Source organism: Rhinolophus hipposideros (genome assembly GCF_964194185.1).
Source record: "Rhinolophus hipposideros genome assembly, chromosome: 22".
NCBI lineage: Eukaryota > Metazoa > Chordata > Mammalia > Chiroptera > Rhinolophidae > Rhinolophus > Rhinolophus hipposideros.
In genome coordinates this window covers 24,812,694-25,097,564 of record NC_138068.1, presented here as the reverse complement: position 1 = coordinate 25,097,564, position 284,871 = coordinate 24,812,694, and the positions used below count along the sequence as shown (strand labels likewise).

The following is a 284,871-nucleotide window of genomic DNA, read 5'->3' as shown; positions in this document are numbered from 1 at the left end:
GTGTCTGAAGTTGTCAAACTCTTACAAACAGAAAGTAGAATGGTGGTTGCCAGGGGCTGGGGGAGGGAGGAAAGGGGAGTTGTTCTATGGGTATAGTTTCTATTTTGTATGATGAAAAAGTTCTAGAGCTCCGTTGCACAATAGTGTAAATACAGTTAACACTACTGTACTATACATTTAAAAATGGGGAAGGTGGTAATTTTTATGTTTTTTACAGCACGCACATAAGAAATCTAACTAGGCAGGGCAACACCATACACATCTGTGGTCAGCCCCTGGTGGAGCCCCTAGGGTGGGGCTTTGTAGGCTACAGTGGGACTCTGGGTTTTTTCCTGAGCAAAAGGGACAAAGCAGAGCAGTGATATGCCAGAGGGTACACTCCTGCCACAAGAGGGAAATGGAATGGATGGGCAGGGGGCGGGGGTGGGTCGGGAAGGTGGACCTGTGAGAAGCAGCTGAACCTAAGGTAGGCCTGGGGTACTGAAGGGCAGCTGGGGAACAAATCAGTTGGGGGAAGAAGATTCTGTATGAGCATGAAAAGTTGGAAAGGCTGGAAAATATTCAAGGGAAGCTGCACCCTCAACAGTACATAAGGAGATTCAAGCTTGGAGAAGCCTGGGCTGTAGACGTAGCTTTGGGAGGTGTCTGCTTCTCAGGAGGACGTAGTGCTGACCGCTGGGTGCACCAGGTCTCAACAGCTGTGAGCCATCAAGCGATTTCCCCGAAACACTAGTCTCAGGGGTCAGATTTCGGGATTGACAGCGCCTGTGTGCCCGAGGGCGGGTCTGGGCAAAGTCCTGGGAACTAATTCTGGCCCCAGGGGCCTTCTCTACCACTTCCCACAAGACCCTGGGCCGCCGGCTCGAGTAGCAGCGCCCTCTGGCGGCATGCGGGGGGAACCAGAGTGGGTACGCACCGAGGTCCGGCCCCTAAACAGGCGCACGGGCTCACTTGGGTCCCCAGTGCTGAGTGCGAATGTGCAGAGTGCATAGGCTGACTTGTCCTCGAACCCGGCCAGAAGTTGGTGGAGACCTGCGGATGGGATGCAGTGAGGGCTCAGCGCAGTCAGTGCTGACCAGCCGTACTCCCCATCCCGAGGCCCAATTCTGGATTGGGCGCGAACATGCCAAATTGGGAGGCTTATACACATCATCAGATAGGGACTTTAATCCTTGAAGTTGGGTGATGGGGACAGGGGGTTCATTATTCTTTTCTAGTATTGTTTGACGTGCTCGTTAATTTTGTTTTTGTTTTTAAACTTTTATTTATTTCAAGTGTTTTTCCAGGACCCATCAGCTCCAAGTCAAGTAGCTGTTTCAATCTAGCTGTGGAGGGCGCAGCTCGCAGTGGTCCACGCCGGGATGGAACCCGCAACTGTGTTGTTAAGAGCACCGCACTCTAACCAACTGAGCTAACCAGCCGCCCAATGTGAAGTGCTTTTAGAAGCACATAAAGAGGGAACTTTTTGCTTGCAATTGTGGGTGACAGGGTATGCATTGCTGGAGCCCAGGAGAGAAAGCCCTCCACCCCCCAGGCCAGGCCTGGCTGAGCAAGGACGGGAAAGCAGTCAGTAAGGCCAGTCGTCTCAGCCACAAGCAACTACAGTCCCTTTGTCCCTCAAACTCACAGCTCCTACCACCCCTTTCCCATCCACTCCTCCCATATCTCAGCACTCCCTGGACCCAGGTGTGCAGGGAAAGTGTAAGCTGCAGGTCATAGGTGGGGAAATTGAGGTGAACGGAGAGGCTCCATGGTAGGGGCTGGAACCTGAGATTCCTGATTACTAGTTGGGGCTTCTCCCCTAGACCACCTCTGGATCCTCAATTCCCAAAAAAATCTAAAGGAAGAAATAAAGGGGATAATACCTTCAGGCTTTAACTTCTCCAGAAACCATTTTCTGCAAGACAAATAAAGGCGAGTCAGACACCAGGAGCAGATGGATCTTCCAACCACCTTCTTCTCTGGGTTTCGCCCCGCCCCCCAACCGTCCCAGGGATTAGAGCCCTGGGACAGCCAATGGGATATGATAAAGAATGTCTCAACTCAAAATGAAGAGAAATCATCCAATAGGAAAAAGGAAATGGAGGCAAACAGGCAATGCACAGAAGAATCAATAATTAAATTGTAAACGAAGGCCTCAACCTAACTGGTAATTAGGGAAATGCAAATTAAAACCACATGTGATAACATCTCACACTCGCAATATTGCAAATATTAAAAAGTCGTAATACTCAGTTCTGGTGAGGATATGGAGCAATGCATACTGTAAGTGCTATGGCCTTGGCAAGCACATCGGCAACCCAAAAGTTAAAGATAGATATCCAAGACCCAGCAACGGGTATTCAAATAGGGGTATTTGTACCCTAGAGATACACATGAATCTTCTAAGGGGTTCCAGGGCACTGGATAGTTTTAAGGAAATCCATTTTCGGATCTCAACTTCCTTATTTCCTCTTTCCTAAAATTGATCTGCCCATGAATGTACCTCTCCAACACGTGGGTTCCCCTTGTCCATCTCCACTTACACAATCACATTCTCACACTTTACAAAAGAAAGGCATGCCTCTCTCCCATCCCTAATCCTCCTTCAGGACAATCTGAAAAAAATTGGTGTTCATGCCAAGACAGTGAATGACCGGCAACGTCAAGTAACCAATCATTTCCAAGTTCAGGTGATTCTGTGGACAGGGCCCTGCAAGGGGGTGGGGGAGCACTCACATGTAGGGGCCAGGGAGGCCCCCGAGGGCGTTGAAACACAGACACGTGTCCTCCACCAGTACAGGCCCCTGCACCTGCAGCGCAAGGAAATGCAGCCCTGAGACCTGCCACGAGCAACAGGCCCTGCCGCAGCCCTGAATTCCCGGGCCACCCAGGCTGGGACCAGGCCCACAGTTAGCAGGTAGAGGTCCACCTGCTATGGGGACAGCCCTTGTCTAATCTCTTATCTTCATTTTAGAGATAGGGACACCAAAGCCTTGGCAGGTTGTAAAGCCCACTCCAGGCACAGCAACAGGAGAGCTGGGATTCATACCTAAGCAGCCCGATCCTTCAGAAAGTGCTCTTTCTCAGTCCCAGAGACATGACTGCAGGAGTGGATATGTGTGGGGAGAATGCAGGGGCTGGAATGTATGTATCGGGGAATTGGGGAAAGAGGATTATGTACGCGGTGGTCTGGGGAGATGCTATGCAGTCACGACTGAGAAAGAAAGGCAGTATTCCAAGGCCAATGTGAACCGACCCCCGACTAGCTAGGCCTGGGCAGGTCCTAAACTGTGCCCACCCTATTGTTCTCCACTCATTCCCAGCAGGTACAGGCCCCAGAGTCACAAGGACAAGAGACGTGAGTACAGGACACGTGCAGAGCAAGCACCTGGCGAGCTGCTTCCTTACACTTCTGTATGGAAATCTCGTCAGGCTCTCCCTGGTACTCCGGCACTTATTGGGGAAACAGACACACAGAGAGTCAGGTCACGAGCAGACAGTGGAATTGAACCATCTTTTAAAAATAAAACAAAACAAGAGACATACGGTCAATTTTCTGTGCCACCAAAATACACGGAAACTTATCTCCCAGAATCTGAATGACCTGTTCCAAAATGAAAGAACATTTATCACCATGTGTTAACGATTCCCCATTACTACACAAACTGTCATCCACCATTTTCATCAGGTAACTCTCCTGCCAGTCCCATAAAACTTACCATGGTAGGACATGAGCCTCACCCCATCCTTCAGGTCAGCTGCCTCATCTCACTCTCCTACTTCAGGTCTCTGTTCATGCTAACCGCCCATTCAGAACACGCTCTTCCCTTCTCAATGCTCCCAGAAACCCTACCTATCTTCCTAGGCCAGGAATCCTCTATTAGGTGTTACCCAGAATCCAGGAGGTCTGTGAACTTGGGGAAAAAATAACTTGTGAACTTGGGATGGGGAAAATAATTCCTCTTTATTTTCAGTAACCACTAGCTGAAATTTAGCATCTCTTTCAATGGTGGATATAGAAAACAAGCCAAAGTAGCATTAGCAGTTCCTGGGACATTTACACCTATTAAAATCACAGATGTTGTCATATCCCTTTACAGTTATAGCAAATATCTCAAAATAGCATTTACAATCCTCACTATTTTAAAATTATGGTAATTACACAGACTGCTAGATTGAATCCTTTCATATATTAATAAAATAGATGTAACTGATCACAAATAATTGTAATATTTTGAAACTTCTACTTCAACAATTTCCTTTGTAACTGTGATTTTCTTTTGTACATTTAAAACTATTTTTCTGAGAAAGGGTCCATAGGCTTCATCAATCTGCCAATGGGGTATCATGAGATGATGGAGTTAAGATTCCCTGTTCTAGGCCAGCTTTTATCAGCATAGGGCTCTGGCACCGCAGGCCACCCTGTCCTGACACAGAAGTGCCATCAGTCCCTTTGCTGTAGACAAATGAAGGGTCCCCTAATGACTGCACCCCACTGGTCTGCCTCAGACATACCTAGTGGGTGTCATACTGATTCCCGACACAGGACCCCACCTGCTTGGCCATGGCTGACCCAGCAGGGACAAACCCTTGACCCAAGCAAGGCCAATCAGAGCTAGTGTCTGGCAGAAGTCTCAATGCCTCCTCCACGACGAGTAAAGGAAGCAGAAAAAGCCAAGTAGGAAAAGGGATGATCATCCAGAGAGAACTACACGGACAGGACAGCCCCTAGAGAGACTCAAGTCCTGTGGGACACCGTCACATTGTACTTGCACAAGAGTCAGTTGCTGGTTTATATGAACTCCTGGTGTCTCTATTATTTGCAGCCAACGACGTTCCCTCAACCTCCAGAATCCTCACAGCTAACCACAAAGTTCATGTAGGCAGGAACTTCGGATGCACTGTCTCCTTCACTCCTCCTCTCATCATCTCATCATTTCAAAGATGCGGAAAGAGGCTGGGAGAGGCTGAGGACCACATTTCAGGACGGTGATGGGCCGTAGACAGCTCAGGTTGGATGCCTGTCTCACGCCCTGCACCGACCCTGCCACCCCCGGGCCAGCAGCGCGTTCTGGATTAGCTCTAATAGAGGGTCGGGGGTCTGGGTTTGGAGTCTAGCTCAATAAGTGCCCTTTGAGACAGATGCTAAGACACCCGCCACTCCTTCGGCTCCCCCAGCCCCATGAGCTCACAAGCCCTGTGCCCCCAGCCGCCCCACTCGGCACACGCAACCGTCCCACTCCGCGCAGTCCAACTCCTTTCACACACCCGGGTCTGACCCAACCCGGCGGGCCCGGCTCTCCGTTCCCACTCGGCGCCTCCTCCCGCGAGCTCCCCTCCGCCTGGATGGCCCTTCTCTCCACCCTATCCCCAGCTGGCCCGGCCACAGGCTACCCCCACCCCCAGCCCGCCCCCCACCTCCTGGCCGGCCTCCCACATCGTCCCGGCACCTCCTCCAGCTTCTTGGCGTTCCCCGTGACAAACACGATCTTCTTCCCCGCCAAGGAGGCCGCCATGGTGAGCCCAGGTCCCCTCGCGGCCCGCGGAAGGCCCTTCTCCTCGAGTTGCAGGCACTTCCGGGGGGCGGCGGAAGGGGACGGCTCGGCCTGTGAGCCCGGGAAAGGCAGCGCTGGGGCACCGGCGCGCGCCGCGTCCGGCGATGACAGCTTCAGCGCCTTCGGGGCGGGTAGGGCGCTCCGGGCGCCGGGAGTCTTGGCTCAGACGCCCGGGGAGCAGACTGCCCTTGTTCCGGATGAGCATCCTGGGGCGCGGGGCGCTGGAAGAGAGGAAAATGGTGCGGACCTCTGCGCCCGAATGCAGCGGTCTTTCTGAGAGTGGAGGTTGAATGCTCCGACACCAAGGGACGCTGTCTTCAAGGACCAGAAGAGACCATCCCAACCACACGCCGCACCCGCGCTTTCGCCCCTCTCTGGGACAGGGGCAGCGAGGGAAGCAAAGAACCTCCGAGGCTGGTAATGAGCAGGCACCTCCAAGGCCGTCTTTAAGAACTGTTTCCTGCTGGGCGAGGGCTCCCAAACCCGGGTCTTTACCCTGACCTCACCTTCAGCCCCGCTCCTTTAGCTCTTCCTTGCCCGCCAGCTCTGAACTCCTTGACTGTGAATTTACACGGGATACAGCCTAAAGCAAGCCCGGTCTTTTCACCCATCTCCCAGTCCTTGGGACTTAAGTATTTTGATTCCCTCATCCCTCCAGCCTCCCAAATTCATCGTCCCTTCTCTGTACCGTCGCAGCCAGAGCTTTGCATCCTAAACACCGCAAAGAGTAGAATGTGCTCCCAGCCGAACCACCTGAGCGACGGGCCTGCTGACTTCTCCTTTGGGCAAGTCCCCTGTCTCCCTCCTCCAGGGACTAGGTAACCAAGGGTTAACAGCAAGGGCAGATTCAGGGCCAGCTCTACTAGCGAGGCGATGTCACAGGAGTATCAGTATACTAGATGTGCCTCGATGATTTATTTTTCTTTATGTTAATGACTTCTGATAATCTTGAATTTTTTTTAGACCCTAGAATTTGTCCTTAGGGAATTTAAAAAATTCCATGCTCTCTAAAAACTTTGCTCAATGCCCATAGCGGGAGTACTGCACAGGCCAAAAGGCTTTACCGTGTCCTGGGGCAGGTCCTGAAGTTTCTGGGTCAGGACCCTTTACACACTGCGATTTCTGAGGCTCCTTGGAGTTGATTTGTAAGTAATGGGTTAGATTCAGGGAGTGGGAAGCCCTCCCTCTGTCATCTGTCTTCCTTCTTCATGAAGTCATAGAGAATCCCCAGGGAAGTGAAGGAGCAGAAGAGGTTTCTCTCATCAAAGCTGACCTGGCTGTTGAAAGCTTCAGCTACAGCCTTAGGCTAGGAGGAGCTTGCCAGGAACTGAGTACAGGCGCGTCATATACCACAGACAAGTACCGTGTGCTATGGTTAGTGCAGTGACCTTGGGAGCACTCGGGTGCTGGGAGAACTATCTAGGTTGGGGAGGCTGATCAGTCACACACAGCAAGCTGTGAGAGCTCACAGAGGGTTATTAAGCAGGGAGTACTGTCAATGGATATTCACTTTAGATAGACCTCACTCGAAATCTGAAGGCCTTGGAGCCCAAGAACTTGGGGGAAGGGAGGAGATATGTGAATACCCAAATTGTATGCAAATGTTTGTGTATGTGTGATGTTTAGTTAGAACTCTTGGTTGCAAGTGACAGAAATCCTGTTAGGCAACAATAAAATAAAAAATAAATGTACTGATTGGTTCTCTTAATTGATAACCGAACCTATAAAGAGAGTCACGTTCTTAGTTGCTCTGAACAGAAAGGAAGGGAATTGCATCAGTCATTCACTCATTGATTAAATAGAGTATTCTAGAACTGAAATATGTGAATTTTTAGCTCGGTTAGCAAGGACTATGACTAGAAATCTCTTTGGAATTACACTCCCTTCAATTGTGAGGGAAACCCAGTTAAGCAAAGGTTGATTCTTGTTCTCAAAGGAGCTTATCAGGTCCTGTCAATTCTACCTCTTAAATAGTTGTTAAATCAGTCCCCTCCTTTCCATTCTCACTGCTACTGTCTGGAATGCAGCCCTATTCTGTTCTTACCTGGACCCGGACAGCAGCTGTCTTACGTGTTCTCCCTGCCATCTTTCATCCCCTTCAGTCTGCCCACAAACCTTAAGGGACATGCTTGGGGTTCTGGACCCTAAGAACCTGAGAACTGTGAATGAAAGCTATAAAAATGGTACCTGTCTGAGGCAACAAGGAAGAGTTATCTCTTGTCAGTTTGTTTTGCCCTTCCAGACAACTTTCTGTATACCTGCAAATTACACACAAAAATGTATAAAGTCTTAATTTTTACTTTTTAATAAAACCTTATTATGGAAAATTTCAAACCTATACAAAAATGTCAAACTTACAAAAGAAAAGAGCAGTATAATGAGCCCCTATATACCCATCACCCAACTTCAACAATTATCAACATTCACTATTTTTACTTCATGTATCCTGCCATTTTTGCTTATTTCAAAATGTAAATTATGAAATAGTCCAAACTTACAGAAAATAATAAAATAGACGCTCAAGTTCCCACCATTCCAATTTAACAATATGGAATTGTTTAGTGCTTTGAAACCATAAATATTGTCACATGCACATAACCATTTGCAGTAATTTCCACTAACAGACATTAAGATGTTCACATGTCATATTTTTTCAAATCTTCCCCACACCTACACCATTGGTGCTGGTATCTTTATGTTATCAAATACTGTAATAGTAAGTTCTCAGTAGTTATTTGGTTTTTTTTTAAGCAGTTATTTGTTTTTTAAAAATCTCAAGTTTACATCCTGTCCCAGTTTTTCAAAAAAACAACTTTATCAAGATATAGTTTGTCTCCAGTTTTTTAAATAGATGCTTAAGAATTAAAGGGGAATTTAAATTCCCTGTGGGTATTTAATTTCCGAGCGCTATGAAAAACTGGATCACTAATTTTTGTACAACCTAATAAAGCTAATTTTATTTTAAGATAGGTATAAAATTGCAGGTCTGAGTACAAAAGTATATCACAATTTATTCAAATAGAAGATTTGGTCTCTCCCCCTCACCCTTTCAACGAAATCAAATGTCACAAATACAGGCAAAACTCTGCCCTTTATCTCATCCATCCTGTTCCCTTCAAAGGTAACCGCCATCCTAAAGTTGGTGTTTATTATTCCCAAGCATCCTTTTGTACTTTTTCCACATGGTATGTATGTTTTTATATGGTATTGTTTAGTGCTTTTTAAAGAATATATATAAATGTTGTCACACTGCACATAACCGTTTGCAATAATTTCCACTTGTTTTTTTTACGCCCCCAAAATTCACTTTAAAATAAAAAATTAAGGTCTCTGTGCGAAATGAGGCCAGGGCGGGGCCCCGAGTGGTGGGCGGAGTCTGGAATGGGAAACGGGAGGGGCCACATGGGCGTTGGGCGGGGCCTATGAGATTCCCGGGCCTCCGGGTGGACGTGCTGGTCCCGCCTGGAAGCCGCCGTCATGGTGGCCCCCTTGGTGTACCTGGTGGCTGCGGCTGTGCTTGTCGGCCTTATCCTCTTCTTGACTCGCAGACGAGGCCGGGCGGCAGCAGGTAGGAGACACCGCCGCGCCAGCGCCTGTGTGCCGGCGTCCTCTGGCCTCCTGAGCTCCGGAGCCTTGGTAGGCCGTCGCGCCGTGGCTCCTGCGCATGCGCCGGCCTGCCTGGCGGGGCCGAGGAGAGGATCTAGTCGCCGGCAGTGTTTGCTGCCCGCACGCACATACGTGCGCGACAGGGGACCGGCGCGGAGCCGCAGTTCGAGAACCTGCGGACGAGATGGCTGTGCCCCCTACACCTTTATTCCGACTCCGGAAGACAGCCTCGCCCCCATCCCTGTCCTCGTCCCCTAGTACTCTAGATCTTGAAACCCAGAGAGCCTAGGTCCTGGCGGACAACGCACGGCCACCTCTCATTGGGCAATCCCCCTCTGTGCCCTTTGGAGAGGCCGCAGGGATTTCCCGTCCCTCCCAGGCTGGCTGCAGTGTTTTCTGCCATCCACGAGCTGGAGAAAGCATGAGGCAACTCCAGGGAGCTCTCTCCTTTCCACTCAAGGAGAGCACTCATGCACCCTCCTCCCTGTTCCGCACCTCGACCAGAAGGCCGTGTCATCGGCCAGGGCACAGAACAGATACGCTCCCCCCATTTCTTGTCAGCAGTTGGGTTTGTATATAATGTCGCTCCCCCTCTTTGGGCCCACAAACTCCTTCCGATCGCCTGCATTCTCCAGGTGCAGGAGAGAGAAGCTGAGGTAAGGCAGATGGCCAACAAATCTTCCTGGGAGGCGAAACTCAGCCCCCCAAGGTGTGCTTTCTGTTTGGGGTGCCAGATAAAACCATGGCAGGTGGCGTTAAGCAAATAAGTGCAGTCCTGAGTAGGCATTCAGGTGAGGTCTGGATAGGTCAGGGTGTGCTTCCTGGAGGAGGTAGAGCTTCAGCTCCATCTTGCAGGGCGGTAATCTTTTGACAGGCCATCTGGAAAGGTGAGGCCCTGAAAGGAGAGAAAGGTATCAACATAATCAGGAGGGAAATGGTGATCTTAATGGGTCCAAGGTGTGGGTCTGGGTTGTCAAGTCCTCGGTGATCTGGAAATTGGGGCTTTGTGCTGTGGGCAGCAGGAACGTGGAGGAAATTGAGTGGAAGAGGATGAAGCTTCCAGGATGCTGTTCCCTTGCCATCAGGTCGGTTGGGCTGCTGGACAGCAGCATGGTTCCTCTCTTCCCTACAGCCGGCCAAGAGCCACTACACAATGAAGGACAGCCAGTAGTAGCAGGCCGAGTGGCCCAGCCTCGGCCCCTGGAGCCCGAGGAGCAGAGAGCTGGGGGTAGGCCTCGGCGTCGCAGGGACCTGGGCAGCCGCCTGCAGGCCCAGCGTCGAGCCCAGCAGGTGGCCTGGGCGGAGGTGGATGAGAATGAGGAGGAGGCTGTCATTCCAGGTGAGAGGAGCCCCAGCCTGCAGGGAAAGGGAACTGGATTAAGGGGTGAGAGGATCCCCAAAACTGGGTGGAAAAGTGGGGTATGAAGCCACATTGTGGGAGGGATGTCTGGGAGACAGGATGGAGTGTGGGGACACTTGGGACGTGGCCTTTGGTCCTAGGGACCAGACGTTCTGCATCCTGACCCAGACAGTTCCTTAGTCCACTCCTTATATACCAGCACCCTTCCTGGTGTGGGCACACTCATTCCCTGAGGACCTCGGCCTAGGGCCAGAGTGCCTAACCAAGAGCTTTTGCAGTTCCTGGAGTAGGGTTGCCTGTATCCCGAGAAGAAGAGTTTGAGGATAGAGACATTCTTTTAACAGAGGCCTCCATTATCCCTGGTGCTGGGAAACCAACAGAGCTCTTAGATTGTTGGAAAGATTATCTCCTCTCCAGTGCTCCACAGCTGCTTTGAGCCTGAGAAGGAGGCATTTGGGGCTTTTGCCCTTGTACCCTTAGATATTAGCCCTTTGGGCTCAAAAGCAAGGCCCTCTGTGGTGCCGCCCCTCCTGTCTTAGACTTGGGGTCAGAAATCCTTGCTGCTTAGGAATCAGCCGGTCTTTAACCTTCAGGGTCTTTGGCCCTGGGGTAATCCTGCTGTTTGGGCTGTCTTTTGGCCCTGGGTCTGGTGGGTCAAAGGGACAACCCTGGCCAGGGGCTAAGCCCAAAACCCTCAGCAGTTCCTGACCACAGTGAGGATGATTTGAAATTTGAGGTGGGGATACATTTCCCCATGGGGCCATCCCTCCCTGGAGTTTTGGCTCAGAGACAGAAAGCAGAGAACTCTGCAAGCCCAGTCCTGCCTCTGACTTGCAGACACTCAGATAATAGAACCTGGCCCCTCCCTCTATGGCTGTGCAGCACCTAATGTTATCGTCTGGTCCCTCACCCCACGGCTCCTTCACCCCATTCCTACCCCTAACACACACACACCTGGAGTATGAATTTATGCATTCATGGCAGACGCCTCTGGAGGGCAGAGCTGGGCTAGTGACGTTTACAGGTGGATGCAAGGTGCTCCCCCCATGATGACAGGGACGGGGGCGGGGGGTGGATCCGTCACCATCTGTCCTCTCTGGCCAGGACCTAAACTGTCTTTCTTTGACCATATGCAGCTCAGGAGGAAGAAGACATCGAGAAGCCAGTGGAAACTCACCTGTCAGGGAAAATTGGAGCCAAGAAACTACGGAAGCTGGAGGAGAAACAAGCACGAAAAGCCCAGCGTGAGGCAAGCAGGAGGGGTGGGGTGCAGCTCTGAAAAGTGGGAAAGGACCCTGCCTTCCTGTCCCCTATGGCGGATCCTCCCCTCAAGGCTCTTTGCATGCTGGGCTGGTGTTTGCTGCATGCCTGGCTTTGTCTCCTGCAGCCTGGGTCTGTGGCCTACCCTGGCCTATTTGGGAGGTGGGCAAGCTCTAGCTGGGAGTGGGGACATGCCCTTTTGAAGGCCTCTCTCCAGGCAGAGGAGGCTGAGCGTGAGGAGCGGAAACGCCTGGAGTCCCAGCGTGAGGCAGAGTGGAAGAAGGAGGAGGAGCGGCTTCGTCTAGAGGAGGAACAGAAGGTGAGGCGCACCCCCATCCTGATTATGACACCTGACCAGACAGCCTTGCTGCCATGGAGCTCCCCAACTCCTCCCACCCAGGAGACTGGCCATGGACCAGGTGCAGAGGCAGTTCCCGGTTTACTTGGTCCCTGGTGTCTGTAGACAGAGTCTGTGTAAAGCTGCTGCGGAAAAGCAGAGCCTGAGGTGGAACTTTCTGTGCATGTGACGTATCAAAATACCTGGAACACTTGGAGATCATTAACATGGTCATAGTGGCTAGAGCAGGAGAAGCTAGGAAAAGGGAGCAGTCTGGATCCCGAGGGCCTTAGGCTATGAAAGGTCATTGTAAGAGATGGTGGAACCTACCTGAGCCAGGTCCTGCTCAGGGCCTGGCATAGAAGAGATGCCCAGGGAAGGGGGGGGGGGCCACTGCAATAAAGGTGGTTAATGAACATTTGTTTGCCAGATGCTTCCTTCCGAGAACCAGCTACCCAAGAAAGGGAATATCCCAAAGACGTGATGTGATACTGGGCAAGAGCCAGGGCTGCCTGGCTGGGAAGACCCCATAGCTCGGTGCCTTTGGGCTCTGCCTGGCCCCGTTGCCCCAGGGTGTTGGATGGCAGAAATCCTGGCTGTGCAGCAAACCGGCCAGAACACAGCAGAGGGGAGGCATTAGCAGAGAGGGTCTTTCACCTTTATGAACATTGATGCTGTCTAATGCACCTTCAATATCCTGCAGCTCTTCTCCCCTGCACGCTTTCCCGTTACTAACATCTTACCTTACTGTGGCCAATTTCTCACAATGAATATTGGTCATTATTGTTATTTCTCACAATGAATATTGGTCATTATTATTATTTCTCACAATGAATATTGGTCATTATTATTTAGTTAATTTATTATTAACTAAAACCCAATCTGAAATTATTCAGATTTCATTCGTTTCCCCCCAATCTCCTTCTTTTCCAGCATCCCATCCAGGATGCCATGTTACACTTAGTTCTTATGTCTCCTTAGGCTCCTCTGGGTTGTGACAGTTTCTCAGACTTTTCTTGCTTTTGATGATCTTGATAGTTTTGGGGAGTACTCGGTTATTATTTTGTAGAATGTTCCTCAATTTGAGTTTGGCTGATGTTTTTCTCATATGGGTTTCTGGGAGGAAGACCACAGGTGAAGTGCCATCTTCAACACAGCACATCAGTGGTACATGTTGTCAGCTTGACTTGTCATTAGCGGTGTTAACCTTGATCCCTGGCTAAGGTGTTTGTCAAATTGCTCGACTGTAATGTTGCTTTCACTTTCCCGTACTTCTTCAGAAACAAGGCACTGTGCACTGCTCACTCTGAAGGAGGGGGGAATTATACTCCACCTCCTTGAGAGGAGAACTGCTACATAAAATATTTTGTGCAGGAGACTTATCTTCTCTATTTATATAGTCAATTGTTTATTATTGTCCACATGGACTTAGGGCTATTTATCTTGTACTTTGTGTTATAATCCAGTACTATCTTATTTATTTTGTCGCTCAGATTGTTCCAACTTTGGCCATTGGGAGCTCTTTCAGTTGGCTCCTGTGTACCTTTGACAAACCATTTGTTTTGTTTTTTGAGTACTTTATTTTTGGTACTGCAAGAGGCTCCAGGTTCATCCTCTATACGCCCTGCCCCAGCTTGAGCTTCATGTTTTAAAAGAGATCTTTTGGGGAGCTCTGAGAAATGGGTTGGGCTGGGGAGAGGCTGTTGCACTAGATGGTGGTAGTGATGGAATCGTATGGACGGACCGAGAAGCTTTCTGGAAGTTAAAGAAAGAAGTGGTAGATGTGACCTCATTTCTGACCAAGGCAACTGGCCCAATGGCTGTGTGACTCACCCTGCCAGGGGCCCCGTAGGAGGACCAGATGTGTGGGGATTGGATCAGGGTCTTTCTGGGACATACTCAATTTGAGGTGCCTGTGAGATTGCTCAGTGGGTATGTCACATGGGCAGTCATGTGTTCGGGAGGAGGGATTTGGGCAGGGATACAACTGCAGTCACTGGCAAGGAGGTGGCTATTGATGCTGTGGGCATGGTGAGGTGGCCTGAGAGAGCGGAGGCGGGAGCGGGGACCCAGCTGAGTGATGGGGGAGGTAGGAAGAATGGCCCAGGGAGCAAGAAGGAGGTATGAGAGGGTGGTTGCCAAGGGGGAGTGATAGTCTCTGCCTAGTGCCACTGAGAAGACAGGGATGTGAGGCTGATGGTTGTCACTTGGATTTGGTGGGATGGAGGGTATGGGTGAGACCATAGCAGGAGTTGGTTTGGAGGAGCTGGGTATGCAGAAGAGCAGGGAATGGGTGGTGAGGAAATTGAGTCTGGGTGTTTATTCACACAGTTGGGACATGGCAGGAGAGGGAGAGGTGACTGGAGGATATTGCGGGGTGGGTTCATGACAAGGTTTCACGGGGACGGGGCTGAGCAGCATTTGTCTGGGAGGCGACGGAACTGATGAGAAGAGGGGCCTCTGCCTGCTGTTCAGCATGAGGGCCAGAGGGATCCAGGTCTTGAAGGAGCTCTCTGTTCCTGAGAAAGGGCTGGGCTGTATGCCCTGGTGCCCTGCGAGGGAAGCAGAGACTAAAAACATGGATGGGGTGGGCACCCCGTCCCCAAATACCTGACTCTTGCCCATTCGGTGTCCACAGGAGGAGGAGGAGAGGAAGGCCCGGGAGGAGCAGGCCCAGCGGGAGCATGAGGAGTACCTGAAACTGAAGGAGGCCTTCGTGGTAGAGGAGGAGGGCATGAGCGAGACCATGACTGAGGAACAGGTGGGCCTGCCACACGTGGGAGACCCTCCCTGCACCTACCAGGGCCGCCCCCGACTCCCAGACCCCCTGCTGCTCCTCGCCTGTCTCCCCAGTCAGGCAGTGAGAGGTGGCTGGGCACGAGACGCAGCAAGTTCTGTCAGCCAGAGGCTTTGTCCTCAGGACAGGTCCTGCCTCCTAAACCCTCCCATGGGAGGCTGTGCTGCTCACACACACAGGTGGTTGGGCGGGCACACGGAGGGAACATAGGCAGGTGGCACTCACCTGGGCAGATGGATAAGCACAGGCCCCTGCAGCTTCTGCAGGGGAGACACTCACCCTGGTTTTTCTGCTCTTCTAGTCCCACAGCTTCCTGATAGAGTTCATCAACTACATTAAGGTAAGCCACAGAGCAGAGCCTGCTGTCACCTCCCTGCCTCGCATGTGCGTGTCATGTGCGTTCTCCTCAGACCTGAGCGGGGCTGTAGGTGTTTCACTCAGGCTCATGCGGGGGGACCGAGAGCAGGTGAGCGGCCGAGGTCCTGGCCAGGAGACTCCCTTCTCCTTTGACCCTGAAGGTGGAAAAGGACCGGAATCTGTGTGGGAGGTGTGAGCCTTTGATCACTTCTTCACGCTCAGGGTTTGACAGTTTCTCTGTTCTTCAGACCCCACGCTCAATGAGTCACTGTGTTTTCAAGTGTCTTTGCATGTGTTTTCTGTCAGTTCTGTCACACTGAGCCTCCACTGACTTGAAACAAGTGTCCCTTGCCATGTGTTTCTGACCTGGAACTTGGGTCTTCCGGGAGGAACAGGATGCTATTTCCTTTGGAACCTGGGGTGGGGTGGCAGGTGTGTCCCCTTCTGTCTGCAGGCCGCCCGGGTGCTGCTCCGGGTTGCATAAGCGCAAGCACGTCCTGCTCTGCTTTGCTGCTAAGCAACTTCTCTCCCACGAAGGATGCGAGAGGTTTTCAAGTGCAGCTCAGAGGTGCAGAGGCGGCTGAGGGAAGGAGTGCAGAGGGAGCGGGGGCGGGGTGGGGGTGGTACTGGGGGTGCCAAGGAGCCAGGGCTTGCATAATCCTCCCCCTACCTCCCTGAAAGAGTGCAGAGTTTAGATGCCTCCGTGCAGCGAGGGGCTGGGCTCACAGCCTGGGGCTCAGGGGTTCCAGAGAGGAAGAAAGCTTCCTCAGGTTGTGCCCGTTCCCCTCCAACGGAGCCCGTTTTCCACCCTGGCATACGTGAGTCAGGGCTACAGCCCGGGCAGGAAATCTCTTACACTTCGCTGCTGCTGTTTGGAACTTGCTGTTCCCCCCTACCCAGTGGGCACCTTCATGGTCCTGTGTCCCTCCTCCAGGAAGCCCTCCTCCATCAGCTTCAACTCCCCCTCTCCTCCGCAGAAACCTGTGAAAAGGCCCCCAGGGCAGTTCTAATCCTCAGCTTTCAGTGGCTCTGGAGGGGCCATTGTTGGGGCTGGGGTTGTCCAAAGTCTTCTGGACCTTAGAGGTCTTTGCAGCCTGTGCTGATTCTCCTAAAGCTGCTGTCAGCAGGGAAAGGAAGACTTCAAAATTCCGTCCACCTGCCTTCCAGGTTCCAAGGGGGAGGCCCTTCCATTTTAGGGTTTCAGAACCAGTGGCACATGTCTGTGTAGCATGGTTTATGTGAGGTATAGGTCTGGCTTGCTCTTGTCAGTCCACTCTCTCCGGCCCGGGCTAGGTTGGTTGGTTGGTTTTTCCAAGCACACTTTCAGTCCCAGCACCCATCAGATCAGGTCTTCAGGGACCACCTGGGGTGACTCTGTGTTCCCACTCTGAACTGTCACCCAGCCTTTGTCCTCGCTTTGTAGGTACAGGCCAGCTGTCCGGGTCACTCTGTGCTTGCCGATCCCCTGGCCCAACTGCTGCTCACTTGCCTCCCTGATTGCACATTCAGTTTGGCATTTCCAATAGTCACATGCCAGCTGCAGCTGGGGTGGTGTCACCGTGTCACTCCACCCCCAGCGCATTTGCTGTGAAACAATCACAGAGACATAAAAGACCGCCTTCTCTTGAGTCATATGCTGTCTGTTCGTGGGGGAGGCAGATGTATGTGCGAGCAGTGGCCCCTCAGCTGTAGCCACCTGAACTAAAGTTTCTCCTGAGGGTGTGAGGGAAGCACGTGGAACAGAGCTGTGCGTGGAAAGCACTGAGACTGTTAGCAACAGTTATTTTAAAGGTGGGCCCAGTGCCGCAGATGGTGTGAAGAGGGTGGTGAAAAGAAATGTGGGGTGTCAGGGTTGTGGGGAGCGGTGAGCACAGGCAAGGTGGGAATGAAACACACTGTCTCTACGGAGGCCCCACTCATTCGGACCTTTTATCTCCTCTTTGTCCACATTCCCGCCTGTCTCCCTGGCTGGGCTGTGAGCTCAAGGGCAGGAGTTACATCTTGTTCACCACTGCGTCCCCCACACCTTCTCAAAAACAACTCCTGGTGACAGTTTTTTAAAATAGCTTTTGGTGACTATTATCATCTCCCTTCATCTCGATGGTGCTTCTCTTACCAATCTGTCTGTAATGTGAAAAAGACGGCTGGATGCAGAGGAGAAGGTGGCCACTGTTCTAGGTTTGCCACATGTGTGTCTGTCTCAGGATGGTCCCCAGTCTAGGATGGGGCCTGTGAGCCAGGTGGTGGTTTGAGGCAGATACCTCCCCACAGCAGGGGAATGAGAGAGTTCATGAGTGTGTGTGTCTCTGTCTGTGCAGGGTTGGGCCAATGTGTGAGTGAGTGTGTGAGATGATCATGGCTCTCCCATATGAATCAGCACAGTGTTCATTCAGCCGCCCAGAGCAGTCAGATCAAAATGCAAACTCAGAGGGCTCCAGTGCTAAGAGGCATTTGCCCCTCAGTCTCTCTTCCTCTCCTCCCTCTCTTTGTAGCAATCCAAGGTTGTGCTCTTGGAAGACCTGGCTTCCCAGGTGGGCTTACGGACTCAGGTAAGCCCTGGAAGATGGCCTGTGTGTAATGTGGCTGTCAGAGGTGGCGTGCCCTAAAGATGGAGACTCTAGATACCCCCTCTGCCCGTCCCCATCCAGGAGGGAGTAGAGGGTCGGAATGTCTTGGCACCCAGGAATCCTGCCTTTCTACTAGATGGAAGAACAGGCACGGAGGAAAAGAAGAAAGTCCAAACCCCACCACTCGAGTAGCCCCTGTAACCAAAGCAGCACAAATCCAGTTACCTTGACAACTCTTGCAAACAGGCAGCACCAGCCTTCATGGCCATACGTCACCACTGCTCTTCTCCTGGTTGGAAAAGTGCCTCTCTTGGAGGTCTGCAGGGCCCCAGGACCAGAGCCCTTTTTCCGCTGGGCCCCTCCTAGGGAGAAGAAGGGAGTCACATGGCAGGGTGGGGGGACAGCCATGAGAGGGGGAAGAGGAGATTTCAGTGTGGTAGGAGGGAGGTTGCAGATACATTTTTCTGGGGACTGCAGCGCCTATCTCTGCTCTGAGAATTGTTCTCCTCTTAGGACACCATCAATCGCATCCAGGATCTGCTGGCTGAGGGGACTCTGACAGGTGAGAGGATGAGAATCAATCACTGTAGGCCTTGGCCTTGGGGAGTGTCCAGCCTCGGGGCTGCAGGGACTTGTGCAGAGGCAGGACGATAACCGGGGGTGGCGGGAGTGGTGTGCAATGAGGTGGATTGAACAGGGGGATGCAATTACAGGGGGGATGTGCTGAGGCCTGGGGATGGCTTGGGGTGACCAGGATAGGCAAGGAAGACTGATTTGACTCACCTCACCAGGATTGGATGCAGCCACCAAAGGCCAGACAGGCAGGCAGGCCTGCAGGGCTGGGAGCCGGTTGTGAAGGGGTGGGTAGGAAGGCATTCCCAGGCCAGATGGGGAGGCTCCAGAAGGCTCAGCCCCACAACCTGTGTGTCCCCACAGGTGTGATTGACGACCGGGGCAAGTTCATCTACATAACCCCAGAGGAGCTGGCTGCTGTGGCTAACTTCATTCGACAGCGGGGCCGAGTGTCCATCGCCGAACTTGCCCAGGCCAGCAACTCCCTCATCACTTGGGGCCGGGAGCCCCCTGCCCAGGCTCCAGCCTGACCTAGCCCTTCCATCTTGGACTCAGCTGGTGCAGCCTTCCTGACCATACATCTTTATCCCTCCCCACCAGCCTTGGGCAGTGATGGAGTGTGGCCAGGCAGGTAGAGATTAAAGGCCTGTGAGCACTGCTGAGTTTGGTGTGGCTTGGTGTGGCAGAAGGCCTGGCCTGGGAGCCCAGATGAGCAGGTGACATCTAAGCCTTAGGGTATGTCCAGGGGCGGGGGGGGGGAGCAGTGTCCTATGGAGGCAGGTGGAAGTTCCATTCTTATCAAGCCTTCATTCATTCAAAAAGAAATATTGAACATTTACTGTGTTCCTTTGTGCCCTGCAAGCCCCGCCCCCTGGGATGAGGTCTTTCTCTCCCTCCCACACAGAGCGAAAGTGGGAAACCTCTTAGGCTACATCTCCCCTAACTGGAGAGGGAGGTCTCACTGTCCTTTATATGGATTCAGGAGCCCTAAGGAGGGCTGAGAGCCCTTAAAGAGAGAGTTAATGAGCCAATGAGGCATGCCAAGGAGAGTCCTAGGGAACATCAGCCTTTGAGAGGGAGGGAAGGGAGGTCAAGGAGGGCTAGAGGCTGGGCCAGCTGCTCGTGGGGCAGGTGGAAGGAAGGGGAGGACCTGCCTGAGCTCTGGAGGGACGTTGCTCCATACAGCACATCACGTGAATTCCGCTCTGCATCCTTGGCAAAGAGTCTAAACGGTGTGGGTGATTCCACCCACTGGTGGATGTGAGGACCATATGCTCCAGAGTGGGTGTGAGATGGGAGATGTGTGTCTCCTGTAGGGTCAGTCACTCTGGTTCCTGTGGGCTGTCCATGGCATGAGCACCCTGCTGTGCCGAGGGTGAGGCATGTGTTTAAATGTGTATTTCTTATGTAAGGTGGCCCTTAAACATAAACCACCTACTTCCTCCGGTGCCTGGTGGTGGAGGAGGCTGCTTTCTGTTCCAGCCCAGGAGACGGGTGTGGATGACGATAGTGAGACAGGACATCAGGCTCCAGGGCGGAGCCTTCCTGAGCGGTTGTCAAGGGTGGTGTTGACTCATCTGGTGTCATAGGCATCAGCTAGAGAACCTAAATTCCAGGGAAGGTCTGACTGCTACTTCTGTCAACAACGGGCACTTGGACTCACCTGGAGCTAAGAAGGGCCTCATGCATTGTTTGGATGGCCATCTGGGAACCCACTCCATCTAGTAGAAGAGGGAAGGAACAGAAGTAGGTATCCACTGTCTGAGGTAGAAACATAAACTTCCAAAGGGAAAAGAGGAGGTGGCTTACAGTTAGAAAGTGGTTCCCAGCCCTGGTTGCTCATTAGCATCACCTGGGGGAGTTTTCAACAGTCTCATTCACGGTTGGACCTCGGACCAGTCTCTGAGGTGGGACCCAGGGAGCATCAGTAGGAGATCTAATGGGCAGCCACGGTTGAGAGCCAGTGAAGGAGGTTGGGGGTGGAGTATAGAGGCCATAAGATTGCAAATAATTAAAATCCCCTCTGGAAGGGGCTTCTCACAGGGCAAGACATCAGCTCCAGGTCCCTTCCATCCTTTCCCTCAACTGCCCTCAGCCACTGTCCTCCAGGTAGCAAGATGGTTGTGGCAGGCCCAGCCCCCAACATTCTACCTTCCAGACACTGGCCACAGGCCAGGAGTGGGGAAAAGGCACATCTCTTCCTCACAGGCCATAAGATTCTTTATGTCCCAAGGGCTTAGCTTGGAGGGAAAATCTATGACCCTTTGTACATTATTTAGTGATCAGTCTGCTCATCTAATTTATCAAATGAACTATTCTTCAAATAGTAAGCAATTAACATTTTTCTAAATATACACAAGCTGCTTTCACAACTAATAAATGAATACTTTCAGGTTTAACCACTTAAAATTTTTCAAGTATTTAAACATCATTGCTTAAATACTTCTAAGCATTTAAAGTCCCCAAATTTAAAACATGAAATTATTTTAAATGCTTTTGTACCTTAAAAAGTAGAGCTCAGTGGTTGGAGTGCAGTGCTCGTAACACCAAGGTCACCGGTTCGAGTCCCACATGGGCCAGTGAGCTGCGCCCTCCACAACCAGATTAGAAACGACTTGACTTGGAGCTGACGGGTCCTGGAAAAACACACTGTTCCCCAATATTCCCCAATAAAATTTAAAAAAAAAAGTAGACCAGACCCACATAGTTTTAAAATATTTACATTACTGATCTGTCCATACTAAAACTGATTGTAAACATTTCAGTACCATGGATTTATATTTACTAACTCTATATATTTTTTTTTTATTTCTTCCTGAGGGCACAGTTTTCAATCGTCTTGGAGCACCTGGGTGATTATCTCAGGTGGCGGAGGGTATAGATAGGACGGAAGGATGGTGATTCAGAACCAGGGGCCCAGGACTTGACTGTGACCCTATCTGAATCCTTTACCCATTGTGTGGCCTCTCTTACATAGTTAGATTTTCCTCCTACATCAGGAACTCTGGACTGTTGGCTCTAACCAATCAGATGAATTTTGTTTTTTGTAACTGCCAGGTTACAAAATGCTTGTTATGCTTGTTCTCGGTACCTTACCTCCAACCGCCCAGCCCAACTGGTCTGTGGATACCACTTGCTCCCAGTGAAGTCCAGTCCGGTCGAGTTCAGTTTGGTTCTATCACAATTTCTTTTTTTTATGCACCTTCAAGGCCTGTTACTGACAAGCCCCTGGTTAGAGAGCCTATATAACGCAACTCATCTTTCAAAAATGATTATTTACAAGATTGGCCATGAGTTGTAAAATTATTAAAGTTGAGTAATGGGTATATGGGGGTTTTTTGCATCTATTTTTGTACATATTTAAAATTTCCCATAACGAAAAGCTTAAAATGAAAAACAATGAGCCCTAGATGGCCTTGTGTATCTTGACTTAAACTGAGCCCCAGAAAACGGGCCCAAAAAGCTGGGCCACAGAAGGCCACCAGTAGTCACTCCATTCACCCAATAATTGAGTGACTCTTCGCTGTCACGGGTACCAGTGCAGGATGCATGTTGGACTTCTGTAACACGAAAATTATTTAAACACATCCAAAATGTGTTTAACAAAACACTAACATAATCTGTGGAGAGCTTACTGGGTACATGGCAGCTACCTAAGCACCCCAGGTGGCTGCAGTGGGCAAAACATGGCCCCATCCACAAATAGGGGCGGGGGCAGTGGTATTTGTCTAACAGGGACACCACCAGTCACCCAGGCAGCAGGTGCACAGCCAAATGTCAATATTCTGGGCTGAGCAGAGGACAGGTGCGGAGAATGGAAAGGCTTGTGGTTCACTGAGGGCCATGGAATGTTGGGAGGAAAGGAGTGATGGTGCAGAAAGGTTGGGACCCAGAGCCCAGAGATCTGGGCTATATTTGAAGGGAATGTTTAATTATTATTTTGAATCAGTAACTCATTTCTTTTTTTTTTTAACTTTTATTTATTTGTATTTTTCCAGGACCCATCAGTTCCAAGTCAAGTAGTTATTTCCATCTAGTTGTGGAGGGCGCAGCTCACAGTGGCCCATGTGGGGATCGAACCGGCAACCTTGTTGTTAAAGCTCTAACCAACTGAGCTAACCGGCCGCCCCAGTAACTCATTTTTTAAACCTTCTTTGCAGTCACTGTATCCCACAAATTGTCATTACTCCATCACTTCTTTCCTCCACACCCCTGTCTGTGTACTGTTTGAGGGTACCACCACCACCCTTCACAAGTGCATACCCCAGACACCTCAAGTCCCAAGTCCCAGCCCCAAGACTGGGGATGACTATTCCAATAGGGCTGTGTTTTTCAAACTTTTTTTTTTTTTTTAAGTAGGGCCCATGCAGGGATCAAACCAGCAACTCTGGTGTTATCAACACAATGCTCTAACCAACTGAGCTAACTGGCCACCCCTCAAACTTTTTTGACAGTTCTCTCTCAATAAGAAACCCATTTTACATTAAGGACATATGTGTATGCATATATATACCGTGTTTCCCCAAAAATAAGACCTAGCCGGACAGTCAGCTCTAATGCGTCTTCTGGAGCAAAAATTAATATAAGACCCGGTCTTAATATGTGTGTGTGTATTTACATCGTGTTTCACAGTAGTCTGTTTACCGTGGTTTAATGCGTGTTGATCTTTGTTTCTCTGTTCTGTCTCATTGCTGATGGTGGCTAAATTGATTTTTATGTCCACTAACAGATCTCAGCCTACAGTTTGAAAAACAGGGTTCTAAGGAGCCTCTTCCTTTTTTATCGAGAATAGCGATGAGTATCAGCATTTGGGTAAAGAGCTGTGTATCATACATAACTTGTCAAAGAGTTGTATCAAAAGCAATTTCAATTATAGTAGTGACATTGCAAAATAGTTTTATTTGGTTTATTCTGACACCATACATATATATAATTTTTGGCTGGTTAATACATTATTTGATTACTCATTACAGCAAAATGTAAAAGGAAAACTTATAAGAGAACCTGTCAAATACCAATACTATAATGTTGAATTTATTTAAATATAACCTTTTGCATGGAGCCTGCTAGATTTACTCTGATTGGTTTTAGTCGTTTTAACTTTCTTAGCATGATTTTATAATTTGACTTATATTTCTAACATGGTACAAAAGACACCTTCATAATAATAATAATAATACCAAAACTAAAGCTAGTAGTGTGCCAATTGTATCATAATTGAATAACTGAGATTTAGTACCTCTGTTGTTTTATTTTCCTTTAACTCTCTCATCAACAAGGTGAGTCAAGTCACTTTGTTGTTGACCGAAACCCCACAATTCGTATAACTCACATAACAGTGTAGTTGTGTAGATGCATGCTTAATGTATAGTTTGGCAGTTGTCTTGGTGCCTTTTTAGTTTGTGTATATTGTCTCATATCAAATAGGCTATAGTAACAAACATGAATAGATGAGAAATTATTGAACATATAATCCATCCATCATCAGGAAATTCTTATTTTTCCACATCTCAGCTACTGTCCTTGCTGGGTGATAGCAACTCAGGAGAGGAAAAATGGGCAAATAGTAAATGAAGGGCATAGGAAGTTCAGGCCCCAAAGGCAGGTAATAAGTTTCATTTAGCAACTGCCATGTCTGTCCGCAATGATAATGTAAAAAGTTTACAAAGAAGGCCTTCTGCTGGGCAAATTTATCCCAGCTTTTATAAAAATTTAAATCTGATAACATTTTCAGAGCTTGCACGTTTCCATAAAATTGATTAAAGATTCGAGCATGACCATAATTTCCATGACGCAATAATCATTTTATTCTGCTTGAGACTTTAAGGACCAGCATGCTTCACAGATAGATGTGAGTACATAAAACTCACTTGGAGTGGTGGGTGGGGTAGTGGCTTGTATTCCTTTTTACTTTATTTCTTAATATCTTGCAATGAGGTTTACATTATATGGGTACAGTGTTAGTATTACATAAACAAAGCGTCCATTATGTAAAAACAAGAAAAACGTTACACAGGGGCCCTGGGGAACATAAAAGCATAAACCATCTTCTATTTTAGATAAAATGTGCAATTAGTAAAGAATAGTGGTAAAAAGGAGACTAGAATCTAATAATATTTTGTATTTTTCCTTTAACTTTTATTTTTCACAGGCCCGTGTGTGTGTGTGTGTGTGTGTGTGTGTGTGTGTGTGTGAATACCAGCTAATCAGCTTATAAAACAGCTTGTAAAAGACCCCAGCATACTTGGATCATAAACGTTTCAGTTACAGTTTAACATTGGTTTAGATAATCTCCAAGACCTTTACTGGTTATTCCCAGGAATTTTTGGCCCAATTCCCAAGGTTTTTATTTCCTCATAAAGCAAGTGCAGCTGTAAAAAGCTTTAGTACAAACATCCAAACTCTAGCATGGATTAAAGTGCCTTGTCTGCCCCCCGGTTTGGTGTTTGGTGGTTATTGGAATTGCTGAGTCATCCCAGAGAAGAAGCCCCAAGTCCACTTCTGGATAACTTGGTGGGTAGGATCCCAAAGGATCACAATAGTCTGCTGATTTTATTTTGATTTGCATCCCTTCAATATCAGAGGGACTGGCAATGTTTTCAACTGCTTATTGGCCATTTGTATTCTGTGAATGAATTTTTTCTATCTTTTACCCATTTATCTATAGGCCCAGGGTTTTTGCAATTTCATCATTCAACAAAATGAATGTTGAGCTCGTCTATTTTGGGCTTGCATTAGTTTCTGGTGATGCTGTAACAAATTTCCACAAATTTAGTGACATAAAACAATGCAAATTCATTATCTTAAGGTTCTGTAGGTTAGAAGTTCAACATGGATCTTACTGGGCTAAAATCAAGGTCGGGCTGTGTTCCTATTGGAAGCCATTCTCCATCTTCTAGAGGTCACCACATTCCTTGGCTCAGAGCCCCTTCCTCCACCTGTAAAGCTTGCTATGTTGCGTCTAACCATTCTTCCATAATCTCATCTCCCCCTCCTCTCTCCTGCCTTCCTCTTCCACTTTTAATGACCCTGTGTTTACATTGGGCCCACCTAGGTAATCCAGGATAACCTCCCTATTTTAAGGTTATATGATTAGAAATCTGATTCTATCTACAATCTTAATTCTTCTTTGCCACGTAACCTAATGTAGTCACAGGTTCTGGGAAGTAGGACTTGGACGTCTCTGGGGGCCATCATTCTGCTTAGCAGAATATTAAGATGGGGATATGGAATCCTAGAAAAGGATTCTGTCTACATAGATGCTACAAACTAGTGGAGAAGACAGATAATAAAGCAATCACAATTTTGTTTATTTTTTAAAATTGGGGAATATTGGGGAACTGTGTTTCTCCAGGGCCCATCAGCTCCAAGTCAAGTCGTACTTCGGTCTAGTTGTGGGGGGGACACAGCTCAGCTCCAAGTCCAGTCGCTGTTTCCAATCTTTAGTTGCAGGGGGCGCCCACCATCCCATGCAGAAATTGAACTGGCAACCTTGTTAAGAGCTCGCGCTCTACCATGTTTCCCCGAAAATAAGACCTAGCCAGACAATCAGCTCTAATGTGTCTTTTGGAGCAAAAATTAATATAAGACCCGGTCTTATTTTACTATAAGATCGGGTCTTTATAATATAATAATATATAATACCAGGTCTTATATTAATTTTTGCTCCAAAAGACACATTAGAGCTGATTGTCCTGCTGGGTCTTATTTTCAGGGAAACATGGTAACCCACTGAGGTATCTGATTGCTCCTCCATGAGCTCAGCGGCAGCTCCTTGTCTTCAATCTAGTTGTGGAGGGCGTAGCTCACTGGCTCATGTGGGAATCGAACCGGCAACCCTGTTAAGAGCTCGCGCTCTAACCAACTGAGCCATCTGGCCGCCCCATGATTTTCTTCTTTTATATCATTTGTCAGATTTTGGCATTAAGTTGGTTATACCTTTATAAAGTTAATTTTGGAGCTTTTCATCTTCTATGATTTGGAATGATCTCTTTATAGATTGGGTAGAATTCAGCCATAAAACAACCTAGGGCTAGTGCTATTTAAAAAGGTAGATTTTCAATTCCTTTTATAGTTATTGATTTTATTAAAATTATAATTAAAATAATGTTTATGTAGCTTTTTCTATTTGGAAGCTTTAGTGCAACAAAACAAAAAAATCTTGAAAAAAAAGAGCTCATTTCATTATAGTTAAAATGATGGCATCCTAGAAATGTCCAGATTTACACTTGGCTTACTCCCTCCCGTCCAAGTCTGTAACTTGAACGTCACTTCCTCAGTGAGGCCGTCCACCTTATCCAGAATTGGGACCCCAAAAATCTCAACTTCTTAGTACTTATCACTTTCTAATCCATTATATATTTTACTTATTGTCTCCTCCACTAGAATGCAAACTCCATTGGGGCAGGGATTTTTGAACAAATATTTAATATCTTAATAGTCTGCTATTTATGTTCAGAGCTTACTCACCTGTTTATTGTTGTTGTTTTTTTTTGTTTTTGTTTTGTAAATCAGAGTAAGGGTTTATTTTGAATCATGGAATCCCAATGATGAGATAGGAAGGAAAAGAAGGTTTTTATACATCTTGAGAGTAGCAGAATGAATGAATGAATAAAAATTTAAAAATGGTAGGAGAATGGGGAGGTAGGGGAATCACAGAATTTTAGAATTGAAATGAACCGTAGGAAGGTTGGGTGAAATGCTTTAGTGACAGAAACACATGGTTGCTAGATCTCTCATACCCTAATTGAGAGTGGTTCTCTTTTTTAATATATATTTGTTTGATTTATATATGTGTGTGTGTGTGTGTGTGTGTGTTAGTTTCAGGTGTACAAAACTTTATTGTTTTAAGCAAACTTTTTTATCTGTTTTTGCAAAAGTAATACATGCTTATTGTAAAAAAATGCAAACATTATAGAAGTGCCTAGGGTCCCCTCTTGCCTTACACCTTGCAATCCCACCATCTCAAGGTAGCCACTTAGTAGTGTGATGTGTCTTTCCAGACTTTTCTATGCATGGATATATGCTTTTAAAAATAATAGAAAAGTTGAGTATAGTATGCATACATATAATTCTGCCACTTGCTTTCTTCACTTAATGTAGTTATCTTTATGTCAATATATAGACATCAGTGTCATTCTTTTACATAGCTTTCTATTGCTGCATTGCATTGGATGCATCGTGATTTACTTAATCTTCTAGTAATAGATGTATTTAGTTTTTTGTTTTTGTTTTTTTTGCTATTACAATCAGTACAACAGTGACTATCTTCATGTATCTGTCATATTACTTGTGATGACATTTCTTCCCAGAAATGGAATTGCTGAATCAAAGGAAATACACATTTCATATTTTTATATATTCCCAGTTGTCATCCCAAAAGGTTGTACCAATTTATACTATCAAAAACACTGTTACTGTTTTCCTACAGCCTCACCCATATGGTATATCATCAGTCTTTTTATTTTTGTCAGTCTGATAGGCTTTTGCTGCATTTTTATTTTCTCAGCTTTATCGAGATGATAGATTCTTGTTTTAATCACCTTCCTTTTACTCCATTAGTGAGGGATTTTCACCTTAGGGTTCTGGCGGTGGCCAGACACAATACCTGACACTGAACAGGTGAATTTGACAGTAGTTTATTATTTACATATCCTCACAACTCGGGGGCGGAGGACACCACAAACCACACAGGTGTTGCATTCGTTATTACAGAACCATCAGAGACTGTGGAGGGCAGGCTTTGTAACAGTAAGAGGGTGAGGTTTCCCCTGGTTCCTGCAGGGGATGCAATTGGCTTGTTTGAATGATTTCACCAGCTGGCAGAGAACTGAAACCCCCTACTCAGAGATAAGCAGGCGTTGCACCTGGTCCTTCTGGTAAGGATTACTTGGCTAAGGCAACTTTCAGTTAAGCCATCGAGGCCCTCCTGCTTTCACCAGATGTCAAGGTAGCACAAACTATTGAATCTTAATTTCAGCTATTCTTGGTTAATTATGAGGGTTTTTTTGGGGGGTGGGTATTGATTTCTGAATGACTTTTTGGCATCTACGATGTTTTTCTTATTTAACAAACCCATGGATTATTAATTTCATATACAATGGTCTAGGAATTTTTTCCCTTTGAACTATGCTGTCTTTATTGGGAATTGGTGTAAGGGGAATTGTGGCTTCAAAAAATGAAATAGCATTCTAACTTTTCTGGGCTCTTACAGATTTACCGGGTGAGGATTATCTATTTATGGAAAGTTTGAGAGAATTCTTCCATTAAACCATCTGAGCCCAGAGCCTTTTTTTGGACATATTTCTTGAGTAATCTTTTCAACCTCTTTCTTATTTTTGTAATTTTATTTTCCAGAAAATGATCCATTTTGTCAAGATTTTCATACATTAGAACAGAGTCAGATACAATATTCTCTTATTTTCCTGGTGTTAATATGCAAAGCCGCATTCTCTATAAATTATTAGGTTGGTGCGAAGTAATTTTCGTTTTTATTATTTTTAACCTTTTAGACCGCAATTACTTTTGCACCAACCTAATAGAAACAGTACTATAGAGATTGAGATCAAGACAGATGAGGTAGAAATTGGCTAAAATGAAAGGAAAACAAGCAGAATCAAATATCTTAGTGGAAAAAAACAAAGAGTAACTCCTTGACTCTGAAAAAAATGAAATCTGCGATGATGAAGGAAAACTTGAGATACTTTCTCAGGATGCAGAGAAAAAGGACAGAGATTTAATTGACAATATAATAATTTTAGGAGAGGAAAAAACCCAAAACATTATGTTTACAGAATGGACAGGAACACAGATGAAAACTTTTCTAAGCTGAAAAGACCTTTTATTTCTGCAAAATTAATAGAAAAAGGCCCACACTGAGATTTTACTGGCAAAATGTTTGACTTTTTCCCCCCTTCTTCTGCCAACTCCCCCCCAACTGGTTCAAGCCGTTGTTTCTCAGTCTAGTTGTGTAGGATGCAGCTCCCAGGCCCATGCTGGTATTATGAGCCTTAAAGTCCCTCCTGCTGAGGCAGTCGCCAGTCATCGGTGGGCAGCTCAGGGCAGCTCTCGCCCATGGCAGCACATGGCAGCTCAGCTCCAGGGAGAGCTATTGTTCACAATTTTAGCTGTAGAGGGCGCAGCTCACTGGCCCATGTGGAAATCGAACTGGTGATCTCAGGTGTTAGGAACATGGCGCTTCAACCACTTGAACCACCAGCCCAGTGTTTGACTTTTGAGGGTAAAGAAAAATCCCAACAAGCACAAGGCAAATTGCTCATCTGAAACAGACCAGCCCAGATTTGCTACCTTTTATTTATTTATTTATTTATTTTTGAGATACGGTTGACACTACAGTTGACCCTTGAACAACGGGGAGGTTAGAGGTGCCAATCCCTCGCACAGTTGAAAATCTGTATATAACTTTTGACTCCCCAAAAACTTGACTATAGATTACTGTACACTAGAAGCCTTACAATAAACAGTTGATTAGCACATATTTTGTATGTTATACATATATGCCATGTCTTTATGTTTGTTTACATTTCTCTGGACTTCGAATGGCACTATGCATGGTCTAAATATTTGGGTGTACGTTTTGATAAGTTGAACTTTTTATAATTTGTATATACTTTATTGTATTAAACGATAAAATAGATTGGTATCTACAAATATTTTATGCATTCATGACATGCCTGGCTTTTGCTTATTTTTTTTTCACTATTTCTAGGCTATATGGTTCATCTGTGAGTTTTTTCAAATTGTCACAAATCTCAAAAAATTTTTCCAATATATTTATTTATTTCAATATTTATTGAAAAAAATCCACTTAGAAGTGGACCTGTGCAGTTCAAACCGTTATTGTTCAAGGGTCAACTGTGTATTAGTTTCAGGTGTACTTGCTATGCTATTTTAATAGCCAAAAGCTAATGGGATAAGGACAAGAGAATCTTGAAGGGAAAAGTTTGGGACTCAAAAATTCTACAGTCAAGCCACCATTTGTGTGTACAGTAGAATGCATTCTCACCTAGGACAAAGGCTTATTAAAACATAACATTTAGGAGTCCTCCCTGAAATCACCAATTAAATGGGAGACAGGTCTGAATGAGGAATATAAAAATTAGAGCTTAAAAAAATTGGCAGTGTCATTGGTACCAATTAAACAAAGGGCAAAAGCCAAAACACAGTGATTGAAACAAGGATTTAGTGGCTTAAAAAGAAGTGTAAACAAAAACAGTCTATCATCCTGGATTAAATGGACAAATGTACGTAGGTGTGAGGGCAGCAGACCAGGAAATGGAAAGGCACGTTAAATTTCTCGTTACATAAAGAGAAATATAAAATTGGTTTGTCGTTGACTTTAATAATTTGTGGAATATAAACTATTTTTACTTGATACTTATATGCAACTACCAGGAGAATTAAAAACAGACTTTCAGCCTTGCAAAACACTATAGAAGATAAAAGCAAATATGAAAAAAAATTCAGAAAACAGGAAATAGCAAGAAATAAAAACTATAAAATAGGATGACAGATAACCAAATAAATCAGCTATTAACAACAGAAATACAATGAGTTAAGTCCCAGCCTGAGTGAGGCGCTGCGGTTTTTAGGGCAGACCCTTTGTACCTACAGGCTTTGGCTAATGCTGAACCTTAGGCCTGGCTTGCTTCCCCGCCCTATTCAAGGCTAAGGCCCCAGTTCCAGGCCGACCACTTCCTCCGGGCAGTCCTCCCGGGCCACCCGGGGCAGAATGAAGACTCCTCACAGAACGCGGCATGCGCGTCCAAAGCTGATGCTCCAGATCGGGGAGGAAGTCCTCACCTCACTCTCTCGCCCCCGGATGCAGCGTGCGGGACGGGGGCGAGCCTCGTGTCAGGTGCAGGGCACAAGGTGAAAACACTCAACCCCCCCTGCTGGACTGTAATGTATATCTTTTTCCTCGTCGCCTGCCTTTTCCCCAGGACTGTGAGCCTTTGCGAGCAGCAACTTTCAAATCGGCTCGGTTTGCTGAGGGACGCAGTCACTGCCACTGGAAGCCTCCCACACGCCCGCCTGCGGTCTCCGTGCGGGAGCGAGTCTTCCCTCTGAGGTGTCGGGTCCACCCCTGACGGTCCGCCCCGCCCCGCCTTGCAGACTTGCGGGGTATCAATGTGTCTGGTGGGAGGCCGCGTCGGAAGAGCAGGAGCGGGAGAGAAATGGGGCTCGAGGCTCGACGTCTGGAGCCACTTCCCCAAGCGAGAGGGGCTCCTCCCTTTTTCCAAAGATGTGGGATTCAGGGAGAGTGTGGTCCCACTGTATTTGTTGGAGGGTTTGGGGGTGGGTAACACGGAAGGAGCAGAGGAAGGAGCTCAGGGCAGACTCGCGCGCGGCTCCCTAGAGTAGGTGAAACGGTGGGGTCCCAAGCACGGACCAGGACGCAGCGACCACGGGGTTAAGGCTCTGCGCCCCGCCCCAGCCCAGGGATTGGCGGCCCCGGGGAGGCGTGGCTGGAGGGCGGACCCGCGTTTGCCGCAGCCGCGGGTGGGCGGGGCCCGGGCGGGGAGCGGGAGGGGCGCGGAGCGGAGCCGGGCCCGCGCCGCGCGCCCCGGCGGGCGGGCTTCGGGCTGCGCCAGCGAGACGGGCCGGTGGCATCGGCGCCGAAGACCCCGCGCCGGACCCTGAGGCAGCGAGTAAGTGAAGCAGGCCCACCGCGGCGCCCCTCTCGGCTTAGACCTGTCGCTGTGCCCGCTGCACGGCGAGGCTCGTCGGGCCAGACCCGGAGCTGAGGAAGGGGCGCGTCCCGCTGCTGGGGTCCCGGGGTGGAGGGGAGTGGAGATGAGGCCGATGATGTCATGGATGCTTCGCAGGGCCTGGGAGGAGGTAGCGGCCGGAGGGGGTGCGGCCCGGATTATGTCACCTCTTCCCTCTGCGCCCCGCCCCCCAGGGCCACACGCGTTGGTGGGGAGCATCGGGAGGTGCGGGCGGGATTCCCCCCACTGCAGAGACCGCTGGGCATCTTCTCGGGACGGCCTGTAGCAGGGTCTCTATCTGCGGCGCTGCGGGGCCCGTGGGCTGCTGGTGAATGGAAAACACCCCTACCCCCACCCCCACCCCCCGCGCGGAGGCTCGTGTGTGCGCGCGTGTGTGTGTGTGCTGGGGGGGGGGCGCTGTCAGCCCCCTCAGTCCTGAAACACCAGCTTCATCAGAACCAGGATCTAGTGGATGGGCCCCTTCCCCGTTATCGCCAAGGAAAAATGGATCTCCCCTCATACATCCCAACCAAGAAGTTCTGGAGACCTCTGTACCCCAAAAAAACCTACAGTGCCCCCGATCTCTTTTCTCTCTTACTTCTCCCAAGAAGCCCTTCCTGATTTCCCTGTGGATTCATTGCCTCTTTGCATTGCTTATAACTAGCATTCCCACACCCATTTTCTCTGCATCACCTCAGTGCCAGGGTCCAGGACTTTGCCATCTGTGCCCCCTGGGGCACCCACAGGCCAGCCCCAGGGAAGCCTCAGAGTGAAATCTCCTTGGAGTAGCCTAAGCCAAGTGTTCCAAGACCCGTCCCCACTATGAGAAATCAGGGATGCTCTCCAGGGAGACAGCATTTGAATTGGGCCTTGAAGGATGCAGGATGGACACACAGATCTGGGAAAAGGTTGTGTGTGGAGTGGAGAGGGGCTAAGCTCAGGGAAAATGTGATGGACAGAGAGGCCTTGGTGGCTCTGCTACAAACTCTGTTCTGGTTCTGTGGGCTGAGAGGAATGCCAGGCATTTTACCCATAATATATTTAATTCTTAAGATTCCTGTAAGGTAGGTGTGAGAACCCAAGGTGAAATAAACTGCATGCAATTCCATCCCTAATCAGTGATCTGGAATTTACACTTGGAGCTGATGTCTCCAGAACACTGTCTAGTCTACTGCGCTTGGCGCTGCTCATGGAAGAACTTGGCTGCCCAAGAGCAGGGACAAGATCGGCTTTGCCCTTTAGAAAAAGTCTCCTGGCAGCTGTATAGGGGAGGGAGTGCAGGGGAAGAAAGGCCAGTGAGGAGCCCCCAGCAAGGGTGCTGGCCGGATGTGCTGCTAAGATCTTTAGGGGGTGAATGGGCTGTGCTTGGGACCTCTGCTACCTGAGGAGAAAGGTAGGGGACTGGGTAGTCACTGTGGGTTGGAGGGACCTGCCCATGTAACTGCAGGTAGAGTCCATTTGGCTCCTTTGTGACAGCCAATAATGTGTGTAATGTCCCAGGCACTGAGGGTGGATGGGCAGAGATAGAGGCAGAGACAGGCAACAGGCTGTCATCCCAGATTGTTGAGTTGATGCCATGAGGCCGCCTTTGCAGACCACACTCAGCTACCCAGGCCCTTTCTGGATCCTGACCCACAGACGAAGTTCAACCCCTTCCCTGGGCTGTTTCTGCTTATCAAGAAAACATATGACCCTCCTTGTCCTGCCAGCTCCCTGCTGGAGTTTTAGGGAAACAAGCTGGGAAGAAGCAAGAGGCAGGGAACATGGGTTGACCATGACAAATTAGAATTATGGCAAGAAACTCTTTGGGGAGCAAGGCCTAAGGGAGAGCTGCTGTGGGTTGGCAGACAAGCAGCAGTCCTGGGACCTCATTTCCATCCAGAGCTCTGGGTGTCTGAACCTGGCTGGGAATCACACGCGGTGCGTTCCAGGGAAACAGTGGGGGCAGAATGGCGTATGACCAGCCCCAACCTATAGTCAGATTCTTCTTTCCTGGATCTCAGAGAAGGTAGTACTGCATGTTTATACTGTACCTTACAGTTTACAAAGCACCTTCCCAAACATTATTAATCCCTGTTACTCTCATGATCAACATGATCACTTCTGAGGTTTGCCCTTGCCCACACCCAGACCTCTGGCTTAGCCCCCTTGCCTAGATATCTGATCTCACTATTGGCATCTTCCTTTGGCATATCAACACACTAAGGTTTCTACCATGTTTAATTTTAAAATTAGAAAAGAGCCCTTGATTCCCAAACCACTTAGATGACTGCCTTCTCTGATCTGTTAGCAGGGAAACTCCCATCTTTCCCTCCAGACCCATGTACTCCTGTCGTCTGGCTTTGTCTTATATCATCTTTCTGAAACCATTCTCTCAGAGACACCAGTGACATCTCCACCTGCCAAGTACAGGGCACACTCTCCAATGCCACTTTTACCTAGCCCCTTTTTAACACCAGAGCTGTCCCCACATTCTTGAAGCCCCCTCATCTGGGTCTGCAGGGCCTGCCTTCCCCTAGCCTTCTTCCTGCTCCCACACTGCCTCCCAGGTTTTTGGGGCTCTGCCACCCTAGCTCCATGCTGGGCCCCACCCACACTACCCATGAATGCGGGTGATCCCAGTCTCTCTATCCAGTACAGGAGCGATACCTTTCTCCCCGGTCATGTGAAGTGTGTCACACCCACACTGTTGCCCCAGCCCAGATCCTCCCTTGCCTCCACCCCCTGAAACCCATCTGTATGAAGTTTTATCAGTTCTTCCTCACAAACCCTGCCCAAGCCTTCCCATGGGTTCCAGGCCTCAGGTCACGCAGCTGCCATCCTTCCAGTCCTTAGCTGCTCCCTACACTGCACCAGGGATGGTGGGAGAAGGGGGTCGTGATTAGGGTAGGAGGGGGATTGCTGAGCTGAGGGGTAGCGGGGTTGGAGTATACTGTGAGTGGAGGCAGAACAGGGGTAGTGAAGCATGAGAGGAACCTAGGGCACCAAAGTAAGGAGGTCCTCTCTTAGAGTCTGCACTTAAATTACTCCCTGGGGGACAGGTTGGCTGAAGGGAGGAAGGTGGTAAAGCGCTGTTCTCCACATCTAGGGGCAGACGCTGAGAGTGGAATTTCACAAAGGCGGTGAGGACTGCCTTGGTGATGAACTTTCCAACCACCTAAGGCTGTAATTCCAGGTGTGGTGGCCAGAAGACTCCTGAAGGGCAAGAGTTTTGTCAGGCTCCTCTGGTCTGGGGCCTAATAGCACAGACAACATTAGAAGTGGGCACAGTCTGAGGAGTGCTTAAGGGGCTGGGGTATGCCACCTGGATCCCTTTACCTTGGTAAAGGAGGCCCCCCTGCCTGGTTTCTGTTGGGAGTAGGGGGAAAGGGGCTGAAGGGCGTCCCTGCCATCTCTAGCACACATATTTGAGTGTCTATACCCGTGGCAGGCACTGCCTGCTACCCCTGCCCTGCTGCCTCTGCCCGGCTGGATTATGCGGATCTCTGGGGCAGGTGTTCCCAGGTGCAGACGTGAGACAAAGGAACCAGGAAGTGGGGCCTCCCTGAGCACAGGTAACCCGAGGCCCTGCTTGCCCTGCTGGCCCCGCTCCTGTGGGCTGGCCTTGGGGGGGGGGGCGCATGCCAACCGAGGGGCGCAGAGGACTTCACGGTGCACTGAGCAGGGTCAAGGTCCATAGGGAGCGGGGAAGGGGAGTAATCCAAGAACTCTTCCCGGAGACAGTGAATCTTTAGCGAGGTTCCAAGGCGCGGAATCCTCCTGGGCACCTCTGGGTGCGAAGGCCCCTCCCCTCTCCGTCCACCTGTGGGAAACGCAGGCCGGGAGGGAAGCTCCGCGGGCTACGGCAACTGGCGGCATTACGGCCTCAGCCGGCTCGGGGCCTCTACCAAGGTACTGGAACGGGGAGGAGGCCCTCCGTGCCAGGCCCCCGTGCGGCCAACTTGGAAAGATCTCCGGCAGGGCTCCCTGGACACGTGCTGCAGTCGCGGTACCGGCTGGCCCCGGAGGCCGGGGCGTGCCTGTGGTGGCCCAGAGCCGCAAGGCAATGGCAGTTCCTTCCCCAGCCCCCCAAGACCACTTTCCCCTCCCGTGCCCGCTGCTTGCGGGCGCCTGGCACGTGGTAACTCCGCGAGGTAAGTCCTTTATTCCTTCCATTTCTCAGAGGAGAAAACTGCAGTCCGTGATGGCTCCGTCGGCCAGTCCAACGTCGCGCAGCTGGTTGGAGCCCAGTCCTGACTGCGAGAGTGAGGCCCATGGCCTCTGCAGACCGGACCTCGGAGGGTCCCAGGCTTGAGGACGCGGCGGCCTCCCCACCCCCTGGAAAAATCAAGGAGAGGAGCCTGCGCTGGTAGTGAGCCTCCACTTCTGCCCTTGACTGCAACACCCTAAGTTAGGGTGCCGGAAGACCCCCACCCACAATTTTTGGATAGGGGTGGGTTTCTCTCCTTTAATTTCTGAGGTTCCCTCTTGGATTTAGGTACTGTGTCCCCTGCCAACCCCATCTCCCTACCCATGAGGTTGGGATATAGGCACCCAGACACAGGGTAAAGAACGCTCAATTCCAGTGAGTAATTGAGGGGGCCACTGAGTCTGGGAGGCTCATGTAGGAGGAGGTGGGGTTGAGGAGTGGAACACAGAGCTGAGCGAAGCTGGGAGGGTACGTGCACGGTGTCCTGGGCTTGGGCTTTGTCAGTGGGCAATAGGCAGCCCCCATTACCAAGCTATCTCTCTTACCCCAACCCCATTCCTTGGGTGTCTGGGAACTCTTGTACCCATTGTAGGGAAGGGGACACTAAAGGACAGAGTGTGGGTGGTGGTGTAGGGGTGGGGCTGATCTATCTTGTCTTCCCACCTATGCCCACAGTGCCCCCCTGGCTTAATCATGGCGAAGCTGGAGACACTGCCTGTGCGTGCTGACCCGGGGCGGGATCCCCTCCTGGCCTTTGCCCCGCGGCCCTCTGAGCTCGGACCCCCAGACCCTCGCCTGGCCATGGGCAGTGTGGGCAGTGGGGTGGCACATGCCCAGGAGTTCACCATGAAGAGTGTGGGCACCCGCACAGGGGGTGGGGGAGGCCAGGGCAGTTTCCCCGGCCCCCGCAGCAGTGGCAGTGGGACCAGCAGGGAGAGGCCCAGCCGCTACCCCTCAGAGGACAAGGCTCTCACCAATTCCCTCTACCTCAATGGTGAGCTGCGGGGCAGTGACCACACCGACGTCTGCGGCAATGTAGTGGGCAGCAGTGGTGGCAGCAGCAGCAGCAGCGGCGGTGGCAGTGACAAGGCCCCACCACAGTATCGTGAGCCCAGCCACCCACCTAAGCTCCTGGCCACCTCCGGCAAGCTAGACCAGGTCAGTCCTCAGGGCCTTTTTCTGGGAGTGGGAGGCAGCCTTTTTAGAGGGAGTGGGCCTTTTTAGAGTTTTTAGAGTTTGGGTTGTGGGCACCAGGATGGAGGCTAGGCTGTGGAGCTGTGGGGTGGGACCAGGTCACAGATGTGGCTTGTGGGGGCCATGAGGTAGAGCCCCAGCCCTGAGCAACTCCCAGGATGCAGATCAGTGGAAGTGGGAGGTGGGGCTGAGCGAGTCTTGGCCACAGGGAAGAGGCTGGGCCAAGGCTGAGCCCCTTCCTGACGCCCACTCCCCCTTCCTTGCTTTTATGCAGTGCTCAGAGCCGCTAGTTCGGCCTTCAGCCTTCAAGCCTGTTGTACCCAAGAACTTCCATTCCATGCAGAACTTGTGTCCCCCACAAACCAACGGGACCCCTGAGGGACGACAGGGCCCTGGTGGCCTCAAGGGTGGAATGGACAAGTCTCGGACCATGACCCCAGCGGGCGGGGGTGGGGGCGGCCTCTCAGACTCAGGCCGAAACTCACTCACAAGCCTGCCTACCTACAGCTCCAGCTATAGCCAGCACCTGGCACCTCTCAGTGCCTCCACCAGCCACATCAACCGCATTGGCACTGCCAGCTATGGTAGTGGGAGTGGTAGCGGCGGCAGCAGCGGTGGTGGGTCGGCCTACCCAGACCTGGGGACTTCCGACAGTGGGCGGGCTTCCAGCAAGAGCGGGCTGTCCTCATCCATGGGGCGCCCTGGCCACCTGGGATCGGGAGAGGGAGGAGGTGGAGGCCTGCCGTTCGCGGCCTGCTCACCACCCTCGCCCAGTACTCTGATCCAGGAGCTAGAGGAGCGGCTATGGGAGAAGGAGCAGGAGGTGGCAGCTCTGCGCCGCAGCCTGGAGCAGAGTGAGGCGGCGGTGGCCCAGGTGCTGGAGGAGCGGCAGAAGGCGTGGGAGCGGGAGCTGGCTGAGCTTCGGCAGGGCTGCAGCGGGAAGCTGCAGCAGGTGGCCCGCCGCGCCCAGCGCGCTCAGCAGGGCCTGCAGCTGCAGGTGCTGCGGCTGCAGCAGGACAAGAAGCAGCTGCAGGAGGAGGCATCCCGGCTGATGCGGCAGCGGGAAGAGCTTGAGGACAAGGTGGCCGCCTGCCAGAAGGAGCAGGCGGACTTCCTGCCCCGGATGGAGGAAACGAAGTGGGAGGTGCGGGTTGGGGCCTTCTCCCCCTGCACCCCCTCCCTGCTCTCCCTCTGGAGAAAGCCTGAGCAGTATCACAAGGGGAGTGAAAGGAATGGGGGAGGGGCGGCAAATTCATTAGGAGTCTGTGAGGACCAGAGGTGTCTCTGGGTTGGGTGTGATTGGAGTATCTGTCCTGAGTCTGAGGAGGGGGGCCCATGTGTCACTTCTGCCCAGTCTGACCTTTGGGGAGCCCTGGGGCTGGATATGAGGGCTGGGGTGAGGTGAGAAGAGCTCTGCCTTCACCCTGGCTTCTCCCACCCAACCCTACCCAGGTGTGCCAGAAGGCCGGGGAGATTTCCCTCCTGAAGCAGCAGCTGAAGGACTCGCAGGCCGATGTGTCCCAGAAGCTGAGTGAGATTGTGGGGCTGCGCTCCCAGCTGCGGGAGGGCCGGGCCTCTCTGCGGGAGAAGGAGGAGCAGCTGCTCAGCCTGAGGGACTCCTTCAGCAGCAAACAGGCCAGCCTGGAGCTGGCCGAGGGCGAGCTGCCCACCGCCTGCCTCAAGCCGGCGCTGACCCCGGTGGACCCGGCGGAACCGCAGGACGCGCTAGCCACCTGCGAGAGTGATGAGGCCAAGATGCGCCGGCAGGCCGGGGTGGCCGCTGCCGCCTCCTTGGTCTCCTTGGACGGGGAGGTGGATGCTGCTGGGGAGAGCGGCACGCGGGCCCTGCGGCGGGAGGTGGGACGGCTGCAGGCCGAGCTAGCAGCTGAGCGGCGAGCCCGCGAGCGCCAGGGGGCCAGCTTTGCTGAGGAGCGCCGCGTGTGGCTGGAGGAGAAGGAGAAGGTCATCGAGTACCAGAAGCAGCTGCAGCTGAGCTACGTGGAGATGTACCAGCGCAACCAGCAGCTGGAGCGGAGGCTGCGGGAGCGGGGGGCTGCGGGGGGGGCCAGCACACCCACCCCCCAACATAGCGAGGAGAAGAAAGCCTGGACCCCATCCCGCCTTGAGCGCATTGAGTCCACAGAAATCTGATCCCTGACCTGGGCATGCGGCCTTTTGACGAGTGTCCTGTCAAAGGCCAGAATCCCCAGTATCCCCTCCCGCCATCTCTCTTCACCACATTTCCTGTTATCCCCAGACCAAAGAGGTTCTCAGAGCAGCCTTGACCCGATCCCTCCCCGCCCCCCACTGAGTGCCCTCCCAGCTCTAACACTGCCCCTCTGGGCAGCCCACTGGGACCCTCCTCCCAAGGAGGGAATAGAGCAGAGCGAGTGGGAAGGAGGGACCCAGCCTGCCTTTGTTGGCACACCCTTGTTGGAGATGGAGGCAGCAGGCCTACAGCACCGTGTGGTGCCCCAGCCCCTCGATGGGTCTGGGCTGCTACTATTAGCCCCGGTGGGTCCAGTGGCGCTCTCTGCGCTCACCTCCTAGGCCATGTGCCCTGAGGGGGCCTGCATGGGGTCTGCTGAAACGGACAGAGGCTCCTGGCCTCTCTCCTTCCTGCACTATTCTCCCTCCCTGGGCAGATTGGCAGGACAAGTGGGAGCAGATGGTCTGCCTGTGGTTGAGAGGGCTACCTGCCCAGCCCCTCCCCCCAAGGTTTCTTGGGCTCAGGCCTCAGAGCCTGACTTGGTCCTGAATGTGTGTCTATATGTGTGTGTTGGGGGAGGGCGGGGCTGGGGCTGGAGGCTAAGTGCCCAGGAAGGATGCGCTCCTGTTCCTGGGAAGGTTCACCTAGAGGCTTTTTAGTTCTACCCATCCCCCTTCTGGCCAGGCTCCAAGGGCAACAGTCCCACATGCTTGGCGGACCCCACACCCAGGGCCACTTTCCGGCTCTAACTACAGCTATTAAGTGCTACCTGCCTCTCAGGCACTCCCCTCACCCAGTTCCTGAGGTCATGAGTGTCTGATGTCTTCCCCATTCCATTCCCCCAGCCTCCTGCTTTCATGCTCAGAACATCACCGTTCCAGGCCACCTCTTCCCCCAAACCTCACTTTTTCTTCCAGTAGAAAATTCTGCTTGATCTTTGGTGCACTGCTCACTTCCAAGCTCCACTAGGCCCAAGCCTGAGCCTGAGGTCTTTGTTTTTCGGGGGGTGGGGGTGGTGGTGGTTGTGATTGTTCTTGAAGAACAAGGCAACCTGAGAGGAACACTGACCCTTGGGTTCCCAGGCCCTGAGGTAGCCCAGCTTTTGCCCACGGTAGGCCTGGCATGGCCATCGGTGGGGGGTTGGGACAGCCAATGTGACTTCCTTCCTCCTCTCTGGGCCCTCTCAGAGTCCATCTCCTCAAGATAGGAAGGGAAAGGCAAATTTCTAATTCACCAGCAATAAAAATTGGAGGAGGCTTGGCCCTCAGCCCTGGTATTTCTCTTTTCACTCTCTTCCTCCCACCCCCAAGACTGGGTTTGGGGTGGAGAGAGCTGGCAACTACTGTGAGCAAGTCCCCCAAGTCCTGACCAGCCTCCTCCTATAACTGGTGACTGTTTAACAAGCTGTGCGTCACCCATAAAAACAGGAATACCCCTCTGTGTGGCCTCTATCCCTTTGCACAGCCCCTTCCGGTGGCCGTCACCAGATCTCTGAACTGGGTTGGGGGCGCCATGCTGGCAATCACTGCCCATTCCACTCACCCCTCACTGCACCCACCCCAGAACTTGGGCCTGGGACAGAGGGGCAGGGGGAAGAGAAGGCGTTAGTAGGGAAAAAAAAAAAAGAAAAAAATATGAACAGACTCAGCTTTGGGACTTCCAACCACAAAATAAATTATATATAAATATATATAAATATATATCTCTACCATATGTGATGGAAAGACTTCGTTTTCTTTTCCCAAAGAAATAAAATGGAGAAAGCTTCTTGAGTAGCATTCTTTGGTCTGTTTGTGTCTTTGCAGATGTGGGAGGTGAAGCCTAGGTGAGGGGGCGGTATGGAGGGCAAAGCTAGAGTAAACAGATTTCCCAGAGGAAGCATGAGACGAGAGACAGGCGCTCACTGGGTCCGGCCGGGAGGTTGGCTCAAAGCCCAAGCTCCTCCATGTTGCCCAGAAGGAGTCGTGGTTCCACGTTTCTGCCTAACGGGGCTTTCTCTTTAGTTCAGACTGTCACCAAAAGGGTTTCAAGCTGGTTCCAGCTCGGAATCTGGACACTAGGCTGCTGGCCAAAAGGCAGGTGATGCAGACAGCTAGATACAGCCTGCAGTGGCCGGAGCCACCTTACAACGATGGGCTAATGTTTCCGGGCAGAATACATAGACATGAAGGCAAAACCAGTTTGTAATTAGTGGTGAGGCCCCAAAACCCGTAGGCACCCAAGCATGCTGGAAATGGAGCTGTCCCCTGTGGGTAAGTGCTGTCCTTTATGATAATTTCTTCTGTCATCCTCACAAAGCTGCCAATCAATAATGCATTCTGCTACAAGTAACACAATCTGATTTACGGGACCTTAAAGAGTGGTTTATTTTTCTTCACCTGACAAGTCTGCTCGTAGGCATCCTAAGTGTCATAGGTATTGGTTCATCAAGGACCTAGACTCCTCCTACGCTCCCATTCTTAGCTTGTTCCCACCATGCCACCAGGTGGCTGCCACAGCTCCAGGAACTCACGGAGGCAGCCCACTTTATCACGAAAGTTAAAACTTCCACAGACTCCTGCCAGCATGTTTCCCTTTAAATTTTGTTGGCCAGAACTGAGTCGCATGTTCTTCCCACTTCAAGGGAGGCTGGGACGTTGAGTATTTGGCAAAGAAGAACAGGATTATCACGGTTGCCTAGAAGCAATGTGGTTCATCCCCTGGGGAGGGGCCCTCTGCTCTCGCTGGGTTTTGCTGGCAAAGACAAAGTCATAATCAGCACCTAACAGTGTTTGCCCTGGTCTGGCCCAAGTGAGAGAAGCCTGCCTGAACAGTGGTGTCAGGGGTCTGGGGCCCCAAATATTCACACCCAGGCAAACAGTGCCCTCCACAGAGCTCAGGAGTTGGGATGCCCGGCTTGCCCCTCCTTGCGGTGAAGTGTCCTCCCTACATTGGTTTTGTCTCCCCAACGAGATGGTGCCTCGAATGAGTACCAATTCTTAGATCTCCTTCACAGCCCTTAGGATGGGTAGACCAGCAGCCAAGGCACTGCCAAGCTACGACCACGCCGACCAGCTCTCCAGTGCCCCCCAGCAATGACAGCCCGGGGCCAGGCCCTGGAAGATCTCAGTGGAGCCTTTTCCTTGCTCAGTAGCCCATACTGACTCAGGTGTGAGGCCGTCTACCTCGGGAGGTGGAGAATCACCCTGGCTCCCTCTCCACAGCACTGACCTCGAGCCCCAGCTCCTCACATCCATTTCTCCTAACAGGCTCGGCTGTCCCTCACTAACTCTCCTGGAAAGCCCTTTATAGATACATCTCTATTTTAAATGCATGATTACCCTCATTGTACAGAGGAGAGACTAGGCTCCCAAGACCATCGAATGCTGAGTGGTGGTCTGCGATTCGAACCTGTGTCTACGCTATTCATTTTCTTCCAGAGCAGTGTACCCTCGGCGGTGTTTCCTCCCCGCAGGTCCTAATTCCCCGCGACTCTTCGTCGTCCCCCAGTGGAAAACGTCCTTGAAAAACGCTGACAGAGTCTTTTGAGCCTCGGCCGCACCCGTCACTCGCGCAGCAGCCGGAAATAGCGGGCAGTTGGCCGGAAGTGGGGCTGTGAGGCCCGAGTGTAGCTGGCGTAGTCGCGGTGGTGCGGCAGTCTGCGGGATCGGGGGTGGGTCTGGTGTTCCGGCGCCCGCGCTGGCGAGACTCAGGTGAGTGGAGGCGGCTGGGGAGGAGGTCGCGCCGGCCGCTCCCTGCGCCCCTGAGCCGTGGCCCGCGCCTCGTGCCCCCCTGGCCGGCCGAGGGCCGGCGCGTGGGGGGCCCTGTTCTGCGCGTCCCGGCGGCGTTGGCGGGCGCCTCTTGCGAGACCAGGCTGTAGGGAGAACCTCGGCGACCCCCTCCACTCCGGAATTCTGTAACCTTGGCCAAACGGTGTATCTGAACCTTGATTTTTTTTCCCCCGGCTGTGAGACGGGGGAGAGTAACAGTACTTGCCTCCCAGGGCCGTTGTGAGATCTGCTGCCGCACCTCGTATCGCACTTTAACGTGCATGCGAATCATTTGGGGATCTGGCGACTCCGAGCCTGGCGATTCCGTGAGGCCTGAGAGCGCGTCGCGAACCCGCTTCCAGCCGAGGCTGCCGCTCCGGTCCGCAGGCCACGCTTGGCGCGGGAAGGCCCTCCGGGGTTTTGCTTAGTACCCGGGGTGGGGCAAGTTTTCAGTAAATAATCAATACGTGGGTGCCTTTCCCCCATTTTTAACAGTTTCTGGTTGCACAAGCCTAACTTAGGGTAGTCCTGATGCCCCCCCCCTGCCTTTTTTCTCTCCAGGAATAAGAAAAATAATTGCCTTCTCTCTGCCCCGACTCAGGAAGCTAGGGACCCTCTTTATCCCAGTTAGGTGACTGGACCTCCTCCTGCGGTGGTGCTTCACCGCTCACTCACTGTGGACCCTGGGACAGTGCTTCCTCCCGAGGAGCTGCCAGCCGGGTGCTTTAGCACCAGCGTGGCTGATGTTTTAATGCTTCAGTGAGGTGTCGCCGCTGTGTCCTGAATTCATGTTTTCTGCACTTTGGACACACTTGGAGGAGTTAGAGCAGCTGCCTTTCCAGGACTAGATTCCGCAACTCACTGCTCTGAATGGCTTTGGGCAAGCTCTGGGGTGAATGCTCTTCTGCCTGGTAGACCGAAACAAAAGCTGAAGACTCAGTGCTTGTATAATACGACTGAGAAAGTGAGGCCTTCCTTTGGCAATTGTGCAGGTCTAATTTATGTGTCAGTATGGCTTTCTTCCCCATTCGTTAGTTTACTTTCTTCTGGTCCTCAGTAAGGCCTTGTCATTCATCACGCAACTAAGTCAACTGTGATATCAAAGAATTTGGAAGATCCCCCTTCACTTGTCTGAAGTACGGTATCGCGTGGCCTTGCAAGTCTAGGAAAACAGATCAAACCAAGTGTTTCTGGAGTTGACAGGAGTTAACAGTGGTAGATACTTGGACCATTTATTTGGTAATTTTTTTCACATGGCTGAGGGTGCAGATACTTCTGTTTACCTACTTGGATTTTGTCAATCCTTTAATCTCAGTTAGATGGGCCGAGAGGACAGGAGTTTCTGCTCTTGGTTGTTAAACTCAGAGATTGTTTAAAGATAGACTCTTATCAGACCCTTTAAGAGCAGTGGCTCTAACAGAATTATCTGTGGGGCTTTCTCAGCTATGTCTTTTGGCCCTTGTTACCATTGTAATAGAGCAATAGGAGAGTCTTAGAAGGGGAGGAGAGGGTCACATAAGCTAAAACATTTCACTGATGATTGTGATGTGCTGTTTTCTCTCCCATACGCATGGAAACTAGAATGAGATGGAAGAGATGGGCTGTTAGACTTGATCTGGGTTTGGCTTAGCCCTGTGGGCAATACTTATCTTGACCTAAACACCTTTGCATTAGTGCTTTACCTTTATAACAGTGGAGTCTCCCCTATTGTAGGCTGTGCTCCTGTTTGGAAATAAGCACAGAAGAGTCTAGCCCAGTTAGCATCTGCATTAACAGCTAAGGGTCCATACTGTCAGTCTCTAAGCCTTCCCCATTGGCTTTAAAGCTTTGTGTCATCATTTCTGCCCATTCTGTGGGTATCCATAACGTTCTATAGACAGCAGGAAGTGCTTGCACTACAAAAAGCTTTTCGACATTTTCCTTGAATGTTAATGTTGCTTTATCCACTGATTATCTTGAAGACCTTAATTCCCTGTTAACATACGCATTTTGTAAATTTAATTTTTATCAAAGTTGTATATGGTTTACACAAATAGTTTGGGAGCTTATAACACCAAATATTAATTTACTCTCTTTTCTCCCTTCATTTTTGTACCCTTCATCTCTTTTTCTGATTCTTTTGGCGTTTATCAATATATTCTTAAATAACATATTTGTGTTGCTACTTCTTGATTTCTAAGAGATATCTATATTAATGTCTATAAAATCTTTTGACCTCTTTATTGTGGACTTTGAGGTTCTAGGTTTCTTGTATTATTATGCAATCTTCCCCTACCCATCTTCACCTCCTTTCATCCTCCCATATAGTTTGCTCATAATTTTTGGTTCATATTAATAAGATTATATAAATATTCACAGCTGAGCAGGGAGTATAACATTTTTTGTCTTGTACAACATTTTTGTTTTCATGGAGTTAATTTTTGTTACGATCTGTTTTTTTTTAATCTACCTATTACTTGTTTGTCCCCAGATTATCCACTAGAAGTGTAAATCTCCTCTCCCACGTAATACCCATCTCCTCCAGCATGAACTGGTTGCTCTTTATGTCTGCTCTCAGCTCTAGTCCTAGGATCTTCCTTCATCATCCTCCTGGGGTTTCCCTTTGCTTCTCTCCCATGTTGAATCCTAAGATCTGGATCACGCATCTCTCCTGCCAATTTTCAGGTCTTCGGTTGTGGTAGATCTCTCTACCTTGTTACTGGAACATCTTGTAAACCCATTCCTTCATACAGATTTCTCTTTGAGGTAGTCTTTGTTTTTTGTAAGTAGTATAAACTAACCGTAGTGGTAGCTAGGACCCTGGACGATTAGAGGTGGGCAGGGCTTTGGAGCTCATCTGGTTCTAACTCTTTAGCTCCCTGGTACCTGGAAAACCCTATAAATTGTTCAGTGTCTTCTCCAGCCCGTCTGGAACCTGACTCCCCTTCTGGTCTCTCTAATACACCAGCAATGTTAGTTTTGGACTCAGACAATACTTGATGTCAAACCCCACTGTGTACCTTGGCTATGTAACGTTTGGCAGGTTTCTTAATCTTGTGAAATCTCCTTTTCCTCATCAACAACATGGAGATAATAAAACCTACCTTATACAAAGGGTGTGAGGATCAGAACCTCTGCAGATACGAGGCTTGGCACAGAGGAGGCTCTAAGACAGTTGTGGCTCTTGGTATCTCCACTTTGGGACTTAGCATGTATTTTTACAAATCAAAAAGAGCTACATTAATTCAAAACACGGGATCTACATCAGCCAAACGTTGATATTCCAGGAAATGATTCTTTTTTTCTTCCCCCCCCCCATAAATTTTATTGGGGAATATTGGGGGACAGTGTGTTTCTCCAGGGCCCATCAGCTCCAAGTTGTTGTCCTTCAGTCTAGTGGTGGAGGGCGCAGCTCAGCTCCAAGTTCAGTCCATGTTTGCAATCTTAGTTGCCAGGGGAACCGGCCACCTTGTTGTTGAGAGCTCCCACTCTAGCCTACTGAGCCATCCAGCAGCCCCTCCGGAAGCTCAGCAGCAGCTGGTTGCCTTCAGTCTAGTTGTGGAGGGCGCAGCTCACTGGCCCATGTGGGAATCGAACCAGCCACCCTGTTGTTCAGAGATCACACTCTAACCAACTGAGCCACCCGGCTGCCCCGGAAATGATTCTTTTGTTCATTTTAAGACCATGCATAGTAATTTTATTAAGTACTGATAGGTAGTCTTGATTGAAGTAATTTACATTATTTAATGTGCTTTCTAAATTATATAATTCATAAAGGTATTTGTTAAATCAATCCATGTACTCTTCTGTACTAACAGTTCTAACCCCAATAAAAAGGGGAAAAAGGTTAATTTATCAAAGATATAACAGAAAGTCTCCCCCACAAAGAAGCAATATAGTTATTTTTATGTAAGTGTGTTTTAGGTGATGACACTTATTTGTGTTCTGTTTGTTCCACTGATGTTTGTATGTACTTTTCCATGTATTGATGCCTCTCATTCTGGATGGACATTGGGGTTTTGTTTCTATTTTATTTTTTCAGTTCTTTGCTTTAGATAGCCAGCTATTTTGTAAAAAACAAAGTTTTGTCTTTTTAAAAAGTTATTTCTTGAGATAGTTCCCAAGATGAGGTGAAAGACACAGATTTGAATTGTTTCTGTCTTTAGTTGCTCATGGTGTTGGACAAAATTTACATTCCAAGTTCCAAAGCTGGTCTTCCTAAAAGCCCTGTTCTGTTACTGGAGTTCCGTTATTTGCTTTCTCTTTTCTTTCCGCTATGCCTGTGCTGCAGTGTTAATTGAGCTTTCTAGTGACTGAGGCATAAATATTAAATTATCATCTAAATATTAAAGAAAAAATAAAATTGTTTCAGTATTTTCTAAATTTTAAAAAGTTTGCTATCTACAATCATAGGAATAAACTAATGGTCTATAGCAAATTTTGTGTAAAGGGTGAGATGGTAAGTGTTTTATGCTTTGCAGGCCATGCATTTTCTGCCACAATAACTCAACTTTGCTCTTGTAGTGAGAAAGCAGCCATAAACAATATGTAATGAATAGCCTGGCTATGTTCAGATAATACTTTAAAATCAGGTGGAGGGCTAGAATTGGGCCATAATTTGCTGATAGCCTGGTCTGTAATATCTGGACCCATAGATTGGAAGTTGGTGGGCAAAATGGTCCACAGGCCACAGTAAACAACCAAGTGTATAATGATTTTATGTGAAAGAATTCTGCTCTGGTTCACAAAGAAACTGGAGCATACATTCCTGTCATCCAGAGAATCCTTTGTAGGTGGGTTACCCAAACAGGCACTGACTGGCCTGCCCTGTGGTCCCCTGGTTCTTATGCCATAGGCTCTAGAAGGAAGAGGCTAACAGAGGAGTTAGGTATTTCAGAAAGTCATTTTGGTACCCTCAAGACCGTCAAGGGATTTTCTGCAGCACCAGCCCTGTCTGGTTCACATCTTGGCAGCTCAGGGTTCCCTGGGTTCTGCTTGTCAGGCTTTGGCATTTCTCAAGTGGAGGGAAAGACAATAGGCATTTAGAGAGCAAGAGTATAGCAGAGTCCATTTAATAATCTCTCCTGGTTTCTACCATGGGAGAAACATGGGACTTGTGCTGCTCACAGGCAGCATAGTCAGCACGTGACTCACTGGAAGCATCCTCTGCCTCCAGAGGAAAGCTGCGCTGCTCCCTTCGCACGTCAACAGGGCGGTGGTGTGCATTGGTGTTCCCTGAACCCTGAGTCCAGCTTTGAGTTCCTTTTTGCTTCCCACCCGTGAATTGACAGTGAGGAGGGCTTTGGCCTTCTGCCCTCCCCAGCCAAAATGAACACGTTTTTGCACACACTTCCTAGTTTCATGACTACTCTGCAATAGTGATTCAAACTCTGTTATCAGCCTCCTGAAGAGAATAGGCGTCTTATAAAAGGCATAGGAACAGCTTTAGAACAACAGAATTCTGTAATCAAGTTTTGTACTTTGGGAACAGGGAAGGTTATTGTGGCTATAATTAATTAAACTTCACACCAAATTCCACGTTTTACTTTTGGTAGCTTTTACCAACTTTCTTATTCTCCAAGTGGGCCCTTTATGTGTTGATATCAAAGAGATGGAATAGGTTGCTCACTTTTGTTCCCAGCTTCCTTTTTGGAAATCGGTCTTCTTCCTTCCTCTTGGAAGTTAACAGAGCAACTATCTCGTCTCTAACCATCACTGCTTTCCTTCTACCGTAAAAGAGGTCTGTCCAGAGGACAGAGGAAGTCCAGAAGGAAGTCTGGACTGAGCAGCAGTCTGGAGAACTGCCCGGTAGTACCCTGGTTTTGATGTTTCCTGGTGTCTTTATGCAAGGCACAGAGTTTATCCTTGATACATGCTACCTGGGCATTCACTAACATTGAACTTAAGTGGACAGCAAAGTTTTCATGCAGTTCTTATGATGTGTACATTTTGGTATTGTGATGGGTGGAATCCACTTATTCTTCGTCTACCCTTTTTTCAGTATCTGGCACCAATTCTGGCCCAGTCATTTGTGATCCATGGCTCTTGTGATATGCTGAAGATTTCCAGGCGATTTCTGTGGAACGCCTCCCCATCCAGCTCTAATCAAGCACCATATAAACAAGAAATTGCCTGGTCAGACCTGTGAGGACTGTGTTCTGGCCGCCAAAACGATCAGTACTGTCGCCAGAATGGCAGCCACTCTGAAGCTGTTCAAACCTTTAGGATATCGAGCGTTTTGCGGTCCTTTTGCCTACAGTGCAACCCAAAGTGTGGCATATTGGAATGTGGGAAACTGCACACGGCACAGGGGACAGGACCCTCCAGAGCACAGTAGCCTCCACCATCCTGCCAAAAAAACTGAGAAAACTCGTAACACCTCCTCTCCTCGTAGGATCCTGACAACCAGCAGTGCCCTGCTGGGGTTGGAATTCAACAGGGCCTCTGCCCTGAAGGCCAGTACACTGAAGCCAGGCTCACGCAGGGCCATGAAAATTGCTGAAGAGGATGTAGAAGTTTTTGATTCCTTTGAAGACCCCCGAGTTTTCCTACAGCTAAGACCAGAGTACCAGCTTCACAGCTATAACAGATCTGAGCCGTGTCAGCCCCTGTCTGTTTCAGAAGGTGAACTCATTTTGCACAAAGTCACAGTTTATCGAGACAATCTGCAACCCCAGACCATTGCCGATTATTTGTGTAAGCTGAGCTCTGTGCCTGCAGAGCAGCGTCCCGTTTTGCTGTCCAATGCCCGCTTTGCTGTGCTCTGCCAGCTGAGTGTGAAAAACATACAGCTCTTTGATATCCCAGATCTGATCAGTATTTTGAAAGCCTTTGTCAGTTTAGGAATTCCTCATTCCCACTCAATGCTAGATGTGTATGAAACCAGATTTTGCCATAAGGTGTGGGAGATGAGTCTGGATCAACTTCTCTTGGTGGCTGATCTCTGGCGGTACTTGGGCCGCAGAGTACCTCGGTTTTTTGAAATATTTTTTAGTTATCTGAATTTGCGCTGGAAAGATCTATCCTTGTCCCAGCTGATTCACTTGATTTATATTATAGGTGAAAGTCGTCAGGTACCCCAGGAACTAATGCAAAAACTGGAATCGTTGGTCCTCAAGTATATAGATTTGATCAATTTAGAGGAGGCTGGTACCATCTGTTTGGGGTTCTTTAAATCAAGTAGTAGTCTCTCGGAATTTGTCATGCGGAGAATTGGAGACCTGGCATGTGCTGACATGCAGCACCTGAGTAGTTACTCCTTAGTGAATATTCTTAAAATGTTCCGTTTCACTCATGTGGATCACGTAAACTTCATGAAGCAATTTGGGCAGATTGCTCCTCAGCGGATTCCTTCCCTGGGAGTCCAGGGAGTCATGCACCTGACGCTCGCCTGCTCGGCCTTACGCATTCTAGATGAAGGGGTAATGAATGCTGTGGCTGCTTCTTTGCCTCCTAGGGTAGCATACTGCCGAAGTAAAGACGTGGCCAAGATTCTGTGGTCATTTGGAACTCTGAACTATAAGCCACCCAATTCAGAAGAGTTTTATTCTACTCTTATCAGTGAGGTTCACAGAAAGATGCCTGAGTTCAACCGATACCCAGAACACCTGCTCACTTGCCTGCTGGGCCTGGCGTTTTCCGAGTACTTTCCAGTGGAGCTCATCAATTTCGCTTTGAGTCCCGAGTTCATCAGGATAGCTCAGGAGAGAAGTAAGTTTGAACTCACTAAGGAGCTGTATACACTTGATGGTACAGTTGGCATTGAGTGTCCAGATTACAGAGGCAATCGTCTTAGTTCTCACCTTCAGCAAGAGGGGTCAGAGCTACTGTGGAATTTAGCTAGGAAGGATATGAGCTCAAAGCCTGAATTTCTAGAAGCTCTCCTTTTACTTGAGACCATGTTGGGTGGGCCCCAGTACATCAAACACCATATGATTTTGCCTCATACCCGATCTTCTGACCTCGAGGTCCAGCTTGATGTTAACATGAAGCCATTACCATTTAACAGAGAAGCCGTAGCCACTAAAGATGTAGCCAAATTAAGGCTTAAGCATGTGGGAGTCAGCCTTACAGATGCTTTGATAAGTCAGCTACTAAAGGGGAAATCAGGAGGGCATTTCCAGGGGGAAACTGAGTCGGAGACTGGGCAGCAGCCCATGGAATCAGAGAAGAAGGCAGCCATGCCCTTGGAGTGCTCCCTTCACACTGTGGCAGACAGATTGGGGGCCACGGAGATGGCTGGCCTGTGCGCCCCAGCCTGCATGCAGGCCCCACAAGTGAAGCTGGCTATTCAGTTAACAAATAAGAACCAGTATTGCTACGGTTCCAGGAATCTGCTTGGACTGCACAATATGAAGAGACGGCAACTGAATCGCCTTGGCTACCGTGTGGTCGAGTTATCCCACTGGGAATGGCTCCCGCTCCTGAAACGAACTCGCTTAGAAAAGCTGGCGTTCCTCCATGAGAAAGTGTTCACCTCTGATCTCTGACGGGCCTTCAGGGCATTTTTACTCAGAAGTGCTGTCGATGTGCACTGTACCAGGTGTGGCGAAGCAGTTACAAAAGCCAGAATGTAGGTTTGTAATAAAAGCATCTGTTGAGGAGCCTCAGTTGTACTCTTGTCTGTTGCAGATTGAAGCTAGTACGTGTTGTTGTGAGTTAATTGTAACCTCTCCAGTTGTGCAAGTTGCTGCTCATTTGTGCAGTTACATAAACATCTAAAAATGCCCAATTTTCAGGTAATTCCTATTGCATTGTTCTTTGTTCGCCATCCTTGTCTCGTGGTTATTTTGAATTTTTAGGATAAAAGTGTTGTCAGACACTGTCTCAAACCAATTTTTAAAAACTGGGTTACCTATACTTTGTCATCAAATAAGAGCCTTTTACAACTTCCCTTACATTTCGGGATTCTCCCTGCCCCGTGCATGTTTCCTTCACACCCTCTAAAATTAAAGCCCTTATTCTTGTGTAGATTCCTTTGGTTCTCCTTAGTTGCCGATTCTGCCTGCTTTAAAAGGCCATTTGAGAATCAGTGAGCTTAATATCTTCCTCTTAGCCCCCTCTTCTCCATTTCTATTTCATTTGCATAAACGACCGCAGCCTACCCCACCTCACGCCCAGGATAGTTTCTCTCTAAAACTGGATCTAGAATAGAATTATATGAGTGCCTGTTGGGCCAGTGGTTCTCAAATATGATGACCGGGAGAAATGGTTTTCATGGCAAGTAACTCAGACGAGTAGGAAACTTATTATAGCCCACAACAGGAGGTCCAATGGGCTGAGGATTGGTTGTTTTTGAGCCATAGGCATAAGGAAATTGTATATATGTCAGTAACTTAATACAGGTAACATTTGTAAACACTTGGAATCTATGAGAATTTCTTTTAAAAGGATCCCTCCCACCATTAACAAGGTCTCAAAGATGACTTCTTCAGAGAGGACTTGCCCACCCATGTTGACTAAAACAGTGCCCCGTTGGTCTCTGACCATGCTGTCACCTTCTCCAGCTTTGTTTTCCTCACTGTGCTCAGCAGTATCAGAAATGAGTCTTTATTTGTTTACTTACTGGTTTCCCTGTTGGTGGAAGGTAGCCTTTGAGTTAACTTTGTCTAGTTCATTTATCTCCAGTGCCGAGAATGGGTCCGAGCACATAGACGGTTTAATGAGTGTGACTGGGCTTTGTTGGAGAGTTGGGGGTGGAAGGAAGGCAGAGAGTGTCTGGGTCACAGGCCCATGACCTTGCTGAATGGCCGAAGTCTGCAGGGGCTGGGTACCTCTAAAGGTATCTCAGTCAGGGACTAACCGGGCAGATTCACGTTTTAGAAATGTCAGGTAAGAAGCAGGATAGGGCTAGATTGGGGGTGGGGGGTGCATGAGATGAGGGCCAGAACTATGGGAATGGGAAGTTTGAATTCTAGAGATGTTTGGAAGGGAAAAAAGACAAGACTTGGTAACTGAGTAGGTTGGGGAATGAAGATTTTGGTTCCTAGATTGATACGAAGTCAGAAACGAAAATTGGGGTCAAAGCAGAAAGGAACTTGGGTAGAGGATTAATGATGAGTCTGCCTGCTCATGCTGAGATGGCCCATCAGGCAGAAAGCTTCAGGCTGGCGTCCCAGCTGAGGATGACAGGTAGCAGTCAGAAACACAAGTGCATTAAACTGCCTTGGCCAGGTGGGAAGGAGCTTATTGCAGGTAGCAAGGGGAGAAGATGACCAAGAATGGAATTCAGCATTTATGAGAGGGCAAAGCAAAGGAGATCCAGTGCTATAGACAGAAAACAGACAATCAAACTTAGGGAGCAAATGGTGGCATAGAAGTGCGCCGGGCTCCTGAGAGACCACCCTCCCTAGGACACTCCAAAAAGCTGTTACGTTCACAGTTATGGTTTATGACAGTGAAAGGATACAGCTAAAATCAGCAAAGGAAAAAGACATTCGTGTGGAGACCAGGCACAGCCTTTAGTTGTCCTTCAGTGGAGTCATGAGACAGCTCTTAATTTACTCCAGCAGGGATGTTTGACAACATGTACAGACATTGCCAATCAGGGAAGCTCACCTGAGTCTTGGTGTGCAGGGTTTTTTATTGGGGGTCAGCCATGTAGGTGCGGAGTGCCCACGTGGCTGAACCTTAGTTACTCAGGCCCCAGCCCCTGGGTCCAGCTGATTACAGCATGGCTTCTGGCTCCCACCATAAATCACACTGTTGGTGTAAACTATCTGGCATGGCCTGAAGCCCCAGGGGTACGTGTGTGTGTATACACACACACACACACACAATTTTTCAGGTCGGATGTTCTGAGCGCTTAGAGATTATCACCCAGTAGGTGGTGAAGGGCCAGTTTCTTTGGAATGTGCGGGATTTGCATACCCCAGACCTGCTGAGTTAACCTTTCTGCGTAGAAACCAAAAGGAAAGGAGGGCATTTTTAGAAAGGGTCTGTATGTCAGTTGCTGGGGAGTGAGCAGTTAAGGCAAGAACTGCCAATTCAGTAAATTGGGCAACATACATCACTGATGACGTTAACAATAGCAGTTTGAATTGAACTGTCAGGGCAAAAGCCAGATTGCACACCCATTGAATGAGTGAGAGTTAAGGAATGGGTTGTGAGTGTCGAGGTAATTCCTTGAGAACTTTTGAAGAGAAGGGGAACCTTGAGCGCAGTTTAGAGTAGGACTAGGATTGCCAGATAAAATACACACTGCCCGGTTAAATTTGAATTTCAGATAAGCAGTGAATAATGTTTTGTAAATTACATGCAGAATTAGCCATTTGAAACCAAGTGTGCAGTTCAGTAGTATTTAGTACATTGATACTGTGGTACAGCTAACTGTCTAGTTCCGGAACTTTCTTCACCCCAAAAGGAAACTTCATACCCATTAAGCAGTCGCCCCACATTTCCCTGGCTCCGCAGACCCCGGCAACTACTGATCTGCTTTCTGTCTCTGTGGATTTGCCTATTCTGGATATTTTTTAACAGTGGAATTATACATGAGGTAGCCTTTTTTGGTCTGGCTTCTTTTACTTAGCGTAATGTTTTCAGGGTTCCTCCATGTTACAGCGTGGACCAGTACTTCATTTCTTTATATGGCTGAATAACATTCCGTTGTGTGGATGTACCATATCTTGTTTATCCATTCATTAGTTGATGGACCTTGGGTTGTTTTGGCTATTGTGAATAGAGCTGCTGTGAACATTCATATATACATTTTTGTTTGAACACCTGTTTTTTCAGTACATTTGGGTATATACCTAGAAGTGAAATTGCTGGGTCATGTTTTTTTTTTTGTTGTTTTTTGTTTTTTTGGTTGTTGTTGAGAGCCCGCTGGCCCATGTGGGAATCGAACTGGCAGCCTTCGGAGTTAGGAGCATGGAGCTCCAACTGCCTGAGCCACCGGGCTGGCCCAACTGGGTCATGTTTTAACTCTGTATTTAACTTATTGAGGAACTGCCAAACTTTCCATGGTAGCTGCACCATTTTAAATTCCTAATAGCAATGTACTAGGGTTCCATTTTTTGCCAAAATGTGTTATTTTCTGTGTTATTTTGATAGCTATCCTAGTGGGTGTGAAGTTGTTTTGATTTGCATTTCCCTAGTGACTAATGGTGTTTAGCATCTTTCAGTCTTAACAATATTAAATCTCCAATGCATGAACGCAGGATGTCTTTCCATATATTCAGGTCCTTAATTGCTTTCATCAACATTTTGTAGTTTGCAGTGTACAAGTCTAAAACCACCTCAGTTAAGTTTATTCTAAAGTATTCTTTTTGATGCTATTATAAATGGAATTGTCTTAATTTCCTTTATGAATTACTCTTTGCTAATGCATAGAAATACAACTGATTTACCCAGTACTTTTGCATAATTCTTTTATTAGCTCTAATTGTGCGTGTGTGTGTGTGTGTGTGTGTGTGTGTGTGTGTGTAGATTCTTTAGGGTTTTCTGTATATAGGATTGTCATTTGTGGATAGAGATTTTCACTTTTTTCTTTCCACTTTGGATACCCTTTTATTTCTTCTTCTTGCCTGATTGCTCTGGCTAGAACTTCTGGTATGAAGTTGAATAAAAGTCGTGAAGGTATCCATCCTCTTATTCCTGATCTTAGAGGGAATGCTTTCAGACTTTCACCATTAAGTGTATTAACTGTGGGCTTTTCATTAAACGCCCTTTATTGTGATGAGGACTTTCCTTTCAATCCCTAGTTTTCTGACTGCAATAAATAATTTTTTAGTGTATATCTCAAATAGTACATGGGACATTCTTTCTTTTTATTTTTTTAAGATTTTTTTTTTTACTGGGGAAAGGGAACAGGACTTTATTGGGGAACAGTGTGTACCTCCAGGACTTTATTCCAAGTCAACTTGTTGTCCTTTCAATCTTAGTTGTGGAGGGCGCAGCTCAGCTCTAGTTGCTGTTGCTAGTTGCAGGGGGTTTAGCCCACCATCTCTTGCAGGAGTCGAACCGGCAACCTTGTGGTTGAGAGGATGCGCTCCAACCAACTGAGCCATCCGGGAGCTCAGCGGCAGCTCAGCTCAAGGTGCCGTGTTCAATCTTAGTTGCAGGGGGCACAGCCCACCATCCCTTGCGGGACTCGAGGAGTTGAACTGGCAACCTTGTGGTTGAGAGCCCACTGGCCCATGTGGGAATCGAACCGGCAGCCCTCGGAGTTAGGAGCATGGAGCTCTAACCGGTTGCCTGAGCCACCGGGCCAGCCCGGGACATTCTTTTCTTTTTTTTTTTTTTCCCCCCGCTGCCCCCCACCCTGGGACATTCTTATACTAAATGAAAAAAATCTATTGTTTGTCCAATTTTCAGATATAAGTGGGCATTTGAAACTTTTGTTTGCTAAATTGGCAACACTAAAAAAGACAGCACCAAAGCAGGGTTTTTTGAGGGAGCTGCTGAGGCCAGAAGAGACTTGAATGTTGTTTAAGTGTTGAGGAAAGGGTCCAGTAGTCAGAGAAAAGTTGCGGATTCAGGAGAGAGGCAAGAACGGATGAAATCAGGTCTGAGGAGAGGGATGGCGTTAGGGTCAGCTTCCCTCACCTGAGTCCCCGCAGAATTTACTGACACTGCTGTTAAGGCCCTGAGCGACTGATGTCAGAACTCGGTCCATGTCCTTGTTTGGAGACTGTGGCTCTTCATCTCTGCCTTGTCTTGAGCCCATGAGTTTTTGAAAAGTGTCTACTTGTACCTAGCAGCGTGCCTGGCATGTATTAAGCCCTTGAAGGGTGAATTGGCTCCAGCTGCATAAGGTTGCAAGCTCCTGTTGGGCCCACACCTGTGTCCTGGTTCCCTGCGCACTCTTACTGGTGGGTGACTGCCGGTAGCCTGGGACAGCTGTCTCTCCTTTTAACCAGCTTGAAGCAAAATGCACACAAGTCCATTTTTTTTCATGATGGGCAAGTAAGGCACTTTAGAAATTGTAAGAAGTATTGTACTTCTTTAAAAGCTGAAGTGCCCAATTTATAAAAGTGCCCAGTGCATTGGTATTCCACCCACTCTGAGGTTAAATGCTTTTCTCTTATTTGACAGGTAATCTTTTCTTCTTCTTTTCCCTTCTGTAACCTGTTTGAGCCTAGTCTTTAAAATACGTTACTGTCAGAATTACTTTCCATTACATTTCTGTGAGATTCGAAAGTCAGATCGTGTAACAGCTACGGCAGCTTCTCCGAGAGCCACAAGAAGATGGATGCTGAGGTGTTCAGGAAGTGTCATGGTCACCCTGTCCTCTTTTAAGTTACCCCGCTGTGCTGCCCACCCCCAGGTTCTGAGTCCTCAGTAACACAAAGATTTGCTTTGCTGCTTCAAGCTCCAAGGAAGCACAGGCAGAAACCTTCCAGATAGGGTCACCAACTTGTCCCACTTTGCCTGGGACTCTCCTGGTTTTAGCACGGAGAGTTCCACATTCTGGAAAATACTTCAGTGCTGGGTAGACCACCTGGTTGGTCCCCTCATCTTTGGATCTCTTCTCAGCCCTGCCCTTCCTTGTACTTTGCCTTACTCAGCCTGAGTACAGGGAGGCAGAAGAGAAAGGTCTGTCTCCATCTGGACATCCAGTCCTGCAGGGAGTCCTGTGGGCCTGTGTCTACAGCCTCGCTCCTGTCTGGTACCATCCTGCGACCTCAGCAACCCATCCAGTTGTTTAACTACTTACATCAACTTTAAATATATGAAAAGAAAAAAAAACTTTTCCCACTACTCTAATACATTGCGTATGTTAAATTTCTGCATGTCCACTGTTACCTTCCAAGCTCTTCATGTATATATATTCCTAGATACAGATTTTTAACAAATGTGGGATCATGATACTTCTATTTTGTGTTCTTTTTTTATATATATATACTTATTTATTTATTATTGGAGAATATTGGGGAACAGTGTGTTTCTCCAGGACCCATCAGCTCCAAGTCAAGTCGTTGTTTTCAATCTAGTTGTGGAGGGCGCAGCTCATTGGCCCATGTGGGGATCAAACCGGCGACCTTGGGGTTATGAGCACTGCGCCCTAAACAACTGAGCCAACCAGCCACCCCTCTTTATATATACTTTTGTCGTTTTCTACATAGTCATATTATTTAAGTGACAGGTACACCAATAATAAATGTGTCACTCAAGTTTGTTTCTTTATCGTATGGGTAGTGGAATTAATTGGATTCTTCAGTTGAGGGGCTTAGAACTTCAAGACTTCTGTGGTAATAGAGTATTTGGACTTAGAAAAGACTTCTTAAAGGGCAGTATAGGCACCATTGTGATGGAATTGTTCTATCTTGACTATGGTAGTGATTATGCAAATCTACGCATAGAATAAAATTTCAGAGAACTGAATACACAGGCACACACAAATAAGTGTATCTAAAATACAAAATCTGAATAAGATCTATAGATTGTATTGTGCTCACTTTCCTGGTTATGGTGTTATACTATAGCTATGCAAGATGTTACCATTGAGGGGAACTTATTAAGGGTACATGCAATCTCTCTGTATTATTTCTTATGACTGCACCTGAATCTACAATGATCTTAAAATAAAAAGTTAATTAAAATGTTTAAAAGTGAAAGATTTCTTATAAGGTAGCTTTGAAATCCTTGTGATATACTCAGTAATATATTATACATAGTTCATTTTTCTCCCCGTTCTCTTAAAGAATACTCCTCCCTCAAAAAAAATTAAAGGGGGCCGGCCCGGTGGCTCAGGCGGTTAGAGCTCCATGCTCCTAACTCCAAAGGCTGCCGGTTCGATTCCCACATGGGCCAGTGGGCTCTCAACCACAAGATTGCCGGTTCAACTCCTCGAGTCCCACAAGGGATGGTGGACTCTGCCCCCTGCAACTAAGATTGAACACGGCACCTTGAGCTGAGCTGTCAGTTGGTTGGAACGTGTCCTCTCAACCACAAGGTTGCCGGTTCGACTCCTGCGAGGGATGGTGGGCTGCGCCCCCTGCAACTAGAAACGGCAACTGGACCTGGAGCTGAGCTGCGCCCTCCACAACTAAGACTGAAAGGACAACAACTTGAAGCTGAACGGCACCCTCCACAACTAAGATTGAAAGGACAACAACTTGACTTGGGGGGAAAAAAAGGGCCTGGAAGTACACACACAGAAAAAAAAAATTAAAGGAAGAAAATGTCTAGGGAAAAACTGGGACTGCTAGTTTATTTCTAAGTAGTTTGTACTTTGATACTCATTTTTGATGTCTTCAGGAAGCCATTTGCAAATATACCCCTTCATGTAGTATAAAAAAAAAGATGGTAGGAACACATCAGCTAGAGGAAAAAGAAACCCCTTGAAGGGTGAATTGCCTTTAAGTGGTTTAGAATTGCTGCTGTTATCTAGGAGGTTGATGGAAGACTTCATTAGTGTCATTTCTTTTCCTGGTTATAATAAGCCTCCTATGACTTCCCTTTGACCAGTAGCTTTCAAGCTTTTTTTTTTTTCTACAACCCTTAGTAAGGAATATCTTTTGCGTCAAAAACCAGGATAGATAGATAGATAAACAGACAGACAGACAGACAGACAGACAGATCTATAGATCCGAAACAAAAATTTCACAAAACACTGCTCACCCTCGTGTGCTGCACTCTGGCATTTTCTTTCTATTCTTCATCATTTTAAAAAATGCTGATTATGGCTCAGTAATTTGAGTTCTTGATCCTTGATCTGTGGTTTGGATAAACGTGCCCTCAGCCCACTATGTAAAGCAGTCTGAATCCCCGTGGCGTGACATTCAAGGCCCTCCCCATCTGGCTCCGGCTGCCATTGCAGCCCTGCTCCCCCCTCCCCCCAGCTAAGTGCCACATTCAGTGTTTCCTGAACCTGCCTCACACTGTCCCATCTCGATGCCTTGATTCTCACTGGTCCCTCTCGCTTTTGTTCCTGTTCTTACCTCTTGGCTCCTATAATCAAGCATTATTGTCCATTGTGCCTTTAGTATGTAGTATCTGTCACTCTTCAGAACTGCCCATGAGCTCAGGCATGTGTCCTAGTTGTCTCCAGTTCAGATGTCCTTCCTGACTTCTGGGTAGACTTCTGGCCAGTGCTTTTCAAATTTTTTCATCAAGAGCCATGATAAGTACCTTTTATATTGGATCTAGTTTATACATTTGTTGTATGTATTTATATGAAACATAAATAAGTTTCATGACAATGGCCATGCTATGTACACTTTAATATTTTGTATTGTCTTTTAATTATTTCTTTTCTTCAACCCATAACTTGGTTTCAAAACCAAATTGCAAAACACTGCTTTAGGCCATCCTTTCCCACTCTGAATGTCATGTACAGAAAGCTCTGTTACAGACCTGTAAGGAAGACTTGAGGGCAGGTCTGGGAAGAAGTTAAAGTGAATAAACTGGATAAACACATGTTAACATAGAAAAAAACCTTAAAATAATAACTTAATAGAAAAGCAAGTTATAAGATGATACTCATCATTATGGTACATTAGAAATACGTAAAACTACTGTATGTTGTTTATGGATACATACATACCTATATACATTTCAATGAGAGACACCAACTTCAGACACTTGCTTCTTTGGTAAAAAGGGAGAAGAAAGAGGATCTGTGGTCATTCTTTGTATCTTTTCGATTTTGCTCTTAACAATGAAATGAGAAGCAAACATGACAAAAATGTTAACATTTGCTAAATCTAGGTGGTGAGTATAAGAGTGTCTACTATATTATAATATTTTACATTTTTATTTAAAATATTTTATAATAAAATATCTGAAAAGAAAATTGACATGATATCTACTTACTAATCTCTATTATCTTGCTATCTTATAATGCCATTATTATCTGGCTCCAAGCTACTTCTGTGAACTTCAGGACACTGTAGCCATGATCTGTGGTCCCCAATTTAAACTCAGACCTAGTCTCTCTTGTACTTAGATGCCAAATTTGGAGAAGGAGGCCATAATTTGTAAGTATTTACTGGACAGTGTTTGCAATGAATTCAGGTAACACTTGACCATTTCCTAGGCAGGTCTGAGGAGGCAGTCTTCCTGGGTGAGGCTGTTTGCATTTTCATATGGTGAGCTATTTATTTTTCTGGATTAAGCATTAGATAGGAGGACACTTGACCTTAAAAGATCCAGGGGTATTAGAAACAGAGAGATGATTAGATCACACAAAGTCTTCAGTGGCAGCTGGAGTCCTATAGACTCCTACAGTGTTTGGGCACCACTATTTTCAAAAAAACTGGATACCATCATTTGTAAAATATTCTTTTTTGTTTTGTTTTTTAAGATTTTATTGGGGAAGGGGAACAGGACTTTATCCAGGACTTTTTCCAAGTCAAGTTGTTGTCCTTTCAGTCTTAGTTGTGGAGGGCGCAGCTCAGCTCCAGGTCCAGTTGCCGTTATTAGTTGCTGGGGGCGCAGCCCACCCACCATCCCTTGCGGGAGTCAAACCGGCAACCTTCTGGTTGAGAGGCGCGCTCCAACCAACTAAGCCGTCCTGGAGGCAGCTCAGTTCAAGGTACCCTGTTCAATCTTAGTTGCAGGTGGCAGAGCCCACCATCCCTTGTGGGAGTTGAGGAATTGAACGGGCAGCCTTGTGGTTGAGAGAGCCCACTGGCCCATGTGGGAATCGAACTGGCAGCCTTCGGAGTTAGGAGCATGGAGCTCTAACAGCCTGAGCCACCGGGCCGGCCCCCTGTAAGATATTTTTAAAAGGGTCTGCCACTCTTGTCCTATAATGGCACAGTCACTTGTTTTAATTTGCTCTCCAGTGCTAATTTGTTTTCAGTCACTTTTCCCCATTCTTTGTTGCTATTATTACTATTATTATACTTTATTTTTTTAGAGTGGTTTTAAGTTCACAGAAAAATTGAGCTGATAATACAGTGTTCACCTCCTTTCCCTTGCCCACAGTTTCTGCTATTCTTAAAGTCTTGCATTAGTGTGGTACATTTGTTATAATTGATGAGCCAATATTGACAATATTATTAACTGAAATCCATCGTTTATGTTAAGGTTCATTCTTTTAGTTGTACAGTTCTGTGGGTTTTGGCAAATGGCGTTATGTCATGTATCTGCCATTACAATGTCATATAGAATAGTTTCACCACTTGACCTTTCATTTTTATCTCTGTACTCCAGTGCTTAGCACAGGGCTTGTAAATGTTACATGAATGTGCAATAATATCTAAAACTAAATACAAGCAATAAAATTCAATACAATTTGAAAATATATTTCAAGAAAAGTCTGTCACAACCAAATAGAGCCTATCCTAGGAATAAAAGGATGGTTTAAAAGCAGAAAAATGTGGTATATATAATATATATGTAGTACACATTATATATAATATATCACATATGTGTGTATATATATATATCTTAGTCTGTCAGATAAGAAAAATAAAGCTCAATATATAGAGAGAATCAGAATTCGGAACATATCCCTGATTTTTTAAAAACTGAAAATTAGAATGCTTTACTAACATAAAAGAGTATTTCAAAGACTAACAACAACGTGTTCAAAGATGATGTACTAGAGGCATCTTCTAATGGGAACAAAACAAGCATAGCAACTCTATTATTTTTTCATATAATTCTGGAAGTTCTAACTAATGTATAACATGAGAGACAGAAATAAGAGTTACCATTTTTAGAAAGACTCATCAGACAGTAGAAACCTCCCTAAAAAACAACTAAAAATCTGTTAGAATCAATGAGTTCAATAAGATAACTGAATAATAATAAAGATAGCAAAGTGAAAAGCTTCCCTATATATTGGAATAACTGGTTAGAAAAATTAATGGGATAAAAGTATCCTCCTGTTCATAAATAGTAAGCTTAACAAGAAACATGTAGGGCCCATTAAGAAAAAAAGTCAAAATTGTACGAAGACAAAAATCTACTTAAGATTTTTATCTTAATATTTTAATAGTAAAAAGTTGCAAACAACCTAAATGTCCGTCCACCAAAAGGAAAATGGTTGATTATTTAAACTCCATCCTGATCCAAAGTGAATTTAAGGTAGCTTTCACAATATATTATACTATGATATAAAAATAATTGAAGAACTCAGGCAACGAGAAATTTGAGGGACACCACAGATATTATTCTGAGCTTTCTAGCAGCCAAAGTAAAGAAATGATCATGATCAATTGTATGATTCATATTCATACCGTAAAATATTGAGCTGATTGGAAGAAACAGCCGTTCTTAGTACTGAGACCAAGGAGAAATTTTCTCATGGGTCCCAAGAGAACTGTGCCAAGCAGAGAATGATCATCTTGACAATAAAACGGCACCCAACGTTATAGGTAGCGCTGTCTCTTATGAAATTCCTTGCTAACGGGCCACACAGAACCAGTGCACAGTTTGGTAAGAGTATTTGCAGTGAGGCGAGGATTGTGTGCTGGTTATGGCTGGGAAAACGTGAGATGCCCCAGTGCGCTGCTCTGAGGGGCAGCCCAAGGGAATAGTACATTTTAGAGACTAAAATTGTGGTTTTCAGTTGATGTTGTATCACCCTGGTTTCCTGTGAAGCTTCACAGAATGACCACTGAGTTTTTATTGGTGTGTTACATTTATTTTTGCTACAGCTGAGGGTCCCCACTGCTAAGAAGTCTGCCAAACAGTGGTGGGGGTTGTGAATGCAGCAGCCACCACCATTCCAGGCAGGGAGGCAAGAGGTGCCACTTAGGCTGGCACTGCGTTTAATGTGGAAGGACTGAACAGTGGAAATATCCTCTCAAGTTAGATGTCGTAAGTGCTGTGGAGAGCAGGTTGTCGGCTGCCTGTCAGGCACAGGTTCATGTGCTTCAGTGGTTGACTGGTGAAATTAACAACCTTTGATGAAGGTTGAGAAGCCGTGTGAGTGAGATGCTTGACTAAACTAGCTTGCCTCAAGATGTCCCGCCAAAAGCAGTTTGAGGTTTGATCCAACACATGCTGGAGAGGACATTCAGGGTTCCACGTGTCTACATAGTAGAGCTTAGCCACATTCATTTTAAGTTTGGAAGAATTGATCTTTTTTTTTTTAAATGAACAAAAAAACATTGTATGGTATCCATATAACTTCCTGGTAAATCCTTCAAGGCAAATGGTGACCAAGCAGATTAACCAAGGGTGGTTAGGGAAAGTTTGGAACCTGCGTCCCAGCTTAACCTCTTTTTGAGCCTCAGGTTCTTATCCGCAGCGTCAGGATATTAGTACCTACTTGAGGGCTAGCCAGTTAGTCAGATTGAAATCATAAAATTCCCGGCGCCTCTCCAAGCCCTTTGGTGTATGCGCCTCCCTGGCCAGTGGTATGTTTTTCTTACTAGAGGGTCCTTACTTACCTGACACTCACCGGAAGAGTGAGCCCTGTGTTAGTTGAGACCCAGTATAGATAAGGCCTTTACACTACTGCATCGATTGGTGGAGCAATTCGATTCTTTCCTTTCAGGTATCTGAGATGCAATTTAACAAAAGTTTGGAATTCTCCTGTTCAGCCTTGCCCTTCTCATCCTGCTCATCTCTTAAGTCCAACCACAGGAGCGGGTGTCAGGTGACAGCCGATCCAGGGGTTAAAGGCAAAGGGCAGTTGTCCTGACGGTGGTCACATCTAGGCAAGGCCACCTTATGCTACCATTTACTATTGAGTTGGGTGCTCAGAAGTTCTGAAGACTTCCATTTGACTTTATACTCGTAGGAACGCTATTCATTATGGCGCCAAGGAGACCCTGCCTAACTTGCTCTGGTCCTAGCATTTAGGCTCTCAGAGAAATTAATTTCATAATATGTAGAATAAAGATAAAAGACCACAGTGTGAAATGTCCAAGAAAATAACAAGATAGGAAAAATGAATATGTTGGTGAGATCAGTGCCTCCCACTATGAAATAAAGTCAACACTTACAAAAAAGTTGGCAGTTACCTCTGCCAGAGTTGTTGTTGTTGTTTTTCTCCCCTGAAAGAGATAAAAAAGGCCTAAGATATAGATTGTGGGGATAGGCATGATTACAGACTAGAGATGGTTGCAGACTAGTGGTACCTTTATCTTACCAATATTAACCACCTCTGGGTATTTTGGTAACAAAGTTTCTATCTCTTTTTTCTTATCAAAGCCCTTTCCAGCAAGGCAGAGGGAAAGAGAACTCCCTGTGTCAGTGTATACACACACACATATATTCATATATACATAAACACACATGCATATTATATGCATATATCTATACACACAAATGCCATAACAGTAATATAAAGGAGAAGTTTTAAGATATGATAGTAAAATTTATTCTCATGTGTAAATGTTTGGGTATCACCATACTGGAAGGCATAAAGAAGTAATCAGAAGCTTTTACGAACCTGTAGAATCACCTAGAATGTAGACTGCTACAAATGTAGACTGTCAGGTGTATTAGCATTATTCTTGGTGATACGGTTTCAGAAATGGTAAACACCTCTTGGTAAAGATCTGAACAAAACAAAGTAGGATCTTTCTATGATTTACATGGAAGTTCCCTTTGTAGAAAATTGAGCAGATATTAAGACCATGTTAAAAAATACTGTGTGGGGCAGCCGCTTAGCTCAGTTGGTTAGAGCGCGGTGCTCTTAACAACACGGTTGCGGGTTCCATCCCGGCGTGGACCACTGCGAGCTGCGCCCTCCACAGCTAGATTGAAACAGCTACTTGACTTGGAGCTGATGGGTCCTGGAAAAACACACTTGAAAAAAAAACAAGTACTTTGTGTTTATAGGGAGTAGGCTGAGATAAATATTTAAAGATCCCATGGCAGATCTTCACTGTGCAGAAACTGCCCACAAACTGTTTTAGGACACCCAACATGCCTGGCCTCTGCAGGTGGCACCTACTGATCATGACAGACTCCAGAGGGTGGTCCTGTCCCTGTTGGGCTAGCAGTTTTTCACGGCCTCGTCAGCCAAGCAGAAAAGCATAGAATGGCTGGATGGCCTCACCCAAGGAGGTCCGATCCCTCAGACAGGCTTGCCACTGGGAGGGATGTTTCTGGTGGTTTCCCTACTTCTCTACAGAGTCCCAAAGGTTGCTGGGTATCGGTCATTTTTTACCTCCAGTTTTATTGCACTATAATTGACACATGACATTGTAAAACCTTAAGGTGTACAACATAATGATATATGTATATATTGCAAAACGATTACTGTAATAAATCAGTAGCATCCATCACTTCACATAGAGTTCCTTTTTCTGGTGATGAGAACTTTTAAGATCTACTCACAGCAGTTTTCAAACATACAATACAGTAGTGTTAACTATAGTCACCATATTGTTCATCCCTAAACTTATTTCTCTTATGACTGGAAGTTGGTACCTTTTGAACACCTTCACCTGCTTTCCCCACTCTGGACATTGGTCATGAAAATGACTATTAGGATTAGATGTCCTTTTAAAGGTGCTTTCCAGCCCTAAGATCTTCTATTTCTCAAGAATAATGCTTTTGACTCTTACTAGTTTTGTTTTAATAAGAAAATATAATTGCATTAAGAAGTGTTAAATCTCAAAGATCTTAGCACCATTATGACTATTCCCTGCGACCCTTTCCATCATAAACCCTCTAGCTAAGTAGGCCAGTTTTTTTGTCTGAGCTCAGCCACCTTTGACCCTCCCTTTCCTATGGGGAGCCCCCGACTGAGCTGACAGACCCTTACCTCCACTGACTTGTAGAACAGCTGCCAGTCAGAGAACCGGAAGTCTTTGCCCACCTGCCCCATCTCAACAGAAGTCTCCTCTGTAATTTTTCAGAGGACTAATTTTTTTTCTCCCAGCGTCACACAAAGAAAGTGTGCATGAAAGTTTTTGTTGTCACCCTATTTGATTCTCTTCTCTTAGGAATCAACTCCTAAAAGTTTAGAATTGAATTTTAACTTGTCTAATGCCAAGTTTTATTTTTTTATTTAAGGCTATTTCTGATGCTTGGAAGCTATCCTTTCAACCACAAAGATGGTAATAAATCTTTGCCTTCCACAGTTCAGACCAAGAATTCACTGCAACAAGGTAAACAAAACAAGCATAATACAGATGATGTGATACAGAATTGTACACCTGAAATCTATGTAATTTCACTAACAATTGTCACCCCAATAAATTAAAAAAGAAAACACAAGCATAATACGTGATACCTATTTTCCATGTTTCCCCCATTTCCTTGTTTAGTGAACTTAATTCAGGCTTAATGTGCTTTGACCCTCATTGTTTTAGATCCCACCGTATGATGTTTAGGTAAGCGGGGGTCAGGCCGCAGCTCTGGAGTCAGACGGCTCCGTTACAAGGTGAGCTGTGACTCATTTTGTGGAAGGTGGCATTCGCTGGGCTGCTCCTGTGATGATCAATTTTAATTCCGCTCCAACTCATAGGTAGAAATACTCTCTCCCCCACAGCTCTTGTCACTTCAAATGCTAGAAATAATGGCTTGTGTTTGTTATTTGGATTCCTTGTTCTTTATAGGAATTAAGCTGCCTCCCCTTTTATGTAAGGAGAGTGTCTTTCCACAGCTCAGAGCCCAGAATAAGGAAGCTCTAAGGGGAGAATGGAACCCCTCCCCTAATTTGGAGTTTCTGCACTTAGTGTAGTATTTCTGGTTCCCAGATTGTTAAGCTGACTCCTTCAGACAAAGATATCTTAAAATGTCCATTGGTTATAACAAGTATTAGAAGTATTAAAAGGGGAAAAAGTTATTCACAATCCCACCTTATCGCAGCACATCCACTGTTTTAGATTTCCCAACGTTTTTTATGGTCCTTGTACCTGTGCACACGTTTTTTTCTTTTTTTTTTTTTTTTTTAAACCAAGCTTCATTATTCATAGATTTATAAGAAGCTTGTTTGTTATACCTTTCTAGGGAACCTTATTATAATGGGTAGTCCAAATACAATATTGAGAACTTTAATGACCATCGTTGTTTTTCCTTAAATCTGCATTTTTTCATCTTCTGAAATAAAAAACCACTAGTATTAATATATATGCACTCTCTTCACAGAGATGTTATTTGGAAGGGGTTTTGTTTGTGTTGGGCAGTTTCGTTGCTCATATTTTTTAAGCATGGGCAGTACTTGCAGACACAGTTGCCCTCAGCCTTTGACCTGATCTTGGGAGCCTGCAGAAAAACCCAGGAGAAATCGATGTAATAGAGGAAATTTCAAATGAGGAACTTCAGACTTTCTGTAAAGAGTTTTCTTATAAGTGGCAAGTTCTTGAAAACTAGTTGTCTTCATTTGGATCTCGTCAAATCAGTGTGTCTGATGTTTGTCATTTCATTTAGATATCAGCTGATGGCTATGAAGTAGAAAACCTCATCTCTGAAGATCTCACAAAGAGAAGTCATGGTTTTAGGACAGAGTATTTCATTAAGCCACCAGTCTATGTGACAGTTTCCTTTCCCTTCAATGTGGAAATCTGTAGGATTAATGTAGACCTTGCAGCTGGAGGAGGCCAGAATGTCACTGGCCTGGAAATGTACACGTCTGCCTCATCCAGCAGAGGGTCTTGGACTACCCCCGAGTGTCGGACTCCGGGCCCGGCCGAGCCCTCCATCCCGGACAGGGAGGCATTCACCTTGGTCGGCAAAGTCTTTTTGAAAAACCAGAGCCAAGTGGTGTTTAACCACAGGGGGTTCAAGGCCAGGCCACCTTTTGGCCCAATGGAAGCCACGCTCCCTTCCCCTGCTATTGTGGCCCAGGAGCTCTGGAATAAAGGGGCTCTTTCCCTCAACCATGTGGCCCATCTCAAGGTCTGTATCACCCACGTGACAGGCAGCGGTATCCCTTGCATCAAGCGGTTAGAAGTGTGGGGTCAGCCGGCCAGAACCTGCTCGCAGGAGGTGATAGACAGCGTCCTGCTGGTCGCTGCAGAGAGCCTCCCTCAGGACTTGGCTGTGCAGGCCCCGGCCTTGCCCATGGAGAGTGACTGTGACCCTGGGAGCCAGCAGGCACCCTCCAGCCTGCAGGAGCTGGCAGAAGTGATCCGGGACGTGCCTGAGGAGTTCCTGGATCCCATCACCCTGGAGATCATGCCTTGCCCCATGCTGCTGCCCTCAGGCAAGGTCATTGACCAGAGCACACTGGAGAAGTGTAACCACAGTGAAGCCACGTGGGGCCGTGTGCCCAGCGACCCTTTCACGGGGGTAGCCTTTACTCCACACTCCCAGCCCCTGCCGCACCCCTCCCTGAAGGCCCGGATCGACCATTTCCTGCTCCAGCACTCCATCCCTGGCTGCCACCTGCTTGGGAGAGCACAGACTGCATTGGCAGTGACCCCTTCTTCCATTGCTCTGCCATCTCGGAAAAGGAAGATGGAGCAGGCTGAACATGTCCCAGACAGTAGCCTGGGTGTAAATGCTTCCTGTTTTTCTACCACAAGCCTTCTGGTCACACCCACTACCTCAGAGCACACTGCTAAGAAGATGAAAGCGGCCAGTGAGCTCGGCCTGGCACACATGGACTGCTCCACAGGTAACCTCCGTCCGTGTCCTGCCGGGTCATCTCTCCTCCTCCTGGTGACACATGCATGGCACTATTGCCCTTTGTCTTGTGCTTTGCTGGCTGAAATTGTCCCAAAACTTCACTGGCTTAAAGCACCACACATTCATTATCTCATAGCTCTCCAGTCAGGAATCGAGGTGCCGCGTGCCGGCTCATGTGCTTCAGGGGCTTCCAAGGCTGCTCTCAGTGCTGGGGGGCTCCCATCGTCTTGAAGCTCGACTGGGGAGGGATTCATTTCCTCGTGCTTCTGGCCGGATTCAGTTCCTTGTGGAATGGTTGCACTGGGGCTTCTCCTCTTTGCTGGCCGGCGGCCGGCGTCTGCTCGCAGTTCCTGGCCACGTGGGCCTCGCAAGGGCAGCACATAATGTGGTAGCTGTGTGCACACAAGCTGGATCTCCGTCTCGTGTAACCCAGTCGTGGATAGAAGTGACACTGTTCTTTTGGAAGCAAGTCACTAAAGGCCAGCCCACGCTCGGGGGTTGGGGGGTACCACCACACACGGGCACACGGACGGACCAGGAGGTGGGCTTCACTGGGAGCCATTTCAGCCACTGTTCCACACCATTGATTCCTATTTTATTCACTGCGTTTATCTAAGATTGGTGGTTGAATTTTGTCTGCTGCCTTTTCAGTATCAGTGGAGATAAAATTAGGGTGTTTCATCCTTAGATCTTCTAATGTGAGAAAGGGCATTAATAGGCTTCTTAATATTGAACCGTTATTATATTCCTGGAGTGAACGCCATTTGGTCATGCTTCTCTTAATGGACTGCTTGGTTCTGTTTGCTAGTGTTTTATTTAGGATTTTTGCATTCATCAGTGAAATTAGACTGTCGTGTGTCTGTGCACATGTGTGCATGCCATATTTGGTCAGGTTTTCTTATGGATGATTTATTTGCTTCATTAGACAAATTAGGAAATTTTCCTTTTCTAAACTCTGAAACAATTTAACAGTATTAGCATTATTTACCCTTTACACATTTGGTATTATTCCCCGTGACCGTCAGTTCCTGGTGCTTTTGGAGCTAGCTCTTCTTTTGGAAAATTCATCTATTTAGATTTTATTCTTTTAATTTCCTCTTACTCTAAAAGGCAAGTAGTATGCTTAAAGGTTACATCTGTGTCTTTTTTGGTTTTGAGTGTAAATGGTAGTTAGCAGGACCCCCAGAAACTCCTGGAAGCATCTGAGGTGCAGTGGCTGAGGTGAGGGGGAAGGCCCTTAGACTCACATGTCTGTGGAGGTCTCCAGTGGTGTTGGCCTTGACATATTTGTTGGTGACACAGGACACACTCACCAGCATTCTTTCAAGGGTCCAAGCTGATGTCCTTTGTCCTACAAACTGGAGACAAAACATACCATTCCCCACCTTCAGCAGTTTTGTGAACCAAGCAGTTTCTTTCTTTGGGCAGCTGTTGCCTTCACCCTCAACCCATTGCTTGGCCTTCTGTGGACCACACGGAGAAGCCCCTGATGATGGAGTGGGCAGATGAGGTCTTCCTTTTTCCATTCGCTTTACCCAACAGGAGAAAGGACACAAACTCCTAGAGGGTGCCGGCCACCAGCCCTGCAGAGTGGTGGGTTCCCCCGAAAGGAGGAGATGGGGAAAGAGCAGACTAGCTGCTGGGGAGGGGGTGGGGTAGGGAGCAGGGCTACAAGGCTGGACATCTGCTTGCCCTGGTCATTTCCTCTGCCCGCAGGGAGGCCTTCAGAAAGTAGAGTGTAGTTCCGCAGGTGAGCCACTAGGTGGCCCCTGCCTGCCCCGCAGTTTGTCCTGGAGAAGGAAAGCTGGCGCAGAGCCCAGGAACCCTGAAAGCCAGTGGGATGGGTAGGAACCACCAGGGTCCCCAGGTGTGACTCCGGTATTCTGTCATCACAATCCACTAGGAGATACTGGGGAGGACTTTCTTTACATGTATTTAAAGTTAGAAGCGCCATGTTTGTAATCCTCAGCAGACTTCGTGTTTTGGTCTTCTCTTTTCCCAAACCTCTCCCTGGATATTGTGGTCTGTGCATCTCTCGACAGGTCCAGTGTCCCATGAGCAGAAGCTGTCACAAAGCCTGGAAATTGCCTTGACATCGACCCTTGGTTCCATGCCCTCCTTCACGGCGCGGCTGACCAAAGGACAGCTCCAGCACCTCGGCACAAGAGCGAGCGGCACTTCCTGGAGGCCGGGCACCGGCTCGGGTAACCTGGGTCCCATCCAGCTCCGTGGAGCCCTTAATGGGAACCTGGGCCCTGCCTCTGTGGCTCTGGGGCCCTCCATACCCAGCTCCTTAGCTCCAACACCCAGGCCTGGGGGGAGAACTTGGTCTCTTTCCTTTTCTGGGGGGAACCGAGGAGCAGCTGGTAAAGTTTTACCTCTTCACAGGAAAGCTTTCTTTAGCCAACAACTCTTAGTAATTCTGTGGACTTAGGCCTTAGCCACCCCTGCTGTGTTTTTTGGTAAGATCTAATATTAATCGTTCTATCCTGAGGACTTTTGTTTGTTTCTCTTCTTTAGTTTATTTTTTCTTATCTAGTCTCGTCTCCCATCTGACATCTGGGTCCTTTTGTAAATGTGAAGTTTGGGGTTGAGTGTGTCATCTGCACCCCTTCCCACTAACATTATCTTAGTCTTAGAAAAGAACAATGGTAGTTTACTGAGCCAGTTTTGGCCTAAAATGAACCTGGGGCCCCACTGGATGATGGAATCGATTAGGATACAAAGTGAGGGGACCTGACTGGAACGCTGGGGCATCTTTCCCAAGATGCAACCTGGTGGGGCCGATGAGAAGGCAGACACTTGCTTCCTCCTGCCTGTCCAGAGCCAGGCCCTCCTCTTGTCTGAACCACAGGCCATCTTACCTCTTCTGCCTCTGGTCCCACCTCCTAATCTCTCTGATTCTCTTTGCCATCCTGACCATTCCCAAGAACCTGTCTTGTCCAAATGACCAGCAATGTCCATGACCCTAAATACCACAGTCATTATGCTCTCAGCAGCATGTGATGTGGCCAGCCAGCCCCTCCTCCCTGAAACACCTTCTCTCTTGTTCTGCTCTTTTTCTCCCTATTTTCAATGGTCCTTCTTGCCATTGCTGATTCTTCCTTCTCCTCTAGACTCTGGTCCTGGAACCTTTTCTCTCTGTCACCCAGGTGAGAGCTTACGTGGCCGGTAACAGCCTGTGTTCTTCTGTAACTCCCACCCAGACCCCACCCTCCCTGATGGCCGCGTGGTGCCTCCACGTGGGAAATTCACGGATATCCTGAGTGAGCATTCTAACTCAACTGCTCCAGAGGGTCCCCCACCGTCCCTGTCACCCCATGAGGGTAAAGGGCAGCGTCTTCTATGCTTTGGTCAGGCCTGGAACGTGGAGGTCACCCTGGGTTTTCCCTCAGTGTCCTCATGCTGACATTCTGGCCCTCATCAGGTCTTGTTCATACTCCTCTGATGTAGACCTCAGAGTAACCTCTGCTCCACTCCCCTTGCTGCCCCCCGGCCCCAGCTCCTGCCGCAGCCCCTCTGGTCCCTCACGGCCACGCTTTCCTTCCATAGCCCATCATCCTCGCAGGAGCCTGAGAGACCTTATAATGGAAACCAGATCATGCTCCTCCACTTCTTAGAATTCCTTCATCACATCCCATTGAACTTGGAATAACGTTGCAACTCCTACTGCCTGTGAGGCCCTGTGAGGCCCTGCGTGGTCCTGCGTGCTCAGCCCCCGTCCCCTCCCCGCCTTCGCTTCTGAGCTACACTGTCAGGCATCACACCTCTGTGTCTTCTCTCTTTTGAATGGACCAGCCATTCTTTACACTCACTGTCCTGTTCACTCTGCATGGCTGGCCCCTTTTCATTCTTATGGCTTTTCCCCAAGAGGCCGTCCTTGCTCTCTCCAGAGGGGTGTGGATTGGGAGAGAGAGCAGCCTCCTTGGGGAGTGGCCATGAGGGAAGGAAGAGAGGGTGCCGCTGTGAGAGGGCAGGCAGTGGGACCCCCACCGTGGGCCTCCCTGAGGAGGCCCTGTGGGAAGTATGGAAGGAGAGAGAGCCCGTGGCACAGGGCAGGGATTGACAGGTGGGGAGAGAGCTGCAGGGCTGAAGAGAAGCAGACCCCAGGCTCGGCCGGCAGCCCTGCTGGCACAGACCTCAGCCCTGCTGCCCGTCTGCCGACCTCCCTGCCCTGCATGACCTGCCCAACCCTGGTACACCAGACTCTTTTCTGCTTTTTCCTTTTCATGCAGTTGATCAAGGTTGGCAGCGTAGCTTGTGCCTTGCCCTGGCCTTGGGAGCCTGTCCCAGGGGAAAGTACCTCTGTGGGGAGACCGGGAGGAAGGCCCAGTGCTGCCGGCTGCCCTTAGAAGCCAGCTTTTCTCGAGCATTCCTGCGAGTGCCGAGAGTTGACGAGCCAGAGGAGGCCTTCCAGGTTCCCAGGCTCTCTGGTGCCTCTGCTCCTGGAGCAGCCAGGCGGCCTAGGGAAGGTTGCAGCCAGGCTGCCGCGCGCTGGGGACGCTCCTGGTCCCACTCCAGGCATGTGCCCTGCCTCCAGGACAAGCCTGCCTGACGGGGCCGCTGTCCCTAACCCTGGCCTATTTTCCTCCCTGATTTACCAGAGCAGCCTGGGAGCGTCCTGGGACCCGAGTGTGCCTCCTGCAAAAGAGTGTTTTCTCCCTACTTCAAAAAGGAGCCCGTCTACCAGCTTCCCTGCGGCCACCTCCTGTGCCGGCCCTGCCTGGGTGAGAAGCAGCGCTCCCTGCCCATGACATGCACAGCCTGCCAGCAGCCAGTCGCCAGTCAGGACGTGCTGCGGGTCCACTTCTGAGGGACTGAACGCAGCCTGGAAGACCCGTTGCTGGGAGGAGCAGGAGTGGGGGGCCACAGCTCCCCTGAGGCCTGGCCAGGTTCTAGGCACAGCAGGGCCTCTTCTTTCCCGAGGGCTTTCCCTTTATTACCTCCCACAGTGTAGCACAGGCCTGGAGTGAGGGGTGGGGCTGGGCTCTCCACTCCTGCTCAAGTGGCAATAGGATAACGAAGCCATAGTTTGGGCTGGGAAGGATGGGGGAGATGTCCCTGCCCTCCTGTACCCTCCTGCCCCCCCACCAGAGCCCTGGACCTGCTAGAGCCAGCCCCACCCTGCTGAGGGCCCCCAAGTTACCTGCATACACCCCCACCCCATCCTGCAGGGTAGATGTGCGTGGAGCACAGTTGACTGGCTTGAGATCTCAGAGAGAGCCTCAGCCTTCAGTGTCACCCACAGGTGGACCATGGCGGGGGTCTGTGGAGTGAATGACTCAGCCCCCTACTGGCAGATTATGCGGAGCCTTAATAAAGCGATGGCTGACGTCTGCTGTGGGCTTCCTCCTGGCCGATTGCCTGTCTGTGTCGTCATACTCCTGTCCCCCACCTGCATCCACACAAAGTGGGACTGTCATGGGGCAGCAATGAGTAGTCCCTGCAACCCGAGTCAGGCTATAATTCGGGTCAGTGGCCTGAAGGGACAAGAAGTCGTGTTTTCAGATCGGTGATGTGTGAGGGTTGGCAGGTGGGTGTGCGTGGTGGGGAGAGCTGAGTGCTCTCCCTAGGGCCGGGTGCATTCAGCTGCCTCGTGGCAGAGCTGGCCACTGCCCTCTGGGGAGGAAGGCACCTTTTCTGCCTGGGGCCCATTTCAGGAAAACTACTTGTTTATAGGCTGCATTTTTTTTCCATTCAAAATTTATAGAGTCGCAGAGGAAAAATAGGTAGTCCTACAACTGTTTACTGTATGGAATAGATTCCAGTCACTAGAAGAATGTCAGGGAGAAACGACACTGCTTTTCCCTCTTACCTGCTGAGCATGTCTGGGCAGGAGCAGGCTTCATATTTCATCCTTGAGATTCATTCCATCGTAGGCCCCTGTGGACAGGCCGTGGGATCCTCTCACTGCCCAGGGCTCTGAGCTGCCTGCTCTCCCTCCCCTCCCACAGGCCTGCTGCCTTGCTCCTGAGGGGGCCCTCAGGGATGGAGGCCGGTGTTCTCTCTGGTTTCGATGCTCTGTACATGAGGCAGAGAGAACTACAGTCCTTACACTGATAGGCAGTAGGGAGTTGATTAAAAAATCAGATTCTTGGGCTCCAGTCCAGACCCAAGAATTTAGAGATCTGGGTTTGGGGTTCGGGAATTTGCATTTTTTTAAAGAGTTCCTAGGGGATTGGTATGTCCCAGAGGTGGCCGCATCCTCCCTCTGCCTCCCGGAGGCTTTCCTTGACACAGCCTCACATGAGACTTCAGAGTTTGTGGTGGTGGGCTTTCCTCTTGGCTGGTGAGGCTCCCGTGTGCCCTTGGACTTTAAATATCTGGGCCATTCTAGATTCTTGCCTTACCCTCCTTGTGTACCTGCATTCTAGGGAAAGCCCCAGCATTTGTGGCAAAAGCAGTGATTCCTACCCTCAGCCTGTCATGGACTCGGCAACAGCCTAGTTCCCAAGTGCAGGATGACAGCCTCGGGGGCTGTCCTGTCTGCCACCCCCCCCCTTCCCAGCCAGAGGAAGCTGCCTCCCCTGCTGCAGGGGGCTCGGTGAGCTGCGTTTCTAACTGGAAACTGGCTCTTGCTCCCCAGCTAGCACTCATGGGAAATCAGGCATGGGAGCCACTGGGGTGGGCAGTTCCTGTCCTCCAACCAGGTGGAGCAAGCCCCCCATCCTTGCAGAAACGTCCCTATTTATCTTATTTTAAGGAGCCTCCCGAAAGGAAGTGGTTGTTTCACCACCCTTGCCAGAAACACGCTAAGCACTGCTGGGCTCAGTTTCTCTTCCCTAGAAAATGGGAATAACATTTGTCTTGTTGCCATCTAGGCTCAGAAGCAGTTTATTTCTCACCAGAACCCGGGGCCAGGCCCGAACACGTGACTCTGAGCGACTCAGGACCACAGAAAGCCTTGACATGACCCACTGCCCTCTTGCCCCACCACAGGTTCTGTGGGCACATGTCTTTCCCCCTTTCCTGTATCATTTATTCTTCACGAAGCCTGTTGGGGTCGTGCAGTCCTGGGCCCTCCAAGAGCAGGAGGCTGGGCCATGGCACCCGAGGCTTTGTGAGGCAGGCCGCGGTGCTCATCTCCAAGATGCAAAGTGAGGCCATGACCGTGTCCTGGCCGTCCTCTCTCTGGGCTGAAAGCCCCAGTCCCTGACCACTCTACCCTCACTCACAGGGGCTGCGCCACACTTGCTCGTGCTCTGCCAGTTGCCCTCCTTCCCCGGGGCAGGCAGAAGGGAGGGCCGCTCAGAAGTAGTCCTGAAGGTAGAAGAAGTAGAAGAACCAAATCGCTAGGAAGAAGATGAGCAGCTGCTCAGTGCTCACAGAGTATTCCCCCCCGGGCAGCACCTGGGTCCTGGGGCAGAGGAGGTCCTCCCGTCCATGCCTGCCCTGCTTCTTCCTGTGGGTCGCCAGCTTGAGGCTGCTCAGCTGCTGGGTGCTTTTCCCTTGCCCAGGAACCGGTCCTCTGCCACCTGGGTTGCTGTAAGTAGGTCTGCAGACAAAGGCCTGCCCCTAGAGGAAACTGCCTGCCAGGCCACTGCTCGCCTCCTGCCTGCGGTATTGTGATGCTGGGCTGGCTGCCATTGTGATGGCCGCTGGGTGGGGTGGGGCCGCCTCAAGCTGGCCTCTCTGCCCCTCAGCTGTCTGCCCAGCCTTCTCCCCAGCCCATTCTAACCTGCCTGGCTTCTCAGCCTGCTTGCACAGGCAGGACCTTGCCTTCCGCTTCTAGGAAGGGGTGTGGCAGGGCTGAGAATTAGCGAAGATGTGCTGTCTGGTATAGTAACCACTAGCCCCATGTGGCTATTCAAATTAGTTAAACGTAAATTAAAAACTCAGTTCCTCAGTCACACCAGCCACATTTCAAGTACTTAATAGCCACGTGTGTTTGGACAGAATAGCTATTCTGTTGGACAGCACAGATGTAGAACATTTCCACCATCAGAGAAAGTTCTGTTGGACAGTGCAGGGCCAAAGTAGGAACTTGGTGAGACTGGCCCTTGGTGTTCCCCTTAGTTCTTGAACCTGTGTCCTGGCAGAGATCACAACCCCAGGCTCCAGCCTGCTGTAGGGCACTGCCTCCCTTACAAACAGTGCCATGGCGCAGAGGGGTGACAGCATCTCCAGACTGGCATAGGACCCAGGGCATGAGGAAGAGAGTTGGCAAGTTTTTTCCATCAAGGTCTGCGCCGATAGCAAGCTGATGCTTCCCACAATCATACGATCGAGATAACCACGCAAACATTTTGGATCTTTTCCCTTCTAATATTTTTCTATAAGGAAAAAACCATGTATGTATACTGTGGTTCTGTTGCCTTCCGTTTCCCTGAACATGATTTCATGGGCATTTGCCCTGATTATTAGATGCCTTTTTTATTTTTACTTTTTTTTTAAATTTTATTTTTACTGGGAAATATTGGGGGACAGTGTGTTTTTCTCCAGGGCCCATCAGCTCCAAGTGTTATCCTTCAATCTAGTTGTGGAGGACGCAGCTCAGCTCCAAATCCAGTTGCCATTTTCAGTCTTTAGTTGCAGGGGGCGCAGCCCACCATCCCATGTGGGAATTGAACCGGCAACGTTGTTAAGAGCTCGCTGCGCTCTAACCAACTGAGCCATCCAGCTACCCCTAGATGCTTTCTTTTAAAGGTCACTTGGAAGAACAAGCCAGAAACCCTGAAAATGAACAGTTTGGGTTGGGGGTGGGGAGAACTAACCCATGAATACAAAATGAAACAACTGAAAATCCAGAAATAGGCCCAACTGCCTGTGGACACTCAGCGTACTACACCGGCGGCATCGCTAGTGAATAGAGAAAGGTGGACCTTTCAGTAAGTGGTGCTGGAGTCACTGGGAGAATGAAACCATCTAAGATCTAGAAGAAAGTGGAAAATGAGGGAATTCCTATAAACTTGGGAGTGAGGAAAACTTTCCTGATTCAAATCCAAATACACTAAGACAAAGAGATTGATAAATTGGACGCAAAAAAAAAAAAATAGAAAAAGCCATTAGCAAAATTAAAACATAAATTACAAGCTAGGAAAATATGTTTGTAACTTGGATTACAATGGTTAACATCCTTAATACATAGCTCCTGAAAATAAGAAAATGCACAAAGAAGTGCAAATAACCTTTTTTTAAAAAAAGATTTTATTGGGGAAGGGGAACAGGACTTTATTGGGGAACAGTGTGTACTTCTAGGACTTTTCCAAGTCAAGTTGTCCTTTCAATCTTAGTTGTGGAGGGCACAGCTCAGCTCCAGGTCCAGTTGCCGTTGTTAGTTGCAGGGGGCGCAGCCCACCATCCCTTGTGGGAGTCGAGGTATTGAAGTGACAACCTTGTGGTTGAGAGCCCACTGGCCCATGTGGGAATCGAACCGGCAACCTTCGGAGTTAAGAGCACGGAGCTCCAACCACCTGAAACACCGGGCCGGCCCTAACCTTTTAAACATGTCAAAAGATGCTCAATCTTGCCCATGATATAATGAAATAAAAACAATCCTGAAATACCATTTCTTGTTTAGCAGACTGGCACAAATCTCAGAGTTTGAGCAGTCTGCTGATGAGGCTGTGGGCTACCAGGTGCTACCAGACCGTGCTGGGGGAAGCAAGGGGTGCAGCCTCTGGAGGAATGTGACTGTCTAGCGAAGTTACATATGCACCTACCCTCCAACCCAACCTAGAAGACGCTAGAATCTTCTAGGATTCTAGCCCAAAGACTCCCTGGCAAGAATATGAAGAACAGTTCCAGCCCCACCAGCAAGCAGCCTGAGCAGCTAGTGCTTGCTGGTCCTTTCAGGGCTGATGAGCCATATTGCCCCCCTGTGGAGGGGCCAGCTGTGTCCAGAGGATGGGCCCAGGAACAAGTGGTTTACACATGCATGATTCTGCATATGTTCTCAAGGAGATTACAGAGAGTGAAGGTCACATGTGTTACAAAGCAAACAAAAACCCCTTTGCATTCAAATGTTTTTTGAATGTGCCTGAAGGTGTAATATTATTGAATTTTCAAAAGCGTGGTCATGAGTTATTCCATAACTCATGAGCACAGGATCCCAGGCGTTGTGCTCCGTACTTAGTGTGTATTACCTCATTTAATCTCACCACTCTTGGAGGAAGGAGGAGGCCACGGCTCAGTGCCGTGAAGACCTCGTCTGACTGACTCCAGGGCCACCAACTCTTAACTCCTGAGAGCTCTGGAGGTAACAGAGGTTGGCAAGGAGCTGACTAAGTCCCCCCTACGGGGTGGCCTGGATGTTGTCACCACAGGGTCCCTAAGGATCCCTCCATGGAACTGGGACCTTGTGCAGGGCACAGGGGCACTGCGAGTACTGCTCTGGTGGGAGACCACCCAACTCCATGACCTACAGGAACTTCTCCACTAGGGTCCAAGTTCACCATACTCTCAGAACCGGAGGCACAAAAAATCTAATTATGGAATAACTCATGACCACGCTTTTGAAAATTCAATAATATTACACCTTCAGGCACAAAAATAAAAGATGTTCCCTTAATAAAGGCTAATCAGAGTCAACTTCATGTAAATGGATAAATCTGGTTGCAATGTCAATGGAAAAGTACCCAGTTACTGACACAGGAGAGTGGGGGAAGGAGCGGGTGCAAAATGGCTCTGTAGTGCTCTTGGGCCAGCTTTGGCCACGGGCAGTGGGTGCTAGGATCCTACCAGATGTGGCTGCCATCGTGCACAGAGTGACCCCAGCTGTGTGATGAGTGTGGCTGAGGGAGATCCAGCTTGAAAGAGAAACTGGATGTTAGGAAACAGTAACCGGATGAGCCCTGCGTGGTCCTGGTGGGGCAGGAAGGGTTGGGCAGACTGGAGTATGGTCCCAGGAAAGTGTCAGGGCACAGAGGCAAGAGTGGGGAGGAAGCGGGGCTGCTGACCTGCTCTAAAACAGGTAGAGAGAGCTAGGTTTGAACGGAAGGAGTGGAGAGTCCGGGTGGGGGGAGACGAGACACAGGTTGGTCTCCCCTCCCACAATGTCTGATACCTCCCCCTTGGGCCCAGGGCCCAGGCATCAATTGTGACTCAGCTGATGAAATGCACCCCCATGGCTCATTAATTAGGAAGCCTGTAATTAGCCTGTCTCAGAAACCAGCATCCTCCAGAGAGAGCCCCTCTCACCTGCCTTCCTCTCTCTCCCACCCAAAGGATGAGATCAGGCTGGGGGGGATCCAGCCCCTGGGAATGAGGAAGGGCCGGGAGCAGGGACACCAGGCGAAATGAGATGCTGGGGCACGCATTTCGGCATGAGATGGCCTTGCTAAATTGACCTTCCGTAATGAGATGACGGAAATGATGGTAAGCACCTCCAATGCTGCAAGTTTCCTCATTTAAGAACCCCGGGGGCAGGCTGGGGCAGAGCCTGGCTGTACCTGCTTGAGCTTGGGCTGTATAACTGTACGGTTCAGTCTCAGTAATCTGGAGCAAAAGAAACGCATTCAGCAAACATGCCATTTCACACTGTGATGTTACTCAGCAACACTTCTTAAAATGCCCCTTTTATCCTCCCATCTGCCTCCTGCATTACTTTTCTGCGGCTCTCCCATATCTCTCTGGAGCACTCCTTGGAAAATCTACTTAAACTTTAGTCTTCATCCTTTCCTCCTGACTTCACACCACTGTGACTATTTTAAATGATTGGTTGCCAATTATTTGACACTCCTCCCATCCTAAGGGGCACTCTTTTCCTTCTCTTGACTCTAGACGGGCTTGTGGTGGCTTAGACCCATCCAGTGTGACTGCAGTGACCCTGTGTGATTTCCCAGGCTACCATAAATGCCACATTATTTCTGACTCATTTGCTGGAACTCTCCCTTGAAGCCCTGGGCTACCACACAAAGAGTCCAACTATCCCAAGGCCACCAAGCTGTAAAAAGCCACACAGAGAGGCCACAGGTAGGCAGAAGCTCCAGGCAGCAGTCCCACCTGAGCCCATCCTTTGGCTTATGCCACCCCAGGTGCCCAGGCATGTGAGTGAAGGAGTCTCGAGATCATTCCAGCCCTTAGCCTTTCACTCTTTCCAGCAGAGGCCCCAGACATTGTGGCACAAAGGTGCCCTTGCTGGGCCCTACCTGTTTGGACTCCTGACCTTCAGAATCCGTGAACATAATAAAATGGTGGCGGCTTTGTGCACTGCACTTTGGAGTGGTGTGTTACAGCAACAGTCACTGGGACAAGCACAAACTCCGAGCCAATTGCTGTAGGGGGGTTAGCGGGAAGGACAGGGAGGGCCAAACCAGAGTCCACTTAGTGAAGGAGAGAGTCTGACAATGTCTCCAGGCTAATACTTTGTATCTTGACAAATGTCTAATTGTGGGCAGTCAGCACAGATGGAGAAACTGAGGCTCACTGGGGCTGGCCAGCACACTAACTCAGTCATTTAGTGAAGAACCAGTGGGGCCCATTGCAAGGTCCTGGGGTCCCGTTAACTAAAGGAACTCTGTCTAGCAGGGCAGAGAGACAGGGAATAAGCATTTCTAAGGTACCTCACTGACAGCAGGAGGTCAGCTCTTCTAAGGTTGGGTGTTGGGGCAGAAAAGATGAAACTCTGGTCTCATCTCTGGATTTTGGGGGCGGGTAGCTCTATAGCACCCATTGCCCCTTCCTAATATCACCCTGATATTCTTTCAAGGCATTATCCTTCTCCACTAGTTAGTCTGAGGGAGCTTTATTCCGAAGCCTAAGGGATAGGCATAGTATAAGCCAAGCTAACCCACATAGACGCCCCTCCGTGGAGTGGGAATCGGAGCAGAGGGACAAAGCTAATGGCACTTGAAGCCATCCCTAGAATGGGCTCTGTTGATGCTGCGCGGAATCTTGCAGCAGATCCACACCTTTGCACTCAGGCTGTTTATCCTGTCAGGTGCGCTCCCTCCTCCCCCTTCTTCCCGGACCTCCCCATTCAGCCTACAGCCCCCAAACTACAGTCACGGATTGAAAACACCGGGGGGGGGGGGAGTCTTCCCTGGGCGGTGGCCTCGGTGTCCCGCTCGCCCGCAGGGACCCCGGCGCTCCGCGTCTGCGGGGTGAGGCGGTGGCCCTCGCGCCGAGGCAGAGTCCCTGGGCGCTCACAGGGCTCCTGCACGCGAGACCCCAGCTCCCAGCAGCGCGGCTGCCCTGAATCCATTTCTCCGACAAGAGCGCGGCCTCCTCCCCGAGGGCGAGGCCGACAGCGCCAAGTGATGGGGGCGCCACGTTCCAAGCCCTCAGCAGTCAGGGCACAGCTCCTGGACACCTGCCGGGGCCTCATCAGCGCCACAGGCGAGGGGAGTGCGCCCAGGACGCGCCCCGTGGGGTCCTCAGGGCCCACGAAGCTTCCTGTCTTGCCTTCTGACTTTTGCTTCTGCTCCCCCAGCCCACTGGCATTTCTTGCCCCTTTGTCCCGCTGCTGTTTCCTGGGGAAGAGGATATGGACCTCCCTTGGCTCCTCCCCAGCTCAGCAAAGGGGGCAATATCTGTCACCCGCCCAGCGCAGCAGCCATTGTCCCCAGGGGTACACCAGGCCGGACCTTCGAGGACCTGGAGCTGGAGCTGACAGTCCCCACACGTAAATCCACCCATGCTGCCGCTGTACAGGCTTTTAATATAGAAAAGAGTCTGTCAAAAATGTGTTTTTAAAGTTTATTTTGATTTTTATTTGTTATTTTTGCAAGTAGAATTTTTATGAGGTCTTTTCATTTCTGATTTCTTATAAGCTTAATGTACCTCCCTCTACAGATCTGATAAAGACTCACGTTTAGCTCCCCCCATTTGATTAAGAAGTGAGCGCTTTTTTGTCTTTCTTCTTTCTGGTGTCTCCCCCGTTCGGCGTGGGGGCCTTGTCCCCCAAGGCCCAGCATTTTTCTCAAGTTTGTTATCTCTGCTCAGTGCACTCTCTTGGATTCAATTCTGTAAGCAATTCTGGGACTCCTACACTGTTGCTGACTTTTGTTTATCTTTTCCTGGTGTCCCTAAACTGGTGAGGGTCCCAGAGTCAGACCAATGGAAAACAGGTGAGAAGAAAAGCTATACTTGCTGCTTGCAGAAGAATCTGTTTGAAAATAAGACCAACCCTCCTTCCAACAGGTATCAGGGATGTCACATGGTACACACACTGCTTTGATCCTGAGAAACGGGGAATCAGGAAGAGGAGTGGGGGTACCTGGGGAGTTAAATGTTACCTGTTCTCAGAAAAGATGGTCTAAGGGTAAGGAAGTACTTTAAAGAATATTCTGAGATTTGGGGTTTAATCTGAAGGCTTGCAACTCTTTGTATGTAAAGATTTCAGAAAATCTTAACGTTTAATAGCACTTTCATCTGATTCTCTTAAGACTTCAGTGAGATAGGAAATGGGGTTGAGTATGTCCAGCAAGTAACCTTGGGAACAGGTGTGACTTGCCCAAGTCACATAGTAACTCCCTGGAGAACTGAGGCTAGTACCCAGGGCTTCCCTCCCTCCCTAGCTCCCTTCTTTCCATAATCATTGAAAACCCATTGTTTGGCAAACACTGTACCAAGGGTGGGGACCATAGTACTGCACAGAAAAATAGTCCTTTCTGCTCTGGGGCTTTCATTCTCAAGGGAGTACAGCCATACACACACACACACACACACACACACACACACACACACACACACAAATATAAACAGACAAATAAATGGACCACAAGTGGCAGCAGGTGCTATTAAACCCATTGACATAGACCCAAGTTTGAAAATAATCAAGGTGGAGGTGCAGGGTGCTGCAGGTGGATGGTCAGGGAGAGCTCCTTTTAGGAGATGACATTTAAGCAGCCAGGTGAATCTTGGTGAGGACAGGCGAAACTTCCAGGACACAGAAACAGTAGACTCTGAGATTCCAAACCAGGGTGGAAAGAATCAGATAGATTTCAGAGATAAGACTAACAAAGAGTGAGAGAAAGAGAAGATGGGTTTGGGGTGAGTCTCAGGTTCTGGGAGGAGCAGCTGGATGGTGGTGTGATTGCAGAGTTGGAGAACCCTGGGAGCAAGCAGGGAAGCAGCTAAGAATCAGGAGTTGAGGGCCGACCCCGTGGCTCAGACTGTTGGAGCTTCATGTTTCTAACGCTGAAGGCTGGCGGTTCAATTCCCACATGGGCCAGTGCCAGATGGCTCAGTTGGTTGGAGTGCGTCCTCTCAACTATAAGCTTGCTGGTTCGACTCCCCCATCCAAGGGATGGTGGGCTGTGCCCCCTGCAACTAACAACAGCAACTGGACCTAGAGCTGAGCTGCGTCCTCCACAACTAAGATTGAAAGGGCAACTTAACTTGGAAAAGTCCTGGAAGTACACACTGTTCCCCAATAAAGTCCTGTTCCCCTTCCCCAATTAAAAAAATCATTTAAAAAGAAACCCAAGAGGGTGGTATCAATGGAGCTGAATAAAGCATATTTTTAAAAAGGACAAGTGCTCAACCATGTTAAATGCTGCTAGCGCATTGTGGAAAACAAGAACATAGACATGACCACCAAATTTGGCAATATAGAGGTAATTTATGACCTTGATAACAGGAGTTCAGTGGACTGGTTTGGGCAGAAGCCGGCGTAGAGGGTGTTGAAGAGTAAATGTTGACTTCTGAATAAAAATGGCAGATGGACTACATTGAAAAACCAAGGCAGTCACTAACTCCAGGGAACTCAAAAACTTGTTTAACGATGGAAGGATCATCATAATATACCACATGGCTTAGCTCGGAGGGCTGATTTGCCGTCTAGCTCGTAATGCTGATAAAACAATGTGTGACTCAAGATCATGAGCTGAGGTGTAGGAGACAGAAGGATGGAGAAAGTGTGAAAAAGTAATTTTGGAAAGAGAACACGTAAGGGAAGTATAGGAAGCATGTGAGGTATCTGGAGGGTCCACGTGATGTAGGAGGTGATAGCTTTACAGTATATTTATAGCCAGTCAGCACAATGATACTTTTTCCTGCCTGTGTGGTGTCCAAGAAAGTGGTATTGGGAGTAGCAGGTCCTCTGGCCTCTGTGTGGAGTTGGGGTTTGGGGTCTTCCAGGGGCTCAGGTGTGAGAGGCAAGTCTGAGAATACTGATCCTGTCGACACACCTGGTCGGGATATGGGTGTCCTGTTCTGTCCTAGGACCTGTGCCCTTCAGTTAGTGTAGCCCCTCTGTTCAGAGGGGAACTCAAACCTGAAGTGCAGACAGGTCAGGTGCTGGGCCCAGGCCACACAGCTGGCCGACCGAAGCCACACCCTGACCTCCCACCCCACCTCCAGCTGGCCTGCCCTCCAACCCACAGAGACTCAGGAGGGCAACAGTTCAGACCAAGCTTCCTTCTAGGTCATGAATAGAATGCAAGTGTTCCTCTTGGATTAACCCAGGAAAATATTCTCTCTGGAAAAATCTCTTCAGCTCTTAGTAAGAATAATGGCATTAATAATACAATACTACCTGTAATAAACTTTACAATGGTACAGGCATTTGTTTAAAGCTCTTATATATTACATGATTTCAGTCCTCACAACAGCCCTATGAGGTGGCTGCTAGTAACTTTCCTACTTCACACTGGAAAAAAGTGAGGCACAAAGGGACAAGTGACATGCCCAAGTCATGTTTCCAGCTACAGCGGCCAAACTCCAACAGACCGTTTGGCTCCAGCGTTCTCAGTTCTGAGTGTGGGAGGTCCCTTCCCCGGAATGCTGGACCCCTCAGGGCACTTGGTGGGGAGGAGGCAGCCCTGTCCCCCAAGGCTTCCTTGAAGGACCCTGGAGGAGACCAAGAGCTTGGGAGCTGGGAGAGTTGGGGGCTGTGCAAAGCCTAAGAGGTAGAGTGGCTCGCCTGGATCCAACGACCAGAGGGGCACTATGGTGGCCTGAGGGAAGGGTGTTTGTGGCTCTCCAACCCACCAGGCTGCTTTCTCAAGCTGGGCGCCTTTGCTATGGCTCCTTCCCTCCCCCAATGCCTCTACCATCACCCCACTCCTAAGAAGGTGCCTGCCCCGGTCCCCACTATCTAGGGTCCTGGTGGGGACAGGAATTGGGCCAGGTTGGCTGTCATGTTCCATGGGGCTCTCCCCCAACCTTTGAATTTCACTGGGTCTGGATTTCCCTTTTCCCTAAAGCAGTGCCCCTACCCTCACGTTCCTGCCTGGGCAGGGAGTGATGGACACTTGCCAAGGAGCTGTCTCTGAGTTCCTGGGCTTTGCTCTGGGCGTGTGCGTGGGATGGGAGCATCCCCAGCTCCCCCCAGGAGCCTGTCCCACCCACCCTGTGGGAACGACCCGATTTCATGTTGGCCCATTGCCTCCATAACTGTGGCTGCCCAGTCCATAGGGCTGCAGGCAGCAATTTCCTTTCATGGTGCAGCCAGTATAAAGCCCTCTCTCCACATCACCCTGGCTGTGTGCTCTTCTCCGTTACTTATTTTCTCACAGAGCTAACCCTCCCAACAGCCCCTTCCCACCATTCCTGGGCCAGACTGAGTTCTAGTCCTTACACACCAGCCCCTCAGGTCCCCCACGCCCCTTTCTCAGGGCTCTGTGCCAGGGGATGGAGGCTTCTTCTGGGCATCCAGAAAGCTTGGAGACAGTCTCCAGGTGACCCTGGTCTGTCCCTCTCCCTGAGTTCTGAGAACCGCAATCACAGTCACAGCAGCTCCTGTCACACTGCGACCATACTGCTGCCAGTGACAGCCGTGAGGCCAGCACCCCTCCCCCATCATCCCCTGCACAGACAGGCCCACGTGCGTCCCCAGGCGCCTGAATCACTGCTGACGGCTTGGGACCTGGCGGCAGTGGGCTCCTGGGGAGCTACTGGGGAGGGGTTGGCAGCCACGTTGTCGCAGAGGGAACACCTGCAGACATAAATAGGCAGACAGCGAGGGCAGCAGAGCACAGCCCACAGAGCAGCACCGCACGCTGTGCCCACCTGTGCCAGGATGCCCGACACCGTGCTGCCTGCCTGCTTCTTCAGCCTGCTGGCCTTCACGTCTGCTTGCTACTTCCAGAACTGCCCGAGGGGTGGCAAGAGGGCCATGTCTGACCTGGAGCTGAGACAGGTATGACTGTGGCCCATCTCAGCGCTGCCAGGAAGGGGCAGAGCCCCAGGGCTGGCACCACAGTGCAGGGGCTGGGAAGGAGGAAGTCGTGGTGCAGGCAGGCTTTAGGGGAATGCCGAGCAGAAGAAGGGAGGCTTGGTGAGGCCGGACAGAGGAGACCAGGCTGCCAAGCAAGGCAGGACGGGCTGCAGGACTTCCTAGACACTGTCCCCATCCAGACAAGGGATGCAGGAAAGAGGTTTCCCCAGTTTCTGGGCTTGGGGCTGGATCGGAGAACTGGGCAATAGGCCTCCTCTGTGCCCACGAGACCTCTCAGCCAGCACTGGCTGCAGCAGCAGAGGCTCTGTCCTACCCAGCGCTCCATGCCTCCCCTGTCTAGCCCTCAGCCTCTCCTAGCCACCCCCCCAGACCCCATACAGACACTGGCCATTACTCTCAGCATGCCTGAGTGGGAGGTGCTCCTCTAGCAACCTGTAAGGAAGTTCTTCTGGGTACCTAGCCCAATTCTCTCATGCTGCCTAGCCAGTCAGTTCCCTTTATTCCATTTTCAGCACAGCTGAAGGAAATCCAATCACCATGTTCAATTTCAATTCTGCAGAGGCTACAGGTGCCTCAATTTTGAGCTGTTGAACAAACTAGAGTGGGTCGGTGGGCAGACTACCCACTACCCTTCCCTCTGCTTGGTGCTCTTGGAGGCATGAGTCACCTCATGCCCGCCTGGAGGGCTCAGGCTCTTGCCACCCACCTGGTTAGTCCGTAGGCAGGTGAGCAAAGGCCCACCAGCTTGGGAGGGGGGCAGGGCAAGGCCAGAGAGGGGACAGGAAATGGGAGGAAGGGCATGGATGTGTTTGGGAGAGCAGGGCAGGGGCCCTCTCTGCATGGGAGGTGGTGGTGCTAGATAGAGATCAAGCTTGATTAATGGGGCGGGAGAAAAAGGTCTGCGTTAGGCAGAAGGTGGTGGGCAGCTGAAAAGGGTGCAGGCCACTGAGGCCCCAGAGCTGAGGAAGGAGGTCTTTTCTAGGATGTAGCCCAAGGGAAGCCCCTCCCTCAGTGGGTGTGGGGGAGATGATGCTGAGGGCTCACTGAGAGGATCTTCCCTCACTTGAAAACCAGAAGAGGTTAGTAGGTGTTGGCTCCCCTCCTTTGACCTCTTTGGGGCCAAAGCAGCGCCAGAGCGACCCGGAACCTCTGGAGCTCCCCTGCCCGACCTCCCCGCCCAGAGGGGCCCTGATCTGGGCCCTGACGCCCCCACCTCTGGCTCAGCTGCACGGCTCACCCCCTGCCTTCCCCCCAGTGCCTCCCCTGCGGCCCCGGGGGCAAAGGCCGCTGCTTCGGGCCCAGCATCTGCTGCGGGGACGAGCTGGGCTGCTTCGTGGGCACGGCCGAGGCGCTGCGCTGCCAGGAGGAGAACTACCTGCCGTCGCCCTGCCAGTCGGGCCAGAAGCCTTGCGGGAGCGGGGGCCGCTGCGCCGCCGCCGGCATCTGCTGCAACGACGGTGCGCTGCCGGGGTGGCTCGGGGGGGTGCGGGGGCGAGACGGGGGCGGGGCAATGGGGTGGGCGGGGGGCGGAGCAACGGGGTGGGCGGGGATGGCCCTGGGGCCCGCCAGGTGGGCCGACCTGGAGCTGGTCCGGGGCGTGGCCCGTCCTCCCGCGCTCAGCCCCTGCCCCCCGCAGAGAGCTGCGTGACGGAGCCCGAGTGCCGGGAGGGCGTGGGTTTCCAACGCCGCGCCCGAGGCAGCGACCGGAGCAACGCGACCCTGCTGGACCCACCGACCGAGGCCTTGCTGCTGCGGCTGGTGCAGCTGGCGGGGGCGCCCGAGCCCGCCGCGCCCGGCGTCTACTGAGCCCCGCTCCGCCCCACCCCGCCCTCGCAGCAGGAAAAAATAAATCTTTTAAAATGCACTGGTGTCTGTCTCTGTCTCTGAGGGTGGGGAAGGGAGAGGACGGGAGGGTGGGGCTCGGATCCCCCCAACACACGCGCGCGCGCGCGTACACACACACACACACACACACACACACACACACACACGCCGACCAGTTCCCGGGCCGAAGTCGTGGGCAGATCCACCCTAAAGAAGGGACAGACCCCGTAAGGGAAGCGCTCTTGGGCCGGCAGAGTTGTAGACAGAACTCGGGACAGGCGTCCTGGGACCTGGGGGCACGGGAGGGGAGCGCCAAAGCTGAGAGTGGCCCTGCAGGGGTTGGGCTGGAGGTCTTCGGGCAAAGGGGTGGAAGTAAAGGCAGAGGAGGGTCGGACATCTGTGGACAAGATAGCAAGAGAGAGGCAGGCATGGACAGTGATAGAGAGAAGGCTGAGAGAGAAGGCAGAAGGGACAAGCCACAAAGTGACCAGGAGTTCTGTCCCCATTTACATCCCAGGAGACTGAGGGACAGAAAGCTTCAAGGACGCACCCAGGTCCCCAGATTTCCAGTCCAATGTCTATTTCATCCAAGGCTGTGTCTTCTGTGTGGGGGGGGCGCGGGGAGAGGGGACCACAGCACCCCAAGCTCAGCAGAGGGTCAGGTGCTATCAGTCCAGTTAGCATGAGAGACAGAGCTCGCTGAGACCCTGGCTCCACGGCCCCCACAGATAACACCATGCAAACCACACACATACTCGGGCACAGACAAGAAAATAACTGTTAGGGACACGCCCTGGGATCCATGACCACCATCACAGACACACATTCAGAGCCCCAGAACACCGAGAGAAACAGACACAGTACGCTCAATGACAGGCACATGTACACACACACACCCTCAAGTGAGCTCCCAACACAAGAACCTTCCACCCTTTGACACATGTAGCTGAGGGCAAAGATGTCTGTTATCATTCCCCGATGTTCTTCTTTGTCCCTTTTTGTCCCCTCTACGCCATCTGCTCCTTAATCCCCTTTTCTCTCACTCCCTCACCACTACCCCCAGCTCCTTGGCGCTCTCTTGCTTGCTTCTCTCTTTGTCCCCCTACACCCTGTTTTTGTTTCTTCTGTCCCCTCTCCCCCTGTTACCTTCCATCCTTCTCTCTCTGCCCACTCCGTTCTCTGCATTCTCTTTGCATGTCTTGCTCTAGGTTTTGGGGCCACAAGAGGCTGCATCTCCTCCAGAATCCTCTGCTGATTTGGAGGCCCAGATGGAGCACAGGTGGAGAGAAGTCACTCTGAGCCCTGACCCCAACATCCTGACTTGGGGCAGAGCCTTGTGACAGCTTCCGCCAGCCCAGGCGGGATCCAGGTTCCAAGCCAAGGTCAGGCTCCCTTCTGGTCTTAGAGCTCGGCTGTGCTGTCACCCCTGGCCTTGCTCAGTAGGGCGTGGGGGGTCAAAAGGGCTTCTATCCCTCATTAGCATAGGCTGAGGGAGTCTCTCCTGCCTTGTCGTTTGTCTTTTGTGGTCTTTTCAGTGCCTGGGGCTCTCAAGAATCTCTGTCCTACAGGGTCCCCAGTGCTAACGCAGTGTGTGACATAAAAACAAATCACAGCAATAAATGTTCAGTAATATAGTCTCTGTTTTTAGTTTTCTGTGGTGAAGCTCACCTCTGATGTTGCCCACAGTCCTCTGGGCTGCACACATAGGCATTTTCATTTTACAAGTTAGTGTTATTTCATAATCCATATGTATTGATTTGGACCATTTTTAACAAAGTAAATTTAGGACATCTTTTTATATCAGAACATTTACTACTACTATAATATTTTTGTTTTTTACCTTTCATTATGAAAAATTTCTAATATACTTAAAAGTAGAGCCAATGGACAAGACCCCTCAGGTACTTACCCCACCTTAAGCTTCAACAATTATCAGTGTGTGGTGGCTTGTTTCATCTCTACCCCAACTCTCTCTTCCCATCCCCAAATTATCTTGAAGTCAATCCCACCATCATACCATTTTATCTGTAAACATTCCAGTGTGCATCTCAAACAATATGGACTCTTCTTAAAAACACGACCACAGGCTATTATCACACACACAAACCCCAAACCAAAACTCAATCATATATTAATACAGGCATACCTCACAGATATTGTGGGTTTGGTTCCAGACCACTGCAATAAAGTGAGTATTGCAATAAAGCGAGTCATAATCTTTGTGCTGGTGGAGGGTCTTGCCTTCAATTTTTAAAAGACACAGCATCTCTGAAACATGATAAAGTAAAGTGCAACACACCAAGCTATGCCTGTATTATCAAATATTTAGGTACTATTCAAATTTCCCCAAATGTTCCATGAATGTATTATTTGCAATTCATTGATATCTGAGTCTGTGTTGTTTTTTTTTAAGGCACAAAAGAGCATATCAATCCTCGTGACCCTTCTACCCTCTTATTTTCTTGAACTTCTTGTAGAGAATGACTTCCAACCTTTTTATCACACCCATTATAAGCAAGTGTAATCAGATGATTTCATTGTTTCACCTAGAGTCACCTTGCCTGTTTAATTACATATTAAAATAATATTATTTTGTAATCAGTTAGTTTCCTTTTCTCTATATTACTTCCAGGACTAGTCATACATGTTTTGAAATTGTGTGTAGATAGGCATATTATCTAGGAATTTTATTACCAGGTAGTAAAATGGGTTCACAAAGTACTAATTACACAAAGAGGGAGTCGGGAACTACTGCCCTGGACAAATCCAAGCACTTTGGAGGTTTGAAGAGGTCGTTCCTACAAGGACCAGAGGCCATGGGACTGAGCCAGGAAGAAGAGTGAAGCATGGCAGCCAGCTCGCTTCTGCGCTGGTCGGTCTGGTCACTGAACATCTTCATACTTTTCCTCAGCAATTCTCCCAGCTCATCCACAGGACCCAGCTTAATGCCACCTCTGGATGTCCCCAGGGAAAGAGTGTCAATCAGACCCTGTGTTTTTGAGGCTAGAAAAGAAAACACAGCCAGCCTTTGGATCCTAAGGAAAGAATGGGACAGTGGGTAGGGTGTCTGAGGGGGTGAGGGGAGCCTGAACTTAGTCCCAAGATGGGGAAAGCTGGATTGACACCCCTGTGCTCTGTGCAAGTCACTGGGGTGTGGAGGGTATGCCGGGCACTCAGGACAGAGAATGAGGTCACAGGGGGAGATCCCAGACTTGCTGCTGATGTGGCAGGTGGACTCTCAAGATGAGAAAAGCATAAATCTGTAAACACGTCTGGGGTTGAGGAGTGTGGTTCCCTCTGTGTGGTTTCTAAAGGACCACAGAACTTCGACAACTTTCCTCAGATACATATTGGTGCGTATCACGTACATCTCCATAGAGTATTTGAACAGGACTCCACTTTCTGTCATCTCTTGTTCCTTTACATGACTAACCCCCCAGTTCCCCTCAGATGCGGGGGCAGAGGAGGAACCCACTCTCACAGCCGCAGCAAGAACCCCAGTCTAGGTTGTCGTTGGCCGTTGTTGCTTTCAAAAGCCTCATCTCTATTCTCTTCATACCTCTTAGTAATAATGATCTTTTTTTCATTTAAAAAAATTTATTCAAGTGTAGTATACATACAAAAGTTAACAAATCACATGTATGCAGTTTAATGAATTTTCATAAATTGAACACATCTGTTTTAGCAGCTCTCAGGCCAAGACACAGAACATGACCAGCACCCCAGAAGCCCCTTTACACCCCTTTCTGTCACTACCTCATCCAAGACCTTTAGCACCAGAGCTTAGCTTTGCCTATTTTCGTAATTTATGTAAAAAACAAAACAAAACATTTTTACAGCCCTCTTTAGCATATTTTCTTCTCTCTCCACTCCATCTGTGGGTTTGGGGTGGGGGACTCTGCAGTCCTCCAGTGTGTGAAAGCCATAGAAACATTTTAAAAAAAAACCACTAACAGATAATGATATGCTCCTGTTGTATTTGAAGTGGAAATGTGGGCACAGACCTCTGGAATTGCTGGCCCCACAGGGTAGGTGCAAATGGGGTATGTTCTGGGGGACAGGCTTTGTAGGCTTTTGTTAATTCCCAAAAGGGTTTCTGGTCCAGGAAGATATGAGAAGTAGGTTGAAGGGTTCTCTATGTCGGTATTATTTCGGTGGCGTGGGTTCTCAGGAACTGGTCCTGCAGGGTCCTCAGCTTGACCTCGTCTTCTGAGTCCCAGGGGCCTCCTGTGACCGGCCTGACAGTCCCTGCTCTTTGGGAACACGCAGGCCCTTAAGCTGCGAATGGGGGCAGTATCCTCCCCCCACCCTCAGGTGTGGCTCAATGGCTCCAGCCTCCTTCCAGAGGTCAGGAAGTCACCGCTGACCGCATCCCCTTCCCCTGGTTGCGGGTTAGGCCCCTTTCCCTGCTGACTGCAGCACGCCCTGCCTTTGGACCTTTGAAAGTTCCTCTCAAGTCCAGCCTGCTGCCGGCCCCCGGGTCTTTTTGGAGCCCGAAGCTGGGGGCTGTTTCTATCTCCCTCGAAGCCGGCCCCGTTGTCCCCCTCCTTCTTCCACCCACCACTGGCCCGCGAGCGGGAACAGCAGGCCCGACTCCTCTCCCTTCCGCTGCTCGGGACTATGGGCTCTGAGTTGCGGGGAGCCGGGGACACGGCCCAAACCTGCCCTCTTTCACCCCTAGTGTCCTCCCTCCCGGTGCAGACACTGAGACGCGAGTCAAGTTGGAGGCGGAAATCTGCTTTATTGTATTTTAATTATTTCTGGGAGGGCTGTGGAGGGAGCAGGGGGTGCGCCCCGACAGTGCCCAGGGCCGATCCGCTCAGCGCTGGGGGAAGGCGGCCTCGGGGTCGCAGGCGGGGTCGGCGCGGCAGCCGTCTGCGAGGAGAGACACGTGTCAGGCCTGTCCCGCACCCGCCGCTCACCCCGCGCCCCCGTGTGGTGCCCGCGTCCCCGTCGGGTTCCGGCGGCAGCCCCGGCCCGGCTCACCCGGGCTGCAGCAGATGCCGGCGGCGGCGCAGCGGCCCCCGCTCCCGCAGGGCTTCTGGCCCGACTGGCAGGGCGACGGCAGGTAGTTCTCCTCCTGGCAGCGCAGCGCCTCGGCCGTGCCCACGAAGCAGCCCAGCTCGTCCCCGCAGCAGATGCTGGGCCCGAAGCAGCGGCCTTTGCCCCCGGGGCCGCAGGGGAGGCACTGGGGGGCGGCAGGGGGTGAGCCGGGCGTAGGGGAGGGCGGCCGAGCTGGGTCGGGGGACACGCGAGCCCGGGCGGGGGATCGGGGCTCCTCTGGGCGAGGGCGGCGGGCAGGCGAGCGCCGGGAGTTGGGGGTCGCTGGTTTGGGTCCAGCAGCCGTCAGATGAAGGGAGCCACCACCCACTAACTCCCCTGGGGTCTGGAGCAGGGCAGGGCGGGGGCCTTGGCGCGGGTGGGCGCCGGGCAGGGAGCAGCGGGGTGGCCCTCTGGCTCGGGTCCCCTCCAACCCCGGCGCGGCTGGTGCTCACCTTGCGCACGTCGAGCTCCAGCGCGGCCCTCTTGCCTCCCAGGGGGCAGTTCTGGATGTAGCAGGCGGAGGTCAGAGCCAGGAGGCCGAGAAGGCAGCAGGCGAGGCTGGGGCCGGCCATGGTGCGGGCGCGGGGTCCAGGGGTGGTGGCTGCGGCTATCTCTCCGGCCCGGCCTTTTTATGCCTCGGGCCGCCAGGCCGAGCACTGTCTTAAGAGGGCCGCCGCATGTCTGGTCACAGCGGGTCGCTGCGGGTCAGGCCCTGTGCCTTCCGGCGCGCCCCTTCATTTGCAGGAGCCGGCCGGGTCAAGGTCGCTGCTTTGACTAACGAGCTATGGCGAAGATGGGTGGGGGTGGGGGTGGGGAAGGGAGCCGGTGCGCTGGCCTGGGCTCCTAGAGGGAGACAGGGAATATGGGGTGGGGTGTGTAAAGCCAAACCAAGGACTATGTAGCAGGACTCCCAACACCCTGGAGGGAGGGTGGGGCGGACACTCGGACCCCTCCAGGCCAGAAGAGGCTTGGGCAGAGCTCCTCCACCACCTTCTTCACCCACCACACAGACATCCTGTCTCCTGTTTGGAAGGTCTTTTCCAGATCCCAGATTTCCTGGAACCCACCCTGTCTCCACACCAACACCCACTTTCCTGCACCTGGAATTCGAGTAGGACAAGATCTTTATTTTCTCTAACTTATAACCGATATTCAGCCCGTCCTTCAACTACGATGAGATAGGCAACAAATCACAGGGAAATTTGCAATACCTGTGACTTGGTCACAATTCCAAATGACAGATACCCTCCTATCACATTACAGCTATTGCAAAGGTCTGTAAACGTTGTTTAGACTCACCATCACTTTGAAATTAGGGCGGTTATTGGACCTGCCACTGTATCTTGTTCATTCAATGCTTTAAATAAAGAAGCACATTGGCGACTCTATCACAAGTTTGTTCCATTTTTATACCCGAATATACATGTCATTGGTTTCTTTTGTAATCCCATGTCTTTGTTTTATGCATTTAAAAGCAATGCATAATTGTTTTTCTGCTTTTTAAATATATCTCAAAAAATAGTTAAAAGTAAAAGAATTACAGGTGTTGTCCAGTGTTGTGACCAGGGGTTTCTGGTCATGGATCCTCCTTCAAGAAGGGAATTGTCACCCAGCTGCTGGAGAGTGGTCCGCAGATGGCCTTTGGTGCAGGGCCTGCCTTAGCTGCAGAGAGGCCCCTGGCCTGAGGTCACATCTTCCCAGGTGGCCCACATTGAATAACTGGTCCATTCTGGCCCATTGCTGGGCAGCTCTGAAAGGCTATTTCAGCTCTGGGCCTCCTTGTGGCGCCACCTGAGGCCCACAGGGAAGTTCTCCCTCTGCTGAGTTCTGTTTCCATCCTCTGCCTTCCACAGGTGTGGGTCTCAAGGGCCCTTGATAATAAACATCCTGCATGTTAAACCCCATCTCATTCTGCTCCCTGAGGAAGCCAACTTGCAATAGCACAGAGGAAATGAAGCCAATGGCAGAAAAAACAGACTCAGCAGGGCCAGTCCCTTGATGTCAACATGTCAACCCTATGTCAGCTGTCAACCCTGGGGGGAGAGGGGACTGGGACAGCACCAGCCAGTCCTGCACTTTTGTTAACACTCCCAGATGAGGGTGCTGAGGCTGCCTGGGCAGAGCAGGTCACAGAGCCTGGCTGACCCCCAGTCACTGGGGTGGGCTGCTGAGCACTGAGGAGCTGGTCAGGCCGCCCTGGATTACCAGTCAGCAGCCTCTTAATTCTCTCCCAAATCAGCTCATTGGCATTGCTGGGCTGGAAGGCCAAGAACTTGACCCTAGAGACAGCAATAACGAGGCCTCCCACAGTTCTGTGGGCACACTGACCTCACCCAAGTTAACACATGCACATAAATTACCTTAGCATAACAGCCCCACAGGGCCGGCATGGGCATTCCTTTATCTGTTCAACTCTCCTCACCTGAAGATGCATCAGGACCTAGAACAGAGGCTTGAACACATCAGTGAACCAGACAGACAAAACCCCCTGCCCTCAGGTACTGCTATTTGGGGGTCAGGGTGGAGAGGTGTTCAACAATAAACATATTTCAGCAGGTTAGGAGGCCACGAGTGCTACAGAGAAAAAGAGGGGCATGTTGCAATTTTCCTCAGAATGTACCGTGTAGGCCTCTTTGTGAAGGTGACACTTGACATTTGAAGGAGGTAAGGAAAGAAGCCATGTGGATATCTGACAGTGGATTCATTTTCTATTGCTATGTAACAAATTACCACCAATTTAGCAGCTTAAAACAACACCCACTTTCTACCTTACAGTTTCTGTGGGTCTGGGCTCAGTTGTGTCATCTGCCTCAGGGTCTGCAGTCAAGATGTCAGCCAGGCTGCATTCCTTCTGGAGCCCGGGAGAATGTTGGCAGGATTCATTTCCTTGTCTGTAGGTGGCTTTTTTTTTTTTTTTTTTAGATTTTATTAGGGAAGGGGTATAGGACTTTACTGGGGAACAGTGTGTACTTCCTGGAGTTTTTCCAAGTCAAGTTGTTGTCCTTTCAGTCTTAGTTGTGGAGGGCGCAGCTCAGCTCCAGGTCCAGTTGCCATTGTTAGTTGCAGGGGGCACAGTCCACCATCCCATGCGGGAACTGAACCGGCAAACTTGTGGTTTGAGAGGATGCACTCCAACCAACTGAGCCATATCAGCTCAAGGTACCGTGTTCAATGTTAGTTGAAGGGGGCGGAGCCCACCATCACTTGCCGGATTTGAGGAATTGAACTGGCAACCTTGTGGTTGAGAGCTCACTGGCCCATGTGGGAATCGAACCGGCAGCCTTTGGAGTTAGGAGCACAGAACTCTAACCGCCTGAACCACCGGGCCAGCCCCGATATCCATCACTTTTACCATATTCTTCTATTGGTTAGAAGAATGTTACAGGTCCTACTCACATGCAACAAAAAATTACACAAATGTGTGGATACCAGGGCCTGGCATCCCAGGGGCCAATTTAGAATTTTGCCTACCATGGAGAGGGAGTATTCTAGGCAGAGGAAATAAGCAAGTACCGAGGTCCTGAGGTGAGAATGTGTCTGGAATGTTCAAGGAACTGCAAAGAGGCCAGTGGGACTGCAGCAGAGTGACCTAGGGTCAGAACGGTCATGTGGGACTGGGTCACATAGGGCCAAGTGGAATGGGAAGAGAAGGTTCTGAGTGGGGGAGTGATGTGATTGGATTTACATGTTATAAGGACAGCTTTGGATACTAGGGTGTGAAAGAATCACAGGGCAAAAGTGAAAGCCAGAAGCCGAGAGGAGGTGACGTAGCAATCCCTGTGAGTGATGATGGCCAGCTGGACACAGATGGAGGAGTGCGTGTGGGGAGAAGGGATCCCATTCTTTGGAAAAAAGTTTGGGGTTTGCAGATAGGTTGGATATGGGTGGAAGAGAAAAAGAGGAGTCAAAGACTCTAAGGCTTTTGGCCTGAATAGTGGGAAGGACGGCGCTGCCATCAGCTAGGATGGACCCTGAGGGTGGCATAGATTTGGGTTGGGAAAGGCAGGAGCTCGGTGTGGGCCTACAATATTTGAGATCCCCATTATACATCCAAAGGAGACTTTGAGCAAGCATTTGGATATAAGAGCCCAGAGTTCAGCTGAGGGCCAGCCTGAAGGTATATAAATTTGAGAATCATCATTACCAACATTTAAAAGCACAGACCTGAGTGAGATCTCTGAGGGTGGTTAAGATGGGGAAGAGGAGCAAGGGTCAAACCTTGAGTAAACCCAGAGAAAACAGAGTAGGAAGTGAAGACAGGGTGTCAAGGAGGAGGAAATGATGAGCTGTGCCAAATGCTGCTGACATGAAAGTTGAACCTCTTTATTCAAACAATTTCAATAAAGTATAATTTATATACCATAAAATTCATCCATTGTTAACGCACAGTTTGATGCTTTTTAGTAAACAGTTGCATAACCATCCCACGATCTGGTTTTAGAAAACTTCCATCTGCCTGTTTGCCATTACTTCCTGCTTCCAACCCACCCCCACCCCACCCCACCCCACCCCAGGAAACCACTGATGTAGATTCACCTTTTCTGGAAATTTCATGTAAATGGAACCATACAGTATGTAATGTTTTCTGTCTGGCTTCTTTCACTCACCATAGTGTTTTTGGAGTTCATCTTAGTGATTGCATGTGTCTGTAGTTCATTCCTCTGTATTGCTGAGAAGTAATCCAGAGATGGACCACATTTTGTTATCCATTCACCAGTTGATGAACATTTAATTGCTTCCAGTTTTGGCTATGATAACAATCTTGCTATGAATATTTATGTACAAGTATTTGCATGAACATGTTTTCATTTCTCTTGGGTAGGTTACCTAGGAATAGAATTGCTGGGTCATATGATAAGTGTTCCATCAACTTTTTAAGAGGTGAGCAGGAGGTGTTTGCTTAAGGGGAAGTGCTTGCTGCCCAATGGTCCTGGTGCAGAGCCAGTTGAAGCCCACATGGAAGAGTAGGGCTCAGAGGATTTTGAGATGGTGTAACAAGGTATCCCACACAATCTTGGTTTTCAATGCTGAAGCTGCCTTCTCTGTACTTATGCCAGAGTGGCTGAGCACTGCCGATGGAAATCTCACAGCTACGAAGAGTGACAAACAGCGCTGGCTAGCAGTATCAATTTCAGCGAGGCTCTCAGTACTGATCATAAATTCTTTTTCTTTGCTGAGGCTGACCATTCCCTCCCACGCCACTGGCTATGGGGAGACAGCCCCATACATTGGTTGCAGATTCAGAATACAACCCACCCCCAGGTGTTGTCTGTGAGCTGGCACCTACTCAGCCTTCAATAGGTTGTTTGCTGTTCTCCAAGGCCAGCTGCTTCTGTTGGATGGTGCGTGGTAAGACCAGACAATCCATTGCCTCTCCTTCTTTTCCTATAAAGGACTGTCATGCGGGAGACCCTGCTCGCTGAGCCACTTGTTATGCGAGGCGGCCTGCAGGTGAGGATATGGTGAGGCCAAAAAGGAACACCCACGGAGCCATAGATAGGGGAGTCATACCACTATATTCTCGCTTGGCGGCTGGGTTGGAGACACAGGAAGCAGGAGCCACACTGTCCGCAACCTGCTATCCTAACTTCAATCCGCGCTTCCCAGCCACCATCTTCTTGCTAGCCCCATTTGCTGCTCGCATAGCCACGGCAGTTATATTAGTGGTCAGTGGCTCACTGTTACAGCTGATGGCCAACAAGCCACAGCTGATGGCCATCCAATCACAGTTGATGGCCATTTACTACCCGAGTGAGCACCTTTCCACGTGAGGGCGAGAGCCTAGAAACTGCTTTCTGGGACTCTATCCCCACAAGGGCGTTCCTTGATTAAAAACAATTTAATGGGGCCTTTTCACGAAGATGGTGCCGAAAGCGAAGAAGGAAGCCCCCGCCTCTCCCAAAGCCAAAGCAAGGAATTGAAGGCAAAGAAAGCAGTGCTGAAAGGCGTCCACAGCCACGCACAAAAAAGATCTGCACATCACCCACTTTCCGACCTCTGAAATAGCCTCAGAAGAGCGCCCCCAGAGAAACAAGCTTGACCACTGTGCCACCATCATGTTCCCCTAACTGCCGAGTCAGCCATGAGGAAGATAGAAGCCAGCAGTACACGTGTTCATTGTGGATGTCACGGCCAGATCACCAAGCACCAGATCACACAGGCTGTGAAGAAACTCCATGACATTGACGGGGCCAAGGTCAGCACCCTGATTGGCCTAATGGAGAGAAGAAGGCACACATTCCACTGGCTCCTGATTATGATGCTTTGGATGTTGCCAGCAAAATTGGAATCATCTAAACAGTCCAGCTGGCTAATTCTAAATATAAAAATTTTTCACTGTAAAAAACAATCAGCAATTTGGTGAGATATCTGTCATGCTGTGTGAGGCACTCAGTGTCTATAAATGTTGGTGCTGCCAGTGGCTGGCTGGGAACGGTGCCCGACTTTGGTCTCAGCTGGTGGGGGGTTAGGCTCTCTTCTCAGCTGTGGTGGCAGCCAGGTCAGCCTTGGTGAGGGAAAGTCCTGTGTGTGAACCCACACACAGCCTCAGTCTCTGCCGTCATGACCGCTTTGTTCATGAGTCCACTGAGCAAGGATTGGGGTGACTGTGCATAGAGGAGGCAGATATGTCCCCAAGTCACCTTGTCCTCCTGATTCTTGACAGCAACTTCTGCAGGGGGTCCTTTGGGTGAGCTTCCACAGAGGACACAAATATTCTCCATCTTTAGTTACATTCTGAGAGGTCCATGCACACATTTCCACAAACCTCTATGTTACCATCCCCAAATACACTCCTACTAAATCTTAAGTCCTTTATCATCCAGCCAAATCAGTAGCTACTTGTCTGTCCCTAAGGTTCCCTCTAGTTCCAGGTAAAGTGGTTGCAATGTACTGTTTCAAGTATTGACAGCTGGAGAAATTCTTCTCCTTACTGTCCTTCAGGCCACTCAGGAGCAAGACAGCAATATCACAGCCATCTGGATATGAGCCGTCGGAAAACTGGACTCCATTTTTTCCCCGTTTTGGTCAACTGGACATTTAACACTCCCTATGAAATCAAAAATATGAGTTGAGGGAGGAGCATGAATTCAGGAAGAGTCTGTCTGTCCGTGCTGCTTATCTGACCCACAGCTGACCACACATGCATGAGCCCAACCAAGAGCAAAAGAATCATCCAGCTGACCCATAGTGTCTTGAGGAGTGGTAAGTATTTATTATCTCAGACAACTAAGGTTTGCAGTGGTTTGTTATAGAGAAAAAGCGAATTGATAAACACCTGAAGTCTCAACATCAGGTGGTATCTAGCAGGAATGGTGGGTCAGGAAATAGCTGTTTTTCAAGAGGAGCTTGTGATTTGTCAAAAAGGGGTATATCTTTGAAAACCCTAGGGACTTCTGATGTGAGATCCCGCTGGGGTTGGCCACAGGCTCCCCCAGCATTCTGATCAGCTGTGGACATCTTGAGCATGAGAGGACCTGCTGGGTCATAAAGCCTAAAAGGCGGAGCTGCCCGCCTCCCAGGTGGATCTCCATGGTGTCCTCTTGCCCTGGGTGACCCTCCAAGGCGACCACCCTTCTGGTCCTGGTAAATGGTCAGAGCAGCACTTTCAAATGTGGCCAGTGTAGATGCCAAAATGCAGAGGTCCACTGTGTACAGCATCTCTTTTTCAGGGACAAAGGATTCAAGGCATGCAACTCGTGCATCAGTTTTGGGGGTGGGGTGGGTAGAAAACAATCTATTTTGTTGTTACTGTAAGAGCAACACATTTTTACATAAAAGAGTGCATTCATATGATGCCTTTTCCACTTTCGTGGCCAACACATTTATGTAGTCACTTCTCACTATGTCATCTTGTGCTTGTGATAGGGAATATTTCTCCTTTACTTTCATTTATCAGAGTAAAATTTATTTGAGGTGTAATAAAAAATATGGTGAGTGTTTAAATTAAAAAAAAATTATTACAGTAAAAGACACATTGCCATTAAGCTCCCTCAAAACATTCCCCTTTGCTTTGAACACACTTATCCCATTATTTTTGCTACTTTCTGAAGCTGTTCTGGAAGTCCTCTTTCATGAGTGTCTTTAATTGTGCTGTCAATGGCTGCCTCGATGTCCTGAATCAATTCAAAACATTTTTCTTTCATGGTCATTTTGACTTTGAGAAAGAGCCAGAAGTCACATGGTGCCAGATCCGGTGAATAAGGTGGATGAGGACACACCATAATGTTTTTATTTGACAGAAATTGCTGTATCAGAAGCGATGTGTGACACGGAGCATTGTCATGATAGAGGATGAAACTATTTGCCCTTTTCATGTTAATGCATTGTTCGTGATCCATGATTTACAGCACATTTTAAAACACACCTTCTCTCAACTGTAGCTCACATCTGACTGACTGCACCGAACAAGTTGAAACTTGTCACATATTGTTACTAAGGTTCGACGCACTGCTTCCTGTGTTGAAAATTCCTGCCTTTCCGTTGACTGGCACTTGGCAGCAGCATTTACAGTATTTTTTTATCACACCTCTATAGAACACTGGGAACCTTCATACACTGCTGGAGGGAATATAGATTGGTATACCTACTTAGGAAAGCTGTTTGGCAACATTACTAAGCTGAACATACACACCTCACATGATCCAGCAATTCCACTCCAGAAATACATACATAATGAGCATCAAAAACAAGAATGTTGATCATAGTGGCACTATTTGTAATAGTCCCAAGCTGGAAACAACCCAGATGTTCATAAACAGTAAAATGGAGTAAATAAATGTATACAATAGAATACAGTAGTCTCCCCTTACCTGCAGTTTTGTTTCCTGTGGTTTCAGTTACCCACAATTACCATAGTCCAAAAATATTAAATGGAAAATTCCAGAAATAAACAATTCATCAGTTTTAAATTGCATGCTGTTCTGAGTAGCATGACAAAATCTTGCACCGACCTGCTCTATTCTATTTAGAACACGAATCATCCCTTTTTCCAGCTTACCCATGCTGTATACATTACCCACCTGTTAGTCACTTAGTAGCTTTCTCAATTATCAGATCGCCTGTTCCAGTATCACAGTGATTGTGTTCAAGCAACCCTTGTTTTACTTAATAATGGCCACAAAGCACAAGAGAAGTGATGCTGGCAATTGGACATGCCACAAAAGACGAAAAGTGCTTTCATTAAGTGAAAAGGTATGCATGTATACAAAAAAAATAGTATGGGTTCCGTACTATCTGTGGTTTCAGGCATCCACTGGGGGTCTTGGAACATTTCCCACGGATAACGGGGACTACTCTAGTCAAATTTACCAATCTTACATTTTTGGGGGCTCTGTTACTGTCTTGATGAGACTGCCCTCTGTTGGAGGTAAGGGGAGCTGCAGGGCAGATGCTGGCCTCCAAAGATTCACTCCCAATTTGACTGTATTTAGCACATAATTGTTAGTTCATAGCATGAGTTTGAGGCCATTCTCTAGTTTCATTAAAAGTAATAATAATAACAACATTTAACGTGTATTTAACACTTACTATGTCGCAGGTACTGAACTCAACTTTACATGAATGTCTCAATTGCCACAACAATCTTCTAGGTTGATACTAATATTACCATTTCCCCAAAAATAAGACCTACCTAGCCGGACCATCAGCTCTAATGTGTCTTTTGGAGCAAAAATTAATATAAGACCCGGTGTTTTATATTTTATATCATATCATATCATATCATATCATACCCATTCTCTATTATAGTAAAATAAGACTGGGTCTTATGTTAACTTTTGCTCCAAAAGACGTATTAGAGCTCATTGTCCAGTGGTCTTTCTGGTTGGTCTTATTTTCGGGGAAACACGGTATCCCTACTTTACTTTTGAGGAAACTGAGGCACAGAGAGACGAAGAAATGTTCCCAAGGACACTCAAGTAGTAAAAAGCAGCTGGGATTCAAACCCTGGCAGATTGCACTAGGCTTCTAACCACTAAGCTAGCCTCTCATGTGCTTTCTCTATTTTCAATTTATTCATATGGATTTCTGGATTGCACCAGTGAGTGGGGCAATCATGCAAACACTCCCATCTCTCTTGGAGATGTTGTTTTACAAGGTCTTTTTTTATTTTTATTGGGGAAGGGGAACAGGACTTTATTGGGAACAGTGTGTACTTCCAGGACTTTTTTCCAAGTCAAGTTGTTGTCCTTTCAATCTTAGTTGTGGAGGGCGCAGCTCAGCTCCAGGTCCAGTTGCCATTGTTAGTTGCAGGGGGCACAGCCCACCATCCCTTGGGGAAGTCAAACCCGCAACCTTGTGTTTGAGAGCCCACTGGCCCATGTGGGAATCGAACCGGCAGCCTTCGGAGTTAGGAGCACGGAGCTCCAAACTGCCTGAGTCACTGGGCCGGCAGGCCGGCCCTACAAGGTCTTATTTTATTTCTATTATAAACTCACAAAAGGCCCTGGAACCAAAATGGGCCAGGGAGCTGTGTCCAACACAACTAGACTGGGAAACAATGGTTTGAACTGGAGTGGGGGTGCAGGGAGGCGGAAGAAGTGGGGGGAGATATATTTTAATGGTGACTTTTGCCAGATGTTAACTTGAAGATATTTTACATGAAACCCTTCTTGACAAATACAATTTGTTTTTAAAAGTTGGGATTAAACTATATTGATTTTTAGACAAAATTACATTTAAATGTATCGGCATGTTTTTCAGATTAAAAAACAAGCTAATGATATGCTGTTTGTAGCTATTAATGACTTTTGTAAAATTTCACAAAGTATAAATCCCTAATTGTCAAAAATATATTACTATCCCAAATTTAATGTCATCTCATTTTAAAAAGGCCCCACAAAATAATTCTGCCTATCCCACTCTAAATAATTTGTGAGAAACAGTGCTTCTAAGAAATTGTTTTATACCCATTATTCATCTAAAGCTCTCAGCTCCACAGGAGACTGGAGGCCTACACACCGTATTTCCCAGACTTCCTTGCTAGCTGGCTTCCATTATGACAATAACCTAGGAATTACTGGCTAAAGATCTGTAGTTAAGGTCAGAGGAAGGGTGAATCCATGGTTCCCTCAGCTTGTGGAGCACCTCTGGCACCTGCATGTTACCAGTGATGGGAGAGTGTGGCTCCTGAGTTCCGCAGGGCCCCTGCAGCTCCAACAGCAGCAGCAGCAGCAGGTCAGCCAGCACAGTCCCTTGTGGGCTCTGGCAGGGACTGGCAAAGGTGCCATGGCTCACATTTATACCTGTTATGAATTTCCCAGGCACAAAATCCCACTCTCAGACCATCTCTCTCCTTCAGTAGTTAGGATTTTAAAGAAAAACAAATAAGAGTGTGAAATATAGCACAACTTCCCAGAGAGACTTTTAACCACTTACCCTCAGTAAGGGTAAACGCCCAGACATTTGGGGAAGATTATTGGATGTCTGTGACACACAGAGCCTGTGGAGAACTGGGCTTATGCAGCTCTGACCTTCATGTCGCTTTACTGCCTTTTGTGGCAGTATACTGGGATTCTTCCTTACAGGTTCTTGACCTCAAGGCCTTGTAAACCTAACTATGAATTTGACTCAGACAATGTTGTTTCTCGACATGGATGTTCACTTTCAAATAATTCATTAAGCTTCACATTTATGGTTTATGCACTTACCTGAACTGAGGAGATATTCATTAAGGCACCCAACAAGAGAAATGGGTGCGTCGTCACTAGGCCTACCTTTCTCAGGATTTTGCGGTTGCAAGCATTGCTTTTTTTAAAAAAAGATTTTATTGGGGAAGGGGAACAGGACTTTATTGGGGAACAGTGTGTACTTCCAGGACTTTTTTTCCAAGTCAAGTTGTTGTCCTTTCAGTCTTAGTTGTGGAGGGCACAGCTCAGCTCCAGATCCAGTTGCCGTTTTCTAATTGTAAGGGACGCAGCCCATCATCCCTTGCGGGAGTTGAACTGGCAACCCTGTGGTTGAGAGCCCACTGGCCCATGTGGGAATCAAACCAGCAGCCTTCAGAGTTAGGAACATGGAGCTCCAACCGCCTGAGCCACCGGGCTGGCCCAAGCATTGCTTTTGACTTCCTATTTGGGAAGGAAAGAGTTCAAGCTTTTTTCTTCCTGCCCGAAATGCCTTTATTTCAGCAGCCAACTGGGCTTGTTTCCTAGGTACTTGTGTCTATACTTGTGTCAGGGAAATAACCACAGGGTAAGTTCAGGGGGAACTCTTACAAAGATTTCATAAAATATTGAATACCCGTGATTGTATTCCACGTAGAAAATTTGGAGTATACTAAAAAAACATAGGGACTAACTTTAGGCTCACTCAGGTCTCGTGTGGCCTCCATGATTAGAATAGATTAAAGAGGCACCCAGCACCCATTCATGTAGTAAAATATTCTCCTTCCTCGGCTGCTTGCACCACTGCAGGCAGTCTGTCTTCACCTGGCTGCCCAAGAGGTGAACGATTCTACAGGTCTGTACCTCATCAAGACCTTGACCACCCACTCCCAAGACGTCACAGTGGTCTACCTTATGGACACCATGCTGTTTATCCTGGAAAACTGAAAGGGACAACAATCTGGGTATCTTGGTAAAATATTTATGCTCAATTGGGGAGATAAATCCTGGGGAAAAACTGCTCACCCAGCAAAGTTCCTGGGGGTCAGCCTACCTCTCTCCGCAGTGCAACACAAATTGCACTTCTCTGCCAACCTACCTTCTACCCCACTGTGCACAAAGCATGGTAGGTAGGCCTCTTCAAATCTTGCTGAAAGCTCTTAATTTGGGGTATTATGCTCCAAATGCGTTTACTGGGTAGCCTTCAAATCTGCTACCATCAAGTAGGGCCTTGAGCAAAAGGATTCTCGAGGTGATCGGGCTCACATTGTCTGTATCTGACCCAAACCATATTTGGACCTTGAGGCAAGAATCAGAAGACACACTGGTTTGAGCAAGTGCATGCCCATCAGGTTAACTATCAGGGTTCTATTGCAGATGAAGCCTTCTTCAGTGGGATACCACTTAACTCTGCCACCCGGACTGGGTGGGATCCGATAGGCCACCTGTGCACTTAGCAGCACTCTGCATCCATCAGAGGCAGGAACACATGGGACTGGACTGGAGTTCACCCAGAAGGTACCAGTGAGATGCCATTTGGGCCGAGAGCAGCAAGATGGTTGTACACTGAAGCTTGGTTTACAGGTGGCTCTGAATGATATACTAGCATGAGCAGTGATAGCCTCATGCAGGACACTAAAGGATGGCAGTGCAGGAAAAGCAGCCCAAAGACAGAACTTTGAGAACACATCACGTCTCCTCTGCCTGAAGACAGATGGCTTATGTCTGGATCCTGCTGCAGAGGGGAAGGGACTTGGAAAGAATGAAACTGGGCTTCCCAGCACAGGCCCAGTGTCCCATGTGAAAGCTCACCAAAGGCTTCCACTGCAGGGTCTCAGATGGTCTGTCTACTCCCCACAACAAAGCCCAGGGCTTTCACAGGGGACACTGCCACAGTTGCCAATCCATGGTCTGTGTGTGCCCATCAGCTCTCACCCCATTAGTTACACTGAGCATCTGAAAGCAAGAACTCCAAAGTGCTGGGCCCAGGTATAGTGCCAGGGAAAGAGGAGCTATTACCAGCCTGAGGCAGGCCATCGCTCTCAGGGGTGCAGCGCCCTGAGAGGGCTGGATGCAAGGCACTATGGTAACCACCGGCCCTTGTACCTCTATTACCTGCTTCCTCATCTGAATGTGAGGGATTGTCCACATTCCCTAAGAAGTTTTCATTTCTTGGTGGTTCCAAGACCCTCTTTACAATGTGGGCATTCAGGAAGGAAGCTGGGATTCCATCCTTTTTCCTCTTGTGGTATCTGGGCAAGTTCAAGTAAATGGTGGCAAAGAAGTGGCAGCTCTGCTCAGAGAAACATGTTTCTTTAACCTCATTTCAGATGTTGAGGGCCTGAATAGGGGCCATGGATCTCTATGTTCCCTTATTTAACCTTGTGAACTTTAATCACAAGTGTTTCTGGTACCCACGGGGTTTGATCCAAATGCTTGACAAGCCACACTGACCTTGTAAAGCCTGGATCATCAACCAGGCCTCCCCTGCCAGCACCCACGTGGTCCAACGAAGCTGGCAGTGTCAGGGCGGATGCAGGTCTCTGAGGCCATGAGTGGAAAGGGCTACCCAAAGAAACGGGGTCTCTACCTGGCCTTCTGTGCCCTGGGCACACCAGGTCCTGCCCAGCAAAGCCCATGGTCAAGCAGAAACAGGTCTTTGGCCAGTGTGGTTAGCTTGTGTCTCAGGTACCAGGTAATACTTGCTCCTGGCTGGAGCCCTAAACCCCTAGATCAGGGGTAAGCAAACTTCTGTAAAAGCCATAGAACAAATATTTTAGACTTCACTAGTCCTATAGTTGCAACTACTCATCTCTGTCATGGTAGTGTGAAAGCAATGAATGGGTGTGGCTGTGTTCCAATAAATTTTTATTTATAAAAACAGGTAGTAGGCCAGATTTAGCCCATGACTATAATTTGCCAACTACTGCCCTTGATGATAGTCAGATGTCCAGGCGACTATGACACAGTCTGCTCCTCTGTGAGATGGAAACCTCTTGGGTCTGGTGCTGGGCCGAGACTCGGGGGCAGAGCAGTGCAATGTGTGGGGGAAGTTTCTGAGCAAGTGGCGGGTGCAGAGGCGAGAATATCAGGGCCACACTGGAACAGGTTGAGCTTCCTTCTTCATAAGAAACGACAACTGCTTTACTCTAGGTCAGACGCAGCCCTCCTACCCCCATACACACATGGTCCCTGGGCCGGCACTGTCCTTACTGGGCCCTTAGGAGCCCTTGTGCTGTGGCCTGACCACCAGCCCCTCTCTGGTAACGGCCCAGTTGTAGCTCTTTGGGGAGTCCAATGCTTCTTCCACCCGCGCCTCCAGGTTCTCTCGGGTGATGAAGTTTTTTGCTTCCTCCTATTGGGAGAGAGAAGAGCAGCCGAATGCAGCGCCCAGCACCAGCCAGCCTGCCCACACTGCCTCTTGGCCTCTAGCCCACTGAAGGACAGGCTCCAGCTCTCCCTAGGGAAGCATGCTCGGAGCCCAGGTCGCTTTGAGTGCACCAAGGACCTTCCAGGGGATAACATTAGGCAGCTTGTCACATTCCTCTTTCTTAACCATCCACAGGACACTTCAGCCAGAACCCCAAGCGCAGCGGTTGTGACAATGCAGTGTCCCGATGGGCGCAATCGGTCTCTCAATGTTGCCCGGGTCCCTCTTAGTCTCTTTCAAACACCCCCTTCTCCCTCTTACTTGAATTCAAGCTTCATCCCCCCTCGCCCGATCCCTCCCGCTTTCGCCTCACACCTTCCAATCCTAGCCCAAATACTTAACCCTTCAGGGACCTGACCACCCACAAGGCAAAATGCGGGCCTCACCTGCAGCTGCAGCACTTCTCGCTCCTTGAGCTGCACAGAGGCCTCCGCCTCCCGGGCCTGGCGGGCTTTCTCCTCCGCCCGCCGCCGCTCCTGGGCGCGCGCCTCCCGCCGTAGCCTCTCTACCCTGCGAGGGGCAAGAGGCAGAGGCTCGGCTCGCGGGGTGCCCAGCGCCGGCCCGCGGCCCGGCCCACCCCGTCCGGCCTCACCGCAGCTCCTGCAGCCGCCGGTTCTCCGCCTGGTTCCAGGCCATCAGCTCGCGGTGCTCAGTGGCGTCCTCCCGCGCCTTGCGCTCCGCCAGGACCCCAGCCCGGGCCTCGAACATCTTCCTCCGCACCTCGGACACGAACTCCAGCCTGGGCGGAGACGCGACCACAGTCGGCGCCCCCTTCGCCCGCCCCCCCCCGCCCCCCCCCCCGCGCGGCGGCCACCTCCCCTTCGTCACACACACCTCAGGGCGCGCACGGTTTGGCGGTACTGCCGGTAACGCTCCGACAGCACGAAGAACTCCGCAGGATCCACCCTGGGCGGGGTCGCCACGCGCCCGACTTTGGACTTGGTCGGCGGGTCGTGGCGGGTCTTGCGGCCGCGCGCCGGTAGCAGCAGCGGGGCCGGGGGCCCGCACGGGGGTCGCGCAGCCAGGCGGCTCAGCGCGCGCAGCATGACCCCGTCGCCCGGAGCCCGGCGCGCCGCACGGCCTCACGGGGCCCGGAAGCGGCCGCGGAGCACCATGGGATGTGGAGTCCGCGGCCTTTCTCCTCTGGTCCCCCGGAACCCGCTCGGGTTGGCGCGCCAGCCTAGCCCTCCGACGTCTGCGGCCACCCCCAGCTCGCGGGCTCTGCTTGTCCCCTCCCTGTGGGGCCCGGTCCCACCCGGTGTCCCTTCCGCCGGCGGGCCATGCCCGCGTCCCTTCAGACCGCACACGGGGAAGGGTCTCAGTGTGGGAGGGAGAGGAAGGAGACGAAGGAGAGAACTCGAGGCAACAACTTCGGGGACCTCACATCTTTAGTGCGCGGTGGGGCGCGGCGCTCGGGGTCCAGTCTGCACGGGAAGGGGACGGTCATTCTGGCGGAAGCTCTGGGCACCTCGTCTCCAAGCTGCTGTCTAGTCCGTCCCCTTCCCCAATTCGGCCTCACCCAGCAGGCTGCGGCCACCCGCGGGTCTGCAGGCTCCGAGAGGACCTGCGTGGGGGCTCCCGGGGCGCGCGGCGTTGCCTACCCTAAACAAACCTGATAAGGAAAAGCCTGAGCTCACACCGACTCAAATGAGGCGGTAAGATTTTGCTCATAGGAATCTACCACTTTCTTCGCTAGTTACCGCGCTCTCCTGGTGCACTTTAAAATACAATGTGCAAAATAGTAATAATCTATCTCCACACACTTGTCTTCTGCTACGGCCTTGGGGAGCTCTGCAATTACTGAGTCATTCCTAGTGCCAAGTCGGTGACCACCTGGTTCTCGGGGCTCTGCTACCTGTCAGACGTTGCACCCTTCACCTCTTTCCACTGGCAGGGGGACACACTGGTTCCTTTGACGAGAAGCCTAGGGGACCCCACTGCAGTCACTGTCTTATTTATGGAGGTTTTTAGTACAATTATTTCCTACTCCACTAGTGACTTCTAATCTTTTACGTTAATCTAACATAAATAGAAATTGTCTAGAATTCTGGGACATAGGAAGGATAGCAGATGGCACCCTGCTGTGCACAGGAGGGGCACCACCAGCTGGGAGTGCTGTGGCAGTGATATCTCATTGCCCCCTATTCCACCCACATCGCCCCAGTCCTTAGCCACGATACTCACTGGTGGCCAGTGCTGAGGGCCTCTACCCCTACTTACCAGCAGTGTCTGTGCCCCAGGCGCTGTTTCCTGCGGAGGGTCCACTAGCCTGTGGTCCTGCTCCCCAGGGTACACTGTCCTCACAGGGAGCCAGGGCATCGCTTGGGAGGCTATGGGCAATCTGGTGTGGAGTGCCTGCTGCAGTGCCCGGAACCCTTCCTCAGAGGGGAGCCGAGACTGCAGCCTGCCCTCACTGCCCCAATCACAGGTCAAAGTAGGTGAAGGAGCCCCAGCCAGCACCTTCTTCCTCCCACTCAAGATGGGGAGACCCGTCTCCCACCTGGGGACGTTGGGGCATGCTGAGCGTGCTGGGATGAGCTGGAGGCTCACTTCCCTCCAGGGTACCAGCTGTGGGACCAGTGCTGAACCTTTGAGGGCCCAGGGTGGGTGGTCAGCAGCAGCTGCAGGCCTACTTTAGAGCTGGCCATGGCAGGGCTGCTCCCATGGATAGTGGACAGCACTCAAGGAGTCTGACACTTCCATCCATAACCCCCTCCAATTCCTCCAAGGTCCCCCTGGACAACTGGCATTTCAGGGCAGCTTTGCCTTTCCCTCTGCCATGGCTCCTCATCCCAGGACTACAGGGGTCCCGACCCTGAGGGCTCCCGGTGACTGGCCTTCTCCGAGCCCCAGGGCCTTGCCAGCAGGGGGGCAGCACCAGTTGGTTAGGCCTACCCACTTCGAGGATTCCAGCGGGGAGAACGTTGGAGAGTGGAAGAGACGTCAGGCCAATGAAGGATCAGGGAGAGGGGAGTTCTCTATGAGTCAGGCAGCAATGTGGGGGCTTGGGGCAGGTGGTGCCAGGAGACCAGAGTGACGGGCTATCTGCCCTTTTTCTGTGGCTTGCTGTTATCTCTTCCATGGCAGATTGGGAAGTGACTGGATGTGTGGTGGTGATGGGGGCAAGTGTCTCTACCCCTTGTCCCTCCCACACTAGGGGTAACAGGCACAGGAATATTGGAGAGAAAAGGGGGCTTTTCTGGGCATGGTTCCTGGGTAGAGAGACTCGGGAGGGGTTAGAAGAGACCCAGCCCTTGGGAAAGGCAGCCTCCTCACTCACAGAGGGAGAGCTGTAGAGGAGGTGGCTCCTCCAGCGGGCAGCTGGACCCCAGCCAGCCAGCTCGGGGATTTATTGATCAGGTGCCCCCCTCCCCCCAGCTCCCAGCACACAAAAAGGGAAGGGGGTGCAGTCATCATTAACTTCCTTTCCTTCCCACTGTATGTTCTCAGTGTATCTTCAGCCACTGGCCCTGGGGTCACAGGATGCTTCCTCCTTGCACCTTCCCAAGGATCTGAAGTCACAGGACGGCTGCTCTAGCCTGGCCTGTGCCCTGAAGATTCATCTTCTCACTGGTTCCCAGGCTGTATCCTCAAGCTTCTGCCCTTAGGCCTTAGAAAGCCCTCACAGCCTTTCCCGATCCAAAAAAGAAATTATGGCCTGGAGAGGGGCAATGCCTGGGAACAGCCCGAGTCCCACCCAGCTCGGGGCTCTCCCAGTGGAAAAACGGCAGCCTAGGAGTGAGGAGCCCAGCAGCCTGTTAAGAGGTCTGGGGGAGGTTATGACCACTCTCTCTAAAGGATTGTTTGTCCCCCTGTAATAAGGGCTGGGTGGACCAGTCCTCATCCACACACCTAGGCACAGGGGCTGGGTCACTCCAGGAAGAGGGTAGGTTTGGGTGGAACACACCTCCCCACAGGTGGCCTCTCGCCTCCAAGCAGGCCTATGAAAAGGGCCAGCTGATGGGGCAGTGTAGCATCTGCGGGGCTGTCAGCAGAGGGTAGGAATATTCTGCCTCTCAAAGTTCCAAGCCCTCTCCATCCTACGCTCAACCCAGGACTATTCATGGATTCAGGCACAGCTGCCCTACGACACTTAAAACATGCTCTCCCCTCACTAATGCATCCACTTAGCTTTCTATCGCCCGTCACTGGGCTCTGAGGGGCAGCGGCCTATTTACAAGGTCAACAGCCAATCTCTGCATTTGGGCTGAACAGTTAATGCAAGGGCCAGAGTCAGGCTTTGTATCGTGGTGGCCAGTCATTGGACGAACAGCTGTATAAAATCCTGTGGCAAAGACGGGGGGGGGGGGGATGGCATAATGGACACCGTAGTAGGTCATGGGCACCTGGAATTCAGCTGCCAGGCAGGAGGGCACACATCTGAATTTCCACATTGAATTATTTAGCAGGGACCTGAAACAAATGTGTATTCAGTTAAATTGTTTTGGGAAATACAGACTTTGTTCCTAGATGTACTGGTTAGCCAAGTACAGGAAAACATTTGTTGTGGTTTAGTGAAAATGATTGAGTTCAACAAACTGACTTAATTCTGATTTGGGTTTACAGAATGTTTTATTCAAAGTCCCTGGTGTTTATTTTAAAAGAGGAAGGGGGTACCTTTTCTGTAATCTGTGTGTGGTTTTTCCTAAAAAGTCCAAGCCAGGGGGAAGCTCTGGGCCCTCTCCTTCTAGCAACATACCCAGCTTTCCAAGAATGTTTGCTGTCTCTTTCCAGACTATAAAGTCTGGAATTCATCCTCCTATCCCTCTCAGCAGGACACAGAAAGCCATTTATTCACCACTGAGCACAGGACATCATTCCAGCCTGGGAGCAGCTTGTAGTCAGTGGGAAGAAGGGATTCAGAGGGGAGTGCTCAGGTGCTGTTGGGACACAAACCCGACCAGGTGGTCTGGGGTAAAGGAGAAGCCGAATTAGCTCGAGTCATGGAAACAGGGCTGTAGTGGGTGCTCCAGCTTAAGGAACAAAAGGGAGAAGAGTCCACATAGGAATTGCCAGTGTATCCATGGGCTGAAGCATGGTAGGGGTGGGGGTGAACGGCGCAGAGGACACGGGGGGGGGGCTGCAGGAAAGGACGGTGGACTTTGGAGAGACGGGGTGAACCCCTGGGCAATGGGAGTGTGGGACAGGTGCCTGTGGTGGAGCCCCTCAGCAGGAAGCAGGCTATGCACACCTGGAGCCCAGCAGGGGCCGAGGGCCAGGACACACACACCGCAGAAATGCCTGATCTCTGAGGAGGCAGACGTGGAGCAGCAGCTACAGCGTGAGGGTCAGAGTCAGAAGGGAGTCACTGACACTGACAGGGAATAGTGAACAGGCGGACGGGATCCCTGGGGCCCCTGGGCAAGGAGTAAGAGGAATGTGGGAATGAAGCGGGGAAGAGGAAAGAGAGTATAGACTTTTAAAAGAAGTTGATCATAAACGGGGAAGCATTTAGGCCTGGGGTGTTTTTTTTTAATGAAAGACTTGATTGATCACTTAGTGGAAAACCCAGGAGGGAGCCAACTTCCTTAAGTGAGGTCTGACAGTGGGCAGGCCCCAGAGCTCCTGATGTGCTGCGGGCACTGGACACCACTCTTCCCGCTCTGAGAAAGCCTCACCAGCTGGCTGAGAGGTGGGCACTGGACGAAGCAGTCACGCCTGCCCTATCCACATAATCGTGCTGTGTGAGCCCTAGTACACTTCCTTTTTAGCCTCGATTAGTTCCTGTCAGGTTTATGTCTCTTGCAAGCATGACAGCCTGCTTGAAGACCTCTGTTTATCAACCAGATATTTAAAATATTAGCCCAGCCACTGACCAATCAATCAGCATGGACTCCAGCAGAAAGGCATCGGGCCACACTGGTGTGTAGATGCTCCGTAGTAGCCCTGGCAACGCGAGGTGGGCAGCCTGCTGGGAGGAGGCAGGCTGTGTGGAGGGCTCCTGCATGTTCACGGCATAGCCTGCTGACCTAAGGCCTGCCCTCCTCCTTCTGCCTGGACTTGGTCACACAGAGGCACCCAAAGGTAGCTTGCAAGGAGCCAGCGTCTCCTTCCCAAACACGGCACCCCTCATCAGAAATTCATCCGATTCTGTCTTTGCTTAATTTATCCATGTTTCTGTTAAAACTACTGAGTTTTGCCCCTTGGAGTTCCTTAGTTGCTACAGAAGGACTGAGTAGCTCCACCATCTCACACTCTCCTCTTACAAGCTTCCAGAGGTGTCTGTCACAGCGCCCCTCCTCCTGTGGACATCCTGAACACGAGGTACAGCACTTACCTCCCACCTTGGAGCCACCGCGTCTTTGTTTGCTGGGACTCTGAGGCCCTCTGTAATGTGGCTCCAGGTGACCTTTCCTCATTTCACTCTTCTCAATTCCTAGCATCCCTTGGGGCTATTCAAATTCCACCTCTGCCAAGCATGGCAGCACTGACCTCTGAGTGTGCCTCTGTGGACCCGGCCAGGGTGCCACCTCTCCCTCCTGACAGCCCAGGGAGCCCAGGGCGTGCCACTGCTACCCAAGACGGGCGCTGTGGGTTGCAAGGGCTGTCAGCCCTGACCGCCATGGTGATCAGTTTACTCTCCTGTTCCCATGATGAGCTGTTTATGAGGATAGGAGGCAGTGGAGAGACCCGCCCTCCCACCAGCACCCCCTGTAGCTAGATGTAGCCTTATGACTAGATTTTAGCCAATGGGATATGAGTGAAAATGAAAAGTGCAACTTTTGCGTCATGTCGCGTCATGTCCTTAAAACTGAAGTTGCTTCCTGTCTCCCGCCCCCGCCACTCCCCTGGTTCTTAAGCCGCTGTTTCTCAGTCCAGCTGTAGGCGCAGCTCCCCGGCCCAGGCTGGTACTATGAGCCTTGCGCCCCCCGGCTGAGGCCGTCCACTGGCCGCTCACAGCAGCTCCAGAGCTCATGGCAGCTCTTGCTGGCCACCGGGCGGCCCCTGAAGTTGCTTCCTCTCCATGCTTTTCTCGCTTCTCCATGGGAAAAGACAGTGATCCAGCTCCAACCATGGGTACAAGACTAACAGCCTAGGGGACACCGGGGCCAGGAGGTGGGAGGACACTGGGCCCTGGACTGCGCGGACTGTTACATGAGAAATAAATGGACATCCACCTTATTTAAGACACAAAAGTTAAACACTTTTGTCTAACACGTCAGGCTCAAAATGAAGTTGGGATCTAAGACTCTCACTACCCAGGATCTGAGGCACTTCCACATGGAAGTCCTGGCACTGAGGATACGAAAGGAAACTGAAGCTACTGAGCACAGTAAGTGTGTGTACAAAGACTTCTTCTGGTCAGTGACGCAAGCCAGATGGTTCTGTAGCAAAGCACCAGAGGGGGCAGACTGGCCGTAGCCCCAAGCTGAGTCACCTCCTCTCTTCTCCATGCCCCTGCACTTAGGGAAACAGCGAGGAGCCTGGCCATGCCCAGGGTGCCAGGCTGGCTGGGCCCGCTGCACCAAAGATGCTATGGGAGGGAAAAGCGGGTCCTGACAACTAGCCAAGAGTCGGAGGGCTGTGCTGATTGGACAGGAGGGGTTGGGAGGACTGTGGCCGCTCTGTGGCCAGTTGAGACAGAACAGTAACAGCAGGACCAGGAGAGGCCTAGGACAGCCCAGCTCTGGTATAGCTGCCGCACCCCAGACAAAGGGAGAGACGTTTCCTCAGGGAGGCAAAGCTTTTATTACCTGATAATCCCTAGTGTGGTGCCAGAGATACCACTCTGGTCCCTTTACTGCCAGGTGGATGTGGGTGGCGGGAGGAAGGGCAGAGTGGAGAGGGGAGGGAGTATTTACAGAGCAGGGAGGGAACAACGGCCTGAACAGGGCACTGGGACAGACAATTTCCTCAAGAGCTCTGAGAACTTTGTGCTTTTTTCCTTAGTTGATGCCAAGCTACCTGGAGAGGGTTTTATGTTTTTTCTTTAGGAAAAGGTATATAAACCCAAGAACAATACAGCCCAAATTCCAGGCGGAGGATTTCACGATATCAATCCAAACATCACACTATTTAATTCCCCAATAAAACATTGGAAAAAGGACTATCAGTGCTAACACATTTACATATAAAATCTCCACCTAATGTAATAGAAGCCTATGTACCAATTTCTAAAACAGTTATAAGATATATACACAATTTGGGTATATTAACAAAACAGAATATTACAAAATATTAAAGGCAATTCTCCTGTTCACTGGTCTCACTGACTCTTACTTGAAGTTGGCATAATCTGAGAATGCGTCAATATACTCCTGCACCACCTTGTAGCAGAACTCGTACTGTTCCTGGGGAGGGAAAGGAGAAGAAAAGCCACGGTTACTGAAGAGGACATCCATGCGGTTCCTAACAGATCCATTTTTTTAAAAAGAATGGAAAACAGAGAGAAATGAGTGTTCTGGACTTCCATGTGAGTCCCGATCTGCCTGTCAGAGTTCTGACAGCACTCCCCTTCTGGGGTAATGGCAGCCGGTCTTCTACAGATGGAGATGACCGGAGAGGAAGATGATAGTCCCAGGCCTGCAGCAGTCAGACATGGGTGCTGGCTGGTTAGAGCGGGGGGTGGGGGGGGACGGCTCTGTGAGGCCCACACCTCACCGCGGCTAAGAGGCTGGAGGCACCTTATCAACTCGCAAACCTCTTAAAATGGACTTTTCTTTCTCCTCAGACAGGTCTAGCTCCACAGGGTTCACTAACCCTTTTGGATGTCCCCATACTCACGGGTGATAGGTGAGACTGTCAGGAGTCAGACCTCTTAACAGGGAGCCTGAGCAGAGGAGAGGAAGCACGCCTGAGTCTTCCCCACTCTAGGACTCATGGAGAAGTGTAGACAAGCCTGTGGGGCATTCTGCATCCCCTTCTAGCCTTCACTGAGGCCACTTGCATCGCTTAGTGATGACAGGGCTCTGCCCTCGCTGTTCTCACTGCCTCCCGAGGCTGGTTCTGCTTGGGGCACCTTGGGGAAGGACGAGTCTGTGGTGACACAGGCTTCCCCTTGGAAGAGCTCCCCTGAGCTGGCCTGATAGAGAAGGGCTGCAGACGGTGTGATGTGGACAAATACGCGGGCAGCATACCAGTGTCTGGACCATGTGTGGCCTCTGCAGTCGCAGGCTCTTCACCGTTTGGAAGACATCCAGAATCCCCTCTGCTTTCACCCGTTCCAGGACTGTGCTTAGGGCACAGAAGGTTCCCGTCCGTCCTGCCCCGGCGCTGTAATAGAGCAGACACACTTAACACACCTGCTACAGCCGTCTGTGCCGACAAGGCGAGTGGCAGTAGCAATGAACAGATAAAGGCCTAGGCTGCTGCCCCCAGGAAGCTCTGTGGCTTTCCACGTAAGCCCCACACTCACAGCTCTGGGGAGGCAGGTGCACCACTGCTGCCCTTCCTGCTCACGGGACAGGGGTGAAGAATCTCAAACCCCCACCCACCCGCCAAACACTGAGGCTTTGCTATCTCGCCCTATAAATATGCCCGGGTTGCCCTGATCTGCTGCTCACTCCAGTTAAGAGTTCTAGTCCTCTTTTTCCTTCCCCTGACAAACCCTGGCCCTCTGAACCGGCGTGTGTGTGCTGATTCTTTTCCGTGCATCTCATTTTCTCCCTAAATCCCAGGAATCCAGACTCTGACCACCGTGTTCAATGTCATCAGTTGATTCACTCAGCAGACCCTCACTGAATGCCTTCTGTGTGACAGGGACTGTTGCGGGTAGCAGTATTCCCAGATGATAAGACATGAAGTACAGGAAGGAAAAAGAGGAACAGAGGCAGGTGGGGAGAGCTGCTATTGCGAACAGGGTAGTCATGGAAGGCTGTCTAACAGGGTGACTTGTAAGCAGAAACTCGAAGAAGGGGAGGGAAAGGTTGGATGACTGTCTGGAAAACTCGCATCTCAGGCACAAGGAAGGAGTATGTCTCGGTGTTGAAGCTGTGTAGCTAGCTGGATCTGACAGACGGAAGGAGAGAAGGAAGGTAGGAGAGTGGTGGGCTGAGGTCAGTGAGACCCACTTTTACCAGTAACCCCTTTTCTAACCTGGATAACACCCTTGACCCCTCTTCTCTTTCACAACTATATTCTTGGCCTGTCCATTTTTCTTCAAACTGTCTTCAATACTTGTTCTTTCCTCTTTCCTGTGTTTCTTAAGGAGGCCAGGTCCTCCAGCACTCAATGTGTGAAGTTCAAACACCAAGACCCTCTTATTATCTGGCCGTATCCTGGTCATCAAACTTGACCACCATGTGCTGTTGTCCGGCATTCCTCACTGCCTTCCCCCACTCACCACTGCCTTCCCCCGTCACCTCTCATTACTTTCTTTCGCTCTCCCTCTGAGGGCTGGGGCGAGCGGTACCTGCAGTGCACGGTGATGGGGTGGTTCCCTGACTGCTGCTGCTGCTTCTGCACGGCTGCGATGATGTTGATCATGCCCTTTCCATCGCTGGGGATGCCCACTTCAGGCCAGCCATGGAAGTGGAACTGCCGGATCTGCCGGTTCTTGTTCTCCTTTGGAGGAAGGGGGAATCAGAGAGGCAGGGGCACCCTGGCTTTCCCTGTGGGAGAAGCCCCATCCCCCAGCCATTTTACCCTGGTGTTGGTGACCAGGAGGTCTCTGACAGTATAGCTCTCACACTCCTCCTCCTTCTTCAGCTCCACTGTTATGTCTCCATAGGACACCAGTCCATCTGAGGGCCAGTACTGGGCACACTTCTCCTGGAGGTACAAATGTGTAAAGGGCTCAGAATATCATGTATGGTAGGGGCAGAGCTGCCCCCTGAGCTGCCGGCCTCCCTCTAAATACAGCTACCCCTTACCCAACACACTTTGTTCCCAAGGTACTGAAAACTCAGAGGGTCATTACGTTACTTAACATCACTCCAATTCACTTCTGATCCTCACCAGGACATCTATATTTAACAACTTAATTCCACTACCAGAGATAATCACTTAACCTTTTAGTGTTACTTAGTCTAACTTGCAGCACTGACAGGGTCTCTGAAGAACTCTGACCACTGCCTCATAGCTGCACCCAACACTCAATGGCAGGGTGGAGGGAGTGGAAGAGTGAATGTCTTTGTTCCAATTCCTTCTTTTTATAGCTGCTTACGTATGCCAGACTGCTAATCCAGAAAAATTGAACCCAATTACATTCCCCGCTAGCCATTTCACCATTGCCCAGTGCACAGAATCCCTTCATCCTTTTTCTCTGTCTCTTTAATCTGCAGTGGCACCTTCAAGTTGTCAGCACTTGCATTTCTCTCCCTGCTAATGAGGAGATGGTTTACTGTCTGCCTTTGCTTGCACCTGGCTGAGTTCCCTCTATAGCTTCTCGTGGGCAGGGGCTGCCTCTCTTCATCTTTGTATCCCAGCACCTTGCATACTGCCTGCCTGTGGTAGGCTCTCGGTAAGTATCTGGTAAATGAATTTGTTCAGTGTCTGCAGAACAAGTCAGGGTGTAAGTACATAAATAAAACAGTTATACTCTTCATCTCTTTAGACCATTTGGGGGAAGATCTTAGATACATAATTACTGGCAACTTAAAAATCCTCAATATAAATATTCTCTATGTTCATTATAAAAGATTAGCAAAAATTAAGTAGAAAAATAAAAGTCACTGATCTCAGGCCAAATGAAATCACTATTAAGAGTCCTTTTTAGTGACATTCTTGCTTTTCTGTGTAATCATTCATCATACTCTTTATACATGAATTGGTAGATCAAGGAAATGCTCAAGACCAGTGCTTTCCTATGTATGCCTACCAAGAGCCCTGGGATGCCTGGGGGTTGCGGCTCTAGGACCCCCTTCTTCAACCAAAGCAGTTTAAAAGAAAATTCTACTTAAGGTTCACCTTAAATAGATTATATTGGTTTTTAGTGCACTGGTGGGTGAACTGAGTTTTGTTAGTGCAGTTTCCAGCCAGGACTGAAGAGTGGGGCTTTAAAACCGTTAGAACTGCTGCTAAGATTCAAATGGGCTTGAGAGCAAGAGTGTATGAGCTAGAATCACACAATGACAAAAAAAAGAAAAATTACAGCTGACACTAAAACAGCACAGGCTTGAACTACGCAGGTCCACTTATGAGTGAATTTTTAAAACATAATGATACAGTCCTCTGTATCCTCAGGTTTCGCATTCGCTGATTTAACCAACCGTGGATCCAGACCAGTATTTCTGATCCATGGTTGGGAACCCGTGGGGGTCCTGGAACCAATCTCCTGCAGATAGCAAGGGAATGACGTTTTTAGGGAGTCAAAAGTTACACATGATTTTCGACTGTGTGGGGTTAGCACCCCTAACCTCTATATTCAAGGACCAACTGTATTATGGTCCATATCTAATGGCTTTGGGATATTTTAGGTCTTAGTTTAGGCAAAGAGGCATAACAGAAAAGGAGCAGATTGGAAGAAGGCCCCAGGGATGCAGAGTTAGGGAGCTATAAAGAGAGTCCCCTCTTAAAACTGGACAGGGAGTTGGTTAACAATGAAAGCAAATGGGCGGCCTGCTCTGGCCAACTAATGGGGACAATCTACCCAAGGTGGTTACGTGGTCAGAACCAATAAGAGGTTAGGTCGGCACTGCAGAGTGAGTTTCAAGGTGACACAGCTATTATAGGGAAGCAAGTATGGTGTGCTGAGAGAAAACGAGCCTGATTAACTTATGGAGTTAGGAATTAAAGGGATGATAAAGTAAAGATAAGCCACATACGACGATTATGGATATTGGACTGATTATTGGACTGATGGCAGGAACTTATCCTACTCAACAGGTAAAGGCCACAGGGTTTATTTAATTTAACTCTCCATATGGCCAGAGCAACACAAACAGAGGGAGCAGGTTGGACTTAAACAAAACCAGCTATTTGAGAGAAAAAGGGAACCACAGAGGGAATGGTACTCCAGAGGTACCTCCTGTGGCTGTGGGGTGGGAGATGGCAGAAAGAGCTGTTACTCAAGTAGCTAAGGTAAGCTGCTGGAAGACGAGGTTTTGGGGGAGAGAAGGCAAAGGCTTTGGAATATTTAACAAGAGCACTTCAGTTTAGAGATCTGTTGGGGTGACTCTCCTCTAGGCTAAAGGGCAGGGACCGACAGGAGAAAAATGAAAATCACTGATAGTCTGAGGAATCTAGAGGAATCCAGAGCAGGGGCCTGCAGTGGCTGTTCCCACTGTGGCCCAGGGCTAAAAAATGCTTTGGGAACCTGCTGAGGATGGAGAGTTCTGCCCTGCCTGGGGATGGAGGAGGGGAGGGAATGCACAAAGCTAGGCTGGGGAGGGGGGCTGCATTCAGGAGAGAGGTAGATGGGTATGAACTATCCAAAACCGAATGCAGGCTCCAACCGCACTGCTCTTCCAGTCCTGAGAAACTACTGATACCAACTGGCTGGGCAATACAGTCAGGAAATGGCCCTTTGGGCAGTTTAAGTCAAAGAAAAGTTCCAAACATATCTTCTTAGCTATCCTCCTCCACACCCTTTTCATGTGGTCTCTGTCTCCCACAGCCCAGGACCTTTCTGAGCTCACCTGGCCTCTCTCCTCCAGTTCTGTTAGCATCACGATAGAGCAGGATTTCCACTCCCAGATCATTCTCCAGAAGTCCTCAATTGTGTGGAGAAGAGGGCCCTGGCTGGCGATATACGAATCCTTCTGCCGGTAGCCCTGTAGAGGCCAGGTCAATGGTAGGAGTGAGGTGGTTTAATCAGGAAGGCCAAGGAGCAAACTGTCTGATAAGCTGGCCTCTTTCCATGAGGGTGAGGCCAGGGGGGTTGGAGCTACGATGGAGAGGCAGGAATGGGAAAGATCAGAAGTGTTCAGCCTTTGCCTATGGTTTGTGCTGTGAACTCCCTCCCCTCCCCGCCCCTAGTTATCACCCTGGTGCATGCCCCTTCTTCCCCCCACCTCTGCTCTCTGGGGCCTGACAGACCTATGCGCAGGGTGGGTGTCAGTTCTGAATTGATGACTGACTCAAACATAAGCCTCCCAAGCACTGGGCTGAGGGGCACTGCATGGCCCAGCTCCGGGGACACAGAGAGCACTTACGTCAATGAAGGATGCATTCACATAGTCTGTGTTCTCCTCACCCCTCTTAACTGGAATGATCACTCTGTTGAACTCATCTGCAGGAAAGACAGCAGCTCGTGGCTCCCCAACATCACTTGTCTTCTCTTCCCTCTCTTTAACCTTTCCTCCCCACCCTAGGCTCTGGGCAGATATAATCCCAGCTGGGCAATGACTTGCCCGTTCCTAGCCCAGGAGGGAGAATCTCTTTGGCTTTCATGTTCTTTCATTTCCAGAAGCCATTAAAGAACTGAGAGCAACAAGAGATAATGCCTCTTGTCTGCACGCTGATCATTAACTAGTACCTGAGAAGTGGAAGGGATGGAGGGGAACGGGGGCATGAGGCACTAAGGCTTTGGGGGGGAGAGGGTTCTTACATGGAATGATCTGTAAAACCCGGTTCTTCTTCATGTTGGCTGGAAGGTTTCCAGTCCGCATCTTGTCATTCTGGATTTTGATTGATGTTAATTTCTGAATTGGGAAGGGAAGGGTAAACATTACTGATTCCAGTAACTGATAAGATTACGCCTGTCACTGAACCTGCATCTCCGGGCCATTCTGGCTGCATATAGCTCCTCACCAGAGCCCTGACCCTCCATTTCCACATGCCCTTATTGGAACACTGTTTCTTCTGTCTTTAAGCTCAATGAATAAGTCAAGAGTGTTTGGGAAACTGCCTTCTTGGCTTCTGGGGACTCTTCTGGGGTTCCCTTGGGCTGGAACTTTATGATCCTGGAGCAAGGATTCTGGCTTCATAGGAGAGTGGGTCTACCCTCCCTCTCTCCCTGCTTTCTCACCCACAGAGGCTATCTTGGACTCTTTAGAAAATCTTATTCGAATGTATGCCTCTTCCCAATTCTGAAGTCCATTCTTTTTTTTGTTTTGTTTTATAGTTTCAGCTGTACAAAGCAATGTACTAGACATTTAAACCCCTCATAAAGTGATAACCCCAGCTACTACCACTCTGACATCTTATATAGCTGTTACAATACTATTGACTATCTTCCCTATGTTGTAATCCACATCCTGTGACTATACATACCTATATATTTAGCTATAGTTGACATTCAACATTATTCTACTTCAGCTTCAGCTATACAGCACATTGGTCAGGCCTCTACACAGTCTATGACGTGATCTGCCTGGTAAGTCCAGTGCCCATCTGGCACCTTACATGATCTTTACAATATTGTTGATTAGATTCCCCATATTGTATTAACTATCAATTTATACTTCTTAATGCCTTCACCTTTTTCACCCTACCCCCAACCCCATTCCCATTAGTTACCCTGATAGATCTAGTACCTATCTGGCACCATACTTAGTTATTACAATATTATTGACTATATCCCTTATGCTACACCATACCCTAGTAAAGCCTGCCCCACAACTACTGTACAACAACTGATTTCTACTTTTTAATCCCTTCCCCTTTCACCCATTCTCAACCCCCCTCCCATCTTAAAGAAGCCCCTCTAAGATTCCTTGTAATACTGGTTTGGTGATGAACTTCACCTTTTCCTAGTCTGGGAAGCTCCTTATCTGTTCTTCAATTCTAAATGACAGCCTTGCTGGGTAGAGCAATCTTGGTTGTATGTCGTTGCTTTTCATCACTTGGAGTATTTCCTACCACTCCCTTCTTGTCTGCAAAGTTTCTGCTGAGAAATCAGCTGACAGTCTTATGGGGGTTCCCTTGTAGGTAACTAACTGCTTTTCCCTTGCTGCTTTTAAGATTCTCTCTTTGTAGTTAATATTTGGCATTTTAATTATGATGTGTCTTGGTGTTGGCCTCTTTGGGTTTATTTTGTTTAGGACTCTGTGCTTCCTGGGCTTGTATGTCCATTTCCTTCACCAGGTTAGGGAAGCTTTTTGTCATTATTTCTTCAAACAGGTTTCCAATTCCTTGCTCTCGCTCTTCTCCTTCCGGTACCCCTATAATGTGAATGTTGGTACACTTGATATTGTCCCGGAGGCCCCTTAAACTCTCACCTTTTTGGATTCTTTTTTCTTTTTGCTCTGGGTGTTTCTTTTCTGTTGGGTGTTTTTTGCTATGTTATCTTCTACATTGCTGGTTGGATCCTCTGCTTCATCTAATCTACTGTTGGTTCCCTGTAATATATTCTTTGTTTCCATTATTGTATCCTTTTTTTCTTTTTTATGGTTCCTATCTCCATTTTTATGCTCCTTATCTCTCTGTTGAAGTTCTCCCTGAGATCACTGAGCATTCTTATAACCAGTGTTTGGAGCTCTCCATCTGACAGTTTGCTTATCTCCATTTCGCTTAGGAGTTTGTTCTGTTCTTTTATTTGGGACTTATTTATCTCCAAATTTTGGCTGCCTCCCTGTGTTTGTTTCTATGTATTAGGTAGGGCTGCTATGTCTTCTGGTCTTGGTAATGTGGCCTCATGTAATAGGTCTGCTGTGGGGTTTAGTGACACAGTCTTTCCAGTCACTTGAGCCATGTACTCCAGGTGTGTCCCTTGTGTGGGTTGTGTGTGCCCTCCTCTTGTAGTTGAGCCTTGGTTGATAATTGCACATCAATGTGAGGGGCCGACCCTTGGGCTCACTGGTTGTGAGGACTGGCCTTGACTGCAGTGGAAGAGTTGTTGTGCAGAGGCTGATCCTACAGAGCAGGATAAGCCTCAGCAGGACTCTGGTGCCTGCCCAATCCACCCGTGGGTGCATTGTACTTGGGAGGCGGATGGGTGATGCTCCAGCTCGTTTTGAAGCTGGTCACTGGGGGCGCCAGCCCCAGGACCACCTTGGAGGTGATCCGCTGTAGGTCTACTTCAGCCACAGCCCGTGCTCCACTCGGGCCACCCAGTGGGAGCCAGAAAGAAATCCGCAGATGGCTGCCATCCGTGCTGTGCTTGGAAGCGCCTTGAGAGGCCAAGGCCCAAACCAAGGCCGGCTGCCGCTAGAGCCGGCTTCGGGCCGCTCAGCCAGATGCTGCTTGTCTGGGTTCTGCAAACCTTTGAGAGGCCCTAGGAAAGTCTGCAGCTTGAGCCAAAGCAGGTGGTCTGCACAAAAAAGTCACTGAAAGCAGCCTGGGTGTGCCCAAAAGCTGGGTAGGGCCAGGTCTCAAATCACCAGGGTGTGGCGAACATATGGCAGAGACTCAAGATATGGTGGCCGCCTGTGTCAGCATGCTGGGAAGAGGGAGGGCTCAACAAAGAAACAATGGTGTCCACCAGCTTCTCCGTCCAGGAGGATGCTGCCCCTCCCACCCTTGTCCTGAAGCTAGACAACTCAGTTTCCCCTGCTCCATCCCAATCACCTATGTCCCAGTCTCTTCTCCAGCTGCTACCCATGCTAGAGCTCAGAATGAGTGATTCCGTTGGTAAGTCCATGTGCGGTCCCTTTAAGAGGAGCGCCTGTTGAGTGCAGCCACACTCAGTCTCACTCACAATCTCCGCTGGTTTTCACAATAAAAAATTACGGGGACTTCTCTCCCCGGCATTGGAACCCTGGGCTGGGGTGGGGCTGGGATTTCGCTCCTTTAGAGGGGGGGAACATGCCCACGGCCAAAATAGTCATCCCAATCTTTGATGGTCACATGCAGATATGGAACTAGCCTGTTCCACGTCTCTGACCTTCCTACCAGTCTGGAGGTGGCTTCTTCTGCAAATCCTTAGTTGAAAGGCTCCAGTTCAGCTTGATTTTAGGTGATTCTCAGTAATGGTTGTTTTGTAGATTAGTTGTAATTTTGATGTGGTTGTGAGAGAAGGTAAACACAGCATTTACCTACTGCACCACCTTGGTTGTTTCTCCTCAACTCCATTCTTGATCCTTGCTACTCGTACTCAAAGTGTAGCCCATAAACCAGCAGCATCAGCCTCATCTTGTTAGAAATGCAGAATCTCAGGCCCTAACTCACACTTGCTGAATAAGAACCTGCATCTTAACAGGATCCTGAGGTAATCTGGGTACTCACAGTTTGAGAAGAACTGCTTTAAGGAATGTGGTCTTCCCGACCCCAACCCAGAAGCTCTTGCCTCTGGGAGCACTTTGATTGAGGGGTGTGTGAAATATCCCTAGGTGTGTTGAGAACCAATGTCTGATGCACACAGCAAGGGTTGGCAATCTACGGTCCACAGGCCAAACCTGGACTGCTGCCTATGAAAGCTTTATGGAAACAGCCATGCTAATTTGTTTATATAGTGCCTATAGCTCCTTTCGTGCTACAACAGCAGTGTTAAACAGCTGTAACAGGTAGTGTATGGCCTGCAAAACCTACATTATTTACTAACTGGCCCTTTACAGAAAACATTTGTTCTTGCTGTACATTATAGTCACCAGGGATGGTGATGGGAGGGAGTCTGGGGGACTTAAGAAAAATAACCTTGGCCAGTTCCCCACTCCCACCCAAATAAAACCCAAGTGTTCCTAACATGCAGGACGGGTTGAGAATGACCAGGGTATGAGTAAAGGGCCAGAGACCCACCTCCTGAACCACCCACATGCCTCACAAGGGGATTCATCATTTGTTGGTAAATCACAAGGAATCAAGCATCTCACATATTCCTCAGATCACATGAATCCTTCAACCTGAAAGAGGTGTTGCAGCTCCAACTCACCTTAAACTCCTCCTCTAATCCATTGTTGCTGGTCCCTGGGATTTTGTTATAAATTTTCTGCAGATGTGTTTCTAGAGAGGTCACTTCCAGTTCTGTATCTCCATAGAGATAATGCTCCAGAAGGGCTTGGTATATGAAGACATACTGCATCTGAAATGCGGATGGTGCCCGAGTTCTCAGTTACACATAGCACAGTCCCTATGGTACCAAACCACTCCTTCCCACCCCCATTTGCCTACAGTCCATTCTCCTTTGATCCCAGCAGTGATAAAATGATTTGCTCTCCTTGTCCCAATTCAGTGATGCATGAGTCTCCCTGGCGGTGCTTAACTTGGGAGGGAGAGTCCCACTCTGGTATCTTACTAGAATGGAAGCCTGGAGAGGACAAATCCAACTCCTGCTCGTTCTCAGAGCACAGACTCGATAGTCTGAAAGGGCAGTCAAAATGTGATAATGCACAAAACCTGTGCCCCCTAGTGCTCTGCCCTCTGAACCCCATGCCTAACCACAAAGCTGATTTCAAATGCTGCTCCCAGACATGGCTGAACTGCATCACAATTCTGTGGGCACTGGCTGTCCTGGATGCTTTCATGCCCACTTCCCTCAGGACCTGTTCCTTATCCTTTGAGCCCTGTGCCAAGGACACCTGCCTTCCCAATTCCCCTAGGCACAACTTTCTCTGTGCACCACGTCTCTTTTAACACATAATTTGTCAGGGCCCTTCCTCACACTGTGTGATGATCACTTCCAATAAGCTGGGAGGTTGAGTAATGCGTGAGGTGGGCACGTTTTGGTTCTGGAATGCCCCCACTTGCAAATCACTCACATCTGTTTGCACCATCTGGCAGCGCTGTGCCCGGATGCGGCTCACAAAGCCATACACGTCCACCTTCCGCTCTGTATGCATCATGTCCAGCATGGCATCAATGACGACAAAGGTACCTGTTCGCCCTACACCTGCACTGTAGCCAGAGAACAGGGGTGTTAATGGATGGCCAGCATGCCTCGTGGAAGCATAGAGGGAGGGGGAAGCACAGGCCAGGGCTCTTTCTTAGGCGTCTAAATTCTAATTCTGAATGGGACAGAGGTGGGACTCTCATGGAACCAACAAACCCCTCTGTACCCTGAACTCCTTACCTCTAGCTGTCATGATCAGGGAACCATGATACTTAGAAGTGTCTCAAGGCTCCCAGTACACAAGGTAGCACTCAACCTAGCTTCCTGGCTTCATAGCAGTTGTCTTCCCATCCCCAATCTTAGAAGACTGCCTTTCCCTCTTTCCTCAAGTGCTCTCTACCCAGGACCAAAACTTGAGGAGTCTCTCAGGCTGCTGCCCTAGGGCCTCCAACAGCTCATCTGCTCTATGCCAGCCTCCTCAGCCAGGGCCCCTGTGCTTTCCCAGGCTCTGGCTAGGGGAACAGAATGTGGTATGGGGGGGAAGCCAAGGGTCAGGCCACACTGACCTGCAGTGGACCACGATGGCCCCTGCATACTGAGGGTTACAGGCCTTCACCTTCTTGAGGAACTTGAGCATGCCGATCGGGGTGAAAGGCACCCCAAAGTCTGGCCAGCTGGTAAAGTGGAACTGAGTGATGAGGCGCTGTGGCTTTCTGTTGGTCACGTCGCCCACCTGTGAAGTGAAGAGATCCTGTTTGTTGGCCCTGATGGTGGGTGGGATACCACCAGGGGAAGGAGGGGAAGGAGCAGGAGCCAGGGCAAGCTGTGGTTGTCAGTGACAATGGGGAAGTGAGAGTGTACCCAAGAAAGTTTTAATGGTGAACCTGAGAATCTTCTCAGGAACCTTATGGGGCAGGCAGGGCTGTTAGTGTTATTCTCAACCTACGGATGTGGAATGTGAAACTCGGAAAAGTTAAATGGCCCAGTCAAGGTCCCAGAACTAGAAAATGGCAAGGTCAGAACTAAAATACGGGTCTCCTGACTCTTGGTTAAGCCCCCTTTCACAGCACCACCCTGCCCGCAGCTGAAGGTGACCTATGCTCAAGCCTCCAGGGTCGTTCTAGAGGGCCAAGAGCAGGGTCCACCACATCCTTGATTTCAGGAGCCTCTGAAGTAAGAAAGAAGTGCGTCAAGTACTCAGACGATTACACCACCTCCTGATGCACTTGGTTCACACCGAAGATGATCGAACTCCATTTCAATAATACTGTTTTTCCCAGTCACGAAAATCCTCCTCCCTTAGCTTTGACAAAGAAGTTCCCTGGGAGCCAGATCTCTGGTTTCAGAGTCCAAACACACCGCAAACTCAGCTTTCCTGATCACATTGAGTGAGAGAGGGGATTACCCAGCCTGTTCCACCCTCTTAATGGTCAGCAGATCCTACACAAGAACCAAGGGAGGAGGTAGGAGACAGTACCTGCTGAATGCAGAACTTTCGTACTGTGTAGTCCACCAAGACGGTCACGTCCTCTACTGACACACGGATATTCCCATAGGTCCAGCAGCCTTGGTCTGGCCAGTACTGGGCACACTTACACTGGAAAAGAACAGACATGTATCCCCTGATCTCACACCTCCCCACCTGGGCATGAAAGGAAAGGACCACAAAAGCACAGAATGAAGTCACTGGAAAGCCCTATGACCTCTTTTCTCCCTCAGTCAACTACAGACTTGTTTTATCTGCTCTTTTTTCAAGTTCCTTAGCTTTCATTCTTTTTAGCACAATCTCTTAACTTATGCACAGCCTCAAGCCTATATTTCTCGCTCTGTCCCACGCCCATTCCTTCAATTCAGGGCAAATCAGAAGCCACTTTACCTACAAAATCTGCAATTCCACAATATTCTAGGTCATACTCTAGGGGCAAGCCTGTCTGAATCTCTGGAACCAGCAACCTGTTATGAAGAGGCCACTAGGGTTGATTGAAGTAGACTATAAACCTGCCATGAGAGGCCCAAGGTCTTCTCTGGTGACTGGTCCTTGGATAGCTTCCAAGAGCCACAAGTCTGGTTGTAGGAACTGAATCTAAAGGCCAGCCCTAACACTATCCCTCCTAAGCACTGTGGAACATCTAATCAATACACCCAACACCCCAGTGCGTGAATCAAGGTGACTCAAGGGCCATCCTGGAGAAAAACTGTCACGAATGGAGATTCCTCTCTGGGACCTGATTTTGATCCAGGATTCAGGACTGGTGTTGGCTGTGGCCCAGTGATGGAGCTGGCCAGGCACGGACTTGGCAGCCACAAAAAGAAAAGGACCAGTCAGAAAGCTGCCTACAGGATCAGGCCAGGGTCTCAGCTTCCCTTGCACCCTGCAGGGTCTCAGTTCCTACGGCTCCCTCTGCTGACTCAGGAGGAGTGACAGGAAACCAGGGGAATAAGGGACTAGAGAAGGTCCCTTAGGGTGAGTTGTCTGACTAGCAGACACAGGAAACGTGCCCTAAGGCACCCCTAAGGTTCCCCGGAGGCTTCTAGGACACAGGCAAGTCTGGTGGCACATGGGCCTGGGTTCTGTCTGCAGGAACAACTGGCACGGGAGCCCAGGCTCCGACACAGAGTTCCAGCAGGACAGCACCTCTGCTGGCCGTGTGTGTATCAGGGGCCCTCCTGTCAAATTTCTCCACTCACCTCCTTTCTCTCCTTCAGGTTGGTCACCATGACGATGGTGGCTGTGTTTTGTTCCCAGATCATCCTCCAGAAATCATTTACTGTTTCTTCTTTTGGTCCTAAAGCAGCCAATAGCAAAAAATGAGAACACACGGCAAGGGGAGAAAAGATGCTGGGAAACGGAACATTCATTCCTGACTTTTGGAAGCCTGTGCCCACACGTCCCCAGCTAAATAGCCAATACATCTATCCATCTACACACCTGCTCACTGAACATTTCCCATGTATCCATCATGTATGTGCCAGGCACTTCACTAGGAGGTAAAGTGCGAGTGTGAGTCTGTTAAAATACAGATAGAACATGAACAGTGTGCCCCAAGGATATTCTAGTTGAGGATTAGAAATCATGACTGCTCACTAAATACCACGAGGGACTGGATAATGAGCGAAGCACTTTAGATCTCATTTACTCCTTCCCACCAAGCTCTGTGGTGTCAATCAACCAGAGAGAGGTTGGGTAACTTACTCAGGTTGGAATTTTAAATTTACCTCTAACACAGCCTTTTCCAGAAAGCCACTAGATTTCTAAACAAAAAGGAGGGAGAAGAGAGAGAGAGAGAGAAAGAGAGAGAGAGAGAGAGAGAGAGAGAGAGAGAGAGAGAGAGAGAGAGAGAGAGAGAAATGGGATCTAATACAAGAGGGAGGCTAAAGGAATTTCCAGGGTGTTGGTGAAGGGAAGGCTCAGGATAACCGCTGGGGGGATGGGGACAATCAATCCAGAATGGAACTGAAGAAAGGATTCCAAGATAAAAAAATTAAACCTCATGTATTTGAAGGTATTGAGAGAAAATATGTACTTCCAGAGAAGAGATGGGGGGGTAGGGAATCAATGCTAGGCATATACAAAACTAAATGAATAGGAAAAAGGTCAATTATTAACTCTTGGAAAGAGGAAAACCAAAAACCATACCCCCCAAAATCATATATTGTGTGCTTCAGCTGTGAATAATATTGGTATAGTAACAACAGTGTAAATAACAAATGTTATCTTAACCCCGAATTGTAATTTAACTATTTGGAGAATGGGGATAAGAGACATGTGTATGCATGTCTGTCTGATTGAGTGTGAGATAGTTTATAAGAGAATTAAATAAATTATCATCTATCATAAGTCAACAGATAAAAATGGTTGAATTAGACTTAAAAAAAATAAAGGAGAAAGGGAGAACTTTTTTATAAGCCTTGCAATACCTTTTGACTTTCTTAAACTTTGTATTCCCTTTGGTAAAAATTTTTAAAAAGTTATTATAAAGAAAAACAATGATAGAGTGAACACATAGCAGAAAGATGTACAGAGAGAATTGTTTCATTGCCTGGCAAGGTCAGGAAAACTCTCCTAGAAGAGGTAGATCAGGTAGATGGGAGTTCAGAAAGGGGGCACAGGGAGAAGAGGTATGCCAGGCAGAGGTGTTGGGGGCTAGCAGCAAGAAAGAGCATGAGATGTCTGAGAGGTAAGGAGTTTAGTGAGGTCCATGTACAGTGCATGGAGTGGTAGAAGATGGAGCTGGAAAGATAAAGTACCCATATCTAAAGGGGTGGAGGCCAGGTTAAAAAAGGCTTGTTCTACAGATAACAGAACATCATTATAAAATTTTCACGAGTGTCCTGACAAAAGTTTTGCAAAGAGAGGCCATTTTGGTGGAAGGAATGCAAGGTGCAAGGGTAGGGCAGTAGGCTACTGCCACAGAATTGGAAGAAAATACAGGAGTAAGGCAGTGTTATTAGGGAAGACAGACTTTGAAGAAACAAGAGAACTAGTCATATTTAGATTAAGGGATAGGGAGAACTGGATGACTATGAATTTGGCTTGGTTGATTAGGTAGATTTACATTCCAGTCATGGCAATGGCCAGAGAACATGGGAGGAAGGCAGTTTGGGGCTAAGGAAGAGTCATGTTTTAATTTCTGATGTTGAATCTAAATAGTATGTGGGGGTATCCAGATGGAGTAGTACAAAATTACGAGTAGTTTGCAAATGTGGCTTAGGAGCTCAAGAGAGGCAGCAGCCAGTCAAATAGAGGTAGGTATTAGATGAGGTCTCTCCATGAGAATACAGAAAAAAGAAAGGGTCAGACAGAATGCTGGGGATATTCAGTGTTATTCAAATTCAGACAGAATAAAAAGCTTGGGAAGGAGACTAAGAAGCAGATGGAGAGGCAAAAGAACTGGGAAAATGGTGCCATTAAAGACAGAGATGGAGTTTTAAGGGGGCAATCACCCACACATTTGGGGAGAATCTACATTTAAGGGGCAGAATGAAGAATAAGACCCAGAGAAGGAATATTTAGAAAAGTGAGAAAAATTAAGATAATCAAATGTCAGGAAATAACGGAGGAGAGTCTCAAGGAGTGTGAAGTATTGTGGAGAGGATCAAGAGGATGGAAGTCTGAGAAAAGGTCCACCAGGAAGTCACAGGTGACCTTATAATATTAAATATTTTAGTGTGAACGAAGTCCCATGGCAAATAACGAGAAGAAGAGATTACATGTGGTTGTTGGTGCCAAAATCATCACTGAGTAGGTGGTAGCTCAATTGGGCCTCAGAGGATGGATATGGATTGACAGATGGCTAGAGGAAGGGGAAGCAGGACCTGGTTAGGCAACAGCCAGACCCCAGAGGGAGACTGCAAGGGCAAGGAAGACCTGAGGCTTTCCCCAACTTACTTTACCTCAATTTCTACTTTATTTTACATGTTTATTTTATGTCTATACAGTACTGCTTAACAGAACTTGATGGAAATGTTTTATATCTGCACTACTACGGTAGCCTCTGGACACATGTGGCTATTGAGCCTTAAAATGTGACCAGTATAACTGAGGAACTGAATTTATTTTTATTTAACTTTAATTAAAATTGGTTACCATACTCAAGAGCATAGCTACTTATCAAAATTTTTGTTAATTTTGCTGTAAATTGTCCTCTACCAACTAAAGGCTCCAAAAAGGCAGGGACCACATCTTGCTTTATTCCCCTACATATACCCATCACTCAGGCGAGTGCCTGGTACATAACAGATGGTAAGTAAATATTTGCTGAGTGATTAAATGGGCTTAGATGGATCATAACATCAATTACTTTTTAATATTGCAAACATCTTTTGCTAGGTTCCCAAGGGTGACACCACTTTTTAGAACAGCAGGCTGTGGAAATGTGTACAGAGCATGTGCAGGACAGGACCATGGTATGGGGTCCTTGCTCTGAGGATTCCTAGACCACTTATCTGTGAATAATAGTGGAGCTCAGGCCCATGAATGGAGGGCAGTGATGAGCCAGCCTGGACCTTGCGAGGTGGCCAATTCTCTCTTGAGGCTGATTCCAAATTCTAACTCTGAGCAGCCTTGCTACAACCCAATGCTCCCAAAGGGCCCCAAGATAGAGAGCCTCATTAGATCACAGTCTTTTTTTTTTCTGGTGTGTGTGTGTAGCTTTCTCCTGTCTTTTTGAGCACATTTACAAAAGGATTTCCTTTAAAAAGCCCCTGAATACTAAGTCAAGATGAAGGCTCTTAGTTATAAACTTGCAAGGTGGATTACATTTCTTTCAAATAGCAATAATTACAAAAATGCTGTTGCATTCTGATTAATCTATTTAGCATTTGGAAGAAATAACCTAAACCCACTATGAGCTCATAGTTAAGACCAAGAGTAGAAAATTATCATTACCTTGTGCAGCAATGAATTTATTCTTTTCTTGGTAGCCCTGGGAAGGAAGGGTGGGAGAAAAAGAAAGTGAATGAAAGCCAAAAATGGATTGGGATGAAATTCTCCAGACTCCCAACCAGTTAACAAAACTTCCAACCAGTTAACAAAACTTCCTTTGTGAAAAGCTCCAGGCAATTAAAAAGGATTTCCATTCTAGAAATTTCTAAGGGATTAGTTTTGGATAGCAGGAATCAAAGATTACATGATCTTGTAGTCTTCTCAAAGTGAATTATTAATGAAGACTATCCAAATACCAAATCTTAGGTTAGAGCCTCTTTTTGATACTGTTTCCACAAAAATAAGACCTAGCCGGACAACTCTAATGTATCTTTTGGAGCAAAAGTAATATAAGACTGCGTCCTATATTATGTAAGACCCGGTCTTATATTATAGTAAAATAAAACTGGGTCTTAATTTTTGCTCCAAAAGACATATTAGAGCTGATTGTCCAGCTAGGTCTTATTTTCGGGGAAATATGGTACTTTCTCAGAGGCTGACAATCTGGGTCTTAGTGTTAATGGATATGAATCCTCCAAAGCAGAAACATACGAGTATGTGTTGGTTCCAGGGATGAAGCTAGGCCCACACTAGGAAGGCAAAAGGGTTATTTTCTTGATGATGCACCAAGGTGCAAAAACTTTCTGGGACTAGCCTGTGGGGTATGGTGGATCAGCTCCAGTGTGTGACAATAGGGTTCTCCACCACAGGCAGGAGAAGCAAAGGAACCTCTGAAAAACTGACAACAGGCAGTAACTTCCTTTTTCAGTCTTTATTATTTCAGTTACACATCTTTCCACCCTCATTATTTAAAGGTAGTGTACACTGGAGAAGTCCTACGTAAGTGAAAAATCGTTTGGTTTAAAGATTGTAAATCACCCTCTGCCTGCTCTCAGATAGCAGTAAGAAGGGCAATGAGGAAGGCAGCTTCATGGATGGGACATCAGCTCACACCAAGGTGACAATGAAAATACAAGTCTGCAAGGCAGTGGCAGAATAAAGGAGGGGCCTGAGTCTGAAAAGCCACTTCCTATTCCAGTTCAAACAAGGACAGGGCAGGGTTGCCTCCCAGCACAGAAGGAGAAAGCTTTAGGCCTGGAGATGGACATAGTCAGCGTCAGCAACAGGAAGCTTGTTAAAATTTTTACTGAGGAAAGGAATTTAAGTTTCTGCAAATGTTTTTAATCATTAGAAGATGGAAACTGAGAAACCCTTAATTCAGGATACTGTATTCTGCTATAGTACGAAACTTGACATAAAAACTGAGAAGCTCAGAGTATGTTAAGCTGTATCATATCCACGCTCCACGAGAAGTCACAGCTAAATTCTCACCGGAGCATGTGGGCCATGAATAGATTGAGGGCATGGTTGGAGGGCCCAGCCCCAAAGCGCTTCCAACCCATCTTTACCAAGAGTGTGCCATATGTCCCCCAGGAAAGCATGCCTATAGTCATATGGTGGCACTGCTTCACCAGTAAGTATAACTAGAATGAAGCAAAACTACTGATCTTCCTAGTGTTATGTGTATGAACTGTGGCTCCCTGGTTCGGGACATGTCTTTGGATTCTGAGTCAAATCCCAGCTGACTCTAGGCAGTAGCTACATTCCTACCAGTTAAAAAAAAGTCAAATATATGGGGATGGAAGGTGCACACACAAGGCAACATATAGATAATGTATTATAGAAACGTACACTTGAAACCTATGTAATTTTACTAACTAATGTCACTTCAATAAATTTAATAAAAACAACAACACAAAATACCCCACTTCTAAGGGCCCAATATACTCTTAGACATCTCAAGGCGAGTGAGGAAATTGGTTCCTGCGAAGACTCCAGGCTGGAAGCCCACTCACCCACTGTGCCACTGTCTGTCTTTCTCCTGTGACCAATGTCAGGTTCACTTTCAGAACTTTGTGTTCTCCCAACCACAAGTCCCATTCCCCACTGACTGTTGCTCCCACTCCATGGTACCTGGTACCACTTCCCTTCAAGATCCACATATGATCTTAGTTCTCTGCAAAAAGGGCTTGGTAAGTGTTTACCAGGGTGGGAATGGGATTAACTATATATATGGACAAGAAGGTTCTTATTGGGGTAAGCAAAATGTTCTATAACTAAGAGGCAATAGCTAAATAAAGGGTATAGGGTTTTTCTTCTTTGATATGATGTAAAGGTTCTAAAATTGACTGGTGATGGCTGCACACATCTGTGACTATACTAAAAATCATTGATCTGTAAACTTTAAATGGGTGAAAATTATGGTATATGAATTACATCTCAACAAAGCTGTTAAAAATGTTCTAAAACAATTAGGGTGATGGCAGCATAACCTGGTAAACTTGATTTTAAAAAAATCACTGAATTCTACACTTTAAATGGATTGATTTTTGTTATATTAATTACATCTCAATAAAGTTGGGGAGAAAAAAGGTTTGATAAGTTTAACTGGCATCCTATGACAGATGGCCCCAATTTGTTTCAGCAAAGGACACTGTCTAGCCCTATACTTCAAGTCCAAAGCACAGCTGTTCCCTCTTTCTCAGTAGATCTCTCATTTATACTTAACCCTGCTGACCACCAAATGCTTCCTCCTCGCCCTCTGAAATGCTCTTCTTTCCTGGTCTTTTTGTCTCATTCATGAGCACCTCTTGCTTAGTGTGCTTGGCAGAGGCTGGTAGATTATTTCACTTAGTATAATGTCTTCGAGGCTCATCCATGTTGTAGCATTTGTCAGAATTTCCTTCCTTTTTAAGGCTGAATTTTTCCATTGTATGTTTATACCACATTTTGCTTATTCATTCATCCATTAGTGGACACTTGGGTGCTTCCACATTTTGGTTATTGCGATTAATGCTGCTATGAACACAGCTGTACATTCCATTAACATTCTTCTCATGCATCCTGTTTCAGTAGTCAGGCTTGTTCTCGCTAGCGCGTGTGCACTTTCTCTCTACTAACTCCTTCCCTACACCCTATAAAACACACTCAAATCTCTCACACCACCTCTATTAACATTCTCTAAATCACCCCTAAAAACCTCCTCCCAATTTCAGTTCTTTTCTCAGGCTGTGGTTCATGGTAGGTACTACGAACTAGACTTACCCTGTCAGATACTGTTGTCCTGTTTTCTACTATTTTTACTGTACATGGCAAGGCCTACTTTTGTTCTTAGTTTTCTGAATAAGCTCAGTGAAGGATTCACTGACCCTTACTGTATTCGTTTAGATTCAGATTTCTACATGGGAAACATTTGGGGATGATGACAGGGTAAGCATAAGAATACACTTTAAACTATTTATTTGATCTTTACAAAAATTTTTTCAGTCACTTAAAAAAATTAGATTCCTCAGGGAAAACTTCAAATGACCAATTTTCTTCCTAATGTGAAATGGGGAAGGTGCCAGTAGATGGTAGCCAATGGTCGTTCAAGTTATAATGAGAAAAGCTTGACTTCCTTACATTGATGAATGAAGCATTGATGTAATCAGAATCTGGAACTCCTTCAACTGGTGTCAGGTGGACTCTAGAGTGGTCATCTAGAAAAAAACAATATTTTAGTTAAATCCAATTTTATTTCTCACTTGTCCTGATGCAACCAGGCCAGATGAGACATCTGTACCTATGTGTATAGAGACATACATGTATAAATATGTCACTGCAGTACTATTTATAACAACAAAAATTTGGACACATCTTAACCATCATTAGGGGGACTAGTTCAATAAATTAAGATATATCCACAATATGGAATAGTAAGCAGTTGATGAAAAGGAAAGTGAATACTTCTGTTTCTCAACAGATGAATACACTGTTAAAAGAAAACAAGAGTAATGTATACCGTATACTAATTACATTAAAAATATATATTATATACACATTCATACACAAATAAGACATAAATATCTGTAAATGTCTAGTACAGTGGTCCCTAATATATTATACACCCAAAAACAAAATATTTTTTAAAGAATGAATTGTGTGTGTGTGTGTGTGTGTGTGTGTGTGTGTGTGTGTGCCTCAAAGCAATTATAGAAATAAAGCAAAGTTCAAACATCTTGCTCATGTATCCCACTGGATTATGCACATCCCATTCTGGAGACTACTGGCCTAGAAAAATATCTATTAGGTTACAGATCAACTGATTAATAATGGCTAACTCTGGGAAGGGGTTATGAAGAGAACTCTGTATTGGAATTTCTTGGCAATGAGCAGTACAAAAAATGCATTACAACAACCCACTTCCTATTTTGTCTTAGTGAAATTGCTCTCCTTAACCTAGAAACTTTGGCCTGACATAGAAAAGCCTGGTCAAGCACCCCAGTTGACTGTGTGGGCATTTGCAGTCACCCTGGGACTATAAAGGCCCCTTTGGCTTGACTGAAGGCTTGACCTTACTCTCATTACTAACCCTCCGATGATCAATTGCAAGATTCTTCCCAGCCTCAGAAAAACTGGCTGGAGATGCAGTTTCAGGTTATATTCCAAGAAACCATACAAATACTCACAAGGCAAGATGTTTACGTATCGATTTTTTTCCTTATTTTCCTCTTTGGAGGCAGCTTCACAGGTGGCCTGGATAGGACAAGCAGGGAGAGCCTGAAAGGTTGAGAGAAATCAGAGGAGTTATTAATAGGGATAAATACCTAACATGTAAAGTGCTACACCAAACTCTGACCTGGCAGCAAGTTCTACCTTTTCTTGGGGGAAAAAGATGGGCCCAGGTGAATATTTACAGCCTAACACAGACAGTGTACCTCTTCTCTAAATAACCTGCAAGCTTCTTAGAGTTTACCTCCAAGAATCCTCACGGGGCAGAATGTTCTTCCTGTTAACTATAAGCTAAGCTCATGCTCTTTATATAATTACTATGTGGTTAGGAGTCTATTACAATGATGGGTCAAAATGGACCACTCCTGTAATAGGAGTGAGGACATAACTGAAGGAATAAGCCATTTATCCCCATGTTAACCACCATGCAAACATGAGATGCATCTCAGAGTGAACCGCACAGGAGGGGTCTGGATGGTTAGCTGAGTTAGGTCCTCTCCGGGACCTAACAAGGGGGCACGGCAGCCTAGCCTCTAGCATTGTGTGGCAACGAAGCAAGGACAGGCAGGTGGGTGGGAGACCAGGCGCTCACCCGGATTCAGCAGTTAGGAAGCAGAGGATTGGGTGAGGTGCCACTGACTCTACAACAGTTCTGGAGCAAGTGTATATTAAGTAGGTATGTGGGTAAGCATAAATGGTTTGACATGAAATAGTCTGCATTGTGAATTTGAGCAAATCTGTTAAACTTTCTAGGCCCAAGTTTCCTCATCTGTGAACTTGGGATACTAATATCTGTCACATAGGAATAAATAAGATAATCTCATGTCTGTCACAGAATAAGCTTTTAATAAATTAATTTCATAGGCGTGGGAGGCTAAACCTTATTATTTGAACTGTTTTCTTCTTATACGTTCCATACATATATTCAAAACTAAGAAAACAAAAAGCGAAATAATTTAAAATTCCAACCTAGACAACCTTTCTGGTAAGTAATTTGGAAATATGTTTTAAGAGCCTTAAAAATATTCACACTCTCTGACCTAGCAACTCCACTTCTGAGAATCTAAAGAAGTAAAAACCTCTGTGTTCAAATTATTTACTTCACTATTGTTTAGAATGACCCAAAACTGAAAACAACCTTAGTATTCAGCAGTAGGGAAAGAGTTAAGTAAATTATGGTTCATGTATTATATTTTTCATTCATTCTTTCAACAAATATATATTGTGTACCTGTTAGGTACTGGGCTAGATACAAATAGTGGTGAATCAATCATGTACACAGTTCTTGCTCTCATGGAAAATACAAACTTGTGGATGAAAGACGGACATTAAACAACAAATGTAAAATTATATATCATGACAAATGCGATGAAACAAAATACTATTAGACAAAGTATACCCGTATTTAGATGAAAGGGTAGGTCTCTAAGAGGAAGGATAAGTGTGGAAAACAGTATTCCAGGCACAGAGAAGAGCATCTGTGATGACCTAGAAGCAGGAGAAGGTTTGGCTTGTGTGACGAACTGAATGATCAGTGAGTGTGTCACATAGAAAAGTGTGGTTAGTGGGGGGTGGCGAGAGGAAGTGGGAAGAGATGAGCTTGGCAAGGTTAGTTCACATATTGCCACGTAGGTCCGTGAATAGGGAGCTTGAATTTTATTTTCTGTGCATGAGGAAACCAGTCAAGGTTTTTAAACTGCAATACAACATACATGTTAAAGAATCACTCTGCAGCTACATGGAAAGTAGATTGGGAGGCAAGGATAGAAACATGGAAAGATGATGGTAAAAAAGAAATAGATACATATGAGATATATTCTGGAATTAGAGTTACTAGATTTAGAGATGGAATGGAGTGAAGGTAGACTAGCAAGAGAGAGACAGGGATGAAGGATGACTCTTAAATTTCTAGCTTTGATAATCAAATGAATGTATGATCAAATAAAGGAAATGCCAGTCTAAAAGGAACCAATTTTGCCAAATGGAAGCAAGAGCTTTAAGAAGGGAGCAAATGTATTTCCTGGGACTCAGCAAGACAGTGGTAGGATAAATTAAAAGATACTAAGATAAAGGGAGTCAGGATCTCGTAGTCCATCTGTCTTTACTTACTCAAGAGATTTTCCTTTCAGAGTTAAAAGCCTGGAGGTTCTGCATGTTATTTTACTACGAGAGGCAATTTCCTTAGATCCTATGCTACCAATACATAAAGGGGGGAAAAAAGAGTATCTTGGGCTGGACTCCTGCACATGGAACAAAGACCCTAATTAAGACCAGAATTCCCAATTCATCCACAGTTTGCCTTCTCTTCCCCCAGACAGGCTAGATTTCCACCCTGGTGCAGGGCAGGATGAGATACAAGTTTTCAAAGCCCTCATGACTAATCCGGAGGCACTCCTTTCCCTGTCCAGTCCTTGTCTGAAATGATGTAGAGCAGAGGTAGTGACAGCACGACTCTTGAAAACAGTCAACAGTCGTCAGGGTCAGTAACAACAATGGCCATACCTCACGGTCTTATGAGCATCCCTAGCTCCCCCCAGTCACAATGAAGTAAAATTAGGTCTCCAGCCAGGCTAAGGCTCCTAAAAGGAAAGTTGGGAAGAAACAGGAGCCACTGTTTGTCAAGAGAAAAGGGCCTGCCCTAGAGAACACAGTGCTAGACGCAAAGGGTCCTGCTGGATCAGACTGAAGAACCCACCTACATCAGGGATGAAAACAAGGAGAATTCTATTCCTTTTAGTTTCTACTCTAAAAAGTCTAGCCTGCAAAGCTAGGAAGAAGCAACTGAATCAGGCTATAAGATGATAAATTCTCTAGAAACAATAGGTGGCATCAAAGACCATTTCATCCCTTGCTTAAGCCTTTACTGGAAGCAAGGTTATGTACTAAATAATTTTTTGAAAACATTTTTGTTTTTCAATTTTTAAATTTATAAAAATAAAACTATATCCATCACACAATTTAATTTAGCTGTTCTCTTTGGGTCCATCCCTCATCTTATGCTCTCCCTTCTCTCACAAGTAAACCTGGAATTTTGTGTTTATCGTTACCTTGCTTTAATTTGTTTGTATCCCATAAATCATGTATCCAAAAACAATGTATTTTTATTGTTCAGTTTATTTGATAAAAATGGAATAATAATCAAGTGATGACTTGCTTTTTTTGCCCCAAATTATGTTCTGAATATTCATCCAGGTTGTTCATGCAGCTAAAGTTCATTCACTTTAACTACTTTGAAGTGTTCCATTTTGAGATCATACAACATTTATTTATCCATTTTACTACTGATGAATAGTTGGGTTGTTTACAGTTAGCGATCCTACTTTGGGCACCAATTGGTTTGTGTTTCCTTGTGCACATGTGCAAGAATTTTAGGTATGAGTATCTATAACTTTATCAGATAAGGCTAAATTGTTATTCAAAGTAGTTGTAGCAATTTACATTCCCACCAGCAATGCAGTGTCCCACTTGTCCTGTATCCTCACTAACATTTGCTATTGTCACCCTTTAAATGTATCAAACGTAGATTTAATTTGCATTTCTGATTATTAATGAGGTTCACCATCTTCCACAGTTTCCTGGTCAACAAGGTTTCCTTTTGTGCGAAGTACCTAGTCAAGTACTTTCCCCATTTTTCTACTGGATTGCTTGTTTGTTTACTTATTAATTTCTAGGACTTCTTAATATATTCTGGATACTTATCCTTCATCAGTTGTGTTACAAATATTTTTCACCAAGTTTGTGGCCTGCCCTTTCATTTTTTTTATGGTATTATTTATGAACGGAAGTTTTGCATTTTAATGTAGTCAAGTTGATTAATCTTTCCCTTCATTTACACGTTAAGTCAAGAATCCTTTCCTCCTGTTGGATTACAAGCATAGTTTCCTATATTACTGTCTCTACATTTCATCATTTTGTTCTTTAAATTTCAGTGTTTACACCAACTGGGGTTGACTTCTGTGTTTGTTATGAGACAAGAGTTGAACTTCATTTATTCCCATAGGGTTACCCAATTGTTTTTACTGTAAAGACCATCCTTTTCCCCACCAAAACTGCAACTGCATTTCTGTCACAAATATGCTTCCATTCACACATAAATCTGCTTTTGGGCTATTTTATTCCATCGGTCAATCCGTCTATCCCAGTGCCAATATACAACTGTCTTAATTACTAAATTTTATAATAACTCTATATCTGGTAAGGCAGGTCTCCTCACCTTGTTCTTCTTCTTCAGGAATGTCTTGGCTATTCTTGAATCTTTTCTCTTCCATATAAATTTTAGAATCAGCTTGTCAAGTTCCACAAAAAACCTGTTGGGATTTTTATTGGAATTGCATTGAATCTACATATCAGTTTGGGGTGAATTGACATCTTTACAATATTGAGCCTTTTAATCCATTGATCTAATCTCTTCACTAATTTAGGCTTTTTTCTTTAATGTCTTCAAACATTTTTATAATTTTCTCCAAAGACTTTGTAAATATTTTGTTAAGTTTACTCCTAGGTAACTTTACATTTTGGATGCTACTGTAAACAGCCACCTTTTTAAAAAAATTGTTATTAGAGCCTGAATGTGGCTTATGATTAGAAATGCATTAATTTTTAATGCTGCTTCTGTATCTATCAACCTTGCTAAAATAATTCACTAATTCTATAATTTATCTGATGAGACTTTGTATTTCCCTGAGGATAATACTCTCCTTTGTGAAAAATGCATCTTTTGTCTCTTCCTTTCCAATCCTTAATACTTTTCATTTCTTTTCTTGCCTCACTATGCTGCCTAAGATCTCCAGTACAGTATGAATCTCAGTCATTCACTTTTAAGTTTGAACCCCGCTTTAAATACTCTCACCCAACAGTCGCCAGTACCTAAATATTCTGCTGTGATGACAAATCTACTATCTTCCAAGGCAGTTCGTCTCACCTTGGAACAGTTGTTTAGAAGGACCCAACACCCACATACACATTTCATTTGTATTTCCCTTCTGCTGAATAGTGTAAAACCCAGAGGTCAGCTGGAGCTTTCTCTCCAATTCCCTGGACGGTTGAATTCCAAAGCCCTTTACACAGTGCCTGCTAATTCCTATAGGCCTTTGGCTCGGATTCACTTGTTTAGAGACAACTCATCAATATAGATACTATTTTGCCTCTGCCTCACTCATTTGCCAAACAGTCCTGTAACCAGATTACACACATGCTTCTTCATCTGGAAATCTAAGAATTAAGCGGTCTCCACTAAAGATGAAAGGTCCTGAGCAAGGGAGTGTCACGTCCTGCAATGCACAGATTTTAACCATCTCACTGACTCCACTCCATTCCCTGTCTTCTCTCTCCCTACCCCCTTCTTCTTAGGAGCTAACTAAATTTTTTTTTGTTTGTTTCCTTCCAAGACAAACGCTGGTCAATAAAAACGTTTCAGCTTACAATTCTCGGATGAAAGCCATCTCATGGACTTTGAACCATGGTGGGGTTTCATAAAGATGTTACATACTCTTAGAGCCTGTCAAATATCTGAAAACAACTGTCATGTCCTATGCCTATTGTTCCTTCTGCTATTCACACCCATTGTCCAGTTTTTCTCCAGAACAACTTTCTATTTGGTGTTATTCCTTTTCACAATGATCTGACCACAAACAAGATTCCTGGCACCATTCAAACTGGGGATATCAGCTCTTTATTTTACATGCTATATATCCATCGTAAAGCTAAGCTCCATTAGCTTTATTTACCATATTAAAAAGTTATAAAAAGAATATGCTTTTAAAAATGTTATAAAAAGAATATGCTTATTGTACAAGAAAGTCAAGTAATTTAGAAAAAAGAGGAAACCCCGTATCATGCCTCTCCTATATCTACCCAACCCATAGGTGACCCACTGCCCATAGTTCACAGTATTCTTCCAGACTTTAAAAAAGGTGTTAACACACCCACACACAGATATAGTTTTTTCTATTTTAAAAGGGGGGATTATACCACGTATAGTCCTCTGCAATGTGTTTCCTCTTATAACAGTATGACCTGAAGATCTTTCTGTATCAACACATTCTTATTTTAATGACAATACAGAATTTCATAATGGATGCAAGAAATCATTTAGCCATTCTGCTATTTGATAGATACCTGCTTTTTATTTTATTTTCTTTGCTATTATAAATAATGCTATAATGAACATCCTTGTACAAATACATATTTGGTTTTCTGTCAGAGTTCCAAAAGTTTGGTCAGATAGGGTACCATTTAAAGTTTGGTTGATAATGTCAAATCAAATCATCCTTCCGGTGCTACGGCAATTTAAACTCCTCCTACCTGTTTATAACATATCTGTATCCCCATGCCTTTGCCCATATTTGATAATAATCTTTTAAAATTTTCCTATCTAATAGGCCTAAAATAACGGTTAGTTCTAATCCAAACTTCCCTGATTACTAGATATAGTTGAGCTTTTTTCCATTACTTTTATAGACCATTTGTTTTTCTTTTGTGAATTGCCAATTTTGCTACAGCGACGTTTACTTTTTCCTTTCAGGTTTATAGAAGCTCTTTATATATTACAGAAAATACTATCTACCTGTGACAGATAGCTTCTGCCAGTTGGCTACTTTTTTATGGTGTCATTTTTCATAAAGACATTTAATATTTTAAATGTATTTATTACCTTTCAATCTATTCCATTCTGGCTTCTGAATCTTGTGTTTTGCTTAGAAAGGCCCTCCTCACCCATGATCATAAAAATATTATTCTGTGATAGCAGACACAAATTGGTGTGCCTGTCTTATGCGTTATCTGCCCTCTTTCCTGCCAGGGCTGACGGATGCAAACACAGCCACACCTGATCCACACTGTGACAACCAGATTCTCTTTCAGGACTTTGAAATCCTGAGAGAAGCAGAGGCTTCCTGAGAGAGTTCCAGGGACACCAGAACACAGCCTGCTCTGCCCAAGGGTGGGTAGTCTACCTTGTGTTTTGATTCTGCCAGCTTCCTCAGTGTCTCCCCAACTGATGATTTTGTTGTACTTAATTTAGTTAAGCTGAGTTCCCTTAAATAAAGGATTTAGCAGTTAGTATCAGAGAGTGGGTTGTAGTTGAGAGACTGATGGGGGAAATGTAGATGATGCCAACCTAATTATTGTGTTCAGATAAAGGGAAAGGAACTGTAAATTAATTTTCAGCATAGGAAAGAAAAAGCCACTCATAGTTCTCAACTGTATAACAGTTACCTCAGTTATTGCTTGCAATCACCTGAAATGTGTTTTAGCTAGTGTAAAGGGGTAGGGGAGACCCAATTAAGAGGAGAAGAGAAATGCTGAAACCAAAGAGTAGGATTACTTCTGACAATATTATTTAACAAAACAAGAAAAAGCCCAGCTCCAACATCAAATGCTCATCTCCAAAAACAGTGCGAGACGCAGGGCCTTTCTATGACCATGTTATATATTTTGCTGAATCAAATGTTACCATTTCAGAATTCTGCTGGCTACTGAATGTTAATGCCAATGGAATGCACATCTTTCCGGGGCTGCTCAGGTGAAAGACAGGGCCTTAGGTGAGACAACTGAAATGATGGTGAGAGGAAATGATGCTGAGAGGAGATAGAGAAAGCCAACTTCTAAAAACCTCTGTTATACTCTCGACCGCGTTCTGCTTTCATGATGAAACTGCTCCACAACCAAGCTCTCACTGCTCATGGATATTCAGGATGCAAGCATGACATGGTCTGGAGGGTAAAATATATAAACGAGGTAGAAAAGCAAAGAGCTAACAGAAGAAACTGAAGGAACTCACTGAGTTCGATCATCAAAAATCACCAAAAAAGGAGGGGAGAGCATGATTTCTGGATAAGGCCGAGCTAGCTATGGCACGGGTAAATGAGTTTCTGCAGTGAGTGCCACAGCTCAGGAAACTGGCCACCGTTCTACTGATGGGCTGGGCTGGCCAGTGGAAACCTACACTGAAAGCTGGATTCAGCCGGGTGCCAATGAAAACCCAGAAAGCCCACAGGACAAAGAAGAGATCAGTTACATGGGCTGCAACAAGCTCAACCTGCCTACTGATACCTTCACCCCTGATGCGATGGGTCCACCGAATGTGCCTTGCTAGAGAGTGTATACTGGTGAGGAAAGCACTGAAATCTTCAAGAAGTGCTTTCCTGGCTGTCTTTACCAGAGTGAGATGCTAGTGAAAAGGACTAATTTCAAAATGGGATTCCTAACCTTAGTGGGCTGGAAGGAGCCTCAGAGGCCACGGTCACCAGGACTCAGACATCGCTGGTTGTGGATAATTCACTGGGAAGCTCCCAATAATGGAAATGAGAGGTAGCCAGCCCAGGTCAGCTGAGGGGGCCTGGCTACTCCAGCACGCTAGAGAAACGGCCCCTTCTTACCCAACTCCAAGGCACACGTAAGGAAGAACCCTGCCACAGCACATCAACACTCATGTATCATGAACCTTCTTCCTCATCTTCCCCTCAGAATCTGTAGCCATTTACCATGGTGACTCTACTGGGTAAAGGGAAATAACACCTTTTGGAGTCTATTGGGATCTGGCCTTGCGCTGGCTAATTCCTGGGAACCCAGAATGCCACTATTTTATGCTAGTTAGAATGAAGCCTTTGCCAGGTGATGAAAGGAGTTTTGGCCTGAATTGGCCCCGCATTAGGAACTACCTATTTTCCAAATATATGGTTGGAATAGATATTTATAGCAAGTGGCACAATACCCACACTGGCCCCCGAAGAATCTTTCGGATAAGGACTGTTAACATAGCAAAAGCAAATGCAAGTTTCTGACCCAGGAACTTCCACCAAAGGCTAAGTCCCTAGGTGAGTCACAGAGATCTTAAGTGCTAGAGAAGACTTAAGGTGCAGAATAATGATGAGATAATCCATTTACATGTCTAAGTTTAGTGATGGCATGAAGCGAATGCTCAACTACTAGTATTAGCTATTCTGATGCTTCCTATTACCCCCCATGCAAGCTACCAAATAGACTTGCGCAAAAGACAGACAGTTTTAAAGAATGTCAGATTATAATACATGAATCACGTGGAGCTGTAGATTTACAGTTGCTTCTCCAGATATACTGTCCTTCCGATGGATTAACTTAACCCCTGGTACCTGAAATACTGCTATTAATGAGGCATTTTTCCTTTATGGTGCACAAGGACTACACAAAGCAGTTTCCCTTTGTCATGGCAAGAGCAGCCACAGTGATAAGTCACTGTGGCCTCTCTTTGCTGAAATCTGGTTCATCGGGATTTTGTCTCACGATTTCATAGGATATCACCCTAACAACTATGCTGATGACACCAAGCTGAGGGGACTTGAAGAGCAGGATGTTATGTATCTTAGAGTACATGCTGGACATAAAAATAAAATGATAGTGGCTTGCCACCTCAGCCAATTTTCTGAAAGTCAGGCCTGTGGCATGACCCCTCCAACATAAAGGATAAGTTGCTGCTCCTTACCCTCCCCCCATCCCTGCTAAGAAGGAGGAGCTATGCCTGCTGGTCATTTTGGATTTTGGAGACAGCATATACCACACACTGGTGTCCTGCTCTGACTCATTTACTGAGGGATCTGAAAAGAAAACGCTTTCCAGCTGATTCAGGCCATAGAGAAATTGGCGCTGGTAGATCCTACGGTGCCCTAAGTGTCTGGTTAAGGCTGAGCAGGAGAATCATAATGAAAAACCTTAGGATTTGGAGATAAGATCATGATTTGGTCAGCAAGATCATGTTCCTAGCTTAGCATTGGGCTCTGGTAGAGACTGTAAGCCTGAACATGGGACACTAGATATCCAATGACTTCAACTATCCATCATAAATTATTATGTGCCTCAACAAGCCATAAATTTGCACATGTCCAGCAGAATTCCACCATCAGTTGAAAGTGATACGTAGACACCTCTGACTTCCCAATGACATCAACAGTTGATTAAAGAAGAAAAGTCCAGCCTAGTGTACAAATGGCTCTGTGAGACACGCTAGCCTGTTCTGTAGGTAGACTGCTGTGGGATAATCTACTTAAGGAATGGCTCTGAATGCGTACAAAAGAGAAATCCTTCCCGTGAACAGAAATTCAAGCAAGGAATCTTACTATCTACTGCATTGGAGGCCACTATCTAAGCCAATCCCTGGGTAGGATAACTGGAACAAGAACGACAGGAAGTGTATGTGTATGCTCATCAGATGGCACTCCCTGCTAAGAACCAAGGAGATGTTGGTCAGCCCTTTCCCTCACTACCCCAGTGCTGGCCCAAGGAGCCCAAGAACACAGTGGCCATGGTAGCATGGCAACTGGCTCTCACTACAATATCTATCTGAATTTTCCTACCATGCTTCTAGGGATACCACCTCCATCCTCCAGGAATTTACCAGAATGCCTTATCATGGGATCTTTGGGAATATTAACTCCAAACAAAGAACTCCTTTCAGACAAAAAGAAGTATGGCCATGGGGTCACATTTCCTATTACCTAGCAGTTGGCACTACAGATTGTAAAACAGTAGTGTGCCTCCTGGAGACTTAGTTATGGTGGTAAGCCAGCGGTACTATCTTGTGGGACGAGATAAATGTTCTCAATCAATGAGCATTAAGGGGGCGGCCAGATGGCTCAGTTAGAGCGCGAGCGCTCAACAGCAGGGTCGCCGGTTCAATTCCTGCTTGGGATCATGGGCTGCGCCCCCTGCAACTAAAGATTGAAAACGGCAACTGAACTTGGAGCTGAGCTGTGCCCTCCACAACTAGATTGAAGGACAACGACTTGGAGCTGATGGGCCCTGGAGAAACACACTGTTCCCCAATATTCCCCAATTAAAATAAATAAATAAATAAATAATGAGCATTAAATGGTGCTGTTTTTCCAACAGCCAAAAAACGGTCCAAGTTATTCTATTAATTCTTGCCTGGCCAATGGCCTCCTGCTTCAACTCTTGCCTCCCTCCCATCTATTCTCCACTTGTAGCCAACGATTTTCTCAGAGTGCAAATCTGATCCCATCATGCTCTGCTCCCCTAAGACCTTCAGTGGTGGAGCAGATAATAACCATTTCTCCTCTCCTCATTACTAGAGCTCTCATTGTGTAGGGTTGTCCGCCTATTTCCTATGTGATAACAGGAGTGATCTGCACTGGTCTCAGCCAGTTGCCTATTTCTCCCTTGCTTATGACTCGTTTAAGAAGAAACATGTGACAAGGGAAGGCTCCAGAAGCTTTTGGGAAAGTTTTCCTCAATGATAAAAGGCGACACACAGGAAGAAACAGTCATCCTTTTTCCACTTATACCTCCATGTGGCGCCTAGAACGGGGGATGCCATTTTGGCATCACAAGAGGAGCCAGCCTAAGAAACAAAGCTGACACATGGCTGAGTGGAAAGGTGTGAAGGAGAATGAGGATTTAACAATGCCCGAGTTGATAAATTAGCCAACTCTGGAACTGGTCCTCAAATCCATTCCCCCCTCTAATCCTGACCACTGGAGGTCAATGTGACAGCATCTCTGGTATCAACAGCTGGCAGCCTCACACTGTGTTCCCTGCCATCTATTCTGGCCTCTCCACGGGCCATTCTCTGTAGCAGCCAGCCAGTTTTCAAATACTCATCTGCTTGGCCCATGGTTCTACTTTTCTCATGACAATCTATAAGATCTATAGCCTGACCTAGTCTTCTTCCACAGTTTCAGTTCTTACTACTCTCTTGAGTTTTTGCCCGTCAGCCACACATGGCCCTTCCTCACTGCTGACAGTTTGCTCTTGTTATTTCCATTGCCTGGAATGTTTCTCATCTCTGTCTCCTTATCTATGTCCTTGTCTATGACTAGGTCTCAATGAAAACACATTTCTTCAAGAAAGTTCTCACCTGGGATCAGAAATGGAGGGCTGGAATCACCAACTGGTAGATTCACAAACATGTTCTGTTTCCTTGAGGGAATTATAAAAAATGTGAATCTAAATTCCCAAGATAAGGCCTCTGCTCTGTAGTCTGCCATGGTCCTCATTTTCCACAGTGAACTACTTCTACTGTCTACTTAAGACACTCTTAACAGGCCACCTGTTAATACAGGCCCCTACCACTATACACCAGACCTTCATGTCCTATATTGTTTGAACTTAGTTATTTTTGTTCTTGTTTAAGGGGGTTTCCCTACTAGACAGCGAGTTCCTTGAGTGTAAGGACTGGATCTATTTTTGCCCCCCAGCAAATTCCTGGCACCTAGCACATATTAGATGCTTAATAACTACTTATTAAACAAAGTAACAGATGCAATGATGAATGAAAAGATGGATGGGTAAATGAGGGAGGTAAGGCAAATCTTTCTTCATTTCTTGTCCATAATCACACAGGAAGGAATCAGATGAACTTGGTAAAAATCTTCTCACCTCTTAATCAATTAGAAACCTGTTTTCTATCCCCAAGACCTTAGGTCTGCCTTCCTCCCTGCTGACACATCAGTCTCAGCAAAGAACTCACATTGAATTCCTCCCTGAAGAGCTTATTGTCATCGGCCATTCTCCGGTTAATCTCCTCTTCCAGCTTGTCCACGGGCAAGGGAGGATACTTCCTGTTGGTGCTTGGGGATCTGGCCAGAAGTGGCACGCTCTGGGGTTCTGCAGTGCACAAGGGGGAAGGTTGGTCAGGCGCCCTGGGGACCAGCCCTTCTCTGGAGACTAAATCGGGGATTCTCTCATGGTGATCGCCTCCAAGAACTAGGGCTGTTCTTTTCAAGTCTTTTTCCCCCCTTTTAGGATGGGGAAAACACTAATTTCTTGATTTTCTTCTCCATGAAGGTTCCCACACCATTAAGGGGTGCCTTACCCACATCCTCAGTGCGGCCATTGGATAAGCGGAAAGAATTGGAATGGCTCCCAGCTTGCTTGTATTTCTTAAACCTAATGAGAAAATGTTCATAATGAAAAACTAAGCACAGAGGCGGAAGAGACCAATCACTGGTTTTGTATTTCCACTTATCAATTCAGTCTTTCTAAATCTCCTTTACCAAATAAAGAGGCTCTTTTACAGACAGGTCCTGCACAAGCTGAGGCAGCTCCATTCCATGGCACTCCTGCTCACCTTCAGCACACTAGAATGCAACCCAGGGAACACCAACAGTATATTCTAACTTATGTAGCTCCGAGCAGCAATGGTTCCAGGACTCGCTAGAGACCACAGCCATACCGGGTGGACTGGGGTAAGTGGGTAGAATATAGTGGGAGGAGATAAGAATATCCACATCAAATAAAATTTTCTCAGTGGAACCAGGGAGAAACCCAGAGCTTCAGACTGGGTGGAAACAGGTCTGGCCACAAGTTTCCTGCAGAATGGTAGAGACACATGACAAATTATAGGGGTGCACAAGCTCCTCCTTTCTTTATCCCCGCAGAAGAAGAGAAGGAGCACAGAGCAGCTTAAGCCAGGGATAAGGGCAGAATTAAACTCAATTAGTTAGGGCAGTAACTTCGGCAGGAAGAGAACAAATACACTTCCCTCTTCTCTCCCTTGGGTTCCCCTTCCCAGCTTTTGTTCCCTGTTTGGGTAGTAATATCTAGAGAACCCTGAAAGAAAGTCAGAAAGGGGAACCCAATAACTCACATAGTTTAGTTCAGCATAACAGGATAAGGAGTCCTAGAGGGTTTTGGGGACAAAGCCCCAACTTGAAATAAAGTTGGCCTTTATTGAGCACATAGTCTGCACCAGGGCACTTTTGGGGGTTGCTTTAACAGGGTTAGATCTGAAGATCTTAAACGCCTATCAGTAATAACACAGACTATGGCTTTTCCCGTTAACCTCCAAACCACCACCCTGGGCTTTAGGTTGAACTAAAGTTGGGGGGCTAGAGTTGGACAGATGGAAGCCAAGGGGAGGGGCTGAGTCTTGAGGAAGACTATGTAGAGTTTTTAAACCATTTCTAAGTAGACTTTTAATCAGAAGCACTATCACGAGTCATTCCCCTCTATCCTATTCATTGTCCTTATCCTACTGTCTTCTGGACTGCATGGACTTGAGACCCTGGCGTACTGAAAGAGAGTCCAAGAGAATGGAGAAGCATTAGCTCGCATGCTCACCTTAACATGTACAGAACTATGATAATAAACACGATCACTAGCAGAGAGGACAGGGCCACCATCACTGCAATAATTGGCGTCTCATCTGAAATCAAGAGAACAGAACATGTTACCATTGTGTACAATGGATGGAGGGCTCAAGTCGGCTGCTCAGAGAAACACCAAAATGAGGAGGAAGGGCTCATTCAATGCTTCTGTAGATGGCAGGGTATGGATGGATAGATAGACAGATAGAGAGAGAGAGAGGTCATCTTCTGCTACCCCATCTCTGACTTATAAATTTGTTTACTCTGTCTCCCTGCATTAGAATAAAAGCTCTTTGAAGGCAGAGACTTTGTTTCTTTCATTGTTATAGAGCCTAAAACAGTGCTTAGCACATAAAAAAGGCTCAAATATTTGAAAGCATGAACACATCCTGATGGCAAGCTGGGTGTGCAGGGCCAACCATGTCCTCTCTCCCAGCCTCCGTGGGCTCCATCTAGAGGAATATGGGAGAGAAGGAAAAAGGACAATTTTCCTATCATAAATCCAAATGGTTTCCTGGCACAGAGAATTCTATTCCTGATTAACACAAGGAGACATTATTAGATCCTTAAGCACTACATATCCAAAAGTGCTGGGTATTCTTTTCTATCTCTTTCCATAGCCACCTTTTACCAGGACCCCAAGTACAGCACCAGCTGGTTTAGGGAAGGCAGGCCCTTGGATTTCCATTTCCCTGGGGCTGGCTTCCTTTCCACCAATACGTAGCCTCCTTTCTCATGGCAGCTGACCAGTGCTGACTCATCCTCCTCTACTCTCAAGCTCCCACCACGAATTACACAACCAATCTGAGTTTTCCGTCCTGCTAAAGGGAGGACATGTCCTTCCCATGTGAAAGTCAGTCCTGTCGCGGATGCTCTGGATTACATCCATTACTGTCACCTGGTCTTGACCTCATTTACCCTCCTCCAATCACCAACAGTCTCATGTCTCTCTTCACAGTTAACTTCTCACAACAGTTGTCTTTTCTCTAATTCTTCACCTCCGGCTTTTCTGCTCTGATGCCTACCCTCAGTGCTCCATTTAAAATGCTCATCAAGGACATTGACAAATGGCATATTCCCACATGCAACAGAAACATTCCCATCCTCATCTGATTCAACCTCTTAGCAGCAATCATTCAAAAAATATTTATGGATCAGCAACTATATGCCAGGCACTGTGCTAGACTCTGGGAACAGACAAGTGATTGGGCAGACAACGACAGAGAGCCTACATTCTGGGGGAAGAAGAGACACTGTTCATAAACAAGAGGACAATTTCAAACAGGGACAAGTGCCATGAAGAACAGAACAGTAGGGGATTAGGGAGTGATGGGCTGGGGAGGGCAGTGACTGGCTATCTCAGAGTGGTTTGGGACGGTCTAAAGTAGTTAGTTATATTGAGCAGAGGTCTAAGTAATGTGAATAAGTGAACCATGCAAAAAGATCTAGGCAAAGAGTTTTCTAGGCACAGGGAATAGCAAGCATAATAGCCCTTAGGAGCTCGGCAGGTTCAAGAAATAGCACAAAGGCCAGTTTTGGTACAAGATGTGACTGGAGAGGTGGGCAGGAGCCAGAAGACTTAGGGCTTTGTAGGCCATGGTAATGAGTGCGGATTTAATTCTTAATGCGATGAGAAACACAATGTGATTGGAGGACTTTAAACAGAGGAGAGAAATAACTAGATTTGCATTCTTTTAAAAGATCTGCTAGCTAAATGACTCATAAGCAGCAGTCATGCAGTGGGAGGTAATCCAACAGAATATGGTCTCATAGATGCCAAGAACAGTTTTTTCAAAAAGGAGAGAGTAATCAGCTCAACCAGATACTACTACAGAAAGATTAAGTTGGATAAAGACAGAAGTGAAACTGAATTTGACAAGATGGCAGCTATTGGTGACCTTTTCAAGAGTGGTTTCAGTTGAGTAGTTGGTGAGAAAGCCTATATAGAGTGAAATAAAGATGGAAAGAGGAGACAGTAAGATACTGATTTCTTATTTAAGGTGAGGACTTTTATTATAAAGGGATGCACAGAAAAGGAAGAGCACATGGGAGGGAGATGGGGGTGGAAAGTCTTATTTTTTTAAGAGATGGGATATATTATACGAAGCTTCTTTGTTGATGGCAATGTTCAAACACACCCTGGTATGTGGCTTTCATCTTAAAACGAGCATTCAAACTGGCTGACTATTTCCCTCCTCTTTGAAGAACTTTCCTCTCTTGGTTTCCACAACAAAGCACTTTTCTGATTTTCTTGCTCTTGGCTGCTCCATCACATTTCCTTTGCTAGTTGTTCCTTTTCCAATACCAGATCTTTAAATGTCTAATTTCCTCAGGGCTCTGTCCCTGGCACTCTTCTCTACACTCTATCTAGCTGATCTGATCAGACAGATGGCTGTAAGCAGAAATGATATGCTAGCAATTCCCACATTTGCGCTGCTTGGTCATACCTCTCTTCTGAGCTCTCTTCTGAGTCTATGTGCCACTTTAAATTTCACAGGCAATGCAAACTTTCTGTCTAAAACCTTTCCCTCAACATTCCGTAAGCTAGCACAGCCATTTACCCTGTTGCTCAAGTAAGAAATGTGGAAATCCCCTTGATTTCTTCCTCATGCTTATCTTTTATATCCAACCCAGCTGCAAGTAATATGTTTTAAGGCTAAAACCAACACCTCAAAAATTTCTGCCTTTTTTCCCTTCTGTTGCCATCACTGTAGTCTAAATCTCTATCCTCTTTTATCTCGGTCACAGTAAGCCTCTGTCCTCTGTCAATACCTTCTCCACAAAGCAGGCAGAGTGATCTCTAAGAAAGCCAATCAGATAATGTTCGTCTTATATGTAAAACCTTGCGATGGTTTCTCAAGCCTGTAGCAGGAAATCTAATATCCTTCCCCTGGCCCAGAACCCCCTCCCCCATTTAGGCCCACTGCTTACGCTATCTCCCACCACTCTTTCCTTGTCACTAAACTTCAACCACTGGCATCTGTCCACGATCAGTTCACTCCTTCCTCAGGCTTCTGAACATGTTATTCCTTCTGCTTTACATACCCTCCTTCCATTCTTTGCCTGGATAACTCCTCAGTCATCCAGTTCTCATTTTAAGTGTTACCTTTCCCAGAGAGATCTTTTCTGCTTCCTAACACTAAATCAGGATCTTAAATCCTAGTCTCCTTATCTCTAAAATTAGTTATTCTGAAGATTAAATGAGATTACCCATGTAAAGTGCTTGGCACAGTAACTAGCATATATTATGTTAGTTAGAATTTTCTTTATTCTTCTCCCAGAGTACCCTGTTATTTCCCTTTATAATATCTCTCACGCTTTGTAATTATATATTTGAGTTTAGTTGATTGAGGCGTCCCTCCTTTAACCATAAATTCCACAAGGGCAAGAATTACATACTTGCTTTGTTTCTTACCATATACCTAAAACTTAGCACAGAATTTCACACATAATTGTACTACACTGAGTGAAAGAATAAAGAATTAATGATTCATCCATCACTAAATATGTCTGTTAAATGCCAGTCACAGAGGGCTGTACATCAGGTATTTAAAAAAGTAATTAGAGACATCTGGCTCCAAATAGTGAGCTGAATCAGTAAGTTTACTTCTTTCTCTTCCTAAAAGGACATAGAAGAAATATAAAAATACCAATGAATCAAAAGCATATTAGGAAGGTAGCAAAGAGTGGTGTCAACAGACCACAGCCTTTGAGGGGTTTATGGAAGACAAACCAGATGGGATTGGCCTGCTGATGAGATCAATCAGAGCCAAGGAACCCGCAACTGAAAGGTAAGTACTGGTCCTACCAGTCTGGGCCTGGAAGCATCTCAAGCTCAGAATCAACCCACTGGGGATGAAAGTGAGCCTTGGGGTAGGAGGATGGTATTTAACCAAAGTCTTGCCAAAGCCAAACCAGTACACTCACAGGCTGAGTAACAAGCAGTAGTGTCCTACCCAGACTCAGCTGGGAACACAGAGCTCACAGAGTTGGGGGTGTGTGTGTGGGGTTCACAGAGAGTGATGGCCTTTTTTTTTAAAAACAAAATGGTATATATATATTTTGAAATGTTTTATTATGGGAAACTTTCAAACTGCACAGGAGTAAAGTGAACACTACAATAAATCCCTATGTACTTATTGCTTCACTTCAACATTATCACTACATGCCAGTTTTTTCCATCTCTATCAGGGTTTCTCAACCTCACACTAATGACATTTTGGGCTAGATAATTCTGTTGCGGAGGCTTTCATGTGCACTGTAGGATGATTAAGAGTATCGCTGGCCTCTACCTATTAGATGCCAGTAGTAAACCCTAAATTGTGATGCCAGTAGTAAACCGCCAAATCCTCTGCAGACATTGCCAATTGTCCTCTAGAGTGGCAAATCGCCCTGAACTGAGAACTACTGGTCCATACCCATCCCACTGGATTATTTTAAGGTAAATTTGAGACATATCAATTCAACTGTAATCATTTCAGTATGTATCACTAAGAGATAAGGATTCTTAATATAATCACAATACCATTATCCCATTTAAAAAGCAACACTAATTCCTTAATATAATCTAATATTCAGTTACTGTTTAAATATCCCTGATTGTCTCATACATGGTTTTTTTTGGTTTGGTTAGAATTGACATCCATGGAAGACCTATATATTGCACACGATTGCTAGGTATACTAGGTCCACAGAGGGTTTCCTGGGTGGGCCCTGAAGAGAGAAAAAGAACAAGGGTGGTACCTGAGATAATTCTAGGCAGCCACAATAGATGAAGAATGGGAAAAGAGAAAGAAAGGCAGCTCTGCCTAGAGGATAGCTGTATCCAACTTCCTAAACCATGACTGAACCTCTAGTTTAGGATACGCTCCTGTTTATGCTCCTGAAGGGACACCTATGGGCACATTCCAGTCCATTCAATGCTCCAGGACAAAGCTCAACCAGAGCCTTACAGGTGACCTTCACAAAAACCAAGCACAACAATGGCAGTCCTGGGAAGAAGAGGTATATACAAGAACTAGAATCTTAAAAAATATATTGCAATTTGTGCAAGATGACACTATTAATTTTTTTAAAAGCTACTGTATAAAATAAGGAGCAATCTCACACCTGTCAGGATGGCTACTATAAAAACAAAACAAAACATAAAATAAATATAGGCCAGGATGTGGTAAAATTGGAACTCTTGCGCACTGTTGGTGGAAGTGTAAAATGGTACAGCTGCTGTGGAAAACAATATGGAAGTGCCACAAAACATTAAGAATAGGATTACCATATCCAGCAGGTCCACTTCTGGGTATATGCCCAAAAGAACTGAAGCAGGGTCTTGAAGAGATATTAGTACATCCATGTTTATAGCAGCATTAGGCACAATAGCTAAAATGTAGAAGGAACCAACAACTGTCCATTCATGGATGAATAAATAAGCACAATGTGGTCTCCATATACAATGGAATATTTTCAGCCTTAAAAAGGAAGGAAATTCTGACACATACTACAACATGGATAAACCGTGAGGACATTATGCTAAGTGAATAAGCCATCACAGAAAGACAAATACTGTATGATTCCACTTACATGAGGTACCTAGAATAGTGAAATTCAGAGACAGAAAGCAGAATAATGGTTGCCAGGGGCTGGAAGGGGGATAAGGAGTTATTATTTAATGGGTATGACGTTTCAATTTCATAAGATGAAAAGGGTTATGGAAATGGATAGTGGTGATGGTTGCACAACTGTCAATGAACTGTACACTTAAAAATCGTTAAAATGGTAAATTCCATGTGTATTTTACCATTTGTAACTGTGTGACAAAAAATGGGGAGGGAGAGTAGCAATCTGAGAATTAAGAAAGAGTTCTTAGAAAACTAAATTATTGCAGCAAAAAACATCTCAACAGAAAGCTGAACAGCAGAATAGACATAATGAAAAATAAGTACTGTGAAAGATTAAATCATGGAAGTTCCCAGAATACAAAGCAGTGAGATGGAAATGAGAGCAGAGAAAAAAGACAAGCTGGATAGATCTAGGAGTCCTAGTATCTGTTCAACAGGAATTCCCTAAGAAGAAAACAGTAAGGAAGGAGAAGAAATTACATAAGACAGTTCTCTTTTTATCAGGCCAAAAGGACCATCAGGTTTGAATGGTAATAATGAAAAAAGATCTTTACCTAGATGCATTCTGACAAAACTTTTGAAATTTTGGATTGAAATCAACCAATCACAAGCCATCCTTAAAAACGTCCAACGGAACAGAAAAGAGTCCCTACAGATTGGCTACGAGTCCCTACAGTGGCTACGATTGCTAGCCACTATGGAAAACAGTATGGAGGTATCTCAGGAATCTGAAAATCGAACTACCCTATGATCCAGTAATTCCACTCCTAGGCATCTACCCAGAGAAATCCAAAACTCCAATTCAAAAATCTGTATGCACTCCTATGTTTATTGCAGCACTTTACACAATAGCCAAGATATGGAAACAACCGAAATGCCCATCGGTAGATGACTGGATTAAGAAACTGTGGTACATTTATACAATGGAGTATTACGCAGCCATAAAGAAAGAAATCTTATCATTTGCAACAACATGGATGGATCTAGAGAACATTATGTTAAGTGAAATAAGTCAGAAAGAGAAAGACAAGTACCATATGATCTCACTTATATGCAGAATCTAAAGAAAAGAATATGTGAATGAACCAATCAGAGACAGTTTTGAGGACACAAAGAAAAAAACCGAGAGTTGTTAGATGGGCGGGGGCAGGGGGGGGTTGGGGATAAGGGGAAAAAATTAATGAGAATTTTGAATTCTGATGCATTATGTATCATAAATAAAAAAATAATAAAAAATAATAATAAAAAGAAAAAAAATAAAATACGATTGCTAGAAGTCAATGTTCTTACCAAGTTCTTATCAATGTTCTATCAAGTTCTTAGGAAGGACTCTGAACCTAGTTATTTATCTAGCCAAAATTTCACGTCAACATGAGGTCAAAAGAAAGCCACTTTCAGAACTTGGGGCTTTAGGATCAGAGACCAGGGAGTTCAAATCTCTACTATCCTATTTAGTAGCAGTGTGACAATCTCTTGGAACCCTTGTGGAATGCTTTACAAAATGCAAATATATCATCATTCTCCAGATCTTACAGGTAATGTAAGATTTAAAGGAGGCAACATTTGCCAAGTGCCTGATACGAAGTGAAAAGATTTGCCTTTGGTATCCAGAAGCTCACATACTAGTCGAGAACGTCAGTACAATTTCCTAGGCTCAGGAGGGTTCCTTTGTCTAGAACAGGGAAACTACAGCCCAAATGTAGCCCACCACTTGTTTTTGTAAATAAAATTTTATTGGAGCACAGCCATGGTCATTTATTTACATAGTCTATGGCTGCTTTTGTACTACAACGGTAGAGTTGAGCAGATGTGGCAGATAGTATGGTTGCAAAACTGAAATTATTTTCTCTGGCCCTTGACAGAAAAAGTTTGCAGATCTCTGATCTAGAATGTTACCACCACCTCTCCTCTTACACAATTCTAGCGCAAATATCACTTCTTTTTGTAACTGTTCCTTTACTGTATTTCCATAACAATACATACCTACTCTGACACAACTCTTACACATTGAATTAAAGTCACTGATTACATGTCCACTAAATTATAAACTTCTTGACGGCGTGGATTCAATATCACCCCCTGATATCTCTGTGCTCAATATTTAATCTTTCATTCAATAAATATATATTGAGTGGCTGCTGTGCTAGGCATGTCCTAAGACTACAAATCAAAGTTCCTTGTCCTCATGAAGCTTATATTAGTGGAGGAAACAGGACAACAGATAGGAAATATATAACATAGGTAGTGATAAGTACTATGAAGAAAAATATGGCAGGGTAAAAGAGGAATGGGGGGAGGTGTTCTGTGATGTAATATGGGGTGGTCAGAAAAAGTCCTGAATGGAGTATTAGGAAGGCACACACAGTGCAGAATTGTTTATGGTCACTTGTATAGAGTTGACAACTACAAGCAAATGACAAGAAAAGAGTCAGTTAGCCAGATAACTCCAAAATTAATAAAATTTATTTCAGTTAATGTTTAAGCATTTATGTAGAAGGCACAGAGGAAAGCACCATACACATATCATTCAATTACCCTAACACCCTAAAGATAGATACCATTATTAACCCTATTTTACGGATGAGGAAACTGAGCAGAGAGATTAACTTGCCCATATTACACAGCTGCAAATCTAAAGCAAGAACACAAAGTTAACACTATTCTCCAGACTCTCCCTAAGTACAATACCAATAATACTTTAACTGCTACCAGCTTTCAGGCCAGAACAGTCTTCTATGATAAAAGTCAGTTTTACCTCCTGACTTCTGAATTCCATCCAGGTTTCTGATCCAGTTAAAGATAATACAGGTAGTAAAGATGTTCCCAGGCCTCTGCGAGGGAAGACGACTCAGATCTATTTTACAAAAATCGGAAAGAACTTATGGCTCCCTGTATCAAACCTCAGACTTGGAGACAGGCTCAGGATCAGTCACCCCTCCTGAACTGGCCAGACTTGTCCTCTCTTCATGCTCAGGCTGGTCTGGGGGTCCCCTGGAGAAGTGGCCTCGCATGATGCAGGCAAGGCAGGCACACCAGGTCATTCCCTGCTCTCCCCACCTCTCCCTGCAACCGATTCCAGCAAAATTTCACTTCCTAGACTCAGTCAGGGGGCAGCATTTCAAAAATACTAAAATGGTGTTTTGAGACAACAGCTGTTTATTTGCTATACCCCCCTTTCCAAGAAAACAAACGGTCGTATTATTCTAAGGGCTCACCTCACATAAGGTGACACGTCAGTCACCTTAGGACTTACACTTTGGTCACTACAAAAACAATCAATGAAGTAAAAGCCATACTCCTCTAGCCTCTATTCCTAAGGCCCATTTATTCGTCTTGTCCCCAAACTTTTTGAAAAAAGTATTTATCAACTCTCAAAGGCAGAGTTGTAATGTTTTAAGTGTTTCCTATTGGCTCTAAAAACAGCAAAAGTCACCAGGTTGCCTCACGAACCCAATCACTGTTGTCTTGGGCCAAATTACCATTCAGAAACCTTAATTTCTATTGCCCATCTATCTTCCCTAAGGCCTCTGGAGTTATATTTCTAAACAAAAATCCAAGCATGTCACTTCCTTCCTTACCATCACCAGCAGATGTCCTGACTCTTAGATCAATGCACCACCAGGCCTACTCTGCTGAGGCGACCTCCGGCCTTCCTACCTCATGCATGTCAACTGTGCAGAGTTCCTCAAACACATGACTTACTTGTTCGTGTCTCCTTGCTTTTACCCGATTTGGTACATCCTCCTTCTCCTCGGTTACTATATTAATTTAAACTGCCCAAAGCTCATCCCCATGCCTCGTCGCCACTCCCCAGGTTACAATGAGTCTTTTAAGCTCTCTCACAGCACTGTCTGTGGTATATCCAATAGCACGTAGCTGAGTGGACTTTTGATTCCTGGTGTTCGTGTGTTTCTTCCATTAAGACGGAACATTTTTCTTTCCGGAATCTTCAGTATCTAACAGGTACTGAATAAATATATTATTAAAGGTGCTTAGGGAAGCCATCATAAATGGAGTTCACAATAATAATGTCACTTACTATGATAATCCAAAAATACCTCTTTGAACAAGAATGTCAACCCCTTTCTAGATTCCAACTCTAGAAAAGTACTGAAGAGAAAGCCCGGGGTAGCAAGTGATCTGATCTGATAGTTGAGAAACTGTAAGTAGAAACTCTGTAAGTAGAATGCTTATCTTGCCCAGTTCTAGAACTCTAGCTCAAGGACTCCTTCACAAATATTAACAGGAAACTATTTCCAGATTAAAAAAAAATTATACAAACGATTACAGCAGGTCCTCGAATAACGTTTTGTCCAACGTCATTTCATTATGTTAATGAGATGCCACAGGAACTTAACTCTTGTTTATATGAGTTTCATTTAGCCTATGATAAAATGGTTTCGTGCTATATCCTGTTGCTGCAAATTACAGAACCTCGCGACAACATTAAGTGAGGACTTACCGTATTGTATATCTAAAACAATTTAAACTATGGTTAACAGCTTTATCCGGTGTTTTTGCTATTTAACAATTATCAGTTATAAGATCTTCATTTGAAAATCCTAATGTTAAAAGTAGGATGAGAGGGGTTTATGGAGAATTTTGTTTAAAATGTACAGGACTAGCTAATGTCTACAGCTGTGGTGGTATGGTTGCAAGATAACCTTCCCTTGAGAGCTACCTCACACACCAGCCTCCAGGAGGCCTAGGAGTGCCCTTGTTTCAATGAGTCCTGAATGAACTAAGATTCCTGATCTCCTTAGTCTAAGATTCCTGATCTCCTCAGGCTAAGATTCCTGATCTCCTTAGTCTCTCATCTAATAGTAACTGTAACAGAGTAGAGATGGATGGTAGTAGGAATAACAATGGAATAGCCAACACTTGTTGAGCAACTGCTATGTGCCAACCCAACACTAAGCCAAGCAACTCATATGTGGTCTGACAATTAAGTTTGTGAACTTGCCACCGTGCGCTTACACTGGCAGCACTGGCAGCACTGTACAAACAATGCTGTAAGGTTTCACAACCTCGGAATATCAGTGTCTCACAGATGTGTTTGTGTCAATGTGTGACAGTGTCTTGCTGAGTGGCATTCGTTATTGTTGTGTGTTTTTGTGTGACATCGCAAGAATGTCTGAGCTTCAATTAGAGCAAGGAACAAACATTAAATTTCTTGTTAAACTTGGCAAGAGTGGAAGTGAAATCAGGGACACATTAGTCCAAGTTTATGGGGATAATGCCATGAAGAAAACGGCAGTGTACAAATGGATGAAACGTTTTTCTGAGGGGAGAGAATGCGTCACTGATGAAAAGAGGTCAGGGCGGCCAACAACAAGCAGAACTGATGAAAACATTGCACAAATTCATCAAATTGTGCATCAAAATCGGCTGACTGTAAGCAGCATAGCAGACAAAGTAAACATCGATAAAGAAACAGGAAAATTTTAACTGAAAATCTGGGGAACGGCCAGTTGGCTCAGTTGGTCAGAACTCAGTGCTCATAACACCAATGTCGCTGGTTCGACTCCCACATGGGCCAGTGAGCTGTGTCCTCTACAACTAGACTGAAAAACAATGACTTGACTTGGAGCTGATGGGTCCTGGAAAAACACACTGTTCCCCAATAAAAATTTATTTAAAAAAAAAAAAGGAAAGAAAATCTTGGCATGAGAAAAGTGTGTGCAAAAATGGTCCCGAAGGAGCTCACTGATGAATAAAAGCAAAGGAGAGTCAAAGTCTGCCAAGATCATTTGGAAAGGCAAGCCGATGTTTTGGGCCGTGTTATCACTGGTCATGAAACATGGGTGTACCAATACGACCTTGAAACAAACTGTCTAGTGCACAGTGGAAGTCAGCCAATTCTCCACCACCAAAAAATTTCGGTCGGGCCGAATCAAGGGTCAAAACGATGTTGCTAATTTTTTTGGATATCAAAGGGATTATTCATTATGAGTTTGTACGAACTAGACAAACAGTTAACCAAGTTTATTATTTGGAAGTGCTGAAAAGGCTGCGTGAAAAAGTTAGACAAAAACAACCTGAACTTTTCGCCAACAATTCATGGCTCTTGCATCACGACAATGCACCAGCTCACACGGCACTGCCTGTGAGGGACTTTTTAGCCAGTAAACAAATAACTGTATTGGAACACCCTCCCTACTCACCTGATCTGGCCCCTAATGACTTCTTTCTTTACCTGAAGATAAAGGAAACATTGAAAGGAAAACATTTAGGACATCAAGTGTAGTACGACAACAGCTCTGATGGCCATTCCAGAAAGAGTTCCAAAATTGCTTTGAAGGGTGGACTAGGTGCTAGAGTCAGTGCATAGCTTCCCAAGGGGAGAACTTCGAACGTGACCCTAGTGAAATTCAGCAATGAGGTGGGTAGCACTTTTTCTAGGATGAGTTCTCGAACTCAATTGTCAGACCTCATATGTTAATTCCTCACAACAACCCTAGGAAGGAAATTCTGTTTCTATCCTCTTTTGCAAATGGTGAAATGAGGCACAGGGATGTTAAACACCTACCCCACCCTGCTGGTAAGTTGCAGAGTCAACACACAAAACCATGTGGTCTAGCTCCAGAGCCCACGCTTTTAACTACTGTTAACACTGCCTCTCCAACTATTCCACCTTGGCACTCACTCCCCAGCCCTCTTACGTATATCAAAATCATTCAACAGCATTTCCTTCGATGGGAAAAACCTCTATTTATGAATTGGAGCATGCATCACTATCTTGCTAGAACTTCATGGGAACAGAAGGAGATGTTACAGATTCTCCTTCAGGACCAAAGCACCTATTCCCCCAGCTGTTGGAAGGGTTGGCAGCTAACGGCTCTCAGCCAAGTTCTTCCCCACGAACTGCCCTTGGCCTAAGGGAGTAGCCTGGTCAAGGGAAAGGCTCTTTCTGACCCCTATTTCCAGCTCCAGAGCTTCCTGTGGGATTAGCTAAAGTCTTTGCTATCTTTGCTCTAACCGCATGGCATCTCATTTCCTCCCCCTACCCAATACTGTCGCCATTACTGCCTCACAGGTACTGTAGGGAGAAAGTACGCCCCGATAAACTTGCTGCATGCAAATCTCTGTCTCAGAGTCTGTTTCCCCCAGAACAAAATTAATGAAATAGAGATGTAAAACTAGTGAAGACTTAATAACAACTGGAGTGTATACTTATAACCAATGACTTCATGGTAAAGAGGTACTTGATAGATAATGCCAGAACTGGATTTAATACATTACTATATATTACACAAATCATCTAATTTAAAACCAGTAAAAATGCTTTGAAGGAAAAGCTGGTTACAAAAGGACAAGTATGTTATGATTCCACTTAAATTTGATACCTAAAATAGATACATTTATAGAGACAGACAGCACAATAGTGGTCACCAGGGGCTGGGGGAAGGAGAAATGGGGAGTTACTGTTTAATGGGTTATAGAGTTTCAGTTTGGGAAGATAAAGTTCCGGAGATGGATGGTGGTGATGGTTGCACAACAATGTGAAGGTACTTAATGCCACTGAAGTGCATAGTTAAAATGGTAAATGTTATATATATTTTACCATTATTAGGAAAAAAGCTGGTTCTACCAAAATAATTTGGAATACATTTAAAAAATAACACATGAGAACATAAGCAGTTTCGTGGACTTCATATACTCGGTTCTCTGATGAAAGGGATTTAGCGGTCCTGCTTAGACCACCGACATTGTATCTCCAGCCATAGGGACTTTACACTTGAGGGCTGAAAATCCATTAAATCCATAGAAAGTGACAAAGGGTCGACATTTTATAGACTAGGGAAAAACAACACAAAGGTAGGATTTTTAAAGGTAACTATGACCTAAAAATTAGTAAGTTTTTATGTACCTAGGGTGCATAAATTATGGCCTGATATCATTAAAGGGTAATAATATTAACAAGGTAACATGATAAAGTAAAATACAGTTGTTTTACTACTTATTAAAATATATCATAGCTGTTAGAATCCATAATCTACATTTAAGAATACCATGAGTACTTGTTTCTGTTACTCTTTTTCTATGGAAACAACTTAAGGGCAAGTAAGTACATGACAGCCACAGATGCACAAGGTTACTACGAACTGTGAGCAGAGGAAACACGACAAACACTGTACACTGTAAAAGGAACAACAGACATAAGGTGAGTGGCTCACCTTTTCTGTCCTTCGAGTCAGAATTACCTGTGTAATAAGTGAAAAATAGAAACATTCACTCAAATTCATGAGAAACATTACTATTCAATCTAAGGTAAGACAAAATAAACTCTAGGAATATAGATACTTTCCTCTTTGTATATGTTGGAGCTAGAATGAGGCACCCTCCAACAACTGGGGAACAAGATTCCCAGATTCACTAAACTTTAATCAATGGTTTGTCCTTCTCTCTGAGTACAAAAACAATGTAGCATCAATATTCATAAAATTACAAGAATACAAAGAGAAATACAAAAACAATGGTATTAGAGGTCTTTATGTCTTTCAGGTCATTAAAATGCAACAGGGCATAATTAAGTTAAGCATATAAAAGGCCTAAATGATAATACGCAAGAAAGTCTAATTGGTATAGACCAAACTCGATATACTACCAGTAACAGAGAAAACCTTTTCAAAGATTATCCACAAGCCCTTATAAATTCCCCACAGTAGAAATAATAGACAATATTCTTTTATCATGATGCAATAAAACTAGAAATTAACAAAGTAAGAAAACAGTTGAAAATTAAAAACAAAACAAAACTGCAAAATGCCTAAAAAAAAAACACCCATAAGCCTGTAAAATCAGTCTTGGCAGAATTCATCAACTCTCCCCGAATATCAGTCTCTTCTTTAAAAAAACAAAAAACCCAACTTTTTTTTTTTTTTTTTTTTTTTAGCTGAGCACAAAGCTGTCTAGCTAGAGACTATGTTTCTCAGACTTCTTTGTGCTAGGTATAGTTATATGAAGAATTCCAGCCAATGGGAAGTGAGCAAAAGTGATGAGGGTAACTTCTGGGTCACATCCTTCAGAAAGGAAATTATTTGTCCCCACTGCCTCTGTTCACCTTTCTCAGGAGCTGGAACCAGAACCCACTGATGAGAACCATCTCTGACTAAGCAAACAAGGATAATTTTGTTGGGATTGTAGGGCCACAAGAAGAAAGAAACTTGGTCCCTGATAAAGCAAAGCCCCCTGCCTACCTCTGGAATGTAATTGGCAAAAGACACTTTTGCCTTAATTTAAGTCACTGAATTTTGGTGTGCCTTTTTCAGAGTACCTTAGACTGCACCCTAACTAATACAATTACCTACAGGAACATATGTGGGAAAAGGCTAAAGCTATGCTTATAAAAAAATCCATAGCATTAAATATATTAATTAACTGGGAAGAATGCAAATAAACAAATTGAGCATCCAGTTCACGAAGACGGAAAAAGCACAAAATAAAGCTAAGAAAAACAGAAAGAAAAAAGAATAAAACATAAATTAATGAAATAAGTGAAAAAGACAGACTAAACATACAATAGTAGGTACTTCGGAACAGAAAAAGCAACAAATCATGAATCAAATAAATGGTTAGGCAACCTAAACAAGTACACACACACACACACACACACACACTCACACACACACACACTTAAAAACTAAACAAACAAAAATATAAGGCAATTATTAAATCTAGAAAAAGACTGTACAAGAAAAAAAATCACATTTACCTCTAGCTCAGCAGGTAATAATATTACATAGTCATAGTAATATAAAATACTGATTTTATAACATAAAATGCATAAATCAATACGGATTTAACCAAATACTAAGATGTAACAATTATGAGAGGACTGGTAAAATGGTGGTGATACATGTATATGTGTGTATGTATTTGTGTGTGTATGTGTATATATATGTGTCTGTCTGTCTATCTATCTATCTATCTATCTATCTATCTATCTATCTATACCTTTAATATATACCAGGGTGCCAAAAAATGTACACATTTTAAGAGATGTTATCTATGTATTACTTTTCAAAGTTGAATTGAATTACGGTAGCAACATATAGTATGACGTTCGCTCAAAAGCTGGTGTTAATCAAATGAATGCTGGTGTCATTCATTGTATCACAATTTTAAGACAGTTTTTTCCTTTCTTAAAATGTGTATACATTTTTTTTTTGCACATTCTGTACATATTAAGAGATGTTCATATTGGGGTGACTGGTTAGCTCAGTTGGTTAGAGCACGGTACTGGTAGCACCAAGGTTGCCAGTTAGATCCCCACATGAGCCACTGTGAGCTGCGCCCGCTAAAAACAAAACAAAACAAAAAACAAAAGAAATATTTATAGCTATGTAAGAAATTTATCTTGAGATGATTTTTCCTCAAGTCCATTCAAGTAATTTTGAAAACATGAACGAAATGCATTAGTTTTCTAGGTAAACTTCAATTCTTTCCATGAAGCTAAACAAAATACTGACAACTAAAACTTACCAGAACATCGCAGAAATAACAAGGAAACAGATCAATTTCATTTAGAAATAACTTATGAACATCAATGGGAAAATCCCAAATCAAATAATATCAACCAAATTGCAACAGTTCACTCAAGAAAAATACAACATGGCCAAGTTGACTCGTTTTTGCAAAAATGTAAATAGGTCAAAATTAGGAACTCTATTAATATGATTCACCACAGCATATGATTAAAAGAGAAAAAATTCATATAGATCTTGCTCACTGATACTGAACAGGCAACTGGCAAAATTCAGCATTCATTCTTGACACAGATGCCCTTTAAAACAGAAACAAAGTGATAAATATGCTTATCTCAACCCACAAGTAAGGACCATGTTTAATGGAAAACCACTGCGAGCATCCTCCTTAGTCAGGTAAAAAACAGGGCTGTCTGCTTTTACCACTGTTTCCTAACTTTGTTCTGAGGTATTCACCAATTTATTTAAACAAAAGGAAGAAAGAGATCTAAAAATTAGGAGTAGATATTTGCAGATGGGATGATTTAAAGACTTACGATAATTTAAGAAAATTATGCCAAACACTAAGGAAATCTATTAAGATGACCGGTACACCTACAAAAATCAATAGCGTTATGTTGTACACCTAAAATTAAAATATTATATGCCAATTATGTCTTAATTAAAAAACAACAGCCTTCATATCTCAACAGCAGCCAGTTAGAAAATATCATGGAAGAAAATACTCCATTTATACTAACAAAAAACAAACAAAACCTTCAAAATATCTAGAAATAAACTAAACAAAGCACGTGTGACATCAGTGGCAAAAATTTTAACACTTTCAAGAAATACAAAATACTACCAGTAAATGGACAACACCATATTCTTGGACAGGAAGACTTAAAGATGTCAATTTGTCCCTGTTAATCTATAAATTTAACATTACCAACAAAAACTTTTTTCTTGTTATTCAAGTTGATTCTAATGTTCATGAAGAAAAATAATCAAGAATTTCTAGCAAAATTCTAAAAAAATAAGATTACCAAAGAGTGACTCATCAGATATTAAGTATTTTGCAAAGTTACAATTATTATACAGTGGGATTCTGTATACCGACAGAGAAAAAGGTAAAAAGAAAATACAAATGCTGAGAAACAGAACTCAAATACATATGGGAAACTAAACATGTATCAGAATTCAATATATGATAGAGGTGGCATTTCGAATCAGTAAGTAAAAAACATAGATTATTCATTAAAGGGTATCAGGACAAGTAGTTAACCGCTTGGGAAAAAACAGATCCACAGCTCACACTTTACATGAGAATAAATTCCAAATGGGTCAAAGATTTAAGTACACACATGTATATATGCAAACATACAGAAAAAAGAAAAGTTTGGAGGAAAACATAGGAAAATTATGTCATAATACTGCAGTCAGGAAAGCCTTCCTATATATGATCCAATACCTAGAAAACATATAGCTAAACTGATAAATTTTTTGATTAAAAAATTGCTAATGATAGCTTCTACAATACAGAAAAGCTAGATGATCAACTGGGGAAAAATATTTGAAGCTTTATCATAGGTAGGGAAAGGGCTCATTTCCCTAACATTTAAGAGCTTCCACAAATGAGTCAGAAAAGCCTGACATTCTAATACAGTTAACACATTTTATGTCTCAGAGGAGATTGAGAGTACATTTCACTGGTGACTTTTATTCAATATCAGTAAAACACAAGGAATCCTTTAGGGGCTATCAGAATGTCACAGTCTGAAACCACACACCTTACTCATCACCACCATTTTACCAATCCTCCCATAATTGTTAGATCCTAATTTTTGGTTAAATTAGTATTTGGTTTATGTATTTTATATTATAAAAAATTAGCATCTCAGTGCAGCTTTAATTTGCATTTCACAGAATGAGGTTGAGCATCTTTTCATATTTGGAAGGATCATATATGTTTCTTTTTCTGAGAACACTCTCTTGATATCCTTTGCCTAGGCTGGGCTGAAGCCCTGAACAAACTGACACTGCAACCCCGCTGTTTCCCTGGGCTCCTCTTTCTAACCCCGCCCCTGGACACAGGCCTCCTACTCCATATCTAATTGTTTTGGACATCCAGACCCATTCTCCTTCCCATGGTCTCCATGGATCCCTTCCTTTTCAGGGCTAATCCTATTACTTCGCTTCTGTATCCTTTCATCTTCAGTCTCTTGCATCATTAATTAGCGCCTCTCTTACTCATATTTTCAACCTTCTCTACCTCCCAACAAGATTAAACCTCCCCAATCTAACCAGGAAGCCATGCAAAAGCAGGATATCCTCCAGAATCTTTCTTCTTTCCTCTTAACCCTGTGTTAACCATATATTCCTGAGAATTCCCTATATCTAGCTTTCATTACTTTGCTTGGGAAATTTCACTTATTTCAAGAAATTTTATGGCTAGAAAACACAAACAAAATAATAAAAGGGTAAAGAAACTCAAAGAGCAAAAGAAAGAACAAATAGAAATGACCTCTAGTACCTGAAGGAGGGGAAGTTTTTACAGTGGCTGCTGCAGTGCTGGAATTCCCCTCCCAAGGTTCTGTTCTGGCATCTGTGAACTGGTTATCTGGAAGCCATGTTCCATTTGGTGAAATTGTAGTGGCTACAGAATTGGTGCTTGTTATTCTTGTGGTCCCATTGTCAGAGTCTGAAGAATTGACAGTGGTTACATAGGTGGATCCCAGAGTAAGATTTGGGCTGAATGTTGGTATCACGGAAAAAGTAACTGTAGAAGTAGGATTTGAAGTTTTGGTCTCTTCTTTTACTGCCAATGTTTCAACAGATCTTGCAACATCTACTGAAGGTGAAACTACAAACACCAAAAAAAATAAGGAAACATCATATGAAGAATGCAATAGCTCAAAAGCTATGAGGCACAAAGCAACAAGTCTTAATAAACTCTCAAACACCTGGACACCAAATGAAGATTAGATGCGTGCGCACGCACGCACGCACACGCACACACACACACACACACACACAATTCTTAGTTCCTCAGAATCAATACGTAGGAGTCTTAAATAGCAATTTTTTTTTTTTTTTACTTTTTAGGAATGAACACATGATCTCTTTTTTTTAAATTTTTTTTAAAAATTTATTTATTGGGGTGACAATTGTTAATGAAACTGCGTAATTTCCGGTGTACAATTCTGTATTACATCATCTATAAATCCCATTGTGTGTTCACCACCATGATCTCTTTATTTACTAAAGTAGTATGTGTGTGGTTTATGTCGTAGTATATAGCATGGTATACAAAACAATGTTGAGTATTCACTACAATTACAACTCAGATATTTCCAAAGCCATTTATCACTTTTAAGTAAAACTTTAATATTTTTTCTTTCTTTAATACCATCTATGTCTTCAATTTTGAGTTGTTAAATGTGAAAGTAAAATTCTACTCCAAATTATCAGCCTTATCAAATAACAATTTACCTGTGGTTGCATTGTTGGCACTGACATGTATCAGAGTACTGCCAAGCAGAAGAAGAATGAAGCAGGAATCCATGCTGACCTGGAAAAGAGAGAGCCATGTTAGGTAAGGATCTGTATTTTTGTAACTATGTCCAAACTACTCACCAAAGGAGTATTTTGGGAAAAGTCTTCCCAGCTATTACAATGCGCACATGGGACCAATGATTTTTGGGGAGTCTGATATGCACATTTCCCAAGGGATCCAACTACTTAATTGAATCTTAATACAAATAAGACTTAATAAGAACAAACTTTTTTGAGCAGTGATTCTCAGCCCTGGCTGCACTCCAGGATGAGAAGTATGGAGACGGTAAATTAACTGTGTGAATGTACTGCCCTTCAAAGCAGACATTATACTGCTATCCAAAACCTTCATTCCACCTCAAACCGTGTCAAAGGGCTGTGGCACATTCCCACCAGTAAGAGTGGCTCATGCGTCCACTCAGATTTCTGTGCGTTATACTGAGGTAGGTACTATGGGAATAACTGAGGAGCAATACACTCATAGGTCCTATCTTCCTGGGCACTACAGCCTAGAGGTAATTCAATTATCATCATTACTCTCCAAGGGAAGCAGAACTTGCCTCTCCTGAGGAAGGATGGGGAGATGTAGGCGGTTCACATATAACCCAGGAGTTTGCCTCTGGTACCAGCGACCATGCCTGCCTAGCAGGGAAATGGGTTCAGGAGGTGGCCGTCCCAAGGTGCAGACACACAAGACTTGACCACTTTCCCACTCCTGCCACCTGACCATAATCCAAAATTGGGAAAGCATACAATTCCCTCCATAGGGTTAGGAAACAGATTGGAAGGCTGATTACTGTATGTGTATATTTGTCTATTCTTGATAAATCAATAGGGAATAGTTTGGGGAAAAGTAACTACATATACCAAAATAATACCCAGGTTAAGTTGAAGAATTAAATGCTTAAAAACACATTTTTAAAAGAGGATAAATAAATATGTATGTGAGCTCAAGATGAGGAAGGATTTTCTAAACATAAAGGCAATGTAAGAAATCACAAAGACTAAAAATGGAATACCTGTCAACAGAAAAAAATAAAAGCTTTTAAATGTAAAAGAAATCAATTATAAACAATGTTTATGCATAGAAAGATTCAATATTGTCAAGATGTCAGTTCTTCCAAACTTGGTCTACAGATTCAATGCAATCTCAATCAAAATCCTAGGAAGTTATTTTGTGAATATTGGCAAACTTACTTTAAAATTTATAGAGAGGCAAAAGACTGAGAATAGCCAACTTAATATTGAAGAAGACCAAAGTTGGAGAACTAACACTGTGTGAATTCAAGTCTTACTATAAAGCAACAGTAATTAAGATAGTGCGGTATTAGTGAAAAAAAACAGACAACTAGATCAGTGCAACAGAAAAGAAAGCCCAGATAGACCCACATAAATCCTGTCAATTGATCTTCTACAAAGGAACAAAGGCAATACAATGGAGCAAAGATAGTCTTTTCAAAAATGATGCTGGACATACAACGCAAAAAATATATACATATATATATATATATATATACACACATATATATATATATATGTATATATATATATACAGACTTCGTACTCTTCACAAAAATTAATTCAAAATGGATCACAGATCTAAATGTAAATGCAAAACTATAAAACTCAGAAGATAACAGAGAAAATCTAGATGACCTTGGATATGCTGATGACTTTTTAGATACAACACACCAAAGGCATGATACATGAAAGAAATAATCAATAAGTTGGACTTTATTAAAATGAAAAACTTCTGCTCTGCAAAAGAAAACATCAAGATCTGGCCTGCAATGACTTCTTTCTTCATCTGAAGATAAAGGAAATATTGAAAGGAGGACATTTTGATAACATTCAGGACATCAAGGGTAATACAACGACAGCTCTCATGGCCATTCCAGAAAAAAGAGTTCCAAAATTGCTTTGAAGGGTGAACTAGGTGCTGGCATTGATGCATAGCTTGCCCAAAGAGGAGTAACTGATATTCAGCAATGAGGTATGTAGCACTTTTTCTGGGATGAGTTCATGAACTTAATTATCTGACCTCATATACCTCATTTCCTTTTTGTCTTTGAATCTCCTGTGTATATGGGCTCATGTATGTAGGGTGTCCGTGCATACATCTGTAATTAAATTTGGTTATTTTCTCTTATTAATGTATCTCATGCTGATTTAATTATTAGACCAGCAGAAAGAACCTAGAAGGGTAGAGGAAAGATTCTTTCTTCTCAACACTGGTAAGAGTCACATGAAAAGAATGCAAATGCTGGTAGGACTGCCAATTAGCCTATAATAACAAATTCCTTTCCAGAACGATTATACAAGAAACTTAAAAGTTTTCTGATGCATTTTCAAGGTTCTATTCTGAAGTAAATGTAAATAACCTGAAACCCAGGATAAAATGATACAGAGATATTCATTAAGCGGAAAAGTAGAAACAATCCAAATACCCAATAGGGAAAATAGGAAAAAGTTGAAATAAATAATACTTATTTCAACTACTCAAATTGTTGCTATTTAAAATGCTATATTTAAAAAGTTTTAAAAATGGAATAAGCTTAAAAAATAAACCAAAAAACTCTCTAATTTTCTTTCCAATATCTGTCCTATTTTTTTCTCTATTTAACCAAGAAAACTTGGTATGAGTTCAATCTCTCCCTTGCTAATATCCTAAATTCCTTTGCTATATTGTTCTATTACACCTACATGGGGAATTAAAACCTCAGCCTACCTCCACCCCCCAAAAAAAAACCCCAATCCTGAACTAATCCTACTGTCAGCCTTACACTTGAACTGCTAAATACTGCTTAAGAAAATAAAACAACCTGTAAGGTTGATTTCACTATTTCTGCCTCAGTGGAACCCTGAATACCTTCTGCAATCTTTCTGTATTTCCCTTCTACTTAGCTCTCTCTTCAATTGTCCACAGCAGTGATTTAAAGGGACCTCCTGTTCTCTGCAGCCATCTTCTCCCACACCCTTGGATACTGGCCTTGGCTTCACTTCAGAGAAAACAGAAGCCATTGGACTGTGACACTCTTAACTCCCAGTCACCATATTTACAAATTTCCTCCTTTTCTGCAATTCCTTCTAAGAATCTCAGTCCATTAGGAGGAACCTTACTTATCCTATAGATCCTCCACCACCGTCTCCTAGATTTAATTCCTCCCTTTCATAACAGCATTTAAACACAAGAATTTGTCAAAAAACACACAAAAAACAAGAACTCCTTTGAATCTACATCAAAACTCCAGCTAGCATTCTCTCTACTCCACTTTGTGGCCAAATTTCTAGAAAGAGTTGTGTCCATGGCAATCTGGCCTCTTTTTTCCACCATTCCATTAAAACTACCTCCGTTATTTTAAAAGAATGGATCTTTTAAAAATATTTCCAACTCATTCACAAAGGTCTAATCTCCCTAACATATAATAAAGGACTCCTACTGAGTAATAAAAAGGGGATCAACAATCCAAAAGAGAAATAGGCAAAAGATATGAAACAGACAATTCACAGAAACCAAACATTTCTCTTAAATATATGAAAAGATGCAAAACCTCACTCATGAACATAGAAACCAAATTAAACCTATACTGTGATGTCATTTTTCAACTATCAGACAGAAGCAGAGATGAAAAATTTGAACAATACTGCACCTGCAAGGGTTTGAGTAAACACGTACTCTCATACGATCTGTAAATATTTATCAAGATTATGAAAGCACAATCCCTTTGACACAATTTCACTTGAGAACTTTACAGATATACTCATATTTTTAAAGTGACCTATGTACATGGTTATTCAATGCAGCATTGTTTGCAAGTAAAAAATTCCAAAAATAACCTAAATATCAATAGAAGGAAACATGATTAAATTATGGCATATTCACTTAATGTAATACTATGCAGCTGTTGAATGAGGAGGCTCTTTGAAGATCCATGTTAGTATACAAGACAACCTTTGATTTTGAACTATCTTAAAAATAAGTTTCACAAAAAATTAAAATTCACAGGTTTGGGTGGGGGGGGAGCCTACTGGTATTTCTTTCTCTCACCCCTCCTCCCCACCACACACACGACATACAGACACCCTCTTCGTTAAATACCTCTATCTTTCTGTCGCATCTGGTTTATTGACACCCCACACCGTCCCAAATTCATCTCTTCTCCACACCTCTCTCTGAACTGAGGATTTTAAAAGTTGGTTCTACAATGAAGGTCTAGCCTCAATATGGATGAACAGTTAAATGGTTTGAATCCAAGGGAAGTACGTACTACCAAATGTCAGAAGGAAACCAGTCCTGCCAGCTGTAGTCTGCACAATGCCAGAAACCCTGTGCACACGTTCTAATAGTGGGAATGGTTCCACCTTGTCACAGATGATTTTTAGGATGATCTACTATTTGTGATATTTTAATTTTATTTTAAAAATTAGTTTGTCTGACAGCTTCTTATAAAACTAAATATACGCCTACTTTATGACCCAGCAATTCTGTTCCTATAGACTCATTTTTACCCAAGAGAAATAAAAACATCATGTCCACAAAAAGACTAGTACAAGAATGTTCATAATAAAAAACTGCAACACAGGTAACCATCAATAAAAGAATATATAAACAACATGATATTTTCTCACAATGGAATATTACTCAGCAATACAAAGAATTACTGATACACACAACAGCATGGGTGAATCTAAAACACATCATGCCAAATGCAAAAATGCCTTATGTGCAAGAGTGTATACAATGTATGATTTCATATATATGAAGTTCTAGAAAAAGCAAAACTATGGTGAAAAAAATCAAAACAATGGTTGCCTGAAAAACAGACAGGATTTACTGGAAAGGAACATGAGGGTACTTTCTGGACAATAGTAACATTCTGTATCTTGACAGGGAATTGGATTGCATGGTATATGCATTTTTCAGAACTCATTGAATGGTAACTTAAGATCTGTGCAGTTACTATATAAATTTTACCTCCAAAGACTCCAGCCATTAACAAATATTGTAAATGATAGTTTAAGTATTGGTTAGAGTACTGATATACGTAATTTACTGAAATACATTAAAAACAATATGAATTGATGAATGGAGGGGTGGACAGATATGTGGTAAAATAATTATAGTAAAATTTTAATTGTAGAATCTAGGTGGTGGGTATAAAATTCTCTCAATTTTTATTTATATTTGAAAAGTTTTGCAATAAAAGGCCGATAAAATAATCAGCTCAGGGAGAACTGGCATTTTCATGGTATTGAATTTTATAATCCTGGGACATAGTATTTTCTCCATTTATTCAAGTTTTTATGGTCCTTAAAGCGTTACTGTATTTTTTTGTCTTATTTATAATATTTCTGGTGAAAATATTTAAGTTCTATTCTTTTAGCAAATTTCAATTATACAAGACCATGTTAGTGTTACCAACTACAGTCACCATGTTTTACATGAGCTCCCCAAATCACTGTGTCTTCTAGCTAAAATGAATGGAATCTTTTAATGTCATTTATTAAAACATTACTTTTGTTATATAGGAAAGATACTTGTCCTGCTCCCTTCACTGCAATTATGACCTACTTAAAAAAAAAAAAAAAAGTAAAGCACGCTCCTTACAAGGTATACAAACAGAATAGAGGAAAATACTTGTAAAGCAAACTACAAGGTGTGATCAAAAAATATGGTGAATGATTAAATTAAAATTTTTATCACAGCAAAACTCACATTGCCATTAATCCCCCTCAAAATACTCCCCCTTGCTTTGAACACACTTATCCCATCGTTCTTGCCACTTTCTGAGGCAGTTCTGGAAGTCCTCTTTCGTGTGTTTAGCTGCGCTGTTGTGGCTGCCTCGATGTCCTGAATCATTTTGTCTTTAGGGAGGAGCCAGAAGTTGCCCGGTGCCGGCTCCGGTGAATAAGGTGGATGAGACACACCATAATGTTTTCTATTTGACAGAAATTGCTGTGCCAGGAGTGATGTGTGACACGGAGCCTTTGTGTTGTGATCAAAACACAGTGAAGGCTGCTGCTGAGTGCCATCCAATGGAAAGGCAGGGATCTTCAATACGGCAAGCAGCGCATAGAACCTTAGTGACAGTGTGTGACAAGTTTCAACTTGTTCGGTGCAGTCAGTCGGGTGTGAGCTACAGTTGAGAGAAGGTGTGTTTAAAGTGTGCTGTAAACCATCCTCCATCATGACAATGTTCCGTTTCACACATCGCTTCTGATATATGGCAATTTCTGTCAAAAACATTATGGTGTGTCCTCATCTACCTAATTCACCGGAGCTGGCACTGGGAGACTTCTGGCTCTTCCCCAAAGTCAAATTGATTCAGGACATGGAGGCAGCCACAACAGCGCAATTAAACACACTCACGAAAGAGGACTTCTAGAACTGCTTCAGAGAGTGGCAAGAACAATGGGATAAGCGTGTTCGAAGTGAAGGGGAGTATTTTGAGGGGGACTAATGGCAATGTGCCTTTTACTGTAATCATTTTTTAAAATTTAAACAGCCATCGCATCATTTGATCACAGCTTGTATGTCTCATTCATCTCCTGCCAGTCTCATTTCCCAAAAGTGATCACTAAATACTTTCCTCTATGTCCTTTAGAAATTTCCTATCCTATACCAGCATATACGTACACATTTAAAACATTACAAAAAGGACATTACAACATTCTGCCTACTGCTTGCATTTTTACTTAAATAATAAATCCTGGACCTCATCCACATCAACACAGCTCGCTACCTTCTGTTTGCTCTTGTTAAGTACGAGTTAACTGTATAGGACTTCCTCCCCTATCCTACACATCATTTTTGATTAGGCAACACTGGTCTGAGTAAATATAGAATTACATATTCCAGGAAAGACAAAATAATGGAAGAAACTCAAATTTATACATTGTTCATTTTTCAAAAAGTACTTGTGAATCATAAGCCTTTGATTAACTGTGAATGTAGAATAACTGACTGAGCAGGGAGGCTTTGGGAGATGAGTCATAAAGTCTGGGCAGTTCCCTAATGTTCTCTCTCCTACTCCACCACACCCACACAAAAGGCCAATATACGGTCTTTATTTCATGACAAAAACATTTTTTACTTAAAAACATTGTTTCCAATGCACATACATTAGGGTACTCAGTCCGGAAAGTTTAACATTCAACTAACAGATGAAAATCAAGATTCCATTAGCAACACTTAAAAGCCCTAGGATAAATGATAAAGAAAGTGCTAAAAAATTATAGCCGCTCTTTTCCTGATACTTGAGTGTCTAAGAATATTTCCCAAATTTTCTTCAAATTCAAATTGAGCATAGTTGAGCTGAGGCATTCTCCACTGAGGCAGAGGCTCTGAATTCTGCAGTAGGGACATGACTGGTGGTGCCCACTGGCTATTAAAATCCACTCACACTTGCCTTCCCATCTCAAAGCCCGGCTGCACCGAGCACTTCGTATGCCTCCTCTCACTTCCTTCTCCCCGTCCCTACAATGCTGACATTGGTGTTACTACAACTTACCATGTTGTGTGCCTTTGTAGGGGTTGGGGCGGTTGAACTGCAGAAACCTTGAATGTTCAATTCATAAGCAATTGATTATACCGGCTCCCACACACATTATGGGTAAATTATGTGAAATATGTACCCTGTGCCCCAGATGAAGGAACCACTCACAAACATTTTCTGGCTTGTGGCCAAAGAGAAACACTCCTTGCCCAGACATACGCTCCGTCAGTGGAACCTGAAGTTCTCAGAGACATGCCATCCTCACCTCAGAGCAAGCAGAGGAAGAAGAACAAAGAAAACTGGTACTAAGGAGAACATGCCCATTCCTCAGCTGGGTGTGGACAAGTGACTAAACTGGCCAGAGACACCAGATAAAGTGTGTTATGAGATCTCTAGGGAGGTGACTTAAAAAGGGGGGGCGTCTCCTTTCCCTGCGCTTCCCCCTGGAATTTGCGATTTAGATGTGCTCCTTAGAGCCCTCGCAGTAGTTCTGGGCCCAGAAGTGACTCTGACGATGGCAGAGCTAGAAAGGGACTGAGTTCTCCAATGACAATGCAAATTGCCATACCGGCCCCTACCTACTTTCAGATTTCATATAGATGAGAAAGAAATAAAGTATTATTTCTTTATTATTATTCCCAAATTATTATTCCCAATCCTGATACTACTAGTTGTAAGGAGTAAGACTCGCGATGATCTAGGAATGGGAATGATGACGGTGCTCTGGAATGCATTGTTCTCAGCCCTCTTGCTAGTAAGTACAACACTGCATACATTTGCTAAAGAAAAAACCTGTTAGAAGGAGTCAACATTATGAAGCCCCCACTAGCAAAGGAGAGTTCAGGCAATCTGCACATCCCCCCAAGTTTACACTTTGGCTGTGACAGCTTTCATTCAGAGTCCATCTATTCAAAGGTTGCATTCGCTATTCAATACATTAGTCCTGATAAAATATAACCAAGTATCAGGTACGTATTCTCTCAGTCATTTTTGGCATTTGATCTCAGTTAAACCTCACAGCAACTCTATAAGCTAAATACTCTTTTTCCTCTCATTTTGCAGATAAAGAAATGAGATATAGTTATACAGCTGGTAAATCGTGGAAGCAGAATTCAAATCTAGGGTTACCTGACGTTTCTTCACATATCTTATCACCATTTGAATCTTCAAAAGCTTAAAGACTAATAGAAAAATCTCCCTAATGCCAACTAAAACCAATCAATGATTATTTCCACTTTACAGATTTCTAAACAAAAGGGTAATGATTGTTTTAATGTGCTCACGTTAATCAACCACTGCTTTTCAGATATTCAATACCTGACTATCTGACTGCGCAAGTATTAGTGCTGATTTTAACTAAGCTCACCTCTTTTGCATAGAGGAAGCTCCCTGTGGGAAAGATACATATTCATCTCTCAGCCTTACTGAGGATGTCTCCCAGGTGTAGGAGAAACAAAGAAGTAAGTGGCAGCTAGGAGTATCAAGCTCTCTGTCCTGGGCCTTCTCCTAGAGCTGTTCAGATTCTCCGGTTTGAGGAAAAGAAACCTAAAAGGACAGTTCAGTCCTTTCCGCTAATTATTCATTCAATCAACATTATGTTATTTACATTAAGAATAAAAACTATTTTTACAACTAGATTGCCCAGAGCAGGCAGTGGTACTAGGCCTTCCATACACTTTATCCCACTTAATCCTCACAATCACTTTATGAGTCAAGTATTGTTTTTCTATTCTACAGAGGAAGAATCTAAAGATCACAGAGGTTAAGGAATTTGCTCAAGGCCACATACCTAATAAGTAGCTATTATTAATAATATTCAAACTCAGGGCTTTTAAAATTCCAAAGCTCATGTTATTCCCTTCATGCTTCACCAGATATTGGGACTACAGAGACAGACTAGATATGGACACTGCCATGAAGCAAGTAGCTCACTAACCAGTAGTGAGGTACAAAAAACTATTCAAAGCCTGAATTAACACGTGCCATAAATGATGCTAGCCAATTAATATTACAGTGAAGTGGTGAAACTACAGACCAGAGAAGGAATTTTCAGGGGGAGGTAATGCTTGAGCTGAACTTGAGAGGATAAAGAGTAGTTAGTTAGCCAAGAGAAGGGTCAGAAACAGTCTTTCAAGCAGAGAGGATTTAGAAACTTGAAAAAGCCTATCTCGTTCCAGGAATGGCAAAGAGCTAGGGAAGGGCATCAAGCGGGACCTCAATAAATATCTGTTAAATGAACGTGAAAACTGCACATGAAAGGCTGGGGTCTGTGAGGATGTGTGGGGGAAATGCAGGTGATGAGGCCAGAGAGCAGCAATCAGGTCACCAACGGATCTGTTGGCCACAATAAAAAGTTTTGACTTTTCTCTGAACACACAGAAGAACGACCAAAGGCTTTAGCACGGGGAGGTTGATGGGAACAATTTGGATTTTAGAAACTGAGTGATAGACAGCAGGGTGGAGGATCTACTGGTGAGGTTTGAGGTCGGGGGAGCCCAACCTCTAAATGAAGCCTTTAGAAGCAACATAGCCAATAAACCAGGCTGATCTCGGAGCAGGGCAGGAATACCTCAGGAGATGATACGAGAATTTACAGGGGTCGCACGCAAGACTTAATGAGAAGCAGGAGGCAAGGAAGGCCCAGGTGTCTGATTTAGGTGAATCACAATGCTATAAGCAGGAGGATGACTGCTCTGGGACATACCATGGGGAAGGTCATTCGCTGAACACAGACAACGTACACGTTGTACCTACATGAGGCAAGGGTGGGGAGGTGGAGGGTGGGAGAAGGAGCAGACAGGCAATGACAGAGCAGCTGCCACGGAAGTCAGGCAGTGAGCCAAAGAAAGGAGGAAGACAGCTGTAAGGGTGACAAAAGCAGCAATGAGCAAGCCAGGCGTGAGACATCTGACAAACACAGGAGGCAAGAGTAGGTGGGTGTTGATGAGTAGAAAATTGATACATGCCACCAAGGGAGGGTAGGTTAAGAACAGCACACCGAACACTTGCCAGTGAGAGAAAACAGCTTGAAAAACTGCTGACGCCTTCTGAAGAAGTCCTAGAACACCAGAAATCAACTTTTATTACAGGTCTTCTCTTGAGAAAGGCAATGTTATAATGAGGTCCAAAATAAAGAGGACCCCTTAAAATTAGAGAAGTCCAAGACCCTAAAGAGTAGCTCGCATCCACAGATGAAAATATGTAGAGAATGAAACAGGACCATTAAGAGTGGAAAACAGATTATTAAATTCTACTACTTTTAAATTACACCTAAGGGAAGATTCAGTTTACGGCCTGGAGGGAGATGAGCTCGGAGGCAAGAAGATCAATCAGAATACTTCAATAAATGAGCATACAATAGTTTGCTGTAAATTTATATTTCAGATTAATTAAGACAAGGAACAATATGGAAAAGTATTTGTTCTGCCTAAAGCACATCTTGGAACAAATTATCAGACATATAAAACCAAAGTACAATACAGGTTATATGTATTAAATCAAAAATAAAAACAAACCAGGGACAATCTGGAAAAAGAATAAAATGGGAGGAATCCATTTACCCAGTGTTAAGGCTTAGTATACAGCTACCATAATTAAGATAGTGTGGTATTAGCAAAGAGATAAATATACACATCTACATAATAAAATAGAGAACAAGAAATAAATCCACACAAATATGCCCAAATAATTTTTGACAAACATGTAAGAGCAATTCAATGGAGAAAGGACAGCCTTTTCAACACATGGTGCTGGGAAACTGGATACGCACATGCAAAAGAACGAAGTCGGACCCCTACCTTATATACAAAAATTAACTTAAAATAGATCAAAGACCTAAACATAAGAACTAACACTATAAAACTCTTAGAAAAAAATATAAGGGAAAAAGCTTCATGACATAGGATTTATCAATGATTTTTTAAAAAATATGCCACCTAGGGACCGGACCGGTGGCTCAGGCGGTTAGAGCTCCGTGCTCCTAACTCCAAAGGCTGCCCGTTCGATTCCCACTTGGGCCAGTGGGCTCTCAACCACAAGGGTGTCACTTCAATTCCTCAAATCCCTCAAGGGATGGTGGGTTCCGCCCCCTGCAACTAGCAAGGGCGACTGGACCTGGAGCTGAGCTGCGCCCTCCACAACTAAGACTGAAGAGACAACAACTTGAAGCTGAACGGCACCCTCCATTAACAATGGTCATTGTTAAAAACAAAAATAAAAGCAAAAAAAAAAAACAAAAAAGTGTTGGCAAGGATATGGAGAAACTGGAACCCTTGTGCATTGCTGGTGGGAATGTAAAATGGTACAGCCACTATAGAAAACAGTAAAGTGATTCCTCAAGAAATTAAACAGAATTACAACATGATACAGCAATCCTACTTCTGGGTATATACCTAAAAAGAATTTGAAGCAGGAACTCAAACAGATATTTGCACACCAATGTTCACAGCATTATTAACAATAATCAAAAGGTGGAAGCAACCCAAGTTGCTGGATGAATGAATAAACAAGATGTGGTAGATACATACAGTGGCGTATTATTTAAATACTTAAAAAGGAAATTCTGACACATGCTACCACATGGATGACCCTTAAAGACATCATACTAAGTGAAATAAGCCAGTCACGAAAGGACGAATGTTGTATGATTTCATTTACATGAAGTACAGAGGGAAGTCAAAGTCATAGAGACAGAAATAGCAAGGTGATTGCCAGGGGCTGGGGGGAGGGGGAGAATGGGAGGAGTTGTTTCATGGCTATAGAGTTTCAGTTTTGCAAAATGAAAAAATTCTGGAGATGCAGAGTGGTAATGATTACCCAACAATGTAAATAAACTTAGTGCCACAAACTATACACTTAAAAATGGTTAAAATGGTAAATTTTATATATTTAACCACAATTTTAAAAAGACATACACACTGGGAGAAAATCTCACACAGCATTTATCTGATAAGAATTGGTATCCAGATATATAACATAAAGAACTCACAACACCCAACAATAAGAAAACAAGTATCCCAATAGAATAATGGACAAAAGATTTGAACATTTCTGCCAAAGAAGATATATGTAAGGCAAACAGCACATAAGAGATGCTGAAAATCATTAATAATTAGGGAAATGCAGAGTAAACCACAAGATACCACATATGCCCATTAAAGTGGCTAAAATTAAAAGATCAACAATACCAAGTATTGCCAAGGATCTGGAGAAACCAGAACCCTCGCACATTGCTGGTGGGAACATAAAACGATATGTAACAACCCTGGAAAACCATTGGGCAGTTTCTTAAAAAGTTAAACCTAAACCTACCATATGATGCAACCATTCCACTCTTGGGTACTCATCCAAGAAAACAGGAATTTTATGTCCATGTAAAAGACTGTACATTAATGTTCATAGAAGCTTTATTTGTAACAGCCCCAAACTGGAAACAACTCAAATGTCCATCAATAGATGAATGCATAAACAAATTTTGGCATATCCATGTAATGGAGTACTACTCAGCAAGAACGAATGAAATATTGATACACACAACATGGATGAATCTCAAAATAACTATACTGAGTAAAAGAGGCCAAACAAAAGAGAGGACACACTTCTTTTAAAACATAGGTTTTATTACTGAGGTATGGTGAGACCAACAAATCAGATGATTGCCACTGAAAAGACAGCTGGTTAGTTTGTTACAGTTCCCAAGAGAAGGTGACACACAGAGCCCCATAGGTAAGCACCAGGGCTGGTCAAGAGGCAGATGGAGTGAGGGGAAAACATGAGTAAAACCTTTATTGTATTTTCTACAGGAAGGAATGACAGGGGCAGGGTAAACAGGTTTAGGATTAGCTATTTTGAATAGTATCAACTAGCTCTGTGGTTTAGAGGCTGTCCCTAAAGGTACCTGGCCCTGGAGTAAATGGACCAGACGGATAGTGTCCCAGCGTGTGAGAGCCCAATAAAGCAGGTGGTTGGGGTATGGGTTCTGGTTTAGTTGGTTGCGTATAAAAGGCACACTAACAAGTGAGTTGATTACCATGTCCAGAAACTGGCTAACTTTGTGAGGGGCAGTCTCTACAGGGTCAGCAAGGCCCCAGATGTCACAGCATCAGAAACACATGGGTAATACAATAATGTGTCATCCCACTTATATAAAACCCTTGAACATACAAACTAATCTACAGGAACAGAAAATAGATCAGTGGTTGCTTGGGGACAGTTCAGTAGGCAGAGGCAAGAGGAAGGGATTACAACGGGGCACAAGAAACCTTTGGGGGGTGATGGATATGTTCACACTCTCCTGCCTGTGGTAATAGTTTCACTGCTGTATACACATGTCAAAACAATAAATTTTACACTTTAAATGTGTACAGTTTATTGTATGTCAATTATAAAGTTGTTTTGAAATTACAGGAATAACCAACATGACGGTTCTTTGATAAGCAAAATAGATAAAAAGGCACAAATATGAATAAAAAGTGGAAAAAACTACAGACATAGCAAATGAAAACTGAGACTATTATCAATAACTGTAGGCAAATCATTTTGAAAACTTAAAAGAAATGAACAAATCTCTGCAAAAATATAACTTAAAACTAGCTCAGAAAGAAAGAAAAAACCTGAATACCCTTGTTGTACCTATTAAAGAAGTTGAACCAGAAATTCAAAATTTTCCTACAAAGAAAATACTGGGCCGAAGTGATAGATGAGAAAAAAAGAAGAAATATTTCCCAACTCATCCTAAGTAAGTGAAACCTGGTACTAAAACTGAACAAAAATATTACAAGAAAGGTAACTACAGACCTACTTCCAATCAATAAAATTGATTCAGAAATCATAAACAAAATATTAACAAATTGCATTTGGTATATAAAAAAGATAACCTATGATCAATTTGAATTTATCCAAGATTTGCAAGGACATTCTAATAAAAAAAATCTATAAATATAATTTACCTATATTAAATAAGAAAGATCATATAATCATTTCAATTGATGTAGGAATAGTACTGGATAAAAACAAATGAATTCTTGGGCCGGCCTGGTGGTTCAGGCGGTTGGAGCTCCATGCTTCTAGCTCCGAAGGCTGCGGGTTTGATTCCCACATGGGCCAGTGGGCTCTCAACCACAAGGTTGCCAGTTCCACTCACGCAAGGGATGGTGGGCTGCGCCCCCTGCAACTAGCAACAGCAACTGGACCTGGAGCTGAGCTACGCCCTCCACAACTAAGATTGAAAGGTCAATAACTTGACTTGGAAAAAAGTCCTGGAAGTACACACTGTTCCCCAGTGAAGTCCTGTTCCCCTTCCCCAATAAAAATAATAAAAACAAAAAAAAACAAAAACAACAAATGAATTCTTGATTTTTAAAAAAACCTTCTTAATTAGGAATAGAACACTCCCTTAACCTGATAAACAGTTACTATTTTAAAACAGCAATAACCCTACACAATTATCACCTTCAATAGGGATAGGGAAACACTTCAATAGGGAAACACTGAAAGCATTCCCTTTAAAATCAGAAATTAGTCAAAGTGACCCACTATGACTTCTATTAAATAATGTCTGGGAAGTCCTAGCCTCTCAGAAAAAGAAATTAGAATTATAAAAATTAGGTAAGATGATCTGCAGGAAACATGAATGTTTACATAGGAAATCCACAAAAACCTACAAGCAAATTATCAGAAATAATAAGGGGGGTTATTAAGGTGACTAAATACAAGATTTTTATACCCTAGCAAAAAAAGCCACTGATTTGCACTCAAAAAAGGGTTTCTTTGTTTGTTTGAGGGAGAATAAACAAATCATGTATAAATGCTGATGTCCTGTGAAGTATGCAGAAAAGTCAAAGGCCAAAAAAGAGGGGGCGATAGTGGGATCAAGTTTTAGAAAGTGACAAGATTAATAATGTTGCTGCAGGGCCGGCCCGGTGGCTCAGGCGTTTGGAGCTCCATGCTCCTAACTCCGAGGGCTGCCGGTTCGATTCCCACATGGGCCAGTGGGCTCTCAACCACAGGGTTGCCAGTTCAATTCCTCCAGTCCCACAAGGGACGGTGGACTCTGCCCCCTGCAACTAAGATTGAACATGGCACCTTGAGCTGAGCTGCTGCTGAGCTCCCGGATGGCTCAGTTGGTTGGAGCGCATCCTCTCAACCACAAGGCTGCCAGTTCAATTCCTCAACTCCCTCAAGGGATGGTGGGCTGTGCCCCTGCGGCTAGAAATGGCAACTGGACCTGGGGCTGAGCTGCGCCCTCCACAACTGAGACAGGGGGGACAACATCTTGGGGCTGAATGGCAACCTCCACAACTAAGATTGAAAGGACAACAACTTGACTTGGAAAAAAGACCTGGAAGTGCACACTGTTCCCTAATAAAGTCCTATTCCCCTTCCCCAATAAAATCTTTTTTAAAAAAATAAAATGCTGCTGCTGCAAAAAATGACAGAAAATGCTGACATCGGGCAGCCCTGAGAGCCCAGGTGAGATGAGACCCATCTTTCAAGAATTCGTTTCTGGAAAAATGCTCTAAACAGTAATGGTTAAGAGAACATACAGAATTTAAGGTGGTTTTTTTCCCCCCCAAATGTTCTTTGTTTTTTCCCCTTCTCCTCCTCCCCAAACTGTTGTTTCTCAGTCTAGTTTGAAGGACACAGCTCCCTGGCCCATGTTGGTATTATGAGCCTTGCGCTCCACCCGGCTGAGGCAGGTGGTGGCTAGCCATTGGTAGGCCGCTCATGGTACCCAGCTCCAGGGAGAGCTGTTGTTCACAATATTAGCTGTAGAGGGCGCAGCTCACTGGCCCATGTGGGAATCGAACCGGCAACCTCGTAGTTAGGAGCACGGAGCTCCAACCACCTGAGCCACCAGGCCATCCCAAGAATTAAGGTTTTGCTGGGTGAATGTAACAAAACTATAAGCAATAGGGTTGAGTATTGGCAAGAGAATAGCTGAACTGCTGAACCAGAGTCTAGTCTAGATAGGAATGGAAGGTAGATATTAAAGATGATTAGAAAAAATAAAAGACTTAAGTGACTAAAAACTCAGATGTCAGGAAATATTTCATAGTGGGAACAACAGAGTAGGTAAACTGGAAGACCCCAAGAGACTAATTTCACCAGAATTGTTTGGAAACTATTGTAACTGATAGGCTGTAGTCTTTGAAAACTAATCAATAAATATGGTTAACTTTATATATAGTTACAGATTCCATGAGATGTATGGATCTCGATGCTAGTAAAATAAAAATCCTTTACTACCCCCAGATTATGCCACAAGCAGCTTTTTTACTATCCCTTCAAAATTCCATGTTTACTTTCCTCCTCTACTCCTGCAGGCAAAACTATTTCGGTGTTGATTATCTTCTTTTAAAAAGTTAATCATGAGTATATAGGTTGTTTGAAGCATCCATCAACTTCCTGTTCAACTGATTAGCCAGTAATTATCTAGAGGCAAATTTTATATATAAATAACTTATATAAAACACTCAAACTTTGGCCTTATTTTTAATAACTTGGCAAGAATTAGGCTGTGAATCATTTTATCCATTAGATACTGGTGGGTACTAACTTTGATGACTGTGACACTAATTAGTACAGAAATCTCTTATCTGGAAGGACGACTGTTCATATATTCAGTGTCTGCAAAGAGTTCCCGCTGAGCTAAACATAGTGCAGTGTGTACTCTACGAAAGAGTCCATGAGACAGGCTTATGGGGGGAGGGTAGTTTAATTCTTTCACAATGCCTGTGGAGAGTCTGGCAGCGATGAAAGCCTAGAAAACTCATGAAAGGCCCTTTCATAACCATGGTGAATGTGGAACACAAAAGCAAAGTCAGATGACCTACTTAAAGCTTTGCTTTTACTGATGAGAATTAATTCTCATTCCAGATTAGTCTCTTTCTAGAAAAAGAAAACCTTACATAATCATTGGAAAATTAAGATACAGGGAGTATAACTCTACTAAGTTCCAATCTTTCCCTCTCAAATATCAGCTCAGGAACTAGGATCTGTGGCCAGAAACAGAATATACTTCAGAAGGCACAGAGAGGTATGTTCTTGTTTACCTCAGTGTAACAATGTGTTCTCTGCTGGGCTTTGAGGAAATTTAAATTCTATAATCCACAGATCAGATCAGATCAGAAGTTTGAGCTAATAATATATGATAAAAAGTAGTTTCTTAATCTCTTCCTGGACCTTACATAAAACAAATGGGTGGTAAACCTATCTTGAAAGGTAAAGACTGCCTAAGTTCTTTCAAAGCAGGGAACCCATCATTTCTGCTCATTTGTTCAGCTAAGTTCATTGTCATATGCAGGTAGGGAAGCAAAGGAGAGAGAAGCTCCCACCTTAGAGCAGCTCGTATATCTCAAGCGTTTTCTTATCTACCTCTCCTCATGTTACCCAAGATATTTCAATTAGCCAACAAAACTCATCATCCAGGAGGTAAATGAATATGGATTTTCTTCATTTTGATTCATTAACTCTTTCCTTTACGTAGAGGAGTAAGATGGAAAAGTCTTACCTCACTCTCTTCTATGATTAACCTGCCATTTAAAAAATGCTCTGATCTGTCCGTGTTTTGCTAACTGATAGGTACTTACAGGATGCCGACTACACGTGCTGACCTGCAAACGCTTGTGAGGAAACAAAGGAACCTGACGTGGTCTTCCTCCTCCCGTGCTCCTTTCATTATTTCCAATCCCACTTCATGGGTATTCTCTCCTTCATGGGTGTCAGCATGTTCTGCCATTTTCTGCAGCAGCATTATTAGTCTCTATTATTTCTTAAAACTTTACCCCACTATCTCCCTCTCTGTATTGCTTTGCCTGAAGAATTAGGTAACTAGTCCAAGATCACAGAGCTAGATCTAGTGTCTAGATTCATCAATTCCCCATTTACTAATTTTCTGAAGGGAAACGGGAGAAAAATGGCAGGACACCTGTGGGAGGTATCCCCCAAAGCTGATTTATATAGTTCCAAATCAATCTCAAGTCTCCCTCTACCACTCCTCTGGAGTCCACCACACAACTTTTTTTGGTGTCTTCCAGTCTTTATAATGACAACTGTTTCTGTTTGAAAGTTTCTGCTCCCAGTTCTCACATCAGCCAGGTCTCAGCTTAAATGAAACCTGCCCCAGTGAGTTATGGTAGGACCATTCTCAGCCCCTCCCCGGTCCAAATATTCACTATCGTAGCAGCATGTTCATTGCTCTCACGGAACTTGATTATATATACATATTTATCCATTATAATCAAGACTCTGTGCTCAATGTAGATCAAAGCCCATGTCTGCTCTGCTCACAGGATCTACCTAGCACCTAGCAAAGTGCCCCAAACATAACAGGTATCCCAAGTAGTAAGTAGACTGATCAACCTACCCCTTTAGGGACTAAAGTCCTCCTTAAAAGAATCTCAGTTCCTGAAACTGAGTTCCTGTTCCTGAAACATTAAAATGATTCAATATGCCTAGGCAAGGCCAGAAACAAATGTAAATCCTCTCTAGAAAAAGACATGATCCCAGGTTTCAAATTATTTCTGCAAACAATTTTAAAAATACAATGTCTGGTCCATGAGGCAGTAACATGAGAATAGACAAGCATTAAGAATTTCAGCCACAATCAGTTACATACATATAGTGTAACGGCAGAACTAAAAAAGAAAAAAGACCAAATAGAAATTCTAAAACTGAGAAAATACAGTAGTTGAAATAAAGATCTTAATAAATGGATCTAAAAATGGATGAAACACAACTGGAGAGAGAATTAAGGAAATGGAAGACAAGTCTAAAGGAAGTACCTAAATAAAGCCCAGGGAGGCAAGAAGATATAATATACAGAAGAGAGGCTGGAGAATACAGTGAGACGATCTAACCTACATGTAATTTGAGTCCTAGACAAAAGGAAAGAGAGAAATAAGACAGGAGAAATATTTGAAGAGACAAAGACTTCTGAAAATTCTCCAAAATTGACAAAAGACATCAAGACAGATTCAAGAAGTCTTAAGAACCCCAAGCAGATAAATAAAAAGAAAATCTGTACCTAGATGTACCACAATAAAACTTCAGAAAGCTAAAGAATTGAAAAAAAAATTTTTTTAAAGCAGTCAGAAGAGGAAAAAACTGGTAGATTTTTGCAGAGATGGCTACAAAATCCCCTCCCATTTCTGTACACTTATCTTTTATAATGAGAATGGCCAACCACATACTGAAAAGCCAAACACTGAAATCAGTTCACTAAAGCAGGACAAGAAAAGCATGTTGGCTATCACTACTATGATTTACTAATATTCTAGAATCGGGCCAGCATATGGTCTCTGTTGCAGCTACTTAACTCTGCTGAAATTTGAATTTAATATTATTCACATTTAATATATTATTATTCTTTTGAGTTTTCCCCAGCCATTTAAAAATGTAAAACCTATTTTGAGTTCAAATGTCATACAAAAAAGGGCAGTAGGCTGGATATGAGAGGCAGGCCATAGTTTGCTAACCCCTGTTCTAGAAGTTCTAGCTAATGGGATGAGAAAACAAAATGAGATATAATTATTAGGGAACCCTCCCTCCAAAAAAATTATTTGCAGATGAAACACTGTGTGTTTAGGAAAAAATTATATAAGTAAAAAAAACTTCAGTTCATGAACTAAAGTTCATAAATTAAAACTGAAATGGGGACTTCCAGTCCAGGACAAGATGGCATAAGGATATTCCATTCTTTCCTTCCCATTAATTACAACAACAACAAAAAATACCCAGATAAAATTCATGAAACAATTGAAAAAATATTCTGAAAAACAGAAAAAATAAGAGACACTGGCTAAGAACCTTAGGAGACGAAGACTGACGCCGTAGGAAGTTTCCTATTTTTTTGTTTGGTTTGCCTTTAGATATGTCCTGTATGGTCTGAGCTCTGGAGAGGCCCACAAGTCAAAACCACCAATGATCACAGGCAAAAAGGAGCCAAGAAAAGTATGCTTTCTCTAGACAAAGGACCTGGAGAAGCACAGCTCAGCAAGACAGAAATATTTTGACCATACCTGTCCTACTCCAGAAAAGACAACAACAAAAAATGTGGCACCCCTCCCTCTCTTCACCAGGCACTATGGCACAGGAACTGTGGGCAGAGTTCTGTTTCTAACCCTGCCCTGCATTAACGAGGCAGCACGTTTCCCCTCCCCATTGCAGCTGGAGAGATTGTGGGTGGAGCCCCATCTTCCATCTCCACTCTGGAATAACAAGGCGGAGTTCCACCCCCAGCTCAACTAGAGACCTGTGGGAGGGTTACCGTGAGGAGGCAGCTAGAGAAACGAATCCTCTAAATACATGTATAAAATCCTGAGTGATTAATGTGTAAAGTGACCAGAAACAACACAGCAACACGTTTCGGAACTGAACACTGATCTGGAACAACACGCAGGTTTCAGGTTGGCCTCTTGATAGCGTACAAGTAGGGCAGGCCAGAACAGCACAGCAAGACTTTGAAAACTAGTCTGACTTTTGAACTATAGCAAACGAAAGTGAGCCAGTATGTGTGTTCTAAACCTAAACAGGTGGACTGCCTGTTCAATATAAACTTTTAAATAGGAAACAGAATACTCAAAACGTCTAGGATGTGATCCAAAATGACGTGTCATACGAGGAACCATGAAAATCTCAACTTAAATGAAGAAAAGGCAATCAACAGATACCAACACCAAGATGATAGAGATGTTGGCATTATTTGAAAAGGATTTTGGGGCCGGCCCGGTGGCTCAGGCAGTTGGAGCGCCGTGCTCCTAACACCAAGATCACCAGTTCGATTCCCACATGGACCAGTGGGCTGCGCCTCTACAGCTAAGATTGTGAACAACGGCTCTCTCTGGAGCTGGGCTGTGGTGAGCAGCCGGAGGCTGGTGTGGGCTACCATGTGCTGCCAGGAGCAGCCGGTGGCCAGCATGAGTGGCCAGCAGCCAGCATGAGTGCCGGCAGCCGGCAAGAGCTGCCATGAGCTGCCGTGAGTGGCAGACCTCAGCCAGGGGGAGAGCAAGACTCATAATACCAGCATGGGTCAGGGAGCTGTGTCCTACACTAGACTGAGAAACAAGGGCTTGAACCGGAGTGGGGGGAAAGGTGGATAAAAGGGGGGGGAAGGATTTTAAAGACACTATTATCAAAGTTATCAAACAAGAAATTTTAAACACTCAGCAAATAGAATATTCTTATAGAGTATCAAATGGAAATTTTAGAATTGAAAAATACAATAGCTGATACTGAAAAAACCCACTAGACGGGCTCAAGAGCAAAATGGAAATGATATGAGGAAACAATGAACTTAGAAACAGATCAATAAAAAATGTCCAATCTGTGCAACAGAGAGAGATTTAAAAAGAAATAAACAGAGCCTCAGAGTCCTGTGGGACTATAATAAAGATCTAACATTTGTTAGAATCCCAAGAATGAGAGAAGAAAAAGTGCAGAGATGAAAAAATATTTGAATAAACAATGGCTGAAAATTTCCCAAACTTTATTAAAGATACAAATTTTCAAACTGCTAAAAAAAGACAAAGTCCTTTAGAAAATTAAAGACAAAATCCTGAATACTGCTACAGAGAAATGACACGTTACTTACAGAACAACAACTCAAAAAATATTTTTCATCAGGAACTATAGAAGCTACAATGAAATGTATAATATTTTTCAAATTTCTTGATATTTCTTGAAAGAAATATCAAGCCAAAATTCCATACAGAGTAAACATATCCTTTGGGAACGAAGGTGAAATAAAAACAATGGCAGATGAAGGAAACTAAGAATTGTCACCAGTAGGCCAACTCCAAAAGAATGGCTAAAAGAATTTCTTCAGAAAGGAAGTAAACGATAACAGAAGGAAACCTCTAACATCAAGAATACAGAACAGTGGAAAGGAATACAGAATACACACATACATACATACATACATACATATTTTATACATGTGTATGCATACATGTGCACACATACACTAATTAAACAGTCCTTTTCCCTGAGTTTTAAAAATTATGTTTGATGGTTGAAAGTAAAAATTATAGCATTGCCTTGCAATTCTCAATGTATATAGAGGTATATTTAAGACAACTGCATTATAAAGGGGGGAAGGTAAAATAACCTAAAAGGTGATAGGGTTTCTACTTTCCAATTAAAGTGGTAAAAAGTTGGTATTGTAGACTGTGAAAAGTTATGCACATATATTGTAATCTCTAGAGGAATCATATAAAAATTATACAAAGAGATATGCTCAAAACACTATAAACCAAAATGGAATACTAAGAAAATGTTCAAGCAACCCAAAGGAAAACAAGAAAGGGAAAACATAAGAACAAAAATGAGAAAAAAGAAACAACCAAAAAACCAATAAGATGGCAAAAATAAACATAAAATATCAATAATTACATTACATATAAATGGTTTAAATAAACCAACTAAAAGACAAAGATGAGCAGAATTGGTTTAAAAAGGATAAAGACTAAAAATCCTCAACAATATACTAGCAAATCAAATTCAACAATACATTAAAAAGGTCATGCACTATGATCAAGTGGGATTTATTCCTGGGCTGTAAGGTTGGTTCAATAGCCGCAAATCAATTAATGTGATACACTACATAAACAAAACAAAGAATAAAAACTATATGATCATATCAATAGATGCAGGAAAAGCATCTCACAAAATCCAGCATCCATTTACGATAAAAACTCTCAGCAAAAACAAAACAAAAAAAAAACTCTCAGCAAAGTGGGAACAGAGGGAACATACCTCCACATAATAGAGGGAACATACCCCCACAACTAACATCATACTCAACTAAAAGCTAAAAAGCTAAAAGCATTTTCCTTAAGTTCAGGAACAAGATAGGAATGTTACTTTCACCACTTTTATTCAAGATAGTATTGGAAGTCCTAGCCACAGCAATCAGCAAGAAAAAAGAAATAAAGGGCATCCAAATTGGAAATGAAGAAGTTAAACTGTCATTATTTGTAGATGACATGTTCCTATAAATAGAGAACCCTAAAGAGTCCACCAAAAAACTATTAAAACTGATCAATGAATTCATAAAGTAGCAGGATACAAAATTAATATTCAAAAATCAATTGCATTTTTTTAAAAGATTTTTATTGGGGAAGGGGAATCGGACTTTATTGGGGAACAGTGTGTACTTCCAGGACTTTTTTCCAAGTCAAGTTGTTGTCCTCTCTATCTTAGTTGTGGAGGGTGCCGTTCACAGTTTCAAGTTGTTGTCATTTCAGTCTTAGTTATGGAGGGTGCAACTCAGCTCCAGGTCCAGTTGCCGTTGTTAGTTGCAGGGGGCACAGCTCACCATCCTTTGCGGGAGTTGAGCCGGCAACCTTGTGGTTGAGAGGAAGTGCTCCAACCAACTGAGCCATCCAGGAGCTCAGTGACAGCTCAGCTCAAGGTACCTTGTTCAATCTTAGTTGCAGGGGGTGGAGCCCACCATCCCTTGTGGGACCTTGAGGAATTGAACTGGCAACCTTGTGGTTGAGAGCCCACTGGTCCATGTGGGAATCAAATTGGCAGCCTTCGGAGTTAGGAGCATGGAGCTCTAACCACCTGAGCCACTGGGCCGGCCCTCAATTGCATTTTTTATATACCAATAACAAACTATCAGAAAGAGAAATTAAGAAAGCAATCCCATTTACAATGCAATTTTTAAAACTGCATTTAAAAAATAAAACACTCAGGAATAAATTTAACCAAGGTGGTGAAAGACCTGTATTTGGAAAATTAAGACACAGAAGAAAGTGAAGAAATACAAATAAATGAGAGCATATACCATGCTCATGGACAGAAAGAAGTAACATCATTAAAATGTCCATACTATCCAAAGCAATATACAGATTCAAGGCAATTCCAATCAAAACACCAATGGCATTTTTCACTAGAACTAGAAAAAATAATCCAAAAATTTATATGAAACCACAAAAGACCTTGAATAGCCACAGCAATCTTGAAAAAAAAAAGAACAAAGTTGAAGGTATCACACTACTGATATCAAACTATACTACAGGGCTATAGGAATCAAAACAGCATAGTACTGGCATAAAAACTTAACACAGAGATCAATGGAACAGAATAGAGAGCCGAGAAATAAAAACCCACACCTATTTGGTCAATTAATCTATGACAAAGGAGGCAATATACAATGAGGTAAACAAAGTCTCTTCCATAAAGGATGTTGGGAAAACAGAACAGATACGTGCAAAAAACTGAAACCAGATCACTTTCTAACACGATATACAAGGATAAAGACTTAAATGTAAAACCTGAAACCACAAAACTCCTAGAAGAAAACATAGGCAGTAAATTCTGACATTGCTGTAATTTTTTTTTTTTTTTGGATATATCTCCTCAGGCAAAGAAAACAAAAGGAGAAACAAACAGGACTACATGAAACTAAAAAGTTTTTGCACAGCAAAGGAAATCATCAACAAAACAAAAAGACAACCAACCTACTGAATAAGAGAAGATATTCACCAACGATACATCTGATAGAGGTTAATATTCAAAATTTAGAAAAGATACCATGAAAATAATCAAAACAAAGTTGAAGTAGCTATATTAATATCAGATAAAGTATTCTTCAGAGTGAGGAATACTATCAGGGACAAAGGGCCTGATAAATGGGCCCATTCACCAGGAAGACATAAAAATTCTATATGTGTATGCACCAAAGAACAGAGCTTCCAAATACATGAAGCAAAAACTAGCAGAATTTATCTAGACAAATAAAATTGTAGTTTGGGAGTTCAACACCCTCTCTCAGTAACTGATGAAACCACCAGATGGAAAATCAGCAAGGATACAGATGAACAATACCATCAATAAACAAATCTAATCAATGTTTGAAGGATACTCTATCCAACAATAGCAGATTAGATATTTTTTTCCCAAGCTTCTGGAACGTTCTCCAAGACAGACCACATCCTCATTCCTAAAACATACCTTCACAACTTTAAAAAAGAAGGCTTTATCACTATACATATCACAGACGTTAAAAGGATTAGGGAATATCATGAACAACTCCACATACAGAAATTCAACAATTTAGATAAAAATCATACAATACCCAAATTCCCACAACTATTAAAGAAATGTTTAACTTCTGAAAAATAAATCTGTAGGCCCAGATGGCTTCACTGGCAAATCCCATTAAACATTCAAAGAAGGAAATAACACCAATTCTCCACAATCTCTTTCAAAAATATAAGAGGAGGGAACACTTCCCAACTCTTTTTATACCAGCATTATCCTAGTAACAAACCAGACAGTAAACAAAAACTACAAACCAATTTCCCTCATGAAGATAGAAACAAAAATCTTCAAGAGGATATCACCAAACCGAAATGCATCAATATATAAAAACAATACACCATGATCAACTGAGGCTTATTCCAGGAATGCAAGGCTGGTTCAATTTGTTAAAAAATCAATGTGAATCACTGATTGAAAAAGCCCAAATGATCCTATCAGTTGATTGAGAAAAAGCATTTGACACAACCCAACACCCATTCATGAGAAAAACTCTCAGCCAAGTAGGAATAGAAGGAATCTTCCTCTGTGTAATAAAAGGCATCTTAAAAATAAAAAAAAAAAACCCAAAAAACAAAAAAAAGAAGCCTAAAGTCTGATTACTTTTGTCCATGAAATCATTAACAAGACCAAGATGTCTGCTCTCACCACTCCTATTCAACACATACCACAAGTCCTAGCTAGTGCAATACAGCAAGAAAAGAAATTAAAATTTCCATAAATTGGAAAGAACTAAAACTGTAGTGGACATGACAACCTACCGTGTTTCCCTGAAAATAAGACCTAGCTGGACCATCAGCTCTAATGCATCTTTTGGAGCAAAAATTAATACAAGACCCGGTATTGTATTATATTATATTAGACCGGGTCTTATATTACTTTAAAATAAGACCCGGTCTTATATTAATTTTTGCTCCAGAAGACGCATTAGAGCTAATGGTCCGGCTAGGTCTTATTTTGGGGGAAACATGGTACAAAGAAAATCCCAAGGAATCTACAAAAAAACTTCTGGAACTAGTAAGTTTAGCAATGTCACCAGGTATAAGGTCAACACAGAGAAATCAATAATATTTCTATATGCTAGAAGACTAACTGGAAAACAAACTTAAAAGCATACCACTTACAGTCACTCCCCAAAAGAGGAAATACATAGGTATAAATCTAACAAAACATGTTGGGGACTATATGCTGAAAACACTGATGAAATAGTAATCAAACTAGACCTTAATAAATGAAAAGACATACTGTATTCACGTTTTGGATTCATGACCAGGATGAGAGTCACCATCCTAAAGGACAATTGTATGTTTTTAATCACAAAAAATAAGTTACTTTTATAGGAAATAAAGTGGAATGGGAGAAAATCTGATTTTAGCTTTATTTTGTGAGGACACTAAGTTGGGTGACAAAGCCTCTTCACAGCTCTGGTTTTCTCTTACCTTAGTTATTTGAACTGCATCATCCATCGCCATTCATTGGAATTCCATAAATATCTTTTTTAAGTTGTGTCACCTGCAACTAAAAAGAAAAAATCTTTAGAAAGATAAAATAGCCCTATTTAAATGCATGGACTGTTCCCAGGGAAAGGAGTACACTCTAACAAGATGCTTCATAGAACCCTGTTGAATATTCCAGAAGCCACAGGACAAAGCGCCATCTTAAAGTACTTTAGATCACTGAAAAGCTCATGAAAATGGGATTCAACAAGAAATTACGTCTTTCCATTGGAGACAAGATAGAACACTCCTCCCTTATCACCAAACTTGGACTATTCCACTGCAATTTTGTTTATGTACCATTAGGTGCCCCCAGGGGACATTTGGCAATGTCTGCGCTAGTTTTAATTGTCTTACAAATCACAGGACAGTCCTCAAAAAACAAAGAATTATCCCCAAATGCTAAGGTTGAAAAACCCTGCACTGGTCAAAGACTTATCAGATTCAAGCTCTGTAACTCATTAGCTGTGACCCAAGCCAAATTTATTAACCTCTTTAAGCCTCAGTTTTTTTTCTCTTGGAAAAAGAGTAAGTCTCAATTAAATGTTCTGTCACATTCTAATTCTTAAGGTACTAAAATAATCAAATTTATATTGAAATAATACCTAACTTTTAAGCATATGCAATGGGCCTGACATTACTGTTTTGTGTGTTCTACCTCATTTAACCCTCAAAATAAAGCAGATGCTATCATTACCGTGTTTCCCCGAAAATAAGACCTAGCCGGACCATCAGCTCTAATGCATCTTCTGGAGCAAAAATTAATATAAGACCCGGTCTTATTTTACTATATATAAGACAGGGTATAATATAATAAATATAATAAGTATAATAAATAATAAAATATAACAAAATATAATATAATATAATAAATATAACATAATACCGGGTCTTATATTAATTTTTGTTCCAAAAGACTCATTAGAGCTGATTGTCCAGCTAGGTCTTCTTTTCGGGGAAACAGTATCCTCATTATTCAAATGAATAACCTGATGAATGGAGACTTGTCTAGGGTCACAAAGTGATAAACAGCAGAGCCAGGATCAGAATCTGGTCAATCTGATTCTAAAGCCCTCATTCTTATCATTATGTTCTCCACTCCTCTGGATCTGAGGACTGAGGATTAAGAACCACATTTGTTAATTCACAACTCACTAAACCCCATAAGAAACTGTAGATCAGAAACAGAGAAGTGACACCATTTCCCAGCTACAAATTAGCCAAGATTAAGAAAACAAGACTCAAAGCTGTTAAGGACGTGATGCCACAGGTTGCTCATACTTTGCAGTGACACACTGTAGAAGACAACCCCTTTCAACAAAAAGGGTCTTCAGAATGTTTACATATTTCAATCTGTTTTACTTCTGGGAATCTAGTCAAAGAAAATAATCTTAAATATAGTAAAGAACTTCATACAAAGACATTCATTGACTGCCCAATGAATGGGCAATGTAGTGGTCCAAGGCCCTAGCATTTCCATCTGGAGAGGTGCTGATTCTCGATTGGGTAATATGGGCTGGCAAAGACTTTGTCAGGTGTGCAGTACAATCTGGTGGCTTCCCATACCCAATCCTACTGTTCTTTTTTCCTCACAGGCATTACTCCCCTATGTCGACAAAAGAAAGTCCAAAGCTATAGAAAAATTTTATAAGAGCTTATTTGAACCAAATCTGAAGACATGCCCGGAAGCAAGATCTCATCGGACTGAGAAAATGCTCTGGAGACTAGCAGTTTGTCAGTTCTTTTTATACATATGGAATCAAAGGAGAAAACGTAAGGAAGGTTACATGAAATTCCCTGGTGGTAGATTAAAGAGGCGGGAGAAAGCAAAGCAGGGAAACCTCTAGGATTGGATAAAGAGTAAAATGGAGGGATACATACTTCTTTCACATTGGTGAGTACAAGATAGTTAACATTTAACATTCACAGTAAATACATGGTATGCGGGCAGTAAGATAACAATGAGGAGTTTCGTGGTCCTGTGCTCTGGTACCGGGTCGTGCCTCGAGGCATCTGGAAAAGAAAATTACTCTGACATTTCAAAAGCATGTTATCCTAGATGTGTAAGAACACTGGACAGAGCTCGCTTAAGGAGAAGACTGACCTTTGCTGAGGAAGCTATAGACCTGGGACGTGAATACCCACCAAGACCTGCCCAGTTAGGAATTTATGATCCGACCATCCTGTGTGGTTTTTTGGTCACTGAGTTTGTCAGGCCCGCCATATGGCCCTCTGAGCTTTCCAGGTCTGTAGCCCCTTTTACATTTGCATGAATAAGCCCTTTTCCCTCCTACTCACTTCAGTCAGCTTCCTGGAGAGCCCAACTGGCACATATATTAAAGGTATTTATACTGATGGAGAAACAAAAAACACTGGGGGAAAAAAAAAAGACTCCCAATAAATAAACCCAAATGTTAACAATGGTGCAATCTCTGTACTATCCAAGTATTCTTTAACTATCATCTATTATTGAAACATAAAAAAAATAAAAAAATAAACCATTAAAGGAGACCTTTATACTAGATTTTGTTCCTAAACAAATATTCTTATGGCAGGAAAAATTGGTACATTTTGTAAACAATGTGCCCAAATTCACAGAGGGTGAATCATAATCAAACTGCTGGAGTTCCTCAAAAAAGCATATGTGCAGGTACTAATGCACAAAAGCAGCCACACACAACAAATTTGAGCACAGCTGTAATCAATAAAACTTTATGAACACTGAAATTTGAATTTTATATAATTTCCATATCATAAAATATACTTCTTTTGATTTTTTCCAACCATTTAAAAATGTAAAATTAATTGTTAGTTTGTGGGCTGTGCAAAAACTGTCATCAGGTCACAATTTGTCAACTCTGGTCTACCCCCTTGCCAAGCCCAAAATCCTAATTGTCCCAATTCCTTCCTCTCTCTTTGCCACCAGAGTCGATCATTATCTTTAGCAAAGTATTTGTCACACAAACTACTGCAACTGTTTATGGCCTCCCTCAATTAACAGTAAGATACTTGAGGGTAAGACCTGTCTAACTAATATCCACAGAGAATAGCAGCGTCCCTAGAACACACACTGGAAGCAATATATAAAAGGGCTCTTTCTTCCTTTAAGTCTTTCCCCTAGTTCAAAATTAACTAGTACAGAGAAAATTCCACCACCGTGGTAATTAATGGTATACCCTACTCATTTGACTCTTTTTTTATTCTAAGACATCAGTTTCTTTTTAGTTTAGCTTATTCTTGAACCTGATAGTAAGGTTTAAACGAAAAACAGTAAATTTTAAAATGTATTAAATAGAGGATCAGGCAAACATGGAGCATATTCCTTATGAAGCATAAATAATAATGATCATTACTATTCAATGCTTTAATAACTGCTTCATTTATGTTTTCTGGGTTCTTTTTCTGCTTTTCAAGGCCAATGAATGTTGCTTGGATCTTTGAAACAATCAACTTGGTCAAATCTTGGAAGATGCAAACAAAGTGGCTGATTACCAATTATTAGATTGGTGCAAAAGTAATTGCGGTTTACATATACAAAAATAAATTCAAAATGGCTTAAAGACTTAAATGTAAGATCTGAAACCATAAAATATCTAGAAGAAAATATAGGAAGAAACTTCACAGACATTATCCGGAGTAAGATTTTTACTGATATATCCCCTCGTGCGAGGGAAGTAAGAAAAAAAATAAACACGTGGGATTACATCAAACGAAAAAGTTTTTTCACAGCAAAGGAAACCATCAATAAGACAAAAAGGGATCCTACTGAATGGGAAAACATATTTGCCAATGATATATCTGATAAGGAGTTAATATCACAAATCTATAAAAAACTCACTCAACTTAACTCCAAAAAAACAAACAACCCAGTTAAAAAATGGGCAGAGGACTTGAAGAGACATTTTTCTAAAAAGGACATACAGATGGCAAACAGACATATGAAGAAATGCTCAACCTCACTAACCATCAGAGAAATGCAAATAAAAACCACAATGAGATACCACCTCACCTCAGTCAAAATGGCTATCATCAATAAATCAACAAACAACAGGTGCTGGCGCGGATGTGGAGAAAAGGGAACGTTTGTGCACTGTTGGTGGGATTGCAGATTGGTGCAGCCTCTATGGAAAACAGTATGGAGGTATCTCAGAAATCTGAAAATGGAACTACCCTATGATCCAGTAATTCCACTCCTAGGCATCTATCTGGAGAAATCCAAAACTCCAATGCAAAAATCAGTATGCACTCCTATGTTTATAATGCAGCACTTTACACAATAGCCAAGACATGGAAACAACCGAAATGCCCATCGGTAGATGACTGGATTAAGAAACTATGGTACATTTATACAATGGAGTATTACGCAGCCATAAAGAAAGAAATCTTACCATTTGCAACAACATGGATGGACCTAGAGAACATTATGTTAAGTGAAATAAGTCAAAAAAAGAAAGACAAGTACCATATGATCTCACTTATATGCGGAATCTAAAGAAAAGAATAAGTGAATGAACTAATCAGAAACAGTTCTGGGGACAAAGAGGAAAAACTGAGGGTTGTTAGATGGGCGGGGGGGTGGGGATAAGGGGAAAGGTGAGGGGATTAGAAAACAGTTGGTAACCACAAAATGGCCTCAGGGTTTTTGAAAAATAATTTCGGGAACGTAATCAATAATGTTGTAAAGATTTTGTAGGGTATCTGATGGACACAGGTCCCATTTGGGAGACCACCTCAGGGAAGATGTAGATGCTTGATCAATGTACTGTACACCTGAAGCTGAACAATAATGAGTGCCAACTATAATTTTATACATATAATGTGATGGCTCGGTGCCATGTCGGAGGGATAGTGGAAGGGGGGATGGGGGAGGGGGAGGTTTACAGTGTGAGGGATATAAATGATGAACGTCTAAGTAAAAAAACAACAACAACAACAACAAAGTATTACTCAGAATGAAAAAAAAAGTAATTGCGGTTTAACAGGTTAAATATAGTTGCAAAAACCGCAATTACTTTTACACTAGCGTAATAGAGATAATCAGACACATCAAAAAGCAGCAGCTCGGGGTGGCCAGATGGCTCAGTTGGTTAGAGCGCGAGCTCTGAACAACAGGGTTTCCAGTTCGATTCCCACATGGGCCAGTGAGCTGCGCCCTCCACAACTAGACTGAAGTCCAACAACTTGGAGCTGACGGGCCCTGGAGAAACACACTGTTCCCCAATATTCCCAAATAAAAAACTTAAAGTTAAAAAAAAAAAGCAGCAGCTCAACAAGAATCAGGATAGTACTACCCACTTTTTGCGTGCTTATGTGTCAGGCAACGTGTCAAACTGTATAACGTACATTATTTAAAATTACCTGCAAAACAAGCACAGCAAATAGATGCTTCAGGTTACAGATGAAGAAACTGTGGCACAGAGCAGTAAAACAACTTGTCCACAGCCAAGCCACTGGTAGGTGGCTAGACTGAGACTCAAACCCAGGTATATCTTATTCCAAAACCTATGCCCTCACCCCTTGGTTGAATAGGACCTATAACCAATGTACATCAATAGGCACATGAGGAAAATGGCTTCTCTCTAGAAGGAGCTAAATAGAAAGCTTCAAAGTCTTGTTTGAAGTTTATCATGAGTTTTATAAATTGTTTGACAATTTTAAGTATAGTGCAATGTACAGAGCCAGTGACAGTAATCACTGTCTGACTGAATGAATAAAATAAACTGGAAGAGTAATTCCTTAATATAGCAGAAACTCCTACACCAAACACGGGAAACAAAACTTTGTGGCAAATTAAAGAGACACTGTCATGGTTCCATTTCCTACTGTTAATAGAGCCATTGCCAGGAAGTCCCATTCTTACTATAGCAATCACTGTTCTTGCTATTCACCACGTTTCTGCCTTTTTGCTTCCTCAGGAAACAGACAGGAAAATCAGGCTCCTGGTCTCTTTTTTAAAGAGGAGCTGGCTTTTAAAAATAGAAATTAATAAATGAATATGTAAAAAGTAATTTTATTCCTTGGCTGACACCCAATATTTCTGTACATTAAACTCAATCTTTAAAGCACGCACCTTTTTATCTGGCAATACAGCAATCTAGAAAAACTACCAAAACTCTTCAGCTACTAAAATCTAGAAATATTGGATAAATGCTAACATCCTTTGAAAAGTTTAGCTAAGTTCTCAAGAAAGTAGAGAAAACTGCCAGTGGCATGAAACAAAGAGTGAACCAAAAGCCAGAGCTGGACGTATGTGCTGACCACTGTACTGGCCCCAGAAGCATTTAAGACACTTCAGTGACCAGGAGAAGTGGAGAAAAGGAGACAGAAAGCAGGAGAAAAGTAGAAAAGGTCCTTGAAAAAGGTGGAGTGTTGGATCCAAGACCTCTTGCAAAGTTGTGGCCCTCTGAGGTCTGTGTTCTCAGTGAAAATAGACAAGGAAAATAATCCACGGGGACCAGCCCGGTGGCTCAGGCAGTTAAGAGCTCCATGCTCCTAACTCCGAAGGCTGCCAGCTCGATTCCCACATAGGCCAGTGGGCTCTCAACCGCAAGGTTGCCAGTTCGATTCCTCAAGTCCCGCAAGGAATGGTGGGTGGGCTCTGGCCCCTGCAACTAAGATTGAACACGGCACCTTGAGCTGAGCTGCCTGCTGAGCTCCCAGATGGCTTAGTTGGTTTGAGCGCATCCTCTCAACCACAAGGTTGCCTGTTCAACTCCCGCAAGGGATGGTGGGCTGTGCCACCTGCAACTAGCAACGGTAACTAGACCTGGAGCTAAGCTGCGCCCTCCACAACTAAGACTGAAAGGACAACAACTTGACTTGGAAAAAAGTCCTGGAAGTACACACTGTTCCCCAATAAAATCCTGTTCCCCATCTCCAATAAAATATTAAAAAAAAAAAAAAGAAAAGAAAAAGTAAAAAATCCACGGCATAAATAAGACCAGAACGCTTGTCTGCCTCAGTTGGAGCTGTGGGGTAAGAGGAAAGAAAGGCTCCCCTTGAGAATTTGAAACCATAGAAATATGCTTCATATAAACTTGAGGTCTAAGTTTACACTATTGTATGATCTAGGACACCACCGACACCACCACCACCACCACCACCACCACCACCTGGGAATTAACAAAACTAGCCCATGCCAGTGATGCCCCTAGATATCTCTAGTAGAAACAAAAGTAAAACCACTGTGGAAACTCTCAATACAAAATGCATAGGATTTAGAATACAGAACAGTTTCACCCCAATAAAAAAAAAAAAAAGAATAAAATAAAAAAAAGAATACAGAACAGTTTCATAAAGACTATAAAATAAGTGTGTTTAACAATGATTCAAGATATAAACATCAAAACCTTAAGACATAAAACAAACAAAACAACAAAATGGAACTTCCAGAGTAAAACACAGTCACTGAAATCTAAAATTGTATAAGTGGGTTAACCACTGGAGAAGACATAGCTGAAAAGAGAATAAACTAGAAAATATATCAGAAAAATTTATCCAAAATGCTGCACAGAAAAAAAAAATTCCCTGATCTAGGAAAATAACTGCAGAACTAAAAGATATAAAGCTGATTATAAAATTTACATAGAAATGCAAAGAACTTAGAATAGCCAAAACAACTTTATAAAGAAGTTGGAAGACTACTTGACAGTGAAGAAGACAGTATGGGTATAAGGACAGACACATAAAACAAGAGAATAGACTGGGGAGTCTATTCTCCATAAACAATGCTAGAACAACTGGACACCCATATGAAAAAAAGTGAACTTTGACCCTTAGTTTTATGCAATACACAAACATTAACTTGAAAAGATACCAGTCCTAGACCTAACTATAAAAGAAACAAGCAGAAGAACACATAAGAGAAACTTCACAGTTTTGAGACCACGTATAAATTTTATATTACTACATAACAAATTACCAGAGTTCAAGGTCAGAAGCCCAGGCACGGGGTCGCTGGTTTTCTGCTCAGGGTCTCACAAGGATAAACTCAAGGTGTTTGCCAGGCTGTGTTCTTATCTGGCACTCAGGATCCTTTTCACATGGATCCAATTTCACATGGTTGTGGCACAAATCAGTTTCTTGCAGTTGTGGGACTAAGGTCCCACAACCACTTCTTCCTTTGCTACCACTTCTCATTCATGGGCCATTCTCAGCTGCTAGAGGCCATGTATAATACTTGCCATATGGACCACTCCATATTCAAAGCCAACAATTGAAAAAAAGTTTCCCTCTTGTTTAATTCTCATGTTTCAAATCCTTTGACTTCTGCTGACTCTGATTTCCCACCCAGATAATATTGGTTCACGTGATTAGATCAGGCCTAGCTGAATAATCTCCCTTTTGACTGACTCAAAGCCAGCTGATTAGTAACTTCATTACATCTTTAATATTCCTTTTCTAAGTAAATGTGACATAATCACGGGAGTAAAATCTCATCATATTCACAGGTCCTGTCCACCCTCACAGGAAAAAAATTGTGCAAGAGTGTGGGTCATGGGGGGGGCGGTCCTAAGACCCCTGATGACCCCTTTGCTTACCACAGATTAGACAGACTTCTTAGATTGGACACAAAAAGTATGAACTATTTTTAAAAAGTGATTAATTTGGACTTCACCAAAATTACAACTTTCTGCTCTTTGAGAGACATCACTATAAAACAAAAAACCAAGCTAAAGGCTGGGAAAGAACATTTGTAATACATTATACGTGATTAATGAATTGTATCCAAAATACAAAAGGTGCCAAAAATATGTATACATATTTTAAGACAGGAAAAAAATGTATTAAAATTATGATGATGGTAACTGCTTTGAGCACCTCTTGTAACTGCAGAAGTCAAGAGTGACTTGTATTGATCTTTTGTTATCGGTATATAATGAGTATTACAATTTTAATAGTTTTTTTTGCTTACTTAAAATGTGTATACATTTTTTTGGCACCCTCTGTATAAAGAACTCCCACAGTGCAAGTATAAAATAATATTAACAAATAATAATACAACAAAAAAATGGGCAACAGGTTTAAAAAAGCAAATATATAAATGGCCAATAAGCACATAAACAGATGCCCAACATTACTAGTCATTAGGAAAATGTAAATGAAAACCACAATGAGACACCACCAGAAACACATTATATAATGGCTAAAAAGTAAAAGGCTGACAATACCAAATACAGTGGTACCTTGGTTTTTGAACATAATCCGTTCCGGAAGACGGTTCGAGTTCTGAAACGTTTAAAAACCAAGGTGCGGTTTCCCCATAGAAAGTAATGCAAAATGGATTAATCCATTCCAGACCTTTAAAATCAACCCCGAAAACTGCAAATTTAGCATGAATTTTACTATCTAATGATACCACAGATCCATAAAATTTACGGTGTTCATAAACCGAAATGTTCATCACTGGAGACATTCGAAAACCGAGGTACCACTGTAGTGGAGAGAATATGAAGGAACTGAAACTCTTGCACACCGCTAATGAGAATGTAAAGCATATAACTATGGAAAACAATCTGGCACTTTCTTACAAAGTTAAATATACACTTAAACTATAAAACCCAGCAATTCCACTCCTAAGACTGACACAAAAGAAACTAAAACATATATTCACACAGACTTGTACACACTTGTTCCTACCATGTTTCCCCGAAAATAAGACCTACCCTGAAAATAAGCCCCAGTTAAGATGTCAGCCAGACGGACGCCTTTAGTACGTTATGATGATGGTCCAGAAGAAAATGACATGACTGTATTTGAATAAATGTAGACTGTTGTACAAGAAACATTAAGACATCCCCTGAAAATAAACCCTAATGCATCTTTTGGAGCTAAAATTAATATGAGACCCGGTCTATTTTGGGGGAAATATGGTAGCAGCTTTAATTCGTACGAGAATCAAATAAGAAACAACCCAAATGCTTATTAACATATGGAACACAAACTACTCCGCCTTCCATATTCAACCAACTGTGGATCAAAAATTTTGGGGGCGGGGGGGGGTTACACTGTTGCTGACTTACTATATAGCTAGGCCTACCATAGTTGTGTATGTACTGAACATGTACAGACTTTTTTTCTTATCATTATTTCCTAAACAATAGACTATAACAACTATTTACACTGTATTAGGTATTATAAATTATCTAGAAATGACTTCAAGATACGGGAGTATGTACGAGGTTATATGCAAACACTACGAGGTCGGAAAACAAAATACAAGAACTCATCCTAGGAAAAGTGCTACCTACCTCATTGCTGAATATTACTATGGTCACCAATGAAGTTCGCCCCTTGGGAAGCTATGCACTGACGCCAGCGCCTAGTCCACTCTTCAAAGCAATTTTGGAACTCTTTTTCTGGAATGGCCATCAGAGCTGTGTCGTATTACCCTTGATGTCCTGAATGTCATCAAAATGTCTTCCTTTCAATATTTCCTTTGTATTTGGGTAAAGAAAGAAGTCATTGGGGGTCAGATCAGGTGAGTAGGGAGGGTGTTCCAATAGTTATTTGTTTACTGGCTAAAAACTCCCTCATAGACAGTGTCGTGTGAGCTGGTGCATTGTCGTGATGCAAGAGCCATGAATTGTTAGTGAAAAGTTCAGGTCATTTTCGTCTTTTTCACGCAGCCTTTTCAGCACTTCCAAATAATAAACTTGGCTAACTGTTCGTCCAGTGGTACAAATTCATAATGAACAATCCCTCTGATATCCAAAAAAGGTTAGCAACATCGTTTTGACTCTTAATTTGGACTGACAGAACTTTTTTGGTGGTGGAGAACTGGCTGACTTCCATTGTGCACTTTGACGCTTTATTTCAGGGTTGTATTGACACACTCACGTTTCATCACTGGTGATAACACAGCCCAAAACATCGTCTTGCCTCTCCAAAAGTACTTGGCAAACTTCGACTCGCCTTTGCTTTTGTTCATCGGTGAGCTCCTTCGGGACCATTTTTGCACACACTTTTCTCATGCCAAGATTTTCAGTAAAGATTTTCCTAACTGTTTCTCTCTCAATGTCTACTTAGTCTGCTATGCTTCTCAGTCAGCCAACGATTTTGATGAACAATTCGATGAATTTTCGCAATGTTTTCATCAGTTCTGCTAGTTACTGGCTGCCTTGACCTCTCTCCATCAGTGATACATTCTCTCCCCTCAGAAAAACGTTTAAGGGCGGCCGGATGGCTCAGTTGGTTAGAGTGTGAGCTCTTAACAACAAGGTTGCTGGTTCGATTCCCACATGGGCCAGTGAACTGCACCCTCCACAACTAGATTGAAAACAACGGCTTGAGCTTGGAGCTGAGCTGCCAGTGGGTGGCCAGTTGGCTCTTGGTTAGAGAGCGGTGCTCATAACACCAAGGTCACTGGTTCGAGTCCCACATGGGCCGGTGAGCTGCGCCCTCCACAACCAGACTGAAAACAACTTGACTTGGAACTGAGCTGCGTCCCCCACAACTAGACTAAAAAAACACAACGTGACATGGAGCTGATGGGTCCTGGAAAAACACACTGTGCTCCAATATTCCCCAATTAAAAAGAAGAAGAAGGAGAAGGAGAAGGAGGAGAAGAAAAAGGAAAAATGTTTAATCCATTTGTACACTGCCATTTTCTTCATGGCATTATCCCCATAAACTTGGACTAACGTGTCCCTGATTTCACTTCCACTCTTGCCAAGTTTAACAAGAAATTTAATGGTTGTTCGTTGCTCTAATTCAAGCTCAGACATTCTCTCTATGGTACACAAAAACACGCAACAATAATGAACACCACTCAGCAAGACACCGCCACACGTCGACAGGAACACAGCTGTGAGACACTGATATACACAGGTTATGAAACCTTACAGCGCTGTTTGTACAGTGCTGCCAATGTAAGCGCACGGTGGCAAGTTCATGAACTTTACTGTCACACTTCATATGCCATTTTACATAAGGCACTAGACCATCTGAGGATTTTGGTATAGGAAGAGGAATCCTGGAACCAATGCCCCGTGGAGACTGAGGGATGACTGACTGTATACTATATTCAAAAAAGAACAAAAGGAATTAACTACTAAATACACCTGACAACATAAATGTCAAAAACATCCTGCTGAGTGAAAGAATCCAGACCAAAGAGTACATACTACAGTTGACCCTTGAACAATGTGGGTTTGAACTGCATGGTCAATTGAAAAAAATCCATGTATAAGTTCAAACCTATGTTGTTCGAGGGTCAATTGTATATGATTCTAGTTATTAAACACTCTAGAAAAGACAAATGCCATTTACAGTAACAGAAAGCAGCTCTATAGTTGCCTGGGGCACAGGAAAGGGTTAGAGGGGAATGAGTAGGAAGGGCACAAGGAAATTTCCTGGAGCTAAGGAAATTTTATGTATCTTGACTATAGTGATGGTTACTCAGGTATATAAACTTGGCAAAACTCATCCAACTATGTATGGAAAATGGGTACATTTTATTGTAAGAAGATTGATTACACCTCAATAAAGTTGGTTTTTAAAAAGATAATCTCATTAATAGTTTGATATCCTAATGTTTGATAATCTCATTAATGTTTGATATCCTAATGTTTGATAATCTCATTAATGTTTGATATCCTAATGTTTGATAATCTCATTAATGTTTGATATCCTATCCTAAAGACATGCCTGCAATACAATCTTGCTGAACAGTTATTCGTATAAACCCTACATACAATGCAAAAGGTGACATAAAAGAGAAGTTAACAGATAATTGCTATTTAAAAGTCCATGTATCAATGTTATTACAGACCATATTAATAAATGGGTAAATAAAACACATGATCATCTCTCAATGCAGAAAAAGAACTTAACAAAATCAAACACCCTATTGTGACAAAAAACTTTCAATAATGCTCATAGTGGACAACAACGCTGTTCACTATGCCTTTTTCTGGTCATCTCCCAAATTTACCCACTTTCTCCTTTTTTCCACAGATTCACCATGCACTATAGACGTTACCACTTTCTGGAGTAACCTCATGTACAGATCAGCACATTTCCTCTTCCTTTTTCTAGATGTATTATATTGTTGACTAATACTGAGCTCATCGCCAACAGCACTGTAACTTATAACTGAAGAAAGTTTAACACATCTATTTTTTTCCATAAGGTATATATCACAGCCTTCCAGTGCTAAGGAATACTAGACAGCACTTTAGCCCTATGCTTGGGGGCCACTTTAAACAATGAAATCACAATAAAATACAAAAGTCATGGCACCAAATAGACTGCAAGAAGAATGCTTCACAGTATGAGAGCTACAACAGGAAAACCAGGAATGTATGTATTGAACCACACAGAATTTTCACCTCTCTGCACATGTCCATGAATGACCATGAAAGCGAGTACTGATTTGGGGGTTACAAATAAATTTTAGCAAGTAGGCGAATCTGCAAATAATGACGATCAACTGTATTTCCTTCCTTCCTGAATAACTCAGTCTAAAAACCACTACCAGGTTGTACTAAGCAAGGTGGGCATGCCCAGTCTCATAAAGAAAGACAGCCTGGGAGCATTAGAAGGCTTGATCAATTAAGTAAACATATTAAGAATAACAGAAACCAAGTTTCTTTGTCAGAGAAGGTAGTTATAAATATGAAAGGGAGAAAAATAAAATGAACTCTGAGGTGTTGGGCTGGAATCAGAAGCACCAGTGTGCACTCACAGCATTTTATACAGAGAAAGAATCAAAGAGTAAGAAAAACATAGACACAGATGCATGTATAAATGCATATCTATGTTTATGTATGTATATATATTAGTGTGTGCATTCCCTAGCTCTATCCACTGAGACGCCCTAGGAGCAGTGGTGCCCCAGCAGATCATACCTAGCATCCAGACTTGGTTTCTAAGTACATTCTCCAATAAAATAAACCAGGGCTCCTTGGTGAAATGACTGATTTCAGGGCTGGGGTAGGAAAACAGGAAGAGACTGAAATATCTTGTACCAGAAAGTAAGGAAGGGAAGTGATCAAAGAATGATAGGACATGTCAAAAGGATACAGGCGCCAGCTTAAAGCACTGGCCAAATCTGGGACAAATTCAGCATCAAATAAATTAAATTAATAGATAAAAATCTCACTGAATAAATTAGGAATCCGTCTAAGTCCACATTAATATAAGTTAATAAGTAAATGGAGAGAAAAGAAAATTTTTCCTTACAGTGATATGTCAATTGATGAATGTGAAAGGTAATGAAATTAGAAAAATCATTTGGCAACCACTGTAGTAATAATCCACCCAAGAAACATCAATGATGCTAAAACTCGTAGGTCAAAGTTCAACAAGGAATAATATTTACATGGTCACACTGCCTCTTTCTCACAAAATATTTATTGACTATAAATGGAAAAACACATAAATTTACAATAGAGAGTACTGTAAGACGACACCATCTTAATCAAGTGATCCAGATTGCCACCATGAAAAAAAAAGGGACACGTGGAAATTGTATGCCTCTGACAAGATAGAATAATACAGAACCATTTGCGTGGTATTCCTGACAAAACACATACTCTGAATCTAACCATGAAGGAATCAGGCCCAAATTGAGGAATAATCTTCAAAATAATTAACTCTTCAAATTATCAAAATGATCAAGTCAAAGACAGACAGGACAACTACATGCAATGTGTGCTTCTGAACTGGATTCTTCTGTTATGCAGGATATAACTGGGACAACTGGTAAAACTTAAATGGGATCTGAGGATTAGCTGGTACTACTGTATTACTATTGAGTTCCTGATTTTAATGGGTGTATTGTGGTTATATAGGAGAATGTCCCTGTTTGTAGGAAACACACACTAAAGTATTCAGGGCTGATGGGCATCAAGTGAGCAACTTACTCTCAAATGGTTCAGGGAGGGAAAAGGCTCTTTGTACTATCCTGCAACTTATCTGTAAATTTAAAATTATTTCAAAATAAAGGACAAATACAAAACAACAAAAAAGCACACACTAATGTCTCAGTATTATAAAAACCTAATTCTTCCTTAGTAAAATTTCTGGATAGAACAGCACGCCGCCGCCGTTACCCCTACTTACTTTTACTAGCTTTTATAACAATGTATCAAATTTTCACAGTACTCCTCAATAGAAATTTCTGTGATGTTGAAAATGTTCTACATATGTGCTGCCCAGTATGACAGCACAAGTGATTGGTGACTATCATATTGGACAGGGCAGGTCTAGAAAATAGAAGTATAAGCCATAAAAGTTTAAAGTGCTTTTTCATTTTAAAAAAATTGTTTTAATACTAATTAGATTTGAAAACAAATTACTTCATTTTTTCTATAGTTGTTCATAGACTAATGGCCCTGTATAGTTTTCAAAACTCCTGTCTTCTAATTTCTTAATTAAGTCTGAATATCTATTAGAAGCAACTACCTATCTTTAAGTTTGAGAGCAGTTTTTGTTTTTCTTTAAACGGACTTCCCTTTTGGTATACCACTCCCATTGACTCATACCCATGTCTTCTCTACTTTCTGAAGTATGCCTTCCTAAAATCTAGGGACATATCAACCTAATATCCTCATAAAGTTAAATCACAAAGTCCCTTTCTCCCCCACTTCCTATAATTTACACTACTCTTACTCCCCCTCATATTCACCTTCCCCCAGTGGTAGCTGCCACACTGTATATAATTGGTGTTACAAGTTTATTTCTTGTCATGTTCAGGATAAGGTTCTTCCTGATTAGATCAGCTTATTTCAGGACAAGCACATTATTCCTTTTCCACATGAAATATACTTATCACTTAGCCAATCATTCCAGTATTTTAAACCAAGATCTAAAAGCAAAAGTCTAGCTTAATGACATCATCTGCATACACTATAGGAGAAGAATAACATGTGTCAAGCACATCAAATTCTACAACTCCTGATTTGAAAAGAAATGCACAGAATTCTCATCCCTAGTGTTTTCACCTTGGTAACCTGATGCCTTGAGCAAATGCATTAGCAGTCACTCACCTACCAGGTTCTGTTTTTGTTCACGACTGGCTTAAATTCAGAACTAGAAAAAAAACTGGCTTGTACACAACAGGCCCCTGAACTTAACACGGATGCCTTTAGAAACATCTTTAGAAACATTTAACAAATCTAAAATAATTTACAATCCTTCCAAAGGTAGAACTGTTTTAAGAGTTAATCTAGAAGAATCCTACCTTCCTCACTTTTATTAATAGCTATTTAAAACAAGAATAAAATTAAAAAGGAATTTAAAATTCCTAACATCAACATTATTTATAAGATGCTTAATGGAACCAACAAAGTTCCATCTTCATTTGAAAAATCAAACGCTAGACTTCCAAGTCAAAAAGGTATTAATATAAGCAGTGCCCATTAGGTTGTCCCTGTAAAACCCCTAAGAGGATACAAAAGCCAGGATTAGTGTGGGGGCCTAACTCTGCAGGTTCTGTCTTCTGAACGATAGCAACTTGTAGAGCATAGCAGAGGCAGGAAGAGAAAGGACTCACCCTTTTTCTCTACTTCATTCAGGAATAAAAAACACAAGGCAAATGATTTCAAATAGATTCCCCTGTCTCTTGATGAGCTGACACTTGTTACCCAATACTGCTCAGTTGTTTACTCAAGGAATCAATGCCAAGTTTAAAGGGATTGAAGAATTAGCTTCTGTGAATAGTCTGTGTGGAACAACTACAGCCCAGAAGTTGAGAAAATACTAATTTAGTACAACGTAAAATGGAACCTGCTAAGATGTGCTATAATTGATGATGGTAAAAATATGCCTGGAGTAGAAAAAAGGTTAAGCTGGATAATTTATAAAGCTTGTGAAGATGTAAGGGTAGTTATTCATTATATTTTTCATTAGCGGATACTCTAGAAAATATTTAAATTTATCATGTTTTATTGAATCAACAATATTGATGGTGAACTTCATTTGCTGTCATAGACTTTACCATTGTCAGAAATAAAAGCTCAGGGGCCGGCCCAGTGGCTCAGGTGGTTGGAAGCTCTGTGCTCCTAACTCCGAAGGCTGGCAGAAGGCTGGCAGTTCGATTCCCACATGGGCCAGTGGGCTCTCAACCACAAGGTTGCCGGTTCGATTCCACGGCTCCCCCAAGGGATGGTGGGCTGTGCCCCCTGCAACTAACAACTGGCAACTGGACCTGGAGCTGAGCTGCACCCTCTACAACTAAGATTGAAAGGACAACAACTTGACTTGGAAAAAAGTCCTGAAAGTACACACTTTAGTTGTGCTGTCGTGGCTACCTCGATGTCCTGAATCAATTCAAAATGTTTACCTTTCATGGTCATTTTGACTTTGAGGAAGAGCCAGAAGTCACATGGTGACAGATCCAGTGAATAAGGTGGATGAGGACACACCATAATGTTTTTGATAGGAATTGCCATATACCAGAAGCGATGTGTGACTCGGAGCATTGTCATGATGGAAGATGAAACCATTTGTCCATTTCATATTAATGCATTGTTCATGAGCCATGATTTACAGCACACTTCAACTGTAGCTCACACCCAACTGACTGCACCGAACAAGTTGAAATTTGTCACACACTGACTAAGGTTCAACGCCCGCTTCCCATGTTGAAGATCCCTGTCTTTCCATTGGCTGGCACTTGGAAGCAGCATTCACCGTATTTTTTTGATCACACCTCATACTAAAAAGTAGTCTACCAGCCAGGCGTAGATTCTTATTTTAAGAATCATTCAGTATACATTAGAGAAAGAACGAAGAGAGTGGTTAATTCAGTAATTTGGTTAAGTATACGTACTCTATAATCTGGTGATTATTTGAACATTGTGTGAATTAGCAATCTTTATGTATTTTTCCCCCAAACAGCCCACTGTTGCAGAACCATTAACTGACTACTCCAACCTTTTCTCCCTGATTTTTAAATGCTACTTTTGTCACATTCTAAATTCCCATACATATCCAGGTCTGTTTCTAAACTTATTATTCTGTTCTAAATACGTGTTTGTCTATTTTAACATCAACGCCAATCTATCTTAAAATACCTTTAACTTTCTGATACATTTTATTACCTGAAGAGTCAAATGTCACATATCCTCACCACTTCTACTGCCCTCCAATTATTGTTCTTTTTCAAAATTTTCTGAACTACTGAACTTACTTTTCCAAATGAACTGCATGTGCAATATGTCAAGATCTCAAAAAGGTTCACTCCACTGGGCTTACGAAACAATTTGCATTAAATATGTAGACTAATTTGGGGAGCACTAATATCCATACAATACCTTTATAATATTTAAGTCTTTTACATTGAGGAATATATAGCATAAATATCTAATTTATTTATATCTTTTTTAAAATCCTCAGTAAAGCTTTAAGGTTTCTTCATATTAGTCTTGCATGTTTCTTACTAAGTTAATTTGTGCTCTCTCCTATCTCCATATCATTTTTTTTAAATTTAAAATTCTGCTAGTGTAGCACTTAACACAATAAATAAAGACTTAAGTTTTATAAGAGGTCATACTCACTTCTTCACCGTTCTCCCCCCATACCCCAAGAAGCTGTCAAGGGAAGAGTATGTGTCTTATTCACCTTTGAAATCCTGGCACCCACTCACCATCTATGTATGTATGTATGTATGTGTCTGTCTATCTATCTATCTCAAACTGACAAATACCTTGCTAAGTTATGTAAACCCAATACTAAATCTTAAAAAGAGACAAGAAAACAGATGGGTTTATTCCTGTGCAGTAAGGAGATTCCTAATCTTCTACCACCCTGTTAACCTAAAAAACAGTACATATATGTCAAAAATACCTACCTTTTTTCCTTAAAAAGATTTTCATAAATGAGTTCACCTTCTCTGAATTTATTTATTTTTCAGTCTTTATGACCTCATCAATAATTCTATTTCTTATGTGTACATGGAATAGCCAATATTTACTGAGTGCTCCCTATAAGTTAGGCAGGTTACGTAATTTAGCTCATTTACTCCTCACCCCAACCCCATGAAGTAGATATTATCCCACATTTTGCAGATCAGGAAAGTGAGGTACAGAGAGGTTAAGTAACTTGTCCAAAGTTACATACCTAATAAGTAGCAGAAATGGAATTTGAACCAAGGCAGTCAGCTTCAGAATCCACAGAGTATTTTACAGAGCACATCATTTCATATTTTCATTAGTGGGTAGACGTTAGTGAGCCAGTTGAAAAGCTTCATTGTGCTAAATAAAGCTCAGCATATCTACAACTCTTTAACATTTTGAATTCATAAAGTTAAAAACAAAAAATAAAATCCTCAAATTCTAATTAGGAATGTTTTAAAACATCCTTAAAAAGGACTAAACGTTAATAATTCTGTATTTTATAGTCCTGTTTAGACAAAAATCTTTAGTTAAAAATCACTGCAGTTTTGTTTAGCAACCTGTTAATACTTAACTGAATCATTTAAATCTGTTCAACATTCCCAACCCCCCTCTGGGATGACCTCGAATCATTTGGCACCAATGGTCCCAAAATGTATTATTAAAGAATCTCATGCTTTTAAAAGAAAGGATCAGACCAGTGCTGGCAGCTGCTAAGAATGAGTTTACTGCATGGTTTCCATGACTGCATCGGTCTGCGACCAGCATAAGAGAGAAGACGTATCCTTGGAAACCAACTCTGCTTCCGTCAATTAGGAAAGAAAATAGGAAAAAAAAGCGAAAAAAAGCTTCAGAATAATTTAACTCGTGTTTAATGTGCCCACTGCACATGATAATCATGGGCAAAAGTCCTGCCCAATTAAACTTGTGAGAAAGTTATATGGTACCTACTGGAAAACCCCAAATTGGTTTTACAGAGACTATCTTATAATCCTTATTCAGTATTTAGGCTTCAGTCTTTAAAAGAGAATCATAATAGGAGCTATACCGATAAGAACTTCATGAATAATATCTAACTGGGAACAATATTTAGTACCCCCTCAATTTCCTTACTGTACAACTGCATGCTACCACCTGAATTCCCCACACATATCTTGTATAATCTAGAAGTATCCTTTGTTTTAGGCGTTGCAAATTGTGAAATTTCAAAATGGAAGGTTTTTCCAAATTCAGGAGCAGACTGAATATACATATGAAAATATCTATCCTTCATAATGTAAGTTACAGATCCATTAATCTCAACTAATTTCTAAGGCAAGAACTTCCTATGATGCGCAAATTAGCTTTAATGAAATATATTAAGTACAGTCTCCAAGGTTTAGAGGACCCTCCTTCCCTGAAGCTGTAAATTCGTATAGTACTTCCTGTCATCAATAACAATGGCTGGAGAAACCCCTCTGTTCAAAAGAACTAAAAATACATTATTGTACATATCTTTCTTCTACTACCCACCCACAATTCCAAGAGGAACTGACAGAGGGAAATGCAGAGCTGTGTAAAGTTCAGCTGAGAGCAGTGTGAGACTGTAATTTTTCTTTTAAAAAAAAAAAAAAGGCTACCTTCAATTGAATTATGTCTAGGGATGTATTAATCAGCTGAAACAGGATCAGAGTAAATTTTAAATTTTTGGAAAAGCTATTCCTGATCACACGTTTTATTTTGCTTTTCATTAACTGACATTTGGGGGCTGGTGTCATTTAATTAAACCATGGTAACAGAAATTCATACATATTGGAACGGAGTTAAGTGAGAACCAAACTCTCTGTATATGTTTTGTGTATGTTTATATGTAAATATGTATAAAAATATTACAAACCCTCCAACTACGAACCCCAACATCTGTGTTTCAGTTCCTGCCCCACAGAAGTTCCCGCTACCACAGTAACAAAGGCTCTCCCCGTTTTCCCCTTGCTCCCCGTGCCACCTGACTGACCCTGATGCTTCCCCCAGGCTTCCACCTGCATAAGCATGGGAAAGTATGAGCAATGAACATCCTTCAGCGGCACTGACTTCTTCATGTCATCACTCAGTCATACCTATAAATTAAATCCTGGGTACATTTTAAAACAACATCCTACCTCTGACCTCAAAGAGAGCCTAAGAACAATAACACCCCAGTAGCAAGGAACATACCTGGTGTCCAGATCTTGTTTTCTAAATACATCCTCTAATAAAAGGAACCAATTTCCCTGATAAAATGGTTGATTCCAGGACTAGGGCACTGCAAGTACAAGATGAGCACGAAAAATCTTGTGCCAAAAAGTAAGAAAGGTAAGTGACTGAAGAATGATGGGGCAGCTGTAAAAAAAGGGCACAAGGGCCAGCTTTAAAGGGTTCTGGGATGATTCGAGCATCAAAATAAATGAAAAATGAGTAAAATAGGAATCCAGGAGTCCATGCTGATGTGTTTCAAAGATTAAAAAAAAAAAAAAAAGAAAGAGAAAGCTTTTCCTTTCAGTGAAATGCCATATGATGAATGCAGAAGGAATGATGAAATTTTAAAAATTCGCCATCTGGCAACCACGATAGTAATAACTGATTCAGGCACAAAACATCAACGCATGCTAAAACTAGTAGGTGAAAATTTGATGAGAAATGGACTATTTATATAGCCTCAAAGTGCCATCCCACAAAATGTATGTTATTTACTTATTAATTAATAATTAATTGCAAAATACTTTTGAACTAATTTTACAGTGTATAAACCTGTCAGACAACATGTTCACCACGGGATGAAATTTAACATAACCAGTAATGGGACCAACTGACATGTGCCTCCTGATATGATGCAGGGAGCACACAAAATCATGCCTGTGGTATTCCTGCCAAAAATGCATAACCTAAATCTATTTATGAGGAAACATCAGACTAACTCAAATTAAGGAACATTCCACAAAGTAATTGGCCTATTCTTGAAAAATGGCAGGATCCACTGAAAACAAGTAAAGACTGAGGAACTATTCCAAACTGAAGAAGACTGAAAAGACATGACAACTAAATGCATGGCATAGTCCTGAATGGTCTCTGGATCAGAAAGACAAGGTGAAAGGGCAGAGGCTTTTCTGTTTTTGTTCTTGGAGGGGGGAGTTGGTTTTTTGTTGTTCTTTTGTTTTTGCTGTAAGTAACAACTGGGACATCAGTGAAATTTGAGTGTTGTCTGTGAATTAGATAGCAATATTACATCAATACTTATTTCCTGATTTTAATGGATGTGCTGTGGTTATACAGGAAAGTGTCCTTGCTTTTTAGGAACTACACACTGATTTAGAGGTAATACAGGATTATGTCTGCAATGTCTGCAACTTATTTCTCAAATGACACAGAAAAATTGTATAGATGGAAGGATAAAGTGACAAAGATAAGGCAATGGTAAGTAAATATTAACAATTTAACATTAACAATGTGAAATCTGGGTGAAGGATATATTAGGCCAAACAGCAAATAAATATTAACAATTTCCAAAGGACTGAAATAATATAGGCCATATTCTTTAACCATAGTGTAATTAATCTATAAACCCACTACAAAAAGATAAGTAGAAAAACCTCATGTTTGTAAATTAAAAGACACTTACAAATAAGCCATGGATCAAAGAAACAAGCCACAACAGAAACCAGAAAATAATCTGAACTACTATTGGGGGAAAAATTCTAACCAAAATATTAGCAATCTGATGCTATCAACATATAAGATAAAAAAGATAACACAGTATACATCATGACCAAATTGTTTTTAATGTTAAAAACTAATTAACCCAAGGTAGTCGCCAGGGGCTAGACGGAAGGAGAATTGTAAAGGGTAGAGTTTTAGTTGGGGATGATGAAGTTCTGGAGATGGATGGTGATGATGGTAGCAACAATCAATGTGAATGTATTTTGAACTGTACACTTAAAAATAGTTAAAATGGTACATTTTGTTATGTATATTTTATAATAAAAATTAGATAAAACAATGAGCTTAAAAGAAAAAATAAAATAGCATTTTCTCATAAAAATGATTAATGTAACTCATATTGACAGTATAAAGAAAAAATCATATGAATATCAACTGATATAGAAAAAGCTTGAGATGCAATTCAACACGCATTCATAAAAAACTCTTTGTGGACAAGTAATGGAACTTCCTTAATCTGATAAATATAGCTAAACTGCCCTACAAATAACAGGGTTGGGTTCAACATACTCCTGCCAGATCAGACAACACTCATCAAATATAAAATCTTGTGCCCTTCTTTTAAAATTCTGTCACAATCATTTGAAATGTAAAAGGCAAAAAAAGAAGTTACCTCCTCTATGCCAATAAACATTTTTTGATGTCAAGACCAATAACCTCAACAGAAAAAAAGGTTCTTTTAAGCTACTATAAGAAAAAAAATAACTCTGGGTGGTGAACACACAATGGGATTTATAGATGATGTAATACAGAATTGTACACCTGAAATCTATGTAAATTTACCAACAATTGTCACCCCAATAAATTTAATTTTTAAAAAAAGAGTAAAAACATAAAAAATAAGTAAAATAAAATAATGGGGGCCAGCCCGGTGGCTCAGGCGGTTAGAGCTCCATGCTCCTAACTCTGAAGGCTGCTGGCTCGATTCCCACATGGGCCAGTGGGCTCTCAACCACAAGGTTGCTAGTTCAACTCCTCCAGTCCCGCAAGGGATGGTGGGCTCCGCCCTCTGCAACTAAAATTGAACACAGCACCTTGAGCTGAGCTGCCTCCTGGATGGCTCAGTTGATTGGAGTGCATCCTCTCAACCACAAGGTTGCAGGTTCAATTCCTCGACTCCCGCAAGGGATGGTGGGCTGCGCCCCCTGCAACTAGCAGGCAACTGGACCTGGAGCTGAGCTGTGCCCTCCACAACTAAGACTGAAAAGACAACAACTTGAAGCTGAAGAGCACCCTCCACAACTAAGATTGAAAGGACAACAACCTGACTTGGAGAAAAATAAAAGTCTTGGAAGTACACTGTTCCCCAATAAAGTCCTGTTCCCTTTCCCCAATTAAAAAAAATGGCTTAAGATCAACAGCTTTAAAATCAAAATCATCATTTTGGGAAGAAAGTTAATATCTTGGTCTTGCCTACAGTTGCTCCATGTAGAGATGGAGTCATCACCTATTGAAGGCAGTGTTGTCTTTACTCCTTCACTGTTAGAGTAAGTTGGATTTGTCACTAATCTGCAACAGATCTCAAAGTTTTTTCTAATTCAATTTTGAGAAATGATGTGTAGAAAATTGCCTTTCATTTGGGCATTTTGGGACTGCTTAGAATGAGTGAAACAAGATCTACAACAGGTTATGCAGGTTTCTCAAATTTGAAAGCTACCGATCTTTTTTAAGGGAAAAGCAAATTATTAACACACCTCCAATGTTAAATTTTTTATTAATGAATAAATATAAACATAAAACTATCATACAGCTATAGAACCAAAACAAATTTACAAATTAAATATAAAAATATAGAACTAATGAAATTCAAATTAGCAATATGACTAGTTGACAATAGATTTAATGCAGAATTAAATCACCACTCACAACACAGATACAGTATTGACCACCAGTTTGTTTGTTTTTAGCTTGCCTAAACATATATGCCATATAATGCCAATTCTCCCACCACTTTCTCATTCAAACAAGTTGCCCTGTGGGCCCAGCACTACTTTGCTCTTCACTGGTCCCACAAACTACTTACTTCCAAATAAAGAAGTATATAACCTATGATTTTAAACATACACACAAAAACATGGATACTGAAATTGTGTGGCAATACTCAGCTGTAAGGTGGGCAGTCATTTATATGCTTGTATTTCAGATTACTGAAATTAAAAAACTATTAGAGTCTACTCAGAGAAACTTCTCTCCAAAATATATCCAAGGACCCCCATTTGAGATACTATGCTACACTGTGACTACAGGGGTATAATTTAAAACATCCTCCAGCATATCACACAATATCCCTTTTAAGAGGAAAATGCCTCAAACCTTAGTGGCAGGAAAGGCTGTTTTTCACTAGTGATGATGGCTTATATTTTGTAAGTCAAATGAATCTCTTGGAACCACTTTGCTTTGGCTAATATAACTTGAGCTCTCAATATGTGTGTACAGTCTTTAAATGACTGCACAGGATCTAACGGACCACACTATCTGTATCCTAACATTCTCAGGCTACCTCTCTCTTACCATGAGACCTTTATTTACCCTTTACTGCGACTTCTTTATGTATATATTTACATATTTAAATTTTATTTGTCCTTATTGACTAGGTAATCCAGCACACATTACAAAATTCAAAGAATACAAAAGAAAATATACTGAATAAAAGGTATCCTTCCCACCAGCCACCTAGTTCCCCACCCTCAGAGAGGTAATTATCGTTACCAGTTTCTTTGGTGTTTTTCTAGAGAGATCCTAAACACACACTCTCTTAATACACACACACACTACAGTATTACATGTATTGTAATAAACTACTTCAAATTCTCTTAGAATGAGTTGTACAGTAAGTCTTCACTGGTTCAAATATTTTAGAAAGTCACTGTTTTAGAATTAAATAATTTTAGAGATAGAGGGATCTTAAACTAGTCCTTTATCACTTTTCAGATGAAACTGTGACCCAGAGAGACTTGCTAATTAGTATTGACAGAGACAGAGCTGAGGTCTGCTAACTCCAAACCCCTTCTCATCAAGGTGTACTCAAATTTCTTTACATTTTCCATAATCATCAGATGATGAATTTGTCTTAACCATACAAAGTTGGAAGCAGGGAGTTCCCCTTGTAATGGATCTTTTCTTAAGAGGATGAAACACTGATTATTTTACATTAAGTTTTTTATTCACCACCTGTACAAACAAATTTGTCCACACCAAACCCAACAACATAGATATATCATCACTAACATTCTCAGTAATTTCCAAGAAACAAAGCTGAATTTTAGTGTAGACACATAGCCTTTCAAATGATCAAAAGGAAAAAAAATGTTATTATATTACAGACCCTTACATTTTGGCTTTAGTCAATACATGTTCATCCACAAACATGTTTACTAAATGTCTAACACTTCACTCAATAAATATATTGAACTCCTAATAGAATTAATAAGACATGCTACTCAATAAATAATTGTCCTCAATAAACTACCAGGAAATTAGACATGACATAGCAATTAAAATACATTATGATCAATACTGTAGTTGTTATGCCAATCCTAAAAGAAGGAAAAAATTTCTGAGAGAATTGAGAAAATTTCGCTAAGTAGGTGATACTTTAGCTGGGTCTAGAAATAGTAGTGTAGTTACTTAAGTTTTTGTTTAATGAATTCAGTTTCAAAGAAAAATATAAACGGAATCATACACACATAGGCTTTGGAAGTTACAGTGAAGGTTGCAAACTGGTGGCACAGTGCATTAAAAATCGACTGCGAACTCCTTCACTTAAGGCCATGGGACCTCAAGTGTGGCACAGGACCAAATAGATCTACTTCTCTCATTCACAGTGCCTGCCTGGCCTCCAAAGACATATTTGAGTTTGCATCCCCGAACTTAATACCAAAGATAAGGGGAATGGGAGGAGGAGAGAAGAAAAAGCATCTTAAAAACCTTCTGAATTTTGAGGTCATTATAGGGGCTTCAAGTTTGTTGTTCAAAAGTATTTCCCAGTTTTGGAATCAGAAAATAAAACCTACAAAAGTAGGAGATGAATGGGAAAGAGCAGGAATAATAAAAAGGCAGCCTTAGATGCTGAGTTAGATTAGGCTCACTAAATAGCTAAGTGAACCCATCTGCTGCCACTAAGTCAAATATTAATCAGTGCTTCAGCAAAATTACGTATTACTACATAGTATGGACCACCAGAATCCTTTTGAGACCATTAATCTGCACATGCCAGTGTGTGGATTCTCACACAATATAAGTGACTTGATAGAAATAAGCACAGGAGCTATACCTAGATCAATAAGGCCATGCTGATTGGAGGAGCTAATCCCTATCTAAGAAATTGTAATGCCAGGTAAAGAGGGAGATGGGCAGTCCAGCCAAAGACAGAGGGTCTGGAAAAGCACAGCACAGTCCAGAGGAAAGGGTCTGGAAAAGCACAGCATGGATGCAGGGGAAAGGTAAGGCTAAAAGGTTAAGAGGGGTTGGATTGCAAAAGCTTGTTCTGATAAATTTGGATTTTATGCCAAGTACTTTAAGCTAGGGACTGCTGTGCTTAGATTAGGAAGTCAAACAGATCACTCTTGGCAGCAATGTGATAAATCATCTGGAACAAGGAAGTAATGAGTAAACACTGGGGAAACTGCAGCAGTCATCTAAGTGAAAAAGACCCTGAACTAAGGGACAGAAGAGATGGGGAGAAAGCAGGCAAATCTGAATGATACTAAAGAGGTAAAACAGACAGGAATGTATCACCAACCAGATGAACACCATCATCCAGGTCTGGTTTGGATTTCTGGGCTGTGCCATTCATCAAGATAGCAAATATATAAAAACAACACATTTCATGTTGATGAGGTCAGTTCTAAGCCCCTTGTAGGTGCCTGAGAAACAGCCCATGAGATGACCAGTAGGTTTTCCTATCATCCAATCTGCTGAGGACAAATTTTCTAATTAGCAAGGAGCTGGAAGCTGAAACCATGGTCATAGGCATGTGCTTCCAGGAAGAATAAAAGTCAGATGAAACACAAGCAGGCTGAGGATGGAATCTTTGGTAAGTCCTAGTGGTCATAGAATAGGGGCCTAAGGGAAATGAAGGATGGCCATCTTAGAAGAAGCTGTGTCCCAGAATTCTAGGGCAGATAGTTCAGGGAGTAAATGTTCTAGTCTGTCATATTTACTCGATTCTTCTCCTTCTCTCTTTCCTTTTCTATCCTTTCCACATCTTCCCCTGTTAAAACCAGGAAGATAAAAGTTATTCTGTAATAATTCATACAGCTACACTGTATCCCAACCAACTACTACTAGGAAGGAAAGAGATATAATCAAGAGCATTATAATATTTCCTAACATTTATTGAAGGTTTACTATGTGTTAAGAGCTATGCTAAGCACTTGACATGCACTGTCTAATCCTTAAAACAATCATATGCAACAAAAAAGTACAACTGTTGAACCCATTTATTAGGTGAGAAAACTGAGTCTCGTAAGGGTGAAGTACTCTGCCAAACTTCACAAAACACATCAGGTATGAAATATGAATCCTAGTCACATCCAACTCCCAAAATTAAAAATACTATATGGCCTGACAAGAAATATATGAAAGAAATGCAAAGTCCAATTTGATTTGGGGAAAAAAATTAAAAATTTGAAAAAAATACATACAGGGAGTTGCAAAACAAACCCCAGATATGGAATTACCCCACTGATGCCAAATTCAGGGCTTAATATACAGGCAGGGCATCTCTTAAGTAGAATTATTCTGGAAACATAGAACACTTAGTTCTCTTCTCAGTCTCGAACCTCTGAGCAATAAATAACTGTATTGTAGTCCTGTATTTTCAATCCCGTATCCCGGGCTCTCTTAGATGGAAAAGTTGTCCTCCTTAATTATGTAATTAAGTGGCATTACAACTCCAGAAGAAAAAGATGTGAACAATAAGATGAGGCATATCACACCCATGGTACTAATAGTTTTGAGTTAAGTTTAGGATATGTGTTTTTTAAATGTTGGTAACTCAAATTCACCTAATGAAAAGCACTACATTTATAAGTTTAATTTCTTAGTATCGCTGAAGTGACTGAGGAGATTCTGTTTGTTAAGGTGGTAACTCTGACCTGTCAAGGACTGGTTGGGCTTGACAGACTGAATTTGAATATCTAAGGAAACTTAATTCACTAACAAAGGGGTATGAAGAAATTTAACCTGTTAAGCTTCAATTAATATTAATTAAAGAGCGAAAGTTATTGTTTTTATTTCTATACAAAAATTACAATGCTTACAAATACAATAACAAGACTAAAGGAAAACTAGGTTTGTAATTTGCCACTTAAATAAACTGAATATTAATTTGAAGCCCAAATAGTTTTAAGTAGTCCTTTCTGTGCACAAAAGCCCCAGTCACACATTAGAAACACAAAGATAACTAAGCTGTGCCATTAACCACTAGTGCTGTATAGCAGCCTTCTTCAAGGTAAACCTTTGAAAATGAAGTTCAACTGAATAAGTATGAACTGTTTAAGCAATTTCTCCCACTAACATTGGAGAAAAAGAACTGTACGCCATATAACCCCTCCACCCAAAGGTACCGTGTTTCCCCGAAAATAAGAGCTAACTGGAAAATAAGCCCTAGCATTTTTTCAGGATGACATCCCCTGAACAAAAGCCCTAATGCACCTTTTGAAGCAAAAATTTTAATATAAGACCCGGTCTTATTTTCGGGGAAACTTGGCAGTAGCAAGATCGGGAGCCAGGCTAACACCCTAGACTGGGAAAAGAAACACCAGCTGGAAGTCACTGTGAATTCAGCCCCTCTAAACAAAGTGAGCAGATCCAGGTGGGAAATAAGGAGCACTGAAGAGCAGTGGTCTCACAGGGAGCCAGCAGAGGCACCAATTCAGGCCTCATTTCCTGAAAGGGAACGCAGGACATGGTGAGGCCAAAAAGGAACACTCATGGAGCCAGATAGGGGAGTCATACCACTATAGTCTCGCTGGCGGCTGGGTTGGTGACACAGGAAGCAGGAGCCACATGATCTGTAACCTGCCATTGGCTTCTCTATCAACTAACCAACCTCACTTGTTAGCTGCAGCCCGCCGTGCTAACTGCAATCCGCACTTGCTAGCTCAGCCACCATCTTCTTGCTAGCCCCCATTTTCTGCTAGCGTAGCCACAGCAGTTATATTAGTGGCCAATGGCTCACTGGTTACAGCTGATGGCCAACTAGCCACCGCTGATGGCCATCCAATCACAGCTGATGGCCATTTACTACCCGAGGGAGCACATTTCCAGGTGAGGCAGAGAGCCTGGAAACTGCACTCCTGGCTCTGTCCCCACAGGTGGGTAAAGCATTCCCATCACTGGAGACATGGAAAGGGCCACCAGAACAGAAGCATGGCTGTAAAAGCTCTACCCCTCTCTCCCAATCCCCCAGTTCCTTTTAAAAGAACAGTGGAAGTCCTGGAACTATTCCACATTGCTGGTAACAGTACTGCTGACACATCAATGAAAGACATTCTCTTTATTAATGGGTAGTATTAATGCAGTTCAGTATTGTATTAAGCCACCTGTCAACCAATGTTTGAAAACTAATTGCTGGTTAAGCTATCTGTCAATCAATATCTGACTGAGAACTACTTGCACAATTCACAGCAGCTGGGTTTCAACTTCTTCCCACACACAAAAGCTCAGTTCACTAAGACTCATCTCTTCCAAAAAGCCAGACACCTGGAACCCTACTAACACTTTTACTGCTTAAATCATACTTATCCACATATGTCCAACCTTGTCACCACTCCACCTACCCCAAACCAGTCCAGACCCCATCATCCCAGGCCAAATCTGCTTTAATAATCACCAAGTTAGTCTCTATGCTCTGTCCAGTTCATACTCCACGGTAACAACAATCAAACCTTTTGACTATGCACCAGCCAATCAATCAATCAACCAATCATTGTGCACATCCCCAGCCTATGTTCACCTATAAACATGACAAATACTACAAAACATTCATTTTCAAATGTAATAAAACATGATCACATAATATTTTTATATGGGTTTGGAAGGGTAAGCATAAAAACCATTACTACTATCACCAAAATATTAATATTGAACTTGTTTTAAAAATGTTTGTGATCCACGATCAAATATTTTTCATTATGTTTGAAAAAAACCTCATTTTAATACTTTTTTTGATAGAGCAATCGGAAAGTAAGTTTCAAGTCAATATTTGGTTTTAATGGCTATTATAACCAAAAAAGAAACATTGCTCCTAACGGAAGAAGTGCTATGGCTGTGCCTACTAAATTGTGATATTTAGTTTTCTAAACCCATCGAATTATGCAAACATTTTCCTTTAAATTGGGCTAGCAAATGTCCTTCTTTCCTCATACAATTATTCTTGAAAACTATTCCGAGGATGTTATATTCTTTTATTTCTAACAAATGGATGTGAAACCCACTAAAACTATTCACTTGGGTTTTTAAAAATTTATTGCTGTGGGAATTTTGAAACATTAAAAAAAGTAGCTCAAACTCTGTAATAAACCCATATATACTTATTATTCAGCTTCAATAGCTATCAGTATATGGTAAACCATCTATAACCCGCCAAATACAATGAATTATTTTAAAGCAAATTCCTGACATACCATTTCATCCATAAATAATTCAGTAGTTATCTCAAAGAGAAAGGAGTCTTTCTTTCCTTTTAATATAATGCTATTATACATTTAAAAAATTAAAATAATTGTTTAAAAATTATCTAATACACAGGTGGCATTCAAATCACTCCCAGTGCTCTCATAAATCTTTTCAGTTGGTTTGCATGAAACAGAACCTAAACAAGGTCTATACGTTACATTTAATGTCTCAAATTACATTACATTTCTAATCTGTAATCGTTCCCCCACTTTTTTCTTGCCATTTATTTGAAATAACTGGGTTCATTTGTTCTACAAAATTTCTTACATTCTGAATTTTCTAATTACATTCTGTAAACTGGTTGTTAGATCTAGAGGCTTAATCAGTATCAGGTTTGATTTGATTGAAGGGGAGAATATGTAATGGGTGATGTTATACTTTTCCTATAGTACCATATCGGAGGAACATAAGGTTTGGATGTAACCCATTTTGATTGATCAGAAGATCGTCAGTCTGATCTTTCTATTATAAAGTTCCCTAATGGTTTTTAATAGCCACTGATGATCAATGCCTAGGTCCTTTATTTCATTAGATCATCTATCACTAAAAATACATATATTTGGACATTTTCAGCAAGTAACAAATTTAAGCTTTCCAACTTTTTCATGTGTAAAGTTATGAAAGTTTTTAGGTGCAAAATCACAATGAAATTATGAGTCGCTAGGGAAATGCAAATCAAAACCACAATGAGATATGGTTTCATACCTACTAAGATAGCTGTAACAATATTCATAATAGCCAAAAAGTAGAAACCACCCAAATGTTCACTGATGAATGGATAAACAGAATGTGGTATGTCCATACAATGGAATATATTATTCAGCTCTAAAAAGAAATGAGGTACTGATACATGGTACAACGTGGAAAAACCCAAAACATTGTGCTAAGTAAAAGAATTCAGTCACAAAGGCCATATATTGTATGATTCCATTTATATGAAATGTCCAGAATAGGCGAATCCAGAGACAGGAAGATTGGTGGTTGCCAGGGGTTGAGAAGGGTGGAGTGGGGAGTGAATCTAATGGGGGTACAAAGTTTCTTCCTGGGGTGATGAAAATGTTCCGAAATTAGATAATGGTGATGGTTGCATTACTCCATGAATATACCCAAACCACTGAATGGTACACTTTAAAAGGATGACTTTTATAGTATGCAAATTATAGTTCGGTAAAGCTTATTATTTTTTAATTGTGAGGAAAATATTGTTCCATAGCACATTTCTAAGAAAAAAGCAGTTACTTTCTCATTCACTGTTAAAATACGACATACTTGAAGAGACAGATTAAGGATATTAATTTTTCAAGTATTTGCTAGATAGCCACTTATCACAGGAAAAATCAGCTTTTTTTGTAAAACAAAAATGCATAACATCAAGAACTCTACCACAAGATAACCAACAAATGATAACCTGCCTCAATAAATAGTCCATGGAGAGGCCATGAACGAATTTCATTTTTATTCAGTCAAAGCAGCTGTTCTATCAGTTTACATTTGACAATTATTCCGTATAGCAATGTTATGAAGGCAGTCATTTACTATTAAGAATGTCTTCTCCAGTACAACTTTCCTCTAGTAGCTCAAAAAATAACTTATTTTTCTTGGATTTAATTATTAAAAGAGAATACAGCAAATACTAAGACATGTTAGAAGCTTCTATACTTTTATAACTATATAGCAAACCTCCCTCACTGCAAAATTTGTTCTAATATTGTTTGTTCAAATCTTCAGCAACATTTTCTTTTTTTTTATTATTATTAAATTTATTGGGGTGACAATTGTCAGCAACATTTTCTATGCATCTTACAAGAGTATTTGCTGACAAAGGAATGGATTTTAGTTTCTTGACATGTTTTTCATATACTGTATCAGCTTCTTTTTAAAGTGGGCCTTTTTTTTGTGGGGAGGGAGGAACAAGATAGAAAGAACCTGCCAATGGTATGTGACTTTTTGTCTTTTATAAGAACAAGAAACCTTAAAATATGTATTTTAATCATTAGGTTAGTAAAACTTTGTACACCATCTCATTGAATACCCTATGACTTAAAACATCATTAGGGAAAGAAACGTACAGGTTCTTTATGCTCCTGATGCTTGGTTTTCAAATGTCTTGGTGCTAGTGATAGCCTCCTATTTTACTACATAATATCTCAAGGTTCTACATATTCTTAAACTAAGATTCTTATTAAGGACGGAAGAGGTAATCCCATGTTTTATTACTTTTTCTAATTTATTGGGGTGACATTGGTTAGTAAAATGATATAGGTTTCAAGTGTACATTTCTATGACACATCACCATGTATTTGATCCCCTTTTCCCTCTTCTACCACACCCCTCCCCCCATAAATCCATGTTTTAAATAGGCTTCTTGGTATTTCCAATGTAATAAGAGCTGACTTATTTAATGCAATTTAATAGCTCACCAAGAGTTCATAATAGGAAATGGACACGGGTCAGCTCTGCCATTTTGTTTGTTTGCTTGTGTTTGCATTACTAATATTTTCTTCAATCACTGGTTTCTTTGCAGACATCATTTTAAGCCACTTCTCCATTCTGTGAAGGTTTAATGAAAACTGGATAATATGCACTGTTACCAATATGTTGCAATACAGTGAAAGCAAATGTATGAATATGGTTCTGCTTGCTCACTGCAGAACTCCCTTCTCTTGCTTCAGGATACCCAAAGTTAACATGTTAGCACTATTTGATCTATAGACCCAAGAAGATGCCAATAGCAATTCTTAAATATAACATTATCATTTTTAGATAAAAAATAATAAAAAGCAACTCTAAAATTTTCTTCCAGCATCCCAATGAATCATTTTATCAACATCATTTTGAAAACCACTGCTCTAGATTGCATCCACAATGAATTTTTAAAACCGCAAATTAGAGCACTTCACTCTTCTTAAAATCCTTCAATGGCTTTTCTCTGCCTTCAGGATAAAGTCCAAAATCCCTCACTCTGGCCCCTGCCCCTCTCTAGTCCAGTGGTTCTCAATCCTGGCTGCATGTTAGAATCACCAGGGGAGTTAAAATACATACATTCGCAGGCTCCACCCTAGACCAATTAAATCAAAATACCTGGGGGTGGAGCACTTGCATGGCTGATTTTTGTAAGGTCCCAAGGTGAATCTAAAGTGCAGCCAGAGCAGAGAACTACCCCCTCCTACACACCTTGGTCAGTTTTTCGTGCTCATCAAGCTCTCAATTAGGCTTTGCTACTCCAGGGGTGATACACCCACCAGTAGCATCTGCCTCACCTGGGAGATGGTTAGTCATGAAGAATCCCAAGTCCCTTCCTAAGCCTACTGAATCAGGACTTGGCATTTTAACAAGATCCCCAGAAGGTTCATGTGAATATTCAAGTTAGAGAAACAACGCCCTAAAGTACCAAATCCCTTCCCAGCTCAGAGCCTTTCTACCAGTGAGTGCTGTTCAACTGAAAATGTCGCTTAATGCTGAACTTCTTTGGCACTCCCAAGACATCCTATTCTTCCCCTCGGATCATATCTGTAATTACCACAAGGTGATTGATGCCTGTCTACTGCATTAGCCCCACAAGGAGAGACATCACATCCGTGACACTCTGGGGTATCCCCAACACCTGGCACAATGTCTGGTATTTTCAACTGAACAGCATCTAGTCTTATGTTTCATTACCAACATGATCTTATCCTAAATTTCCACAATATTTCTGCCCCACCAATAATGTCTTTTTTCAACAATAATTTGGTGTTAGCTACATAACTCTTGGATATGATACTTATCACAGCACTGTACTTAATTTCAAAGTCTAAAGAACTACTGGTCTCTCTTTGTAAAGAATGTAAATTAAATTTAATTCAAAGTACGATTACATTTCTTTTAAATTAATAAGATCAAATATTAGCTTTTGTTTGTAATAGCATTGGCTGGATTTTCAGGAAACAGGGCCACATAAATTGCTAGTGTTGTAAATTAGTTCAACCTTCCCAGATAGCAATTCAGTACTGAAGCCATATCCTGACTCAGTGAACCCACTTTAAGGGTAAGAATCCAAAAAAATAATCCAAAAGAAGTATTTGAACAGGGTGATGAGAAGAAGTACCATTTAAGTAAAAGGAAAATAAAAATAAAAAAATAAAGAGTGCACAAACTATGGCTATCAATGCATAAGATACTATTCTGTGATTTAAAATAATCAAGATACATAAATGAGTAAACAGTTGAAGCCATTCAAGAATACGAAAATCATTCTGCATGTACTGATTACAGCTACTAAAAAAAGAAATCTATGTCCATACGCTGACACAAATGGATAAGAACTTAGAGTAAATAATGTAACATTCAACGCATTCTCTTTTCTATAGATACTATATTAAAGCAAATTTTAATGTTAGGTTATTTGTGGGCTTACTGGTCAGTTTTATTAAGTTAGTGTTATATTATTGCTATTTTTGTTGTACTCAGACTCACTGATAAAACATTTCTTCAGCTTTGGCATTTGAGAACATTTATTAATTATTGAACTAGAATTAAAAAGATAAGATTCTATATTTGGCCAGCTTCCTGCTTATAAATCAAACTTCCCCTGCATCTTGAAGGTGAAGGTGGAGAAAAATAATGCAACAATGTTTACAAACAGACTCTGAGCTCTTCCAATGAAGTGTTGGACAAATACAAATACTATTAGACCTGCTTAAAAACCACCACCACCCATACTGTCTTGCACAAGTCACTTTATCTTTCTGAGCTTCAATGTTTCCTTCTGTAAATTGAAAGAAGTTAGAATCACATGAGAGGAAGAGGTTAAGCGAGGGAAAAGGAAGCATATGATGTCTGAAAAAGCATCCTAGACCAGCCTGATGCATACTCTGATGAAGATCCATTGATCCGTTGAGTCCCATTCACATTTTTGGGCGAGAGGATAGCTTAGTACAACCTCTTCAAATGAGTGGTACTTTATATGTCTGAAAATTTAAAATGCACACATCATATCCTTTGACCCAGTAATTCCACTTCTAGAAATACAGTTTCCATAATTTTACATATTAGCACATAAAGTATGTACAAGGACATTCATTGTAACACTGTAAAAGAAAAACTTGGAAACTTACGTGATGTTTAACCTAAAGACTAGTTACAAATTATCATGTAGCCATACAATGAAATAAGAAAAATAGCAATAAAAAGAATGAATGGCTCTACGAGTGTTTGTCCTAATATGGAATGATTTCCTAAACACGTTAAGTAAAAAGGAGCAAGGTGTGACTGGTGTGTATCATGGGGGAAGTATGGATAGGTAGACACGTGTTTATAAAGGAACAGTGTCTATGTAAGGCACTGAAACTGGAAATTTCAGCCATATCTGGGGAGGTCAGGGTAGGAGGGGGACTTGTTTTTCTCTATATGTCCTCTTGTACTGCTGGAATTTTTTCTTATATTTTTATTATCTTTTCTTGAAACTGAGCAGCATTCTCTCTAGGCCTCCCTCTGGATCTAAGAGGTTATGATTTTGCCTCTGTAGGTCTGGCCATTGCCTCCCAAATTAAAGGGGCAACAGCATCTGGCACCACACTGCTCCGAATGACCTTTCCAAAGCCCAGTTAACCCAAGTCCCTGGCCTCCTTTAAAATCCTCCAGTGGCTTTCTACTACCCAAACTCTAACACAGCACATACAGACCCTCAAGCTCACCCTAATCTCATTTCCCACCCTTCTTCCATCTACCCAGTCCTACTATGTTTAACTTCTCCCTGCTCCCCAAGGACAGTGGGTTCTTTCCACCTCCAATCCTACTTGTGCTGCTCCCTCCCCCTTTCCTGTATACTATCTATCACACACAAACTCCTATGCACCCTTCATGGCCCAAAGTCCCTCTCCCAGGAAAGCTTTCTCGGACCACCTAGGAAAGAAATGTTCTCTATACACCCGGCAGATGCTCTGGAAGTAGACTGGCAAGATTCAAATCCTGACTATTCCCTCATCTGCCTATTGTATGGCCTCAGTTTCCACCCTTGTAGAGTAGGAGGAAGCCCGTACATAACTGTTGAAAGGATTAAATAATTCATGTAAAACATTTATTACACATCCCGTCACAAAGCAAATAAAATAGCTATTATTACACTTTCATACTAACTGTGATGTATGTACAAGTAATTGTATCCACCTGTCCTACATTAGACTGTAAGCTCCTCCAAGGTAAAGATTTAACTTCTTCACCCTTATTTTGTATCACAAGCACCTCCCCTAGCAGTAGAAGGAGCATGGACGTACTTTATTCAGAGAGTTGGCTTTTTTGGGTTCTGAATTTCACCCATATGGTAAATAAGTAGCTAAAAGGTACCCAGTGAACAGCCAGCCACCTGGATCCCACGATGCCTGAGAATACACGTATCAGCCAGGTCACTCACTTCAAGTAGGCAGAGGTGAAAAGTCACCGTGGAACTTTTGGTCTTTTAGAGAGTCAAGCAGATTGGAGGCCAGCGGGATAAAGACCTGCTAGTTCCTGTCTGCTGACTACTAATTGGGGCTGGATGGAATGGAAACAGGGAATCAGAGTTACTAAAAGTCCTAGGCATGCACTCCAAGAAAGCCTTCAGAAAACAGGAAAGATTCTCCTGGGAAGTGGGAACCTGGAAGTAAACAGAGGCAAGACGTAAGGGGGAAGAATGGATAGGTAGACACGTGGGATACGACCTACAAGACAATTGGGAGAAAGAATCCTCTTAGTGTGGGAGATCAAAAGGTACAAAAACACAGCTCCCGACCTCAGGAAGCTTCTGTAGTGAGAAAGGCTTTAGAGGAAAAGGGGGAGCTGGGCAGGTAAAGGTCGGGAGGAAAGAGGCTCACACAAGCAAAGGCATCGAAACAGAGGAAAAGGCAGACGAGCAGCTGGGAATGGCTAGGGAGGGGGGTAAGGTGAAGGAGAATCGGAGGATTCAGCTCAAAGTAAGAGAGTCCATTGGGGCAAGACCGTCAAAACCCCGTATGACTTGATAAGGCAATTAGAGACTCGTTCATCCCCTGGGAAAAGGAGGGAGGGAGCTTTTAAGTAAACAAGTGACAGCATCAGGTCTGTGTTTTTAAAGGCGTGGCCAGGCAGGAAGATGTTCGCCCATCTTCCACCGTCAATCCCCTCCCCGCCCACCATCTTCTGCTTCCCGGGCGGCCTTCCCCGCAGGCAGGTGGCAAGGGAAGCGACGTCCCCGGAGACGGGGCTCGTTCTAGAACAGGAACCCCTACGCTGGGGGGCAAAGGCTCCCGAAGGCGCCCACCCCGCCTAGGGAGGTTGTGAACATTCCTTTACTGCCTGACAAACATCAGCACTCACCTAAAAAAAAAAAAAAAAAAAAAAAACACACACACACACAAAACCCTCAACACTGGGCTCACCTCTGCTATTAACGTCCTTATCTTCAGGAACTACAACGAGGAACTAATTTTTCAAACCCCGATCGTCTTTATTTACCAACAGTGAAAAAGGGAGGGGACGTGCGTCCCCAACTGGCTCCTTCTGCACCGGGGGCAGCGCGGAGCTCCCGTTTCCCTCCTTCCGCAGCCTCAACAGTTGGCAGCGGGCGGGAGACGGCGGGGCCTGGGCGCAGGGCAGGGGGGCTTTCGGGGGAGACAACTCGGCCACTTGCACAGCACGTTTTCTCAGGCCAGGAGTTTTCTTCCCTCCTTCCTCCCATCTAATGGACCTGAGCAAACCCTGTTCCCCCTGTGCCAAGTTTCTCCGTTCAGAACCAACTCCGGCCGCAGGAGGACGCCCGCGAAGTTCCCGGGCGGACCACAGGGGTCGGCGCCCTGCCCCGCGCGCTTCCGGGGACCCCTCTCCGCTCAGCGCCGGGATGTGGGAGCCGGCTAGAGACGCCCGAAGCAGTCCGCCCGGAAAAGAGGGAGGGGGGCTCCCGCCAGGGACCCCTCTCACCCGCGCCCAGGGGCCGCCCCCCCTTCAAAGCCCCTCGGGGCGGCGGCGGCGGCGGCCGTAAACACTCACCGAGTCCGGCGCTGGGCGGGACCGCTGGGGACGCGGACGGCGGCTCCGCCTCGGTTCCGCGGCGGCGTCTCGGCCCGCCACACGCCCTCAGGGCCGCCGCCCGGCCCGCGGCTGGGAGCCCCGCGGCGGCGGCGGCGGCCTCGCCTCCATGGCGAGGAGAAGCGGCTGAGGGGCGACTGGGCAGGCGGCGGTGATGGCGGCAGCGGCCCGGGATCCGAGCTGGCTCTCGCGCGCGCGTCTCTGTCAGCGCCGCACTCGCCGCAGCCTCGCTCCCGAGCCGGCCTGTGATGTAAGGCGCCTCTTCATTGGCCGTTCAGAGATGGGCGCTGATTGGCCTATACCGGAAGGGCGTCTCCCGGCCCTCTCGGGCTCCGCCCTTGCACGCCTCCAAGCGGTCGCTAGCTGGCCGGAGGCTCAGAGCAGAGTCTCAACGCTCACAGCCTCGCTCGCGGCCGGGGAGATGCCCGCCCCGCAGCAGCCGGGTCCTCGGGGAAGCGGGACACCAGGAGCACCGGCCTCCCGCGCACGTACGGCTTCTGCCTCTCTACAGTCCCAGCCCCCTGGACTTGAGCCTTCTTCCCAGTTTACAGATGCGGAAACTGAGGCCAAATACAAGTTACATCGATGTCCAGCGACCATGGCAGCCTGGAATACAAAAGCCGTCTTTCCATTCCTCTCTTCAAACGTGTTCCATTCGGATTTTTGTTTTCTTGCTAATTGCTACAAGGTATTTAAAGGACGAGGGCTTTCACTGGGAAGAGAGAGGAACCTGCAAAGCCCTTAGAACCGGCCTGGCACCGTGGGTTTCGTCTTGCATCAAGTTAGCCCACTCGGATCCACACCCGAGCCCCAGGGAAATCTCCCCCGCTTTCCAGATGCGCGTACAGGGGCCTGGCTCGTAACCGGGCTGGGTAGAAAGAAACACGACACATGGGTGTCTGCGGTGGGGGTGTCGTTTTCTATAGGCCTGGCGGGGAAGGGGGGGTTCAAAGCTCAGAGAGGACCCAGAGATGTGTCCCACCACCACCGGGGCTGGGACGGGGTGGGGGAGCACAAACCTCCTCCCTAGCGCTCCCCGCCCCACGTGTGGCGCCCCAAAGCCATCTGTCAGTATGTCTGGCGGCAGCCGGTTCCCAGGCTGCAGAACCTGGGCGTCCGCAGCTGAAGGCGGATTGCACAGTTCTGGTGGGTGACGGGTGAGACCCTTTTTTGTTGTGACCCCATGCGGTGTCCCTCGGACGCACCAGGACCCACAGCAGTGTGCAAACGGAGTTTGCGGGGAACCCTTCATCTGAGCCCCGGAGCCTGCGCTTCCCGGAGTGGGTGGTGGAGAGCCTCTTCTCCAGGCCCACAGCCCCCTGAGCCCCGCTCTTCCACCTCCTGCCAGGCACAGTTCCACGTTCAGCGCACCCCAGGGGAAGGGTCTGTAGCCAGCGGCAATTCTTCATGGCAGGATGAGTGCGGTGGGGACATTTCAATGCAAGAGAAGGAGCACACATAAGCTGTCATTTACACGAAATTCACGCCACTACCACCTCCAGTCCCCAGTTGAGGCGCCAGCTTAAAACTCTATCCCCTGTATTTGTGGAATAAGTGAGTGTATGCTGACCAGTTGTCAATAGCCTGCAAATTCAGGGTGCAGTGGGCCTCCTTCAAGCCATCCTCTCCCCAGCAGAGAAGGCTCTCCTTGAGTGGGAAATGGGGTTCTCACTCCTCAGCAGGGCTGGCCCACAGGTGTTGTGAAACGGCCAAACCCAAGGCGCCTCTGCCAGATAAACACTCCAGCTCAAAGACTCCCAGACCACAAGCCCAGTCTCCTGTTAGATCCTAGGAGCAGCCAATGAGGGCAGGTTCTTCCACATGCCCACCATTCTCACTTCCCAGGAAGTCCAAACTCAGTCTATCAGCACACCAATAGAAAAGTGAAAAGCCTGAATTCAAAGTGTGTAGAAACCCTGAGAAACAATGACTGTGAGTATGGGAGGTACCTGGGTAGCTAGGATAGCAGCAGCATCCTAGGACCAAATCCCACCAGCAGTTTACCTTACCTACACCTGACCTACCCTATTATGTATTGATATGTTTCTTTTGGTTAATTTCTATTTTTACTTACACCTGTCACCCAACAGAACTGTGCAATCCACCTTACAAAGGCGGATTTGACATGCTTATATTTTGGGTTTGACATGCTTATATTTGCTAACATACATTAAAATAAATAGCTATAAAAAGTGTTCATCCTTTAGATCATCTGAAGGATCTCCAAATGATCTGACCACACTTGGGAAAATACTGCTGTTGGGTGTGGGTGTTAGAGAGTCTAGGTGTTCAAACCTCACCATTGGCTAGGCGACCTGAATCTCCCTCTGCTACTACTCTTGGAACCTCCCAGAGCTGTACTGAGAAGTACAGGCATGTACACCTTGGCAAGTAACCTTGTCTCAGAAAATGCAATTCCTTCCCTCCATGAGACAGCTGCACTGTGGTCAGAGCATTTGTGGTGTGTGTGCAGGGGTGACAGAACCTCAGACCAAGGAGAGGCAGGGCCTTGGGTGTCCCATCCTGGAGACCTGGGGAAGGAGAATTCAGCTTGACAACCACGTAGTCCGTTTCCAGTGGGAGAGGACAGAATCCCATCATCAGCTGCTCACCTGTGGAGACCTGCCTGCCTCCCTGTCCTACCTGATGTCTGGGGTGTCTGTAGCTTCCCTGTCATCCATCAGAGGACAAAAGGCGTCTTTGAAGAGGAGAGAACTGAGAGAGGGAAGGGAGGGAGGCAGGCTTCCTGTTCCCACCCAATGGAAGGCTGAAGCTCCGCTCCCAGCCCTGGTTTAGTCCTAGCGCACAGGAATATACACCTACAGGCAGCCATGCGTTAGCCACCCCACAGGTGCCCTGAGTCACAGGGTTCATGAGAAAAGGACTGGACTAGAAGGAGAACTGGAGGATGGGGGTAAAGAACTCCTGTTTGTGTAGATAAGTCACTTCCCCTCTCAGGGTCTCCTTTCCCCATGTAGTAAATGGAATAATGAGTCATTTACTCAGCAAATACTTATTGAGTGCAGATCATGTGTTGGACACAGCAGGGAATAAGACAGAAAAGGTCTCTGCTCTCAGGAATTTATATTCTAGATTGAGGCAATATACAATAAACAAACAAGTGAACAAGAAAACTTCCTAAATGCTGTAATGAAATAAAAGTAAGGCAATAAGATAGAAAGTTGAAGTAAATGAGAGCCGAGTGCCTTTCCAAGTCACTGTTCTACTCCCAAGGGTCACTTGCCAGTGCTTTGTACCTAAAAGAGACTGCAGCCCCTTTACCCTGAGAAGGTAACTTGTAGGACCCTTTGCCCTGACTCACTCCAGGGCTGCCATTAATATCCTAAACTAGAAGAAATGTTTCTAAATTCTCCACCCCAGCTCCAAAATCCTGGCCCCAGGCTCAATCCTAGCCCCAACTGTTGGCCAGGACTTGGTCCCACCTATCACTATAGGCCCAGGCCTGCTGTGCAGACCCTCAGGGCAGAAGGCATTTTACACTAATTTCAATTGATCTGTTGAGGATTAAAAAAACAATCCCGGTTGTTTTTAAAATATCACTATTTATATGTATGTGCGTTTGTCAAAAACTCAGCAAATGTACACTTAAGATCTGAGCATTACATATAGATTTTTTCTGAAAAGAAAAAATTGCAAATGATGAACTCTAGTTAATGAAATGCATTCTGAAATATTTAGAGGTAATTGTACTAATGACTGCAACTTACTTTGAAATGCATTAAAAATAAGATAGATTAGTAAGATAGACAGAAGCATGATAAATATATTTCAATGTTAATGGTAGAATCCAGGTGGTGGGTATACAGGTGTTCACTATAAAACTCTTTCACCTTAGCTGTATGTTTGAAATTTTTCATGATAAAATGTTGGGGGAAAATCAGTGTTTAACTTTACAAAAAGTACACAAAGCTGCCTTTAATTTTCAAATAACTCTACCCATGAACAATTCCAGTGCTTCTCCATCCACATGCATACATACTTTTTATGAAGTTGTAATCAACGATGTTTATATAAACATAATCACTTGTCACATATTTCTAAACCTTCATGTGTACAGTGTTTAATGTCTGTATATCACATGAGTAAATATGCTGTGTATGAGTTTGGGGATGCAGGCTCTTTATAGTGTACTCGTGCATTCTAAAAGCACTGCCAAGCGCCCCCCTTCCAGAGAGGGACTGGGTTGTATGGTACCAACACTTTTTCACTGAGAACTAGAAAAGCTGGAGAAAAACATTTTTAAAAGGCACAGAAGAGCTACTAGGGCAGTGGGGCCATGACTGGGGAGGAAAAACACCCAGAATGATGACGAGCCCAGTATTGGGGAATCTCTTTGCCTTTTCCCAGAGGTGTCTGCTGATTCTGAAACCCGATAGGCTGTGCCAGACTGTGATTCCAAAAATTGGCCACATTTCCAGTTCTACACATTGTTCCAGAGCCTTGCTACACCCCTATCAAGAGGTGGAGTCGATTTCCCCTTGAAATTGGGTGGGGTAGGCCTATGTGACCGCCTTGCCAAACAGAATATGGCAGGTGTGACCCTGTGTGACTCCCAAAGCTAGGTTAGGGAAGGCAGTACAGCTCTGTGTGGCTCCCTTGGGATGCTGCCCTTCGGACCTGGCAGCCGTGTTGGGAGGTACTGCCGGTTGTAGGTGTTCTGGCTGACATCCCAGATAAGGTTCCAGTCAACAACCAGCTTCCATTGCAGACTGTGAGTTACCAAGCCTTCAGAGGATTTCAGCCTCCAGCCGTCAAGTTACCTTCCACCTTTGAGTCTTCCAGCTGTTACCCCAGACATTATGGAGCAAACCATTCCTGTTTTCTCCTGTCCAAATTCTTGACCCACGTAGTAAGTAGTAAGCATAATAAATGGTTGTTTTACAATTTGATTTATATCCGTTTGGAGGATTTTCACTAACTTTACATTTATAAAATCAGGTGGGGGAAGAAAAAGTAAAAGAAACACCTTCCCAGGCCATCTCTTACTTTTTCAACATGGTCAGCCCTAGAGGTGTGAGGGGAAGCTGGAAGCTCTGGTGAAGCCTGCACTCCCTCTGGCTATGTTTTCCTCCTTTGTCTTCCTTCTAGACTAAGGGGGTAACAAGAGGGAAAGGTAATGCCCTCAGTGTGGGGTGGGGCTGGTGGGACAGGGAGCCAAGGAGCGCAGGAGAGCAAACTGAAGGCTAGAGATGTGGTGACCGGAGGACCAAGGGTTTCTACTAATGGGATGAAGCCTCCACGGGGTCTCCAGTTTGCTGTTCTTCCTGGGCAGAATTGCCCAAAGAATTCCGTCCTTTTCTCTTCAGCCCAGAGACCACTCGGGAATCACTCACCATGGTTCAGTGGGCAGGTCTCCAAAGGCTCCTCCTCCAAACCCTACCACATGCCTCTCATTAGTCCTTCAGCTCTCACTGTGGTACAAAGTAGGGGACTTGCTCAGGTGCCCCTGTGCACAGGGGGCCCCATTTATGTTCCACCTCTAAATCATCCCTCCTCTGTCACCACAACATCCAAGGAGAAGCTAGCTCTCAGATCCCCAAATGCCTAATGTGGTTTCAAATCTATTTTACCACACATTCACCATTACCAAACTTTCCCAGTCCTCAATTTCCAGTTCTCTAAAATGGCATGATCTTACGTATCTCACAGGGCTAACGTGTGCAATAAATGAAATAATGGTAAAATGTTTCGCATGGTTCTTGTGTGTGTGTGTATAATGCTTTTCAGTATGGTTCTTGAGTTGTTGCTTAAGTTTTATGCCGTCTCTCCCCATAATCTTTCTGGGGACTGACAGCTGGAGAGGGCTTTTCTTGGTAACTGTGTAGAGGGGCAGATCTCTTGTAAACATAGCTGGAGAAGCGCATTCTCCAGACCCCACAAAAACACACGGAGTTTTGCTGAGCTGTTTAGATGGTTCTGCTTCCAGCTAGCTTTCGCTTAGGCGGGACTGCATAAGACAAGCACTCTAAAATGTTCCAACTTTATTTACAACCAGACCCCTGGGCTCCCAACCCCAGTTCAAGCAGTGACACTTCTGCCAAGCCCAGGACTCAAGGAGATGTGTAGGGTGGGCCCCTCACTTCTTCTGGGCTTGTGCCCTGGCCCGCTGAATCTTGTCGGCTGTGGCCCCGTCTGTGGCTCCAGTGCAGTGGGACAATACGAGGCTCAGCTCTGCCTCATTCCGGCGCTCGATTGCCACATCTGCAGCCTGAGCCACATCCCTGTGGTTTGAGCGGGAAGGGAGATGTGCTGGGCTGACCAAGGGCACAAACCATGTCCCTCATCAGTCCACTCACACCCCCCTCAGCCCCCCAGCACCCACAGGGCTCTCAGCTGACGCACCCAACGAGAAGCAAGGCCTTGACCTTCTGCTCTGGACCCACACGAGAGGCGTACTTCTTGGCCTCATATTTGTTGTGTTGCTTCATGCAGATCTCCACAAAAGGCTTAGAGAAGGAGGGGATGGAGGAAGACGATAAGGCAGAACCTTCCTGTCTCCTCTTATAAGCAAAAGCCCACTGGATACATTGTACCTGTATATTTTATATCCCCTTCATCGTGTATAATTCTACCATCCCTGCCCGACACACACCGACAAGAGGTTTCTCAGGGCAGAAACAACCTAAACCAAAGATCTGTTAGAGCCTTGAGCCACTATTTTTATGCGTTCACTCCACCCTCTGCTGCCACCCTCTCACAACAGGTGTTTCCTGCCCTCAGGGCCTGCGTTTTCTCTCATGGCTGCCCCAGCTACCCACCACACCTCTAAACCACCTGCCACAGGAAACAAACCCCCTCAATATCCCACTGCCTTGCAGATATGCTTTCCCTGTCTCCCTCCACCCTTCACTCAAACAGGACTTTTCCTCAGGCACATGAGGTCCCTCTGTGGCCCTCCTGGGGGAAAGCAGGCCTACTCAGGCCCATTTTCCTGTGTACCTGGCCCACGAATGTGCACACACAGGAAGCACCCACTAACTATTTTGAACAGAGGTATGAATAGGTCATTGGCCTATCTCTGGGCCCGGTCCTCTCCCCAGGATTACCCTCCCTGGTGGTGGGGTGGAGGGAGGGCCCCTGCCTCACCAGGTAACCGATAGGTGACTTCTTGCTCTTAGAAAACTTCTCTAGCTCCTCCCAGTCTTCCAGAGCTGCTAGGGCGGTCAGTTTCAGCCACCAGAGCCTGTGGGGAAGCTGGGTTTAGAAGTACTGTAGGAAGGGCAGGGATCCTAGGACCTAAATGCAGCCTGGGTCCTCACCTACCTCTTGTCCGGGATGCGGAAGTCACGCGCCAGCTGCTCTGCGCGCTTGTTGTGGCCGCCAAGGATGAGAGTGGTGACCGTGTCATGTAGAGACAGATCTAGGAACTGACCCCCCAGCTCATCTTCTAGGCGGCGCTGCAGACGTAGGAGCCGCATTTGATCCTCTGTGGCCTAGCGACAGGGATAAGGCAGGATGAGGATGAGAGGGATAAGGAGAGAAGACTAGGAGGGGAAATAAAGATGTTCTTAGAAAAAGAGTCGGCCAAACCTTGGCTGCAAACTCATTCTTGGCCTTGTAGAAGGCGTCCACGGCTGTCTGCAGAGCTGCGACTCGCCCCTCAATACGCTACAAGGGCAAGAAGGGAAGCCTGAGCCCACAGCTCAAAGGACCTCAGCCCTCCCCACCAAGGCTACAGTTTTCTCCTCGATCCTTGTGCCAAGAATCACCAGGGCCAGCCTTACCCTCTGGGTGCACCACTGTGGTGTCCCTAGGGGGAAGGCTAGCTCCTCTGGGGCCAACCCTCATCCTGGCCTCATGTCTTCTCAGATTCCCCCTCAACAGTGAGGACCAGTTGGGGTGTGCTCCAAATATGAGGCCCAGATTCCTGGAGAAGGCACCAGACCCATGGGCCCCACCGGCTCTGTGGGCCTCAGACCTCCTCTGCAGCGTAGCTGGCTCGGATGTGGAAGCTGCCCAGCTCCTGGTGGTTGTCGTCCTGATTGTAAAGGTCCTTCAGCGTCTCTAGCTCCTGATGCTTACAAAACTGGGGCCAGGGCAGGCAGGCAGTCAGCAAGGCCACCTCAGGGGCTCAGGAGGCTCCGGCCCCACCCCTGCCAACCACACACACCTGCCGGTACAAACTCAAGGCCATGGGTTGGTTCCGAAGGGTCATGAAAAAATCTCCTCGGTTCAGCTCATTTTTCAGGTGCAGCAACACCGTGAACACTACGGACAATAAAGCGGGGGTTGGGGGGGCTGTAGCCTGGTCCCTGCTCAGCCTGGGGCCCCAGCCTTGGCCTCCCCCAAATCCTGCTCACCGAGGTCAGTGTCCCCGCTCTCAATGGCCTTGCTCAGTGCCAGTTTGCTCCTTTTCATCTTTAGGAGAAGGGGTACCTGCTCCCCAGAGCGTGGCTCGTACTCCAGTAGCTGTGGGGTGGGGAGGAAGGCACAGAGAGAAGGAGCTGGCCTGGGGACCTTGAATACCCACGTCAGAGCATCTGGGGAGGGCTGGGCGCCCACACCTTGATGGCCAGCTCTGTGCGGCCACAGCCATAGGCCCGCGCAGCAATGTCAGAGTAAGAGACACCAGGCGTGTCCCCCAGCTTCTGGTTAATGGCCCGAGCAACATCCTCATCGGACACGTCCTTCTGTTGCACCTGCAGAGGGAAGGGTGTCACACACAGGGCGATCTCACCCCCTTGCCCTTGATCAGGACACGGCCCCCCAGCCCTCCATTTCCTACACCTCACCAGGGCCTGGCCTACACCCTCACCTTGTAGCAGGCCCAGTGGGCCAGGATCCTGCTGACGCCCTGCACTTCAGGAAGGCGCAGGTACTCACATATCTGGATGGCCAGGGGGTAAAGCCTCCGCAACACAAGCCTGACAAGCAAGGAGGATAAAGGGTATGGGGTGAGGTGGGTAGAGAGAGAGGGCAGAGCAGCCCCAACCTGTAACTCAGGGTTCCCAGGTCCCAAAGAAATAGGTCAGGAGCAGTGACCACAAGGGCCCACCAGGAGCTATGATGCTCGCCCATCTCGAGCCCTCCTCCTGGCTCCCTTGGGCTTGCTGTACCTGTCCAGCAGCACCTGGATGGTGAGCTGCTTGTATCTGCATTTAACTCAGTTAAGGATCCGGCTGGGGAATAAGTCCTATTTGCCAAGGACCTCCCGGCGACATCTCCGGCCCCCTCCCCTGCCACCCCTGACTGGGAGCACCCTTCCGAAATGCTTGGGGATACTGGCTATAGGTGAGAGGGATCCCGATGTGATAGTCCCGAACGGCATTGAGCACACGCAGATCTTGACACATGCGCACGAAGCTGTCAGGTGGAAATCTATCCAGGAAACACTTTCCAAAGGAGGCCGCCTGAGAAGAACCAGAGGGCAATAGAGAGCTTCTCCCCTGCCAGCCCACCCCTGCCCAGTGCCCCTCAGCTCAGCCCTGCCTCCCAGGCCAACCCTGAGCAGACTCTTCTGCATGTCTGGCTGGTGCTCGTGTCCTGCGGCCTCAATGCACTGCTGTACAGCCTGGGTCAGCTGTCCCAGCTCCTGGATCTCCCGCAGGTACTCATCCGCTTTCTGGCTCTCTTTCTGGAGGGAAAGAGGGGAGAGGGTGCCAGGGACATGGCATCATGACGGAGAACACCCTCACATCAGGCCCCTCGCCCCTCTGGGCTGTGGTTCAAATGAGCTGGTTGGGCAGGGCAGTAGAGGCTGGAGTCCAAACCCCCTCAGCTCAGTCCACCCGAGGTGCTCACATACCCCTCCATACCAGCCCACAGTTGCCTAGGAGAGGCCCTGAGACCTCTTGATAGTAGCCCTGACTTGTGCCTGGGCTGGGGACTCCCTGCCCCTCGTCATCACCAGGGAGGACCCCATGTCATTTTAGTCTACCTGAGCTTGCCCACCCCAGCCCAGCCAAGTGTCTTACCTAGATCCCTCTCTTCACAGGTCGCACCTGGCTGTGCCCACCCATGCCCAGGCAGGGACGGGGGCTGGGTCAATCAGGGGAAGGGGAAGGAGGAGAGCATCCTGGGGCCCGGCGAGAAGCCCAGGGCTTTACCTCATACTCCTTCTGGGCCTCCAACAGCAGCGCTCCGGGGGCCATCGAGGCAATTTTGAAGATCTCCTCACTGGCCACTGGGGAAGGGAGATGGTGAGTGGGGAAGGTGGGCAGGGAACCCTCAGCTCTGCCTCAATGCCCTGATCCTGCTCTGGGGCGCTGGCCCACTGGCTACAGTGCCTAGGAGCCCCTGCCTTGTGAGGGCCTCACCTGGAACCTCATGCAGGAACTCGTGCGTGCTGCGGGAGAAGATGCGGACTCCATCCAACTCAGGTACCAGGTAGGAGTCCTCATCCAGCACGAACCTGAGCTTGGTCAAGGCTCCCAGAGCACCCAGCGATGGGGTCACCCACATTGGCACTGAGGGTGATGCCCTCCCCCCTTCCCTTCCACCCCTCCCCCCAGCCCTCCAAGGATACTGGATGCTCTCGGGTGCATCGCCCACCACCATTAGCCGCCTCTCCCACGCCACCACAACAGCTCTCTCCTTGCTGCGAGGACGGCTGCACCTGCGGGCAGCACCACACATACATGTCTGGGACACGCACGGAATGCTGGGCCCGTGCCAGGTCTCCCATGTCACTGCTTACATCACTGCCTTGGGACAGTCTTGCACATACTTCCTGCCCCTTATCCCATTCCTCTGACTGACTTGTCTGCTGCCCTCTTACCCTGTGCTGTCAGTTCCTGGGGGCATCTGGGGCCCACGTGGGGCAGGGGTTTCCCTCAAGTGTGCACTGGCAGAGAAGATAAGATGCAAGCTCCACTTGGCGTGGCCAGTAGACAGAATGAATCAAGGTACCCAGGAAACAGGGTGTGTCCGCCCCCACCCCAGCATAACACCCCCAGTCTCACCAGACCATCTGCTTCGGGGGGGCCCGGATATTGCAATTGAACTCGCACAACTTCTCCTGTAAGGGTGCAGGGCACGTCAGGGCCCTGTCCTAACAGTCAGGGTGAAAAGCCCCTCCCCTCCCCCCAACAGATCTTCCCTGTGTTGTCCCAGGATCACACCTTAAGCGAAGCTGTCCCCATCCAGATATAGCCTGTGTCTGTGAAGAGTGCCAGGTGTCGGTAGGTGAAGGAGATGGCCATCTGCAGGAAGCTGCTCACTCCTGGGGCCAGGCCAGGGGGCGTCTGGGGCAGGGCCGGGGAAGCCATCAGAGATACTGACTTCTCAGAGCCTCCCCACTACCTCACCCAGCCCCTCCATTTCACTCCCACTCAGGCCCTTACCACTGCAGAGCAGGCTGCATGGTCTAGGAGGTAAAGATCGGGCCCCACAGCCAGAAGAATGTGTGCCACTCGGTCCTGGCACAGTGTGGTCCAGCACGAGGGTGCACTCTGCAAACCTGTGGCCAGGGAGGAGGAGGATGACCGGAGCCCACAGCCATCGCCTCTACTGACCCCACAGTCTGGAAGCACATCTGTGGGCACTGAACGGCTATCTCAGGGGTACCAGCTCACCTGGCACTTCTGGCATTCGGCGAAGTTTGAGGTCGCCCACGTTGGCACTGAGGGTGAAGCGGTGGGCCCCTGTGAGGATGGCCACTCCGGAACCAAACTCAGTATGGAAGATCCGGGCATCTAGAACCCTGTTCTGGAGTACCTCCTGGGGAGAGGGGTGAGTGGAGAGGGGCCCTGAAGAAGCCACAGGGTCACAGACTCCGTCCTTTCCCCCAGCCTCCCGTGGCCCCTACATTGCCCATGCTGAAGTGTCTCCGGAAGTCACCGTGAAGCCCGTAAACCAGCACTACACCGTCCTCCTGCACGCAGAGCAGCTCCTCTTCAGCTGACCAGCCAAGGGACACAACAGGGCCACTCTTCCACTGTGGAGGAGAGGAAGTTCCCGAGGCTGTCTTGGGAGGCAGAAGCCCTGCCCAGCCCCCAGCCCCAGGCTGGGCCAGGGTGCTCACCAGCAGGCTGGCCAGAGGCATGCCAGAAGCAGAGTAGATCTCAAGCACCGGCCGGATGCTGGCAGCCTTCTCCTTCCGCCAGGGGTTCCTCAGCAGCGCTGCAGTTTGAGAAGAAACCTGTCTCAGCTCACCATACCTATCCCAGGTGAAGCAGGCCTCAGGAAGTAGCTCCTCAGGCCCACTCCACATGAAGCAGGCCTCATGAGAACCAGAATTAAAAGCATCTCAACAGGGACGGATGGGTGGGGGAGGGTGGCATACGCCAGCAAGAACGACCTGACAGCAAGACCCCCAGGAATCAAGGACCTTGAGTTCATTCCATGGTCCCAGAACATGCAGTGGCAGAGGGCTGACATACCAATGGGGCCCCCATAGGGCGCAGCAGCCACCAGGCAGTCCCTGAGTTCCTCCTTCAGGTCCCAGTCCATGCTGTACAGCTCATATTTCCTGTGCACACAGAGGCGAACAGAAATTAGCTTCCTCATGACCCTGCATCTGGATGGAGTGAGCCCCAGAGGAACCCCTAAGGCCTCCATTTCTCCTCCACAGGAAATCTGAGGAGGCCTCCCAGGGCCGGTTAGGGGGATGATGGCTAGAAACAACCACATACACACTTGGGGACAACAGGTAAGGGCGTGGAGTCTGTTGGCAGGGAAGGATGTGGTTCTTGGGGCAAGTGTGCAAGGATAGCAGGAGCCTCTGGGGCAGGCAGGCTGTGTGGCCAATATCCAGGGCACAAAATGAGGTAGGACTAGGTGGGGTGGCTGGCTTGGGCCTACATTAGCAGAAAATAAAACCCCGTGAGAGTCTCTCAGGGTAGGTAGCCTTTCTTCTACTTCTGGTTCTTAGCACTGAATCAGGTTGTGGCCTTTATACCCAGGGGTCCAGCTCATCACCAGTTAATAAAGAACTCATTCTCTGAGGTACTGAGTTAGTAGTGCCTGAAAGAAATCCAAGAGGAGCTCTTCAGTGAGTCTGGAGTTGGGCAGAGAATCCTGGGTTAGAGATGGCAATCTGACTGCTTGGCTTACGGGAGGTAACTAAAATCACACGCTGGCACGAGACGACAGCAATCTGAGATGTGCACGCAGAGCGTGTGTGCTGCAGGAGAAGACAGAGTAGGAGGCTTGAGGCGTGCCATCATTTGATGGTTGGAGGTGGGAAGGAGGGGACAGAGAAGGAGTGGGCACTATTCCAGGATGCCACACAAAAATAGTGTTTAAGGAGGAGGGTGTTTCGGCTGGCATTGTTTCAGGAGCCTTCCCATTAAAGATCAGGAAGATGCCTACCGTTACTTTCTATTTCACATTCTTGGGGTTCTAGCCAAAACAATTTCAGAAAAAAATAAAGTTTCCTATCTTGGAAAAGGAGTAAGATTGCTACTATTTACAAATAACGTGATTGTCTACTTAGAAAACCTAAAGCAGTCTATGAACATCGAATAAAAGCTCAGTTGGGTAAGCAACAATCAACATATTTTCTATACCAATTAGTTTTCTATACCATAGCAAGAACAAATTAGAAACAACTTTAGAAACATCCTAATAATGATAGCAAGAAAACTGTAAGATTCCCAGAAATAAACTTAATACAAACGTCTACAAAATCAAGTCAAAGTTTACTCAAGGATATAGAAGACATGGACAAATATTCCAAAATGATCCATAAATACACAAGAAATCCAGTAAAAGTTACCCCCAGTTTTTTGGGGGAGGGAAGCACAAATTGATTGTACAGTTATCTGGGGTAAAAAAAATAGATCCTCTGAAAGAGAAAATACTGGGAGATATTTAAGAACCTTTGAAATTATGAGAACATATGTATATCAGGTGTGATATACTATATAAAACTAAAGTTAATTCAAACTATTGTTTTGGCATAGGGATAAGCAAATAGATCAATGGAAGAGAACAGAATCTAGAAAAAGACCTGGGAATTGAGCATGTGATAAAGATAGCATTTTCGGATTGGTGCAAATTGATACTTGAAATGAGACAATGGGCCATACGGGAAGAATCACAATAAACTCTATTTCATTACTTAATCTCTACAATAAAATGTTTTCCAAATGGAATTCAAAATTTAAATGTTAAAAAAATAAAGCCACATCAGAGAAAACCTTGGGTATTTTAACAATCTCAAAGTAGAAACAATTTCTAAGCATGATATAAAACCCAGAAGTCACATAGTGAAAGACCAACAAATGGATCTAAACAAAAAATAAGAACTTCTGTATACTTCCACATAAATAGGGATAAACACAGCACATATTTATATGTGAAAAAAAGAAACTGGTCAGATTTGAAACATTTGAAAAAAAGAAACTGGTCAGATTTATAAGAATCTAATAACAGTGATGACTGGTAGTTACTGGTAGGTAAGGAGTGGAAATCAATTCAATAGGGACACGGGTGGGAATGAGACTGAGTCTTTAAACCATATTAATAGTTATTTATTAAAATAATTAACATTAAAAAAACTTTTGTGCATTAAAAAAATCCACCAAAGAAATAAACTAGAAAGACAAACTACGAAAAAGAAAAAAAATGTTTGTGACATGTATGAAAAAAGAGATACTTTTCTTAAAAATACAAAAGGCTCTAATTAATTTAAAAAAAAAGAAAACTAAAAGAAAGATGATCAAGGGCTATATCATACTACTTTATGTGAAAATATTTAAAAACTAAACATAAAAAACTTATAGAAAATATAACCTAATATTTTTACAATGTGAACTACAATAAAGTCTTCCAGAGCAAGACACGTAACTCAGAAATTATCAAGAAAAACACTAATAGATTTTATTGCATAAAAATTTTAAATCTGTACATTAAAAATACATAAAAGCCAACGAATCACTGTGAGAAACTTTATAACATTTGTAACAAAGAGTTAACACGGAGAACATGTAAAGAGCTCCTTTACAAATCAATAGAAACAACACAACAGAAAAATAGTCAAAGGATATGACGAGACATACCTACCTAATAACTAGATCAATATGAATTTAACAATTATTTTTATATTTTGACCAACTGAATGGCAAAAATTAAGAGGTCCATAACATCCAATATTGTTGAAGATGTAGAAAAAGTGAACACTTATACATATTAGTTGGAGTATAAATTGTTCAGCCCTAATGGAAGAAAATGAAGTGCTATCTACCCAACTTTTAAATGCATTTAGCCTCTGATTTAGCATTTCCTTCCAAGAGTCTAACTTATAAAACTACACGCACAAGTGCACAAAGGTATGAATTAACGGCCGCACTGTTTAAAATAGTCTTAAAAAATCCTGGAAAAACCTTCTTAATGTCCATCAAAACAGGACTGGTTAAATAAACTACGATGTGCCCATCTGGGCAATATTATACGTCCACTAATAAGGTGTATATCGACATGAAATGATCTCTTAAGAAATACTGTTAAGTAAAAAAATGTAAGCTGCAGCTCAGTATGAACCGTATAAACCCATTTATGTAATAAAAAACTTGAGCACAGATTTTTGACAAGCATATTTACGTGTAATCACATGAATGTGTGTAAACACAGAAAAAAACGCTCAGAGGCCTCCACACTGAGCCAGTGGTTACCTTAGGGGAGGGTGCTGAATGGGGAAAGGGGGAGAGGGACTGCCAATTTGTAGGCTATACACTCTTTTGCATTATTTGAATTTTTTATAAACCCGCATGTATTTCTTTTGACATTTTGTTACTAAAATCATGGATTAAAATCTGATGGGGAAATAGATTCACACAGACCTAGCATTCCAGTTATCAATTCATGGCCCCTCAGCTCCAAATTCACACTTCAACATGTTTGTGTTAAAGGACAGCATTTCGTTAAACATTTCTCCATCACAATACGTGTGATGTGAAGCTTTCTCAGTAGAGGGAGCTGGAAGGAGGCGCTGCAGGAGGAAGGTGCTCTTCAGCTTCTTCCAGCAGGCACAGCCAGCCAGCACCAGGGTGTGAGGACATCTGCGGGGGATTTGCCCCAGCCATGCAGTAACCTAAAGGCTCGCTGGGACTGGTGATCAGCTTCCCAGGGCTCCCTGGACAGACGCGGCGTTTCTGGCCTCCTACCTACGCCAGGCTGCACTTCCTCTGCATTCCAAGATGCATGGCCACTGGCTGCCCTGCCTGCCCACTCGTGTTTCCACTGACGCCTCTGCACACCTACACTCCCAGTCACCTTACAGACACCCTGCCTGCCTGCCTGCACTCGCTCCCCCACTCCCCTTGCACACCCACACCCTTGGCAGCCAGTTGTAATAGCTCACCTGTGACCCCACATTCCCTGAACCCCAGAGGGTTGCTTCTTGCTGGCCCAGCAGATGTTGACCAAGTCTGGTCCAGGCAAACCAGTGAACTTCTCTGCCACCTAGTGGACTGCAACTCTCTTTTCTCCAAGGAGGTCTGAACCTCAGTCTGTCCTTTCCCTGGGTACTCTCCCTCAGCTCCAGGCTACATATGAAATGTTCTTATATCTTATACTTACTGTTTTATCACAGTTTAATAATTCTTTGTATTTCTTAAACTTTGCCACTTTCTGTCTCCTAACTGGACCCAGACTGATACAGACTCGGCACAAAGAGTGGTCCCATGAGATGGACCCCTAAAGATGGGATTTGAGGATTCGTTGGTCATGTGCTTAAGCTTGAGTGTAGTGCTGAGCTCCCTGCCAAGGGGAAACGGATGTTAGTCACCCACTGAACGCAGGGCATCACAATTAATCAAGCCTGCAGTTTCTGTAGTGAAACGCCAAGTCCGACGTGCTTTGGGAGTGACTTCCGTGCTTGGCTGTATGGCAGTAATGAGGATTGTAAGAGCTGCGGTGAGGAAGGCTGACTCTGAGTGCACCTGCACATTTACAAAGAGAAAAGGAGCTAGATGTTAACCTTTCTCAGTAGAAGGCACGGTAGGGACGCCACAGGAGGAATGGACTCTCAGGCTGCTTCCAGCAGCGGCAAGCTCGGTCAGCATGTGGGTACGAGGACACCTGGTGGTGTGCTGCCCCGAACATGCCCCACAACACAATCTGTCGGTGACCTCACAGCCGTGGCTCTGACTGGTGTCTCTTCCTGTGGCTCTCTCCACACAGATGCTGCATGCCCCAGGTCTCCAGCTCACAAAGAAGCCCACGAACCTGGCCACCAGCTATGGCTCACCTGTGTGCCATCCTTGCCCAGTGACTGCAGACCAGTTCTGGCCCAGGCAAATCAGCAAACGTCTCCACCACCCAGTGGACTGCACCTGCATCTTTTCCATGGAGGTCAGAACCCTAGCTTGGGGAGGACACACTGTTTGTCTCTCCTTTTCCTCAGCCCTTGGGGAGGAGTTTTGTTTCATCTTATAGTTACATTGTTATCATAGTTTGAGAGTTTATATGGAACTTCCCTGCTTAATCTCTATATGGTTTCTGTCTCCGGATTAGATTTATATTGATATAACCAGTGTAGTATCCCACAGAGCATTTGCTTGTCACAAAAGGGGAAAATATGACTTTATAACGGAAGGTGTGACCATCAGCATCAGAACCCACTTGTTAATGTCAACCTCCCTCACAGCAGAAAACCTGATATAATATTGACTCCAGATGTGATGTAGAATGAACACCTGGCATCATCTACAAAGCATTTCTGCCCAAAAAGTTCAACCTGAATCTAATCAAGCCTTTAGATCTAAGGCAGTTTCAGGAAATACAGGCTATGATAAAGTTCAAAGGCACCACAAGGAAGCAATGGGACAAATCCAGAAAGTGACTTGGTCTCTTAAACAAGTCAATGTCATGTAAACAAGAAGTTGGGGTGGCGAACTGTTGAAGCTGGATGATGAGTAGCTGGTTGTCCACTAAATTATGCTTACTATACGTGTATTTGAACTTTTTCTTAATAAAAGATTTTTTTAAATCTCCACAATAGTTGAAGCAAATACTAAAGCACTATAACAATTTTTAAGCCTAAATGTTGGCTGTGGGTGTTCATCCTATTTTGTTGTACATTTGGAATTTTTCAGAGTGAAAGGTTAAATACAATTTCCAAGAAAGAAGGGGGAGATCCTGCTCCAGGGAGCCAAGCTCAGATGAGGCCTGAGCTGTATCCACGGCAGTAACGCGACGCGATGTCACTGAGACCAGGATGGTCTGACTAGAGCGAGTGGTCACTAGGAAGAGAGAAAATGGAAGCAAGAATAGATGGCAATTTTCAGACCTTAGGGTGGGGAAGATAAAGAGGGGGCAAGGAGGAAGGACCTATTTATTTTTTAAATAGGGAAGTTTATTTTTTGTTAGGATGGGTAGATTTGAAATCTGGTAAGGAGCACTTAGTGGTGGGGATGGAGGAAAACAGTGTAGAGCAGTGGGCTTCAAATTTTCCTGCAGCAAAGAAACCACCTGGGTGCTTGTTAACGTACAGATCAAAGTCTCAGGACCCACGAGAGATAAGGGAGCAGATCTGGCCTAGGGAGCTGCATGTAGCCAGCATCTCAGGTGATCTTCACGCAGGGGGGCCTGGACAACAGCTGGAAAAAACACAAGCTGGGGGAGGGTGTGGGTGGATGGCAAATCGTTTCTGAGAAGGCAGGGAGACAGCAGCTCACCTCCTCCGTGGGTGGGAAAGCCAGCAGGCAGGTTTGGTTGGGAGAAGCCTAGGCCCTTCTATGCAATGACTTCTAGTTCTCTGGGAAGAACGAGGTGAAGTCAGCTGTTGGGAGGAGGGGCCTAGGCTTCAATTTTCAGTATTTCCAAACTATTTTAACTGTTTACAATTAAATGTTTCTTTGTGAAATCTTTTAAAAGGAAAGAGGAGCCCCTACGATTGAGTAGTGTAAGCTGACCCCACAAACAGGATGGTGAGGGCCCAGTTGAGGCTGGCAGCCATGATTTGTAGTAGAGCCAACCTGCCTATGTGTCACCCTCATGGCAGCGCTCAGCAGCCTGTGTACAGGCATAGAGATGGTGAGTGGTTGATGTGCTGGTGGTTCTGTGCCAGGCGGTGGTGGTTCTGTGCCAGGCAGGTGCAACCAAAGGGCAAAGGAACAAGGTTGTCAGGCAAGAAAGAAACTGAAATGCCTGACCATGGCGGTACAAGCTAGACAGGGAGGGATACATGATAGGAGTTCTGCCTGTGGACACGAAGAGAACACAGCGCTCCAGGGATGAGGATCCCCATGAGGTTGAAGAACAGGTGTATTAGAAGGTATCAGAGTGTCCATGAGGACAGGAACTTGTGGTCAGAGAAGGGGCTGTCTGAATTTCAAGTCTGAGCAGTTCTGGGTGAGCGTGGGGCAGAGGGCGGGTGGCTGAGGTGCACAAAATCCCTTGAGCAGAGCTCACGGAACCACGAAGCCAGGAGGTCACTTAAGTTCCCTGGAAGAGGTAAGCAAGCGTTGGGATGCTTAGGAGGCTGTGGGCCAAAGCCTGCAACCAAACCATCACTGAGGGATGCGTGCCAGGAGGTTGGCAGGGACACTGACGGGTGGGACGGAGGCAGAGCCCCGGAAGCAGGTAGGGGTACGGGTCAGCGAGTGCACGGCAACAAAGCATGCACCACTTCTCCCCGCCTTTGAGGTACAGGCTTCTCAGGGACTCAAGCTGTGCCTCGAGGGGGGCATGGGCAAAGCGAAGGGCAGCAAAGAGGGCAGCCTGTCAGAAAAGCCCAGGGGATGTGGACTTTGTCAGGACAGGCCACACCTTCAATGAGGGAGGCCAGTTACATCTTTCTCTTCTACTCGTAGGTCCCGGAAGGGAAAATCTCCTCAGTGGCAGTAAATGGACCCTGGATTCAAAGGCCAGGAAATCACTAAACCCAGCAGCTCTGGTAGCCTCAATTCCACCCGCCTCCAGGACACAGTGAAGACATCCCTGCGGCAGTGCAGCTGAACTGTTGGAAAGGCATGGTCCACTGCAGTGTGAGAAGAGCCCTTGTGAAAGTAGATGCTCTCCAGCCTCTCCAGGCTGGATTATAGGACCACTGGGGAGGAAGAAGCATATCACGTCTAGCCTTGGGAAATATTCTATTAATTCCCAAATCCTCAGGCCTTAAAGAGAATCCACCATCATCCCTGAAATCCCTTGACTCCAGCTTGCCTCAGAAATAAATACTACTAAAGAACGCTTGTGTGCAGTTGCTAGAAATGCAAAATGTGCAGCTGCCATGGAAAACAGTATGATGGTTCCTTAAAATATTAAATATGGGGCGGCCCGGTGGCTCAGGCAGTTGGAGCGCTGTGCTCCTAACACTGAAGGCCACCAGTTTGATTCCCACACAGCTAAGACTGTGAACAACGGCTCTCCCTGGAGCTGGGCTGCCGTAAGCAGCCATATGTGGGTGTGAGCTGCAGTGAGCAGCTGTGAGACCAACCACCGACCGGCAACCACCACCAACCGCCTGCCTCAGCCGGGGGGGAGTGCAAAGCTCATAATACCAGCATGGGCCGGGGAGTTGTGCCCTACACCTACACTGAGAAACAACGGCTTAAAAACCGGCAGGTGTGGGGGCAAAAAAAAATTAAATATGGAATTACCATACGATCCAACAATTCCATTTCTGGTTATATATGCAACAGAATGAAAGCAGGGTCTTGAAGAGCTATTTGTATACCACTGTTCATAGCAGCATTATTCATACAGCCATGAGGTGAAAGTAACCCAAGTGTTCATTAATGGATGAATAGATAAGCAAAATGTGGTATATACATAATACAATGGGAAGTTATTCAACCTTAATAAGCAAGGTAATTCTGATACACAAATTATTATTCATACTTAGCAGCGTCTAACACACAGAAAGGCAAATATCTGTTAGCAAAAATAATATATCTTCCACAGCAAGACTCTACTCCTTCCAGGCAATACAGCAGAAACAGGTAAGGGGTAGGCTAGCCGCGCAGGTCATGTCTATGGCATGCACCCAACACATATTCCTTTAAAATTTTATTGGTGTAGCAACAGAACTAAGACTTCATATGATAAACAGGAGTTCTGTAGCAATGAGGTCATTTTTAGTATTCTCCTATTTAACAAGCCTGTGTAGGCAACATGCATTTTCAAAAGTAATACAAGTCAGTATTTTCAAAAGTGTACACTGTGTTGTAAACACTAAATTGCGTACTTACCTAAGTCAACTGGCATCCCTCCTCCACAAAAAGCAGTTAAAAATTATTGTTATTTCCTACTGACTTTACTGATTTTAACTAAACTTTTGCAATTTTGTTCATGTTGTATTGGCATATTTATAAGAGGCAAGAATTAGGCATAAACCACAAATGCAATAGATCTCTAAAAATTGCCACAAGGCATTTGTCCCTCTTAGGGACTGACACTTTGCATATCAAAAATTGCACAGAAGTTTTAATAAGTGAAAAACAGTGACACATAATTTCACTGGTACAAACAGGTATCTTCTATTGAAATAAGACCCCAATGGCACGTCTTTGTGATCTTTAGTAGCAATCAATAAAGTATTTTTTAAAAAAGTTCATTGGGCAACAATAAACTTAGCAGGCCCTCTTCTAAACGTGCACTGGTGATACTGACGTGCAAAAAATATGCTCTCAGCCGTCAAGGAATGTGGTTTAGCAGTAGACACCTATACAAATCTGCCCTACTGTGCTATACATCATAGATACTAGCACTGGGTCCCGGGAGCGCAAAAGAAAGTCAGCTGACTGTACTGGGGTTGGATAAGGGCAGGTTTCCGAAAGGACCCTTGAACTAAGTCCCGAAGGATGAGCAAGACTTCTCCAGCGACATAGAGGGAAAGGGCAGTGCCCACAAAAGGACCTGCAGGCTGCTGCTGCACGTGGGGACGCATGAAACATGATGTGTTCACGTTCTGTTGTGTGTGTGCAAATGGAACACAAAATTCGTGAGCAGCAAATGAAGTTGCAGAGACAAATAGGGGTCGACTGACAGACATAACAAGAAGAGGAGTTTATCCTACAAAGGGAAGCCATTGAAAAATCCTAATCAGGGTCATACTGGGATGGGTTTACACTTTAGAAAGATTAGCTTAGGACACTACGACTCCCGTGGGAGGGTGCCCCCAGCCAAGGGTCCTCACTCGTGCTGCCCCTGGATCCACTGGCGATCGACCCCTTCTCCCAGCCTAGGTCAGCACGGTGACCCCGCCCGCCGTGCGACCCCGCCCTCCTCGGAGTGCCCCTGTGGTCCATAGGCGGCTGTGCGTTAAGTGGCAGGCACCAGGGGAGAGCCGGCAAGGGGCGGACCCCAGCGCCGGGAGTGACGGGGGCGCGCGCCGCCGGCTCCGCCCGGAGACTTCGAGCCCACGGGCGAGCCGGGTAAGCCGGGCCGTGGGCGTGAGGGCGGGGCGGCTCACCGGTAAAAGGCAGAGTCCCCGAGCGGGTTCCAGTTCGCTGTGTAGCAGTCCATAGCTGGTGCAGGCGGCTGCTGGGCAGCGCTGAGAGGACACCGCCTGACACCGGTTCCAGGCCCACACTTCCGCTTCCGCCCGCCTGGGTCACGTGGCGAGGCCGCCGCCACTGCCATCAGCACTGTGGGCAGCTGCATTCGGCCGCCGCCGCCGCGCCCCCGCCCACACCCGGGCCTTGTGCCCGCCCGGGTGGGCCTGGCACTGGCTTCTGCCTCCACACGGCGGCCACCCCCGCCGCCTTCCTATCGCCTCGGGCGTTGGGGGTCGCGCAGGGCGGGACATGGGTGACCGGAAGTAGGAGCTGTGAGCGTCGCCGCCGGGGGCGCCGAGGCCCGAGGTGCCGTCGGGGCCCCCGGGACGCACGCATGGAGAGCGCTGGGCGCCCGGCTGCGCACCGACGGCTAACCCGGTCGCACGGGCTCTGCGGGGCGGGGGTTGTGCGGCATCGAGCGGCCTCCCGGAACGCGGGAACATGAGGCTAGGCCCGGAGCCCGCTGAGGGCGAGGCGCGCGGTGCGCGGGCCTGCCCTGTTCGCGGGTGAACCGCGCGGAGCTCCGGGACTCGGTAATTGGCGCGAGCGGGCACGCGCGCATGCGCGAGGAGGCAGCGGGCACTTGGCTGGGCGCAGGGCGGAGCCGCGCGGGAAGTGCCTCCGTACCCCGGAGGCCTGTGGGCCCGGCGACCCCAGCCTCCAGTGCCAGGTGTGACCGAGGCCAGCGCCACCATGAGCCCCACTCTGCCGCCGACGCCTGGTTCCTGGAGAGGCCGGCACGGGTCTCGTTTATCCCAGGACGGGCTCTGGGGCAGACCTGCCCTGAGTCCCCACTCTCGCGCGGCTTAGTGGCCTCTCCCTGCAGCCCGTCGTTGTCAGCGGCGGCATGGTCTTCTGTCTGGAGAACGAGGAGCCTCGCCGCGCGCTGCGAAGCGCCATGGTCCACTTCCAGGCCTCGGAAGTCCAGCAGCTGCTGCACAACAAGTTCGTGGTCATCTTGGGGGACTCAAGTGAGTGTCCCCCTAGGATCACACTTCCGAGTCCCGCACCTGCAGCCTGTTTTCTAAGTCTGGACCCTTTTTGTCTCCATCTCAAACCTCCTCTCCGATCCTTAGTCTATTCCAGTCCAGTAGGTTTTCTCATTTTATTTCACCATGCACCTTCCACAGGTGTCCCAACAGAGGTAGCCTGTCAAGCTTTTCACCCCATCCTTTTTTCCCCCCGACAGTCCTCCATAATTTCCCTTATGGGAGCGGTGGATTGTGTTGTCTGTGTCCCAGGTGACTTGGGCGACTTCTGCCAGGTGATCTTGGGTCACTGTATACTAAGTTGGGGGTGATGCACAACTAGAAGCATCAGAGGTGGTGCTAGGACTTGAACCCCACTTTTTCTCCCACCTCAAAGTCAACACTCCGCAGAGGTGGTGTTGGGCAACCCCAGGCTTGGGCAGATGGGGGGCCTGGACTTGGGAGGAACTTGGATGGGGTGAGACCTGCCTCAGCCTGGCAATCTCTGTCTCCCTGTAGTCCAGCGGGCTGTGTACAAGGACCTGGTGCTCCTGCTCCAGAAAGACTCACTGCTCACAGCCGCCCAGCTGAAGGCCAAGGTGAGGGAAGCTTGGTGACCATGCCAGTGGCGGGTGGGCACAGACCCTGGCCTGGCAGGGTCCTCCTCCCTGGCATGGGTCTGATGAGCTGGCTGTGGGGGTGGGCAGGGGGAGCTGAGCTTCGAACAGGACCAGCTGGTGGCTGGGGGTCAGCTGGGCGAGCTGCACAACGGGACACAGTACCGGGAGGTCCGCCAGTTCTGCTCGGGTTCTGGTCACCACCTCGTGCGCTTCTACTTCCTCACCCGAGTTTACTCCGAGTACCTGGAGGGCGTTCTGGAGGAGCTGACATATGGGCCTGCTCCGGACCTGGTGATCATCAACTCCTGCCTCTGGGATCTCTCCAGGTTGGGGCGGGGGGAGAGGGAAATACTGGTTGGGGGTGGAGGTATGTCTCAGAGGCCATCCACCACCGTGCTCATGCCTACCCTGTGTGCTGCCCAATAGGTATGGGCGCTACTCAATGGAGAGCTACCGAGAGAACCTGGAGCGGGTGTTCGTGCGAATGGACCAGGTGTTGCCAGACTCCTGCCTGCTGGTGTGGAACATGGCAATGCCGCTGGGGGAGCGTGTCACTGGGGGTTTTCTTCTACCTGAGGCAAGTGCCCAGGGCCCCTCAGGATGGGGGAGGGGGCAGCTGGCTGGTACAGAGGACCCTCCCGACCCTGCTTCATTCTGCGGCTCTTAGATGCTGTACTTTCTTCCTTAGCTCCAGCCCCTGGCGGCCTCTCTGCGGCAGGATGTGGTTGAAGGGAACTTCTACAGTGCTACGCTGGCTGGGGACCACTACTTCGATGTCCTGGACCTCCACTTTCATTTCCGGCATGCAGTACGGCACCGTCACCGGGATGGTATCCATTGGGACCAGCATGCCCACCGCCACCTCTCACACTTGCTTCTGACCCACGTGGCTGATGCCTGGGGTGTGGAGCTGCCCAAGCGTGACTGCCCCCCTGGTGAGCCCTACCATGAGTGGGGAGGGTAGTGATGCAGAGAGGGCCCTCAGAGCACAGGGCTCATGAACGGAATAGGACAGAGGTGCTCCAGGGTAGTAGAGGCTCCCTGAAGGACTGCTTTGGCCCCTGAGTGCCCCTTCCTCATCCCCTGGGGCGGGTGAGATCACAGGAGCAACACTGCAGTTCAAGTTCTGATTCTGTACGGTCTAGCCATAGAGTCACTTCAGTGTACACGAATGAACTGATACAAGCATTGAGCACATAAGAACCGTCTTAAAAGATGTTCTACTGTATAGAAGAACCGAAAGGAAATGGGGGTACTGTTAGCTAGGCACAGAAGTGGAGGACGGAAAGAAAAATGGAGGAAGGGCAATCCAGGCAGTGTGGCAGAAGCAAAGAAGCCCCCATGACTGGTGCTGTCATCCTCTCAGTTCCTGCATGCTCACAAAGGGGGCATCAAGGCTGAGTGTTTCCACCTCTGCTTCTCCCCTGGATCCTGTCCTCAAAGGGCAAGGACCTGCCTCACTTGTTGACAGTTGTCCCTTTTGACCTCAGTGTCTAGCACAGTTGCTGTGTACATAGTACCTGCAGGATAGCATTTGTTGAATTGGAGGCATGAGTCACGTTAGAAGGCTATTCTTTGAAGCACAGGAAGGGGTGGTGACACAGACAGACCAGGAATGTTATAGAGGCAGACTTCTGGGACTTGGTAGCCAGAAGTTGGAGCATCAGGGAGGTGAATTAGGACTTTGATTATCTAATGATCCATCCAGCTGCCTTATTTTCAGATGAGAGAACTGATCCGGAGCAAAGGAAGGGATGCTCTAAAGGTCCTAAGACCCGACGTGGTGGCTCAGGTCCTCTGCATCCAGTTTGGAACTACAGAAATAGGGACAGCAAAAGGAAGAGTTGGGTGGGAGGGCGTGTTGGTGAGTTTGGTCAGAGCAAATCTATTGGAGGTAGTGTGGAAACATGGAGTAGATTTGGAATCAGTGGGACCGGCCAAGAGATGGAAGCTGAGGACGTGAGTGACCCATGAAGGAGAAAGCAGAACAGTGTCCACATTTTGGAGTTGAAAGTGAAGACAGGCTGAAACAAAAAGAGATGAAGATAGAGGCACTTTAAGGGAGGACAGTGGCTATTGGCCACGTCATGAGACTGTCAGGAAGAAAGGAATTTGTGAAATTTGCCAGGAAGTGGTTACATTTAGTGGGAAAAGTGCTGAAAGATTGGAGTAGGGTTAAAAGAGGCAGTGAGCAGTTGATGAGGAAATGGAAACCTGGCACGGTACTCTTTGTAGAAGTCTGAAAGGAGCAGGGGACTACTGGGAGAAGGGAGTGGCAGCATCTTTATGTTTTTATGAGAGAAGACTTACTTGGCTTATTTATCGGTCTGTGGGGAGTTGCTGGAAGAAGAAAAAGCTAAAGCATGCAGGAGCTGGGTAAACAAAGGGAGAAGACTGAGGGGAGCGTGAGGTCAGAACAAAGGCAGGTCCACTGACTTGAGAAAGGCAGGGAACAAGGAATATATATACCTCGGGCTTGGCCAGAAATAAGAGGGAATGAGAACAACTGGGTGGAAAGCAGAGGGTGCTCCCACCTGGAGGAGAGTAGAGGTGCAGCAGTGTGGAGGGCCAGAGGTCAGGGCAGCCTGGCATCCCAGGCCTGCCTAAAACAACCATCCCGTTCCTAGACCCGTGGACTGAGGACTGGCCAGAGCTGGATCATCTGTTCCAGGGGAGCCAGGGGCAGCCCCCAGACTTCGGGGAGCAGCTGGCCTTGCCCCTACCCCCACCTTCTCCCTTGCCCCCTCCCATGCCTTTTGCCTACCCCCTTCCTCAGCCCTCCCCACCTCCCCTGTTCCCACCCCTGCCCCAGGATGCCCCTTTTTTCCCAGGCCAGCCTTTCCCACCCCATGAATTCTTCAATTATAATCCAACGGAAGACTTCTCAGTGCCACCCCACTTAGGTAGGTGCCTCTGCGGCTTCCCATCACACCTTTCCCAGCCTCCCTTCTCCCCTCCCCTAGCCTGGCCTCCCATGCCTCGTCAGGCTAAGAGGAGCTGGATCACTCCTGTGCCCCCAGGACTGGGTTCATTAACAGCTCAGTCTGGAACAGCATCTGTAGACTCATTAATCAGCTCTTTGTCAGTGTCCTGCTTTGGAGGTAGGGAACTGGTATTGCCATTTTGCAGATGGGGAAACTAAAGCCCAGAGAAACTCGCCCTGGAGGACCAGAGCGGCCTAAAAGCAGAGCTGGGCTCACCTTGGCTGGAAGCCCACTCTCATAAATGACTGGTTCTTTTGTAGGATGTGGCCCTGGAGTGAACTTTGTGCCTGGCCCCCTGCCACCTCCAGCCCCTGGCCCTATCCCCCACGGTCAGCACCGGGGCCCGGTGGTCCACCGGGGGATGCCACGCTGTGTTCCCAGCAGCCCCTACCATGTACCAAGGATGGGGGGACCCTGCAGGCAGCGGCTCAGACACTCAGACAGACTGATCTACACATACAAACTGGACAGACGGCCTCCTGCCCATTCAGGGACATGGCCTGGGTAGACTGGATCTTGGGCTGGGGCTGGATATGCCAGTGGCCCTGCAGGGCCTGCTTGCCACCCCAGGTGCTGGGCCAGTGTGTCTGCTATGCCTGGTATTGTTCTTGTCCATTGCTGTCACCAATAAAGGCATGGAAGAACAGAGTGGCATCTTCCTGTGTGAGGGAGCGGGCCTCCCAACCATGATCTTAAGAGTTGGGGAGACTGCTTCTGGGCTCTTCCCAACTTTGGACCTTTCACCTCACACTGTTTAGAAATCACTGAGTGCGTCCTTCCTGCTGTCTCACACACTCGTTTCCACCTTCACCACAACACAGGTGTTTAACAAAGATTCGGGAGAGGTTCCCTGTTGTCAGCAGCTCTTTGGGATTGGGAAGTACCAAGGGCTGAGTTGAAATTGTCAACATCTTATATGGAATTTTGGGTCTGGCTAGTTTTCACCTGTGCTAGTCTCATTCATGTGTACCTTCAATATTCATCTACTCCTGGAGATAGAAAACCACATACCTTGAAGTTCTTGGCATATGATGGACACTCAATAAGTAGTTGGAACTAAACAAGAAACTCACAAACCCAAGTGGGAGAACAATTAGAAACCCATTAAGTATAATAGGTATAATGTGCAACGGGAGCAAAGTGAACACAGACCAAATTCTTTGGTGGGGCAGTAGAGGAGCAGAGGGAGAATTCCAAAGTGGGGTATAGGGGACTATGCCAAACTCCATAAAGAAGTTAAGAAAGAATATAGGGTCTCAGCTTTGATGAATGGTCTCGGTCCTATGTTTGTAACTACTAAACATGAGGCATGTGGGCTAAATGGTGGCATGGGGTGGGAGACAGCATAGCAGTGGACTGATGTAGGGCAGGAAAAGGAGGAAACAGACTCACTAATCAAGTAGAATTGGATAGAAGAGAAGGATGCAGACTTCTTGCATTAACTTTCTATACTTGTTGAAATTTTACCTTGGCCAAAGGTATATAACATCTCACACAAATGGAAATAGACCAAAAACGTGTTGATCCTTGCTAGCAATTTAAGTGCAAATGAAAGGAAGCTGCTAAATTAACATACACTGGTGCTGGGGAAACTGGTACAGTGGGTTAATAAAGCCCTTTAGAGAGCAACCTCAACAGGGCAGTTTAGAATAAAATGTGACAGGTTGTAAAGGCACCAGCACGCACCTGAAACGAGCTTGGTTTTCTTTGGTATAGACAAAAAGTGGAAGGGAACATACAAAAATGAAAGAAAGCTTTTTATGTTAGGGAGATAAGACTTTAGGTAATTTGTTTTTTGCAAAAATTCTTTTTTTTTTTTTTACAAGATCCCATCCTTGGAGTAGCCTTCTTTAGCTGCATCTGATTTGCCCAATCCCTTGTTTACTCCCTTCTGCCTTTCTTCAGAACCCATCCCGTGGATATTTTGCATCACTGATGTTTCTCAGTGTTGCTGGAGAAAACTACACTTGGACTGATTTACAGAAAAAAGTAATATGAGTTACCCAGCCTCATGGGGCCCCTCTCTGTTGCTTACCTCTAAGAATTTTGTCATCTTCCCTATTGAGTCTTTCCTAAGGTTTTCACTCCCTTCAAACCCCATTCTGACTCTGGAACTCGCACTCTAAGCACCTCGAGACTGCAGTATGCTCCATATCCCTATCATTCTACCTCTGCATCTAGTTTCTACCCCATGTATCCGTGTGGCTCCCATTGCCCTGGTGAGGCAATGTGGGACACTTTCCTTCAGTGTCCCACCATAGGTTTGAAATCTATGATAAGAGTAGAATGTAATAAATTTTCAGTTTGTTGTCGTGTAAGCATACAGTACAAGACACTTGACTCTTGTGTTGTAGATTTTATTCAGTCATGACCGGGAAACATGAAACTTAAAAATATCCACATACAAGTCATTACATGCATTTAAATTATTTCCTAGCCTTTGTTTTGAGATGTAAGAATGATGAAAATCTTATGTCTCTCCAATATGTAGGCACACTGCTACTTGAGCATGACAAAACTCAAACTTGGTCTCAAAAGCCATATTTGACCATTAATAAATAATAAAACAATCTTAGATAGTTTCCCTCTCATCGTGGAATCTTGGTTTTTAAAGAATGATTCCAGTATCCTTTCCTTTGCCATACCAAGATATTCCTGAAAAGAGTAAAAAATGCATGAGCACTTTAGATGTGACACCAGCCTTTATTTTCTGGGGGATGGAGATAGAGAGTTTTTTAAGAAAATAAAATTAGAGGAGTTTTTTTCCAAAATATTTTAAACTGGTAGTTTCCCAACAAAAACAGGTAACTTGCCTTCTGTTACACTACCCAGTTTCTTGCATAGATGGTGTATTGAGTTGAACTACTTAGTGTTTAAGTACACCTATGTATGTCGGTGAAAGATAAACTCTGTGATTGCAAGGAAATACAGTATATACCTACTGCTTTGTTGAGGTGTAATTGAGACAATAAACTGCACATTTCAAATGTACAATTTGATAAATTTTGACATGTATACATCTGTGAAACCATTATCACAATCAAGATAAAATTTATTCTTCCATCTTTTATAAGCCCTTCCCAGCCCCCTCCCCACAACCTCCTTACATTTCCAGACTCCCATCCCTAAGCAACTATTGATACTGATCTGCTTTCTGTTACTGTAGATTAATTTGCATTTCCTAGAATTTTATATAAATTGAATAATTCAATAGGTACTCTTATCATTTGGCTTCTTTCAATCTAATTAATAAAATTAATGAAACAACATGGAAATTCATGTTGTGTGTATCAGTCGTTCATTCCTTTTTGTAGCTGAGTAGTATTTCATATGGCTATACTAACATTTATTTACCATTCCCCTGTTGATGGGCAGTTGAGTTATTTTCAGTTTTTGGATACACAAATAAAGCTGCTATGAACATTTATGTACAAATCTTTGTATGGACATATGTTTTCATTTCTATTGGGTAAATAACTAGGAATGAAATGGCTGGATTATATGGTAGATGTATGTTTAACTTTTTAAGAAACTGCCAAACGATTTTCCAAAGCGGTGGTCGTCCCAGTTTACATCCCCACCAGCAATGTATGAGGATTGCAGTTCCTCCACATTATTGCCAACACTTAGTATTGGTCAGTTTTTTTAATAGTAGCCAATTCTAATAGGTGGGTAATATGATTTTCATTTGTATTTCCATAATGACCAGTGATGAACATCTTTTCCTGGGCCTATTTGCGATCTATACATCTCTTTTTGGTAAAGTTTCTGTTCAAATTGTTTGTTCCTCCTATCCCCTGACCCCTCTGAAAACTTGCTATTGGGCTTCGAGAGTTCGTTATTCTGGATCCAAGTTCTTTATCAGATGTGTTTTGCCGATACTTTCTCTCAGTCTGTGGCTTGTCTTTTTCTTAACAGTGTCTTTTGAAGAACAAAATTTAAATTTTGATCAAGGGCAGTTTATTAAAATTTTCTTTTATGTATTATCCTTTTGGTGTCATATTTAAGAAATCTTTGCTTAACCCAAGGTCACAACTGTTTTCCTCTGTGTTTTAGTCCAGAAGGTTTATAGTTTTCAGTTTTATATTAGGTCTATGGTCTATTTTGAATTAATTATTTGCATATGGTGTGCAATATGAATTGAAATTTTTTTTGCGTTTGAATATCCAGTGCTTCCAGGACTATTAGTTGAAGACTGTCCTTTCTCCACTAAACTCCCTTTGCACCTTTGTTGAAATTAGTTGTGCATATATGTATTGACCTATTTCTGGACTCTGTTCTATTGATCTATTTGTCCATTTTTATGTCACTACCATACTGTCTTGATTACTATAGCTTTATGATAAGTTTTGAAATCAGGTAGTGTTTGTTCTCCAACTTAGTTCTTCTTTATCAAGTTATTTTGGCTATTCGAAGTCCTTTGCATTTCCATATGACCTTTAAAATGCTTGTTAATTTCTACAAAAATTCTGGGATTTTGATTGTGATTGTATTGATGGGAAAAATTGACATCTGAACAATATTGAGTTATCCAATCCATCAGCAAGGCATATCTCTCCATTTGTTTAGGTCTTCTTTAATTTCTCAGCAATATTTTATAGTTTTCAGTATACAGATTTTTCATATCTGTAGTCAGATTATTTCTAAGTGCTATATTTTTATTGTAAATTATATTGTTTTAAAATTTCTATTTCTGATTATTCATTGCTAGTACAGTGAAATACAATTGATTTTTGTATACTGACCTTGTATCATAACCATGACCATGTACACGTTACTTTATTAAATTCACTTACTAGTTCTAGTAGCTTTTTTATAGATTTCATTGGAGTCTCTATATAGGCAATCCTACCTGTGAATAAAAACAGTTTTCTTGCTTTCCAATCTGTATGCTCTTTATTTATATTTCTTGCATTATTGCACTAGCTAGGACATCCAGTACAATGTTGAATAAAAGTGGTGAGAACAGACATGTCTTGTTCCTGATCTTGAAGGAAAAGTATTGTTTTGTTTTGTTTTTTACCATTAAGAATGAGATTAGAGGTAGGTTTTTTCAGATGCCCTCTATAACCCTCTATAAAGCTGAGAAAGTTTCCTTCTATTCCTAGTTTGCTGAGAGATTTTTTTTTTAAAAGCAGGAATGGATGTTTGATTTTGTCAAATGCCTTTTCTGCATTTATTGAAATGCTCATATGTTTTAAATTTTTTTTAGTTTCACAATGTGGTGAATTACAGTAATTGTTTTTTTCTGAATGTTAAACCAAACTTGCATTCTTGGCTTTAAAAAGGAAAGAGGTTACTGGGGCGGCCTGATGGCTCAGTTGGTTAGAGCGCGAGCTCTCAACAAGGTTGCCGTTCAATTCCCCCATGGGATGGTGGGCTGCACCCCCACCCCCTGCAACTAAAGATTGAAAACGGCAACAGGACTTGGAGCTGAGCTGCGCCCTCCACAACTAGATTGAAGGACAATGACTTGGAGCTGATGGGCCCTGGAGAAACCACTGTTCCCCAATGTTCCCCAATTAAAAAAAAAATGTTTTACAAAAAGAAAAGAGGTTATACAATTTGGAGGTGATACAGTAAAGATGGAATTTCCTTCTCGGAATTCACCCAAGCAAAAGTGAAAATGAGAAACAGAAATGTAAATACCGTATCTGATGACCAGGAGAGAGCAGAAATCCCAAACAATGAAATACACCTTGCATGGTTTCATATAGGCTGCATTGTTTCATATAGGCTGAAAAAAGCAGTGGAATCACTGCTTGGTACAACTCACTTTGGAAATTATGGGGCAATATTTACCAAAGTTGTACGTTTACATATCCAACAATTTCACTTAAAGAGAAATTAGTGCATCTGTCTACCAAAAGACTTGCACAAGAATATTCAAAGAAGTTTTATTCATAGTAGCCAAAACTTGGAAACAAATCAAATGTCCATCAACAGGAGAGTGAATAAATTGTCTTCCCATACAAAGGGATAGTACACACTAATAAAGGAGAACAAATTATTGATAGATGCAATAATATGGATAAATCTCACAGATGTAACCTTGGAAAAAAACCAGACACTAGAGTACAATTTTGTTCTGTACAATGTCAAGAATAGGCCAATCTATGGTGATAGAAGTCAGTCAGAATGGTGGTTACGTTTTTGGGAGGTATTGATTGGAAAAGGGCATAATGGAATTTTTTGGGATGATATAAAAGTTCTATATCTTGATCTGGGTGGTAGTTACATACACACACACATACATAAAAATTCATTGACCTGTACTCAAGATTTGTGTATTTTACTAGTATGTAAAATGTGTGTGGGAATTATATGTCAATGAAACGGGAACCAGAATGGGTTTTTTTCAGGAATGGTTTAATGTTAAGACACTTAAAAATGTAATTCACTGTATAAACAGAATAAAGCATAATAACCAAATTGTCCTCGTAGTAAATGCAGAAAAAAACAATTTTATCATTCAACATCCATTTATAAGCAAGACTGTTAGCAAACTAGGAATGGAAAGGAATTTCCTTAACTGGATAAAGGTTAACTACCAAAACCCTACAGGAATCTACATACTTCCTTAACAGCGCAACCTCAGAAGCAGTTCCTTTTAGATCAGGATCAAGTCAAAGGTGCCTATGAACAGCAATTCCATATCCCATTGTCTGGGAACCCACCTTGCACAGGCAGAAGAGAAACATGAATGGAGGCCCTATCTGAGAATATCTGGCTTTTAGATCCCTGAGGTGCCCTTCCGTTTAGAGGGCTGCACAACTTTCATATATGTTGCAAATGTTACAAGTATGCAGTTTCACATATCAATTAAAAAAATTGTTTTTTAGTTAGACATTTGAAGACACTGCCAGAAAATATAGTAGAGGCAACAGATCTTAAATCAAGTTCTTTTATTTTTAAGATGGAAAACATTTGAAAGGTAAGGAAGCGGCTTAAAGGAAGCAAGATGCATAATATAGATGGAGATGTTCAACAGAAAAAAACAAAACAAAAATGTTGTCCAAAGTTGTTTGTATCCAAAAAGACAGCTCTTTACCCCAGGAGGAATGGAGTGATAGACTAGGGCTGCTGGGCTGGGAGTCCGAGACACTGAAGCCGGCCAGACTTCAGCCTACGCACCCAATTCAACCAGCCTTCCTTCCCCAGGGTTCTCAGGAGCTCTGATCTCCATGCCTCTGGGTTTCTGGCTGGAGGACCCAGACTGGAGATTTGGGGTAAGGGGCGAGGACTCCACAAAGCTGCTACTGTAATGACTGGGCCAGAGATGCCCCTCCCTGCCACCAGGATCCACTCTTGCCATCAGGGCCTGTGTCCCGGGCTTTGGGATACCTCTCCCCTCCTCTCCCTTCCCACACCCGATCCAAGCCGGACTCTTCGTTACCGAAGCTGGAGATCTCCGCCCGGGGCGCGCCCTGCACCGTTGGTCGCAGGGTCTGCAAGCTGCGGTTCCTGGGCTGTGGATTTTCCAGGAGGACGAGCTGCCTGTGTGGGTTCCCGCAGCCCTCCGATCCCCGGCTAAGCTTCGGAGTTCCTTCCCAGCCCCCATGATCCTCGACGCCCTCTAACCGTTGCCCTGGTCCCTCTTGCGCGCAGCTGGGCCCAGGCGCAATGCCCCGCACCCTGCACCTGCTCCTGGGGTTGACTTCCCGCGCAGCGCAGGCCGCCTCCTCCTCCCCCCAGGACCCGGTCTCCCCCTTCTGCGCTGTGGCCCTGACTGTTGAGTGAGGAGAGCCGCTCCCTTCACCACCCAGCTGGTGCAGAGCCACCCCCGTTCCCCTGCGCACACGGCTCTGAGAGAGAGCACCTCCTCCTTCCAGGGTTCCCTCTCCTCCCCACAGGCTGGCCCCTGACAATTGTGTCTGAAGTGTGCCCCATCCTCAGGAGCCCCCGACACCGCCGTCTCGGCCCCTCCCGCGTTCTGGCTGCTCCTACGTATTGCTCCACGTTCCTTGGGGCAGAGGAAAGTCCTACCTGTCGCTCCTGCTCCTGCGGGCCCCCAGGACCTGTGTATGCCCTTGTGGAGCCCCTTCTCTGCTTTCTTACATGCAAGGCCCCTTGTGGTGGGTCTGATTATTTTTCTGGCCAAGCCACACCGGTCACTGGATCTACCTCTACCCCCCCCAGGGCAGGCGGTGGGGGTGTGGGGGAGGAGCACAGACCAAGGTAACGACCCAAGCGCCCAGGTCACTCAGGCCAATGGAACAGCTGTCCTTTCTTGGCTCAAACCGCAAAGGCTTAGAACGCCTACATTCTAACATGTTCTTCTCCCGGGCTTGCATTTTTAAACGTTTTAACTATAAATGGTTGACTTGGTCTACATTTAAAGGAATTTCAGGACTGAATGTTCACGACATGTTTCTTTTGTCTCTGCAAGGTCCCTCAATTTATTCCCTTTTATCTATATACTCTACTCCCATTTGCCTGCCCCTAGAGTTGGCCATTCCATTCTGTTTCTTTTGTTTCTATGTGCTCTTGGCCAAAAAAAAAAAAAGTATTGTTTTGCGGGCATGGCATACATTTTAAATTTGTGTTAAAAGAATTGTATTATTTCTCATTCAGTTTCTTTTCAGTCAATGCTAGGATTTCAAGATGAATCTGTACAGCTCCTGCCCGTTCTAACTGCTGCCTCCTCTCCACGGTGCTCACCCACCATGTTTCACTTTTCTCATCTCCTGCCACCACCAATAACAGTGCAATCATCATCCTCAAATGTGTCCTTCTTAAGCAGCACTTCTCCAACGGTGTGCCCATTTATCACCTGGGATATTGTTAAAATGCAGACTCTGATTCTACAGGCCTGGGGTGGGGCTTGGGACTCTGCATTTCTAACCAGCTCCCAGGTGAGGCCTATACTGCTGGTCCTGGGACCACAGGCCCTTTCTGAGCCTCTGTGAGAACTCATTTTGGGTTGCTGGGTCACAGGCCATGGGCGGATTTAATATGGTAAGTATCGCCCACCTGCTCTCCAGTTTGGCTGCACTATCTTACCCCACACCAGAGGAGCAGGAGAGTGGAAGGTATATATTTATGTGGGGAAAGGAAGAAGGCCTTCCGCATTCTCCTGCCCACATCCTGTCCCCCACTGTGTCTGGTCTGGGCCAAAATCTCCTCTTTCCCTTAATTGGAATGGCCCCGAGGCTCCGGACTGCTGTAGCTGGCCAGCAGTGCACAGCTAAGTCAACGGTAGACCCAAGACTGGCATCCAGGCTTTATGTCTGGCACAAGCTTTAAGAACAAGCATGGGTCTTCCGTTCAGTTATCTTTACTACATCGCTTTCCCTTTAGTCGCCTGTTAGGTGGACTAGTACTCAAAGTACCTGGCCTTGCCACTGGCAAGTGGCCAGTGGCTAGACTGAACATGACTTCTCATCTTAAAATGGAATAGTAACATCACAGCTAGTTTGTGGCGTGAGGAGACAGTCCAGGAACTTCACCCACATGCCAGAAGCCCCACAGGAGCCCTAAGACAGTTGTTTTTGCCTGTGTTTTACCCACGAGGAAAATGAAATTCAGGAAGGCTTAGCAATTTCCGCTAAGGCCATGGAGCTAGAAAGTCACAATGCTGGGATTCAAATCCAGCCTCAGCTAATATACCAGAACCCATGCTAACCAGGAGGCTATGCCACCCCCATGTCCTGCCTTGCCCTCACTACCAGGCCATATTTCAGGGATAATCACAAGGAGATGGGAAGGAAGGACTGTATTTGGGGTTTCAGGCCCTGATGCTAAAGGCATCTGACCAGTGGCATGCAGGGTTATGAAACTCAACAGCAAATGGGTTTTGTCAAAAATAAACTCGGGTTCTAGGGGCTGGTCCCTAGGACTTGAGTACTTAAGTGGCAGGAGAGGGGGACTGTGGGTCTAAGGTTTTATTTAGGAGGAGGGTTTTTAGGGTTAGATGTACAGTGGGGTTAGGACTGGGTGGCAGTTGGAAGGGTCATGAATTAGGTGGGTGTCAGCATGCAATAGGAGTGGGTAGGTCTTAGCTGTGAGTAAAGCTGTCTATCCTGTGACTTACTTAGTAATAGCTGATCACTCGCTGTTTTGTTTAAAGGGTCAGCAGATGTGCAAACAGCTAGTGCCCTGGGCATTGAGGATGCCGCCTTCCAAGACCCTCCTGATGCTGTGAGGTCCATTTTGGAAACCATGGGCTATGCTTTTCCCTCTCCCACAGCTGTGCAAGCATCTCCTGGCACCAGGCCCCAGTCCCAAGCATTTCACAATCAGAAGAGTTTGACATCTACATATTTTGAGATTTCATGACACAAAACCTTTTACATCTTGTCCACACCCCTCCACCCTCTGTTTACCAATGTAATTATATCCATGACAGAGCATTTCTCTGAATGCCTTAAGAAACTTCTTGATCTCTCTATGGCCTGCGGGGTCAAAAGACCTTTGAGTCTACAGAATGTTCTTAGAGTTCAACACAATATCGTACAGGTCTATGGTTTTAACAAAGTATTCCACACATAGATATTGTCTTTGACTCAATCCCACAAGGTTGGACCCACTTAGCACAGGCTCCAAACAATTAATTAGCCAAGGCCACACATTGTGTAGGTGGGTAAAATGGGACTGCTTGTTTGTTTTCCAGAACAGACCTCAGGAAACTTAAAGAGTAGGTACTCTCTGGGAACCTCATTATCCTGTTTGGCCCATTTCCCAGATTTGGGGATGTACACTAAGGTCTCCTGGGGCTTGCGGTCAGTCCTCTGCCAGCTAGGTTTCTGTCAGTGGGCCCTTTCTAGAGCCTGGGCAAGTGGAAAGAGGGGGTTGGTGGGGGGAATGGCAAGTCCAGGGGTACCCAGGTAGAAGTTCTCAATGAGTCTGAAGCTGAGACAGCTGCAAGAAAAAGATGCCGCTAGTTGCTAAGGGGGCCCCAGTGGTGTCACCACACCCACATGGGAGCTGTTGGTGGCTTGGCTAACTATGCCCCCAGTTAAGTCTCTTCCCTGTCCCCTCTCCTCCAAACCCCTGGCCCTCCACACCAAGTACCTGTAGCATGGGCTTGAGGGAGGTGCCCAGAGGTCAGGCCAGTCTACCCTGCCAGCTCCAGCAACAGCACGCATGCCACAACCAGTGCTAGGGACTGGGGGTCTGAGCCTGCTAAGGCAGGAAGGCCCTGGTCCCACTGCCCTCCCTCTCCCCTGGGCCTCAGGCCCTAGGCCAGGGCTCAACAGACACAAGCAGCGGGATGGGGTTGCCCTTCTATTGGTCCAAATCTTGACCTAGGTGAGACATGGAGGTGAGGAGTCCCACGAGGCTTAGCAGCGTGGAAAACAGCAGCAGAAAGGAGGCGGTGAAGAGCAGGGCCGGGAGGGCACTGAGCACCAGCAGCAGGACGGCGGGCAGCAGATGTCGCCACGCTGCAGCCACAACAGGCCACAGGGAACTCAGCAGATGGGAACCCGTGGTGAAGAGCGCATGACACAGCATCAGTGCCAGCAGCAGGTAGAGGATCCCTTCCAGACCACAAAGCACACGCTGCAGTGGTTGCCTCCAGCTGGATGTGGCCCACCACTGGGTCCAGCTCTGGGGCACGTGGGATGCGCACCAGCGCAGCCAACCCTGTCGCGTGACCCAGGCCGACCAGGGCACCGCCCGCTGCGGCCCCTCACCGGCCCCGATGGCATCTGTCTCCACTTGCGACTGCTGCATCATGGCTGGTGCACCTGGGGAGAGGGCCAGGCCAGCTGCAGAAGCAGCCTTGGATATGTCTGGGACCTCAGGGCAGGTGTGGGTGCAGGAGTCAGATGGGCACCAGTGTGGGTGGGGTGGGGCTTTGAGCTGGGGACTGGGTCTTACCTCTGGGCAAAGCCACCTAAGTCATGTTGCTTCTTGCAGCACCCAGGACAGCCTGGCAGCCAGAGATGAGTCCCCTCTTTCATCATCTCCACCCTCCCAGAGGAGCCCCATTGTGACCTGGTCTAGGGTGGGGTCCAGCCAAGAAACCAGCCATTGCAGGGTGCGAGCCTCATCTAAGCCCTTCTCTGTGGACCCTTCAGGCTGGCAGGGGAGCCTGGGGAAAGCATTGTCATGCTTTCTTGTGGGAAGCCCTCTTGGATATCTGTCTGTCCCTGCTGGCTGATAGCCAGTCACACTCTGCTCTCTCGCAAGTCTTTCTCTCTGGACCTTCATTCATTCTTTAGAACCACAGGGGAGGCCAGAATGGCCAACCCCCACCTGCAGGTTCTGAGATGGCTATCACTTCCTGCCCTGGGCAACCTGTGCCTTATCTCACCTTCTATGGCTGCTTTAACATTGTGGGGCTGGAGGTCCCCTGAGGTTCAGGCTGGGGACAACGGGGTACCCTCCCAGCCTGCCCAGCCCAGGATGGAGAAAAGGAGGAATGAGGAAGCACTATGGCCAGTGTATTTCTGGAGGTCACTCAGGCCCAAGGATGGAGGCAGAAAGCCAGGCCAAGCAGGGCCAAAGGCACCCCTCGGGCTCCCAGGCATAGCCCCAGGCCCAGGAGCAGCAGGAGCAGAGCTTCCTGGAGGCGGAGTTGTCCTGTGACTGCCACCATCGGCAGGAGTAGAGCCTCCTGCCATCTTGGACCCTCACCAGCCCCCTGACTCAGGCCCCCTGTGAGAAGTGTGTGCTGTGGCCTGGTAGGATCTGAGGGCCTGTGGAGAGAGAGGGCAGCAGCTGGGCTTTGGGAGATTGACCACTTCCTCACCTGCCCGTGTCTGCCCACCTGCCAGGCTGCTGCCCACTTACCTGTGGAGTAAGTCGAAGGCCAGGAAGCTGACTAGTAGCAGCAGCAGCAGCAAGGCTGGGCCAGCCGTGGAAAAGACTGCCCAAATTGTCAACCCTAGTGCCCCCAGCCCTAGGACACTGTCCAGGAGCTGGGCTGGACTAGGGTCCAAAGAGGACATACATGGACCCACTGGATGACCCGATCCTTCTCCAGCACCCAGGCCCCTGGGAGGGACAGGGAAAGGATAAGCAAGGGCTTTGGGCCTGAGTGAGCAGAGCTGGGTCATGGAGGGAGGTGGAGGTTACAGGAAGGGGCTTTGTTTCCTGGGAGGGAGTATGTGGGTGGGGTGGGAATGTGGGAAGGGGTGGAAATCACTCAAGGGGGAGCTCAGGGAGTGGAGAATGGGGCTCATGGGGAATCTCCCCCTCCCTACACACTCACCCACCTAGCCCTTCTCACCTCCTCCCACTTCGTTCAGCCATTCTGGGCCTGGCAGCTGGGGCATTGTGACCTCTTGCCAGGTGGAGCCCTGAGATAGGGAGTGGCTGCTGCTGGTTCTGGCCTCATAAGCAGCTGGGGCTTAGCCAGAGGAGGTCAGTGATTTCTGAGAACCAAGACTCAATCTCTTGCCTCTGCTAATTCTCTGCCCTAGGGCCCTCCCATGGGGATCTGAGTTGCCAAAAAGGCATCTAACCTCATCACCACATGGGCAGCTGACCAAAGGAGGAAGGGCTGCTTTCTTTTTCCTGCAGGTTCCCAGAGCTGTGTGTTCAGGGACAAGTTATTCAATCTTCCTGTCTAATGCTCTCTTCCCTGAGAGTAGGGTGATGCCTGTGGGATCTTGTGGGGGACTTTTTTTTCAGTATTACAGCCCTGGAATACAGAGATAGACTCTGTCAGGAAGCAAACCTGAGGCTTTCCGGGGCTGGTTTCCCATGTGACCTGCTACATAGGAATGGGGCAAGACAGGGCTATTTAGGTATTCTAAGTAGTACCATGGTTTGTGGGAGGTGTTCCAGATACTGGGATTCCAGAAATGGCATACAGGATGTGAATGTAAGAAGGCTACTACACAGTAACCCACAAACTGGAGGTTAAGGTTAGCCTCTGAGAATGAAATTCAGGAAAATGAACATGGAATGAAGGGATTGGTCATCTGGGAAAGAAACCTACCCCCACTGATAGTCTGTAACTGGGTGATGGTTCCAGAAGTTCCAGCACATCTTAGTTTAGTGCCTTGAGAGGCAAGAATGGAAATGGGTCATAAATGAGAGAACTTAATCCTTGTCCACATATCATACTTTGAAGGAAAACTGATGGGGGCAGGTAGTGAAGACAGTCCTCCACACAGCTGCTAGGAGAGGAGGAGACAGAGTGAGAATCAGGCTGCATATCTATCTCCAGTGGGCCTTGTCCAAAGACTCAAGTTTGACAACGTTGATATCTTTAGTGGTGATGGGCTCAACAGCCCATGAAGCTAATGCCGCTGACCCTTGGGACCATTCTTTGATTGCTTTGCTCTGGCTCTTCCCAAAGCAGTAAAGAAATGCCCACAAAATCTGAGGGAAAATGATTTCCAACCTAGAAACATACATATGTCCAAATGCTTACCAAGTGTGAGGGCAGAATAAAGACATTTTAAACCATACAAGTTCTCAAAATTTTGACCTTGCATACACTCTTTCTTAGAAAGTTACTGGAGGATGTACTTTAGGAAAACAAGTAATTAAAAAAGAAGAGAATATGGGTTTTAAGAAATGAGGCTAAACACAGGAGAGGTATGATGAGAAGGGCCTGGGGTGTCAGCTGTGTTCCCAGGTGGAAAAGCAAGCAACTCATCCTGGAATCAAAAGGTAGATGCTTTTGAATCACTTCATCATCCCCAGGAGGGATGTCTCCAGAAGAAAATAAAATTGATTATCTGCTGTTTTTAGACATATTCAAAATAAATGTTCAGTTTTGTTGGAAACGGAATTGTATTAGCAATTGGTACGTTGAAGACCAAGCAAATGATAAAACAAAGTAATTACTTTCTAATTATTACAAAGAAATATTTACAAAGAAAGAATTACAAAGTAATTATTACACAAAAAGTTGAACAATAATATTTACATGGTCATAATCTAAGCACTGAATATAGACTCCAGTGATTTAGCTCTTTTGGGAAAATGGGAGGAGGGGAAGTGTATGTTTGCGTATTTGGGTATGTATGGATAGAAGGGTGATAAGAAAGCTAAATCCTTAATTCCATATTAGGAAATCCACAGATAATACCTAAACATCAAGAAATAGCAATAGAAGCATAGAAACAGCAATAGAAGCATAGAAGTAAGTACAAGAAAAAATAACAAAAAGCATTTAAAATGGTTGACTTGGGAATGGAGAAGCATAGAAAAGTCTATTACAAGCCTAAATGTGATTTACCTCTAAAATTATATTCTATAGTATTTTGATAAAAATGATTTAGTTAAAAATAAAAAAGCAAATCAATATAGGTTCATATTGTTGATATCAAGAATATACCCTCCCAGGATGAGTGAAATGCCAATTTCCTAATGTTATGTGGACGTACTCTTGTGGCTTGAGATAACATTTCCAGTGACAGCATCAAACACAATCAAACTCAGAAAGCTGTGAATCTTATGCATTTTAAGTGGAGGCTCTAAACCTCCAACTAGAGCTTCTCAACCTTCAATGTGCATATGACTTCCCTGGGATGGAACTGGTCAGAGATTCTGCATTTCTAACAAGCTCCCAGGGGATGCTGATGCAGTTGGTCCTTGGCCACACTTTGAGAAGGAAGGCTCTAAAAGATATTGATGTACAAAAAAGAGACAGCTGGGGGAGGTGATGGTGAGGGGAGGATGGGCATGTGGGAGGTACTTCCCTGTGCATCTAGGTGCCACGGGAGTCTCCATCAATACTCACCTATAATCAATACTCACAATACTCATCATAAGGAGAACACATAGTGGGTCGTGAGTTCTGTCCCAGCACCAGGAACAGGAGGTTAAGACGCACAGACAAGCAGTGGATTCCACTAGTACTTCTCTATTTGTGAAGCCAGACACATAGCCTCTTTTCTTTTCTTGATATTGTTTTATTCCATCCACGGATGTAAGAACAAGTGCACTGTGTTAAGCTGTTTCTCCACCTTTAATTCATCTGGTTAATTTCAGGGCCCCTTGGAACCACAATATTATCTCATTGCATCATCATAGCAACCCTGGGAGGAAGATACTATCCTTCCCATTTTACAGATAAGGAAACAGAGGTTCAAAGGGGTGAAATTACTATCAAAGGATACACAAACAAAATAAATGACGTCAGATGTGAAATTAAGCCAGTGTGGCGCCAAAGTCATCTATCCACTCCACCCCCAACCACTGGACCACACCGGGGAGCGGCAGGATATTCCCAGCCCATTCCTAGTGACTCAGTTGTGCTTTGCAATGTACCTTCACCCTTGTGAGGCCACAAAAGATTCTCCACCTGGCTCCTGGGGCTAGCGATCTGGCTGTGCAAGTACCTACCTGGGGGCAAACCTGCTGCTGCACCCTGGGAGCTGCTACCTCCAGAACCTGCTTCTGGGCTTGGTGGCTTTGCAGCCCCAGGTACCCAATGGTAAGGGCCAAAGGCAATAACCAGGCTGGGAGCACAGAGGGGTGTAAGGGGATGAGGAAGTTATAAAGGGATGTGAGAAGGTGCTGAGAGGTTTCGGGGGGCTTCGAAGGGTGCAAAGAGGTCCTAAAGGCTGCAATAGGGCAGAGAGGCAAGGGGTATAAAGGGATGAGAAGAGGGATGGGAGGGCACAGGGTACAAAAAAGGTATGAACGTCCTGCCAATGCCAGCCCCTAAGGGATTGGTGGAAGGTGGCCAACATGCTCCACCCTGCCAGTCCCTTTAGTCTTCCAGTTCATGGTCTGCCATCTCCTCTCCCACAAAACCTGGTGCTGTTGGGCAGGGTTAATTTCCCTCCAGCCCTGCTTGGTCCCTTCTAACCTTGAATATATTATACACATACTTTTTGAGCACTGACTAGGGACCAGGCACTTTTCTAGGCCCTGAGGTGTAGCTGTGAACCTTTGGGTGCAAAAGCCTCTTCTGGAGGGTTGCTTACCTCCTGCTGTGCGGGGGGAGGGCACAGTAAGCACATAACAAATAAAACAAGATAGTCTCAGATAGTTGTGATTGACTTGAAGACAATACAATAAAACAGGGTGAGAGGATAGAGTATGTGTAGAAAGGATGGGGCTTACCTCCATCAGAATGGTCAGGAAAGGCCCTTGGAAGCAGATGACATGGAAAGGCAATCTAAATAACGATGCAAACGTGGTGAGCCAGTGCAAAGGCCCTGAGGCTGAATGGGGCTGGTGCATTGGAGGAACAGCTAGAATGCCTGTGTGGCTGGAGGGATAAGAGCTAGAGGTGAGTATGGGGAAATGAAGTGGGAAGGGTGTGGGTAGAGAACCTTGTCATGAAGGGCCTTGCAGGTGAGCCCACTAGGGTTTTAAGCCAGGAGGAACTTGACAGGATTTAGCTGCTGTGTGACTTGGAGGGGGTGGGAGTCTCAGGAGGCTGAGATGTCTTAGCCCCCCTACCCTTTCCTCCCCTTCATACCCCTCTGCAAAACTTGGATGAGGTTGGGGGCCAGAGACAGGGAAGTGGCCAGATTGGACTTTGGCGGGAGGCGGCAGCCCACAGGACCTGTTCAGACCAGCTTCTAGCTCCACAGGAGCCTGTCCTGGCCTTCCACCTTCCCCACCCCCCTTGCAAAGCCTTGGCCTGCGGTACCTTCTTCATTCTGCCCCTGA

The 284,871-nt window shown here is 45.4% G+C and overlaps 13 protein-coding genes across 25 annotated transcripts in view; 6 read left to right on the top strand and 7 right to left on the bottom strand.

Annotated features, from left to right (window-relative positions):
• Positions 1 to 7,249, bottom strand: part of ITPA (inosine triphosphatase) — a 12,960-nt gene extending 5,711 nt beyond the window's left edge. For 2 of the 6 annotated variants that reach the window (XM_081033918.1, XM_081033919.1), the window contains exons 1-6: positions 5,401 to 7,249; positions 3,529 to 3,586; positions 3,371 to 3,435; positions 2,719 to 2,792; positions 1,866 to 1,897; positions 917 to 1,032 (exon numbers count right to left, since the gene is read on the bottom strand). In XM_081033918.1, coding sequence (XP_080890044.1) covers positions 917 to 1,032; positions 1,866 to 1,897; positions 2,719 to 2,792; positions 3,371 to 3,435; positions 3,529 to 3,586; positions 5,401 to 5,742 — 687 coding nt within the window. In that variant the 5' untranslated portion in view covers positions 5,743 to 7,249. Of the gene's footprint in view, positions 1 to 916; positions 1,033 to 1,865; positions 1,898 to 2,718; positions 2,793 to 3,370; positions 3,436 to 3,528; positions 3,587 to 4,536; positions 4,625 to 5,400 lie in introns of all 6 variants that reach the window. The other 4 variants (XM_081033922.1, XM_081033920.1, XM_081033923.1 and 1 more) reach the window with 3 other exon arrangements.
• A 1,690-nt stretch (positions 7,250 to 8,939) lies between these two features.
• DDRGK1 (DDRGK domain containing 1) lies at positions 8,940 to 19,051 on the top strand. Its single transcript, XM_081033898.1, has 9 exons — positions 8,940 to 9,105; positions 10,276 to 10,482; positions 11,640 to 11,752; positions 11,981 to 12,082; positions 14,739 to 14,861; positions 15,199 to 15,237; positions 17,747 to 17,803; positions 18,335 to 18,383; positions 18,758 to 19,051. Exons 1-9 carry the CDS (start codon positions 9,015 to 9,017, stop codon positions 18,922 to 18,924), a joined length of 948 nt encoding a protein of 315 aa, XP_080890024.1. The 5' UTR covers positions 8,940 to 9,014; the 3' UTR covers positions 18,925 to 19,051.
• A 17,311-nt stretch (positions 19,052 to 36,362) lies between these two features.
• LZTS3 (leucine zipper tumor suppressor family member 3) lies at positions 36,363 to 41,494 on the top strand. Its single transcript, XM_081033897.1, is given in 6 exon segments — positions 36,363 to 36,431; positions 36,433 to 36,509; positions 36,511 to 36,556; positions 36,989 to 37,471; positions 37,782 to 38,651; positions 38,960 to 41,494. Coding segments are annotated over 6 exon segments (2,229 nt in total). The 5' UTR covers positions 36,363 to 36,377; the 3' UTR covers positions 39,659 to 41,494.
• A 1,790-nt stretch (positions 41,495 to 43,284) lies between these two features.
• UBOX5 (U-box domain containing 5) lies at positions 43,285 to 75,223 on the top strand. Of its 3 annotated transcripts, none has more exons than XM_081033689.1 (5): positions 43,285 to 43,408; positions 67,316 to 67,410; positions 68,675 to 69,863; positions 71,917 to 72,078; positions 74,479 to 75,223. In XM_081033689.1, the coding sequence occupies exons 2-5, from the start codon at positions 67,357 to 67,359 to the stop codon at positions 74,685 to 74,687; spliced, it is 1,614 nt and encodes a 537-aa protein (XP_080889815.1). In that variant the 5' UTR covers positions 43,285 to 43,408; positions 67,316 to 67,356; the 3' UTR covers positions 74,688 to 75,223. The 3 variants fall into 3 exon arrangements, with proteins under 3 accessions (XP_080889815.1, XP_080889814.1, XP_080889813.1); XM_081033688.1 differs by having other exon boundaries at positions 43,305 to 43,408; positions 74,484 to 75,223; XM_081033687.1 differs by lacking the exon at positions 43,285 to 43,408 and adding an exon at positions 51,955 to 52,016.
• Positions 43,303 to 67,342, top strand: FASTKD5 (FAST kinase domains 5). 2 transcript variants are annotated; one of them, XM_081033686.1, is made up of 2 exons: positions 43,303 to 43,408; positions 49,446 to 53,798. In XM_081033686.1, exon 2 carries the CDS (start codon positions 49,636 to 49,638, stop codon positions 51,931 to 51,933), a length of 2,298 nt encoding a protein of 765 aa, XP_080889812.1. In that variant the 5' UTR covers positions 43,303 to 43,408; positions 49,446 to 49,635; the 3' UTR covers positions 51,934 to 53,798. The 2 variants fall into 2 exon arrangements, 1 of the variants encoding a protein (XP_080889812.1); XR_013992270.1 differs by lacking the exon at positions 43,303 to 43,408 and adding an exon at positions 67,316 to 67,342 and having other exon boundaries at positions 49,493 to 52,016.
• Positions 75,224 to 87,632: 12,409 nt separating the features above from the next.
• On the top strand, positions 87,633 to 89,802 carry AVP (arginine vasopressin). Its single transcript, XM_081034023.1, has 3 exons — positions 87,633 to 87,899; positions 89,194 to 89,395; positions 89,575 to 89,802. The coding sequence occupies exons 1-3, from the start codon at positions 87,780 to 87,782 to the stop codon at positions 89,742 to 89,744; spliced, it is 492 nt and encodes a 163-aa protein (XP_080890149.1). The 5' UTR covers positions 87,633 to 87,779; the 3' UTR covers positions 89,745 to 89,802.
• Positions 89,803 to 94,495: 4,693 nt separating this feature from the next.
• OXT (oxytocin/neurophysin I prepropeptide) lies at positions 94,496 to 95,396 on the bottom strand. The gene is made up of 3 exons (XM_081033982.1): positions 95,258 to 95,396; positions 94,749 to 94,950; positions 94,496 to 94,637 (listed from the first exon to the last, which is right to left on the bottom strand). Exons 1-3 carry the CDS (start codon positions 95,375 to 95,377, stop codon positions 94,582 to 94,584), a joined length of 378 nt encoding a protein of 125 aa, XP_080890108.1. The 5' UTR covers positions 95,378 to 95,396; the 3' UTR covers positions 94,496 to 94,581.
• A 13,859-nt stretch (positions 95,397 to 109,255) lies between these two features.
• On the bottom strand, positions 109,256 to 110,993 carry MRPS26 (mitochondrial ribosomal protein S26). The gene is made up of 4 exons (XM_081033821.1): positions 110,673 to 110,993; positions 110,431 to 110,577; positions 110,225 to 110,348; positions 109,256 to 109,763 (listed from the first exon to the last, which is right to left on the bottom strand). Exons 1-4 carry the CDS (start codon positions 110,882 to 110,884, stop codon positions 109,629 to 109,631), a joined length of 618 nt encoding a protein of 205 aa, XP_080889947.1. The 5' UTR covers positions 110,885 to 110,993; the 3' UTR covers positions 109,256 to 109,628.
• Positions 110,994 to 117,503: 6,510 nt separating this feature from the next.
• On the bottom strand, positions 117,504 to 240,606 carry PTPRA (protein tyrosine phosphatase receptor type A). Of its 4 annotated transcripts, none has more exons than XM_081033893.1 (23): positions 240,323 to 240,606; positions 201,033 to 201,111; positions 173,990 to 174,068; positions 173,031 to 173,360; positions 168,209 to 168,235; positions 154,391 to 154,475; positions 153,144 to 153,217; positions 152,799 to 152,935; positions 140,296 to 140,386; positions 139,250 to 139,326; positions 135,752 to 135,788; positions 132,052 to 132,149; positions 130,841 to 130,960; positions 129,930 to 130,096; positions 129,293 to 129,428; positions 128,467 to 128,616; positions 124,267 to 124,360; positions 123,872 to 123,948; positions 123,356 to 123,490; positions 120,423 to 120,548; positions 120,190 to 120,341; positions 118,916 to 119,051; positions 117,504 to 118,129 (listed from the first exon to the last, which is right to left on the bottom strand). In XM_081033893.1, the coding sequence occupies exons 2-23, from the start codon at positions 201,063 to 201,065 to the stop codon at positions 118,055 to 118,057; spliced, it is 2,436 nt and encodes an 811-aa protein (XP_080890019.1). In that variant the 5' UTR covers positions 201,066 to 201,111; positions 240,323 to 240,606; the 3' UTR covers positions 117,504 to 118,054. The 4 variants fall into 4 exon arrangements, with proteins under 4 accessions (XP_080890019.1, XP_080890020.1, XP_080890021.1 ...); XM_081033894.1 differs by having other exon boundaries at positions 201,033 to 201,105; positions 240,323 to 240,409; XM_081033895.1 differs by lacking the exon at positions 168,209 to 168,235.
• A 5,744-nt stretch (positions 240,607 to 246,350) lies between these two features.
• Positions 246,351 to 263,021, bottom strand: VPS16 (VPS16 core subunit of CORVET and HOPS complexes). 2 transcript variants are annotated; one of them, XM_081034703.1, is made up of 25 exons: positions 262,683 to 263,021; positions 252,703 to 252,791; positions 252,345 to 252,442; positions 252,129 to 252,257; positions 251,896 to 252,040; positions 251,665 to 251,780; positions 251,443 to 251,565; positions 251,284 to 251,339; positions 251,100 to 251,165; positions 250,848 to 250,937; positions 250,639 to 250,733; positions 250,429 to 250,505; positions 249,825 to 249,956; positions 249,605 to 249,732; positions 249,439 to 249,474; positions 249,138 to 249,246; positions 248,887 to 249,021; positions 248,683 to 248,791; positions 248,493 to 248,590; positions 248,301 to 248,408; positions 247,913 to 247,990; positions 247,646 to 247,815; positions 247,469 to 247,565; positions 246,725 to 246,828; positions 246,351 to 246,603 (listed from the first exon to the last, which is right to left on the bottom strand). In XM_081034703.1, exons 1-25 carry the CDS (start codon positions 262,871 to 262,873, stop codon positions 246,459 to 246,461), a joined length of 2,724 nt encoding a protein of 907 aa, XP_080890829.1. In that variant the 5' UTR covers positions 262,874 to 263,021; the 3' UTR covers positions 246,351 to 246,458. The 2 variants fall into 2 exon arrangements, with proteins under 2 accessions (XP_080890829.1, XP_080890830.1); XM_081034704.1 differs by lacking the exon at positions 251,100 to 251,165.
• On the top strand, positions 262,839 to 267,985 carry PCED1A (PC-esterase domain containing 1A). Its single transcript, XM_081034705.1, has 8 exons — positions 262,839 to 263,300; positions 263,594 to 263,738; positions 264,255 to 264,334; positions 264,443 to 264,681; positions 264,782 to 264,932; positions 265,044 to 265,290; positions 266,983 to 267,258; positions 267,600 to 267,985. The coding sequence occupies exons 2-8, from the start codon at positions 263,615 to 263,617 to the stop codon at positions 267,845 to 267,847; spliced, it is 1,365 nt and encodes a 454-aa protein (XP_080890831.1). The 5' UTR covers positions 262,839 to 263,300; positions 263,594 to 263,614; the 3' UTR covers positions 267,848 to 267,985.
• Positions 267,986 to 278,565: 10,580 nt separating this feature from the next.
• On the bottom strand, positions 278,566 to 279,018 carry TMEM239 (transmembrane protein 239; the record flags this gene model as incomplete). Its single annotated transcript, XM_081034025.1, has 1 exon — positions 278,566 to 279,018. The coding sequence occupies one exon, from the start codon at positions 279,016 to 279,018 to the stop codon at positions 278,566 to 278,568; it is 453 nt and encodes a 150-aa protein (XP_080890151.1).
• Positions 279,019 to 279,745: 727 nt separating this feature from the next.
• Positions 279,746 to 280,343, bottom strand: LOC308491022 (uncharacterized protein C20orf141; the record flags this gene model as incomplete). The annotated part of the gene is made up of 2 exons (XM_081033824.1): positions 279,746 to 279,983; positions 280,078 to 280,343. The coding sequence occupies 2 exons, from the start codon at positions 280,341 to 280,343 to the stop codon at positions 279,746 to 279,748; spliced, it is 504 nt and encodes a 167-aa protein (XP_080889950.1).
• Between the last annotated feature and the right edge of the window lie 4,528 nt (positions 280,344 to 284,871).

What these genes read in the sequence shown, in the direction of transcription:
- OXT (XM_081033982.1), bottom strand. Translation starts at nt 95,377, where the DNA reads ATGGCCGGCCCCAGCCTCGCCTGCTGCCTTCTCGGCCTCCTGGCTCTG. An exon ending in TGGAGCTCGACGTGCGCAAG is followed by an intron (nt 94,951 to 95,257) that starts GTGAGCACCAGC and finishes GCCGCCCCCCAG; the next exon opens with TGCCTCCCCTGCGGCCCCGG. An exon ending in CGGCATCTGCTGCAGCCCGG is followed by an intron (nt 94,638 to 94,748) that starts GTGAGCCGGGCC and finishes CTCTCCTCGCAG; the next exon opens with ACGGCTGCCGCGCCGACCCC.
- MRPS26 (XM_081033821.1), bottom strand. Translation starts at nt 110,884, where the DNA reads ATGCTGCGCGCGCTGAGCCGCCTGGCTGCGCGACCCCCGTGCGGGCCC. An exon ending in CAAACCGTGCGCGCCCTGAG is followed by an intron (nt 110,578 to 110,672) that starts GTGTGTGTGACG and finishes GTCTCCGCCCAG; the next exon opens with GCTGGAGTTCGTGTCCGAGG. An exon ending in GAGAAGTGCTGCAGCTGCAG is followed by an intron (nt 109,764 to 110,224) that starts GTGAGGCCCGCA and finishes CTCTCCCAATAG; the next exon opens with GAGGAAGCAAAAAACTTCAT.
- PCED1A (XM_081034705.1), top strand. Translation starts at nt 263,615, where the DNA reads ATGGTCTTCTGTCTGGAGAACGAGGAGCCTCGCCGCGCGCTGCGAAGC. An exon ending in CCGCCCAGCTGAAGGCCAAG is followed by an intron (nt 264,335 to 264,442) that starts GTGAGGGAAGCT and finishes GGGGGTGGGCAG; the next exon opens with GGGGAGCTGAGCTTCGAACA. An exon ending in TGCCTCTGGGATCTCTCCAG is followed by an intron (nt 264,682 to 264,781) that starts GTTGGGGCGGGG and finishes GCTGCCCAATAG; the next exon opens with GTATGGGCGCTACTCAATGG.
- DDRGK1 (XM_081033898.1), top strand. Translation starts at nt 9,015, where the DNA reads ATGGTGGCCCCCTTGGTGTACCTGGTGGCTGCGGCTGTGCTTGTCGGC. An exon ending in CACGAAAAGCCCAGCGTGAG is followed by an intron (nt 11,753 to 11,980) that starts GCAAGCAGGAGG and finishes GCCTCTCTCCAG; the next exon opens with GCAGAGGAGGCTGAGCGTGA. An exon ending in AGTTCATCAACTACATTAAG is followed by an intron (nt 15,238 to 17,746) that starts GTAAGCCACAGA and finishes CTCTCTTTGTAG; the next exon opens with CAATCCAAGGTTGTGCTCTT.
- AVP (XM_081034023.1), top strand. Translation starts at nt 87,780, where the DNA reads ATGCCCGACACCGTGCTGCCTGCCTGCTTCTTCAGCCTGCTGGCCTTC. An exon ending in CTGACCTGGAGCTGAGACAG is followed by an intron (nt 87,900 to 89,193) that starts GTATGACTGTGG and finishes CCTTCCCCCCAG; the next exon opens with TGCCTCCCCTGCGGCCCCGG. An exon ending in CGGCATCTGCTGCAACGACG is followed by an intron (nt 89,396 to 89,574) that starts GTGCGCTGCCGG and finishes TGCCCCCCGCAG; the next exon opens with AGAGCTGCGTGACGGAGCCC.
- VPS16 (XM_081034703.1), bottom strand. Translation starts at nt 262,873, where the DNA reads ATGCAGCTGCCCACAGTGCTGATGGCAGTGGCGGCGGCCTCGCCACGT. An exon ending in GAGCGGGGACACTGACCTCG is followed by an intron (nt 248,591 to 248,682) that starts GTGAGCAGGATT and finishes TATTGTCCGTAG; the next exon opens with TGTTCACGGTGTTGCTGCAC. An exon ending in AGTCACCTATCGGTTACCTG is followed by an intron (nt 246,829 to 247,468) that starts GTGAGGCAGGGG and finishes TCCTTCTCTAAG; the next exon opens with CCTTTTGTGGAGATCTGCAT.
- FASTKD5 (XM_081033686.1), top strand. Translation starts at nt 49,636, where the DNA reads ATGGCAGCCACTCTGAAGCTGTTCAAACCTTTAGGATATCGAGCGTTT.
- PTPRA (XM_081033893.1), bottom strand. Translation starts at nt 201,065, where the DNA reads ATGGCGATGGATGATGCAGTTCAAATAACTAAG. An exon ending in ATAGTTCTGTACATGTTAAG is followed by an intron (nt 153,218 to 154,390) that starts GTGAGCATGCGA and finishes TTTTCTCATTAG; the next exon opens with GTTTAAGAAATACAAGCAAG. An exon ending in CACACATGGTCCAGACACTG is followed by an intron (nt 118,130 to 118,915) that starts GTATGCTGCCCG and finishes TTCCCTCCCCAG; the next exon opens with GAACAGTACGAGTTCTGCTA.
- UBOX5 (XM_081033689.1), top strand. Translation starts at nt 67,357, where the DNA reads ATGGTAATAAATCTTTGCCTTCCACAGTTCAGACCAAGAATTCACTGC. An exon ending in ACACATGGACTGCTCCACAG is followed by an intron (nt 69,864 to 71,916) that starts GTAACCTCCGTC and finishes ATCTCTCGACAG; the next exon opens with GTCCAGTGTCCCATGAGCAG. An exon ending in GAGGCCGGGCACCGGCTCGG is followed by an intron (nt 72,079 to 74,478) that starts GTAACCTGGGTC and finishes CTGATTTACCAG; the next exon opens with AGCAGCCTGGGAGCGTCCTG.